The 240945-nt window shown below is 36.9% G+C and overlaps 11 protein-coding genes and 2 non-coding genes across 19 annotated transcripts; 3 read left to right on the plus strand and 10 right to left on the minus strand.

Annotated features, from left to right (window-relative positions):
* Nucleotides 1-1693: 1693 nt before the first annotated feature.
* On the minus strand, nt 1694-11297 carry ccdc14 (coiled-coil domain containing 14). 3 transcript variants are annotated; one of them, XM_051897883.1, is made up of 14 exons: nt 11010-11297; nt 10313-10379; nt 10160-10215; nt 9993-10062; nt 9837-9909; nt 9617-9754; nt 8872-9090; nt 8569-8663; nt 6634-7201; nt 6098-6236; nt 5386-5468; nt 5018-5194; nt 3508-3640; nt 1694-2708 (listed from the first exon to the last, which is right to left on the minus strand). In XM_051897883.1, exons 2-14 carry the CDS (start codon nt 10340-10342, stop codon nt 1802-1804), a joined length of 2688 nt encoding a protein of 895 aa, XP_051753843.1. In that variant the 5' UTR covers nt 10343-10379; nt 11010-11297; the 3' UTR covers nt 1694-1801. The 3 variants fall into 3 exon arrangements, with proteins under 3 accessions (XP_051753843.1, XP_051753842.1, XP_051753845.1); XM_051897882.1 differs by having other exon boundaries at nt 10993-11297; XM_051897885.1 differs by lacking the exon at nt 11010-11297 and adding an exon at nt 10547-10565.
* A 3569-nt stretch (nt 11298-14866) lies between these two features.
* kalrnb (kalirin RhoGEF kinase b) lies at nt 14867-111129 on the plus strand. Of its 4 annotated transcripts, XM_051897361.1 has the most exons (48): nt 14867-15545; nt 32648-32740; nt 32919-33033; nt 33626-33818; nt 34755-35255; nt 37166-37288; nt 37413-37604; nt 39792-39923; nt 42402-42632; nt 43521-43643; nt 43824-44015; nt 45022-45194; nt 45885-46059; nt 48567-48762; nt 54196-54362; nt 56766-56885; nt 58399-58617; nt 60193-60342; nt 60714-60828; nt 60945-61060; nt 61902-62024; nt 62340-62522; nt 64334-64458; nt 64711-64777; nt 64968-65074; nt 65956-66025; nt 66353-66442; nt 69359-69451; nt 69564-69675; nt 69923-70113; nt 70244-70345; nt 71011-71153; nt 71345-71447; nt 81998-82244; nt 94418-94695; nt 95002-95115; nt 97057-97163; nt 97326-97392; nt 98030-98133; nt 99003-99072; nt 99152-99238; nt 99320-99412; nt 102509-102559; nt 102677-102754; nt 104698-104883; nt 104969-105140; nt 105299-105465; nt 109778-111129. In XM_051897361.1, the coding sequence occupies exons 1-48, from the start codon at nt 15476-15478 to the stop codon at nt 109994-109996; spliced, it is 6945 nt and encodes a 2314-aa protein (XP_051753321.1). In that variant the 5' UTR covers nt 14867-15475; the 3' UTR covers nt 109997-111129. The 4 variants fall into 4 exon arrangements, with proteins under 4 accessions (XP_051753321.1, XP_051753322.1, XP_051753323.1 ...); XM_051897362.1 differs by lacking the exons at nt 14867-15545; nt 32648-32740; nt 32919-33033; ... (28 more) ...; nt 71011-71153; nt 71345-71447 and adding an exon at nt 75053-75242; XM_051897363.1 differs by lacking the exons at nt 14867-15545; nt 32648-32740; nt 32919-33033; ... (29 more) ...; nt 71345-71447; nt 81998-82244 and adding an exon at nt 88808-89019.
* A 4038-nt stretch (nt 111130-115167) lies between these two features.
* Nucleotides 115168-137431, minus strand: LOC127514128 (sterol 26-hydroxylase, mitochondrial). The gene is made up of 9 exons (XM_051896578.1): nt 137112-137431; nt 129201-129391; nt 128248-128447; nt 127953-128150; nt 125621-125784; nt 121202-121368; nt 118524-118605; nt 118206-118412; nt 115168-115844 (listed from the first exon to the last, which is right to left on the minus strand). The coding sequence occupies exons 1-9, from the start codon at nt 137406-137408 to the stop codon at nt 115728-115730; spliced, it is 1623 nt and encodes a 540-aa protein (XP_051752538.1). The 5' UTR covers nt 137409-137431; the 3' UTR covers nt 115168-115727.
* Nucleotides 137432-139907: 2476 nt separating this feature from the next.
* map3k2 (mitogen-activated protein kinase kinase kinase 2) lies at nt 139908-158053 on the minus strand. 2 transcript variants are annotated; one of them, XM_051896577.1, is made up of 17 exons: nt 158023-158053; nt 156606-156678; nt 154404-154519; nt 151434-151474; nt 150853-150952; nt 150624-150737; nt 150414-150510; nt 149684-149814; nt 149495-149574; nt 148490-148557; nt 148307-148399; nt 147985-148203; nt 146964-147112; nt 146742-146873; nt 146106-146235; nt 145570-145747; nt 139908-144979 (listed from the first exon to the last, which is right to left on the minus strand). In XM_051896577.1, exons 2-17 carry the CDS (start codon nt 156607-156609, stop codon nt 144760-144762), a joined length of 1872 nt encoding a protein of 623 aa, XP_051752537.1. In that variant the 5' UTR covers nt 156610-156678; nt 158023-158053; the 3' UTR covers nt 139908-144759. The 2 variants fall into 2 exon arrangements, with proteins under 2 accessions (XP_051752537.1, XP_051752536.1); XM_051896576.1 differs by lacking the exon at nt 158023-158053 and adding an exon at nt 157529-158016.
* Nucleotides 158054-158669: 616 nt separating this feature from the next.
* On the minus strand, nt 158670-168222 carry LOC127514747 (cytochrome P450 27C1). The gene is made up of 10 exons (XM_051897894.1): nt 168061-168222; nt 167282-167925; nt 165784-165974; nt 164523-164722; nt 163251-163460; nt 162962-163125; nt 160733-160896; nt 160488-160566; nt 159917-160120; nt 158670-159741 (listed from the first exon to the last, which is right to left on the minus strand). Exons 2-10 carry the CDS (start codon nt 167573-167575, stop codon nt 159625-159627), a joined length of 1623 nt encoding a protein of 540 aa, XP_051753854.1. The 5' UTR covers nt 167576-167925; nt 168061-168222; the 3' UTR covers nt 158670-159624.
* Nucleotides 168223-178165: 9943 nt separating this feature from the next.
* Nucleotides 178166-193463, minus strand: ercc3 (excision repair cross-complementation group 3). The gene is made up of 15 exons (XM_051897201.1): nt 193289-193463; nt 192447-192646; nt 192018-192254; nt 191871-191920; nt 191088-191223; nt 190777-190944; nt 189745-189949; nt 187762-188076; nt 187084-187268; nt 185225-185427; nt 182449-182545; nt 180937-181054; nt 180603-180721; nt 180319-180468; nt 178166-178669 (listed from the first exon to the last, which is right to left on the minus strand). The coding sequence occupies exons 1-15, from the start codon at nt 193314-193316 to the stop codon at nt 178532-178534; spliced, it is 2349 nt and encodes a 782-aa protein (XP_051753161.1). The 5' UTR covers nt 193317-193463; the 3' UTR covers nt 178166-178531.
* A 126-nt stretch (nt 193464-193589) lies between these two features.
* Nucleotides 193590-201822, minus strand: wdr12 (WD repeat domain 12). The gene is given in 14 exon segments (XM_051897202.1): nt 193590-194338; nt 194340-194396; nt 196386-196458; nt 196544-196676; nt 196756-196861; nt 197267-197407; nt 197490-197572; nt 197726-197771; nt 198627-198781; nt 198943-199058; nt 199160-199266; nt 201122-201216; nt 201405-201499; nt 201665-201822. Coding segments are annotated over 14 exon segments (1269 nt in total). The 5' UTR covers nt 201706-201822; the 3' UTR covers nt 193590-194317.
* A 1282-nt stretch (nt 201823-203104) lies between these two features.
* On the plus strand, nt 203105-208806 carry tcf23 (transcription factor 23). Its single transcript, XM_051897010.1, has 3 exons — nt 203105-203466; nt 204429-204707; nt 204939-208806. The coding sequence occupies exons 1-3, from the start codon at nt 203209-203211 to the stop codon at nt 205044-205046; spliced, it is 645 nt and encodes a 214-aa protein (XP_051752970.1). The 5' UTR covers nt 203105-203208; the 3' UTR covers nt 205047-208806.
* nop58 (NOP58 ribonucleoprotein homolog (yeast)) lies at nt 208348-215550 on the minus strand. Its single transcript, XM_051897009.1, has 15 exons — nt 215381-215550; nt 214719-214795; nt 214231-214283; nt 213837-213961; nt 213341-213477; nt 213065-213129; nt 212806-212940; nt 211341-211486; nt 211037-211163; nt 210281-210579; nt 209961-210022; nt 209568-209719; nt 209399-209478; nt 209104-209193; nt 208348-209002 (listed from the first exon to the last, which is right to left on the minus strand). Exons 1-15 carry the CDS (start codon nt 215423-215425, stop codon nt 208949-208951), a joined length of 1647 nt encoding a protein of 548 aa, XP_051752969.1. The 5' UTR covers nt 215426-215550; the 3' UTR covers nt 208348-208948.
* Nucleotides 213637-213720, minus strand: LOC127515026 (small nucleolar RNA SNORD11B). Its single transcript, XR_007930757.1, has one exon. It is a non-coding gene; the product is annotated as a small nucleolar RNA SNORD11B (small nucleolar RNA).
* LOC127515025 (small nucleolar RNA SNORD70) lies at nt 214066-214156 on the minus strand. Its single transcript, XR_007930756.1, has one exon. It is a non-coding gene; the product is annotated as a small nucleolar RNA SNORD70 (small nucleolar RNA).
* A 435-nt stretch (nt 215551-215985) lies between the features above and the next one.
* On the plus strand, nt 215986-220508 carry sumo1 (small ubiquitin like modifier 1). Its single transcript, XM_051897011.1, has 5 exons — nt 215986-216152; nt 216855-216926; nt 217119-217196; nt 217897-217968; nt 219348-220508. The coding sequence occupies exons 1-5, from the start codon at nt 216141-216143 to the stop codon at nt 219414-219416; spliced, it is 303 nt and encodes a 100-aa protein (XP_051752971.1). The 5' UTR covers nt 215986-216140; the 3' UTR covers nt 219417-220508.
* Nucleotides 220509-230489: 9981 nt separating this feature from the next.
* On the minus strand, nt 230490-234302 carry fzd7b (frizzled class receptor 7b). Its single transcript, XM_051897683.1, has 2 exons — nt 233954-234302; nt 230490-232969 (listed from the first exon to the last, which is right to left on the minus strand). Exon 2 carries the CDS (start codon nt 232961-232963, stop codon nt 231290-231292), a length of 1674 nt encoding a protein of 557 aa, XP_051753643.1. The 5' UTR covers nt 232964-232969; nt 233954-234302; the 3' UTR covers nt 230490-231289.
* Between the last annotated feature and the right edge of the window lie 6643 nt (nt 234303-240945).

Below are 240945 nucleotides of genomic sequence, written 5' to 3' on the forward strand. Positions count from 1 at the left end.
GCTCCCTTTTACCTTCTGCTTTGTCTGTCATTGGTTATTCAATTATTATCAACTAAATTGCATTTTAAATACATAGTTGATTTAGTATTTTACATTAATGATATTTAAAAATAATATAAATATTAATAAGAATTATATCATAAGTCATTTATACATTCTGTAAAAGTTAATGTGGGGGGGGGGGGGTCTTACCTCTCTTTTAATTTTTGACATTTAGTGCTATAACAACTAAATAAGCAGATGGGGGAGGGGGGGTCTTTTCCCTTCCTATATATCTATCTATGATGCCAGACATCTCTGTATAGGATGATATCCGTCTGCCTTGAAAACAGCGCCTCCAACTGGATGAGTCGAAGATGGTCTAGTTTTAGTTGTAAAACTGCTGCTTGTGTGCAGGCCTGACGATCTCCGAAATGTTGTTGTTGGTTACTGTAAAACATATACAGATTAAAATATGACTGTAAATGGCCCTTCTCTAAATTATATTTTAATTTTTGAGCTGGACCGTTTACAGTTTCAAATGGAGGAGAGAAGACCAAAAAAAGACACATCTTCAGACTGAAATATTCGGCGTGGTGTTCATTACTATCCAGTGTTATTTTACATTTGATAACTTTAACATGTATTTCTTACATGAATATACTGTTAGACCCATCTAAAAAACTTAAAGTCATCATATCTCTCTTTATTCTGTTGCATTTATTTGTGCTGTTTGCAATTTGTTTATATGTTCTTATTTTATTACTGACTTTTTACGAAAATAAAAAAACATTGAAGAAAGAGATTTTTGTTTGTATATGCTGTCAATTATAGTTCTTAGAGAGAAAATCAGAATCTGCAAAAATCGGTATCAGCAGGTCAAAAAAAAAATAAAAAATCTCTAGGTACCTTTCCAAACAAAAAAGGCATTGGTCACTCTCAGCTGGATTCAAGACAGACAAAAAATCATTAAACCATGATCAAATCGTTTAAATCAAGCCGTCTTGCTCCCTTGTTCAATATGAGGTTGTTCTTAATAAGTTTCCTATTAAGCTCATTAAAGGCTCATTCTCCATTTTAATATTGATAAAAAGGAACATAAACCACTATTTAAAAAACTGACCGGCTGTCTGCCACGCTTTTTGGAACATTGTGCTTAAACTCAAATGTTTAAAAAAAACTCAAATAACATCATTCTTACAGTCTCTGCCACCGAGCAACGTGAATTTCAGTTACTGAATTTTGTAAAGTGACCTTGGAGGACTTAAGTATCAATTTTAGTAAACATTTAAATAAACCTTTCAAGTTCAGGAATCCCCAGTAAAAACAAGAACAAGAAAATGACATCAGTAGATTTAAATACAAACATCATCTGGTCCATTTATGAAGATTTTTTTTCTACCAGTGGATAACCTAAAATCGCCAAACAAGTCGGTTTTCAACATGTCTTGTATACTAATGTGCAATTTTTAACGTTCATATGCAAAATTAAAATTATTCAAATACAATAAATGAAGAGTTTAATGTCAGCTGTTTGGATGTATAATGTTAAAATACAGGACAAACGCCATCTGTACAGATTTAATATGGAACACATTTATGTTTGCTTAAATACCCCAAGATTCTGTATTATAAGAGATTTTAGGAAACCAAGCTACAATAGTCTTAGGACCAAAGGAAAAAAAAAACAAAAAATACAATGAGAAATGTAATATTCATTTGTTACACATAATAATTTAATAAAAATAGAGACATGTAAAATATCCATTAATTACATGTAATCAAATTAAAAACAATACACAGCACACAGTGAAATACTAAATTATTTGTTTAGATCAACTTTCAGGGTCTTCTGCAGACTTTCTATGCTGGCGTCTAGTGCTGCAAGCCCATCTCTGAAATTTTGCTCATCTTGTGTGTTAAACGTGGACCAGGAGTTTATGCTCCAATCAGAGGCTAAAGATTTAATATCACAAGAGGAAAAGGTGTTCTCTATCACTGAAGGGCGTCCAAAGTAAGTTGACTGCACACCCATCCTTTGGGCATGCTGAGATTGCACCGACTGATTGTTCAGGCCCTTATTTTTCTGATTTATCTGTAAGGCCACACCATGATGATCTGAAAGGAAATCTCTGCCATCATTCTTTGCGTCCTGAATGTGGAGCCCATCTGAGATGTCCAGCTTTTCAAAAGCACGGCCCATATATTTCAGCCCTACATGCGCATCCACATATTCTCTTTGATTCTTGGCTGTTATCGGCTCATTACACTGAGTTAGCGGTTTACTATGAGCAACTCCTGAGGCAAGTTGCACCACTGGAGTCTCCCTTAAAGAAGCAAACATTGTTCTTTTCAGCTCTTCTAACTGAGGAATGTTCTCAGCTATGGTTTCCAGGGTTGGTTTGTGTATATCCCTTTCTGTTGGTGAGCAGACTTTAGCATCTGATGGCATAAAGTTGTCTTTTCCACCATTAATCTGACCAGGGGGGACTGGTTGTAATGTCTGGGACTTACAGTGAACTTTGTGTGGAGGAGAGGCCTGTCCGATGCCCTCCAGGGTCTGAAGGTAGGACTTTACAGAGTTTGAAAGTTTATCTGACACAGTCGACTCCCTCTGTGCATTTTCATGCAATTCCAGAACACTCTTAGTAAGCTGAGAGTTTGGTTGACACAAGTCCAGCTGAGGAGAATATTTGCTAGTGTCTTTTGTTTGATTTCTCTCCAGATTTCTGTGTGCAGGAAAAAACAGGTTACAATGACCAGCATCTCACCTACATCTTCGGTTACATGCTAGATTCTCAAGATTTCATTCAAAGATGTAATTTCATTATAGTTTGCAGTAGATGAATGATTCTCAACCCAGAATTTAAATTGAACATCAAGAGGCAACATTACGGTATCAAAATGGCTTATCCTACACTTGCGAGATGAAGGCTTGTCACACAACGTGTCCATATTAGCATGTCTAACTTGGCTTAAAGGGATAGTTCACCCAAAGATGAAAATTCTGTCATAATTTACTCACCCTCAAGTTGTTCCAAACCTGTATGAATTTCTTTCTTATGTTTAACACAAAAGAAGATATTTTGAAGAATGTTGGTAACCAGACAGTTGACGGTAGCCATTGACTTCCACAGTAGGAGGAAGAAAAAAAGAAAAAAAAGAAAAAAAAAAAATACTATACTATGCGAGTCAGTGGCTACCGTCAACTGTCTGGTTACCAACATTCTTCAAAATATCTTCTTTTGTGTTCAACAGTTCAAATGATGACAGGATTTTTATTTTTGGGTGAACTAGCCCTTTAAATGACAGATGAACGTGCATCAAAATAGTGTTTGATTGATTAAATAGAGTTTGATGTCAACAAAACAGATGTGTTTTCTCCTTTTAAAAGTTAAATATATGTATTTTACTATCTTAAGTACAAACAATTATATGATCATTTGAATTTAGCATTGTTTTTTCACTGTTGGCCATGACTATCAGAACATACAGTACCAAACTCATCAGAAGAGAACCACTAGTTACCTGATGACTTCCTGCAGTCTGCTGATCTCTGCCTCTCTCTGCTGGAGACTCAGAGTCAGTACAGTTTTCTCAATCTCATACTCTTTGAGTTTACTCTGGTAGCTCTGCATTTCAGCTAATGCTTCATTCATCTCTGCATTGATACAATAGCATGACAATCACTTACAGCAAAAAGAAAAAAAGCTTAAAATATGTCAATTTAACTGCAGTCATTTGTGAAATAAAGATATCTTGGAATGTGTGACAAATGTTATAATGTAGTCACACTTGTGAATAAAGTCTAATTAGTTAACAGATTAGCGCATTGACATTAGTGCATTAATTAACTTGAACAAACAACGAACAATATATTTTTATAGCATTTATTAACTTTTGTTAATGTTAGTTAATAAAAATGGTCATGTTAGTTCACAATGCATTAACTAATGTTAACAGATATAACATTTGATCTTAAAAATGTATTAGTAAATGTTGAAATTAACATTAAGATTAATAAATGCTGTAGTATTGTTTATTGTTAGTTCATGTTAACTAGTGTAGTTAACTAATGTTAATCCTCAGGTTGTGTTCAGGTCATTCTGACCCAGAGAGGATTTTCTTTTCCCGAAAATGCTAGTTAATGTTATCGCATTGGACTAAAACTTGCTTACTTTACTCACCCAGGGTATAACTACTTCCTCAAAATTTTCTGAGAAATTTTGTTTTTTCCCCCCTCGTTACACTTGTGGTGTTCCCGTTAAAAAAATTATCTGGCTACAAAAAAATGCTTACAAATCTCTCATTACTCTATATTATCACCTAATATTGGATTAAATCTCTTTGTCAACTTTTTTAATTAGGACAGGTTTTGTATTTATTTCATTGATCTGAGTCTCATTGATCTGAAGATAAAGTTCATCTCTACGGAAAAAGAAAGCCTGTAATACTCAAAATAGTTTTTGTGTTTGTATGTGTGTGTGTGTGTGTGTTTGTGTGCACGAGTGTGCATGTATCCATGAATGCACAGGTCTGAGGCCTTTATCTTCGCAAGCACACATGTAAATATGCGAACATGATGAATATGCACATGAAAATGTTTCTCTTATTTTCAATCTCCCCCATCGATTTTCAATAGATTGTCATTTTTACATATATATACTCAATCAATCAATGAGGCCTACAATCAGACAGTTTAAAAAATAAATACAAAACCTGTCCTAACTGAAAGAAAACAAGTTGACAAAAAGATTGAGTCCAATATTAGGTGATAATATAGAGTAATGAGAGATTTGTAAGCATTTTTTTGTAGCCCGGTCATTTTTGACCGGGAACACCACAAGTGTAAGAAAGAAAACAAGTTGACAAAATATTGAATCCAATATTTGATGATAATACAGCATAACGAGCGATTTACAAGCCATTTTTAAAAGGCTGGTCATTTTTGACCGGGAACACAAAAGGTGTTACAGGGTTTTCAACACAGCACAAGGGTTAAAAGCTAAAAACCAACAGTCTAAGAGAATACTCTTACCCAGCCTTAGCCGACTGTTCTCGAACTCACACAACTCTTTGTGCTGCTTCAGGTCACCATCTTTATCCTCCATGGCTTTCCGCAGTCTCATGTTCTCCTGTTGCAGATCATCAAGCTCTCTTCGGCTCTCATTTAACTGAGTTTGTAGAGTGAAGTTCAGAGACTGCAATGCAACCACTGTAACACAACCATGAAAATGAACACAAAGATTGTTTTCATGCATCCACTCAGCTAGACAGAAAATAAAAGGCTAAATTCTAAAAATATATTTACATATTTGCACATTTACTCCTCCATATGATGTATTCATTCTTCAAGTCAAGCCCTTTACAGACAGAACAGAGAGAAGACAGCACGGCTCCACTCACCCTCCATGTCGCAAGCCTCTGGTCTGCCTCGCCGTTCTGCTCTCTCTCTCTCCAATAACTGCTGATTGAGTATTCGCAAACGCCTAGGAGACATGCCAATAAATAGAAATTAGGGTTGTCAATTTAAGTGTAATTAACTATGAAGAAAATAACATGATAGAAAATTAACACATTCTGCATGATCAGGCTTATGTCATCACATGTGAGCCTCCATGCCTATATCTGATACCATATATGAAATGAGTGGAGGGCAGTGGGAGCCCACATCAGTGTTTTTTCATGGGGCCCAGAATTTACTAGCTACAGCCCTGCCCATATATGGCAGTAAGTACAGGACAGGAAAACTTATCACATTGCTAAGGGTTATCTTAATTAGTGTATGACCACCTGTCTTCTGCTGGCAAACCATTAAAATAACTGGAGAAGGTGTCCAGATGATCCATGTTGTAAAAATATTCTGACTACTACTGCAGAACTGTCACTTTCTGCCACCAGGTAGGCTCTGCCCACAAAATACACCATCGCACTTTACAAACACCCAAATGGTCTATTCAATGCTTTTGTCTGCCACAATGTCACAAAGTTAATAGCCTTAATACAAATACACACACATCCTTGCAACACACTGACATGCATGTCTATACTTGTGTTATATTCTTTTCTGCAGCAGTAGTTAAGATTTAGGATTCTATACACTCTTTGAGTCGCTGACCTTCGCAGCTGTACATTCTCACTCCTGAGTGGCTGTAAAGCGAGCGCAATCTCAGCCTGGATGTTGGTGCTGCCCACCATGACAGGAAGTATTGAGATACTCTGCTCCACCTCAGAGATCAGGCGCACAGCATCACTGTCTGCACAGAAGAGAAAACGTGTAATAAAATGTGAAGATAACACACAGAGAGAAAATCTGCTCATCTGCAAATCCAGGAAATCAATCCTTGTGTGTCTTGACATCTGAAGGTCCAATATTTTAACTGTTAAAGAATGTGAATTAGATATTTCAAACTTGGGATGGTTATCAACTTTTATAAATGATGACTTCCAGATGACTGGAAGACAGCCCTGTAATAAGACCCTGACAGCAACATAGCAAGAACAAGATTTATAAAAATAAAAAGCTCCCAAATGTATCATTGTTTTTGTCTATAAAATTAAAGTCAGTGTTGTCCAATCTAAAGTGTTAAAGATGGACAGAAAGTCAAAGGGAGGAAAATAAAATAAATGTAAAAATAAATCAAATATTCTCACCCTGATTAGCCACTAAAGTCTTCAGCTCTCCCAGCAGATATTTAACAGTCATCACTTTCTGTGCAGTTTTCTCTGGACTGGTGGGTTTGACTTTGTGAACTGTTAATTTCTCATAGCTGGTCTGACAGCTGATGTCTCTGACAGGTGTCTTATCCATCCCATCATTTTCATCTTCATCCTCTGCACTAGAACTTCCCTTCTCCACACTCTCCTCAGAGCAGATCTCCTGTTCTGGTCCATTTGGATCAGACTGAGTCAGGCTGACCTGGAGCTGCTTGGGCATCTGTGTTGCTGAGGAACAGGTCAAGGACCCAGTGGACAATGTCAATTCAACCTGAGGTAGCCCGTGCCCTACTGGAGCACAGGATCCATTTTGGACAGGAGATACAGTAACTGGAGACTGTCGTTGGACTGCAGGTGGGATGGAGAAAGAAGCCGCATACTGAGTTGGAGTGGCAGACATTTCTACAGAACCATGAGGGCAGGAGGGGATGGCAGCACTCATGGCCCTCAACTGATGAAACTCCCCAGATGAGCCACCACTGCTCAGCACACACTTTGAAGTACACTAAATGACAGAGAAAGACGAAAGCAAGGAGAATGAGACACATAGGGAAACAGATCCAATGAGTAAAAGTGTCAGAGTGTAAAAGTAACCAGAAAATAGACAGGAAGACAGAAAATGAAAAGCACCTGTATTATTAGAGCACTCAATTAAGTGTTAATTTAGTACAATTAACTGTTTAATTTGACACATGCAATATGTATATTCAATAAAAATCATCCTACCATCGCATTTCAAAGAAAGTCACCAAAACCTTTCAAAAGTTTGAGGTCAATAAGTTAAATTAATACTTTTATTCAGCAAGTATGCATTTAATTGATAATTTTATCACAAAAAAAAAAAAATCTATTTCAAATAAATGCTGTTCTTTAAAAAATTCTACTCAACAACGAATCCTGAAAAAAAATTTATCACTGTTTCCACAAAAAATATTAAGTGACATGACTTTTCAACATTGGCAAGAATAAGAAATGTTTGTTGAGCAGCACCAAATTAGCATATTGTTTAAATTTCTTTGTTTTAAGAAATTATTTTAATTTTTAATTATTTATGTGTTGTTTGTATAATAATGTGACACTGAAGACTGGATTAATGGCTGCTAAAATTCAGCTTTGCCATCACAGGATTAAATTACATTTAAAAATATATTAAAATAGAAAAGTGTTATTTTAAATGGTAATAATATTTCACAGTATTACTGTTTTTTTACTGTATTTTTAATTAAATAAATGCAGCCTTGTAAGCATGAGACTCCAAAACATTCATAAAATCTTAACGACCCCAAACTTTGAATGGCAGTGTAAGTCTTGACACATATGTACAAATCAGTGTTAATGTGATAGGCTTATGTTCAATTAAAATAATAAAAACAAATAGACTGAATTCCACTTTGGTCCTTTCTAGTAAACACTTTACTTGTCTGCCAAAGTAATATTGATGAATTATCTTAATTTGGGTGATTTTATAATCAGTAACTGATATGTATTGCAAATTATTGATTAAAGGGTTAGTTCATCCAAAAATAAAAATTCTGTCATTAATTACTCACCCTCATGTCGTTCCACACCCTTAAGACCTTCGTTCATCTTTGAAACACAAATTCAAATTGAATGTGGTAATTTCGTTGCTTTCAATGGAGGATAAAAAACCTCTTGGATTTCATCAAAATATCTTAATTTGTGTTCCGAAGATGAACGAAGGTCTTACGGGTGTGGAACGACATGAGGGTGAGTAATTAATCACAGAATTTTCATTTTTGGGTGAACTAACCCTTTAATCACCATATTGTGTATTGATTCATTTTGAATTGATTGACAGCTCTCGCTGTTCTATTTTAAGTTGCTTAATAGATTATGTTGCAGTAGATGTACAGGTTCACTGTGAGCTGATCCAGGTCTCTGAGGGCTCAACGCAGGAGTAGATGTAGTCAGCCGGCTGTTAAATACAGTGGATGTCTGAACCTGAGCTGCAAACAGAGGGAGAAACTATTTAATGATGATATCAGTGCTAGAATAGTAGTAACACTGATTAGAGTAAGACATTCTTAGAAATGATCATCATTTGAGCAGGCCCTTACGGAACCCACAGAACTAAATATTTTAGATATTTTATTTATTAATATATTTATTAAAAGTATCAGTTGCTATATAATGTGTTAGTGATTGTCTGTTTACCAGAAGTCGGCAGATTACAGCTAGCAGCAGGCTGAGAGTAGGCCAGTGGAACTGAGTTGTGCTGGGCATCTTCTGCTTGCGTTACATGGGTCAGTGCTGAAGGTTGATCTTGTGATCCTTGCACCCGTCTGACCCCAGAGTGCTGATCACCACGACAACATGGCTGCCCTGCTGAACTCAGGTGACAGCTGGCAGATGGAATCGTCTTCTGCACTGCAGCTACAGTAAGAAAAATACAATAAGCCGTCAAGCAGTATTTATTTTATGCTTCTGCAAATGGTTGTTAAAAAGAATCACCTGCTGTGGCATTCAAATCCTACTAAGGATTTTACAACAAAGGATGGAAGTGAAACAAAAAGATTGACAAACATGTCATTTCAAAAACAATGGATGCTGGTTAAAACAAATTCGCAATTCTGAACTCAAAATTGCATGAAAAAAGTCAGAATTTACTTTTTTTAATCACAAAATTCTGACTTTTTCTTGCAATTCAGAGTTTATATCTTACAATTCTGAGGAAAAAGTCAGAAATGTGAGATATAAACTCGCAACTTTTTTTCTGCAATTGTGAGTTAAATAAAGTTGTTTATATCTCGCAATTCTGACTTTTTAACAGAATAAGTGATATATAAAGTCGCAATTAGCTTTTTTATTTTTATATTCCATGGTGGAAACCAGCTTCCACAAAAAACAGATATCAAAGCAAGTATTTCTAAGATGAAAAAATAAACCAGGAGGACATTACCTGCCCTTTTTTTCACATGTATTGCCGTGTTTGTCTTCTTCCCATGCTTTTTCTTGTCAATCTCGATTTTTCTTGATAAATTCTTGGGTTTGGATTTGAAGGTGTAGGTTTTTGTTCCCTGTGGTTTGGGCTTTGATTCTGTTGTGTGAAAATTATTAAATCTCATTGGTACTTAATTGCTGAACATGGAAAATTGGGTCTGATTTTGTAAATACAATACCTGCATGTTCGGCTTGAAGTATTCCATTGAGTAAAGCAGCACATCGGTCCAGTCCCTTGTGTATTGTTGTCACCTAGAAGCAATTGTCAATGTGAAAGAATGTTTAAAAATCATTAAACTGATTCTTTATACACTACTTCATGTATGCTTCTTTACCTGATCTTCAGAGTCTGTAGAATAAAGAGAATACGCTGGTTCCAGAGGAGCAACACATCTCCCAGCAACACTAAACCAGACAGCATTTATGTTTGTTAAAAGTGTATTACAAATAGCATCTAAAATTCATGCAGTATGGACAGGATTTCTGTTATCTGGTTTGTTACCGTTTTTTGTGTATTTGTCCCCGTCCAGAGCCCGTCAGCCTGCCTGACGAGACCACCTGCAAAAGATCATTTGCTTTATTAATAAAACAAAACATTATATTATAACTTAAATATATAATAATTAAAACAAATATATTAGTTGACAACCACTACCTTTGGTCTTGATACTCCTTGACTTGCCATGCGAGATGTATATTCGGTTAAATCTTCAGAAGTTCACCTACATGTATCAAGCAGCAAATATTTATTTATCATGATCATATAGGTCTAATAATGGTTTACCGTTGCTTCTTGTATTTATTGCGTGGATTAATTTAAAAAACGTAAAAACCAAATGACATATCAAACTACTAATCTAAAAACGAATGGATGAAAATCAAAACAAACTGTCTCTGTTGCAATCACCGCTACACAATCGTTTCGTTCAAAACGGAAGCCGAGTGCCGTAGTCCAATAGAAAAACAGTTCGTTTTAATCTCTGGATTTCATTGGTGGATTACGGTGAAATCTTTGCAAACCTTTCGTCTATTGGTCTCAGACTATGTCAGTCATATGAACACTAGCCACTCATCTCCTTAGAATTGGCTAACGCCCATTAAGACTTCAGTTCAGACGCCGAAAGGGTGTTTCTATGGAGATGGGGTGGAAGAATAATCAGTACTTCGCGGTTTTGTAAAATGATATTCCCGCGCGTCAGTGCTAGAAGCGAATGAACTTACTTTTTATTTTTAATTTGCTGCTTTGTATGTATGTGTATATAATGATTTTCTTCGTCAATAGTAAATATAAGCTCAAGTAGTTTTCATTAATTCTAGTGAAATTAAATCAGTCACCATAAGTGGTGGTCTACCGTATTTGTTGATCCGACACTGCTGAGTGCTGAATACCCTACATTACATCCAGTCTTGACTCAGAGCAAGAAAGCTGAAAACCCTCAACGCTATTTTTGGGTGTTTATTGGCTCCTGGGAAATGGGTGGATGAGGTTTCAGTCTGTTCTCTTCCTCTCGTTATCCCATTAAATGCTCATCCCAAACACACTTATGACTGCTGATGAAATCAGACACCTCATCATGCCATTATATGCCTTCCTGTGATGAAAGGAATTAGAGCTTTTCAAAAGGGAAAAGTGAACAAAACTATTTATAAATGGATTTATGCGGACAAAAACATTAAGTCAGGGTTCAGATACATTTGTATGAGGCCTATATACACCAATCAGGCATAACATGAGCACTGACAGGTGAAGTGAATAACAACGATTATCTCTTTATCACGGCATCTGTTAGTGGGTGGGATATATTAGGCAGCAAGTGAACATTTTGTCCTCAGAGTTGATGTGTTAGAAGCAGGAAAAATGGGCAAGCGTAAGGATTCGAGCGAGTTTGACAAGGGCCAAATTGTGATGGCTAGATGACTTGGTCAGAACATCTCCAAATCTGCAGCTCTTGTGGGGTGTTCCCGGTCTGCAGTGGTCAGTATCTATTAAAAGTGGTCAAAGGAAGAAACAGTGGTGAACCAGCGACAGGGTCATGGGCGGCCGAGGCTCATTGATGCACGTGGGGAGCGAAGCTGGCCTGTGTGGTCCGATCCAACAGACGAGCTACTGTAGCTCAGATTGCTCAAGAAGTTAATGCTGGTTCTGATAGAACGGTGTCAGAATACACAGTGCATCGCAGTTTGTTGCGTATGGATCTGCATAGCTGCAGACCAGTCAGGGTGCCCATGCTGACCCCTGTACACCGCCGAAAGCACCAACAGTGGGCACGTAAGCATCAGAACTGGACCAGAGAGCAATGGAAGAAGGTGGCCTGGTCTGATGAATCATGTTTTCTTTTACATCACGTGGATGGCCGGGTGCGTGTGCGTCGCTTACACACATGGCACCAGGATGCACTATGGGAAGATGGCAAGCCGGCGGAGGCAGTGTGATGCTTTGGACAATGTTCTGCTGGGAAACCTTGGGTCCTTCCATCCATGTGGATGTTACTTTGACACGTACCACCTACCTAAGCATTGTTGCAGACCATGTACACTCTTTCATGGAAACGGTTCCCTGGTGGCTCTGGCCTCTTTCAGCAGGATAATGCACCCTGCCACAAAGCAAAAATGGTTCAGGAATGGTTTGAGGAGCACAGAAATGAGTTTGAGATGTTGACTTGGCCTCCAAATTCCCCAGATCTCAATCCAATCGAGCACCTGTGGGATGTGCTGAATAAACAAGTCAAATCCATAGAGGCCCCACCTCGCAGCTTACAGGACTTAAAGGATCTGCTGCTAACATCTTGGTGCCAGATACCACAGCACACCTTCAGGGGTCTAGTGGAGTCCATGCCTCGACGGGTCAGGGCTGTTTTGGCAGCAAAGTGGGACCAACACAATATTAGGAAGGTGGCCATAATGTTATGCCTGATCTTGTAGTTTGCTTAATAATCTGTTATCTATAAACTATCGTTAAACTGTTTAAAATTAGAGATATTATAAAATAAGAAACCGATATCTGAAGTGAAAAATATTTAATTCCCATTTGTGCATCCAGGTAAGAGATTGCCATGTCATCTTGAGTCTGTGAAACCTCTCTGTTCTCTTCTGCCATACAGATACAGGTCACAACATCTCAAATGGCAAACATGCATCAGTGCACACAGGTGAGCTCATCGTCATCCAGTATAAAGCATACATGATGAGCCACGGCATTTCTGAATGTCTTTATAAAAAATAAAAAAGCCATTAACAACAATAGCCATTTTTTGCAGACAATCATCAACCAAATTTAAATCAAATTTCATGTACAGTAATCCATAAATTCTGTAGTTTTATTCACTCCCTCTCAGATTCAAGAATATGATCACCTGTGCATGCACAGCAATAAAATTTTCAGGTTTGAGATCCACAAAATCAGAAATGGTGGGCAGAGGGTTTTCCTGGACCAGTGCTTTGAAGTACCTCAAGAATTGAAATTCTTCCTTATGAATGTTTGATGATTTCTATAGATTTATATTCTGCTTTCTCAGCAGGTTAAATAAATCTGCATAAAGTGATGTGAAGCTGTTCGTTTTGATCCTCAGAGCGCTGCCCACTCAATAATGATCTCCAGCTAGGATTTGATGGCATCCTTACGGAGGGATTATCACCATCACCTTCTTTGGTGCAAGAGACATTATGGAAGTTAAGACCTACACCAAGAATAAACAATCAATCTGTTACAGGTTCATTTAAATAAGTAGAAAAATGATACAAATAAAGTTTTTCTACTAAAACACTGTGTGCTTTGTTGAATTCAATGGCTGTTTCAAACTGAATGAAAAATACTGAATAACTATAGTATTTTTTTTATCACTCGATCTAAGAAGCTGAGGCCTCTATGAACCCACATTTCCTCAAGAGGGCGGCATTTCACCATCATTTTCTAGCCTCAATCTCTCTCTAAGAAAACATTTCATTCTCAGTCATTGAATTTAAGGTATGCACTAGAATGATTAATCATTTTAATGTTATCTTACAAATCTGCAAGTCACACTGTGGTAATACAATCATTAAGTATACAATCACTTGTTTTCGCAGATGTTGAATTCACCCATGTGCAAAATCTGAATCACAGGAAGGACTAAATTTCCTGGTTAGAGTCGACAGGGCTATTTAACTTCCAGAAACAACACAATTGTGCCCACGTTCAAGCATACTTTTGATTTCTAAATAAACATTCTCATTCATAAGAGGGGAGGGGGGAGGGTGATTGACAGTAGTGCTGATGGCAAATTCTCACCAAACAAAATAATATTGTTAGTATTATACTTAGACCATACTGAGAATATAATAAGTTCTCTAACACAATACAATAATACACTACTTTATTAATCATTAAAATGTTTGTTTGTTTTTTTTACCATAGACCGACAGGTTAGTTCCGGTCCTCTAATTTGATTGGCTGACTGTCGTTCAGGAATGCTGACATCACTCAGACGTTTTGTTTAGTGTTTCGCGGAGTGGAAGTGGAGCTAGGAAGATGTTTTTAGCGTTGTGATTTTTTTATTGCGAATTTTAAGCGGAGTTGTGTGGTTTTGCCTGCAGCGAGGAGTGGGGGCGAGGGGTCAAAAGTTAGACCACGAAGGCTACGTTGTTCTTGCTTAAAATATCACTTGGAGCAGGGTTTCTCTCAGCAGCCAGCAGAGAATGAGAAATGGAAAACCTGGAGTGGAGTTTGAGCTGGAGTGATTACAGAACGCTTTTGCTTTGAGCTGAGAGGGGACATCTGTAGCTCCGCTCCGCTCATATATTTGCTCCAGACCATGAAGTTTTTTTTTTTTTTTTTTTTACAACCGTTTTCATTTGTTACCTAAAAGTACGAACAAATTGGCGTGTGTTTTTTTCTGAAATGCAACAATATTCGATATGAATTATTATTTAAATATTAATTCTTATACAAAATATAATAAATAATATAATCTATTTTCAAAAATTGTAATTTTACAGATTATATAAGAATATCATAACCAATATTTATTTATTTATTTTTTTAAAAATAATATAAGTTGATATTCAGCGAAGAAATATTCATTTTTAATAAATAAAAAAAACCCAGTAAATAAGTTTTAATTTTAAGGAGGTTCCAATGATAACAGACTGCGATTCACTGATTCTAATTAGTAAGCATCCCTTAAACAGGACCGTATGGTGATGGTAGGGGTTCTCCGGCCTCTTGAAAAATACACACACCCCATTATTAGGAAGCGCTTGAGCACATCAGGAGGACAGATTGGTCCAGTTCTCCAGGCTGCACCACAATAAAGAACCTCCCTCGCGCTAGAACGATTGTATAGGCTACATACATCTATAACAGTCGTTGCATTAGCTGCATTGTTTAATCTGTAATAGTGGGAGCCCATCGTGGGAGGCAAATTGCGGTTCGGTCGGTCAGTGTAGGGGAGCGCTGCCATTATATCCACTGGGTTGTGCAAGACATCGAACGAATGGAGGAATATACTTCGGGTGGAGGAGGAACGAATGAATAAGGGATTTTACAAGACCTGCATTAACGTTGCACGCGTGTTTTTTACGACTCTTTCTATCGGGGTTCCCCCAGCAGTTGTCTTGCAGAGGCGGGTAGGCTTTAAACAATAGCGCCCGGTGGAGCGCTGGATACAGTATCGCTGAGCGCAGAACCTCCGGCATCATCATCATCATCATTCACTACTACGAGCGTTCACCAATGGAGACGGCCACGCGCTCTGGTGTTCTTCACACATAGAGTACAAAGATCCGTAGGTGTAAAATCTGACCATCATCATAATCATCATCCGTGGAAACATATTCTGCAATGATGAATTCTGCCGAGGCGGCTGAGGATGGACCGAACGATGCAGATACGGAGCCTTTTTTCAAAACAGGTAGTTTTATTATATGTTTTTGTTACAATGGATGTCAATGAGTTTATTTTACTCACTAGGTGCATCCATCCGTACATACACTTTGGGATGCATTACTAAGTTAAACAGCATTAGAAGCTGTCAGATGTGTCCCATTATGTCTGAGTGACATAATTTAATGGTTTGGATGTGCATCACACGCTGTACAAATATCACATTGCATATATTGTAGAGCCTGCGATGCATATAAGCCATGTTCCTCAAAAGCCAGTGTGTGATGTTCATATAGCAGTGCTTTTTATTGGCATGTTCAACGCCCTTATATTGTGTGTCTAGGTTATTTTGCACAAGAGCAAGGAATCCCCGTGTAAATAGGATAGCCTACTACTTCACCTGTCACTTTTTCCTCACACCTTCAACACATTCTCTAATTATGTTACTATCACCTCCGGACGCGCCGGGGATCGCGCTGCGCGGCGCCGCGGCGGGCGCGGGAGTGGCTCAGCCTTTTGTCGGTCGTGACATTGATTCATGTTTCAGAGCCTGAAGCCTGTTGATTCACACAAACAGCAGATAGTCTCAGTACTGTACTTCCTTCACGCGAGAAACAGAAAAGCTCTTTAATGTGAGAATGGGCAGCGTTTTCTGGCATGGAAAGAGGGCATCTCTTCTGCATCCAGCCAACCCCTTGCTCATGTCCACCCTGACACCTCCACCAGTTGTGGTTTTATTCACTTTTATTTACTAGACACTTGTCAGTGCATGAACTATGACCCTTAAAACTGACCCACTTCTCGTTTGCCTGACAACATAAGCCAGTAATGCACAGATATATACTGTATGTTCTCTATGGAAAGCTCTGTGTTGGAATGTGAACATGCATATATAATCCCCATATATGTATGTCATGTGTGCGTGCGCACTGATATGTGCTGTGCACACGCTGTTATATATGTTTTGTGTTGTTCGCAACTAACATCATGAGCCACGGATGGTGTTTGTTTATGTGAACACATGTATTAGCACATCATGCTAACACTTTTGTCATTTTACAATTTAGATAATATGATCAGAGATGGCTGAACATAGTCGTCTATGTGGATGAGTGTTTGTGTAGAATATATGGGAATCTGGGGCTAGTTGTCACACTTTTCATTCCTGTAAATATTTCTCAGAGTGGGCTTATTGTATTTATACATGCCTTGCTATTGAGCTTTCCATCATTGTTGCCCAGGTAAAAATATACAGTTGATTTAACCCACTTTGACCCACATTTGTGGTTATATGCCCCTGTTTTGATTTAAAATATATGAGCAAAATTGTTACAATGAGAACCTGCTTTTAAATAGCATATTATAAGCACATTTTAAACTGTAAAACAATTATTAAGCACAACACATTTAATACAAAAGCAAAAATTAAAAACCTAACATACAAAAATATTACAAGTGTTTTGTTCAACAGATATTGAAATTAATAAAGGGTAAAAATTGCAAATTTTACAACACGTGACAACTTGCTCCAACTTGTAATTTACTGAAAAATACCTTTGTTGTGAGAAGAGCACAATTTAAACTTTCAGTTAAAATCAGCTTCATATATTCTTATGACTATTGCTTTAATATCTCAGTGGTTTATTGTGTTCACTTTTTACCCAGCATCTATAGAAAAATGTTATATTGAAATTTTAGTTGAGAAGATAGAATTCACAAAAATGTTCATTTCTTACTCTGTATTCTCGTCATTTTCCTTTACAAATATTTCAAGTCATTTTCATTTCACGCTTATGTGGCGCTTTTCACCATACATATCATTTCAAAGCATGCTTTAGAGAAAATGCATGTTTCAAGTGTTACAATCAAGAAGAAAATTACTTAGGAAAGCAAAATGACTTGAGATATTAAGCATTTTTTTTGAAAACAAAACAAAACAAATATAGATAAATATAATTTAGAAAGACAAAGAATTTCTCTGAACAACTGTATTAAAATGAATTTAGTTTATACTTAAAACAAGAAAAACATATCTGCCATTGGTTAAGAAAAATAAACTTAATTTAAATGGAAAACAAGTTTATTTTTCTTATTCTTCTTGTTTTAAGCATAAACTCACTTAATTTTGATACACTTTTCAGAAAAATACATTAGGTATAACTTATTAAAGGATTAGTTCACTTTGAAATGAAAATTACCCTAAGCTTTATTCACCCTCAAGCCATCCTAGGTGAATATGTCTTTCAGATGAATACAATCTGAGATATTTTTATAAATACCCTGACTCATCTAAGCTTTATAATGGCAGTGAATGAGGCCAATGAGTATAAAGCTCAAGAAAGTGCATCCATCCATCATAAACGTACTCCACATGGCTCTGGTGGGTTAATAAAGGCCTTTTGAAGTGCAGCGATGCATTTGTGTAAGAAAAATATCCATATTTAACAAATTATAAAGTAAAATATCTAGCTTCTGCCAGACCGCCTTCTTATTCAACTTACGAAGAAAGTGTAATACCTCTCACTTTTCAAAATGCTTACACTACGTCCTACACCTTCCATATTCAACTTACAGAAAAAGCTTAACGGACGCGACGTCAGATACGCTTTCTTCCTAAGATGAATACAGAAGGCGGTCTGGCAGAAGCTAGATATTTTACTTTATAACTTGTTAAATATGGATATTTTTTTACACAAGCGCATCGTTTCACTTCAGAAGGCTTTTATTAATCCCCTGGAGCCGTGTGGAGTACGTTTTGCTTTGAAAAGATGCACTTTCTTCAGCTTCATACTCATTGGTCCCATTCACTGCCATAATAAAGCTTAGATGCATCAGGATATTTATTAATATAACTCTGATTGTGTTCATCAGAAAGAAGAAAGTCATATACACCTAGGATGGCTTGAGGGTGAGTAAATCTTGGGGTAATTTTCATTTCAAAGTGAACTAATCCTTTAAGTAAATGTATCTTGATTGAAGAATGCTGAGTAAGAAACTCATTTTCGCAATATTTTAATTTAAGACAATTTCGGTTTAAAAGCAACATAAAAAAACACTGCTAGAATCAGGCATTCGTGTAAAAATGCTTAAAGTTACTCAGTAGCCCTCGAGAATACTACTGTCAGTCTGTCTCTCTGGTATCTCATTTAGCAGGAGGTGTGTGCACAGGGCAAATTCTGATTGTCTTCACCCTGTGATTCCTCCTATGATGGAGATTCTCTGGCACGTCCCTCCCACACCCCCTGTGCTGTTATCCAGCATATTCATAGTCTAATAGTGCCTGTATTTCTGGTCTCTTCATCGGATTAGCATGATCACACTGGGTGGGATAATCATGTGCACAGGATTGGTCGTCAGGGAATCAGGTTGTCCCTTGTCCGCAAGGATGTCAGACACTGTGAGAGGGCAGCAGAGACAGACACCGCTGTGCCAATGTGAGAGATCACAATCACTGTGTGGGGATAAGCGTCTTGTTCATGCACAGCATCCCTGCAGACGCTCATCTGGGGTCTTATTTGAGGTGAAAGTGGGAGGCAGAATGAAACAGAGACTGGATGTTGGTTTATGAACATTAATCATCTCATTACCTCTTACATGAGTACACTTGATTAGTACGATCTGTTTACACCCCAGTGGAGGGTATGTTTAGGGATGGGGTTAGGGGTGGTCCTTCATGGTTACTTTTTTCTAAAAGTTTGTTTTTGTATGATTCACATTGTACGAATTTATTGGAAATGATACGAAATCACCACCTTGTAAAATAGTTACATTTTCCGTGATATCAGTTTGGATAGATAGATAGATAGATAGATAGATAGATAGACACAATCTCATGGCAATTGGTAACAATTTTATGTTTTTGGTGAATTGGTGGCTAATTCGTATGATCTCATTTTTATGTTTTTGTAAGATCTGTTTACACCGCAGTGACAGGTATGTTTAGGGATGGGGTTAGGGGTGGTCCTTCATGGTTACTTTTTTCTAAAAATTGTTTGTTTTTTTACGATTCACATTGCCACCTTGTAAAATAGTTATGTTTTTCCGTGAGATTGGGATGGATGGATGGATGGATAGATAGATAGATAGATAGATAGATAGATAGATAGATAGATAGAACAAAAACAGGTGCTATTTGGAATTATGTAAGTCAGCAAATAAGTTGATTTATTACAAAGTAATTGAACATGGTCAGTGCCCAGAGTAACTGGGGTTGACAGAGAGTTGGCCTAAAAACCAAGAAGGTCCCTTGTGTATTATAGCTGGAATCATTTTAAGCTGCTTAGCTTGTGGGTTTCTCTTGCTTAGGCCATGGCCAAAATGTTACGGTTGTCTGTAATGTGGTAAAACCACAGTGTCTCCTTTCTGATAATATAAGCCAATGAAATCATAGTCAAAAATATTTTTTTAGAAAGTATCATAGGACTCATAAGCCTAGATATGTATGTGTGCTCGTATGTGAGGACGATAATTATCTCTCAATGTAATTCTTACATAATGATTTCTAATCATTTAAATGGCTATTATGCTTCTGGTGGTTTATGCTTTGCATAACTTACTTTTTGCATAGAGTAACTAACCCATAGAGTTTCTTATATAGGTTTTGGACATTTAAAGGTTGAGATTTGCAGAGAATGGATGTTCACAGATCATTGACATGATTTCTTAGCTCCAACACCCAGATTTTAAAGAAACATATCCTGTACTGTGAAGCTCACAGCTGTTGAATTTATGATTGCTCTTATATTATGTTCATACATTCAAAGTTCATAGATAAAGAGTATTTCCATTTCCTGTTGGACTCCATTCAGTTTAAAAACTGTGAAAATGAAATAGCTGCACTTGAAAATGTTTTGTAATTTTTACAGGGGAAAATAACTGTAAACTGTTGCTACAGTAAAAACCTGTTGATTGGTTGATTTGCAAGCTACCTTGCAGTAAAATGGTTTAATATTACAATATATGTAATTTTACTGCAAAATACTGTCAAATTTATTAGCCAGAAGTCTAAATAATTTTGTAATAAACAATATATCATTAATAATATAAATATTCTCATTTTTGTTATCAGTAATGTTCATTAGAATGTTTTGTGTTATATTTTACATTATTTAGTTAATGTTTATTGCATTATTTAAGTGTTGTGTGTTACCCTGATGGTATTTGTGTGTGTACCATGTGCACCGTCTATATACGAGTATTGGCAATGATTTATAAACAGGCCCCTTATGATGAACTCATGTGACTTACTGTTGTACCAACTGTATTATAATAGTGGTGATCAGTACATTTTAAGGTAAAAAGATTTTGGTACTTCATGTTGGTAAATTAACTTTTATATGACTACAGTTATAAGTAAAATATATATGCTATCTTGCAATATCTGAAACATTTTTCCATAGAAAATATAAGTGGTGCTTGCCTCTGCAAAAATGCTGAGGTGTCCTGGGCTAGGGTTTTGGGAGTTTAAGGTGGTGGCTAGGGCGTTGCTAGGGTGTTCTGAGTTGTTGTGAGGTGATTGCTTACTAGACAGAGTCAAAAAGATATTTGGGTCTCTCCTTCAATTGAAGTCCATAGGTTTATTTCATCTGCTAAGTGAAAATTTGAAGTCTGTTCACATAGAAATGTCCACTAATCACACCATGCCATATCTTGTCGACTAAGTGACCTCAGTAAATGAGTAATTGTAAAAATGTTCTATTATTTTGGAGTGAAATCCAGGATGTTTTGCTTGTGAATGTGTTCTGTAGAGACACACTGTTGAGGTTGTGGCCAGTCAACCAAAAAAAAACAAAAAAAAACTTGGAAACTTGTTATGCAGCTTCCTCTGCGTGTGTCATCACACATTGAACTAGAAAGTGTGTCCTCTTCCAAGAGTGCAATAGTACACAAGTATGAAAATTAGTGGAGATAAGGTGTCGTCTTACGGGAAATCTGTTGGAACTTGATAATGACATGACCTTAGGGTCATATAACATTGTTTTGATTTGTGAAGTCCATCTTCCAAACATAAAAAGAAAATCAACATCAGGAAAATGAACAGCATAGTAAAGAATTATAGAGTTATAAGATAAAAGGTCCATTAGTGGCAAAAGAAATTAGCTGCTTACTGAACATATTTCACTGAGCACTGATTTGAAAAAGTGCGACTAGATCAAAACCACAACCTATCTTGTGTTATTATGAGTTACTGTAATCCCTAAACATATGGATTTTACAAGATGCAAGAGTTGCTCTCTCAACACCTCGTTCCACACAGAAGATGACTATGCTTAAAATTTGGTCTTCAGAGAGGCAAACCTACCACCACACACTTCATCCTCAGCAGGCCATTCTCCTGAATCAGGGCCAGAGGAGTTGCTGTAGCAACTGTTGCCAAGATTCCTGCTCAGGACTCTGAGCAGAATAGGTACATTCAGTGATTATGTTGGCCAGGACACAGTGAAATCAATTTTAGAAGTATTTTTGGATTATATCCATCAGTGGCAACTCAGTGGCACTTTTTTATTAGAATACTTTTACTTCCTGTCATTTGTCATCACTGCACCGATTGAAATGTTTTCTGTAGAAAATCTTGATGGGACTTTTATGTGACTTGTTTTGAATAAATATTTTAAATTGCATTGAAACAAAAGTTGCGATAGACTTTTCTTCCCTATTACAAGGGAAACGACTTCTTAAACAAGAAAAAATGTAGGGTGAGACTTGATTTTGTCCATCGGGAATTGATTGAGTGGTTGTGGTTTGCTATTGGTTGATCTCATGTGAGTGACAGGTTGTCCCGCCCTCATGCCACTAAACACATCATCAGAGAAGAGATGTCGCTGCAAAAAGGAGGGGAAGTTACTTTGATTAAAGAATACAAGGGCACATGAATAAAAATAGAATAATGATGTGCACCAGTGCACAGATAAACTATTTGTAATAAACACTGCTATATAAGAATTGTCTATTTTGATTTCATGGTGACTTTAATTTAGGCTTTTATTCACATATAAACACACACACATAGAGCACATCGCATATGGTAAACATGGCTTGTGCGTGCTTTGCTCTAGAACAAACCTCATTAGTTCTCGTGCATCACATGCACTTTTGAGCTTCTGTGTTTGCCATATTTGATGTGCTCTGTGTGTCAATAGATGTAAATAAAAAGCCTAAATTATATCTGTTCATCATATAAAGTGATTGTATTCCTTCACAAGTCTTGGATTAAACCACTTGATTCATTTGGAATTGTTTTACAGCACCTTCATGACCTTTTTGGATCTTGTAAGTTTTGGTAAATGTACTTTCAATGGAGGGACAGAAATCTGTCAGGTTTCATTAACACTATGTTAATTTGTGTTTCAAAGATTAAACAAAATCTTATGGGTTTGGAATGATATGAGGGCGAGTAAATGATGACAAAATTTTCATTTTTTGGTGAACTATCCCTTTAACATAAACAATAGGGGTGTAAAGTTACATGATTTCATCCCGGACCGTGACGGTACAGACGTCACGGTTTGGTGCATACAGTCAGAAGACGAATACAGTCAGTCACAAGCGATCCAGTCCAGAAGGGGGCGCGTGCAGTAATGCGATGCTGTTTGCTAACCGACACAACAACAAAAAGCGCAGAAGAAGAAGAACAGACAATTTATGCATAGACATGTTTACGTGTAATCTCTCAACCAGTGTTTCAACCGTGGAAAGACATCAATAAAACATCTTGATAATAACATCTCATGTAGCATTAAATTTACCTCAGGCAAGTCATTTAGTGTCCACAGCATGTTAGTTCACTAGAGAAATGAACTCTAGAGGGGAGCGTTTCATTAATATATGCACTATATTAGCTTAGATATTCATTATATTTACTTTACCTGTTAGTAATGTCTTAATTATTTAATATGTTCAAATAAATTTGTCATGAAAACAAGTTATGACATTAACTGTGTAAATAATTATATTTCAAAAATGAATCTGAGTAATAGTTTTACAGTTAGATTTAGAAGTTAATGCAAAACCTGCCTTATGTGCAATTTATGTTTTTTTCTTTATGAGTGTTGATTATTATATCTAAAAATAAATAGCAACTGAATTTAATAGTTTGTGCTCTGTTGTTAATTGTAACCTTTAATATTATAGTAATGTGCAAGAAACGGCCAGTGTTCTTCTGTGTTCTGCTGAACACAAAGGAACATATTTGGAAGAAAATTTTTCATTTTTGGGTGACCTATCCCTTTAACCCAAAAACTGTAAGTGAAAATGGAAAAATATGAAATGGAACATGAATGTACATTGGACTAAAAAAAGCCAAACCCATGGGACTTCATTTCAGAGGTCCTCCACATGCCATTGTTGTATATCTATGTAATATTTCAAAGCCATCTGCCATTAAAAGATATTATCAGACACTAGCAGACTGTCTGATCACATTACACATTTCTGCTTTGAATCACAGGCTTTAGCGAGAGTGTGATTTACACAAGTGATTTAGAGATTATTTTTAGATATTTGTTGGAAAATGCGATTCATCTTAAAATATTAAGACTGTTCATCCCTTCTGCTCACCAAGGTTTTTTCTTTTTTTTTATGTAGTTGATTTTTATTGATTTAATATTTGATGTGATGTTACAAGTAATCCTTTTTTAGTCTTGTAGTCCATTTCTGGTGGTATTTCTAAGCACAAAGCAACCCTTCCGAAAATAGCTCCCATGCCCCATTCAAACCTACATTCCCCTGAATAGCCGGGCACCTATAAAATTAGGTTATATGAGATCACTGGCCAGTGTTATTGGACTGGGACCAGTTTCTGATCTCACAGCTTAGGCTTACACAATAGTTCATACTAACACCAGACCTCAGCCAGCCATTGTTTCTGACTTCCCAGGACTGTTAGGGCCATAAACATAGCTTTACTGGCCTTGTCACCATTCTTGCCTTCTTTGGCTGGATTCGATCCTGTGGGGCCATTTGGCAACTTTTTAGCAGGATTGGTTTCATTTAGTAATTGCAAAGAGCTGGCTATTTCCTGGTACTTCTATAAGCTTTGTGTTACTGTTTATGTGGATACACCCTGATCCTGTAACATGGGAAATTCACAAAGCTTCATATCACAACCCTCTCGTCAGGTTGTATTATGGGTGACATTTCCTGCACTGTGTTTTAATTGTAAAAATTCTTTTGTTAAAGTAATATTATGCACACAGAGTTAAGGCACATTCACACCAAGAATGCTAACTATAAAGATAACTATAACGATGACTATATTTGCGTCCACACCAACCAATAATAAGAACAATAACGGTCTGTTTATTCTAATCTCACGTGCTGCGGTTTCAATGTGTGTACAACATGTTTTTGCTGTTCTTGTTGCATTTACACGGCTTTAACCAGCAGATGTCCTCAGCATGCTATGTTTCGAGTGAATAGCTAGTGTAATCGATCTAATCTAACAGTAAATTTAGCTGAAGAGGTCAATATAGTTGAATAAAAACAAAGCCTAGTCTTTTTCACTGCAACTTCAGATGAAGCTAGACAATGATGTCGAAACTAGCGCTGGATACCTGAGGTAATTTTATTTTAAACTGTTTGATAGCCCGGCATAATGATCTCATCGTTAATACTTCTCACCATTTATTGCGAGAGTATAACCGATTGTTTTCCATATATCCATTTTCTTTAAAGTATCCTTGAAAAGGGGGTTTGACTTGTTTGACTACATTATTATTCGATTTTTAGGACTATATCTTTTTTGTTACCTTTATAGTTATCGTTCTTGTTGTGAACGGGCCTTTAGTTGCACGGCATTCATGCTTAAACCTACAGTATCTCACAAAAGTGAGTACACCCCTCACATTGCAGCAACCATTTTAGTACATCTTCTCAAGGGACAATACTATAGAAATGAAACTTGGATATATTTTAGAGTAGTCAATGTACTGCTTGTATAGCAGTATAGATTTACTGTCCTCTGAAAATAACTCAATATTCAGCCATTATTGTCAAAAAAGCTGGCAACAAAAGTGAGTAAACCCTAAGTGATAACAGTTGTACGTTGTTTAACCATGCAAAGCCACATGTCCTATTCATCATGTTCATGTTTTTGTCTGCTTGTCAGGACCGTACAAATTTGTGTATCTTGTATTAGAGCAGTTAAAATTTGGTGCTTTGAGTACAATTCTCTCATACTGATCACTGGATGTTCAACATGGCACTTCATGGCAAAGAACTCTGAGGATTTGAGAATTAGAATTGTTGCTCTCCACTTCTTATAGCTCTGGCCTAGGCTATAAGAAGATTGGTAACACCATGAAACTGAGTTACAGTATAGTGGCCAGGGTCATAGAGAGGTTTTTCAAGACGGCCTCGCAAGGGTTGATCAAAGAAGTTGAGTCCTCGTGCTGTGCGTCATGTGCAGAAGCTGGCTTCAAAAAACAGACGCATGAGTGCTGCCAGCATTGTTTTAGAGGTTGCAGAAGCGGAAAGGTCAGCTTGTCATTGCTCAGACCATACGCTGCACACTGCAACATGTCGGTTTGTATGGCCGTCGTCCCAGAAGGAAGCCTCTTCTGAAGCTGGCTCACAAGAAAGCCCGCAAACGGTTTGCTGAAGACAAACTGTCCAAGAGCATGAATTACTGGAACCATGTCCTGTGGTCTGATGAGACTAAGATAAACTTGTTTGGGTCAGATGGTGTCCAGCATGTGTGGTGATGCCCTGGTGAGGAGTACCAAGAAAACTGTGTCTTGCGTACAGTCAAGCATGGTGGTAGTAGCATCATGGTCTGGGGCTGCATGATTGCTGCTGGTACTGGGGAACTGCACTTCATTGAGGGGAACATGGATTCCAACATGTACTGTGACATTCTGAAGCAGAACATGATGCCCTCCCTTCAGAAACTGGGCTGAACGGCATGATAATGACCCCAAACACACCGCCAAGATGAAAACTGCTTTGCTGAGGAAGCTGAAGGTGAAGGTGATGGAGTGGCCAAGTACGTCTCCTGACCTGAACCCTATTGAGCACCTGTGGGGCATCCTCAAGCGGAAGGTGAAGAAGCGCCACATGTCTAACATCCAGTAGCTCCGTGATGTCATTATGGAGGAGTGGAAGAGGATCCCAGCAACAACCTGTAAAGCTCTGGTGAATTTCATGCCCAGGAGGATTAAGGCAGTGCTAGATAACAATGGTGCTCACACAAAATATTGACACTTTGGACACAGTTTTGACATCAGGGTGTACTCACTTTTGTTGCCAGTTATTTAGACAATAATGGCTGTATGTTGAGTTATTTTTAAAGGACAGTAAATCTGTACTGCTATACAAGCTGCACATTGACTACACTAAAGTATATCCAATTTTAATTTCTATAGTATTGTCCCTTGAGAATATATAATAAAATGGTTGCTGAAATGTGAGGGGTGTACTCACTTTTGTGAGATACTGTATATAACCCCAGTGTACTCACATGAAGCATACACGATGAAGGTCTTATAAAACATGCAGGAAACAATGCATGGCATCCTTATGAAATATGGATACAGCACTTTGTATGCAGTGGATAAACTCATGACATCTCAGTGATGCCCAGGTCCTTTCATCTGACATCTTAGATGTTACAAAGCTGTCTGTGATATCCACAAAGCTTGGAACAGTTTGTGGGACTGCTGGCTAAAGCAGCAGTCCAGCATTTTCTATCTTTTATAAACACTTTGTGTGGAAATATGTCTTAAATACTGTAGGAATACATAATACATGTTTTGCATGTGTTTTGGTGCTTCAGAGTTTAATTAGGAAACAACATGGTCGATCAAGTTTAATAATTAGCTGCATCCCAATTTGCATAGTTATATTATGCACAACAATTACTTTGCTGATGATGGAAAAGTACTGCTGACGATGTATGACAGACATAAATACAATAAAATTGCATCTTGATTCTATGGACTATCTGGCTATCTATCTTAGCATCTAGCTAAATTCATTATTACATAACTTTTAGATTCATGTTGCTTTTTAAAAATGCCATTTTATCTGCCACTGAAAAAGTTGAAAGAGAAAGCAAGGAATTGCAATGCATTCTGAAAAATTGAAAAATAAATGTGTAAAAAATATACTGAAAAGTATTAATTATTGAATAGTTCGGTGGTAATAAAAATGATGTAAAAATGTGTGTATTTTATGCTTATTAAACTCTAATGTTGTTAGCTTAGCAATATGCTAAAGTCAAACTCCATTGAAATCAGTTGTGAGCAGAGTCTACTTTGCTTTACTTTGCTTTTTATGTGGTGTACAGTGTTGCTACCTATGCAGAGCGTTACAAATCAGTCACATCTCAGCTTGGATGCTGCTTTAGAAAGCAGTCTCACAGTAGGCAGTGAGGCAGCTCAGTAGGTTTTGGAACAGAGCCTCTTTTGTTGTGCAAGATGTTGTGGGCAATACTAGGCGAAAAACATTCACGTAGGCTATGCACACTTTAAAAATCCAAAAATATTATATAATCTTGGCACATTTGACATTAATGTATGACATTAACTAAATTTGGGTTGTATAATAGTCTGACGTACTGTTATGTAGTATTATACATAGCCTGTGTGAATCGAATCGGGATGCAGCGTTACATTTGTTTTGTTTTTTTCATTAAGCAATTAAGTAGCAGGGTTAGAAAGGTGTTACTCATGGGGCTGCAAATCATTACAGTGAGTTTTTTTTGTCTAGACCTTTTCAAAGAACATCTTTGCAGATCTTTCCTAAATGCACATCTTTCCTAAATACAGATATCAATCAATATTTTCATATGTAATATTGTTTTTTCACTAGAGATTTAAAAATACAATTATTCTGTATTACAAATAAAACATATGTAAGATATGAAAACATGTCAAATTTAGTTTGATGAAGTGTATTTAACTTGGATTGTTGATTCTGACATGCTATGTCAGTTTCATGTATTAGTTCACCCAAAAATGTGAAATGTGAATAATTTTCTCACTTTCATGTTGTTCCAAACCAGTATGACTTTCTTTTTTTCTGTGGAACACAAATGTCCTGATCTGTGAAATGACTTGGAATATATTTAAAACCACAAATTTATGTTTATGATCAAATACGCTATGGTTCAAAATTTTAGGGTCAGTAAGATCCCAATTAGTTCACTTTCAAATGAAAATTACCCCAAGCTTTACTCACCCTCAAGCCTTCCATATTCAACTTACGAAGAAAGTGTAAAACTCTTGCAGTTCAAAACGCTTACGCTACTTCCTACGCCTCCCTGTTCGACTTACGGAAAAAGCTTAACTGACATGATGCCAGTTTCTTCGTAAGTTGAATACGGAAGCTAGATATTTCACTTCATAACTTGGATGGGTATTTTTTTTACACAAACGCATCGCTTCGCTTCAGAAGGACTTTATTAACCCCCCGGAGCCGTGTGAAGTACGTATATGATGGATGGATGTGGATGGATGCACTTTCTTCAGCACATACTCGTTGATCCCGCTCACTGCCATTATAAAGCTCAGATGCGTCAGGATATTTATTAATATTAACTCTGATTGTGTTCATCAGAAAGAAGAAAGTCATATACATCTAGGATGGCTTGAGGGTGAGTAAAGCTTGGGCTAATTTTCATTTGAAAGTGAACTAATCCTTTAATACTTTCGTCCAGAAGGATGCAATAAATTGATCAAAAGTGACAGTAAAGACATAATGTTAAAAAATATTTCTATATTAAGCAGATGCTTAAGCAAAAATATTAAGCAGCACAACAGTGATAATAATAAGAAATGTTTCTTGAACAACAAATCAGCATATTAGAATGATTTCTGAAGGATCATGAGACACTGAAGACTGGAGTAATGATGCTAAAATTCAGCTTTGCCATCACCAGTGTTGGGGGTAAAGCATTACTACGTAATCAGATTACTTTTTTCAAGTAACGTGTAAAGTAATGCATTGCTTTTAAATTTATAACAAAACATCTGAGTTAATTTTTCAAATAAGCAATGCAAGTTACTTTGAATTCCTATTTATAGACTGACACCTCTCCTGTCCCCATGTTGAGAGAAACCGTGAGTAAAGGTGCAGAGGTGTTGTGTGCACTGTGTGAACATGATGGTTATTGTAGTTCTAGACTAAATGTGAGAAGGCATTTACTCATCTCACTTGCACAAAAACAGATTCAGTATTCCTCAAAATGAATAAAACCAGTGAAATACAAACTCAGAATATTATGCAAACCTGCAATAATTAAATGTTAAATAACACAAATATACTTTATGTATTTAATCTCACTGTCTCAGTGTCTTTGCTGCTGACCTTTGATGATCCAATTCAACCATACCAATAAGCAAAAATGTCTTTAGATAAACATCACAGTTGTGTTTCATTTTTTAATTTTTTTTATTGCGGAAGTAAGAGTGTTGAGCTTTCTTCTACTGCGTCATTTCACTTTTGATGTGAAAGGGCCTTTACATTTTGTTTTATTGTATTTTGATCAAATAAATGCAGCCTTGGTGCTGTAGTGTAAATCATATTTTTTGTGAGCTGTTGGAGGACTTTGTCAGCGCACAATAGCCCAGATCTTGATGTTGTAAATGGGAAATGACTGTGTTCAAGAATGTTTAAGCAGCCTTGTCCTCATATATATATATATGTGTGTGTGTGTGTGTGTGTGTGTGTGTGTGTGTGTGTGTGTGAGAGAGAGTGTGAAATAGTGTCTGCCCTCTAGCAGGGGCTGGGGAAAGTCAGTTCTCACAGTAAATTTAACATGTCATGTTCAGCATCATACTCTTCCACTCAGGTTTAATAGTTTATGTAGCCTGCAGACGAGAGTGAGCAAGAGAGATGAAATGCAGACATAAGCAGTGTAAACATCATTTTAGGCCTCATACAGACTCAACAGATGTACCTCAGTAGTGTGGGTGTGTGTGCATGTGGCACATCTGTGAGCATGCAGCTTGTGTGTATACTGTATGTGTTTCTGCTGTCTATGTGTGTTTAAGTGTGATTGAACTTTTCTCCACCGGCTGCCCCGGTGCCCAGCTGTCAGCTATGGGATTACAGAGCAGGCAGATTACACCACTAATGAATCTAAACAGAAGGAGACGTGCCAACAGCTGGGTCTCCCTGCCCCCCATCTCGACCTACTATGACCTACTACTCTATTTTCCATGCAGTCAGTATTATGCTTAATACTGTTGTCAGTGTTTACAGAATGCATGTGTCTCTTGTGATCCTTATATAAAATGTACAGAGCAGCAATGGTAGTAGGACGCCCACACAACATACTGTTTATTCATATTTACCAAGAACAACACTGTTGTTGTAATGTATTTATGTAATATTTGCACACATTTGAATTTGAAGGTGCTGTAGTTAATTTAACTCTGCCAGCCAATGGAGTGCAACAGTCGGGTTCCGGAAGTAAAAACTCCATTCATTTTCTCCATAGGAGAATTATTTTTTAACGATAACTTAAAAACCTTTAAAGATGACCTTACTGTGAGCTACGAGGTTGTTAATCGATGGTGTTTGCTTCTGTTGAAGACGTTAGCCAGCATTATTTCAACTTAGTTTTAAAATAATCATGTTTAACAGCGGAATTCTTTGTGAAAAACTGCATTACCCATGATGCTGCACAGAAAATTCTACCAATCAGAGAGCAAAATGCGCCAAAATATCTCGTTAGCATGAGAACAGGGGCTGTCAGTCTCAAAAACAATTAAAAGAACCATAAAAATGCCATAGTTTTAGTGTAGCAGTCATACGATATGAAGTCTACGACGCTATATGATAGCTTTTAAGTAAGAAAAAGTCTGTAATTTAAGTCGGTATTCACTTTGGTGTTCACATTTGTATCATATCAAAAATGACACATCAAGATATCTCATGCCATGTTTAACATCTAGCAATTGCGAGTTTATATCTCACAATTCTGAGAAAAATGTCAGAAGTGGGGGACATAAACTCACAATTGAGAGAAAAAAGTCCGAATTGTGAGATATGAATTGCGAGTTCTGACTTTATAACTCACATTTGCGAGTTTATATTTTATATTTCACATCTTGCAATTCTGACTTTTTTCTTAGAATTGTGAAATATAAACTTGCAATTGCGAGAAAAAATGTCAGAATTGTTAAATAAAAAATTGCAATTACCTTTTCTATTTTTTATTTTAACAAGCTTTCATATTATGATACTACTTTTATGATACATTAATGTAGCTTTTATTTTGTTATTTTTGGAGCTTGACAGGCCCTTGTCACTATTCATTTTCAGCATGAACATGATATCTAACATCTCTGCACTAAATAGAAGAAATAAAATCATATGGGTTTAAATGGAAGGACATAAGGTTGAGCAAATGATGAAAATCAGGGCTTGACATTAATACCCGCCAAATACGGTTTATTTCAGCTGTGGTGTGTAACACACTCACTCCTACTAACCACTTTATTTACACAAAAAAGGCATCTGAAATAATAAACTAAGTGCACTAACCAAGTGTTGTCAAAAATATAAATTTTTCGATACATATCGATAGTGAAATATCTGAAACCAGTACTTTCAGTACTAAATTGAGTTCTTTTTCGCTGCTTTTTGCACTTAAACAGTCAAATACACACAAAATAATATCAAAATGCCTGTACTGGTGATTATTCAGGTAAACACAATCAGTTATGTGAAAGTAAACAGTTGAGAAAGAAAACGTATGTGTGTGTAACAGTATAATGGATCTGTGTGTCAGGTCTTAAAGTGACAGCAGCCTAATATACCTGCCAAATTATACTTAATATACCTAATATACCTGCCAAATTATGAGATAATATTAAAAATATCCATATAGCGGTTTTTCCCCATGGTATCGATGTCAAAATTGTGGCCAGTGAAAATGCTGAGTGGCTAATAACTCTTGAAAAACCATTAGCCACAGTGGCTGGTGAGCAAAAAAGTTAATGTCAAGCCCTGATAAGAATCATTTGAAAAACACTTCTCATTAGATCACTCTTCTTTAAATTGGAACAGGCATGTTTCATTCTTTGTCTATGGTGGTTACAGCCCTGAGTCTATACATAACTTTTATATCCCTTTTTTTCTCTCTTTTTCTCTCTCTCTCTCTCTCTCTCTCTCTCTCTCTCTCAGTTCCGTCTTTCTCATCAGGATCTCTTAGGAATGATGGAATAAAGGCGGCTGATGTTCTAACAGTTTTAAGAGAGAAGGTTGCCTTTGTCTCAGGTGGGAAATATATAATTGCATTGTAAACACACACACACATTCATTCACAGTGGAACAGCTTTGTCTCACCACCCTCTTAAGCATGCACCCACACAGACTCATGGGTATTACTGTAATTAGGGCCATTGAAGTGCTTTGAGTAGTAAAATTAGTAATACAATGATCCTCTTCTTTTCAGGAGGAAGAGACAAGAGAGGGGGACCCATCCTTACCTTCCCTGCACGAAGTAATCATGACAGAATAAAGCAAGAAGACTTGCGCAAACTGGTGACCTACCTCTCTACTGTGCCCAGGTTATAAAATTACAACATTTATTTGGAACGCCACACTTAAAATGTCCCTGAAAGATATCCCTGAAGAAAAGTGTACAGAGAAAGATGTCTCTGTAATAGCCCTAGACTAAAAAAAAAGACTTGCTTGTGCTTGTTTAGACTTCAGAAACCTTATCAAAACAGTTGAAATTGCTTACAGCACCTCTACACTTTATCTTAATATAATTGCTAAAGTTTGTAACATAAAGGATGATATGGGTGCATTTAAAGCCTTTGATTAGAGCATCTATTTGATCTTTAGGGCACTCTGATGCAATGTGATGCAATTTTAAAATCATATAGACTCCCAGCTAACAGGCAACGTTCAGAACTTTAGCTAATGTTCTGGCAAGGTTCTCTCAAAGTTATGAACAAATGTTAATCCAGTGAGTTATCAAGTTATCTGTTCTTCTAATGTTTTCAAAATGTTGGCACAAAAATGTTATTTATACATCTTTTTTTCTGAAATGTTTTAGTCGGCAATTAAGCATATGCACAGATGTTCATTCAAACTTTCTTGGATGGCCTTAAGTTGGCCTTCCTCTAACATTGTCAATTTCTGTTTCCTGTGCAGTGAGGATGTATGTAAACGAGGGTTTACAGTAATCGTAGACATGCGCGGATCAAAGTGGGATCTAATCAAGCCGTTGCTGAAGACGCTACAGGAGTCATTTCCAGCTGAGATCTGTGTCGCTCTCATTATCAAACCAGACAACTTCTGGCAGAAGCAGAAGACCAACTTTGGCAGTGCCAAGTTCACCTTTGAGGTATAAGAATGAAATTTTGACTAATAAGAAACCCACAGAAAAATGCATTTTTAAAAAATCTGCCATCTGTTTCTTAAAGGGTTAGTTCATCCAAAAATTACATATGTCATTAATTACTCACCCTCATGTTGTTCCAAACCCGTAAGACCTTCGTTCATCTTCAGAACACAAATTAAGATATTTTTGATGAAATCCGAGGGTTTTTGAACCACACATAGGCAGTAGCATCATTGCACCTTTCAAGGCCCAGAAAGGTAGTAAAGACATTGTTAAAATAGTCCACGTGACTACAGTGGTTCAACCGTAATGTTATAAAGCGGCGAGAATACTTTTTGTGCACAAAAACAAAACTAAAGATGCAAAAGATGCGGTTTGTAATTTTTTTGACAGAAGTCTTTTATGCTCAAAAATACATTAAAACAGTAATATTGTGAAATATTATTACAATTTAAAATAAGTGTTTTCCATTTGAATAAATTTTTTTAAATGTAATTTATTCATGTGATAGTAAAGCTGAATTATTTTATTTTATTTTATTTATCACAATTAATCATATCAGTACTGGCTAACTCTCCTCACCTGAAGATAATTAAAAGACGTTACATTATTGTGGCAGACGAAAAAGTGAACTCAACATATTGTTTATATCCTCTGGCCCACAGATCACAGCAATCCATTTCATAGAGGTAGACATAGGGGCCATTCATACAGCACCCATTAATTGTGCATTGTTTTTATACCATTGTTTTTATTCACACTAAATTAATTAAATTCACAGCCCTAATTTCCATTTATTTATTTGTAAATTAATTTTACAATGTGCAGTCGATCACTCTCTTGGGTTTAATTTTGCAAATGTGACCAGTGGACTGTATATTAGTCCTTATGTTTCATATACTGTTTGATACATGAGTGGTTATTCTTTTCTTCTCTTAGACCAGTATGGTTTCAGTGGAAGGTCTGACTAAGTTGGTGGACCCATCTCAGCTGACGGCAGATCTGGAGGGGACCCTGGAGTACGACCATGTGGAATGGACTGAGCTCCGCGTTTCTCTTGAGGAGTTCACCGGAGGCGCTCTACACCTTCTTTCCCGGCTGGAGGAGCTGCAGGAGGTGCTTTCCTGCCAAGAGCTGGCCACTAATGCAGAGGAAGCACGGAAACTCTTGGAGGAGCACGCTCGACTGAGGAAGACCATGACGAAAGCACCGGTGGATGAGTTAGACCATGAAGGACAGCGACTCCTTCAGAAGATCAGGGATGGGGGAGATGGGAGGCTCTCTGGTGGGGCTGACTTCCAGAGTTTGGTACCTAAGATTTCCGCCCTGTTGGATAAACTTCAAGTTACACGGCAACACCTTCTGCAAGCCTGGCACAACCGCAAACAACAGCTGGACCAGTGTTTTCAGTTACGGCTGTACGAGCAGGATGCAGAAAAGGTTAGAGGATAGGATCAGAGATGTTGAATCAGGGAAAATAATACTAAGGAAAATTAGGGAGAACAGTCAGGGATGAACAAAAAGGAAAAATAATGGTATACTATAGCAATCATAAAACAAAAATTGTAAATGTGTAACCATGATATGATTATGACTATACAACAACAACAACAATAATACTTTTTATCTTCAGAACACAATTTAAGATATTTTTGATAAAATCCGATGTCTCAGCAAGGCCTGCATTGCCAGCAAGATCATTTCCTTTTTCAGTGCCTAGAAAGGTACTAAAAACATATTTAAAACAGGTCATGTGAGGACAGTGGTTTAACCTTAATATTATAAAGCGATGAGAATAATTTTGTGCGCCAAAAAAAAACAAAATAAAGACTTTATTCAACAATATCTAGATGGGCGATTTCAAAACACTGCTTCATGAAGCTTCGAAGTTTTTACGAATCTTTTGTTTCAAATCAGTGGTTCAGAGCGCCAAAATCATGTGATTTCAGGTAACGAGGCTTTGTTATGTCATAAGGGTTTAGAAATTTCAATAGTTCATGTGACTTTGGCAGTTTGATACGCGCTTCGAACCACTGATTCGAAACAAAAGATTCGTAAAGCTTCGAAGCTTCATGAAGCGGTGTTTTGAAATCGCCCATCACTAGATATAGATGAAAAAAGTCACCTTTTTTTTTTTTTTTTTGGCACACAAAAAGTATTCTCATCACTTCATAACATTAAGGTTGAACCACTGTAGTCACATGAACTGTTTTAAATGTCTCTATGTCTTTAGTAGCTTTCCGGGCATTGAAAAAGGAAATGACCTTGCTGGCAATAGAGGTCTCACTGAGCCATCGGATTTTATCAAAAATATCTTAATTTGTGAACGAAAGTCTTACAGGTATGGAACGACATAAGGGTAAGTAATTAATGACAGAATTTTCATTTTTGGGAGAACTAACCCTTTAATCATTTAATTATTATTTAAATTGTATTTTTATTTTATTAAATTAAACATTTAAATTAATAAAGAATAATTTACTATAGTAAATACTATCGAACTGTAAATTTAAAAAAAAAAATTATACTAAAAATTACTATTATTTTTAGTACTATTATTATTAATAGTAGTAGTAGTAGTAGTAGATAATAAAATTCTTTGCTTCCAGACATTAAACCATAGAGCTTTTATTTTGGCGGAAAATCCAGGGAGACCCAAAAGAGCTTCTCTTTTGTTGACAACAGATTTATAAATATGGAACCCTGCTCATAACACGTGGAACAAAAAATAGAATTAATTACCATGACATCGTAGCCACGTTGCACTAATTTGTTCCCTCAGGGACATACTCACATATATATATATATATATATATATTGCACGGGTAAATACCACTAACATTTAGAGTAATATAGGTGAAGGTCATATGAAAGTGTAAATAATAAATGATGGTAATGGTAATGGAATGTTCACTGTACTCCCTTCTGTGGCCTAATGTCCGCGGGAGGCCTTGTGTTCCGTTTAAGCCCAAACGGAGAGGCAGTCTCACACTCCCCGGTCCTGCTGACTGAGCCCATCTGTGCTCCACAAGAGCCAGAACACTAAGGGCTATTGCTTGTAAAGCAGCCAAAGAGAAAATCTGTGTATATTAAGGTTCATGTGTAGATCACTGGAACACTAACAGGGAGTTAAATCACCCAAAGCCCTAGAAAGACTGTTAAGCAAATTTGCCTGGTACTTTGTAAATATTTATCCAGAAATATGAATCTTGATTGGTCCAGTATGATGATCTTCAGCCTGTGGTCATAGTTTGCTACTTTCTGTGTGTGTCTAAACACATTTGAAGAGTTTTTTTTTCCAGACTGTCTGCGAATGCAGTATTTCTCTCTCTCTCTTTCACTCTCTATAGATGTTTGAATGGATCGGACACAATAAAGAGCTGTTCCTGCAGACACACACAGACATTGGCGTGAGCTACCAGCATGCAGCAGATCTACAGACCCAGCATGACCACTTTGCCATGAACTCTATGGTACGGCGGAGAAATGCTAAAGAAAACAGCCTTGATACACTCTCACTCTCACATGAGACAGCCTTTATTTCTTCTTGTTACTAATTTAATGGTATCATCCTCTGGCTCCTGTCTCTCTTTTTAGAACGCATATGTGAATATCTCGCGTATCGTCTCAGTGGCAACGCGGCTCTGTGAGGCGGGTCATTATGCCGCCCCTCAGATACAGCAGATCTCTGGTCAGCTGGATCAGGACTGGAAGAGCTTTGCCTCAGCACTGGAGGAGCGCAGTGCCATCTTGGCCATGTCCTCGGTGTTCCACCAAACATCTGAACAGGTAATGACTGGGCTGTTTGTTCACTTATTGTTTATAAGAATAAATTTATCAAAATCAGATTTTAGATTTTTAGATACGCCCTTATCCGATTTTAAAGTGCCCCTATTATGGGCACTATTTTACTATTTTAAAGGTTCCTAATGTTGTTTTGCAGGTCTCCTACAATAGGTTTACATGCATTCAAAGTCAACAACAATTTTCTCATAATATACATTGCACATCATCTCATTTCTCATTTATCTAAAACAGCTAGTTTGAAAATTCAGACTCTCTAAGCCTCCTTTCTGAGAGCCTGCTCTGCTCTGATTGGTCAGACAGCCCAGTCTGTTGTGATTGGTCTACTTGTATACACAGTGATACGAACAATGTCGTCGGTTTTTCAGTATCAATTCCAACGCGAGTCCTCATCTTTTTTTAAGGTGCATGCAAAGTAGGTTCACAGCACAGAAAACCACATTTTCTCGACATGTCGACAGCACGAACCAAACTGTTCTCGGCCTCATCTACAACTACAGAGTTTGAGGGCAGGTCAAAGTAGACATTATTTGTGGGCCGCCAATGAAGACCATAGGCTGGCATTATGCAAATTTGTTACACTGGTACATGTTTGTAACAGAAAGTGAGACTGGAATTGCTGACGACTCGTTTCAGCAACCTTTTACTTTCACAAACAGCTATATTACATGCTGCATGAAAGGTAATATTTAAAAAAGAGTAATAGGGGCACTTTAATACAATTTTTTAATGTTGAGTGGTGATCGTTTATAAAGGACCATATTTTGAACTTTTGGGGATATTTTTCATCGCTAAAATTCTATGTATTGTTGTTGCAGCTTGTTTGATTAGTTGGAGCCTGTGTCACAAGTGACATTTTCCACTTTATGTAAATTATAATTTTTAATAAACAATCCTTTTTGCTTTTGAAATGAGTCAAAATGCACCTTAATGAATCAGTCATTTACTGTGCTAATTATTTTCTATTCTTGGACTGGGTGGATTAGGAACTGAGCTTTATTATTTTAGCCTGTATTATTTTAAAAGAGCAATCAAAATTTATAAATGAGAAATATTCTGAAATCTTTTGCACATATGGGTCCTTTTTCATTGAATGAAAAGTTTTTAGTTTATAAGTATGATTTTTTTTTGTGACAGGTGGTCATTTTAATTTTTACTGTTTTAATGTTACTCATTTAAAACAATTAATTTATTATTATCAATTATATTACATAATATTTCATTTTATTTTACATTATGAGCAAAAATTTGCTCTGACAACAGTGTGATTATTATTCTTTATCAAACAATGCTATGCATTGTGAAATCAGAAATTTGGTCTCAATTTAATTTGATTCAGGTTGATTTTGGTTATTTTGGTATGCTTCATAAAATCAGGTAAAGTATTTTAATCAGTGTGAGTGATTGTAATAAATGCATTAATTTTTTATTTCCAGATCGATGCATTGTGATGCATCATTTCAATTTTAAACCTTTACCTTTTAGGCTTAAGCCTAGTCCCAGACTAAAATGCGTGTTTGAGCTGTTTTAACTGAAAGCAACGTGCACAGGCATATCTTAAAGGAATAGTTCACTCAAAAATTCTGTCATCATTTGCTCACCCTCCAAACCTGTATTAGTTTCTTCTCAAAGGAAGATATTTGGAAGAATGTAAATAAACGAACAGATCTCGCCCCCCATTGACTACCATAGTATTTATTTTTCCTACTATGGTAGTAAATGAGATCTGTTTGGTTACTGGTTACTAAATTCATACAGGTTTGGAACTACATGAGAGTGAATAAATGATGACAGAATTTTCATTTTTGGGTGAACTATCCCTTTAAGACATGCCTGTGCAAGTTGCTTTCAGTCTCTTGATTTATTTGATCCTTTTATTATGTAATACTAATTCCCGATTTCCTCTATGTGCAACTGTACTTACCTCTGTCAGCTTCAGTCTGTTTCTTCATTAATAACTCCTTTGTCTAAATGTGCACACATAGCTTCTTCATGCCTTTTTGATTTATGACCCCAATTTGTATGATCCTCAGCAAGTTTGTTTAATTATGTCTGAGCTTGTATTTAATGAGTGTGTACAACTGTGCACCTCTGTCCTCTCTGGTTTTATTACATGGACCTTTTATACTGTAAAGTTTAAGAGCGTGTTCTCTCTCTCTGTGCTGTTCTTAGTTTCTGTCCAGCATGGAGGGATGGGTGAAGTCATGTGGTGAGGGCGGATTGCCAACGGCGACACAAGAACTTGAGATGGCCATTCACAACCACCAGAATCTGTACGAGCAGGTCACCACAGCATATACAGAGGTGAGAATTTCAGGAGCTGCTCTTTTTAGTACACTTTTTAAATATGAGATGTAGCCTGCAATGCTTTGTTTGTGGGCAATGAATTTCAGAGTTGGTTGGTGGATCAATGTTGTGGATCTGGGCAGTAGTAGTTATTTTGAAATTGCTAAGGAAGTGGAAAAGATGCATTAGTGCATTAGTATTTTTACATTATTTACAGTTGTTACATAAAGTAGCCTCCCATATAGACCGTGATACAATATATATTCACTGTAAAAAATGATTTTTCGAAGTTGTAAATAAGGGTGTGTTCACACTTGTAGTTCGGTTCTCTTGGTTCTTTTGGTCCGTTCCAAAAAAAAAAGATACATTTAGTCCTGGTTCACTTAGCGTTCACACTGTCAATTTTAACACCAAATCTAAAGATACAAAAAAAAAAAAAAAACGCCTTTTATGGCGTATATTTTGCAACAGAACTTGTTGAACATCCAAAACAATGCTGGGTGCTGGGCTAAATGCGCTTGCTGTATGTGTGTACAGTACATATGATGGTATATGAAAGGTCAAAAGAGTCAAAACAGTGGCAGGAATCCCTTTGTCACTCGTACAAATGAAGATCTGCTGCGAGGAGATGCGGTTCTGATGCCCGTACCAAGCTATGATGGGCAACATCGTGACTATGACGAGAAAAACAAGTATGCTTCAGCATTCTGTCCTTTTTAGGGTCGCATGTTTGTTGTTCTGTTTTTGGTTTGTTTACATGGCTTTGATCCGTGTTGCCTTCATATTTTGAACTGCACCAGAGTTCGTTTGAAAGCGGACCGAGACCTAGCTTTTCAGGGGTCTCGGTCTGCTTGTTTGGTGCACACCAGGGTTGGGATGGCAGCCTTCACACATGAACCCCACTAACAGAGCAATCGCACCAGACTTCATTTTAATCGAACCAAACCTGCCAAGTGTGAACACACCCTAAAACAGATTGAGTATGTTTAACAAGAACACACTATTTCAGTCTTTCTACTTCAAAATTTCACATTTAATTCAATGTGTTACTTGCAGTTTTTGTGTAATTATTTGTGACCCTGGTCATAATTCCGAGGGTATATTTGTAGCAATATTCAATACAATACATTGTATGGGTCAAAATTATCAATTTTTCTTTTTTGCCAAAAATCATTAGGATATTAAGTAAAGATCATGTTCCATGAAGATATTTTGTAAATTTTCTACCATAAATATATCAAAAATCTAATTTTTTGAGTAGATAAGCATTGCTAAGGACTTCATTTGGACAACTTTAAAGGTGATTTTCTCAATATTTTTTTTTTTTTGCATTCCTCAGATTCCAGATTTTCAAATAGCTATATCTCAACCAAATATTATCCTATCCTAACAGACCATACATCAATGGAAAGCTTATTTATTCATGGAAAGCGTATTTATTAAAGGGTTATTACTCATGACCCTTATGACTGGTTTTGTGGTCCAGGGTCACATTTGTGAAAGTGAAAATAGTTTCATATATTGATGTATTTCATACTGAACACTAAGCTTAAAATGATTGCCTTTGTAGAGCGGATTTAGTTCACAAACAACTTAGTCATACTCTGTATAGCCTAAATATGATTTTTATTTACAATAAACAATACTGTAATTTGCATTAGCAACTTACTCTTCATGCCATCCATCAGTCAAGTCCCCTGCACACATGAGCACTGAGGATCATATTCCTTCTCTTTCTTGATTCATTTTGAGTCAGGACATGACCAGTTCAGTGAGTTGTTAACCAGTGACTCGCTTCGAACGAATCATTGAATTGACTCGAGAACAGCTGCAACTTGATTCGCAAATGAAGGCTGCATCCGAAAACTTAGGTAGCTGACTTGTTTACTATTGTTACTACAATAGTAATTTCTCGCTAGAAATGACATCAGAAGCGGAAAACTTTGGTCAAAAACATACATTTACACACAAACTGACCAGCAACCGCAACTTTCAGACGCCATCTTTATTTTTCTAGCTCAACTGTCACCGAATGGAACGCATAGGATTATGGGATATCAAAGGCAGCGAAGGATACATCTATGTTGCCTTCAAAAATCAATTAGATAAAGGTATCTCAGAAAGTGAGGCTAGCATTGGATTCGGAAGTGCCTTAATGCCTTCCTACCTTAAAATGCGTCCTCGGAAGGCAGCATTTTTAAGTTTTCGGATGCAGCCGAATTGTCCAGAGCAATTTGTGAAGCGATTCTACAAATTCATTGAAAAGAATCAAAAGAATGATTTGTTCATGAATCGATCATGTCTAATATATCTCAGAGAAACGATTTCATCAGGTTTAAAATAATAAGAAATGATATTTTATGAAAAAAGGTAGAGGAGCCAAAAAGTAGGATATTATGCTACGTAATCTAGTAATCAGTACTTTAAAACACAAATACACAAAAAGTAACAAAGTAATAAAATACAAAGTAATGAATGTTATATTTCGTATTGCAGGTCAGTCAGAAAGGAAAGACCCTACTGGATGTGTTGCAGAGGCCTCAGCCCCCGGCTGACTCAGGGTCTCTGACGGCGGGGGCCGATTATAGTCAGGCGGTGAGGGGGGTTCTGGAGGTGGTCCATGAGGTAGTTCATCAGTATCGCAGACTGGAGGGTCTCCTGCAACATCGCAAGCTTCGGCTGCACCAGAGACTTCAGCTGTGTGTGTTTCAACAAGACGTGCAGCAGGTATATCACACATGACAACACACAAATGCACACATGCACTATACAAATCACTCAGATATGCATGCACTCATATGCATGCAACACACAAACATACACTTTACCCACATAATTCACCATCTGACAAATTTGACCCTAAACTCTCAACCTTTCAGTAGCTGTTTTTAGATCTATACATGTAACGATGTTTCTCCTACGGCAGAACAAATATCAAGTGCACAGAGTATTAGAGGAAGTGACAAGGAAGTGACACAGACCCTGACTCATAGAGTTGACTGAGATTGCCTTAGCGTCCTCGAGGGACGGCAGTATTGTGCTTGGCTTTTAGTCAATTCCTCTAACAATACACTCCACTTCCTGTGGCCATCGCCTTCGGGGGCTTTTTGTTGTACCTTCACCGGTTCTCTGTCAGGACTGTGTTGTTTCTTTGATGTGACTGGATCCTTTCCAGGGTCTCTTTAGACAGAAATAAGGCCTACTCAAGCATTGAGCTTGTGCAGTGTACTAAAGAACTTTGACTTCTTACTGATGAAGTTTGTTGAACCTTTTCAAAAAATCCACTGGGCCTCTTTACAACTAACTATTTAAGCTCTGACTTGCTATTAGGATTTGTAAAATGTTTCTATAGGAAAGAAACATTACAAATTAGACAACTCGTGAAAAAGAAGTATACTATAGCATACTTATTACAGAAATAATATACTTGAGGGAAAATACACCTTAATTGCATGTTATTTGAAAATGAAATGAAATCAATAAAATTGTATTATAGTTTAAATTTATATTAAATGCAGTTAGTTAAACTTAAGAGTGCTTTTTGACTTAATTAGAATTAATTACACTGTGTGTGTGTGCGTGCGTGCGTGCGTGTGTGCGTGTGTGCGCGCTTAGGTCTTGGACTGGATTGAAAACCATGGAGAGGCATTCCTCAGTAAACATACAGGAGTTGGGAAGTCTGTACACAGAGCACGAGCGCTACAAAAACGACACGATGACTTTCAGGAGGTGGCACAGGTTAGAACCCACTCCGTTTATGTTGTGTATTTTTTGCCTGTTGGGAAAGGAGCAAATAACCAGTAGCAGTGATATCATTCATCATACTATTGAGTTTCCTGTTAATATTAATGGAAGATGTTTTTAATGTACTTGCCTCTCTCTCTCTCTCTCTCTCTCTCTCTCTCTCTTTCACTCCAGAACACTTATACTAATGCGGATAAGCTCTTGGAAGCAGCGGAGCAGCTGGCTCAGACGGGAGAGTGTGATCCAGAAGAGATTTACGCTGCTGCCCATCACCTGGAGGTCAGAGTTCAGGAGTTTGTACGGAGGGTGGAGCAGAGGAAACTGCTGCTGGATATCTCAGTGTCTTTTCACACCCACACTAAAGAGGTAGTGCACGCACACACAACTTAAGAGTGCTTCTCAAAAAGCTAGTTGTGACTGATCTCTGTTCATGCGTGAGAGCTTTTGTTAGTAGCTCTCAACTCCACTTACTGACTGACTGCACTAATTAAGAACAAAACTGAATGGACAAAGCCAACATACTGAGATTTTATTTCTTATGAGAGCAATATTTCTGACTGTAAAGGAATAGAGAAACCGGCTTACAATGCTCTAGCAACATTCCAGAACTGACCCAAAACACCCTAGCAACAGCCACCTACAACTACCTAGAAACACTTTAACAACCCCCAAAGTGCACTAATAAACACCTAGAACAACTGCCTACCAACCACCTGCCTGCCACAGGGAGGCTACCACTAATGCAACCACCTAGCAACAACCCACAACACTGTAACAACTGCCTAGCAACACCCCTGCATCCACCTAGATCACACTAGCAACACCCTAGTCATTCTGTTGCTAGAGTGTTCTATGTGGTTGCAAGGGTGTTGCTAGGCAGTTGTTATGGCGTTGTGGCTGGTTGCTAGGCTGAATATCCATAACAACTTAGCAACTGCCTAGAAACAACCCACAACACTGAAACAACTGCCTAGCAAAACCCCTGCATCCACCTAGAACACTCTAGCAACACCCTAGTCACTCTGTTACTAGAGTGTACTAGGTGGTTGCAAGGGTGTTGCTAGGCAGTTGTTATGGTGTTGTGGGTGGTTGCTAGACAAAATATTTAGAACACCTCAGCGTAATATCTAGAACAATCACCTAGCAACACCCTTGCAACCTCCTAACAATGCCATAGCAACTTCCCAGAATGCGCCCTCGTAACCGGTAACCTAATAACCAAACTACTGCCTAGCAACACTCTGACAATCACCTATCAACAATGTTGAAACATTCTATCTATCCATCCATCCATCCATCCATCCATCATCTATCTATCTATCTATCTATCTATCTATCTATCTATCTATCTATCTATCCTGTCTGTCTCTAGCTGTGGTCATGGATGGAGGACTTGCAGAAGAGTCTTGTAGAGCCAGTGGTGAACTCTGAGTCAGTGGATGCTGTTCAGGAGCTGATCAGACAGTTTCAGCAGCAGCAGAGCAGCACGCTGGATGCCACACTCAATGTCATCAAAGAGGGGGAGGAGCTTATTCAGCATCTGCGGTGAGTTTGACAACATGCTCCTATTGTACAGTATTTCATCATAACCCAACTCTTTTCACATTTTGCATTCCAGATGTTACCAAAATTATTCTCAACGTGATACTTGCAACAGCCTTGAAAAAGTAACAAAGTTGTGAAGTACAGGATTTAGCACAAGAGCTCTTAACTCTCAGGACCAAATCTGGTAACCATAGGCTACAGCCCTAACAATCAATATTAATAATATTCGGTAACAAAGTGTTAATTTTGATAGTCCACTTTAGACATTCTGCTAATTATAAGTAACTTATAGTAACTACATATCAACAAACCCTCATTAGAGTATTAGTAGACTGTCTGCTACCACTTTATTTAAAAGGTCCCCCAACAGACATTCTACTGACTATAAGTAACTTTGCAACTACATATCAGCTTATTCTACTAACCTGAACCCTAACACCTAACCTTAACCTAACAGTCTACTAATACTCTAATGAGAGTTAGTTGACATGTAGTTACAGAGTTACTTATAGAATGTCTAAAGCGGACCGTCGAAATGAAGTGTAACCTAATATTCTTTTTAGATTACGTTTGAGCATGTTCATACATGTGATGGGATGCTTTTATATACTGGTTCTGGATTAACATGCCCTCTACTGATATTGATTTGCTCTTGTATGTGTTGGCGTGGGTTTGTGTGTGCTCAAACAGAGACTCAGCATTGGCCTGTAATAAGCTTCCTCATGCCAGCTCCGTGGCTCATATCGAGGGTGTTCTACAGCAGTTGGATGAGGCTCAGGCTCATATGGAGGAGCTTTTTCATGAGCGCAGGATCAAACTGGACATCTTCCTGCAGCTCCGTATCTTTGAACAGTACGCCCTGGAGGTGTGTGAATGTGTGTTTGATGGCCTGAACCCATTTGCATGTCTGTATGTATGTTTGTGTATTATGTAAAATTAGTTTTAATTTGTAAATCCGTTTTTTGATTTAGGAGTGTTGTTTGAATTACTGTATAAACTATATCTCATAGTTCACCCCAAAATTCTGCCATCATTTACTCACCCGCATGCTGTTCCATACTTGATTGGCTTACTTTCTTCTGTGAAACAACAAAGGTGAATTTTTGGAGAATATCGTGCCTACTCTTTTCAATATAATGAAAGCAAATGAAGACTAGGGCTGACAAGCTTAAAAAAAAAAGAAAGAAAAAAACAACAAAGAAACAGATGCACCATTACAGTATCACGACAGTGGTCCATCTGACTCATACACTGTATTCTTCTGTCTTCACTTTAGTCTTCTGAAGACAAACCAACATTTAAGTTTTTATCCACTGATAATCTTTGCCTTCTGAGCAATGTTATTTTGCTGTATATACAATCTGGTATTACAGTGTTTATTCATATTTTAATAGGTTTTTATTTCATATTTATATATTCAGTTTTAAAGGTGCAGTAGGTGATCTGGGAAATGCTAACATTATCCTGCTAGAATTGAAACATACGATTCCACCCTCCCTGCAAATCGACGTCCAAAGCCACGCCTCCTCCAAAACACATGAACGCACACACACAGCTGCTCTCGGCAAAGCGTCACAAGAGACGGCGTTAAACTACCTCATATCTCAAAGCACGTAACATTACAATAATTATGAAAAATTAAAAATATACGAATGGTTTAGACCATGTGGTTGCTTGCCTCTTGCATGTTAAAGCATGGATGTCCTTAAAGGATTAGTTCACTTTCAAATAAAAATTATCCCAAGCTTTACTCACCCTCAAGCCATCCTAGGTGTATATGACTTTCTTCTTTCTGATGAACACAATCGGAGATATTTGAATAAATATCCTGATGCATCCGAGCTTTATAATGGCAATGAACAGGGGTCACAAGTATGAGCTGAAGAAAGTGCTTCCATTCCATCATAAACGAGCAACCGTGTGGCTGTGGATCCATGTGGATGGAAGCACTTTCTTCAGCTCATACTCGTGACCCCTGTTCACTGCCATTATAAAGCTTGGATGCGTCAGGACATATTAAAATATCTCCGATTGTGTTCATCAGAAAGAAGGAAGTCATATACATCTAGGATGGCTTGAGGGTGAGTAAAACTTGGGATAATTTTCTTTTGAAAGTGAACTAATCCTTTAAATTTCTTAAATCTGAATGTGTGTAAAACAGAGATTGTGGTATTTACCCTTTCTGATGCCCAGATTATACCAAACTTAAATCTCTGTGTTTCAGGACCTTATGTTAGGCCATACGTGAAAAATCTGGGTGTTTTACTACAGCACATTAAAGCTGGAAAGTTTATCAAGTCATAAAGTCAAGTTTCTACCAATTGCGAGTCCTGGTAAAAATGAAGTCCTTTCTCTCTTTTAATAATTTTGAAAGAGTTATCTATCTATGCTTTTATCACCACTAGGCTTGACTTTTGCAATTCTCTCAGGCTGGGGATTAGTCAATCTTCTTTAAACTGCCTTCAGATGGTTTGAAATGCTGCTGCCAGAGTTTTAACTGGAGTTTGAAAGCGTGACCATATCACCCCTGTTCTACAGTCTCTACATTGGTTACCTGTGTGTCACAGAATTGATTTTAAAGTGCTCTTATTGGTTTTTAAATCTTTAAATGGTTTAGCACCCCAATACCTCTCTGACCTGTTGAAAGACCACCAACCAGGGAAAGCTCTTAGGTCTGCCAATCAGAGGCTCTTACTGGTCCCTAAAACCAGACTAAAGTCTAGGGGCGATCAGGCATTTGCCATAGCTGCTCCGAGACTTTGGAACAGCCTATCTCTTCAAATTAGAACTGCTACCACATTATCAATTTTTAAGTCAAAGTTAAAATCATTTTTATTTGATCTGGCTTATAACTTATGATTTAAATCTGATGCATTCTATGCTTTGTTGTTTACTCATGAATTTGTCTTTGTCTGGATTTTATTTAATGGTTGTTGTTTATTTCTGAACAGAACATTGGTCAATGGTAGTTGTTTTTAACTGTGCTTTATAAATAAACTGAAATTGAAATATTTTAATTATATATATATCAGCTTTATTTCAATTACCAAAAATGATTTTTAATAGTTTCAGTTTTATACAGCATTGCTCCAGTAAGCTGTTAACCACCGTGACCAAAATTGTTTTAAGAGTTGAATCAGTCAGATTTGTGAGCAAATAACTGCATGTGCCAAATAAGAAGAAGAGTTAGAATGCATGTCAAAATTTTCAGCGAATAATGACTTAAATTCTGGTCTATTTCTCACACAACATGAATCATATTGGACATGAATGATAATTTAATTGTGCTTTTCACACACTTTTTCATTATATTTAATAGATGTTGTTTATTGTTTTAGTGTAAACTGGTAATAAATGCCCTCTGTTCCATAGGTGATGGGTGAGCTGGACGCATGGAAACAAGATCTGATGCGACAGGCTTCTGATTTCAACACAGAGGAACTCACGCTGGCTGAGCAAAGACTACACAGACACACTGAGCGCAAGCTCGCCATGAACAACATGACCTATGAGGTCATACAGCAGGGACAGGATCTCCACCAGTACATCATGGAGGTCCAGGCTTCAGGTGAGGAGCTGGCCGGCGATACTAGAGATGTAGAGATTGAGAGCAATAGTTTCATACTACAGTAGCAGGGTTCTGGTGAATCAGCGTTTTAACGCTTTTGGTGTTTGTTGGCAGTTGTTGCTGTGTTGGTGTCACCACTGGTTTCACGCTTGGTTTACCGGTGTTCACTTTGCATTTGTCGGGTCATGGAATCTTTAACATAATCTCACTTAATTAAATTTTAATTCAAATAGTTACATGATATGCTGATTAATTACTCAAATTGTTAGGAATTAATCACTTGTTTCAATATTTATGGATATTGAAGATGTCCATAAATAATCTAAAGACATTACTGTGGCATATTGTGCAAAATCATTGAATAGACATCACAAAAATGACTTAAGTATTGCTTGTTTTATTTCCATGTAATTGAACAAAAGCCTATCACAAGTGTACAGGCCACAGCAATCCATATCTGTCTGCGGCAGACAAAAGGCCCTTCACACAGAACATGTTCTTCTCAACACCCGCGTTCTGTTTCATTTTGTGCTGTCTGCTCTCTGTGAGTGTGGTTTGTGAGGCGCATTGCCTGTGGACTCACAAAAACATGAAGTTGGTATTTCAAAATGTATTTGCTTTGATGGTAGTAAGATCCCTTATACTGGGATCTGTATGGGTCTGGTGATGTTGTTTTTAGTATTATTTATATACTATCATAATATTTATTAATTAAAGGGTTAGTTCACCCAAAAATGAAAATAATGTCATTTATTACTCATCCTTATGTCGTTCTACACCCGTAAGGCCTTCATTCATCTTCGGTACACAAATTAAGATATTTTTGATTAAATCCGATGGTTCAGTGAGGCCTGCATTCAAAGCAATGACATTTCCTCTCTCAAGATCCATAAAGGTACTAAAAACATATTTAAAACAGTTCATGTGAGTTCAGTGGTTCTACCTTAATATTATAAAGCGACGAGAATACTTTTTGTGCGCCAAAAAAACAAAATAATGACTTTTCAACAATATAGTGATGGGCGATTTCAAAACACTGCTTCGGAGCTTTACGAATCGAATCAGTGATTCGGATCTCCTATCAAATGGCTAAACTGCTGAAATCACGTGACTTTGGCGCTCCGAGTCACTGATGTGTGCTTTTGGCATTTTTATTACTTTTTAAAAATATTTCCTTTTAGCTTTTAATTTTAATTTTTTTTTTTTTATTTCAGTTTTAGTTTCAGTATCCTAATTTTCATATATATATATATATATATATATATATATATATATATATGTGTGTGTGTGTGTGTGTGTGTGTTTTCAGATTTATTTAACTTAACCAAATAGTTAACTATAATTGCATCAATTATTTATTGCGTTACTTTGTTTATAATGAATCACATTAAATTTACCATATGTTTTTAAATTGACAGCCTTAACCAATTCATAACTGTTTACAATATGTATTTTGTATAAGATGTAAATATATATAATTTTTAAAATAAAATATGTATAATTTTTTTAATAAATATATATATTTATATTTTGTTTATCATATATTAGTGCTGTCAATCGATTAAAAAAACATAACTAATTAATTGCACTTTTTTTTTGTAATTAATCGCACCTAACGTTAAAAGTGTTTAATATAATATAATATTATTCATATAATAATTTTTATATTGAAATAATTTAACATTTAATCTCCAAATTAATGTAGAAACAACATAGATCAAATATTTGAAAAATACCAGGTAGGAAATATACACAAATTCAATGAAGTTATCAAACACTTCACAGCCTTCACTGCATAAATTATAAATTAAATATAGATTAATTTTTATTAAAGCTACAAAAGTTATTCAGTCAAGAGCAGTGAGTGATTTTCACTTTTTCTTTTGTTCTTTGATTAACATTAATGACAGACAGCAGCAAGTTTATTAGGCTGCTGTCACTTTAAGACCTGCCGAACATGACGCGGATCTGACTCGCATCTTATTTTCTCTCACAACTCTTTATGTTTATTTAAGACTTTATTTAACTAATATAAGACTGTTACTCTAAGACTGTTACTCAAAAACAGGCATTTTGGCGTAATTTTGTGTGTTTTTGCCCGCTGTCTGAAGCGGCTTTCTGTGCGCACGAGTCGTGTGTGTGTCACACAGACAGGAGATTCACAGACACACAGTTCTCTTATGTGTCTCGTCGTGCTTCAATGGTTTAAAAGCATTTGTGTGAATAAGAGCGTGATCATATAATGTAACGCTAGATAAAGGATGATGCGTTAATTTTGACAGCCCTAATATATATATATTATACAAGATAAATTAATATGTGCGACAGCTCATAATTTAGGTACTTATGCTTAATACTTTATGGATCTTATCATCTTGCATGTAGATGATTTCATCACTGACCTCCTGTCCTTCGTCAGCTTTTTATTTGTGCACAGTGTGCTTCTCTTTTATTATAAGCTCCTTCTCTCTTTATGCTTTACCAGTAATGACCTTTTAAAACAAAGCTTGTCGGAGTAATGTGAACAATATTGCATCCAACAGCCGAAATTTGATGTTTGAAATGTTTCTGTTTGTTGAGTCAGTGTGAAGCAGCCTTTATGGCAGTAAGACGGGTCGCTAATGTCTGCTGTAGGGAACGCAGGAGTGATGATGAGTTAGTGTTGGGTGGAGAGATAAAAGAGTGTGAATCAGTCATCGCTTCACTCCTCTGTGCTCTGTTCCATTTTATTGACAGTTACCACGGACACAACAGCAGAAAGCTGCTACCCACATTATGGGCTGTCTTAGATACGTGTGATGAAAGAGGAAGGGAGAGAAGCGGAGGATTGGGTGGAAAGATAAGGCTGGAAAATGTGTGTATGACAGAAGGTGAAATGGATTGGAAGGAGTGGAGGGAGACGGAGCTCTATATAGCTCTGGGATCTCTCATATTATTAACTCTGTATGCGGGGTGAGGTTGCTATGGAAACCCCCCTTACATCCCCTATACCAAGGTTTCCATGGTGACGGGGGCCTTCGCTCGTCACTTCGGGGTTGCCTCGGACACACTCCATCGCTCACTGTTGGGTTGCCGCGAGGATGCTCGGGATACTGCAGAGGCCGTCCTGTCACTCACACATCATGTTCCCATGGGAACCGACTCTTGTGGCCCGCTGTGAGGTTGCCATGGAGACAGCCCACGGGCAGGTAGCTGAGGATAAGTGGGGTGATGTAAGGGTTAGTAGAAGGAGGTTAAAACGCCCTGTGTTGTATCTGCAGAGAAGAGTCTGTCTCTCGTGCACTTACACAGATGCTGGTTGTCTGTCATGCACTAATGCGGTTACAGACACGCGAACGCACATATGATCGATGCCAAGCATTTGACGCTCGGTTGAGCAGCTGGGACATTCCATCACACGCTCACCTGTCTGACACGTTCTCCGCTCGCATGCCATCATAACTGCTCGCTGAGATGGAGACCTTCAGAGGAGGCCTGTGCCACAGTTGTTCACAGCACAGCGCCCCCTGCTGGACAGAGGAAAGAAAATTTACTGGGATAATCTATAGTCATCTAAAAGAGTTTTGGGTTCTTTTTTATTTTTTGATAATAACCTGTACGGCAACACGCAAATGTAAAGTGTGTAATTCTTTTGATGTTAAGAAAAGATGTTATTTATTTTTTTTTTTTCATGCACCGGTTCATTTTGAGATTTTGCTTCCATAATGCAATCTTTCAGACTAGTGGAAAGAAAACGTCCAAAATGCACATTTAAGTTTTCATTTTATTACACTTTTATCTGTGTGCATGTGTAGATTGTAGTGCTGTCAATTGATTTAAAAAAAAAAAAGTAACTAATTAATCAGATTTTTTCTGTGATTTATCAAGATTAAAAACATTGGAGTTTTTAATATTAATATATCCAAATTAATGTAGAAACAACTTAAAGACAGTATGTTTATTATATTATATAAATATTTGTTTAATGGCATTTTTTATGAAAGAAGGTCAGTGATACTATTATTGGTACTGATGTGATGCCTCTATGAAATTGATCTTTTAAAAACATTAATTATAGACATTCAACTTTACAGTATAACTGAAAGCTATCAATTTCAACATTTATTGGGCTTTAAAAATTAACAACTTTGAATTTAAGTGAACTTAAAACAATCTTCACATAAACCCATTATAATAAATGTCATATTTACCTGTGGCCTTCTTACCTGGCTAACAGGAAGGCAGTATACACAAATTGAATAAAGTTATCAACAGCCTTCACTGCATAAATTATAAATTAAATATAGATTAATCCTTATTAAAAGCTTCTTAAAAATTAAAACCTTATTAAAAATTTCTCTGTTACCTTTGTTCTTTGATTAACATTAATGACAGACATCACTGGTTTATTAGCAGTGTTGCCAAGTCCACGGTTTTCCCTTGGATTTAGGCTACTTTTACACTGTTGTCGCGGGTTATTTTTCATGTCTGCGGGTTGAAGCAACCCCAAATAAAATGCTATTTAGCCCCTGGAATGCGACTTTTACCTGGAGAGCCCCACCAAAAACGCGGATTTTACCCCCCGGAATGCAATTTTTACCATGGGACCCCCCTGAAACGCGATTGGGCTAGTGAGTAGCAATTTGGCGGGTTTTGTTGTGAAAACCTGGCAACCCTGTTTATTAGGCTACTGTCACTTTAAGAGCTGCCGCTGCCGAACATGAGGCGGATCTGACGCGCATCTCATTTTCTCACAACTCTTAAAGTTCATTTAAGACGTTATTTAACTGATTTAAGACTGCTCTTATGGGGATACTCGACAAAACGGCCATTTTGACATAATTCTGTGTGTTATTGTTTGTTCAAGCGCAAAAGAGAACTCGATGCTGGCGCGAGTCGTGTGTCATACAGACACATTATTCACGGACAGCGCGTTCTCGTTTGTCTTGAGGCACTTGAATGGTTTAAAACTATTTGCGTGAAAAAGAGCGTGATCACATAATGTACCGCTAGAAAAAAAAGATGCTGGGTTAATTGCGTGAAATATTTTTAACGCGTTAAACTGAAAATAATAATAATCGCGTTAACGCGTTCATTTTGACAGCCCTAGTAGATTGTAATTGCAATGTATCTCTTTAAAGCTGTTTTCTCAAAATGTCCATTTCAGGAGCACTTACGAACATCAAACTTAACAGTTTTATATTTGTTCCACCTTCTAAAGGTTTTTACAGAAGGCAAACTCGAATACTACAACACATGACCAAACAGTATTTAGAGACTTCTTGTTGTCAAATGTTTGTGGAACATGATATTTTAGAAAAACAGCATCATTTGTTTGCAGATGCTACTTGGATTTGCAATTTTGATATTTTATTATCTATGCAGTGAAAACTCATATACTAGAGCAAATGTAAATGTGCATATGTGTTTTTAAAATACATGTGTATGTTTCAGGTATGGAACTCACTGGAGAAAAAGACGTTGATTTGGCTTCAAAAGTTCAAGAGCTGCTGGAGTTCTTGAATGAAAAGCAGCATGAGCTGGAAGTGAGCGCAGAACACACACACAAACGTCTGGAGCAGTGCTTGCAGCTACGACATCTGCAGGCGGAGGTCAAACAGGTGCGTGTTTAAAACCAGTTGCTACATCTCAGCTTATGCTCACATTTAGGGACTCTACTTGAAGTCACACTCGTTGTAATGTCACGAGGAACGCCTGACTTCAGGAAAAAAAGCCTGTGCTGTGCTAATGTCCTAGATTCTGACTGATGCCATTAGCCTGAGTACTGAGTGCCCAGCTAATTGCCTTTATCTTTGACACACACACACACACACACACACTGTCGCTCATATCCAGTCTCTTGCTGTGCGTGGGTGCAGACTGCAGCTCTGTATTTCAGAAAAATGAATCAGTCAGTTCACTTGCAGTATTTCATAGACAGCACTGCTTTCTTATTGGCAGTGCTGTCATCTCAGGACCTCTCAGCTTTATCTTTGTTCTTTAATTAATTATATTGTATCTATATGTACTTTCTTGTACATCAATTTGGTTAGAAAATGAATGTAAATGTAGGCAGGGTGTTACATAATGTGGGAGTGGGGAATCCCTCCAGCTCAGCTGTAATGTTTCTGCACATTTCACTGATTCTTGAGTTATGGAATGAAACATTGAACAGTTTGCAATTAGTTTTGAAAATGGCAGCATTTCCATTTTTATATGAATCAGAGATGATAACTAGAATGTTCTTATTCAAATCATCTTATTTACTGACCTCACAAATATTTAACAAAAGTAGACATACTAAAACAGAAATACTTCTGAGTCCTGAAAGAAAGAAAAGGTTCATTAAAAAAGGTTCATTTGTTGAAGGTAAAACCAACAATAGTTTTCGATTAGATTTGGATTTTTTTATATAGAATTTGCATTCTATATATACACCGATCATGCATAACATTATGACCACTGACATATTGAATAACACTGATTATCTCTTCATCACGGCACCTGTTAGTGGGTGGGATATGTTAGGCAGCAAGTGAACATTTTGTCCTCAAAGTTGATGTGTTAGAAGCAGGAAAAATGGGCAAGCGTAAGGATTTGAGCGAGTTTGACAAGGGCCAAATTGTGATGGCTAGACGACTAGGTAAGAGCATCTCCAAAACTGCAGCTCTTTTGAGGTATTCCCGGTCTGCAGTGGTCAGTATCTATCAAAAGTGGTCCAAGGAAGGAACAGTGGTGAACCGGCGACAGGGTCATGGGCGGCCAAGGCTCATTGATGCACGTGGGGAGCGAAGGCTGGCCCGTGTGGTCCGATCCAACAGACGAGCTACTGTAGCTCAAATTGCTCAAGAAGTTAATGCTGGTTCTGATAGAAAGGTGTCAGAATACACAGTGCATCGCAGTTTGTTGCGTATGGGGCTGCACAGCTGCAGACCAGTCAGGGTACCCATGCTGACCCCTGTACACCGCCGAAAGTGCCAACAGTGGGCACGTGAGCATCAGAACTGGACCACAGGAGCAATGGAAGAAGGTGACCTGGTCTGATGAATCACGTTTTCTTTTACATCACGTGGATGGCCGGGTGCGTGTGCGTCGCTTTCCTGGGGAACACATGGCGCCAGGATGCACTATGGGAAGAAGGCAAGCCGGCGGAGGCAGTGTGATGCTTGGGCAATGTTCTGCTGGAAAACCTTGGGTCCTGCTATCCAAGTGGATGTTACTTTGACATGTACCACCTACCTAAGCATTGTTGCAGACCATGTACACCCTTTCATGGAAACGGTATTCCCTGGTGGCTCTGGCCTCTTTCAGCAGGAGCACAACGAGTTTGAGGTGTTGACTTGGCCTCCAAATTCCCCAGATCTCAATCCAATCGAGCATCTGTGGGATGTGCTGAACAAACAAGTACGATCCATGGAGGCCCCACCTCGCAGCTTACAGGACTTAAAGGATCTGCTGCTAACATCTTGGTGCCAGATACCACAGCACACCTTCAGGGGTCTAGTGGAGTCCATGCCTCGACGGGTCAGGGCTGTTTTGGAAGCAATATTAGGAAGGTGGTCATAATGTTATGCCTGATCGGTGTATATGCCACATATATATGCCACATTTTAAGTATGTCTAGTTAGTAGCTAACAACACCAGTAAAATAAAATAGCTACTGACATTGGCAACAATTCAATAGATGGAGCTGAAAATCTGTTTGGAGCCATCCTATAGTCTAAATTTATAGTTGAATGCTAGATTTGCAAATATTTATTATTTGACATGGCACATTATTTCAGTATCTGACAGTGTTAAGACATTGAGTTACAGCAAGGAAAACACATTTCTCAAATTTTGTCAGAAAATGGAAAAAGCAGGAGGCTGCACCAAAACTTAAATGAATATGTTAACAGATTAATCTGAAATAATTTATTGCCTTTCATTTTTGACTTCTGTAGTCTGTTTTGTCACATGGCCATGTGTGTGTGCATTTGCATACACGTGCATGTGCATTTACATGCGTGTGATGATCTGTGCAGGTGCTGGGTTGGATCCGTAACGGTGAATCCATGCTGACGGCGAACACAACGAATGCTGGTTCACTGTCTGAGGCGGAACAACTTCAGAGAGAGCATGAACAGTTTCAGCTCGCCATTGAGGTACACACACACACACACACACACACACACACACACACACACACACACACACACACACACATACATTTTCCTTAATTGATTCAGCAGGGGGCAGCATCATGAGGCTGCAATATGCTGTAATATGAACATTAATATTAAATATTAAACCTTGTGTACACCATTACCTGCAATTAGGAAATCATTTTTTCTGCTAATATAAAACAGATTATTTATTTAACCCTCTAGGCGTTTTGGGAAATGTTGGAGGGGGTTCTCATTGGAAAAATCATCCCTTTTGTTATGATCTATCATAAACAAAAGATAAATTGATCTATAAATTATAATGCCCCATTCATCAAAGGGATGGAATACCAAACAGCTGAGTTGATTTTTTTTTTCTGAGCTTAGAAAAAAAAATTACTCAGCAAATTTACGAGCAGTAAAAAGCACATTAGCCCAGAATGAAGACTGAGTTTTAATTCAGCAAATTGCTGCGTATAATTCTTGACTAACGGCAGCCTCTCTAAATCAAAAGAAGTCACTGCTGAGTATTGGCCAAATTTTCCCTTCCGCCAAATATGTTTTAATCATCTACAGGAGTGGTTCTCAAACTTTTCAGGCCAAGTACCACTTTTCATCAACTCATATTTGCAGTGCCAAAACAAATGTGTGAATCAGGCTGCTAGTTTTATTCATTCAGCATGTGCTCTGCTCTGTGAAAGCATCAGACTGTGCTTCACCGCTGATTGTTTTGGCCTTGAACAGCAGGACGTCTAACTGATCGTGTCTTAATTGCTCTCCCAAGGAGCCCCTCCGTGACCTTACCCGCCTCTTCTGCGGGCCTGGCAGTTAACAAACTTAATATAAGTACACCTCAAGAGTTGAAACGAGCCACTTCTTAAGAGTAAGGTTGTGCATTGAAAAAAAAAAATAATGTCTATATTTTCTGGAATTTTGTTAACAATGATAATATATTATTTTTTTTATTTTTTTTGCTTGTTTGGATGGTTTAGGTGATCTGTTTACTGCAGTGACAAAACTTTTCCATTAAGGGGTGATATTTGCTACATTAAATTTGTTTCTAAGTGCAAATAGATTTTCAAACAGAATTTTACAACAGTTCAATAAACAAGAAGTTAATATTGTGAGTTACATTTTAGACACAATATTGTCAATATTGTCTGTTTTTCACCCATCCAAGTGCCCAAACACAGCAGTGAGTATTGAACACACACAGTGTGAACTCACACCCAGAGCAGTGCTTAAGCAGTGTAATATTGCTTAACTATATTACAGAAATATTAGTCAAAATTTTTGCCCCCATATATTGATTTTCATTCTAATTACATTCTACTAGGCTACATCACTTAGTGAAAGTGTGAACTCTCAAGACATGTTTTTGTTTTTTTGCAAAGTGAGTGACATACTTGTTAATGTCAGCTTCCTTCATTTGTTAAATATCGTTAATTGTAATATTATCGTAGATGATACATAGCGCACGGCCTTACTTGTAAGCCCCTCTCTTTGCCCACAGTCTCTGCTCCATGCCGACTCCCTCCAGCGCACCCACCAGAGCGCCCTGCAGCTCCAGCAGAGGGCGGAGCTGCTGTTGCAGGCGGGTCACTATGACCCAGACGCTGTCCGGGCCTGTGCCGAGACCGTGGCTCTGCATTGGCAAACCCTCATGCTGAAGATGGAGGACAGATTAAAGCTGGTTAATGCCTCTGTGGCCTTCTACAAGACATCTGAACAGGTGGGTTTTAATGGAGTATGTGATGATTACCATCAGTGCCAACAAGTGCTAGTGGCGGAGATTGTGATTGAGAATGTGAACTAGTGATATACGTGTAGATTTCAGTTTAAAGGGGTTGTCAGCCTTTTTTTAGATAAAAAAAAAATCCACTTTTAAAGGCTTAGTTCACCCAAAAATGAAAATTCTGTCATTAATTACTCACCCTCATGTTGTTCCACACCCGTAAGACCTAACAGTTCGTAAAGACAAACAGTTCATGTGACTACAGTGGTTCAACCTTAATGTTATGAAGCGACGAGAATACTTTTTGTGTGCCAAAAAAACAAAATAATGACTTTATTCAACAATATCTAGTGATGGGCGATTTCAAAACACTGCTTCATGAAGCTTTGAAGCTTTACGAATCTTTTGTTTCGAATCAGTGGTTTCGGAGCTTGTATTAACTAACCCTTTAATTATTAGTCCATGTACATGTAAATCAGATGATGTCTTAGGCCATTGCAGTAAATGTCATGGTTTTTCAGTGCCTCACGCCATGAGCGCTGCATTTTTATGATGCCCTGTGAGGTTTTTAGTAGGTCATTTGAAAATTTGAAAAATACATTTTGCGGTATAAATTGAGTTCACCTTTGAGTTGTAGCCTTCATATTACTTCAAGTAATATTTTAAGCGCAAGAGAAGCTGCATATTTTATACACTACCGTTCAAAGGTTTGGGGTCAGTACTATTTTTTTTTTTTTTTTTTTTTTTTTTTTTTATGTTTTTGAAAGAAGTCTCTTATGCTCACAGAGGCTGTATTTATTTGATCAAAAATACAGTAAAAACAGTAATATTGTGAAATATTATTACAATTTAATGTTAAATTGGTGCTTAAGGAACATTTCTTGAAATGGTGTTGAAAACAGTTGTGCTGCTTAATTCTTTTGTGGAAACAGTGATACATTTTTTTTTTTTTTTTTTCAGGATTCTTTGATTAATAGAAAGTTCAGAAGAACAGCATTTATTTGAAATCCTTTTTTTTTTTTTTTTGTAACAATGTAAATATCTCTACTGTTACTTTTGGTCAGTTTAATGCATCCTTGCTGAATAAAAATATTAATTTCTTTCAAAAATAAATAAATAAATAAAATCTTACTTGCCCCAAACTTTTGAATGGTAGTGTATATTAGTCTAACCTGTGCTAATAAATTATGCTTATTTTTTTAAATCTAAAAAATACATCATAAATAAAATGCAGTTCATAGGAATCTCCCAAGACCCCGTATGCATTGCTGGCACCTCACATGGGGTCACATGAGAGATAAAAGAGCCGTTGGCATTGCCAAGAACAACTTGCCTTAAAGGTACACTGATTTGGCTATTTTGATATTATCGCCCATTAATCATGCCCACTTTTCCCTTAACAAAAATGTTAGCTCCCCCTAGTGTCAGTTCCAACATCTTCTGAAAATACACTCTATTATCAGATTTTTTTTTTTTTGACTGGACTAGACTTAAGATAAGATAAGCTTTGTGATTCTACTGTGTGTGTGTGTGTGTGTGTGTGTGTGTGTGTGTAACATATGTCTACCTCAGGTATGTAATGTGTTGGAGAGTCTGGAACTGGAATACAGGAGAGAGGAGGACTGGTGCGGAGGTCATGATAAATTGGGCTCAATGGCAGAGACTGACCACGTCAGCCCCCTCATCAACAAACACCTGGAGCAGAAAGAAGCCTTTCTCAAGGTACACCTCACACACACACACACACACACACACACACACTGACTCAAACACCTGCAACAGCAGAAGCTCATCAGCTCTCTCACCAGTTTGTCCTTTTTATATTTTTAAAAACTGCATCTGCAGCAACATTTCACCATATGTGACCACATGTGTCAGTTTAAATAGGTCACAGCATGTAAAACATGTTTTCATTTGTAATCTGTAAGAAACCTTGACTAAAATTATTTAGTGTGTCTGTCAAAATCGCTGTCCATCTTTCATCAACACTCCTAAAACTTCATTTGCTGTCAACATGGTAAATGTTGAGGTCACTGTACAGTTTAGGTTTATGTACACTGACTCTATGAAATATTTTATTTCTTTGGTTCTAGGCGTGTACTTTAGCACGTCGTAACGCAGAGGTCTTTCTCAAATACATCCATCGAAACAATGTGAGCATGCCTGGGGTCGCCACCCACAATCGAGCCACTGAGTCTCAAGTCAAAGGTCAGGACTGCTTAAAGGCATTATACCTGCAAAATATACAGTCTGTCTGTATGCGATTGTGCCTGAATGTTTGTAATTGTGCATTGATTGTGTCTTGTGTGTTTTCTTATGTTTAGCCATTCTGAGTGAGCTGCTACAGAGGGAAAACCGTGTCCTTCATTTCTGGACTCTGAAAAAAAGACGTTTAGACCAGTGCCAACAGTACGTTCTTTTTGAACGACACGCCAAACAGGTGAGTGAGAGAGTTTTATACAGGCAAATGTTTTGAAGTATTCAATAACATTGGTGGTTTTGTTTTTGTCTTCCCTTGTAAAAAAGTACTTCACTTTAGCTTACTTTTGAAAATGGTATTTATTATGGAAGCAATATAGTTAAGAATATACTTAAGTGAAAACTTAATGTAGTCTTAATTGCATCTTTATATTTAATTTCATAATTACTGTTATTGTCCTTGATATATGGTTAAAGTGTATTGCCGAATGTACCAACAAGAATTTATGGTAAAATATTTAATGTAACTAACTTGTATGTCATGTATTTAAATACATTGGTAATTGCACCATTGTAATGATGAAGTTGCAGTTTAGCACATTTAAAATGTATTAAATTTAAATGTAATATCGAATAACGCACTACTTGGTTATTTACATGTGCTTTAGTATGTTAGTCAACACATAAAAGTGGTTCTTTAAACCACATCAAAAGATTATGAAAACAATGATTTCAAATGTATCTTAAAGTAAAACTTTTAATTTGACATTTTTACAAAGTGCACTTTTTAAGGGAACTTAGTCATGAAAGTGTATTGTCTTTAAGTACACTTAAGTTGCAATTATTTCATTAAAATTATATATTGTCTGCTAGTATACTTTTATAGATTTGAAGTACACTACAAATGGGTATTCAATACAATTAACAGACTTCTTTTTCACAAGATTTAGGAACTTTGTTTAAATCATTAGTTAGACATTTATCTAGTAGAAAATGGAAATATGGTTGTCTAATGAGAGGAGAGATTCTGAACAAACGCATGAAGTGACTTTTACCTTTTTAAATCTGTGCCCTCTATGCAGGCCATTGACTGGTTACAGGAGACAGGAGAATATTTTCTATCCTCACACACATCGCCTGGTGATACCAGCGAAAAAACTCAGGAACTACTAAAAGAGTATGAAGATTTCCGCGTGTCGGCTAAGGTAAAAACATTGGCAACAGTCATTTATGACTATTATTGAAAATTCATTCACTGTCATATTGTTCTAAACTTTTATGCTTTTGTGGAACACAAAAGAAACATTTTTATGAAGAACATCCTGGCCATTCTACCAAATAACAAAACTCAAAATGCACCACAAACGTATCATAAATGTGGTCCAAACAACCAAAGACCTGTTTAGGCTCTATCTCAGGTAAAGCGTTAAACATTTGTGTTTGATTGTGTTTTGAGCTCTGCACATGTTTAGACAAACGCATCTGTTCACTCTGACCTGATGCTCGTTCTTCTCTTTCAGCAAACGCAGGAGAAGGTGAAGCTGTTGATCCAGCTAGCTGGTAGTTTGGTGGAGAAAGGGCATGTGCATGTGACCGAGCTCAAGAGGTGGGTGTCCACGGTGGACAGACGGTACCGAGACTTCTCCATGCGGATGGGTCAGTACCGCTGCAGCTTGGACCGAGCGCTGGGAGTGTGTTCTGAGGTGAGATGCAAAGCAAAGCCAGTTTGTTTCTTTTTGGAAATATATCCTGCATTTATTCTTCATTTCATGTATTATTTAATATATTTATAAATCTTAATCTCATATCATGAGGAATCAAACGTTTAGATCAGATAAAAAAAGCTTAAAAACACTTTTGAAAATTCATCTTTTAATTTTTGGTCTATGTAGCAGAACCTGATTTCACCAAATGCAACATGTTCCTGGATCAACATCTTTGTTGATCCTGGAACAACATTCCAATCAACCAATCAGATTTGTGTACAGTTTATGTTGAGTTTAGACTTACAACCAGGGTTAGGTGCTTCTACATCAGTGTTATTCATCATTTCCCTCTGATTTTAGGGGTAACTTATGGATAGGGTTAGGTTTAGGGGTAGGGATATGGTTAGGATTAAATTTTCAGACAGGAATGTTGTTCCAGGATAAACAAAATATGTTGACCCAGGAACGCGTCTAAATCACCAAAATCAAGACATGCGTCTATGTACATAATGCGTCAGACAGATGTCTTTGGCATAAATGGGATTTAAGACCCCTTTTGCAGAGTTTACCTTTGAGTCATGTTATAGCCTTAATTTCAAGTAATATTTTAAGTGAAATAGAAGGTGCATATTTACATATTTAGGTGCATACACTATCATTCAAAAGTTTGGGGTCAGTAAGATCTTTTTGTTTTTAAAAGAAGTCTTGTATGCTCACTGAGGCTGCATGTATTTATTCAAAAATACAGTAAAAACAGTAATATTGTGAAATATTGTTAAAATTTAATATGCTAATTTGGTACTCAAGTAACATTTCTTGTTATTATAAATGTTGAAAATGGTTGTGCTGCTTAAGGGGAGACACTACAGGCAAAAACACTGTTTTTTCTGGCACCTGTCAATTTTGAGATTTTGCACTTTTTGGCTTTTCATAAAGTGTTTTTTCAGACTGGTGGAAAGAAAACATCCAAAATACATTTTTAAGTGTATATCTTTAAGCACTTTATCTATTTGCGTCTATAGATTTCAATTACAGTAAATATCTTTAAAGGCCGTTTTCTCAAAATGAGTTTTTTCTCCTGCTCTGAGTCAGAAATCTCCACTTCAGTAGAACTTATATACACCAAACTTTACAGTTTTATTCCTATCTATATTCTGAAGGCTTTTACAGAGGGATTTGTTGATATATCATTCCTATCCTGAGTTATAGGTCCTTTTCCTCAAAAAAACATGGCAAAAATAGATTTTTTAAGGCTATTGTCAGTATTGTCTAATTTACCAAAGCACAAAATAAGATATCCAGAATCCCCTCTGTAAAAGCCCTTTCATCTAATATGTCAACAAATAGAACCAAGAATTTTAAACCTGGACCTTTCCAATTTCCAGATTTTGTTTTTGGAAATGTATGCAAATGAGCGTATATTTAAGTATATAAGGCCTCATTTGCATATTAAAACATAAATTTACACAAAACTTGTAATACATTTTTTTCTTATGTTTATGCCAGTAATAAACTGGAGAAGTTTCACAGTGATATCTTCTAATTTAAAAAAAAAATCCCTATTCACCTGTAGTGTCTCGCCTTAATTCTTTTGTGGAAACTGTGATCCATTTTTTCCCCCAGGATTCTTTGATTAATAGAAAGTTATTTATACATATGTTTATAAATTTTAATCATTGTCTTTAATTTTTTTAATCCCGTTCAACTGTTTTAAAGGATCATATCATGAGGAATCAAAAATTTAGATCAGATAAAAGAGATTAAAAACATACTGCAATTTTCAGTATTCCCCCTAACCTCTCCAACAGGACAATAAAGATCTGGAGCTGGACAATATTCCCGCCAGCCTGACCCACACTGACCCAGAGGTCAACCTCAATGACCCTGACCATGAAGTTAATGAGGAAAAGAAGAAATCTGCCAGAAAGAAAGAGTGAGTGATGAAGATTTTAAATATGACTCAGAATCCTTATTCTGTGTGCCAGCTTCCTGTGCACAGGTTAAGCCGATAGTCCCAAACTACATCACAGCATCAATAGCTGCTTCTTCACACAAAATCCTTTTTAATCTAAATCATTTCCTGAGGAATTAGCTTTTTGTTATGAAGTGCTGTCTCAGACATTCTTTGCATTTGAATGTCTGTAATTTGCTGGGCTTTCAGTGAGGCATTTTGGTCTCTCTGTAGGTATATTATGGCTGAGCTGCTCCAGACAGAAAGAGCTTATGTACGAGACCTACAGGAGTGTTTGGAGGTGAGAGTGTTTCTTCTGCCAAAGAGAAGCTTTAGAGGTTTTCTTAGTGATCCCAGACAGTCATGGCTTTTGATAGCAACAATCATCCAAGGTTGCATTATTATATACTGTACTTTGCCTGAAATGTTGTCTGAGTTACAAGAATTGTGAACTAAGAATGAACTAACCTCCCTTGTGCATTTATGCACAGACTTTTCTCTGGGAAATGACGAGCGGTGCAGAGATCCCATCTGGAATTGCGAATAAGGAACATGTGATCTTTGGGAATATTCAGGAGATTTATGAATTCCACAACAAGTATGTTTTCAGACAGGCTTTATTTCCAGGTTTATGTACATTGATTTGCATATGCGCTTAGCAGTAAAGCTGTCACTTTGATGGCTCATAAAGCTGAAACTTTGATGGTCTGTGTAAGTATGTGAATAATTAGTTGTACTTGTCAAGGAGATCTATATTACCTGGATAAACTATTCTGTTCTGTTAGCATTCTTCTTAATGGTAGTTGCTTAGCTGGCGCATTTCCACCCTAGAGTTCGGCACTTACATAATACCATCTTTGCACATGAAGCTCAGTTTTTATCTCAAGTAGTGTTGTTATGGTTAACTAAAACAAAAGCATCTAAAAATTGTTTTTGTTAATTGTTATAAAGCTAAAATAACATAAATATTATATATTAAAACATTACATAATATTAATAAAAAAAAATATATATTCTTTATTTAATATAAAATATAATATTAATAAATTAAATATTATAAATAATAGATAAAAAAAAAACAAAAAAACAAAATTAGAAGTGAAAAAACAAATAGCTAAAATTACATAAATATTAAAATATTAACAATTCATAAAATGAAATTATTCTTTAATAGTATTTAAAATTTACTAAAAATAACACTCTCAAGAGCAGGTTGACTGATGCAAAGTGTCACTCTATATTTAATACAATTTAATATTTTAACCTTTCAAACTAACTCAAGGCAGAATGATCATGTTCATCAATGTTCATCAGCCAATGCTGATATTCCAAAATAGCCAAATATTGGTCATTCACTAGGAACAACCACCTTAGCAACAGCATGCTCACTACACACTTTTTTGCTACGACACAAATCACTTATATTTTTTCAAAAAATGTAAAAAACTAGTTGTGTTTTACCATTTGTTGTTTTTACAGCATTTTTCTGAAAGAGCTGGAAAACTATGAGCAGCTTCCAGAAGATGTGGGCCATTGTTTTGTCACATGGGTGAGATACAGATGAATCATTGTCTTTTTTCCTCAACATTTTCTTTGTTAGGAGAACATATTGTGATTTCAGTATGGACAAGTCATCATCATTTTACTTCATATGAATATTTAAAAAGTAGTGTGCGCTAAGAGGCTGTAAAAATGGGAAATTTGCCCACGCTGCAGTTTGTTGATCATTATTTAAATCTTGAAAGGTCCAAAATATCAATTCAGCTGTGAAGTATAAATGTTCATAAGTTGCTTTTGGTACTTTCAAACGCCGGTGAGGTTGTTTGCAACATAAATAGTGAATGTTTTTTTTTTTTTTTTTTCCCTTGTTCTGAAGGCTGATAAATTTCACATGTATGTCACCTACTGCAAAAACAAGCCTGACTCCAGTCAGCTCATCCAGGGCCAGGCCGGGAGGTTCTTCGATGTGAGTCGGCTCTCTTTTTTTTTCTCTCAGTTCATTTTGAAGGTTTTTGTGGCATGGAGGTAAGATGCTAGAGACAACTCAAAGAGCAGACAGGGGGCACCAGAGAGCTGCTGTCACCGACCCTGGCTAATCTCCCAGCTAACAGGGAATGTTCTCAGAACTTAAGCTATGAAGAAGTTGTGAACAAACATTCTTCCATTAACATTATAGAATGTTTGTTGAAAGTTATCTGGTCTTTAATAATGTTCTCAAAATGTTAGCGTATGGCATATTTGTCTGTTTTTTTTAAACTACTTGTTACAGAATGGAACATTCAAAAGTTATGTTCCCATAATGTTTGAAGAATGTTAAAATGGAATGTTTCTTTAACGTTTGCATATCCACGTTTTTAAACAATGTAAAAAACATCTCTTGTTACGACTTGTTTCCCTGAGAGGAGAAAGAGACACTGTATCATGACGACGATGCTATGGGGAACACCTCAGCGTGACTGCATCTGAAGCACGTGTGCAACTGTTCCAATTCTGATTGGCGAAATGTCACCCTGTGACTTGTGACGGCGTACCGCAGAAACTATAAAGGATACCCGGAACAAAGGATACCGCGGCGTTGCAGGTTCCCTCTCAGGGAACCATGGTTACAGTTGTAACCCGCAACGTTCCCTTTGAAGTGATTCCTATGCTGCATCATGATGAGAATGCTATGGGGAATGAAACACCTACTGCGCCATACTGACAAATGCCTGTCCTTGTGTGAAGTCACTACGAGCACAGCTTAGGACGAAAGCACTCGAAACCCTGGTGAAGAGCATTCCGGCAGCTGGTCAGTCATATGCCACTAGGCAGTCTGGTGGATGTAAAACTCAAGAGCCCTTACTGGGCAAAGCACATTTAGCTTCTCTTGGTCCACTGACAAAAATGGAGGAGGATGAAAGGCCTGCAAGATCACTGAACGTGCAAAGTTGGATGGAACTTTAGGCACATAGGGTTTAGGGTGAAGAATCGCTACCTGGAGCAATTCTAGGCAGGAGAGGGCAACTGATAGGGCCTGCAGATCTCCTACCCTCTTGAGTCCATGGGCTTGAAGGGTGCCAGGGACAACCCCTCTAAGACCTTGGCCAGATCCCTGGCCAGATCCCAGGCCAGAACTCTTACATGATCAACAGGCCTCAACCTCAAAGAGCCACAGAGGAAACAAATTTCTAAGTGGTGTCTCCCCAAAGATCCATTGCCTAACAGTGCATTTAAAGCAGCTATGGGCGCCACGTAGACCTTAAGCGTGGAGGTGGATAGACCAGCAGAAACACGATCCTGAAGGAACTCCAGCACTGAAGCAACCAGGCATTTAACTGGGTCCAGCTGGTGTCCTCTGCACCATAAAGTGAAGACTCTCCACTTTAAGGTGTTCAGTTTACTCTAGAGTTTAGGAAGGTCTCAACAGCCTTGGCCTTGCCTGTACCATGGCATCCAGCTCCAGTGGAGGTGGATGCGTGAGGAAAAAACAGAGTGGACAGTGCGTTGTTTCCTTGGATGCGAACCAGTTCACTTCCCTCGGCCGAATTACCTCCAAATCAACTCCACCATTTCAGGGTGGAGTCTCCATTCCCCAGGCCTCAGCCCCTGTCTCGACAGGATGTCTGCTCCCTGCTTTAGATACCCCGCGCCCCATTCTGTGAGGGACTGTCATAAGCATCCTGCAACGACAAGAGGCCCCCATCACAGGTCCTGGGGACAGAAACCAAAGTTTCTTCCACATCACCAAGGCATGATGACAATTGTGCATAACCTTGATCTTGCAGAATGGGTTGCCCTGTGGGGAAAACCCCTTGGTCTTGAGGAGACTGGGACATGACCTCGCTGGACACATGAACACGGCTGCGTCCCAAAGCACTAGAGGTGGCAGGGGTAGCAGATTGTTTTCCTCAGAGACACATTTGGAAGAAATTGCCATGCTGCTAGTCTGAAACAGATATTAGCCTCTCGAGACTGACCTCTGGTGTAAGCTGAGTAATATGCCCAGTGCCCTGAAATGGCTCTCTGTCAGGGGACGACCGAACGTACTTCTCCAATACCCTCCTCGGAGAGAGTGAGCCTCCCAGTTCCGCAACATTCCCAGGTAGAGACTAGGCCAAAAACTCACTGAAAACCGCGGTTCCCCGAAACACCCAATGGTGGCGGGGTTGGCAATCCGACTTCCCAAGGGCACAGAGGAGAGGTGTGCACACAAAAACTTGGTGATTACAATAGTAACTGAAGAGCCGCAGCACTGATAAATGGAATAAAAGGCAGGGTCTTGAACGCGAGACACGGCGCAACTGTCAGACATCCGTCTAATGCGTGTTTCCATAAAAGTGCAATTAAAGCACCATAGCTTACTGTAAACCGTTCCGGCAGAGCTTTATTGTTGGCCCAAAGCAGACTTCTTATGCCTGCGCATCCTGCCCTCCTACATGCTCATACCAGTAATCCTATTCTTTGTTCACACACAGCATCATACAAGTAATTTACTGGTAATGTTACAAGGAAAATTGCCAGAACTGATTTACCAGTATTTATGAAAAGGTCCTGTTCACTCATGAACTCTAAACGGTAATTTACCAGTAAAGACTGTATGTGCGCAAGGGGCTTAAGTTTTCTGTTTTTAAAACTTCATTAATACAGTGATAAAAAAAATTGCTTAAACAATCTAGGGTGGTTAGGTGGTCTCCCAGCATAGTTCTAAAGGTCTGTTCTAAAGGTTTTGGGTATTTGTTTTTGGGACAGACCAGCTGGCCAACCAGCAAACCACCAGAGTGGAAGACCAGCTAGACCAGCTGAATACCATCTTAGACCAGAAAAGGCTGGTTTGTTTTTTGTTTAGCAATTACCACAGTTTTATAGCCACAAGATTATTGTTGTTTTCTGCTTTTTCTCACAGGAGATACAGCGGAGACATGGGCTGGCCAATTCAATCTCATCGTACCTGATCAAGCCCGTTCAGAGAATCACCAAATACCAGCTCTTGCTGAAGGTGGAGACTCAGTGTTTTTGTTCAGTCTTTACCTGATGTGATGTAATAATGATGTCCTTTCAAATCCATTTTGAATCAGTTTGCAGCTCTAAATGGGTGTGTTTGTGAACAGGAGTTGCTGACATGTTGTGAGGAAGGGAAAGGAGAAATAAAGGAGGGTTTGGAGGTGATGCTTAGTGTGCCTAAACGCGCTAATGATGCCATGCACGTCAGCATGCTGGAGGGTGAGCGATAATTATGGCAGCTGTGCTGAAAACGTAACTCTGTGCAGAAGGGTTCTTTCTTTTACAGTTATTTAAGTTGTAGTATGACTTTAGAATAAGATTTTAAAATATGATTTGAAAAATTTGCCACTTGATGTTTTGGCTTGTTTTTTTTTTTTTCTGAATTTCAGATCGACGATGAGCTGTTGATATTTTTGCTATATAGTTATGTATCTGTTTATCTATGTGATTGTTCTTTTGGTTTCAGGTTTTGATGAGAACCTGGCCGTACAGGGTGAGCTGATCCTACAGGACACCTTCCAGGTGTGGGACCCCAAATCTCTGATCCGCAAGGGCCGGGACAGACATCTCTTTCTCTTTGAGCTCTCCCTCGTTTTCAGTAAAGAGATGAAAGACTCGTCTGGACGCACCAAATATGTTTACAAAAACAAGCTGCTGGTAAGGAGCTTCAAGATGACACGTTGTCAAGAAGTGTAAACACCATCAGCAAAATGAGGTCTTTAGTGCCTTTTTCCCACTTTATTAGTAAGTCGCTAGTGGTAGTGTGAATTCAAATGTGTTTTGACAGACATCAGAATTAGGAGTCACCGAACACATTGAAGGTGATCCGTGTAAGTTTGCTCTATGGGCCGGTCGGACTCCCACATCTGACAACAAAACAGTTCTTAAGGTAAGATGTATATATGAGTCTGTCTGTGTGTATTAGTGTCAGATAAACCTATAGAGATGTCAGAACGTCATCCTAGTGGCTAGCACATGTCAGCGTAAGAAATGAATATTTTTATGAGGGCACATTTTTTTCAGTATACACTACAGTATAACACTGTATCCTAAACAGACATGACACCTAGAATACGATATTATGAATATTAGCACTGTCAAAATGAATGCTTAATTTATGTGATTAAATTAAGTAAAATATTTATTAAAAATGAACCGTTTCATTCTAAGTGATTTACACAAAGACCTATTATTTAGTTATCAATCCTGAACCATCTGATAGTACTGCAAAAAAAGACTCCCAATTAAGATTAATCACAATTAATATTTGATTCAATTGCCAGTTTGGATTGGAATATATCAAATGTTTTTGAAATTACAGATTAAAACCTGAAAATTTTTCTACAAGGGAATTTTTTTGCTCCCACATTGCAAATACTATTTTTGTCACACTCAGCGCTAATTTTGCTTTCAGCCTTTCTGACCCTGGTGCACATGCTTTGAGCCACTGTACTCAGTTGGGTGATGCAAGTTTAAATCTCACTTGTGAAATCATGCATTTTCTCTTCTCTGTCTCCTCTTTCGTCTTTTACACAACATCTCATCCACCTGAAGGCCTCCAATATAGAAGTGAAACAGGAGTGGATCCGGAACATCAGGGAGGTGATTCAGGAGAGAACAATCCACCTGAAGGGGGCGCTGAAGGAGCCCATACACCCTCCCAAAACCCCAGCCAGGCAGCGCAGCATCAGCAAGAGGTATTTCAACTCATCCACCTGCTCTCTTTTGTTCCCTGCTCAGATTCTTCTATATTCTGTATTAAGAAAATCAATACATCTGTACTCCCAAAATGCACAACTCAAATGCCTTTTCTTCTAGGTGTTTTGTATTAAACTGTGTATGTAATTACATTGGAAATTAGGTTTATAGTATTTATTTAATCTTTAAGGGAAACTACCGAGGATGCGGACAGTCAGGGTGATGCCAGCAGCCAGCCGGACACAATCTCCATCGCTTCCCGCACCTCCCAGAACACTGTAGACAGTGACAAGGTAGAACTACACTACAAAAACACAAATCATGTTTAATTTAAATGTAATCGTGTCAACCAGTTTGTGTGAGGATAAGTTTTTTCAAATATGTTTGTGTGAAAAATCTGGTTATCTCATGTACACGTACAGTACGTCTGTTTAGACAGCAAGCAACTTCCGCTGCAGTTTGTGTGTGTGTGTGTGTGTGTGTTAAACATTTTTTTAGGAGTCTTTGTTGAATAGAAAAGTTCAATACGAAGAATAGCATTTATCTGAAATAGAATTTTTCTTTTTTCTTTTTTTTACACTGTAAATGTCTTTGTGACTTTTGATTAATTGAATACATCCTTGCTGGATAAAATAATTCATTTCTTTAAAGGGGACCTATTATGTAAAATTCACTTTTATAAGGTGTTTGAACACAGATGTGTGTCCACAGCCTATAATGGTAAAAATCCACCCACTCCCTTTTTTATAATCTCCAAAAGTCATAAACAGTCTCTCCAAAATGAGCGGTTTCAGATTACGTAAGAGTAGGGGGAAGCCCCTCCCCTGAGTGAGCTGTACAGAGTCCGCCATGTTTATCTCCTCGCCAGAGCATTTAACAGCAGCATTCAAGTAAGAAATGTATTCTTATTAAAACTACTGAAGTTATTTAATCAAGAGCATATTATATATATATATATATATATATATATATATATATATATATATATATATATATATATTACACTGCTGTCACTTTAATACACAGATCTAATAAACACATGACTTCTTTCCCTGCTGTTTACGTTCACAGACATAACTGACTGTGTTGTGAACTTTGTGTGTTTTTGACATAACCTTGTGTATATTTGAGTGCAATAAAACATGTAAGACAATTCAGTTTAATACTCACAGGACGCGCCATCTGACAGCCATCTTTTTGTGCGCATGCTTCAGATGTGTACGCTTAGAAAACCATATATCTGAAGTTTAAACTGTTTAAACACATGCAAATAATTAACTTTCATGATGTCACGTGAGTGAGGCCACGATAGAGATGATAATCAAAACCAAACAGATGTTCTGTTAGTTTTTTGGCTGAGTATCTGAGACACGAGTTGTACAGGCTCCGCCCTCTTCTGGAAAGTGGTGTGGGGAGCAGCAGCTCATTTGCATTTAAAGACACATGCACGAAAACAGCATGTTTTTTCTTCCACTCAAAAATGGGCATTTACAACATGGTATAATAAATGATCTGTGGGGTATTTTGAGCTGAAACTTCACAGACACATTTTAGGGACACCTGAGACTTACATTACATCTTGTAAAAAGTGGCATAATAGGTCCCCTTTAAAAATAAAAAAAAGGAAACCATTCTTCCAAAAGATATTTCCTCATTTGTTGTTTTGATGATGATTTTGGAGAGCGCTGTCTAAAACACACTGAAACTTACAATATTGTCCATGTTATTTTTGTGTGTAGGATGATTCACTCTTGTTTGCTTTCTTTTATTGCCTTTCTTGTTGGCTTGTTTTTGTTATATAATATTTATCCCTGTCCAACTAAATTTGATTCTGATTCGCTGTTATTTCTTCCAGTATGCCAGTGTGGCAAAAACTGTATCATTGCTCTTCATCTCTCCCTCTGTCATTTCTCTGTAATTTTATGATTACTTACGCCTGCACTTAACCTCAGGCCAGTCTCTCTGCTCTTGTTTCATTCAACCATCTAATTACAGACAAAAAAGCTCCGAGTCAACAGCAGCTCTTGTTTCCTAGAAACACTTTTTCTAGCACGCTCTCCTGCCATCGGTTGTTTTGCGGTGGTTTGTGTGGTTTACATCAGGACACGGACTTGTCTCCATCTTAGATGGCACACCCTGACCGTTCACTGACTGTCTGACACTGCGAAATGGCAAGTGTTGGCGATAACCTCTAGCTCTAATCTGATTGGCTGCTTAGGGATGGGTTTGTTTGCAACAGTCGTATAGTAACAATGGTTTGCGAGGTTAATGGCAATTATTATTTTAAAAGAAAAGAGTTTTGAGATACTTAGTATAAATAAACATGGCATTTTGTAGCACACCTGCATGTATATCTTGCTTAGACAAGTAAGTCTGACAGATCACAGTCAATTTATATGTCAGTCCTTCTCTATAATCTTTTTTTGTCAGAATTTTCTGCAATATGAAAAACACCTGCTGCTAGTCAAGAGTTTTACATTTTATTAAGCTTTTGTCGCTTAACAAAGCAACTTGCAAATCAAGCGATTAGTCATAATTACACACATACAATTTTCATTTTTCTGTCTGTCTTTTTTCTTTCTCTTTTCTGTTAGCGGTTTGTCTCTTTGGAGTTATTGTACTGCTAGGCCTTCTTATGTCATTGTGGTTTGAGGTTTGTGAGTTTGTGTGTATGTATGACTGTGTGTGTGTGGGAGGCTCAATGGACATTCAAATATAGCTCTATATATAGGCGTCTCATATTGCTTATTTTTACAGACTAGACATTTCTTGACTTGTTTGTGTCTCTGGGTAGTAAGGTTTGGAATGTTGTCAGCATTTGTCCCCAGAAGTTAGCTAAATCTGACAAAGCCTCCATTTTGACGTCATCTTCAAAGATTAAAATGATTCAAAAACATAGCAAATAATGTTTGTTTTTATTTTTTTAAATTCCAAAATAATAACAATAATTTAGAAATTGCCTTGAGGTTTGGTTTGGTCTCTAGAAATTATAATATTTGTTTATAAACTATAGATGTCTGCCTTTTTTTTAGGTTGATATGTGTGTGTCCTTGTTTTTCTGTCCTGGTGGACTGACTCATGTGGACTCATGTCACCGTGGGGACCTAAATTGAGGTCCCCTTGAGGAAACAAGCTTATAAATCATACACAATGATTTTTTTTTTGAAAATGTAAAATGCAGACAGTTTCCTGTGATAGGTAGGTTTAGGGGTGGGGTTACTGTAAGGGGATAGAATATACAGTTTGTACAGTATAAAAACCATTACGCCTATGGAGAGTCCCCGCAAAGATAGCGAACCGGATGTGTGTGTGTGTGTGTGTGTGTGTGTGGTATACCAGGTATACCCTATGTAATGGGGACAAAATGTCTCCACAAAGATGACAGTATCCATAATCCTTAAACAGCTTATAAATCACAAAAAATAATAAGTGATGTGTATTTTTTTTTTAATGTAAAAATGCTGAAAGTTCTCTGTGACGGGTTTGTTTAGGGTTGGGGGATATAATATACAGTTTGTACAGTATAAAAATCATTATGTCTATGGAATGTCCCCATAAAATGGCAACCCAACGTGTGTGTGTGTGTGTGTGTGTGTGTGTGTGTGTGTGTGTGTTGTCTTATTTGCTCTCTGTCTTTATCTCACAAGCGCACACACACACACACACACACACCTCACTCTTTTCTTGCTCAGTTTGGAGTATTGAGACTTTACATTTATTTTTTATTTTTTTTTCCTTTCTTACTTCTGTCTGTTCTGTTGGGAGTCTCTGCTTGTTTTCCTCCTCTTTCTCTCGGTCTCTCCCATATGGGCAGAACCCTCTCGACACTCCTCAGCTGTGTAAATCTATATGACAGCTCAATAACTGTTCTCCGTACTCTCTAAAGAACATACTGAGATGAGTGCAGTAACTAGCTCCATGTGACACTCTGGGAACGAGCACTTGGGTTAGACAATTTTCTACCTGACTTTCGGCCAATCAGAAGGCGTATTTGGTTGGCAGTCTAACATCTGGTTGGTTGTATTGGCGGTACAGATAGAATCATGCCCAGGTGGAGGAGTTTCAGACTACCCAAGAGAACCAGACCTGTGAGTACACATGCTTCTGATGGATTTCATGGGGATTTTGAATTTGATTGGATTGTACTTTTTTTTTTTTTTGTAGATGTGTTTTGTATTAGTTTTAAAGGGAACTTTGGCAGTATGTCTGTTTCAGTATTGCTTGGGATATACTTCGGGATTAAAGCATACATTTATGGTTTATGTTTGTTTTTTTTTTTAATGTTTTTTAATGATTTATAAAGCAATTTGTATATTGACTTAGATACATTTAAATTGCCTCTTTTGTTTTACAATTGAAAAATTCTAAATTTCACTGCTTTAATATCAAAAAGTGTATTTAATAATGTTTTTTAGACATTAGTGGCTGTTTAATCAGTCTGTAGCAGTTACCAGGTTTCAGCCCAACTAGTAACATCGCACTCTGATTTGTCTGTGATAGTACTCTGTGTTTTCCCCATAATCATTGTCAAATTATTTCATGTGCGTCTGCTGACATTTGCACTTTAAATAGGAGTGTACACTGTGCATCTGTGTGTGTGTGTGTGTGTGTGTTTTCTGTCCCATAAGCATGAGCTCACATTTGGACTGTGTTTTTTGGGTTGCTCAGGAGGGAGTGGCTGTTCATATTCTACTCCATGTGTTTGTGTGTGTCAGATTTTGTAAAGCTGAAACCTACGTACAATATCTTATAATTAGTATCATAAATAATAACTGGACTCCTGTTTTCAAAGCCAAACAATATTAAAAAAAAATATATAATAGTATGCAATATTTTTAGTAATATTTTTTTTTTAAATAATTTAAAATATATGAATTATTTAAAATATAATGTAATGCATAAACCAGTAGTTAATGTACAAAATGAACATAAATATAAATGAATATTTCTAATTATTTCAATGGATATTACTGATTTACACATTATATAATGTATCCATGATTAATGTAAATTACTTTATAATAGTCAAAGTTATCAAAAGGTTACCTATTATTATTATTATTATTATTATTATTATTATTATTATATGATAGTGACTGATGCAAAATATGAAGAAAAAAAAAAAAAAAAAGTAGTTCCTAAGTAGTTGCAGTATCAGCATATCTGTGTGTCTTCTACTACAAGTTATTCATCTTACTAGAATTGCACGTTTATATGTTACTAGTAGATCTTGAATCCTGACGCCTGTTGTGAATAAAGGAAAAGCGTCAGCTAAATGTTCTCATATGGCACATATGTAACACCCTGTCTCATTCTCTGTGGGGGATTATGCTTTCCTCATGGCTGGGAATTCTGTCACTATGGAATACTCTGTTCCATATGGCGGGAATTCCTGGCCAGCTGTAAAGAATCAGGGAGGGAAAACACCCCGCATTTCCCCTGAGAAGGGCGTATCTCTCTCCTCCACCCAAACACACACTCCTTCATCTCAGCCTTGCTCTCCAGGGACTCTTGAGTTGTAAATGTAGAATTATATATCTTGTATTTCCATTGTAGCCTTGAGAACAGAATTAATTCACACTCATAAACATAACTCTCACAGATGCATCACAGTTATTCAAGACAATTAACACAAAAAATTGCAAGAAACATTTGCATACATGCATAAACATACAGTGAAGGAAGCACATAGACAATTGTTTTTGTATCATGATGGGGACCTCCTATATGCTTAGTTTTAAACTAAGTAACTATGCAGTAGTTTTATAATTAGGATGATTATAATTATTACAGACTAGCTTTAACCAAATATTTGGGTGTTTTTGTATGTGCAGTTCTGTTAATTTAACATTTATTTAATTATTTTTGTAAAAAAAAAAATCCACTTTTTTTGCTATTAAAGGATTTATTCATCTGCAATGTAATGTCATAAATGCTTTTCAGCAAAAATCTTGTTGCAATTAATTTGACTAATTGCCATGAGTTAATTCAAATGAACATTTTATTGAATATCTAGATTATATTTTTTATATATATATATATATATATATATATATATATAATATATTAGGCTTGCTACGGTAGTCGGTGTTACCGGTGTTCAGTCGTAACACCGGTTTCATCACTTGCCCACCGCGGCACCGAGGTTATTATGCATTTAATGCAATTAACGTAGTATCCGTTTTCTGCGTTATATGATCAAGCGCTTATTCATGCTAATGCTCTTATACCATTCAAGCACGACAAGGCAAAAGAGAATGCGCTGTCTGTTAATGTCCTGCCTATGTGACGCGCACACACACACACAAAGCGCGCACGCCAGTATCAAGTTCTCTTCTGCTCTTAACGAACCATAACACACACACATAATGCCAAAATGTCCATTTTGTTGAGTGTTTTTCAGTAAGAGTAACCCACCATTCAAGCAATTGCCTTTAATTTGAAAGTGAAAGTCGGCCTTTCCGTAACAAAACATCGAAAACTCAGCCGAACAGCTGATCATAGCTATACAGGGCAGGTTTTTATTTTTCATGTCAAAAACATTCCACGTTGCGGAGAGCGCAGTTAATGGTTGCATAGCAATGACAGACGCCATGGGAGCGCAAGCACTTTGGAAACAAGGAGAAAGCGACGTGGCCGCGCTTTCCATGCTATTTTAGACGAGATATGTGAACTGCCCCATAAGCGGTTTAAAAAAAAGAAAAAAAGAGGTAGAGGCCCCGCCCCCCGGTGACACCGGTATTACCGGTGTTGTCACATGTCGATTAACCGGTGGAAAAATTTTCTCAGTCACATCCCTAAAATATATATATATATATATATATATATATATAGGGATGCTCCGATCCGCCTTTTTCGCTTCCGATTCCGATACCTGGGATTCAGTATCGGCCGATACCGATCCGATATTCAAGTAATAATAAAAAAAAAAGTGCGAAATTACCTAATAAACTGTATGCCTCACTGTGTGGAAGAAACTGGGATCATTCTATTGTGCAAGGCATCAGGCTTGACTTAAACATTACTTTCCTAACCTTGTAAAACAAAATAACAAACAGACACAAATGTAGTGAATTATTTATTAAATAATTGTGCATCAGTGCAACAGTGCAAGCTTCACTAGCTTGGTAGACATTCAAAATAAACAGAAGTCCAGCTGACTCCTTCATCCATGACTAATGGCTTGTTTTTCATGAATGTTTGAGTCATACATGACATAAACTAAATATATTTATATATAAATATATACTATAAAATTAAAAGATTTCTTTTAAATTTATAGCGGATTTTTTTTTTTTTTTTTAATGAGGCAGCAACATATGATAGATAGGACAGAACAAAAAATGCTATTAACAATCTTTCATTGCGCAAAAGTATTATAATATGAACGGCTCCCATACAGAGCGGCACAAAGCGCTTATGCGCATCCCGTGTGCAGAATGATGCGCTTGAAGCATCATGGAGTCGCAGCGCGCAGCATTGAAAAGTTAAAAGCACAAAGTGAAGATATACTGATGCGTATTGTATTACCGGTATCTTTGTCTACAGATGAAGTATAATAATAGAAACATTGAATCATCTTGGACAGAGTTTCATTGTGTTGACTGTCGTAACCGAACGCGACTCGCAGTTTAAATGCTGAATTGAGAATGACTGACAGCCGCAGCGGAGGGAGGCATTTACGTGAACTTTAATTTAACGACTTAAATATTTATCTGAACCTCAAATTAAACTATGGAATGGCTTCAGAACACTTGGAATATAGTGCACGGAAACTTTATGGTGCTTTTTAATGTTTTTGTGCCTTTTGTGGGGCTTAACAATAACACAGATTAGTATACGCACAATATCGGATTTGGATATTGAAAAAAAAAAAAAAAAAAAATACTGTCTCCCAGACGTTTTTGGTACTTTTTTGTTAGTGTTTTGAGGATTCTTACTCTAAGATAGCAAAAACTGACATTAAACAGTGTTTAATATGGAAGGCTGTGAGTTTTGTTTTAGTTGATCTTTCTGATGAACGTGTGTTTTGAGCCTCAGAACAGGGGGGGGGTTCAGACATAACTACGTTCAGGGAGCGGCGCTGTCTAGGGTGGGACGTTGGGTCAGAACAGAACCTGTGTCGACACCCAAAAGCTCAGTCTAACAGTTTGATGTAGTCAGGAAGGAGGTCAGAGATGGAGAGACCTCCATAGGAGAACAGCTGTTCAGACCTGCCTTTTCCTCTCTTACTCATCCTGTTTCTCATAGTCTTTAGCTCAGTTTCTGTGGGTGTGTTTGATGAAGATTAGAGCATGTTTCTGTGTGCCCGTGAATGTGTGTGTGTGTGAGGTGTTGAATTGATTATCTGTCACTGTAGGGTGAATTTGACTCAGGTGGTGATGTGTGTATTTGTTCAGTGAGCTGGTTGCTCTCTGCAGGCTGACCATCCTTCATGTCTCACAGCCTGCCCTGTTTTTCTTTTCATCTGGGACGGTTTTGTACAGTTCTAGAAAATTCTTGAGAACCTTTCCTGCGTGAAATTTTGAGTGACTCCTAAAATGTCTTCATCAAAATCATAAAGACTTCAAAAAAGCATTGCATTTGACCTAATACTGTGAAATATTAACATATTAAATGACTGTTTTTTAAATTATCAATGTTTTTTCAATTATTAATAAGGTTTCCTATTTTTATCTGTGTTGAAATCTTAATTTTTTTTCTGAAAACAATACAAAAATAACAAATGCTGAATATATTTTTTTTTTTTTTATCTTACTTTCCCCAAACTTTTAAATGGTAATGTTTCCACAAAAATAGAAAGCAGCAAAAACTGTTTTCAACAATAATAATAACGAGAAATGTTTCTTGAGCAGCAAATCAGCATATTAGAATGAATTCTGAAGGATCATGTGACACTGAAGACTGGAGTAATGATGCTGAAAATTCATCTTTTACCATCCCAGGAATAAATGACATTTTAAAAATATATAAAATATATATATACAGGTGCTGGTCATATAATTAGAATATCATCAAAAAGTTGATTTATTTCACTAATTCCATTCAAAAAGTGAAACTTGTATATTATATTCATTCATTACACACAGACTGATATATTTCAAATGTTTATTTCTTTTAATTTTGATGATTATAACTGACAACTAAGGAAAATCCCAAATTCAGTATCTCAGAAAATTAGAATATTACTAATGACCAATACAAAGAAAGTATTTTTAGAAATCTTGGCCAACTGAAAAGTATGAACATGAAAAGTATGAGCATGTACAGCACTCATTACTTAGTTAGGGCTCCTTTTGCCTGAATTACTGCAGCAATGCGGTGTGGCATGGAGTCGATCAGTCTGTGGCACTGCTCAGGTGTTATTAGAGCCCAGGTTGCTCTGATAGTGGCCTTCAGCTCTTCTGCATTGTTGGGTCTGGCATATCGCATCTTCCTCTTCACAATACCCCATAGATTTTCTATGGGGTTAAGGTCAGGTGAGTTTGCTGGCCAATTAAGAACAGGGATACCATGGTCCTTAAACCAGGTACTGGTAGCTTTGGCACTGTGTGCAGGTGCCAAGTCCTGTTGGAAAATGAAATCTGCATCTCCATAAAGTTGGTCAGCAGCAGGAAGCATGAAGTGCTCTAAAACTTCCTGGTATACGGCTACGTTGACCTTGGACCTCAGAAAACACAGTGGACCAACACCAGCAGATGACATGGCACCCCAAACCATCACTGACCGTGGAAACTTTACAATGGACCTCAAGCAATGTGGATTGTGTGCCTCTCCTCTCTTCCTCCAGACTCTGGGACCTTGATTTCCAAAGGAAATGCAAAATTTACTTTCATCAGAGAACATAACTTTGGACCACTCAGCAGCAGTCCAGTCCTTTTTGTCTTTAGCCCAGGCGAGACGCTTCTGACGCTGTCTGTTGTTCAAGAGTGGCTTGACACGACAGCTGAAACCCATGTCTTGCATACGTCTGTGCGTAGTGGTTCTTGAAGCACTGACTCCAGCTGCAGTCCACTCTTTGTGAATCTCCCCCACATTTTTGAATGGGTTTTGTTTCACAATCCTCTCCAGGGTGCGGTTATCCCTATTGCTTGTACACTTTTTTTCTACCACATCTTTTCCTTCCCTTCGCCTCTCTATTAATGTGCTTGGACACAGAGCTCTGTGAACAGCCAGCCTCTTTTGCAATGACCTTTTGTGTCTTGCCCTCCTTGTGCAAGGTGTCAATGGTCATCTTTTGGACAACTGTCAAGTCAGCAGTCTTCCCCATGATTGTGTAGCCTACAGAACTAGACTGAGAGACCATTTAAAGGCCTTTGCAGGTGTTTTGAGTTAATTAGCTGATTAGAGTGTGGCACCAGGTGTCTTCAAAGTTGAACCTTTTCACAATATTCTAATTTTCTGAGATACTGAATTTGGGATTTTCCTTAGTTGTCAGTTATAATCATCAAAATTAAAAGAAATAAACATTTGAAATATATCAGTCTGTGTGTAATGAATGAATATAATATACAAGTTTCACTTTTTGAATGGAATTAGTGAAATAAATCAACTTTTTGATGATATTCTAATTATATGACCAGCACCTGTGTGTGTGTGTGTGTGTGTGTGTGTGTGTATATATATATATGTGTATGTTACAAAAGATCAATTATTTCAAATAAATGCTTCTTTTGAACTTTCAATTCTGAAAAATATGTATCACAACTGTTTTCATCAACTGTTTTCAACACTGATAATAATACAAACACACATCTGTCACATACTTTCTCCCTAGATAATAGTAGAGGCTTCTTTAAAAATGAAAGCTAAAACCTGTATCTCTCTGTCTCTCTCTTTGTAGTTGTCAGGTGGCTGTGAGCAGACTGTGGTTCTGCAGGACTTTGTTGCGGGCTCAGTGGGCGAGTTGAGCATTCAGTCGGGTCAGACTGTCGAGCTGTTGGAGAGGTCTGGAGAACGGCCCGGCTGGTGTCTCGTGCGGACCACCGAACACTCACCCCCTCTGGAGGGTCTGGTTCCCAGCAGTACCCTGTCTGTGTCTCACTCTCGCAGTAGTGTCGACATGGACTGCTTTTTCCCACCTGGAAAAGGTGAGTCTCACACAAATATTCACCACCCACAAACACGGATCATGTGTCACTTTTTTATGGCTACATTAAGCCTTCTGCTTAGAAACAGCCAAAGCCGCCACTACTAGTTCAATAGTTGAGCGTAACTTGGTGAAGTGTTATGGAACTGTAATTTAGTCAATTTATTAACAAATTAATATTTTGATTCATTTGTTGATCACGTAAATTGTGACAAGATACTTTTTGGATGTATTTGTGCCCAACTTTGACTTGCTTTTATCCAAACGACTTACATTGCATTCAAGTTATACATCTCATCAGATCATGCATTCCTTGGGAATCGAACCCATGACTTTGGCGTTGCTAGCACCATGCTCTACTGTTTGACATTTTACCTTTTTAAGTCAGTTGCAAAACATTTATTATAACAAAATGAAATGTTTGCAGTTTATTTGTTGCTTGCAAAAATAATGATTTTGTCAGAAATAACAATGGATAGTTCATCCAAAAATAAAACTTCTTACATTTATAGCAGTGGTTCTCAACCAGGGGCCGGGGCCCAACAGGGCTCCTCAGCAAATTTCCAAGGGTGGATGCAGGATGGCTTAAAATTATTTAAATTAGTATTATTAATCATTAATATTATTATTATTATTATTATTATTATTAATATATTAAAACAATCTAACGTAATAAAAATATACAATAATGACTGAAATAATTAATTTTTTTCTCCTTAGTAACTTTAAAAAAAAAAAAAAAAAAAAAACCAACATGCTGTCCTTGAAACGTACAATAAATCGTGATTAATTTATTTATATCAACACTCCCAGTTTATGTTAATAACATATTGTAGTCATGGCTTGACAAGAACTTTTTTGCTCATCAGCCACTGTGCCCAGTGGTTTTCCAAAGTTACTAGCCATTCAGCATTTTCACTGGCCACAATTTTGAAAAACTGCCATATAGATATTTTTAATATTATCTCATAATTTGGCAGCAGGTATATTAGGCTGCTGTCACTTTAAGACCTGACGCACAGATCCATTATACTGTTATGCATGTGTTTTCTTTCTCAACTGTTTATGTTCACTTAAAACTTATCTGACTGTGTTTACGTGAATACTTGCCAAGTCCAGCATTTTGAAATTTTTTTGTGTGTATTTGACTGTTTAAGCGCAATAAGCAGAGAAAAAGAACTCAATTTAGTACTGAGAGGCGGCTTTATGTGAACACAAAATCTGAAGAAAAAAAAACAAATGAAATTTGTGCTTTGTGTCAAAAGGTTGAGAACCACATGATTTATAGTAGTTTGGCAGCCTCGGTTACTATGTACTTTCTTTACATGCTAAAGAGCAATTTGAACATTCTGTTCAATAGCTACTTTTATGTTCTGCAGGGAAAAAAACATATCAAGGTTCAAATAAAGTATAAGTAGTATGAGTCATATAAGAATTTGTGTTTTTGGATGATCTGTCCCTTTAAGCTGTTGTACACGTGCCCATGGCTCTCTTAACAGCATGTGCTCTGGCTTCTTCCAGGGGAGCCAGTTCTGCTCTCGGTGGGTGAGGTACAAATAGGGTTTGATCATTAATTAGTAGGGTGCTAGTGATGCTATGAAAGGCTTGGGTCCTGCTTTGATCCAGCTTGGGGGATTGGTGTATGTGTTTGGTGGGGCTTCAATCCTGGGACTCTCACAGGCTTATGAGATGTTTCACACAATAGATCCACACTGAAACCACGCAGAACCATTTTAGCTTTCAATCGTCTTCATTTGAATGATTCATCTTTCTATAAGAGGGGTCTTTTATACTTCAAGCAAAATTGAAGAACAAACTGATTTGATGTCATTTCGAACAGAATCAGGCCAAAACAAGGTTCGTTTAGAGTTTGTTTCAGGAATTCGAAACAGCTTGCCAAAGCGAACCTTTCAAAAAAAGTTTGCTTTGGCTGGTAAACACCTTCGAACTACCATTGGTCCATGGTGATTACTTAATAGATAGGTGTGGCTCTAGGGCTCCACCTTCTTTGACGTGGAAATCTTCTCCAGTTAATTTCTTCTTTTCAGCCCGTTGAGGTCAGAGGCGAGTAAAAATGAACAAACTGAAGAGCTGCTTCATAGCATAAGTTGAAGTTATACTTCTTATTGAAATGTTTAATACTGTAAAGCTGCTTGCTTTAAAGCAATCTGTTGTATCCCAGCAGTGTGGGCGGCATCTGGATGTTCGCTTAAAGTATACCACTACAAAGGTATTTTGAACTTCTTTTTACCCCTAAGCGAAAAACTAAAAAGAACTTCGCTGTGAGTATATCGGGACCTTTATAGGGTCCATATACGTCAAGCAAGCACCATGAGGGTGTAGCTTTGGATTTTGGGTCAGGATGGTGTTAAAGTGTGTCTTTAAGGCCCCATACTGTCTGAAGCGGAACACTCTGTATTGTATAGTCCCTTTACTTCCTGCTGTCTCCCTACACTGCACTTCCTGTGTTTAGAAGAGCAGATTTCTAAACATCCCTATCAGAACCCCCTGACCTCATGACTGTTCAGGCCTGGATCTAAGAATAGAGAGAGGAAAGGGGGAGCCGGCCTTTTCCAGGTAGGTTTCAAAAAAAAAAAAAAAAAAAAATAGAAAGCAACTGAAGAACTGACAGGTCAAGATGACTGCTGACCTATGACGAGCTGTGTTGTCTTGAACTTTTAACTCTTTCTACCTCCATGTGAATGTGAATGCTTACACAGGGTAAACTCCACCGATAGGAATTATATGTAACACATAACCAGAAGTTCATGCACCTTGAAAATTTAGATATCTGTATGGACAAAAAGTTGTATTTATTTCTTTGAATGATCTTGGATTTTGCAATGCCAGTTCACACTTCTGCCTGTTTATTTTGAGTAGGTGATATTGCTGTGGGTATGTGGAGTGTGCGGTGTATGTGTGTGCTATTTCTGATGCAACATGGTTAGAGTAAACAAAGTAATGCATAGAAACATGGAAAATCTTTAGTCAGGCATGAAGGATCCTGTCCAATCAGACAGTTAACTGCACGCTATGCTACACCTCATTCTGCTGACTGGGCTTTTTTTTAGTTCTGTTATTGGAACTTCAGTCCTATTATTGAACAGTCATGTTGATGTTCTTGGAACTTTGTTTCCAGAATGTTTCTCTGCTGTTTGTCACATAGTTAACTCGTACTAATAGGAATAGATTTCTAAGTACGGCCAACCTGGAGAAAAGAAAATTTCATATATTGGCTGTCCTCCATGAGATACCTTAAAACCTGTGAAATATACTATATCTTTCTCCTCATTTGAGCTGTACTTAGAAAGTTTTGCCTCAACTTTTTACATTTTCACTTATACACTAAAAAAGTTGGTATCGAAACAATTTGCGCAATAATTACGAAGAATTGGCAAGTAACACTGAATTAAATGTGAAATTTTTAAGAAGACTAAAATAAAATTTTCTTATAAAACCTATACTTCAATAATCATAGTTTTATTTACAACTTCAAAAAATCTTTTTTTACAGTGTAGCGTTAAGAGTTCCCTTTCGAATGGGAACTCACGCTGCTTGCCCTAGAGGGCGCTATGGGGACTTGTGTCTGAAGCATGAGTCTAAACACTACAATGAACTTGACACTGGCCGGCGACAGCCGATGAATTCACTACAGGTCGATTGTGCGTATAAAGAGGCTCCTGTAAAATACATCATCCTCTTTCTTGTCTTCAGGAGTCCGTTTGTCTGTGTATGAGTTAAGGAGCATTTTGTAGCACTTTGTTACTGGTGCATTTTGTGCACGAGCGAGGACTACGCATGTTTAGCTCGAGGGAGCTGAATGCACGCATTACGAGAATTTCGCACTGTAAAGCTCCTTTCGGGTCGTCCCTATTCTCGAGGGATGTGGAACGTGCATTTAGCCCAAAGTTTAATTTACTTTTTACACATACGCAAGGGTCAACGTACAGTGTATGTGACGCAAATTTCTTCATAAGAAGAGTACATGCGTACTGTACGTGCACCGCTGGATTTTTGTAACCGCACATACTTTGTACGCGCAGGTACACAAGGTAGTTGAAGAAAACCTGCATAAACAGAGCAGACCAGAACGCATGCAAGCTACAGCGTCATTGGAGGGCTACATAGATGAGAGATTGTGCGAAGAGGTTAGAAAGTACCCTCATTTGTACAACTCTAGCATGAAAGAATACAATTATATTTACATGGGTTGTAACTCATGGCGAGAGATTGCTCAAAACTGTGCATGCGCTAAACACTTTATTTAAGCGCTAAATTAATATTAACATTATAAATTACTATTAAATCCCTTGTTTGAGATGCACCATAAAGCCTACATGATTGGCAATGCGTATGTAACTGTTCGTAATTTATTTATTTGCCAAACGACGGTAATTTTCTTTAAATCCTACCAGTTACAGAGACTTCCGGGTAAGCTGATCTACAGCAGCTTTTGCGTCTTTGCACTTTTGTTATGGAACATCATCATTGTCTCGCGTTCTCATTGGTTTGCTGGCCTATGGTGAATTTCATAAGCAGGATAAGCTGTGAGCTGATAGCTTGCCCAAGAGGAAAAATGAGCTGCTGCCAGATCTCGATCACCGAAAATCACATTGAATTTGATACAAAACTAACTAGACTTAACCAAATGGGGGAAAAAAATCATAACTAAAACTATTTTCATAGTATTTCATTTTCTCCATAGGGTTTTTTTTTTTTATGAAAACTTATAAATTGTTTAAGACAGTCCTACTGTAACCAAAGAGTGTAGAAGTATAAGTTCTTTGCTGTAACTAGGCCTATCAGAGGATGTTAATCGATAGTCTTTGCGTTTGTTAATGTCAGTTTGCATAATTTCAACTTATTTTTTAAAGAATACTGACATTTTAATTTATTATAGCCTAATTATATTTATTATAATTACACTTTATTTTTTATTTATAATAGGCTGCTAATACTAATTATGTTATACTTATTTTTAATTATTAATTTTAAAAGTACTTCTGGCATACATTTAAATTGACGCCATGGTGTTTTTTATTTGTCATGTCTGATTTAGATCTGTGTCCTTATGTCCTTATGTAGTTTCTGTGACACTAGCGGCACCTAGCAGACTTAGAAAAATACAGAATATTTTGCAAACGCACCTTTCGCATGTTGCGTCTCCGTCGACTCAAACATCACAAAAGCTCTTACGGTTGCTTGTGAAGGCACATCTCAGGTAAATGTAGGTTACTCTCCATAAAAGGTCCAACATATTAGAAATACTTTTCGCTGCGGTGCTATTTGTCACGAGCAAGCAAATAAGTAAACTAACGTCTAGAGAGAACGTGAACGTCTCGCTTATAAGCTATAAACCCATTCAACGTAACTGCGTCGGCTACATGCGTAACCTGAGACGTTTTTGCAAATCGAATTCAAGGGGATGTTCATGTGCCATATAAACTTAATTTTGTAATCTTGTTCATTTTCAGAATATTTTAGGTTCTTTCTCTATTACAAAATGTAGTGCTGGGCGGTATGATTAAATTCTTATTTCACGGTATAAGTAATTATATATCACTGTATCAGTATATAAATACTGTACTGACACAAACAAGGTTGTGTTCCCCACTCCCTCCAAAGACTTTATATATACAAAAATGATGGACTACTTATGGGAGAAAGTGCAGCACGCAATAAGTGCAGGGGGAATAATATAGTTATTTTTGCACAAAATTATTTGGAAAAAAAGTTGTTTACATAATAAATAAACATGAGGTAATGTCTATTTTCCTATGATCCATTGAATAACCTTACAAATTAAAAGTACTTCAGTTTATTTTATAATTTTCTTTAAAAGAAAGGTTCTTTATTGCCATTGATGGTTCAATGAAGAACCTTTAACATCCATGAAACCTGTCCATTGCACAAAAGGTTCTTTTATAGTGAAAAAAAAAAAAGATTCTTTAGATTATTAAAATGTTCTCCACAGTAAGAAAAAATGGTTCTTTTAAGAACTTTTCTTTCAATGACATCTCTGTGATAAAAAACAACCTTTTGGAACCTATAATTTCTAAGAGTGTACACAGGTTCTTATCGTGAATGTTTTTCTTTTATAAGAGTGAGCTTTTCATTGATGTGTGCATATCTTAAATGTGTCTGTTATTTGATGCTGAAGATATTTATGTATGTAATATGACCATTTAGTATGTTTGTGTTCCTGAAACTGCTAAAGTGGGGATGGAGGTCTTGAGATATAGACACACCCTCTCAAAAATGGGCCACTGCAGCATGCGGACGTAGCTGATGTAAGGATTCACACACACAAATGAACTGCACTCACAATACTACTTTGTCTTTCCGTGGAACAGCTGAAAAACTGTGACATATGTTTTTTTCTCCAATCTCGTTTGAGGAGAATTTTATTTTTGCACATTGCGAATTCAGTGGGACCTTCCTGTATCCCTTTGAGTGTGTGTGTGTGTGTGTGTGTGTGTGTGTGTGTGTGTGTGTGTTTGTGGCCCCTGGCCCCGCCCCTCGGCCCCTCCCCTTTATTGTGAAGAAGAGTAGCGCTGAACTTCCAGCTGAGCTTCAGTATTAAAACGGACAGAGGCAAAGCGTCCTCCACCTCCCATTCCGTCCTTCTCCCTTTCTCCTCCTCTCTGTCTCTCACCTGTCTCTGGACGCACTTATGAGACAGTGAGCGAGCAGCATGCGGAGTGGGAGGTCGTGTTGCTCTTGTGGAGTTTGTCTCAGTTGGATTTTGGGAAAGATTTGCTCTTGTGATGGCGCAGGTGCGTAACTCAACAGACTCTGTTTGCTTGTGGAATGTATGCAGATGTGTTCAGTTGAATTTTCTTTTTGCAGTGTGTGCAAGCATGTGTGTCTGTTCATGCCCTGGGGGAGTTGGGTGTTGTGTGTCTGAGTTAATGATTATGATTGAGTTTTGTATGTTAGTGGAGATTGTTGTTAGCGTATGTGCATCTTTTCATCTGAACTCTTGGTATTTAATGTAGCGGTTCACTGATCTGAATCCTGGCGATCTCAGATGAGCTCAAGGGTGTTTTGTGTGATTCAACTTACGATTATTTACAGACAAGAGGGTTTCGTGTTAAATGCAAAAGCACTGATGATTTTTCTTTTAGCAGTCTTGTCTTTTTTGGAGGTCGACATGCATTTACATTGTCAAAAGTAAAAATGTGCAGTTGTTACATACTTTTATCCGAAGCAACTAACAGTGCATTTAGGGTAGCCTATATAATTTATCAGTCCATGTGTTGCCTTAGATTTGAACCCATGTCCTTGTTGTTGCTAGCACCATGTTCCATGGATTGCTCTACAGGAACATCTCAAGAGCTTTTTTTTTTTTTTTTACCCATCTTACCCTTCGAAATGACTTTCTCTGGTTTAACCTCATGTAGTCAGCTTGCAGTTGTATTGTTGAAAATAGGATTTTTCACATGAATAAAACTAGTTAATTTAGCTGTTACCTATTTTTATGTTATAGGGTGGTTTTGTATAAATATATCATTTAAATTTTGTCTCTATTTTTTTTTATGTCTACTGTGTTTTTGTTTTTTAAAGCATAATTAATGAAAAAATAGCAATGCTGTGTCTGACTGTGAGTGTGTATTGTGTGTGTGTGTGTGTGTGTGTGTGTGTGTGTGTGTGTGTGTGTATTGTGTGTGTGTGTGAGCAACACTGCCCCCTCAAGCTTCTCTGTTTTCCTGTAACCTAATTTCTCCATCAACAAACCAATGTGTCTGCTGTTCCTTCAGCTTTGAAGCTCAAATCAAGTTCCCTGCTCTGTTTGATCATTTCTTACCCCTCTTTCTTGAAGAATAACATGCTCTTTGAAGATTCTGCACATTTTGGCTCTTAGCGAATTACGATCAGGCGTCTTCAAACTTTTTTTTTTTGAATAAGGACCTTTTAGTGGACAGATTGACACAGGGACCCCCTGTACACTTACTGACTGACCTTTGTATCAAATTTTATGCCTGTGTTATAATGTGAATAATACCATATTAATATATTTACATACGTTGCATAGATATTAAAGGATTAGTTCATTTTGAAATGAAAATTGGAGATTTACTCACCGTCAAGCCATCCTAGGTGTATTTGACCTTCTTCTTTCTGATGAACACAATCGGAGTTATATTAATAAATATCCTGATGCTTCCTATAAAGGCAGTGAGCGTAACCAACGAGTATGAAGCTGAAGAAAGTCCATCCATTTACCATGAACGTACTCCACATGGCTCCGGGGGATAAATAAAGGCCTTCTGAAGCGAAGCGATGCGTTTGTGTTAGATAAATGTCCATATTTAACAAGTTAGAAAATAAAATATCTAGCTTCCGCCAGACCACCTTCCGTATTCAACTAATGAAGAAAGTGTAACACGTCTCGCAGTTCAAAACGTTTACGCTACATCCTACGCCTTCTGTATTCAACTTACGAAAAAAGACGCAACGTCTGACGCAGTCTGGCACAAGCTAGATGCTGTTCACTGCCATTATAAAGCTTGGACGCGTCAGGATATTTATTAATATAACTCAGATTGTGTTCTTTAGAAAGAAGAAGGTCAAATACACCTAGGAAGGCTTGAGTGTGAGTAAAGCTTGGGCTAATTTTCATTTCAGAGTGAGCTAATCTTTTAAGGTAACACTTTACAACAAGGTACATTTGTAAACATAAGTTAACTACGTTAGTTAACTTGAGCTAACAATGAAAAATACTTCTAAATCATTTATTTACTAATACATTAGTAAAATCAAAAGTTGTACCTGTTAATATTATTTAATGGACCTGAGCTAACATGAACTAACAGTAAACGGTTGTATTTTTAGTCACAAACGTTAACCAAGATTAATCAGTACTGTATTGTTCATTGTTCGTTAATGTTAGGTAACGCATGGAACCTTACAATATTAAATTAATCATAAATTAGTCACATATTTGAACAGTTTATTTTAATTTAGTATTGTTTAGCATTGGTCGACATTAATATTTTGATTTAATGCATATTTTCCTGTTCTGTTTTGTTTTGTTTTTTCACTGAAAAATAGTTTGAGATCCAATAATAATTGGAGTATTGCAGTACTGCTGCTTACCCTAAAAAGTGCGAACACATTACATTTGTTCCTGCATTTTCTGCAGGACTTTTAGGCCATCTTTTACACTGTTGTTTTTGTTCTGGATAGAATGTTACATCAGCAATTTGTGCACATGAGTGTGGGTCTGCTTATTTCAGGTGGGTGTCTCATCTGATATTGAGAGAGAAATTTAGATAAAAAGTAGCACTATGAAGATTCAGTTTGTCTGTTGCCAAGACTGGAATGTTTAACCATCAGTCGCCTGTTGTAATGACAGCAGTGAAACTTAAGGAAATTAGGCATAACTCTAACAAAGGAGCATTATCCCGGCACATGATCAGCGTGGATCCTCCCTGAGGCTGTCAGGACAAGCAGGGCGAGATTTGATTGGTGAATACCTGTGAGGGGGTGTTTGCGGGACAGTTTCAGGGGTGGATGGGGTAAATGGCTCTTTGAAGAAACACGTAACAAGGAAGTGACCTTTGTCCCATTCTCACCCCATGGGAAGTTACTTACGCAATGTCTACGGTAACTCAGTATTGCAGTGTCTGAACTAGCATTGAGTTAATGATCTGCACTGAAGCAGACAGCAGTAGGCATGATTACACATCAGGTTTGTTTTTTCAGCCCATCCTCTAGGGATTAAGCATATATTTATCTGCTATTTACAGAATTGTCTACGGATGCTGTTAATTAGCATTATTTTGACATATCCCTTAGATCCTAAAAACAAAGATAAAATGCATTTACAGTAATGCACTTACAGTGGAAGCCTAACAGTGGTACTGGTGGGTTTAAAAGCACAAACATAAAGCTTATAATTTAGTTAAAGCACTTACATGAATTCGTCCAGGGAAAAAATGTTGTTTGAGCTGTTAAGTTGTCTACATTGTCTCTATGAGGAGGGAATAGTTGTCCAGGTGGACAAACTTCTGTTTTGTGTTTCTGATGTAATTCCTGTGTTTTAGTTTGCAGCTCTGCAGTCAACTCAGCAGTTTGTAGGAGCTTTGGAGCTCAAAATGTTGAAGGATAATTTGAAGATGGTCAATAACCAGTGTATTTTAACAGTGACATGCTGTACAATTGGTGCTTTTCTTAACACATTTTACAAGCATTAATCTGCAAGCTGCAGTACGCAACACTGTAAAATGTACACTACCATTTTTTTATTTTCAAGACTCTTTTACTCACCAAACCTGAAAACCTAAAAATACAGCAAAAACAGAATATAGTGAAATATTATTAGTTTTAAAGAACTTCCTTTTATTTTAATATATTTTAAAATGTAATTTATTCCTGTGATGCAAACCTGAATTTTCAGCATCATTACTCCAGTCTTCAGTGTCACATGATCCTTCAGAAATCATTCTAATATGCTGATTTGGTGCTCAAAAAACATTTCTTATTATTATCAATGTTGAAAACAGTTGTGCTGCTTAATATTTTTGTGGAAATTGTAATAATTTTTTTCAGGATTTTGTGATGAATAGAAAGTTCAAAAGAACAGCATTTATTTAAAATATATATATATATATATATATATATATATATATATATATATATATATATATATATATATATATATATATATAAAATATATATATATATATATATATATATATTGTGTAAAAGTCTTTATTGTCACTTTTGATCAATTTAATTCACCCTTGCTGAATAAAAGTATTAATTTCTTAATATATATATATATATTTATTATGTAAGCAATAAGGTACGAGAGACTGTGCTGTATCGTGAATAAGTCATGGCTGAAAGGTGTTGCCTGCAACCCCTTCAGCCGTGACTTATTCACGATACAGCACTAGCCTCGAGTACCTTATTGCTTTTATAAAATGGTTACCACACAATACAAATGTTAAAGCCAAAAAATATATGTATCAGTGCAACTTTCATGAAGTAAAATCACTAAAAGCCTTCCTTCCGCCGGAAAAAATAGTTCCTGACCGTGAACAGCAACAGAAGTTACATAATTACGCCATTAGATGGCGGCAAAGACTGTCTTTATGAGTGAGTCATTCAGTAGCGAAGACTTTTATATTGAAAAGACTGAATTGTTGCTTTGATTAACGCTGTCAGTCACGGGAAAACCCCTTAACTGTTAAAAGGACAAGATATTGCAGCGGACATGTAAACAGATTTTTTATTATGAACATAGGACTGACCTGAAGGAAAATGCTAAATCTGAATGGAGGTAATAAACTCACTCACTTGATCTCTTTCTCACAATTCTACATAATACAGTAAGCTTCAATGAACATTTCACTTCAACTGAGAACAGTTTATGTTGCTAAGAGTGGTTGCTAAGGGTGTTGTATAGTGTAGTGATACAAAACATTTAACTCAGTAGTTATTTAATATCCCTTCCATGTACATTTGTGGTTTCCTGGATACCAAGTGAAAGTAACTGGCTTTACTACTTTTGCCAGTCATAACTTGAGTTGAAAGATTTGAGATTTACTTAGACAAGTCTGATAAGCAGTTCTATTACACCAGTCTAATGCTAACACATTATGTTTAAGTGTTATGTGCTTCAGTATGACAGTTTAATAGTTGACTAAATGACTAAATATTCTATTTTACAATCTGAGGGACAAGTAATATTTGTGTGTTAAAAAAAATTCTGTTAAATTCCATGTGCTGTAAACTCCACAGTACCTTTTACTGTGACGTGCAGTTTCCCTTTGTTGTGATGTCTTGCTATGTGGAGATACAGAATGCCTTTATGCTCAGATCAGGTCAAGCTGGTTTTTTCACTCTACAATTGTGTCTGTCACCTACCAACTAGGGCCTATAGACTAGACAATTGCTTTTCCTTTCACCTCAGTAGAGGCTAATGTCCAACACAGTGCACTCAGGTTTCTTGGTTTTCTGCTGTTGGATTTTGGTCTCTTGGTCTGAGCTGGTGTAAGGACATTTTTAATTTTTCAGGGTTAAATGGCATGTTCTAAATGTTCTGAGGTTATATATTTCATGCTGTGATTGTGATTGCTTTTATTGGTTGTCTGTTAATTCCATTGTAGGATTTCTGTATGGTCAGTATCTGTATATAATTTCTCTGTCATTTTTATTCAACAGAAAACTATCCTGTGGTAAGTTCAGAGGTCAAATCTGAGTCCTCCTCATCACTGCAGCCGCAGACATCGGTGACCTCTTTGCCAACCGGTTCTCCGGGACCCAAACGCTCTGGAACTACTGGAAACACATTAAAAAAATGGCTCACCAGCCCTGTACGGCGTCTCAGTCACGGCAAGGGCGACAACACTAACGCTAAAAAACCCAACAATAAGCAACGTAAACGAGACGGCCGCAAAAGTGTAGAACTGGGAACGCCACACCAAGACAGCACCGAAGAGGTACGACAATTAATCATTAACCATTTAGGAAATATTCTTGCATAAGATGGCAGTGTTTCAACATTCCAGCATTGTAGCAATGCCACATACCAAACAATGCGTAGAAGGCATTCTCCTTTTGTCTGGTACAACACCTAACATATTTTAGTGTAGTAGACATATCTATGTAAAAGTACTTCCTGTGTAGGTGCATGTTTTATGAGGAATGTGCCTGCTGTTAGAAGTCATGAATGATAGATTCCTGTCGGCTCAAGGGTGACGGGTTTTATTTAATCCATTTAAATGGGAATGACTCTTTCTCCAAAGAGAGGAAGACGAGGAGCGAACAGCGGAGGAGAAGAAGAGGCTGAAGACGAGCCCCACACACCCCTCCCTCCCCCCATGGAGATCATCAAGGACCCCTCCGCTCAGGAGGAGAAGGTGAAACACGGACTTTCGTTAATTTTTTATTGCTGTTTTTTCCTTTTCTTGTTTTTTTTTCCCACTCTGCATCCCTCATCCTTTTTGTTAAAGGAAGAGTTCTTCCAAAAATGAAAACTTTGTCATCATTTACTCACCCTCATCTTGTTCTAAACCAGGGATTCTCTAACTTTTTTTGTCAGCCAAACCCCTTTAACATAACAAATTTAGTGCAACTTAATATTTCAATTATTCAGCAACACAATCACATGTTTACGGTTCTCTGATGTTAGTTATTGGTCACATGACATGCAGGTAAACAAATAAAATGTCCTCTTTTTAGTAATTGTTTTATTTAGATTGATATTTTAATAAATACAGGTGTAAATGGGGTGTAAAATGTTTTGAGCTTGTCAACTTTCGACCACTTCCAGAGGTAGTCGAAAACAGATTGCGTTCGTGGTGTAGACGCTCATGTGGTCCAAAGTGTTCGAACAGCCACTAAAGACCACCTGCACTCCGCCTACCACTAACATTATGGAAAGCGTGCTAGTCAGATGGGATTTAAACTTTGCCGGCTGAAGCCATAAGTTTGGTTTGAAGACGAAAAACGTGCTAATGCACTTACCGTGTTCAGCGCGGTCTCGCAGCTGTCAGAGCAGAAACAAAAGATGATGCTCTTTGTATGTTTTCCCGTCGTCTCCGGTCACATTCATATGCAAATTGCACACGGTTATTTCGCCTATTAAATAAAAACTTCTGAAGAAGCCCATACATTTACCCACCCATATACCCCCTCTTTGAAGAAATCAGGACAGAGGAGGTCGAAAGTGGACAAAAGAGACTGATTAAAACACCAGGCGTAAACGGGTATGTGTTTCCCTCGTCCACTTGTTGTGATCCGATCGACCAAAATGCATTTTAAAACCAGGTGTAAACAGGGCCAAAGATTTATCTCGGTTTATTATGGGCTTGTTCTTTTTCTAGGAAGATCTGGCAACATAAATAAGTCGAGGCTCGTACCTCTTACCCTGTAATTTTCCTGCACCACACAATTACAGAAGAGACGTTTAACTACGTCATTAGCAACTAGTTGTTCAGTTTGGTTCCGTACACACTGCATAGAATTTTTGTAAATGCAGTTGTCACTACCTGCATTTTTCGGGAGTTATTGTACAGTGTGTGTGTGTGTGTGTACAGAACAACTTTAAGCACTAAAAGGTGAACTGACAGCCAAATTTAACTGCCGTGTGTACGTAGCCTTAATGGTCACATGACATGCAAGTATACAAAACATTGTTTTTTTTTTAGTAAGTGTTTTATTTTGATTGGGTCCCGCTACACTAAGTGTCTTTAACTACTATGTACTAACATTTAAATTATTCTTTTGATAAAATGTACTTACTGTGTACATACATGTTTTACTTTGTTCTTATATTTAAAAATACCTGCATGTAATTACACTGTTGAGCCTTCCCTTACACCTTAACCCAACCTTAAACCTACCCATGCCACCAAATCTGTCCCTAACCTTACCCGTATCCCACCTCAATAGCAGCACAAGTGTTTTCAATACAACATGAACACAATAAGTACACTGTATCTAACATTTAATCTTTTTTTTGATGCAAGTACATAGTAGTCAAAGACACCTAATATAAATTAATTGATGATTTTTTTAATTATTTATTTTATATTTTTATGATTTAATTAATTGTTAGCTTTTCATCAATTCACAAACCCTCTGCTGTTCCTTCCGTCAACCCATGACATTTTTCAGATTTTTTTAAATGACTCATTTAATTCAGTTCATCTAGCCAGTTTGAACATCTTGTTCATATGGGTTTGCAAGTAACAAAATGTTTAGCTTTTCCTAACACACTTTGTCCTCATTGTTTGTGTTTTCCCTTTCAGTTTTGATTCTTATCTCTCTCTCTCTCTTTCACTTTCTCTGTCTTTCAGACTCCAGAGCCTGGCTCTTTCCCAGTGTTGGGTAGCGTCGCCCCGTCTGATCAGACGCCCAGAGACCCAGAAACAGAGCAGAAGAACAAGGCCATGAGAGGGCGAATGTAAGTACTCATCTGAACTGTGTGTATGAAGAGAAGAGAAACTGCTCAAAGACTGAACAAATGAATTAAACAACAAATAAGAATGCAAATCTTAGTATACTAGTTGGAACATGTTGATGTTATAGTGTATTCTGATATCTTTCATATCTCTACTGTCTACAGGTTTGTTTTAAATGAAATGGTGCAGACAGAGAGAGACTACGTGAAGGATCTGGGTGTTATAGTTGAGGTATGTGACAGATAACAGCAAAGTCATTCAGAAAGGTGCACATATGTTATCTATGTCACGTTACTAATTTAGATGTCCTGTCATGACGCAGATTATTTCAACATTTGGTTAAACCTCTGTGATACTTTTGTTCACAATCAAAACAGTTGATTTGTATTTGTCACCTTATATAATAATTGTAGGACAGAAATGATTACAGTGATCTGAAGAACATTTTTTTTAAGAACCTTTTTTCCACCAGAGAACCATATACAGTGCAAAATGGTAATTGATAAGACTTTTCGGTGACATTTTAGTATCGGGAACACATATAAACTATTAACTACGACTTTTCCCTCGATAATCTCCTAATTTACTGCTTATTAATAGTTAGTAAGGTAGTTGTTAAGTTTAGGTATTGGGTAGGATTAAGAATGTAGAATAAGGTCTTGCAGAATAAGGCATTAATATGTGCTTAATAAGTACTAATAAATAGCCAATATTCTAGTAATATGCATGCTAATAAGCAACTAGTTAAAAGACCCTAAAATAAAGTGTTACCAACTCTTCCTAAATGTATAAGTGTCGCATAGAACCACAGAGGAACATTTATTATTAAGTAGAGTCTCCAAATGTCTGTTTTTCTCATTATCCCCAGGGCTTTATGAAAAGGATTGGGGAAAAAGGTGTTCCGGAGGACATGACGGGGAAGGATAAGATCGTATTCGGGAACATTCATCAAATCTACGACTGGCATAAAGAGTAAACCACAGCTATTTTCTTAAACAAAACCTAATGCTAGAAACGATTTTTACAGCTGGTCAAAAACTAACAATAACTAATAACATGCTCAGTAAAGTTTTGTTGCTTTATTTAATGGAACCAACGAAAATAATCCTCATTAAATAAGAACTACAAAGTCCAAAAAAGCCTTTTTGTGGAGTGTTGATTGATTTACATAGCAAAAAAAATATATAGAATTTGATATATTTGGTATGCTACCGTTCAAAAGTTTGGGTCAGTAAAATTTCAGGAGGTTTTTTAGGAAAGAAATAAATACTTTTATGGTCAAAAGTGACAGTAACGACATTTATAATGTGACAAAAGATTTCTATTTCAATTAAATGCTTTTCTTTTGATCTTTTTTTTTCCATCACAGAATCCTGAAAAGAATCGTAACTGTTTACACAAAAAGATATTATGCAGCACAACTGTTTTCAACATTGATAATAATAAATGTTTCTTGAGCAGCAAATCAGCATATTAGAATTATTTCTGAAGGACACTGAAGACTGGAGTACTGATTTTTAGATTTGCCAAAATAGAATACTGTTCCTTTTAAATTGTAATAATATTTCGACCCCAAACTTGAATGGTAATGTGTATTGACTCTACAAAGGTTGTCACAGTCTCTCACACGGTTTTCATACAATGGCGTCTTTTTCTAGTTTGTCTTTTTTTATACCAGCCAAATAATCAGCATGCAAAACTTGTGCATTAAATTTCCTTGTTGATATTAGCAATGATGCATACTAAACAAGGAAACAGACTGAATTTCAGATGAAAATCTTATTCAGTTTGAATAAGGGAAGTTTATACACGTCACAAAATGTTTTCTGTTGTTTTTAAAGGTTCTTCCTTGGTGAACTGGAGAAATGTCTGCAGGACCACGACAGACTGGCCGAGCTGTTTATCAAGCATGTGAGTTCAACAGAATAAACTCTGTGTGTGTCTATGTGTTGTAGTAAACTTCATTCAAATGTCTTCCTCTATTCTGCAGGAGAGAAGGTTACACATGTATGTCATCTACTGTCAGAACAAGCCCCGCTCAGAGTTTGTTGTGGCTGAATATGACGGATTCTTCGAGGTGAGTGTGTTTGAGCAGCTTAGTTATGTCTCCTCTGAAGTAAAGTGCTCTGTTTGCTGATGTTCTTGGAGTTTCTGTCAGGAGGTGCAGCAGGAGATTAACTCCAGACTGTCCATCAGTGATTACCTGATCAAACCCATCCAGAGGATCACCAAATACCAGCTCCTGCTCAAGGTATTAGCCACTGAATTACACAGTCATGATGAGACTTATACCCTTACAAATCATACCATGGCAAACATAAGGGCTTTTAAGACTTGAAATAGTTAACCCTGGGTCATTCTAAACCCCGGATAAACGGAATCCTGGGTTATCTTGATTCACGTTTCGCATTGCTTATAATTTACCCGGGGTTAACAATTAATCCTGGGTATTCGTAAGCTGACATTTCATACTGTACATGTAAACTCTGGGTTAACATCCTTATTTGCATATTTGCAGTGTCATTGTCACTGATTGAATGCAGTACGTGACTGTTTACACACAGGCTCTAACATTGCGCATCCTCATACTGTATATTATCGACTGTACTATCAAGTTTGTCCTTAATGGACTTTTCGGACTGTAAAGGTAAGAATGAAATGGTCTGTTCTTCACTCCAGTTGTCACGTTTTCTGTCGCCGTTTCACATTTTTCCCCTCAAACGCTGAAGGTACTGTTTATACAGTGCGCAGTGTTACTCTTTATACAATGTGTCGTGCGTTGTTTGTGTGGCTGTACAAAGCACTTGAATATGAGGCACGCAATCGGCTGTCTGTTACTAAGCTTCTAGCTATAACTTTCTAACACTGCTTTGTTTCACACTGTACAAGTTTGGCACTGCAAAGCGGGGTTAACAGCACAAAAGCAGTTTCATAACCCGGGTAAAAAGTGGTGTTAACCCCGCTTCTAAATTACAGGTGTGAAACATTTATTTACCCAGGGTTAAAAGCAGGGTTTAGAAAGACGATAACCCGGGGTTAAGCGCAGTGTGAAAAAACCCTATAGTTCCCACCAAAATAGCATAGACTTACATTGAAACTGAGCCATATACTACCATTAAAAAATGTGGGATCAGTAAGGTTTTATTAAAATATTGTTTAAAGAAGTCTCTTATGCTCACCAAGGCTGCAATTATTTGATAAAAAAAATACAGTAAAATCAGTAATATTATTACAATTTAAAAGAACTCTTTTCTATTGTAATATATTTTAAAATGTAATTTATTCCTGTGATTCAAAACTGAATTTTCAGCATCGTTACTTCAGTCTTCAGTGTCACATGATCCTTCAGAAATGATTATAATATGCTAATTTGCTGCTAAAGGTACATTTCTTATTATCAATGTTGCAAACAGTTGTTCTGCTTAATGTTTTTGTGGAAACCATGATACATTTTTTTATTTTGGTGCATAAATTTAAAAACAAAATTAGAACAATGTTAAAGGATTAGTTCACTTCAGAATTCAAATTTCCTGATAATTTACTCACCCCCCATGTCATCCAAGATGTTTGTCTTTCTTTCTTCATTCGAAAAGAAATTAAGGTTTTTGAGGAAAACATTCCAGGATTTTTCTGCATATAGTGGACTTCAGTGGGGATCAACGGTTGAAGGTCCAAATGTCAGTTTCAGTGCAGCTTCAAAGGGCTCTACACGATCCCAGCAGAGGAATAAGGGTCTTATCTAGTGAAATGATCGGTCATTTTCCAAAAAATAAATAAATAAAAAGGTATATACTTTTTAACCACAAATGCTCATCTTGCACTGCTCTGCGATGCGCCAATGCATGACCTTTCCAACATGATTACGTCATCCGTGGCGCATCGCAGAGCGGTGCAAGATGAGAATTTGTGGTTAAAAAGTATATACATTTTTATTTTTTTTTAGAAAATGACCGATCATTTCGCTAGACAAGACCCTTATTCCTTGTCTGGGATCGTGTAGAGCCCTTTGAAGCTGCACTGAAACTGCAATTTGGACCTTCAACCGGTTGAACCCCACTGAAGTCCACTCTATGGAGAAAAATCCTGGAATGTTTTTCCTCAAAAACCTTAATTTCTTTTCGACTGAAGAAAGAAAGACATGAACATCTTGGATGACATGGGGGTGAGTAAATTATCAGGAAATTTGAATTCTGAAGTGAACTAATCCTTTAAGGTCTTTACTGTCACTTTTGATCAATTTATTGAGTCATTGCTGAATAAAAGTATTCATTTCTTTGAAGAAAATAAATCCTATTGACCCAGACTTTTAAATGGCTGTGTATTTAGGAACCATAATAATAGAGACATTTGACCCAGCAACAATCCAGAATACCCTAACCACGACATAGCAACACACTAAAAACCCCAAGAAAAGCTTATGCCAGCATCACACTTTATGATTTTCAAGCCTCATTTACATTGTTGGAGAATCAGAGAGTCTGTACCCACATACACATCTCTCAGCGGGTGGGCGTTAGCAGATGGTTATTGTTTACCGAGGGATTTTTTCAGGTTCTTCTCCACTTAAGTGACTAATAAAATAAAAAGCAGAGTCAGAACAGTGTGTTTATTGAATGTAAATCCTGTGCATAAACATATACTCTCTAGGCAAGCCCTGAAGGAACAATTACGCATTCATAAGTCACTCTGAATTGTGTCCTAATTCAGTCTATTACAGTTTTTGCGCAGTGGTCCTGTTTTTCTTTTTTTGATGGGTAATTGGAAAAAAATGTCAGTTTAGTCTGTCACCCCTCTTCCATTCTTAAGAGTGTCACAGACGGCAAAAGAGATTTTAGCAAAAACAGACAGACACTCCAGTTATTTTATGTCAGCTTGTAAGATTCTGTGTTTATTATAGCAATGCCCAAGCAAACCTAGTTATGATTACAATGGTACATTTTTCAAATGGTATTACTGCTCTTCTTCTTCTTCTTCTTCTTATTATTATTATTATTATTATTATTATTATTATTATTATTATTTACCATATGTCAGTGTTATTTTAGTATAATTAATATACTATTACAGTATGTATTAATACTTTATTTATTAATATTAAAATGTTTAATTCTTTATTTCAGTTTTAGTTTTAGTAATTTCAGTGCTTCAACCTAAAATAACTGTAAATTAGGCTAACTGAAATAAAGGGTTTTTTTTTTTTTAATATTTTATTTCAGTTAAAGTTTATTTGATTTAAATTAACATGATTTTTTTTTTTTAATGTATTTTTAGTTTTAGTTAACAATAACAATGTTATATGGTCAAAATATCCTATTTTAAGTGTCTTTGTTTTATTTGTTATTTGAAGGACTTTTTGAAGTACAGCACTAAAGCAGGTCTGGACTGTAAAGAGTTAGAGGTAGGTGACCTAAGCAATTCTGTATGAACCTAAATCAATTCTCTGCGCCTCATACGCTTATGTTTGAAGTGTCCAGTCATGTATTGACATTGCTGGTCTGTCATTTCTGTCCTGAAGAAAGCAGTTGAGCTGATGTCCCTAGTGCCCAAACAGTGTAACGACATGATGAATCTTGGACGACTGCAGGGCTATGAGGTAAACTCACCTCTCACCGAGCACAGAAACACTTCATGAAACTGAAGTTAATAAACTGCAAATTGTTATTTATTGTAACTGTAATTATTATAATTACAAATGTAATTGCTAAGGTGAATTGCATTTGGATGACTGCCAGAAGCAATAAATGCTTCAAATTTACTCTGACAGTTATAATTTCTCAAAGCAGCATGTTGCATCTAATGGTATAATAATAGACTAGTATTATAATGCGAGCATCAGGTGTATATTGGAAACATGGTGACAGCTTGAATCTCTAGATAAACTAGAAGTGCCAAAGCATACGTCACCTCAGAATATTCACTAACAACAGACCAATCAGCTGTGAGCTTTGAGGCTAGACTTCGGTAACATACAGTAGTAGTAATAGTAACAATAACATACTTTATTTTCAACAGAAATCCATTAGTAAAATGTGACTTTCATTGACTATATCTAAAATTATTTTACACATTATGTAAATATTGCTGCAAAAGTGTATATAATATGCGGTCACAGTGATTTTGCCAAGTAAGTTCCTGGATCATCATCATTTTGTTAATCTTGGAACAACATTCCTGTCTGAAAATTTTGTCGTAACCTAATCACTACCCCTAAACCTAACCCTACCCATAACTCATCCCTAAAATTAGAGGGAAATTATGAATAACACTGATGTAGAAGCACCTAACCCCAGAGTATGGAGCCCCATCTCGGCTTGGTTCTCAAGATACACCCGGTCAAAGTTCCAGAGAACCCACGCCACTGGTCACCCAATATCGGATCCGTCGATCCATTGTGGTCAAATTTGAATTTTTAACATGCCCAGGGTAAAGGCACCTTAGGCATCAGCTGTTGACCCTCCTGGATCTCAGAGATCCAGAGAGCTTAAAATCTCAAAGTCGAGACTTCCAGCAATCCATTGCAGTCAAATCTGAAATCACACACCGACCATAGTGAGCCGTGGTCAGCTTAGTCAGGCTGGATGCCCGCGGACCCTAACTCACCACAGTGACCACCCCGGACTTCGGGGCCAGTCTCGTTCGAAAGGTCTCATTGAGACCTCAAATCGAGCTTTTCAGAATTTTGTGCCGCGCCGTTCCAGAGATATGGCTGGTTAAAGAACGTCTTATCATGGCGTCCAAATCCTGGCATGGGCGTCCCATTTCTCAGCTTGGACGTCCCACTCTAAGCCATGCACGTCCACATCAGATGTCCACGCTGTGGGGCGTTATGTCCCAATTGGACGCCTGCACAGGTGTTATATATAGGCCTGATTTCTAACCCTGGTTGTAAGCCTAAACTTGACATAAACTGTAAAATTGTCCCTCAAATCTGATTGGTTGATTGGAATGTTGTTCCAGGAACACGTTGTACTTTGTGAAATCACATTCACCATATAGATGTTTAGAAACAAAAAATGATAAAAATGTGGTGTCCGTCATCAAAACTAAACTGTTTTGAACATAATAGACTAACAAACTAATGAAGTTCCAAATAGTTGGTACAGAAAACTGCAGTTATTTTATGTCGAGGTAATTTTCTGAAAAATTGCACATACTGCACTCAAAAAGAGTAAACTGCTACCTAAAGATGACATAAAGGTCACAAAGACACACATGCCATGTACACACTGCAGCTAAATACATTCTACAACTGCACCAAAAAATGCAGGTCTAGAAAATCACAGAAACAGAAGTAAGTGCTTGGAATATTGCTATTGCTTACACTGTAAAAAATAAAAACAGAAAATGTAATTTTCTGCCAAGACATTATCCAGTAATTTTACGGAAATTTATGTTAACCCTAAAACACAACACTATGCAATGCATAATTCAAAATACAGGTGAAAACACTTGTAAAAATTCCTTCATATTTATACATTGTGCCCTATTTTTACAGACTTTTTTACAGTGTAGGACTGCTTATGTTTCTTTGCACAGGGGAAGTTGACGGCTCAGGGAAAGTTATTGCAGCAGGACACATTCTTTGTGACAGAGCAGGACTCTGGCGTTCTGTCCCGCAGTAAAGAGCGCAGAGTGTTCCTCTTCGAACAGATCGTCATCTTCAGCGAGCTGCTCCGGAAAGGGTCGTCAACACCGGGGTACCAGTTTAAAAAGAGCATCAAGGTACATTCAGCACAAGTTGATCCAAGTTGAGTAAATAAACAAGTCTTTTTTTATGTTATGCAACTTTTTTTTTGACCTTTTGCAGGTGAGCTACTTGAGCATGGAGGAACATGTGGAAAGCGACCCCTGTAAGTTTGTGCTGTTATGTCGTGGCTCGTCTGAAAGACTGACGCTACAGGCTGCTAACATTGACATCAAGAAAGAGTGGGTGCAAAGCATCCAAAAACTACTGGACTTGCAGATCAACTTCCTCACTGGTGAGCGCAGCATAAAAGGGTTCGGGGGGGGGGTGGAATTTGGTGTCTTGGTAGATCTTGGTAATTCTCAGTGCTGTTTATTTCATTTTTCACACATTTTCATTTCATTTTTATTGTCGGGATCATTCATAACCTGCTGCTCATGTGTTTCTGATCAGCTCTCCAGAACCCACAGGAATACCACAAGAAAGAGAGTGTAGGTTCTTTGACCAGGCAGCTGTCCAATAGCAGCCGTTCCTCATCCTCTCACCCCTCCACCCCCCTCAAACCCAACACCGCCCCCAATGGAAGCCCCGCCCACAAGCCCAATAAGCATGCAGAGGAGGTGAGCATGATTGAAAATATTACACAAATCTCACATGTAAACTAGAAGTTAGCAGTTAGCTATTTTTTTTACAAGTTTTAAAGCAAATAATTTAATATGGCAATTAATTATTCAAATTGATCACATATCAATGTTTGCTGAAGAAAGGGACCCAAATGAAGATATTTTAAGACATTATTGTGGCAGATGAAAGCATTGAATAAACAAAAAGTGGCTTTAGATAGGCTTTTTGTTATTATTACAACTTTATACTAAATACAACAACTAAATAAATACAACTTTAAATAAGTAAAATATAATTTTTATATATATTTTTAAATCTACCGAATTTGACATTATTACTGATTTATTATTACAAATTTGACATTATTATTTCTAAACACTGGTCAGAAATCATGATCACAAATTCTTAGAAGAAAAAAAAAAGGCGTCAACCTAATAAATATATAATAAATAAATATGTTCCAGATACTATTTTACATTATATTTATAATAATTTTATTTTTCACAGTATAAATAGGTTTTTTATGCCTGAAAAATATGTACACTACTGTTCAAAAGGTTGGGGGTCGATAAGATTTTTTAAAATGTTTTTGAAAGAAGCCTCCCATTTTATTTCTGTGATGCAAAGCTGAATTTTCAGCATCATTACTCCAGTCTTCAGTGTCACATGATCCTTCAGAAATCATTCTAATATGCTGATTTGCTGCTCAAGAAACATTTTTTCTTCTTATCAATGTTGAAAACAGTTGTGCTGCTTAATATTTTTCTGAAAACCATATTTTTTTTCAGGATTCTTTAATGCATAGAGAGTTCAAATGAACAGTGTTTATTTGAAATTATTACACTGACCTCAGGCTTTTGAATAGTAGTGTAGCTGCCTTTATATTTTAGTAAGGGGATCATCATATTTAGTGGTCTTTAGCATCAAACAATTTAAAACCCCTGCCACAGACCATTTCTCATCACTCTCACACCTACCAAACGATCTGAACTCTGACGTCCACACCAAAAGCTCTAGTGTGAAAGCACCCTAAACAACCTGTTTGACAGGAGACCAATTATCTTAATTCTGTGCTTAAATAAGATTGCATATTATCTAACTAAATCAATTAGTTACCCAGACCATTTTAATTAGCGTCTCATCTAGGCCAGATAGATGTAATTAAACATAATTAGTTGACAGTACACTAGTCTCTGCAGTCTGCGGATGCGTCTCCTCACTGAACTGAATGTGTCCGTGCTGCAGTGCTGTGAAGTTCCAGTCTAATTGTCTTTGAGGGGAGGAGAGGTGCCTGCTAGTTATTCTTAGTGGGGAGAATGGCCTAGTTTTCCAGCTCTGCCCGTGTTCCGTACCTGTTTCTCCTCTCTGCAGGGTCTCTTTCTTCTGTTCTGATTTCTCGCTTTCAGTCTTTCTTGTTCTCTTCTCACCGCAGTCTCTCTCTCTCTGGTGAGCTTGTAGCTTGGCCTTGGCACACCCTGCGTTCTGTGTCCCTAATAAATCACACTGTCACTGAATACCAGACTGGAGGAGCCGCTTGCTACTTTTTATTTTTAAATGTCTCAAAGCTAAGCTTTTCACCCAGCTATTTATTTCTCATGCCAGTGGCAGGTCAAGGTTGGCACAGACGGAGACAGTGAGGAACAGACTTTTTTTCTGATTTGTCCTGAAGTGTTCAGCCGTATAAAGAAGAACATATGTTAAACTCAACATTTTTAATTTGCATACACTACCAGTCTTTATTGCATACACTACTTAAAAAGTTTGGAATAATTAAGATTTTCAGGAGTTAAAGAGCGTAACACTGAAACCCTATTGTAATAATTTTTCCAAGGATCAGCATTCTCCCCTAAACGTGATCGGGCAGACCAAACTAAGTCGTAGAGACTTTGAGGGCTGGTAGTACTCACACCATCTACAGCGTCACCAAGTCTCGCCCTGATCTGCCTGATGGGGGCGCTACAGCGGTCAAAAGTATAAAATCGCTTATAACTCTTAAAACGTTAGGCGTAGGCTCAAGTGTCTTATATCGTTGGAATGCATGCCTCAGATTTGCTCATCATTCTGGTGAAATTTTTAGGTATTTTGCAATTTTTGAAAAACCTACTTTTGCGAACTAGTCCTAGGTTTTTGGCCCTAACAGAATCAAACCTGCAAGATTCTCTAGAGTCTGATTGTCAATAATTATCAAAAAAAAAAGTTTAGATTCACGGTCCCTAAGGGCCACCAAAACGTTCGAAGTGGGCAGAGCCATTTTTCCTAAAATGGCTATAACTTGTGAACGGAATGAGATATTTTCACCAAACTCAGCACACCTATGCAAGATCTCATTCTGTGGTCACATGAAAAAAGAACATGCCGACTGGCCACTTGGTGGCGCTATAACAGGGAAAAAAAACCCATGAAAATGGCTATCACTACTTCACCATTCCGATTCAGTCTGATTGACTTGAAAATTGGCATGCAGTGTCTTTGTCCAAGGCGCCATGATTGTCTTTGAGGACATTGGTGCATCTCAAAAAACATGTCCGCCATCGGCCAATGAATTTTGAGCAGCTGTCAGACGAGGTTAACAAGTTTGACTCGCATCCCTAGAAGCCTGTGAGAAATTTGAAGGAAATCGGCCACTGGGGGGCGCCTTCGCGTTTTTCATGTGCGTAAAGGAATGTTTATCGCGCAATTTTTCGCACACACCCACGACATTCATACCACAATGTAGAACTCCTCATTCTGAGCAACTTTGCCTCTAGGACCGCCGCTGTCCATCGAACCGTTCGTTACATATTGGAGATTATTTCAAAAAACAACTTAGGCGAGCTAGTCCTAGGTTTTTGGCTCAACCTCGATAACTGTTAAAGAGCTTTGTGAACCATAAATTTCTTATGATGAATTGCCTGTACTGGCTGTAATAAGTCTTTACCATCTATGATTGAGATTGTTACAGGCTTGCTAATTAAAGCAACACTATGTAGTTTTTCAACCTTAAAATAATGTCTCGAAACAATGTAATATGCAAGTCTCAACCATGTGGACAACATTTTATTCTATTATACAAATTACACCCTTTGCAAACAATGCTACATACGAACTATGCGAGCAAAAAAACTAGGCTAACATACTACCGTTCTTTTTGTTATTGTACTTTAATTCTGGAGTAACAATAAATAAAACTATGTAATGATATTTGTAGAACATAGCTACTTTACCTGGTCGGTGGACAGGGTTTCCAAACATGGTTTCTGTATTCGCCGGTTCCGTCAGCTTAGTCAACAAATTCACGCGTGTTGCGCTGCCCACAGGGAAGCTTATACAGAGACAGTAATTATGACACTGGTAACAGACAGTTGCGCTTATCAACCACATGGGGGAACCGTGAGCAGATGTTCCATGGTGTTGCTTTAAAGGAACACTCCACTTTTTTTAAAAAATAGGCTCATTTTCCAACTCCCCTAGAGGTAAACAGTTGAGTTTTACCATTTTCGAATCCATTCAGACTATCTCCGGGTCTGGCGGTACCACTTTTAGCATAGCTTAGCATAGTTCATTGAATCTGATTAGACCGTTAGCATCTCATTAAAAAATGATTAAAGAGTTTCAATATTTTTCCTATTTAAAACTCGACTCTTCTGTAGTTACATCGTGTACTAAGACCGACGGAAAATGACGGCCTGTGACCCCCCGCTGCGTAATATCATTGCACCTGCTGCACCCATGGTACGGCAGCAAAGTTCCTTGATTATTACGCCAGAATGACAGTATAGTTCCTAGTCATATCGGCCTAGAAAATCACAACTTTTAATTTTCCCTCGGTCTTAGTACACGATGTAACTACAGAAGAGTCAAGTTTTAAATAGGAAAAATATTGAAACTCTTTGGTCATTTTTTAACGAGATGCTAACAGTCTAATCAGATTCAATGAACTATGCTAAGCTATGCTAAAAGTGGTACCGCCAGACCCGGAGATCGGCTGAATGTATTCGAAAACGGTAAAACTCAACTGTTTAACTCTAGGGGAACTGGAAAATAAGCCTATTTTCAAAAAAAGTGGAGTGTTCCTTTAAAACATTATACCTTTTTATGCATGTGCTTAAATGCGCTTGAACCCCGATAATTGCTACTCGCAGCTATATTTTTTATGTTTTTGAAAGATATCTCTAATGTTCACCAAAGCTGCATTTATTTGATTAAAATTACAGTAATACACTCTGTATATTCGGTATACACTGGTAGTGTATTCATGATGAGAATTTAGACTAATGTTTTGTTTCGTTCAAATGTGTTAATTTGTGTGTGTGTGGTTTTGTCCTCTAGGAGCTGGACGAGGGGGAGTGTAACGGCCTGTCTTCGGTGCTAGTAACGCAGGATTACAATGCCGTGAAGGAGGACGAGATCTGCGTAGTGGTTGGTGAGAAGGTGCAGATCCTGGCGTCCAATCAGCAGAACATGTGCCTGGTTTACCGACCTGCAAACAGCCAATCACCTGCTGCAGAGGGCTGGGTACCGGGTCACGTGCTATCCTCGACTCGGTAAAGCCACGCCCCCTCAACGCCTCAGAATAAAACCACTACTCGCATTCACCCTTCAGTTTCACCAGCCTACTCTGGGAAAGCATGCCGAGACATGCCACTCAACCTCCTGTTAAGCTACTGTTGGTTGATCAGAACAGGAAGTCCCGCCCCTTCCCCTTCTGCCGTACAGTTGAGGACTAAAGATGCACGCTGCGAAAAATGGTGCAACATCACCTCCCATAGTCAATATGGGAAAAAAAAAAAACAATAGAAAAAAAAAAAGGAAGTTCAAGAAAATATATTATATTGCTAATAATTAAAAAAAAGATTGTGTTGTATAGAGAGGAAACTGAGGTGAATTTGTCAGTGAATTCCGTGTGGATGTGTATGGATCTTAACGTCGTCCTTTTCCATCAACATGCTCCATTACGCGCAACAGACTGTTTTAAAATGGGGCTCTCCCTTTTTTCCCTGTCTGTTAATGCCAAGTCATTTGCACACTGTGTATATTTTCTTTTACTGAGATTTTATTTTTGGAAAGGTTTTTTTCCCCAAGTGTCTTATTTTTACAGCTATTAGGCGTGGCACATTTATTATTTTCTTTCAGTTCTGTCAACCAGTTCAGTGTTCTGTACAAAGTATTCTGCACTTTTCCAACAAATAGTATCGCAATGACGGCAAGTTGTGCAATATCACAATCGTCACAATGCTCATAACTGTACTTGTAACTAAAGATTTAAATGTATTATTCTGTATCATTTTAAATTTGTACATAATATTTTTGACATTGCCATAATAGATACACAGCAGAGGAGAACGGTCCCTCTATTCCTGTCAGGCTCAAAAAAAATCTAAACTAAACCTAAACCCTGGTAGTCGGCACTGCCTCCAAAACCCAACCCTCTGATTTTTACATTCGACATCATCAGATTTAGTATGTAATAAGTTATCATCTGAATCATATCAGACCAGGTGTTTACTCAAATTAGTCAATTAAAAATGGATGTTGTTGATTTCTGAAGAGTAGTTTCTGCTGTCAGCGTTCAGATCTCAGATATGTGTAAATAAAAATTAAAAAAATAATTCTAGCAGGTATTTCACTTGTTTAACTCTGGAATGTTGTTCATAATAAAGCTGACAATTTTTCATCTTGGATATGATGTGTTCTGTATTTTGTGCATCTGTCATCTAAACAGTACAGAGCTATTGTGTTTTAAATGTAAATATAAAAAGTAAATATTTAAAAAATAATATTCATGCAATTAACATCAAGCATTTAATTGTATGTATTCTGTATGTACAGTAAGTTCTCCCAATGAAAAGCATATACTGCAGTTATCTGTAAACCTATTTATATGCACTGAGTACACATGAACAGTAAGAAAGTGTGACTGACCGTATTGTGTTTCTGATGAGTCAGTCTGAAAGCAGAACAATGGAAGAACAATATGAAATATAAAAAAAACTTTTAAACATCACTGCTGTCATCCACGATGAAACATCCACTGTGGACCCTTTTCACGGACCGTGAATGTATGGACATTTATAACACTATACTTAGTATTGAATTACCTTTTCATCAAATTACAAAAAAAAAAAAGTTACCACTGCCGTGACGGTGTTTCTATTACAGCGGCTGTGGGAGTGACGGTAAAGTTGACATCTTTCTCTCATATGACTGCCGTTATCAAAACACTGTTAGAGTTTTTCTTTTGCTGTTTGCGAATATGGGGACACAAAAATATGTATTCTCTCATTCACCACCATAGAATTTTACCCAAGCAAGACGACTTCCGCTTCGAGAAACCCGGACATGTGAAAAGGGTCTATTAACTACATGTAATTACTATAGGGTTTGATTTAGCGTTAGTTGCAGGCAATTATGCATAATGTATAGTTACTACTAGTACATGTAACGTGTAAAAAGCTAGGACACTCTAAAATAAAGTGTTTTACACATAAAGAAATGGATTGTACTTTAGAAACGTGTTTGAAATAATGTACTGACGAGATGAAAACTGATATCAGCAACACAATAAATTCTGTTGTGTAGCCTATTTGACATGAATGGGTTGTCAGGGGAGCTGAGATCACATGACTAGTCGAATGCTACTCTTATCTCAGTAACCACGCTGTTATATTAGACACTTTCGCTCACATATTAATTTAATCTTGGATAAGTGCGAATGATGCATTTCAGCCGTAAATGAAAACTTTCCCGTTTATGTGATGCTGCATCCAAACCACTAGGTGTCAGTTTAAGTTCAAAATGGCCGCCATATTGGCCAGCGCAACTACTTCGCACTGTGATGTTACATCCAAACCACAGTCTATGATCCAAACCAAAGTCGCTTTAATAGTATTAATAATAATGTCAATCTCTGTCCAAACCACCAGACATGGTTGCCAACTATATACAATAATACGATTTATAGAACAAAAGACCAAATATTCTTTATGTAACTCTCAATATACATAATTAAAAAGATTGGGGATTATATTCCTTTGATGTAAAAAGAAACAGTAAGATTTCTTTATCCTGAGTTAATAATTTATGCATCAGAGGGTTAAATACAAGACAAAACTATGAAATATTTACTGTTACCTCAACAGAATAGGTACATAGTTAATTCTTTATATTAAAATCCATTATTCTTCCAAGGTCTGGTTTGAAAGGGTCTCTTTTCATTGTTAATGAGATTGGAGATTGATGAAAGTTACAAATGTTTGTAACTTTATTTTACAGTGTCCCTGTTACACGTCTTACAACTAACCCTGAACTAAACCCTAAACATAAACCTTATATAAGTAGGCCTACATGCTGTAATTAATACTCAGTAATTATTTGATGTATAATTATTACACTGTAACAAAGACACCCTATAATAAAATGTAACTCTAAGGTTGTTTTTTATTATTATTATTATTATTGTTGTCTCACTTTTTCCCCCATTTAGTAATGCTATAATGAATTGGGGTTGTTAGTGGGGTTTGGTGGGAAAAATGAAATCTATGTACCTAATTTAACCCTATTATTGTTACAACCCACCTCACCAAGGCTACATTACAGCTCATCCTGGTAGTGGGGTTTGTCATAATAAATTAGACAAAAAAAGAAAAAAAATACTCCCGATTGGTAACGCCCAACCAATGCGTCGCACTTTCACCAAAACAAAGCGAGTGGTGCTCTACTGTTTGAATGAGAGAGAGCACCAAAAATGAAGAGAACCGCTGCCCAGCCGACTATATTAAAATGCTGGTCAAAGAGGGACGTTAAAGCATGTACTGAGATGGAGGTATGAGAATATTGTGTAATAGCTAAGTACACTACACATATATTTTAGCTAGCTAATCCATTGCAATTTAGCCATAACTATCAGTGTAACTGTAACAAGTTACCAAAACAGCCGTCTGTTTTGTTAGTTCATTTTTCTATAGTCTGTAATTATCAATGACAAAATTATTCACATCGGTGTTTGTTTTCTTCCTAAATTAATCTGACTTTTGAACGAATTGGCTGAATGAACGATTTAAGTGGCTCACTCATTAAAACAGCGAATCGCTGCCGCCTACTGGCGGTTTCCATTTTTAACATAATTTCTTTCTTTTTAGAATCAGCTATGTTAGAATTTGATGAATGATTTTACATAAATTTCCTAAAGTTATTAAGTATAGATAGATAGATAAAGAAGAAATAAATTATCCAATAACACTACACATAAAACAGATTATTATTATTTTTTAATTAAAAAATAATAACAGGCAGCATACCAACGTTCAACCCCCCCAATGTTGAAACCAAATCTACGCCCTTGCTTACACTAATTTACACATTTAAGGATTGGGTGTATATTTCAAAAAAACAGATTTGTAGCAAAATAATTAACTAGTTTCGTTCTATCCAGAAATTGGTGTAAAAACAAAATATTGCAAAAATAAGTTGTTTTATAACATTGCTTTTTAAATGTTACTGATGTTAGAGAAATTAATTCCTAAAAAAAAAAACCCACTCCCTCTATCATTAAAAAAACGAACAGATATTTACCGTTTGGTGCCGCTAAAAGCGTAGAAACTAGCCTACACTTCACCTTTAAATTCACCTGTAGTATATAAATGACCATGCGGGGGCAGCCTTGCTCATTTTGCAACACTTGAAAGCTTAAGAATGTTTATTTAAAAACGAGTCAAGATTAAGCAGATTTTACCGGAAGCCATTTATTTCAATGTTTCAGCACGCAGTGTATGGGATTACAGAAAAAGCTTTTTAAAATTATTATATAAAAATGCTCTAAACATTATGCTTTTATTTGCTGTAATATTTCTGAGTGGATTTGAAATGTTGAGTGAATTTGAAATTAAAAAATATCACACACATTAATAATAAAATATCAAATAAAAAAATACCTCTGAGTTGATACGCTAACTCTCAATCCCTCACTGAGCAATGGCTTTATTATTTCTTTTTTTTTCCAATGACAACAAAATTAACAGGAGGGAAATAAAATGCTAAAGTGTCTGAACTTGAAAAGTCAGAGCAAAGTCTAGTACACTTATAGAAATACTTCCTTTACAACACAAGCTTGCACATGTAAAATTGAACGTACCACAGGTACAACGTGACAGGAATCACCATTTCATTCTGTTGCTCAACAGTTTTGCACTCATTCAAGTGGTTTCAGAAGCAGACATGAAGCAATAGAACCACATGCTAGACTAGGATTACTGTGCTAAAGGTATTACTGCACTGCACCAGAGACACAAAAATTGCTCTTTATCTATCTATAATTGGTTTATTCAGTGTTATATTAGTATAACTGATAAACTGTTACAGTTTTTATTATCTTGAATTAGTTTTTATTTTTATATTTTCCACTTTCAGTTAGTTTTAGTAAAAAAATTGTCATTGTTTTTTTTAAAAATATGTATATATAGTATTATTAATATTATTCAATTTTATTTCAGTTTAGTTATTTTAGTACATCAAGCTTAACTAAATAAAAACAAGAAATATTGCCTTTGCAAATAGCTAAATACATGTTTATTTCAGTTATCTTTTGTTTTGTTTCAAGTAATAATTTTTTTTATGGTTTTAGTTAACTATAATTTCTGGGTCTACTATGTTTTATACATAAAAAATGTTATGATTTTTGGAAAGAAAGAAAGAACACAGAAGAAAGACAAGATATGCGGGCGGTTTGGCAACAGGTTTATTTACATAAACGAACATTTCTAGTTAATTCTGTCCTTTGCTTTCAGCCTGGCTCAAAAAGGCCAATGTATTTCCACTCACATTATGAATGGTAATTAACAAATATCAAAGGGAGTAGAAGATTTCCAAAGGATGTTTTTTGATCAAGGTTTGGACAAATACAATAACATATTAAATTAATATTAAAAACAGCCAAGGTAGCAAAGCCGTCCTTTGCGTCCACCAGCATATGAACAGAAGGTCAGCAAAAACAGAAATGAAGAAGGTCTTTGTTTCCTTCTGTCTCTCCCTTGCTTCCCCTTCAGACTTTAAAAATGCGACCCAGACAATGTAAGCACTTCTGCTGTAAATATCTGTAATTATATTTCAGCTCAGCTGATATTTATTAGGAATGCTGGCCCACTTCCACCTTCTACCCTAGATTACCTCACACAGCATTTTACAGAAACAGGTTTATAGGTATGGACCCTAAAGGCAAAATCATTTGAATTAGGAGGAGTACTCATTCTGACTAGAAAAAGAGATTGACAGGAGATGGCTGGGGTCAGGCTCGAGGGACGAACTGCAGGTTGATGGGTTTGGAGGGGATGAGCAGTGTTCGGGTTTTGGGCTGTATCGATGTGGCCCCCTCCACTGTTCTGACCTCATAATGTTGCATCAGCTGTGGGGTAAAAGGGTCAGGGGTTAAAATTAATGAGAGAGAGTGATAATGATAGTTAAATGTAGTATGAGGCGACTGAAGATTAAACATCAACTTCAAATTAGATATTCAGTGAAAAGTTTGGACACAAGTGACAATTTATTTCTCATTAAACAGAAATCTTATTTAAAAAAATTAAAAACTAGTGTTGTCAAATTGATCAATCACGATTAATCGCATCTAACAAAAGTTTGTGTATATGTATGTGGGTGTGTATGTATGTGTATATATATATATATATATATATATATATATATATATATATATATATATATATATATATATATATATATATATATATATACACACACACACACACACACACACAGTCAAACCAAAATTTATTCAGACACCTTGAACATTTCATTCATTAATACAGTTTATTCACTATAGTTTAAAAAATGGTAATAAAATATGACAAGATCTCAAGAGTTAAACTGTGTCAGAAAAAAATTAATCTTAATTATATCAGATAACACTTAAGCAAAACAAAAGTCAAAGTGTCTGAAGAATTTTTGGTTCCAAATTTGTATAAATTTTTTTCTGGTAGTCCACTGTATGAAGAATTTTTGGGTATAATATGTCGCAGTTTACTTTATTTTGCTATCCTCACTTACATAAATGAACTATAGTGTCCTGCACCCACTAGTAAAAATATATCAAAAATATCAAAAATGTCTGAATAATTTTTGGTTTGACTGTACACACATATATTATATAATTTCAATATTATATTATTACAATATATATATATAAACTTTTATGTTAGATGCAATTAATCATGATTAATTGATTTGACAGCACTATTAAAAACTTTTTGATCCAAAGGTTTATGCTTAAGTTTTAGAGACAAATCTAAATTATGCCAACATGTGAATTACAAACCTTTTTCTTTTTTTAAAAAAAAGATGGGTTGATCAGATAGTGAAAGAAAACTAAAACAGACTTATGTTCCTACATAATTCCAGTACTTTCATTTGTGATATTTCATATTTTTGATGACATTACTTATAATAATATTATTGTGTAAAATAGTAATAATAAAGAATGAGCAGGCACGTCCAAACTTTTTACTGGTAAATTCCAGACTAGCAAAGAACAAAGAAAGCTAAAGCGAATCAATTAAATCCTGATTACATTACATGTCAAAGTGTTTGAAGACAATCTCTCAACGAATGCTGTAAACAGGTTAAATTAAACAAGAGTCCGAATTCAATTGCTATTTATACTTTTTATATCAACTTTAATAACATATGTTTCTACTTTTTGTTCTAGCTGATTAATAAGCTTTGGACATTGAATGGCTTTCCTGAGGTAAATGTAACATTATGTGACATTGTTTGCAAGCTTTTTTATTGATGTCTGACCACAGCGATATGTCACGTTACATTAAAGAGTGTGTGATGGAATTTTTTAATTAATCATAACTAACATTGCAGGAATAACATTTAAATGCTTTGAAACCTAAATGTCCTCAAACCTTGCATGGGCCTAAGTCAGTGTGTGTCTGAATCATGTCCAAATATAAGAAAAGTGGAAATGACATTTGGAGACAGCTAGACAACTATCTAAATATAATAGCCCCATGATATTGAGTAACAAACAAACTAATAATCACATGATTTGGGCAGATTTTGCTTTACCTAGTATCGTGAGGGTTTGACATGAAGAACCAATCATATTGTAGAATGCTTTGCCATGCTCCTATTCTATATAAACTGTTGTATTCTTCTTGCTGGTGGGATTCTCTTTGATAGATATGAGGTCCTCCGGCCGTGAATAAAACATATTCTAAGGCATAGTCTGGAGTCTATCTGGTTATTGCTGCGCAGCAAGTTAGGAGTCAAGACGTTGACCGGTATATTATTGAGTGTTGATTAGGAGACGCTCCGAAAGATCAGGTATATTATTAAGTGTCGATTAGGAGACGCTCCGAAAGATCAGGTATATTATTGAGTGTCGATTAGGAGACACCCCAGGTAAACAGGTAAACTTAAGTTAGGTGCGTAGGGGAAAATCTACCACAAGGGTCAAAACGGTATTTATAGTTTGATTTTCGTGATAATAGTGACATAATTTGAATGCTGAGAGCACAAAGCTTATCTCAATTATTGGATGGCAGACACGCTAATGTTTAGTACATTTTAGTTCACATATCAACAGAAAACAGCATAGACTAAAAGATTGATTTTGGAATTTAAGAATCAATTTCGATTCATCAAAATGAAGATATTGTCTATACACAGGCCTATAAAGCAAGTGTTCTGAACAGAATATTGTATGAAATTGAACCTGCAGACAATGTGAAAGCATCATACTCACTCTACACAGAGCAAAGTACATCTCCAACTCTGCTACCCTCTTCCCCACACAGGCCCGCACACCAACCCCAAATGGGACAGAACTGTAGGGGTGATGCTGAGAGCGGGACGGGCTGCCTCTCAACCAGCGGTCTGGAACAAAACGCTCCGGATCGGGGAAATTATTCTCATCGTGACTAACAGCGTAATGACAGAGATGGAACTGTGTCTGTGAGGAGAAAGAGAGAGAGAACACATGAAGACTGGAGTTAGACTATTAGATGTTTAATTATGTGTAAATATTTAATGAGAGGTAGAATATTTTGAGCTGTGTACGTACCTTCTTAGGGAACCAATAATTATCCACAATTATGTCCGAATCCACAGTCAGACGTCCATTACCAGGGACAACAGGATACATTCTATGATTAAAAAGCATCATATTATGAGAAAATTAAAGTCCCTCTGTAGTCAATAATTTTATCCCTTAAATAAAACTCATCTTTGATCACCATGACATATTTAAATGTTTTTTTCCTGTGAAAAAAAATTCTTCATGCCTTAAAATAGCTTGAATGTAACTCTACACCCTTGCATCATTTAATATATGTGAATCAAGGAATATTCAAATTAGCCCCACCTCCACTCGCTCGCGCCAGCTCAGAGATCCACTCGGTCAACTTAAACCTGCCACATAGCTAAATCTACCCTACCTGGGATAACCTGGCTTCTCTTGAGACTCCCCTGATTCTGAGCGGTCATAGTTAATGATATGCTAAAGCCCGCCGCCATGTTGACGTGATTGGTTAAAAGGTAGTTTGTGACATCACAAACACCAGCGACTTCAAACCGTGTTTTTGAAACTGTCTTTAGATCACTCTGCATTGGTGTTGACTTATGAATTTGCTCATGGTTTGTCTTAAAGCATATTAAAAACACCACATGGACATACAAACAACATTAAAAACTTGATTTTCACCACAGGGGGACTTTAAATTTGTAGCCGAGTGCCCTGTAACTTAAGTTTATTTTTAACAAGATCCCTGAATATTTTGGTCCAACCAGAAAAGTTTTAGTGGCACATTTCAAAGCAGACACACCCACCACAATGTGAAGCAGAGTTTAAATAGAGGCTTGTATAGAAAAACAGGCCAACACCAACTGAACTGGACTCCACTATAAACCCACAGCTCAGTAGTGGTTGACCGATATATAGGCCAATATTTTCCATTAATTTCTGGGATGATGCAGTCCCACAGTTATTAAAGGGTTAGTTCACCCAAAAATGAAAATTATGTAATTTATTACTCACCCTCATGTCATTCCACACCCCTAAGACCTTTGTTGATCTTTGGAACACAAATTATTTTTGATATTTTTGACAAGATATTTCTGATAAAATCCGATGACTCAGTGAGGCCTCTATTGCCAGCAATAACACTCCCTTTTTCAATGCCCAGAAAGCTACTAAAAACATATTTAAAACAGTTCATGTGACTACAGTGGTTCGACCTTAATATTATAAAGTGACAAGAATACTTTTTGTGCACCAAAAATAACAAAATAGCGACTTTATTCCACAATATCTAGTGATGGGCGATTTCAAAACACTGCTTCATGAAGCTTCGAAGCTTTACAAATCTTTTGTTTCGAATCAGTGGTACAGAGCGGTTTGACAGAGCAGAGTTTGATATGCGCTCCGAAACACTGATTCGAAACAAAAGATTTGTAAAGCTTCGAAGCTTCATGAAGCAGTGTTTTGAAATCGCCCATCACTAGATATTGTTGAATAAAGCCATTATTTTGTTATTTTTGGCACACAAAAAGTATTCTCGTCCCTTTATAATATTAAGGTTGAACCACTGTAGTCACATGAACTGTTTTAAATATGTTTTTAGTAGCTTTCTGGGCATTGAAAAAGGGAGTGTTATTGCTGGCGATGCAGACCTCACTGAGCCATTGGATTTTATCAAAAATATCTTAATTTGTGTTCTGAAGATGAACGAAGGTCTTAGGCGTGTGAAATGACATGAGGGTGAGTAATAAATTACATAATTTTTGGGTGAACTAACCCTTTACCATTGTAAATCTAGCAAAGATTTTAGATTTTCTTTTTTTTTTCTTTTTTTTTTTAAATATGTAAATTTATAACTAATTTATACTTTGTGTTTAATTACCCTGGCATTAAATTACAGAAGACTAGTTAACACTGCTACGTGAGTGTTTCTAATACAACAGCTGAGAGAATTTGAAATCTTTCTCCCTGACCAATGCAATCAGTCTCTCGATATTTTTTTCCTCTTTTGGAAAGTCATAGAAACACTATTGTGTTTTGATTTTCTTCTGCTATTGGGGCAAATGAGAATGCAAAAATGCTTTCTGTTGTAGTTTCTGTTCACCACTATAGAAGTTTACACAACTATGACAAGTTCTGCTTTTGAGAACATTGGAAATGTGAAAACTTGTTAGAAATTGAACTTTCATTTTGATGGTTTCATACATTGAACTGGTTTTTTTTTTTTTCTAATTTGTAAATATTGTGTAAAATAAATATAAATTTCTTTGCAACATGTTATTTATTATCTTTAAATTAAATAGTGTGATATCATATATATATAAGCTTTATAAAATAGATTATATCTATTTTTAACAAGACAGACTGTTACAATACTATCTCTAGAAGGCATCTTTCCAAGATAAATGTTCCCTGTATCACAGCAGGCATAATTCTTAGTTTTTCAGTGCTGTAACTTAGGAGACTGACTAAAGCTAACCCACACTCATTTCCACAGGTATTGAGCTCATTTGATTAAGTTCATTGTTTCCCCAGAAGAAGTCTCTGTGTTTTAATCACTGTGGTGGAGATTACAGATGTGAGTTGCCATGTTTAAATAAGGGCTGAGCAAAGGTCCCTGTGCACAGCATAAACTAGGAATGTATGAAACAGTTGGCCTCTTTCGAGATCCATGGACAATAAATTAGTACCGTTTTCCCTACAAAATGGGGTATTTCCCCTACCTGAGAGTTTCTTTGATGACAGCCTTCATGTATGGCATCCTGGTCAGGTGTTCTGTGTTCGGCTGCTCTTTATTTGGACACACAGATGTGATCTCATTATAGAGGCGGTTCTGTGCCTCTGTATCACGTGCAAGGTGGTACAAGGTCCATGATAGCGTGTTAGATGTCTGTCAAGGACAAAGAAAAATAAAAGACTGTCAAATATCTTACCAAATAATGCATTTATAGATCTGATTGGCTAAGTTAATTATGCCCAGAGGGGTGAGGAGGCGGGGCTAGAGTGCCCTCTTTAAGGGGCCATTTACTCAACACTGATTTCAACCAAAAACTTTTTATGTGCTGTGGCTATTCATTGACACAATGGTATTTTTGGAGCCTGAAAACGCAAACTTTTGAAAAGTGGTTTCCAAAGTACAAGTTTTTGAAAGCGATACCATTACAGTCTCCATGTAAACTACAAAAATGTGAATTTGTGAAAACAGTGACCGTCTATAGGTGCATAGTGTTTCTTTACAAAGCGATATCGCAAACTACTGGTCTGGCAGCAGAATACAGCAATTTTAATAGTTTTCATGAATCCGTGTGAATGGGGATCGTTTTGACAACGCAAAATCGTTTTTGACAACTTTTCCACTTTTAAGTACATCGGTGCCGTGTAAACGTACCCTAAATCCTCAGCTGTGTGTCGCTGAAACGGGTCAAGAATCATGGTTAGCAGGTTATCAACCCTGTCTGTTGCTAAAATTTGGACACAGTTTAGCTGATCGCTCTGGAAATGTGATAAACAGTGGCCTTGACAGACCATGACCGACCTTGACAGAGATTGTGAACACAGTACAGCATGTTAAATGTCATTACTGTATCAGTTAGGGATGGGCAAGATGGACAACACATTCTGGTTGTAAAACATTACTGGAACATGTTCATAGTTAATGTGATGAAATACACCTGTGGTTACTCAGCAAGGACAACATTGTAAAATCACCTTGACCCCAACTGATTAAAAGTAACTACAAAGATGGGTCATGCATGTGAAGTTCATGTTTGCAAATGCTTGAACACCACTTAGAAATCTGAGTCTGGTAGACCCTGATCATTCAGGGCTTCTTGAAGAACGACTAGTTACTCAGACAAACCACCTTATTGTACACTTGTAGTGTACTTCAAATCTTAACAGTATATTTTTAAGAACTGCACTTGCAGATGCAGAAAATATCATTGTAATTAAAAAAAAAGCCACTTAAGTGTACTTGAAGAGAGTACATTTTCATGACTATGTTTCTTAACACACTTAAGTACAAGTTTTAAAAAGTGCACTTTGTAATAATGTCAAATTCAAAGTTTTGCTTTAAAGTACATTTTAAAATCATTGTTTTAATAGTCTTGTCACACTTTAAAGAGGTACACTTGTTTTGATGTGTTGACTAACATACTAACACATGTACTTTATTAAAGCAATAAACCCCATGAAGCCATGCTTTACAGTGAATTTATAACAGCTAAGGGGCGTTGTTAGGCACGACGTGGAATATTAAAGCAAAAAAATATGTATAAATGCAACTTTCATGAAGTATAATCATTAAAAGCCTTCCTTTTAATAGTCCCTGACCGTGAACAGCAACAGAAGTTACATTATTACGCCATTAGATGGCTGCAAAGACTGTCTTTATGAGCGAATCACTCAGTCGCAAAGACTTTTATATTGAAACCTGTTGTGAACACGGAACAAGACGCAAATGCTTTGACTAGCGCTGTCTGTCAGTCAGCAGGGCACGGGAAAACCCATTAAATGTTAAAAGGACAAGATCACAGCAGACATTCAAACTGATTTTTTATTATGAACATAGGACTGACCTGAAGGAAAATGCTAAATTTGAGTGCAGGTAATTCACTCGGTCACTCGATACCTCTCTCACAATACTCTTCTACATAATGCAGTAAGCTTCAGTGAACAAAATCAATAGAGAACAAACATATGTTTACGTTGCTAAGGGTGGTTGCTAAGACAGACGCAGCAATACTTAAATGGGTCAGCTGTTGGCTGTTTTTTGGAATTTTACAACGGCTTCGAATGCGGCTCAACCAATTAGAATCAAGGGCCGGAGCTATCCGTTTTATAATATAATTTTAACTATGTTTAATTTGATATTACATAGTTAATAGTAGTTAATATATTTTAGTATAATATATCATAGTTAATATATTTTAAATGTACTAAATTGCAACTTCATCATGACAAATGTGTAATTACAAATATATGTAAATATATGACACAAGTTTCACGATAAATTACATTAAAATACAAACCCGATTCCAAAAAAGTTGGGACACTGTACAAATTGTGAATAAAAAAGGAATGCAATGATGTGGAAGTTTCCAATTTCAATATTTTATTCAGAATACAACATAGATGACATATCAAATGTTTAAACTGAGAAAATGTATCATTTTAAGGGAAAAATAAGTTGATTTTAAATTTCATGGCATCAACACATCTCAAAAAAGTTGGGACAAGGCCATGTTTACCACTGTGTGGCATCCCCTCTTCTTTTTATAACAGTCTGCAAACGTCTGGGGACTGAGGAGACAAGTTGATCAAGTTTAGGAATAGGAATGTTGTCCCATTCTTGTCTAATACAGGCTTCTAGTTGCTCAACTGTCTTAGGTCTTCTTCGTCACATCTTCCTCTTATGATGCGCCAAATGTTTTCTATGGGTGAAAGATCTGGACTGCAGTCTGGCCATTTCAGTACCCGGATCCTTCTTCTACGCAGCCATGATGTTGTAATTGATGCAGTATGTGGTCTGGCATTGTCATGTTGGAAAATGCAAGGTCTTCCCTGAAAGAGACGACGTCTGGATGGGAGCATATGTTGTTCTAGAACTTGGATATACATTTCAGCATTGATGGTGCCTTTCCAGATGTGTAAGCTGCCCATGCCACACGCACTCATGCAACCCCATACCATCAGAGATGCAGGCTTCTGAACTGAGCGCTGATAACAACTTGGGTTGTCCTTGTCCTCTTTAGTCTGGATGACATGGCGTCCCAGTTTTCCAAAAAGAACTTCAAATTTTGATTCGTCTGACCACAGAACAGTTTTCCACTTTGCCACAGTCCATTTTAAATGAGCCTTGGCCCAGAGAAAACGCCTGCGCTTCTGGATCACGTTTAGATATGACTTCTTTTTTGACCTATAGAGTTTTAGCCGGCAACGGTGAATGGCACGGTGGATTGTGTTCACCGACAATGTTTTCTGGAAGTATTCCTGAGCCCATGTTGTGATTTCCATTACAGTAGCATTCCTGTATGTGATGTAGTGCCGTCTAAGGGCCTGAAGATCACAGGCATCCAGTATGGTTTTCCGGCCTTGACCCTTACGCACAGAGATTGTTCCAGATTCTCTGAATCTTTGGATGATATTATGCACTGTAGATGATGATAACTTCAAACTCTTTGCAATTTTTCTCTGAGAAGACACTGCCACTCTGAGAGGCTCTTTTTATATCCAATCATGTTGCCAATTGACCTAATAAGTTGCAAATTGGTCTTCCAGCTGTTCCTTATATGTACATTTAACTTTTCCGGCCTCTTATTGCTACCTGTCCCAACTTTTTTGGAATGTGTAGCTCTCATGAAATCCAAAATGAGCCAATATTTGGCATGACATTTCAAAATGTCTCACTTTCAACATTTGATATGTTATCTATATTCTATTGTGAATAAAATATAAGTTTATGAGATTTGTAAATTATTGCATTCCTTTTTTATTCACAATTTGTACAGTGTCCCAACTTTTTTGGAATCGGGTTTGTATATTTTAGTTCACCATAAATGTTTGTCTGTACATTCAGCACTTTAACCATATTTCAAAGACAACAGAAATAATTGTGAAATGACATATAAAAGATGTACTTCAGTCCTACTTAAGTGGGTCAAAAAACACTAAAGTTCAGCTAATTGCATACAAATTTGAACTATAATACATTTTCATTTAAGTGCCTGAAAACATTATATTCAGTTTGCAAAAGTATATTCTCTTAAAGTAAATTATTTCTATAATAAGCACTCTTTTTAGTAAAGTGTACTACTTTTTCACAAGGGAAGTATCACCGGATGCACCAATATTAAAATTCTGGTATCGTTAATTAATAGTTTTATGTAAGTTTGTGCCTGTGCGTTTGTCTCTTGTTCCTTCCTTTAACAGTAACTTCATTTCTCTTTTGTTTTCAGCAGGTACACAAGGATAACACCCACTTATTACAACTAAACCAGTGGCGCAGGACATTGTTTCTGTAACGTAATTAACTTCTGAATAATAAATCCTTTTCTGAAAAAAACTTCTGACTAATAGCTATTCACATTGTTTAATCTGCTTCCTCTCTGACTGGTTCCAGATGAAAATAAATGTGTTCTTACTGTATCCACGCCTCCCAGCAGAAGTTCGGTGAGGCTGATGTACACCTCTCCTAAGCTGAGTTTATTGCTGGACAACAGGTAGGTGAGATACATGCCCTCCACTTCCTCTCCACGCTCAACCTGATCATGTATCTGCTTCACCTTCTTGTCAATCAGATGTCGGGCTGGACAAAAATACAATAGACAAAGACAGAAAGGGAAATCAGTTATGCTGTTGTTTCAGTATCTGGTTTATATCCAGCAACTCCACCATATCAGACACGCAGACTATGGGTGCGCAGATATTAAAAAAAAAAAAGAAAAAAAAGAAAAGACACCCTTTAGAATTTTATGGTTTTACTTATCAAAACATAATAAAAACCATCTGGGCTTTAGCGAAGAGAAGAGAAACTGTTGGCAGCAATCAGTTGAAGGAATTGTTTTCTCCGTGACAGTATTAGTCTCTCACGCTCTTTACACTGTTGCCTCAGTTCATTGAGATTTGCAGGCATTTGTTTATCTACAGCTCTCTAAAGGCCCAGCTATAGAATTTCAGTTGGGTTGAGGTCTGGACTTGACTGAGCCATTGCAACACCCTGAATCTTTTCTGTTTCAGACATTCTGTTGTAGATTTGATTTGCTGTAGACAGTTCATGTGACTACCTTCGTTCATCTTCAGAACACAAATTAAGATATTTTTGACAAAATCCAATGGCTCAGGAAGGCCTGCATCGCCAGCAATAACACTCCCTTTTTCGATGCCCAGAAAGCTACTAAAGACATATTTAAAACAGTTCATGTGACTACAGTGGTTCAACTTTAATATTATAAAGCGACGAGAATACTTTTTGTGCGACAAAAATAACAAAATAGCGACTTGATTCCACAATATCTAGTGATGGGGGATTTCAAAACACTGCTTCATGAAGCTTCGAAGCTTTACGAATCTTTTGTTTCAAATCAGTGGTTCGGAGCGTGTATTAAACTGCCAAAGTCACGTGAACTATTGAAGTTTCAAAACACTTATGACATAACGAAGCCTCGTTTACTGAAATCATGTGATTTTGGCAGTCTGAACCACTGATTCGAAACAAATGATTCGTAAAGCTTCATGAAGCAGTGTTTTGAAATCAGCCATCACTAGACAATGTGGAAATAAGTCGCTATTTTGTTATTTTTGTCGCACAAAAAGTATTCTCGTCGCTTCATTCAACATTAAGGTTGAACCACTTTAGTCACATGAACTGTTTTAAATATGTCTTTAGTAGCTTTCTGGGCATTGAAAAAGGGAGTGTTATTGCTGGCGATGCAGGCCTCACTGAGCCATTGGATTTTATCAAAAATATCTTAATTTGTGTTCCAAAGATGAACGAAGGTCTTACGGGTGTGGAACGACATGAGAGTGAGTAATAAATGACATAATTTTCATTTTTGGGTGAACTAACCCTTTAACATTTAATATGTTAACTGAGGCCTGTAGAGTCTGAGATGTAGTTCTTGGGTGTTTTGCGATTCCTCTGAGCATTACACAGACTGACCTTGGGGTGAATTTGCTGGGACATCCACTCCTGGGAAGATTGGCAGCTGTCTTGAATGTTTTCCACTTGTGAATAATCTTCCTTACTGTAGAATGATGGACTTTAAATTGTTTGGAAATGGCCGTATAACCCTTCCCAGATTGATGGCAGCAACAATTGCTCATCTAAGATCATTGCTGATGTCTTTCCTCCTTGGCACTGTGGCACACACCTGAATGCTCCAGACCAGCGAACTGACAAAACTTCTGCTTTTATAGAGGTGATCACACCTGCCGATGATCAATTAATCAAAGGCATGTGATTAGCAGGGCCTGACTGCTACTTACCCTCTTAATTCCTATGGAAGCAGTAAGGGTGTACTTAGTTTGTCACACACGGCTTTTCCATTGGCCTAGTTTTTGTTCAGTAAATAATGACACGGTGTAATTTGCTTAATTTTAAGATCTGCCAAGGACCAGATGATTTTTTTTTTAAAACTATTTCCTGATACATAAAACCATAGAATTCAATAGGGAGTCCTTTCTTTTTCACGTCTGTACACACACACACATACATACACACACATACATATATATTACACACACAGCTGGATTTTATAATGTAAAACAATTAAACAAAGATAAATTATTTCAGAACTTTTGCAAGTACATCAGAACTTTTCCAAGTTTTTTCAGTGGCATTGTATAGGTTGTAATTATGTGCAAAAGTTCTGATATGATTCATCTTTATTTCATTTTTTTACACAGGGGTGTGTAGACTTTTTATATCCACTGTATATTGTGCATCCCTAATGCAAACATTGAACTTTAGCATACCTACGTCATACAAGTCATCCCAAGCCTGGACAAAGCGTTTCCAGAACGGGAAGATGCGACGAGTCCAGCGAGGGAAAAAAAGAACCGTTTCCGAGAGTGCCAACATGTCATTAACGGCAGAAATGAACCGCAGGGTTTCTGTGGGAATTTCCTCCTTTAAACAGCCTAACCGTGTCTCAAACAGGATAGAGGAGATTCCTGAACAGTGAGAAACACAAAACACCATGCTGCTATTTGTTTATATGTCACTGTGAATAGCCCCAGGACATTGTAACCCTTCTATAACCATACACACCCTCAAAGCCAAATTTGTAGAGCTCAGAGGCGAGGTCATTGACCGTGACCTGGTCTTGACTGCGCAGACGCAGGAGTTCCACACGCCGTAGGAGATCGGACACAACCTCGTGAATGATGGGTGCGTATGCTGATACTTCCTTCAGTTTAAGCATCTTAGGGTTCAGAGCACTACGAATACGATACCACTCAGGACCTGTGCTGAAATATGTGGAAAAAAAGTTCTTATCAATTATAGGCATTAAAGGAATACACAACCATTCAAAAGTTAGGAGTGGGTAAAAAAGTGTTTTTGAAAGAAGTCTTACAAAAGCTGCTTTATTCGATCAAAAATACAGTAAAAAAAAAGTTATATTGTGAAATGTTATTACAATTTAAAAGAACTGTTTTCTATTTAAATATATTTTTAAAATGTAATTTATTCTTGTGACCGCAAAGCTGAATTTTCAGCATGTTCAGTGCCACATGATCCTTCAGAAATCATTCTAATATGCTGATTTGCTGCTCAAGAAGCATTTCTTATCACTATCAATGTTTTTTTTATTATTTTTGAAAAACTGTGATACAGATTGTGATTTTTTTCAGGATTCTTTGATAGAAAGTTAAAAAGAACAGCATTTATTTGAAATAAAAATCTTTTGAAACATGTCACTTTTGATCAATTTATGTGTCCTTGCTGAATAAAACAAGTTTTTTCTTTTTTCAACTCAACAGCCTCATGGAGATAATCAGTGAATAATAACTTACATTTTGTAATATCTGGAACACAGACAGAGGTATTGTATCGTTTGGAGGATGTGGTGCACAACGGACCACTTTTATCATACTTTTATGGTGTTTTTACATTTATTTATTTTTTTTTAATCTTGAAATCTCCATTCTCCTCCTGTGTTCCATGAAAGAAAGAAAGTCTAGACTAGAGAAAGACTATGTATGAAAGAGAGAAGTGCTTACTCTACATGAATTCCATACGCTTGTCCTCTCATGTCTCTGTATTCTTTCCAGTGAGGCAGATCAGTCCGGACTGGGTACCGGCCCTCCTGTCGGCTCACCTGCGCAATCAATTCTGCCGTTGCCACATTCACCACATCAAACGGCCCAAAGCGTGAGCGCCAGATCGGACCATACAGGCGCTTATGCTCCACCTGCATAATAGATGTGGGGGAAAAAAATCATTGTGTGTGTATATCGTCAATTATTTATCATATAGCTACAGATAATACAGGGACAATCCCCCTGAAGTAACCTAAGGTTAAATACTGTATGAGGGGAGTCATTTTGTAAAATGTTTAAATACCCATTTTCATTTAATGCAGTGGTTCTCAACTAGACGGCCTTAGAAAAGCCCCAAGAGGGCTTCAAGGTGACTTAAAATGATTTAAAATACACACCCTGACAAAAGTCTTGTCACCTATCCAAGTTGTAGGAACAACAAATAATAACTTGAATCATCTTTTGCAGTTTCCGGTGAATCATCTGTTGAACTGCATCCCAATTGTTGCAAATACTGCAGAAGACTTATCGGAACCCGCATGGACCCAAGGGAAATGGAAAAATGGAAAAATCATGGTTTGGGGTTACATTCAGTATGGGGGCGTGCGAGAGATCTGCAGAGTGGATGGCAACATCAACAGCCTGAGCTATCAAGACATTCTTGCTGCCCATTACATTCCAAACCACAGGTGAGGGCAAATTCTTCAGCAGGATCGCGCTCCTTCTCATACTTCAGCCTCCACATCAAAGTTCCTGAAAGCAAAGAAGGTCAAGGTGCTCCAGGATTGGCCAGCCCAGTCACCAGACTTGAACAAAGATGAAGGAAGAGGCAGTAAAGATGAAACCAAAGAATCTTGATGAACTCTGGGAGTCCTCCAAGAATGCTTTCTTTGCCATTCCAGATGACTCATGGTAGTCATACACAATATTAATTCTTTTTCCACTGCACCATGACTTTAGGTTCTGTACTGTACATTATTTCTGTTAAGTGACAAGACTTTTGTCTAAGCAAAGTCTGACCTTTCTGTCCTAATTAAATAATTAAAAATCAAGGCATGGTAAGATTTTATTTTGGTAAAATAAGCATAAACTAGACGCCTTTGCCTTTCATATAAGCCACTTCTTATTCCAAATGATCAACTAGAAGTCAAGTTATTATTTGTTGTTCTTACAACTTGGATAGGCGACAAGACTTTTGTCAGGGTGTGTAAGACAAAACAAGCATTAAAATACACAAAAAAAATCTAGAAAATTAAATAATGTTATTTCTTATTTTCAGTTTTTTTCTTTGAAGAACAAAGGTTCTTGCAGTCTTGAAAATCCTGATATATGAGCTAATTTTAAAAGTGTGATTTATAGAACTGGAAAAATCGTCTTAACATTGTCTAAACTGTAAGTGCAGTTGTCACAACTGTTCGCTGGAACTCAATTTGCATGTCTGCAAAATTACTTACCCAAAACATTTTTGCAATTCATGTTTCAAAACCTAGTTATTGTGTCAGTAAATTGGCCAATGCCACCAAAATAAAAAGCGTTTTTGTCATTGTGTGAGCTTTACTGGTCAAAATGTTTAGATGTTTTTTTTCACTATGGAAATATTCGTTATATACAAATTGCATGTGTTTTCTACTTTTTAGTTGACACCTTTTTCTACACTATACAAGAATGTCAGTTTTGTCTAGGTGAATGCTCTTGTGTCTCACACTGAGCTTTTTAGATACAGATTTCAGCAGTAGGTAAAAATTTACTAGGAAAAGTCAATATTGTAGTACACAAAAAGAAAATGGACATTTGGTCACATTTAATATTAGGTGTCCTTATTGACTACTTGCATCAAAAAAGAAGTACAATGTACTTATTGTATTCATATTGTATTGCAAAACACTTGTGTAGCTATTAAGGTGGATACGGGTAAGGTTAGTGACAGGTTTGATGATATGGGTAGGTTTAAGGTTGGGTTAAGGGGTAACGGAAGGCACAATATCTATATGGGCTGATTTCAAAACACTGCTTCGGAGCTTTACGAATCGAATCAGTAGTTCGGAGTGCCAAAGTCACGTGATTTCAGTTGTTTAACACTTTGATACACGATCCGAATCACTGAATCGAAACAAAAGACTCGTAAAGCTCCGAAGCAGTGTTCTGAAATCACCAATCACTAGATATTGTTGAAAAGTCGTTATTTTGTTTTTTTTGGCGCACAAAAAGTATTCTCGTCGCTTTATAATATTAAGGTTGAACCACTGTAGTCACATTAACTGTTTTAAATATGTCTTGTGGATCTTGAGAGGTGCAGTAACATTGCTGGCAATAGAGGCCTCACTGAGCCATCGGATTTCATCAAAAATATCTTAATTTGTGTTCCGAAGATTACGAAGGTCTTACGGGTGTGGAACGACATGAGGGTGAGTAATAAATGACATTATTTTCATTTTTGGGTGAACTAACCCTTTAACGACACCTAATATAAAGTGGGACCAAACATTTTTAGTTAGACAGCACATTTATTTTTGTAGAAATGTGTTACATTTAAACATTTAAAATTCACAGTATGTCAGTATGTCTTCCCCTAACACCACACATCTTCCTACTGCTCTTTCACAACAAGCAACTGTGTTAGTTTATATGTAACATTTCTACAAAAATAAACTGCTGCTGTTTAGGGTTTTAGACATTCCTGCATGTTCAAAAATGGTAGTGATTGTGCTGGGCAAACTCCATTTAGCCGACTGTATGCTTCCAAACTTGAATGGCCGTTTGCCAATTCAGCAGACATTACAAATATGGAGGCTCACATGATGAAAGAATGTTTAGAAGATGTGAAGAGTTTGAATGTTGTGCAAATTGTAGACAATTGTACTGACTTTTACACATGAAAATTGCTTAAATCAATAAGAAATCCAAATCTGATGAGAACAAGAAACTAACTGTTCAAAGACCTGAGGGAAAAAAAAAAGAAAAAAAAGTCTCATTCGAGAATTGAGCCAAAGCAACTAAATTCTTATTTACAAAGAGTGTGGGAACCATTCAGGAAACTTCTTGAACACCGGCAAAATAAATATCTTGAAAATGAATGTTCTCCCAAAATTGTTAGATTTACTACAGAACGTTCCCCTGGCTCCCCATAAACCTCTTAATCAAAATCATATGGAAAAAGAGAGCTTCCAGACTCCGCCCGACACATTTGTACTTGCCATATGAGAGAGGTTGTCTACAGTGTCCTAACCTTAATTGGTATTATTGGGCTGTTCAACTTAGAGCTATTATGTTGTATTTTTTATCTCAGGACTGCCCACCTTGGGTGGATATAGAATCTTCTGCTATCAAATCGGACCTGTTTTAAATTTATGTTTATATTCATTCAAAATTTAAAGATCTTAAAAAAAAAACATTTCCAACCCTATAGTTATAAATATGATTGCCGTATGGTATGACGTGAGAAATATTTAGGCGTCTCCTACTAGGGGTGGGACGGTTCGCTGTTAAAAAAAAAAAAAAAAAAAAAAAAAAATTTCGAACCGTTCGGTTCTCCACCCACGGTTCGGCATCCCAAATCTGAAGACACATCTATAATATGGTTTGTTGAAAACAACGTGCAAATCAGACAGACGGATTCGGCTAATGTATGTTTCAGTCGATGGATATGCATTCTAGTTTACAAATACGTTACAACAGCGATGATCAAAACATGGACAAAACAGTCACTCGTAAACAAATGTTCAATGACGTGCCGAAAGCTCTACGACCAGTCATTTACGGCGTCATCACCCGGGTGTTGGTAGACCTGAACATCTCACGTTGCTATCTGTGTTTAAACTAAACTCATTAAAACATTCATCCGTAAAAGAAAGAGAACTCGCGCGCGCTGTGAGGAGATTTGTGTGTACTCATCGGAAGCGCGTACATGGAGAGCTGCGTCACAGCGCGCAAATATTCTCGCGCAAATTCTCTTTCAAGTCTTGCCCCTAAATGGACAAATTCACACAAAAATTATGTCAGCATGCCCATCTTAGCGAGTATCCTAACAAACATAGTAGGTTATGTCTTAGGAGAAAAACGAGACAGACAACTCATGTGTATCTGTATCAGTGTACTGGATATTTGAATTATGTCTTAAAGGGACAGCAGTCTAATATTCATGCTCTGTGTTTTAATGTTAATCGAACGACAAAGCACGAAGAAATCACTCTTGACTGAATAGCTTTTGTAATTTCAATAATGTTTGATCTTTATTTAACTATTCAAAGAAGTTTATATGCAGTGTTATTTTATATTTGATTACTTTATTCAATTTCTGTACCTGAAAGCTGTTAGATACCTGAAAAACCTGTAAAGCATTATTTGATTTGTATCTTAGCTCTCATGTATTTATTTGTGCTGTTTCTTGTAGTTAGATTATTTGTTTTTATTTTCTTCATCTTTATTTGACAATTGTCCTATATTTTACCGCACATACCAAACTGTACCGAAACCGTGACACTAAAACCGTGATACAAACCGAACCGTGAGAAATCTGAACAGTCCCACCCCTATCTCCTTCCCTTTATCTTGTTTTAGTCCCATTTGGGGCAATACAAAGTTTAAACCAGGCAGGTTGGACACAAGCTTCAAAATTTGGGCATTCGAAAAATAGCAGATCTATATGTTAACAATACTCTTATGTCATTTGAGGAAATAGTCAATACATACAATATTCCTACAAAACATTTCTTTAAGTATTTACAAATAAGAAATTTCATACTCAAATCACAATTAATTCTCTGGATATGCCAACATTGTCTATCTTAGGAAAAGAAATGACAAGAAATTGTTCTAGTAAAGGTTTAATTTCATTATACAATATGCTGGTGTCAGGATCAAAGGACTCTTCGGACTACAAACTGGATCTTAATGAGGATATTCAGAGGGAGGACTGGATGGAAGCATGTAAAGAAGCTCAGTCACAAACAATGAACATACGTCTGAAACTGCTACATCAATATAAGTTAAAAAGAAACAGCATATATTAATAAATATATGTATTCTTCAAGCAAAACAGCTTATTTCTTTAAATTGGAAAAGTATTTGTGCTCCAAGTATAGGATGGTGGCTAAAAGAAATGGTAACATATGTCAATGGAAAAGATAACTTATTTTAAGGGATAAATATACAGTTTGAGAGAGGTTGAGAGGACTAAGAAAAGAGGTGGTATTGAAACTTAATTTAAAATACTGATAAGCTTTTTTGTTGTTGTTTTTGTTTGTTTCAGGTTGTATTAAATATATCTTATTTTGTTTTTTGCAGATTAAACAGTCTTATGGGTTTCGGATGACATGAGGGTGAGTAAATGGTAGAATTTTCATTTTTGGGTGAACTATCCCTTTAAAGCTGATTTCCACATCGCTAACAGCGCCAAATGGCATTTGCAAAAAACAGGTATACTTGCCCTGAACATAATTATTTAAACCAGACGTTGGCATGTTTAGCACCACAAACAAAGCAATGTTTTGATAGAACAGTTTCCTGATTGGCCAAATCCTGTGGGCCGCAGTCAGAATATTTTTGCTGTTTACAGGGGCTGACACAGAGGTAAGTGTGGTTTCTAAGAAACCCTGATTCAGTGATTTTATCTGGTAGAAGGAAACATTTTATACATGGCACGGTATTTGAAAAACAACAGGTACAGAAACTTTGAGTGTGCTGTAGTTTGACACAATGGTAATTCAGAGCTCAATCAGACCAGAGCCTACAACCTTTGGAATAAAAGCCACAGGACAACACGCCACCCCCGCTAAATGTACTCAGACATCTGATCTATAAAATACCATAATTATGGCAAGCTGTTTTAACCTTTATTGCTTAAAACTAACTACTAATTTTATGTTGCTACCACCTTTTTAAATGTTTAGCAAGTAATCCAGACTATGCTAGTACTTATTTCTTTTCTACTAGCCATTATTTCAATAGTACCTTCTATTTAGTTCAATTTTACTACAGTCTAGAAAATACTTTTGTTTATGCCTTTATACCTACCAGTAACTATTCAATTTGTTACTAGTATATACAGGGATTGCTTTGCTTGGACTAAAGTAACAAACATTTGTTAGAATTTATTAGAACATTTATTTATTGGTTTGTATTATGCTTTTATTAGTAACTTTTTTTTTTAAATTACTACTAAGGTTTTTAAAAGAGTAGCCGTCTGACTAGTCATTACAAATAAATAAAGCTATTTTAAAATATAAAAAGCAACTGTAACTATTAGTGACACATGCTACTTATAACAATTTGCATAGATGTCTCATAAATAGGTAATTAATATTTAACAATATCTAATATCTGTTACAACCTGAATTAATACTAGTAACTATTGGAATTGTTACTTATTAAGAAATAAATACTAGTACCTAATAATTAGTTACTAGCAAAACTAGAAAAGGTACCAGCAACAACTAGACTGCATACTTGTCATGAATTAATGAATTAATTATTTCATATTGATAAAAAAAAAAAGAAAAATTATTCCTTTTTTGTATCAACAACTTGAAGTGCATTTAACACTACATTATGTGAGGGTTTCCAAACTAGGGTTTGGGAAGGAACTGCAGGGGGTTTGATGAAAAGCTAATGATTTAAATCGTAAAAATGTTACATTCAAATAATGTTGTGCAGCCCTTTAAATTTTCTGTGTAATTATAGTTGCCTGACTAGTGGCCAGTCTGTGTGCAGCTCCACATAACTGGAAGACTTTCCCAAATTTAAAAGATAAAAATGAAGAATTCGGGAGAATCAGTGAATTCTGACTAATTTGCTGACATTTTGTGAATTATGAAGTATTCTTGTAGTTACTAAAAAAGTAACTAGTCTGGGGTGCGTTTCCCAAAGCGAACTATGGTCACAAGTTCCGTCGTTACCAATAGAGTTCAATGGGATTTACGACCATAGTTGGCTCACAATGCTTTCGGGAAATGCACCCCTGATAATGACTATTTTAAAACGTAATATAATCTAATTACAAGTACTTAATTTTTAGAGTCTGATTATGTAATCCAGATTACATATAATCAGTTACTACCCAGCAATGTTAATAGGTGATATCTAAACCACAGAAGCCCATGAAATTAATTGGAATAATTACTAGTATTTAATAAATAGTTACTAGTGAAACTTTTAGATTACTTGCAAGTGGCAAAATATAAATAGCCTACAAGTAACATCAATTTAGATGTTAGTTTGTTTGGTCACACTTTAGATTAGGTTCCAATTCTTACTATTAACTAACTATTAACTACAACTTTTTAATTAGTAGTTAGTTAGGTAGTTGTTAGGTTTATATTGGGTAGGACTGAGGGATGTAGAATATGGTAATGCAGATTAAGGCATTAAAATGTGCTTTATAAGTAGTACTAATAATCAGCCAATATCCTAGTAATATGCATGCTAATAAGCAACTAGTTAATAGTGAAAATTCTAAACTAAAGTGTTACCGTTTGTTTTACGGAATATATGCTAAAAGGGCTTTCCATAATGTTTTCTCGTTCCACGGACATCAGCTGCCAGTATCTGAGAGGATTTATTAGACTTTAAAGTAAAAAAATGTAGCAATGTTTATCGTGTGGGCAGGACTGCCAAGCATTACGTCTTAATGACTCGTTAACAAAACCTAATAAAAAAATGTAGTTCCTGACCTGCACAATGTCTCAACATTTTGCTTTATATAGTTTCATACATATTCAACTGAATGAACATTCAATCTATTAATAACTGTTGTTTACATCTTAAAAACATTTGTTCACATTAAGCAGCTGTTTGAGAGTAGCTACTTGCAAATTCAAAACAAATTCATAAAAATTTTGCAGTAAAAAAAAAAAAAAAAAAAAAAAAGCGTTTTACCTGCATTGCATGACTTTTATCAGCGTATCCTTTAACGAAGAGCCAGTACGCAGTTGTGGCCAGACTGGGTCCGGGTAGATCATCAATGGTTTTGTATTTTCCCGTCACCGCTGTTGCGCTCTGCAGGTCTACATCGCCTGTTTGAGACTTAAGGGTTCGCGAGAATAATTCTTGAAATGGAGCGTATTTTCTACCAACATGAGCTGCGATACGATCCGCTTTTACTAGAGCAGAAGACAACATGACTGGCGTGTGTCGCACAGGGATCTGAAAATGTAGACGAACGCATACAAGCATATATGTCAAACACAGGGCGGGATTTTCGGGTGTAGCTCAAATCCTAGTAAGCTGCCTACCTAGGCGACATCTGGTAGCGCTGCATAGGCGCAGACGCGTTATCTGGGTAGGTTGGTAGTTCACTAGGTTAAGACACAGCCCCGGATCACATGCCCAGAGTTACAATGTAAAGGGAAATCATAAAGGGAAAAACCTGCAGGCGTAACCGTTTGAAGTAAGGCGTTTTAATGTGTATTATACTTTTGAACGGTACTGTTTTAGCTGTTTACAGTTATTTAAGTTTTTAAAAAAAAAAAAAAAAAAAGAAATGAATACTACTTTTATTCATCAAGGACGTATTAATGTGCTCAAAAGTGACAGCAAAGACATTTGTAGTGTTACAAAACGTTCTATTCATCAAAGAATCCTGAAAGAATGCATCAAGGATTCCACAAAAATATTTAGCAGTATGTTTTCATGTTGAGCACCAAATCAGCATATTAGAAGGATTTCTGAAGGATCATGTGACACTGAAGACTGGAGTAATACCTCTGAAAATTCAGCTTTGCCATCACAGAAATAAATTGCATTTTAAAATACAGCGATCAGGCATAACATTATGACCACTTTCCTAATATTGTGATGATCCCCCTTTTGCTGCCAAAACAGCCCTGACCCGTCGAGACATGGCCTCCACTAGACCCCTGAAGGTGTGCTGTGGTATCTGGCACCAAGATGTTAGCAGCAGATGCTGGTATGTTTTATCAATCATATAAGAAAACCATTGTAGAAATAGTTTGAATTACATTATACACTATTACATGACTGTAAGAACTGTCACAAGGTCAGGAGCATTGGAGAAAGTTATGTGACCCACTGAATATTCAGCCAAGTTAGGGGTATTTTCAGGACACCACAGTTGGCTGTGAATGATGTCATGGTGAGGCTTCCCTCTAAGAAGGAGCCAGTTGTCCTTGGAAAATGTTACATCTTGCCTATGAATAAGGGTTGACGGTCATTTGGCAGGCTGCCACTATAAGATGGATGAGAAAAGAAAGACCTAATTGTATCAAACTGAAGTTATTGCGAATTAACATAAGAAAAAGGTATAAGAATTGCGCCCAGGCCAGAGACAAACTCAGATATCCTGCAGGCATCTCAGCTTTGTTGCTTTGTACAATAAAGTCTAATTTTGACTTCTGGAACTCTGCCTCTTGAGCTTAATTTGCAAGAGATTGCAAGTACCGTAAGCTGCAAGGTGGGGCCTCCATGGATCTGACTTGTTTGTTCAGCTCATTCCATAGATGCTCGATCAGATTGAGATCTGGGGGATTTGGAGGTTAAGTCAACACCAGGGAATACCGTTTCCATGAAAGGGTGTACATGGTCTGCAACAATGCTTAGGTAGGTGGTACGTGCCTTCTTCCCATAGTGCATCCTGGTGCCATGTGTTTCCCAGGTAAGCGACGCACATGCACCCGGCCATCCACGTGTTGTAAAGGAAAATGTGATTCATCAGACCAGGCCACCTTCTTCCATTGCTCCATGGTCCAATTCTGATGCTCACGTGCCCACTGTTGGTGCTTTCGGCGGTGGACAGGGGTCAGCATGGACACCCTGACTGGTCTGCAGCTATGCAGCCCCATACACAACAAACTGCGATGCACTGTGTATTCTGACACCTTTCTATCAGAACTAGCATTAAATTTCTTGAGCAATTTGAGCTACAGTAGCTCGTCTGTTGGATCGGACCACACAGGCCAGCTTCGCTCCCCACGTGCATCAATGAGCCTTGGCCGCCCATGACCCTGTCGCCGGTTCACCACTGTTCCTTCCTTGGACCACTTTTAATAGATACTGACCACTGCAGACCGGGAACATCCCTCAAGAGCTGCAGTTTAGGAGATGCTCTGACCCAGTCGTCTAGCCATCACAATTTGGCCCTTGTCAAACTCGCTCAAATCCTTACGCTTGTCCATTTTTCCTGCTTCTAACACATCAACTTTGAGGACAAAATGTTCACTTGCTGCCTAATATATCCACCCACTAACAGGTGCCGTGATGAAGAGATAATCAGTGTTATTCACTTCACCTGTCAGTGCTCATAATGTTATGCTTGATTGGTGTATATTAATACAGGAAAGTGATATTTAAATTTTAATAATGTTTCACAATGTTTTTACTGTATAAATGCAGCCTCTATTAATGTTTATTAATATGGCTACATGTTATTTATATTTTTTTAAAATGATGATGAGATAAGGATGTTCAAATTTAATTTTATAGATACTGCACTCACAAAGAGCAATTTCTAGCTGTAAAAAAAGAAAAAAAGAAAAAAAAAAAAAAAACTTAACAGCTGAACATGACTTTAACATGTACTAAATAGAAAGACTTTTTCTGTCTTTTTCCCTGATAATTTTAGGCCTTCCATGAGAACTAACCGTAACTGATCAGTGCGCTGCGCCTCAGTACACTTTAGTATAATCTTAAGACCAAAATAAATATAGCACCATGAAATGTGAAATAAATATCTTTTATTATTTATTTATCATCATCATCATTAGCAACACTTTACAAGTGCCAGCCGTCATAGACAATCTCATAATGTCATCCTGCAAATCAGTACTGCCATCAGCAGACCACAGAGCCCCGGTGGGCCTTTACGATGCCAATCATGCGTAGAATTTTGAGTTAAAAAAAGAGAAAATAAAAATATATATATAAAAAAAATATGCGTACCACTGATATACAGATTTGATATAAACAGGCTTATTGGTCACAAACCAAATTGAATTATAAACATGGCTTTTCTCATACAATAGACAAAGAGAACAAACAACAGATACAAGTTCTGTACCAGATAAGTGTACTGTCTACAAAAACGTACATTTCAGAGTTATAATCTTCTTTTGTATTTTCTTTTTTCTTTTTTTTCTTTCTTTTTTTACTTTTCTGTCATCAGTTGTACAAGGCGCAAGGCATTGAGTGCGCTGGCAATAATCTCACTCAACCGGCACACAGAACAGAAGTCTCTTTGAAACACAGACAAACACACACTCAGACAATATAACATCCGCACAAACAAATACAAAGTGCATTCATGACCCTGGAGTGGCAGCAGTGGCGTGTTTGAGTTGACGGAGAACTTCCTGTAATTACTTATCATCATAAATTAAACAATGCATTCTGCAGCTACGGAACTCTATTGTTAAATCTGAGAGATATTTGGAAGAAAAAAAGTCCGTTTTATATACAGGCAAATAGTTATATGATGCCACCTAGTGGTGAAAAAAAAATCTGACATTACATTCCAGTAGGAAGATTCCCGATTTGCATTAAACCATCCTCTAGCCAGGATACCAGTCATGTTGGTCCAAGTCAGTTTCTTTGGCACTGGTCAGCATTTAGACATTTGTCTCTCATTATTTACAAAAGAACCAGCCATCGTTTGCGTGTTAATTCCGCAAGGAACGGTAACGACATAGCGGTGGCAATGAATTTACCACAGACAGAAGTGCCAAACGAGAGCATCAGCGAGTGACCATGTGACCAACTTAGCCAACAAATCTGGTAACCAGGGCAACCGTTTTATCTCAGATCCTCTTGAACAGAAATCAAGCATTCAGACTCACACACAAACACACAGAATGACTGACGAACACTGGCAAAAGTATTAAAATCAGTGTAAAAATCATGGTCTCAAAATGTGCAAACATTTCAGCATCAAAAGAAAATTAACAGTACATACATTACAAACATACACTACTTACTTTTCTTGTGGTATGTCTGTACACCATCTGAACAAGTAATGCTTTCACTGCTTAAATCAATATAAATGTGGATTTAGTTCTACGAACTGGCACTTTAAACCTCTACAGACCAGAAATTTTACTCATACTGGGTGCGGAGAAATTCCTTCAAATACTGCCACAGCAACCCAAGGTTGGCAACAGCGGGCCCGCATCACATGGCATCATAAAAGAACACCAAAAGAAAAAAGAGCTGCATGGGGCTTACAAAGTGGGCATGCCCCTTTTTAAATGGCTGTAGGCCAAGGTTGGACTCGGATAGAGTTGGGTCTATTGTGTGAGCGGATCTTCCATGATTTTTGCTCCCAGATATCATGATCTGGAACAGCCGCATGAAATCATTCCAAAGTAACTCTACACAATGGAGGTAGACCAACAAAAAACAAAACTGTAAACGTTTGCTTGGAGTGTAATCATATAGCTACCCCTACAGACAGCAAAGCTCGTTTCTGTCATATTATCACAATCTATTGGCCGGGGGTAGTTTACGCTGCTACAGTTACAGCGTTCACACAGGACACGTTCAGACAAAAAGACAGATCCCATTTGACCAGAATGTATTTTTAGACGTGTTCATTGGTCCATTGTTTTAAAAAACTAACAATGATCTGCAGACACATGGGTCAATGACAAATAATAGCGCCTGTGATTCTTAAAAATTAACTTTTTGTATTCATGGTGGTTTCATATGGGTTAGAGTTAGACTCTAAACTAAGTTTAACCAATAACTATTATTGAGTATGTGAGTGTACATTTTATTAAATCTTGTATTAAAGTAAATATCATTACACCACAAGACATTTTATTTCCTGAACTAACCTATTTTAAACATAAAAATAGGTATGGTCATAAATTATCTACTATTTTAAGAGACTTGACTTTGGCACACTGTCATGATTGTGAAAAATATATCAAAATAATTGTAATTTAGAAATTAAAAATATGCTCATCACAGTACATATTAATGTAATATACATACAGCATTTTTAATATATATTTTTGAAAAAAAAAAAAAAAATGTATGGCATAATGTCATTGACCCACATGTGTAAAATTGACCAACAATTTACAGATAGCCCAGACAGAGCATGTCCTGTGCGAACGGCCTGCAAGTACAGAGCTTATTTTTATTTTTATTCTCAGGTGACTTTAAGCAAGCTATGGAAGCTTGTTTCAGCCACTTAATAAAAAATAAAAAGGTAACTGCGACTTTTTATCTCGCAATTCTGACTTCTTGCGAGATATAAACTCACAATTGTGAGAAAAGTCAGAACTGAGAGTTATAAACTAACAATTGCGGTTTAACTCAATTTCTCACAATTACAAGATATAAACTCGCAGTTCTGACTTCTTTTCTCAGAACTGTGAGATATAAACAACTGCAAGAAATAAAGCCAGAACTGCAATTGCGAGTGATAAAATCAGAATTGTGAGAAACTCTTTATTTTCTCAGAATTGCAAGTTTATATCTCACAATTCTAACTTTATAACTCACAATTGCATGCAATTGGTAGATATAAACAATTCTGGGAAAAAAAAAAGTCAGAATTGCGAGTTTATATTTTGCAATTCTGACTATAAGACGCAATTGCGACTTTATATCTCTCAATTTTGACTTTGTAACACAATTGTGAGTTTATATCATGCAATTCTGAGGAAAAAAAAGGCAGAATTGCAATAAAAAATATAACTTTTTTTTTATTTAGTGGTGGAAACAAGCTTTCAAAACAAGCAGTATGAAATCACTGCTTGAATTTTAAATGTTTGTGTTTCCATTATATGACTATTTAATAAACATACATGTATGTTAAATTACAAGTACCATACTCTCATATTTATGAGAAAGGGGAAATGAATAACCTTCAAATTAAGAATGGCAGTTTGTGACACGGGGAATGAAGAAAACAAACCCAAAGAATTATGGGAGGAGCAAGGGTAACCCCCGAAAAAAAGAATGTATTCACCTACATCTGAAGGCAGGCACTACAGCACTATGTGGAGGAGAGATCTTGAACAGCAACATGACTGCTCACTTAAATATCCAGGAGTGTGCACTAGCAGAGAGTGTGTAACCAAGTGCTTGACAAGTCCCAAGGCATCGTGGGATAGCGAGGTTAATTTATAGGCAAACCGTTAAGTACTGTCAAGTGCTGAGTATTGTTACGATCTGTGAAATTCTGCATATTCTGAAACCTGCAGAAATACATTAGAGTGAGAACATCTGATGAGAACACTGCTGATGAATTACAGCATCAGACTTCTGGAATGGAAAATATCAGCAGAAAGGATCCAGGTTGTGTTGTGTTCACTGGAAGTGCACTTACAGTTTCAACTTTCTTGTTAAGAGCCATCTTTTTCTCTATTCCAATCTAACGCTCTCTGTTCTTGAGATTTATACTGGAATCAAAGTGATTCTTACTGTAAAATGTTGGTGAACTAATGTCCAGGCACTAAACCCTGCCTGTGTGGTCTGGGTTTTTCGCTTTGGTGAGTGAGTGTGTATTCAACCTGCCTACCTGATCAGATTGAAGTGTACGGCACTGTGTTGAAAGAATGCACAGGTGAATCTGACCCGAGATCAGTTTGCCAGCAGAGGGACCAAAAAGGGGGAAAAAGGCAGAGCGGAGCTGCTTAAGCCGATCTAGAAACAGCATGGAGAGCCGAGCTGTCCTAAATAATTTCTGTACAAAGTCAGAAAAACTTGTGAGTAGCTGTGCATTAAACCTATAAAATTCTAGAAAAATGATTGGACACTTAAGACAGAGCAGAATCCAAAAAAAGAAGAAGGAGACGTTTGTAAAAAGGCACACAGTAAAAACAGAAACAAAGCAGAAGGTAGAAAGAAACGGGTACAAGAGATCCTGACGAATTCTAGAGCTAGAGAGAGCGAATACACTCCGGTATGTGGTTGCGATCGGAAGGTCAGCAAACGTAAATGTTTGTACAGCATAGTGAGTAAATATTCTACAGTAAGATCTTCGATCAGAGTTCATGTACGTGTGTGTGTGTATGTTCTAGGAGGACTGTGCAAGAAAATGAGAACTTTTAGGAGCCATGACAGCTGAGCAGGAGAGTCCTATACATCCTGTCATCTATTCGGTTTCATTTCATTATTTTCCTTTTACCCTTTAGCAGCGTATTGGCGTACCTGCCTTGTTCTGGGGTTGACATTCCGAGATCTTCCTGCATTAAACCAGTGCATCCAGAACCCAACCGGACTCCCCAGAGCTAAGGCTCACAATCATGGGGGATTTCAAAACATAATAAACGAAAGCCTTTAAAAGACAACATCCTTTAGTCTTTTGGGGTACCGATATCCATTAGTCTTTAGGGGTACTTACCCCTGAGTGAAATTAAGGTGCAATGTTTTCGTACGGAATCAAGCTGCTCCAAATCACCGTCCTGCCCCAGCAGAGGTGTGAGATTAGGCCATTGCCCTCTTCGCTATGCGCTCTGGTCCAGTGGGGGCTCTTAGGCCTGCTGGGAGGAGTCTCAAAAGGGGATGGTCCTATAGACACTTATGGAAGTCTCTGATTAATCAGAGATGGAAGGGGGAGTGGCTAGTGGACAAAAGTGTGCCGCAATAGGTCCTCAGCAGCGGGACGCTGTTTAGTCTCCACAAAAATCCGTTTAAGGAAATCACGGCAGTGGTCCGACACGTGAGGCGGCAGAGTGGGGTTGGTGGGCTGAGTGGCGATTTTAAAAATGGCTGCCATTGCTTCATACTCCGCCCAGGGCGGCCGCTGAGTCAACATCTCCACCACGGTGCAGCCGATGCTCCTGGAATCAGGGCGGAATTAGAATCATTAACGTGAGACACACAAAAGCAATCTTTCCTAATAGTGTTCTTAGGTGATGCTAGAAACAGGATCGGACTATTCTTAATTGAGTATCACAATTTCAGCAAAAGAGTGCCACGTGCCAAATTTAAAGTCGCAATGAACTAGAAATAGCATTTTTCTTCAAGAATGCTATTTTTGGTTCATTGTGACTTTAAACTTGGCACTCTTTAGCTGAAATTGTGATACTCAATTAAAAATAGTCCTGTCCCGTTTCTAACATTATTAATATCGGGGGAAAGAAAAAAAGTAGGCCGGGACTTGGTTCTACCCGGTTATTGATTGAATGGAGAAAAATGTATGCAAGCTTACAGTAGAAGTGGAGTAAAAGACTGAATGACAGACTTTTCCATCACTAGAGAGAAGTCTGTCATTTCACTAAAAGGTCAAGTTATGACATTTTGATTAAAAATTATGAGCTCAAAACAATTTAAACATCTGCACGGATGAAACATTCACAACAACATCAATAAGAATTTAGAAAAAAAAAAAATGTGGGTGAATTTTAATTTCATGCAGACGAGGGCTTACCAGATATCAGCTTTCCTGCCATACCCCTCTCCGCTGATGACCTCAGGGCTCATCCAGTAGGGTGTACCTGTCACTGACTTGATGCCCGTTCCAGACAGGCAGATGGTCTGGAGCCGCCGACTCGCTCCAAAGTCACCCAGCTTCACATTACCTGCAGAGTCCCGAAGGATATTGGCACCTGCATGAATAAAAGAACAGGGGGGAAAATGTTCATTATGGGGGGGTGGGGGTATCTTGACCCGGGGAGAGAAAAAAAAACAAAACTTGTGTGATGATAAATTAAATATAAGAAAGTACCGGTTCTATTTTACAAAGCAGAAAATGTAATGACAACAGTACTGACTTGAGACAATGTTCATTTTTAGAATAATTTTGAATATTCTGCTAACGTAGATGCAAAAGCACTGGAAGATTGAGACATTGAAAGAAAGTTTAACAAAAAGTTAATGCTACACTTTCATTATTGCAGAATATATATGCAATTCAGCCTGTCATGACTGACAACATCAGGACATCAGGGCATGCAGTTGGCTCACCTTTGATGTCTCTGTGAACAATCATGTTACTGTGAAGGTAGCACACGCCTTCAAGTATCTGCCGTGTGTATTTACGTGTGACATTCTCCGTCAGAGCTCCGTACGACTTCAGCTGGTCTTTAATGGAGCCCTATGGACAAATTTCAAAAATTCAACATTTCAAAAATAAGACAGTATCTACTAGCATCCTTTCTGGAACTTGTCAAATTTCTCTCACAAAAAATGTTTTGTTTACAGGGATAAACACATAAGAAATATGTTGCACAGACAGGCTGGTTGCACAAATTCTTCACTAAATGAACTCACTGAATCTATTAGGGCAGTTATTAACATCTCATTTACTGAACCACAAGATATCTTTTCAGTCATGTCCTACATGTGAAAAACCAAGAACTGTCAGTGTGTTACGCATATTTACTGTTAGTGAGATTAATAACATTGTAATTACGCACAAAAATATAGTTACATATAAACATTTAGATGATTTAGTAATAAATTGTATTTTAATTTTAAAAATACTATCGTTTAGTTTAGGAAGTTGCCCTTTTTGGTGCTTCCACACTGCAAAAACTCTAGGAAACATAGTCAGCACTCAAGAACATGTGCGTTCAAGTCTGTGAATTAACATGCACTTACCCCAGGCATGTATTCCATAAAGATGGAAAGCGTTCTTTCATGTGTGTCCCGCAAGCAGCCATAGTACTGAACAATGCGCTCATGGAAAAGATTTTTCAGCAGCTGAATCTCACACTCCAGAGCACTCACCTCCTGAACACACATACAAAAAAAGTGCAAAGGTTCACTAGACACAATATTAAAAAGGTGTCCACCTTACAAAGCCTGAAAAAAACTGTTCACCTTGCTCGTTTCTGGACTATCTGGGTCAAACTGAACCTGTTTAACAGCAAGTTCTCTGCCGGTGTCCGCATCGTAGCATAGAAACACTCGCCCAAACGCTCCTTGCCCCAAAAGCTTCCCTAGACGCCAGTTTGTGGGAGCCCGAGGGGCTAAACGCAGAGAGGAGAGAAGATTACACAGAGAACACCACAATATACATTACATTTTTAACCAACTAACTTAAATGACTTTTCTAGATCTTCATGTTTACTGGATTTGTAATTTATAAAAGACCATACATTTTCAAAAAGTAATTTATAGTGGATTACAGCAGGTTAAGAAATTTTGTAGGGCAGGACTTCGATTGGATGGAGAAAAGAACGATATTACTGGTTGCACATGTACATGACAGTTAAAACATTTGGGGTTGGTAAGATTTTTTAATGTTTTTGGAAGAAGTCTCTTATGCTCACCAAGGCTGCATTTATTTGATCAAAAATACAGTAAAAACATAATATTGTGAAATATTACCATTTAAAATAACCTCTTTTTTACTACATTTAAAAGAGTTTGTGTAAATGTTTTCATATATTTTTCTAATATATTTTTTTCCAAGATTCTTTGAATAATAGAAACCTCAAAAGAACAGTATTAATTTAAAATAAAAATATTTGGAACAAACATCTTTACTGTTCAATTTAATGCATCCTTGCTCAATAAATTTTAAAAAACAAAATCTTACTGACCCCAAATTTTTTAACAGAATGTATACATTGTGCACAGTAAGAGCTTTAAATTATTGGGCAAATTATAAATGCAAATGTGTTATTCTCAAACTCAAGGACAATTAGTCACATCTGACAAATCAGAACTAGTATAAACTATATCTGCTTATAGAAAACCATCATTCAGTGATCACAGGCTGAAGTTGAAGTATGTAAACACCAGGTTAACATTAGATCACCCACAATGGGAACAATGTTAGTACAAAGCAAACTGCTACAACACAACATGTCCTCCTCTCAGCCCTAAACCTACTCACAGCGGCTGGGAGGGCTGATGTCCATGACTGATAGAGTGGGGTTCGAGCTGGGCTCTATATCACTGCCGCGGCGTCTGCGCCCTGGTTCCTCTAGCTCAGGAGTAAAGATGCTGCTTCCACTGCTAGTGCTGGGGCTCTGCTGCTCTGTAGGACTGAAGCTCACTGGAGAACGAAAACCATGAGCCTGTGTCCGCCGCGCCCTTGGAAAGGTCTTCCGTCCTGAGTGGAGAAAGAAGATCCAATTTAGGAACAACGCATGCAAGTTCAGGATGCATGGTTATGCTTTTTGGAAAGATGATCCGTTTAGACAATATAACCTCACCATCGCTGTAGTCCTGCAGACCAAACGAGATGTGATATCGCCTAGGATAGGTTCCTCCCTTCCCCGATTTTTCAAACACTGGTATATCGTACTCTGTGAAACAGCGTAGAAAAATGATAGATTGCGAATACAAACTAATAAGAGGTTTCTTGTGACAAAGCAGAAAAGTCAGCAAGAGCTTACCAGGGAATTCTTGATGGTTATCTGGGTAGCTCAGGGCTCGAGGCATACGGGATTTGGGATAGGTATCACTGTAAGAGATCAGTAAGTCACTCAGTATTCTCAGTATTATTAATCTAAGTACAACTAAACTGTACAATACCGGTCAAAATTTTGGGGTCAGTGAGATTTTTTAATGTTTTTGAAAGAAATCACATATGGCCCCCAAGGCTGCATTTATTTTAATAAAAAAACAGTTTAAGAATGCAATTTAAAACTTTAGAAACATTTCTTATCATTATCAATGTTGAAAACAGCTGCTAACATATATATTTTTGGAAACCATGATACATTTAAAAATAACAGCTTTTATATGGAATAGAACTCTTTTGTAACAATAGCAGTAGAACTATCACTTTTGAACAATTGAATGAACTTATGCTGAATACAAAAACATACATTTCTTTTAAAAAAATCTTACTGACCACAAACTTTTGAACGATAGGGCATGTCTGTGAGATCAAAAGTTTCTGTGATTGTCACTGGATGCCTGGTCATGTCATGTGGCATCCTGACACAGGTTAAAAGAATGCTGTTAATACAAGTTCAGATCTGCCAACAAAATCTGTGACATGCTGTCAATTTCTACAGAAAATACATTAAATGGATAGTTCACCCAAAAATGAAAATTCTGTCATCATTTACTCACTCTCATGTTGTTCCAAACCTGTATGATTTTCTATCTTCTGATGAACACAAAAGATGATATTTTAAAGAAAGTTTTTTTTTCCTACTATGGAAGTCAATGGGTGTCATCAACTGTCTGGTTATCCACATTCTTTAAAATATCTTCTTTTGTGTTCAACAGAAGAAAGAAACTCGTACAGATTTCGAACCACTTGAGGGTGAGTTAGTAAAGAAAATTTTCATTTGAGTTTGTAAACAAGCAAAAATTGCATTTACAGTAATGCACCAATAGAAGACACCTATAGACAAGGCACTGATTTCACGTATCAGTTATTTGTTTACCTATCAAGTGGACTGTCCAGGGAAGGACAGCTGCCTGATGCTGAATTCTCAGGACTACTCATAGACAGAGGATCCAGCATCTAAAGAGAGAAAGAAAGACAAAGATAAACAAGCTATCAAGACACTGATTATGCTATTGCTTTGGTACACCCACATCAGCCAAACCAGATATGTTATCAGACTATGTACCTGGTCCATGCTCTCTGGTATGAACTCGCCCTCACTGTTGATGCTGGTGAAAGAGCCGTTTCTGGCAACCTGCTGCAGAGCATCAGGAATATAGCCTGGAGGAGGAGAACTACGATCGGTTGACTGAGAACCTGAAGAGGGAGCAAGAGAGAGAGAGAGAGAGGACACAGACAGAAAGCTTAAAATGGATTGTTTGTCATTTAGGTTGTGGATCTATTTGAAGAATCAACTTATGTACTTTCATAATCTGAACAGAGTAGTTTCAGGTAGTTGGAGCAGTGGGGTTGAAAAAGTATCAGTCCAGTCATTTGAGAGGAAGAACAAGTCATTATATTTTGATAAAAGATTATTTAAGTCGTCATTAAACGCAAGTTGCGATAGTCTTTTCTTTCCTATTGTGACGTATATACAAGTGAAATCGCTTATTGAACAAGAAAAAAAAATGATTTTGTCCATCGGGATTTGATTGGATCATTCATTGGATTGTTGTAGTTTGCTACAGCAGCGATCTCGTGTGAGTGACAGGTTGTCCCGCCCTCATGCCAGAAAACATGTCATCAGAGAGAAGAGAAGAGAAGTCGCTGCAAGTAGGAGGGGGAAGTTATTTTTTTAAAGATTACGAGGGAATTGTGCACAATAAAGCCAAGAACATAAAATGAAGAAAGTACATTTCGATTTTAAGTTGACTTTTTGATAAGGATGCAATTCAGAAACACTGAATGCAACCCACCTATGAGTGCCAACATGCTCTTTTTATCTGCAGCACTGAAGTCTGTGTTGTCCAAGTTCTCATGAGCAGGCAACAGGTCCTTACTGGAGACAGAATTCTGAAAGTGCACAAAGTAAACATCTATATTACATTTAAGGCATTTAGCTTTTATATTAGGTCACAGGTCTCAGACACTTTCCTCTCTGAGCATGGTTTATAATGAGCACTGACCTGAGTGCAAGAGGGGAGCACCAGCAAGATTTTTAGGCTCTTCATATGCACTGAACGATCCAACAGCTCCACAGCTTTATCCAGATCATCCTGAGTACTCAATGGAATCACAAGCTACAGGAAAGAGAAAAGGTAAATCGGCAGGAAAACAAGAACTATGGCAGCCACATATCAAAACATTCTAATAAATACAATATCATAAAGGTGATAAAGCTGTGGCATCTCTTACCTCGTTATTGGTGTAATGCAGATCCATGCTCTGCCCAAATGCTACTTTAGCTTTGGCGCTCAGATCTTCCAGACTGACAGGTCGAGGGAACTGCAGGATCCTTAAGCAACAGATAATACATTATAAATCACACCATCATCTGCTACTTCAACAGAATCAATCAAAAAGTTCCTCCAAATGCATACTCTAATTATAATAATTACACAATTAGCATTGCATTGAAGTTATAGTGACTACATGAAAATGACAAAAAAACTAAAAATATTATTATCTCATATTCTGACTCAAGGAGTCTCTTCTGGCAGTTTTAGGTCCTTAGTCTTTGCATACAGATACCAAGATGCACACAAAAACATGACTACACAAAGCCACAATTTGCTTAGAGGAAAACATCTTGTGTTGTGTGAAGTGATCCTCAAGGACTGGGAATAAAAATGCAGGTTTGGACAAACTAACACCAACATCCATTACACAGCGACTACAGGGCTCAGTCAGACAGGTTTAATTAAGAGAAACCTCTAGAGGGAAGTGATAAAAATAGGAAGTGATGTAGAGCAGAAGCAGGACTTGTGTGTCATTACCTCTTCTCTCCTCTGTACTCAAACTTCACCCTTACATCATTCTGTGGACAAGCAAACACAGTTTTACACATATCTCTCAATGCACACAGCCATATTCACAACAGTCTGAAACCTACCGAACAGTCAATATATATTTGCAATGATTTTTGTGGGCGATATAAAATTAATCAACAATGTGAATAATGCATTGATTTTTGTGCACTTTTTATTTGCCTGTGACTACATCATTAGATTAGTTTCAACTCTGTTAATACAAACATGTTTTAATGAAGCCTCTTATTGAAACTTTGGTATAAAAAGGGCAATAAAGTAGTTAACTTCCATGAATCAGTTCGAATTGTCCCTTTCCATGAATCTATTCAATGTTTGCAACATCACTGAAGTGTATGTGGTATATTAATACATTACAACGTATTTGCAAATATATACATTTAATATATTTAAATGTTTTTATACTTCATATTGGTGAATATACATATAATGACTGAAACAGAATGATTAAATTTGTGTTAATAAAATAATTTTCAGTAGATTTTTCTTCAGTATTTTACATCTTGCTTTAAATATTTTGAATCTACTCAGGCTGTTCCACACAGACTGTTTGATTTAAATGAAAAGTTCCTCAGATTGAAAAAAAAGTACATAAATACTGAGGAAAAATATTGCATATTTTTAAAAAGCTGACAATTACTTAGGCATTTTAAAGTCGACACGCAACAGATGTGTTGCGATAGTCTTTTCTTCCCTATTGTGATGTATATCTTAGTGAAACAACTTCTGGAATGAGAAAAGCGTAGAGTGGGACTTGATTTCGTCCTTTGGGATTGATTGTATCGTAAGAAGTTGGGTGTTGCTAACTGATGCGGGCTAAGAAGAAAATTAATGTTTATGTTTTTAACATCTTAATTATATTTTTATAGAAATAATATATTTTTGAGTGAAGATTGAAAATGACAATGTTTTTCTTGCCTATGATCAATAATTTAATCAATAATATTATAATCAGTTATTGTTTTATAATTTTATGGCCAATGTACACTGTTTTTCTTATGAAAAGGCCTTTTAAGGGCTTCATTTCTGACTGGTATATTTTTCTAAAAGCTGCTATGCACGTACACACTTTCTGGAAGCTTCTTTTGGCATATGTAAATGCTAGGGTGTTAAAGTACAAATATCTTTTGAAAGGTCATGTCTACAAACGTAACCAATACAAGGGCCAAAATACATTATAATTGATCTTGGTCTTCACAGATGTATCTGATTTTCATGAAAAGAGGAACTGATACCTCGTTTGTCCATCTAATCCTTTGTCAGACTGCACTTTGAATTTGTGAAGTGCTGAGACAGTTGTATTATTTTTTTGATTCACTGTAATAGGTTTTGTGGTTTAATGATGTCTGGTTTTTGGGTATAAAGAAGGGCACCATTTCTTCTGTATTTTTCAGTCACTATTTGATATTTCTCGATGGTGACTTAATTTCTGCTCTTTGCATATCAACGAGATCTCGTCAAACTCTGTTTTTCTTAGGAAAGAACCTTTGGCTCAGACTCATAGATTTAGATTTATAGATTTATACTTAAACTTTTGATTAACATTATATTTGGATTGGATTAAGATTACTAAACTTTTATTAAGATTTTACTAAAGTTTGATTAAGAATATTACTAACATTTTACTTTGATAATACTTGTATGTCGAACTTCAATATTTCAGAGATGTTGGAAGTTGATTGATAACTGTCTGTATTGATATTTGTCATTTATTAAATTCACATTTTTACCATTCACAATTAATATGTTTATCATTTATTTTCTGATTATATCTTGTTAAGCAATAAAAATCAATTTAATCATCTGACCTTGGATCTCCGAATTGCATCACTAACTAAATGGAAGAAGATCTGAATGCCAGTTTGCAGTTGTGAAGGATATTCGGGGTGGAAAGAGTAATGAAAAAAATATATACTCAATTAAAAGTACCATTACTTTCCAAAAAATTGTGCGCGAGTTAGGGCTGCCCCCTAATAGTTGACTAACCGTTGCCGAGAAGAGGCTTAGTTGACCAAAATTTTGCATATCAGTTATCAGGCACATAAACAAATTATCGGTACTAAAAAAAATCAATATCGGTCGATCACTAGTCAAGGGCAGCCCTAGTGTGAGTAGAGAAAATAGTACTAAAAACTACTTGAGTAAAAGTAAAAGAGTAGCTTATTTAAAAGTACTGACAAGTAGCGAGTACTGAGATGTGTTCTAAACCCTTATAATAAACACTGTACACTGCATTTAAAAATGTAGAAAACTGTGTACATACTGCTTTTTCAAAAAAAGAATCATGTAAAACCCAGTAATCCTTGATATTATTACTTGTCATACAAGAACAAAATATTTGTATATAAGAACATAAAATAGTATAAAACTAAATTAAACAAATCTATTAAACATTTGTATGTATCTATTGAACATTTTTATTATATATGGATATTTATTTTCATTAAAAAGGCTTATTTCTACTATTGTATGCTCATTTTGTAATTGTAAGCAATTAATTTGGACAAGCACAAACTGCTGCTCGGCCAGAGTCGCCTCAAAGTTGTGCATCTTTGGAAGCGGAGTAAGTCATTTTTAAACAAGACTTATCCCTATGCTACAGTATGAAGTGGTTAGCCTGTGTACACTGACACATGTCATCACCTTTATCAGTCATATTTACAGTACACGCTGTGTTTGCATGTGTGCAAGTTACAGTGGTAAATGCTGTAGTAATGATTTATAATACTTATTTGACATATATATTATTTTTGCAGTTTTGGTCTGAGCTCTTTTTAAATGCACAATGCATTAAAGCGGGCTTTATTAGGCAATGTTTCATTGAAGTTTTGATCCAACTCATTTCTCTAGGGGAAAAAAACAAACAAACACTGTAAGCAGCTAGTGCTGATGTGAATTACAAAAAGAGGCAATGCAGACCTGGTTCTTTGGAGAAGAGGCCTTGGGTTTGCTCAGGTCAGACAGACCAGATGGTCGACTGGATCGATGCAGTACCACCAGGTCTTGCATGATGGAATTCAGGGCCTCCTGTTCATCTACAACATATTAGTATTACAAATTCTCATTATAATTATTAATACTTATGGTCCCACTTTATAGTATGTGTCTTTAACTACTTGCTATGTAATAATATTTAAATCAATCATTTGACCCAATGCACATGTGTACAGGTTTTACGTTGTATTTATATTTAAAATTCCTGCATGTAATTACAGATGTAATTAATTACACTGTTGACCCTTTCCTTGCCCCTTAACCCACCCTTAAACCTAATCATACCACCATACCTGTCCCTAACCTTTTTCGCAGTCTAATATATGAACACAATAAGTACGCTGTACCTTACAATTTTATTGAAAAAAATGAAATGGAAATAAATGAAAATTCTGTCATTAATTACTCACCCTCATTTCATTCCACACCCGTAAGACCTTCGTTCATCTTCAGAACACAAATTAAGATATCTTTGATGAAATCCGAGAGGTATATGACTCACCAATAGACAGCAATTTAACCGACACTTTCAAGTAGGGCTGGGCGATTTTTCCGATTTTTTCGATTTTATTATTTTTTAAAATCGAGAAATCGCGATTTTGAATAAAAATGTTAGCAAGCGTCACAATTAGACATGTTGAAAATACAGCAATGATAACCGTATTAGGAGAAGAAAACGATCCGCTCTCATGTGACGCTCCATGAACGTAGAACACATCACTATTCTTAAGCGGCTGTTCATTCAGAAATGCTTTATTGCGTTATAAAAATGAGACGCAGGCAGTGGAATGAGTAAAAAAGGCAAAGATATTAAACGCGAGTTGAGCTTTTTTTTTTTTTTTTTTTTAACTTGACCGCCGTGTTTTTAGAATGCTGTTTCACGGGTGAGACGTCACAAAAGACGCGAGACAAGTGCAACACCTAAACATGTCCGCCAAACATAAACACAATAGGACAAATAGCGCAATGGAATGCAAAAACCTGTAAACCTGTTTGATATTTCATGTTTGCATGATGGTGACAGGCTGAAAGCTGCTGTTATTTTCTGTTTTTACAAAGCATTTGCTGTTAATAATAGCCTATTACTGGTGTTATTTATAGCTATTACTTTTTGGCTAAGAAATATTTAGCATTTTCTTATTTTATATTATTATAGGATGTGTTTAAGATAAGTTTGTACAACATTTGCCTTCATATTTCAGGCATATTTTCTGCAAAGATATTTAACAAATTGTTTTACATTTACACCATGTTGATCACTTCATGTGTGGTGCACTTGCAATGGAACATTTTTTTAACCAGATTGTTAATAAAGAGAATGTTACTTAAATCATATTGTAGTTAAGTTAAGTTGACTAGTTAAACAGTTAAGATTTTATTTTTTTGCCATATCGCACAGCCCTACTTTCAAGGTCCAGAAAGGTACTAAAGAAATCATTAAAACAGTGGACGTGACTGCAGTGGTTCAACCTTAATTTTATGAAGCGACGAGAACACTTAAAACAAAAATAACGACTTTATTCAACAATCTCTTCTCTTCCCTGTCATTATCCTTACGCAGGTGACGCAGTCAGCACAGTGAAGGCTTACGTGTTTACGTCCGAATGCCGGCTCAGTATTGGCCAAAGCTGATCACGTGAGCAGCACGACGCGTGTGTGATCAATAATGAGTCACACCGGCCAATAATGAGTCGGCGTTCGGATGTAGAACCTGGAAGCTCTATGAGAATGACACAGAAGAGAAGATATTGTTGAATAAAGTCATTATTTTTGTTCTGTTTTTGCACACAAAAAGTATTCTCGTCGCTTCATAAAATTAAGGTTGAACCACTGCAGTCACGTTGACTATTTTAACAATGTCTTTAGTACCTTTCTGGACCTTGAAAGTGTTGATTATATTGCTGTCTATGGATGAGAATATACCTCTCAGATTTCATCAAAAATATCTTAAATTGTGTTCTGAAGATGAACGAAGGTCTTACGGGTGTGGAACGACACAAGGGTAAATAATTAATGACAGAATTTTCATTTTTGGGTGAACTAACCCTTTAAAGACATTTCATCATTTGTACTACTAATAAATAAAAATTCAGTATTTTGTCTCATTTTTATAAACAAAGTACATACCCATTTTGACAGATCACCGGTTCACCCAGGAGTAAAGGAAAGAGGATTCTCCCATGAAATGGGATCCTTTCTCCTGTACAAGAGAACAATCCTTTTATTACATTAATAATTGCATTAATTAGTAATAAAATAATGAAAATATTTGTGTTAAGTGACAATAAATCATTGACACTCTATTGAGACTAGTGATATCACTGGAGATAAATTGTTCTTTGGCACAGAATAGCATAACCTTAAAACAGACACAGCTAGTGTCCCTTCAGCAGGCAGCTGTCAAAGTCTGAACTGAATGACGCAGGATGATAGCAGCAGCTAGTTTGACTGACACTGAAATGTTTACACACACATAAATATTTATCTTAAATTCCCAAAATCATGACAACTAAGGTACAAGTAAACATCAATAGCTTAGATAAATAGCTTATCAGCGCATGTCATAAATCAAGAAAGGTTTTATCACATTTATGACCATGAATACAACAGTAACAAGTCACAAAATTATATACAAAATATGACAAACCGTAAAACGAAATGTCAGTCAAAACCTACTCTAACGGCACGCAAAGCTAATAACCAAGCTAACTAGTTAGCACACATACCTGTCAAATCTATGGCAGGTCAAAGTAACCAAATGCGATAACATACTGATATATAATTAAGGTCACAATGGCATTTAGGTATTCGATTTCGTCTTATCTGGACCAAGACACAATGTTAAACATAACTACAGCCTGAATCATATTTATAAACATACAGTTAGCCGCTTAGCTCTCTAGGCCAAAATTAGCATTGCGCCAGCATGCTAACGAACCGCTTCGTGCTTCAACAGCTAACAGAGAGATTCTGACAGACTTATCGGATTAAAATGTTTTTATCATGCAGTCACCTAATAAAACATATATAAATAAAGAGCATTTGATCACCTGGGTGAGCTCGGTCCGTTCACTTCCTCATCCACAGATATGAGGCCTCGAGACGAATCTGACACTCTGACAGACTCAAATAAATGGCTTTAACTTCAGTCCAAGGCCTGACTACACGGCCGAATCATCTCGCGTTGACGCCAACACACTTTAAAGGCCAGTAAAAGCCGCTGATGATGATTCCAGGCGAATTTGTGGATGAAAACAGCTAATCTTCGACCGCGGACCGGGGTTTGTTTACATTGGGTTCAACGCGCTCGACCCGACGAAGATCAACTGTTGTCAATTAGACTGAGAGAATAATTTTGAGATTCACGAACTAGGACGATGACCATGCACAAACTCAGAAGGTCTGGTCAGAAAATTAACCCAAAAGAACGTAACGACACATTTAGCAAAATATGTTAGGTATTAAGTACACTTAAAACACTGCACACGCAGACACACACACTACTTTAGAACAGCACCGCTGTCCTTTGACTCAATCAACTCACGTGTCTCCACAGCGCCATCTGCCGACTGTCATCTAATGCTTCGGATGGCCAGAGACTCGCCAGTGTCAAGTTCTAGCAAATCAGAGAACGTGGTACGCTTGTTCTCGACCAATCAGAACATTGAATGCTCAATTAATAACTCCCATTTGATTTTAAAGGCACATGTTTGCTGCGTGCTCGAAGTACCTACACGCTTGCCTTTGGCACATTTCATTTGGTTATTTGTAATATAGATAATTCAGTCTATGCTGTTATTGCTAAACGGCCAACGTCGCATTTTGAATTAAGTCTATGTATAAATGCTAATTATTTGACATTCTCATTCGTTTTCCTGTTTACCTGTTGCCATCTGGTGGATAAAGATGAGGATTACATAGAGATAAATAAATGAGGATCTATTTTTACTTTGTGTTTGAAAAATCATGTCATCAGTCTATCAAAGTTTAAGTAAATAGTGAATTATTTTTATCTAAATTAGGTCAAAAAAGTTCATCTTTATTGATTCAATGTGTTACACAAGGAATTTAAGTGTAAAGGTTCAGAGAGGCACTTCTGTGTAGTTCAGGTAAGTGTGACAAAGACTTAGGATTTTTTTCTTAAATAGTGTGTTTTGAACAGAACAAACAGCGTATGAATGATACAGCAGGTCTTCAAAGTGTAATTTATTCTTACAAAATTCAGTAACATTCAAAAGCCTGTTTCCACATATCAAAAACTTCCCAATTTCACATAATGTATTACTTCACAACCCTCAAAAACAACATTCATTTTATCCAAAAGCAGCTTTCAGCATGTCCCATTATCCATCTGTTGCCTATAAGGCTAGTGCACTAAAAAAGCTAAAAAGGCACATTTTGCATTTAGCATTAAAATAATTTCCACTACAGCGTTTTAGTGGAACCAACACAAAATCATCACTTTTGAATAACAAATTAGATAGTTATAGCCACACTGAAATCAAGATGAGCATTGTTGTGATTAGATGCGTTTTCTTTACACAATTTTCAACTTAACATTACTGTCCACAGGACAGGATATTAGCATGATCTTCTAAAGTAGCTTTGTAGCTGTAATAGGATTTACTCACTCATGTTTGCTTTAGGAATTTCCTGCTTGTAAGCTATAAGTCTTTAACTGTATATAAGCGTACCATGTTAAATAAATAATGAGCTTAGCACTAAAGCTAATTTAATAGTAAAACATCTATATACAAGGTCTTTTTGACCATATTTCACACAGATTTTTAAGGCTGAGAGAAACGAAAAAGCTTCAAGAAAAAATTAAACTGCTAGTATGATGTAAATGAATTTGAAAACACAATTCTCGAAGAAATTCGTATTGATTCGCCTACATAAAATAGAGACTGTTTAAACATTTTCAAAATATTTGGTCTTCTGATTGGCTATAAATATTCAAACAAGAAAACTAGCTATCTATTAAACACGTTCTTAGAGGCACTCCACGCAAATAAAAACAACATTGTTTGTTAGATAAAAGCTGGAAGAGGCACTATTATACACAATGACACTAACAATCTTTGGCCTTCAAGAAGCACATTGTGGATTATGGACATGTTACATTAACACATAGTGTTATTACAGATTACTTTCGGTCTACAAATCTAAGGTTGATGGGTGCTCCTGGACAGAGCAGGCCATGAGTCTTGGCACGCACATCAGCGGTCTGGGAAGACACCTCAATGTGAAACTTCTGCAGGAGCTGTGAATGAGAAGAACATCAGTACACCATTAGAGAAGGGAATTTGAATTCACATATATGACAGCAGTAATGACAGCTAATGTGTCTTTATTGCAACAATCTGTAAAACAATAGTACCGTTATGTTTTGGATCTTGCTTGGTGATGACTTTTGAGACACATATACAAACACGCACCTGTGTGAGAGCCAGATGCATCTCGAGCTCAGCTATTCTCCTCCCGATGCAGCTGCGGATGCCGTAGCCAAACGGGATGGAGCCGAAGTTGTCGACACGGTCAGAGGCATCCTTGCGGATCCAGCGATCTGGACGGAATTCTCCGGGACGGGGAAAGTTCTCCTCATCCATTGAGGTGGAGTAATGACACAGAGCCAGCTGAGTCTGTGAACACAAGACATTGTTGGTTATTGATTTTTAGTTAATGATTTAATAGTTATTGATAGCTTGTGTTTTTAGCATTTTACTGAAGCACCTAGGCCCCTTGCCTTAGATTATTCACTTACTGCAGAACAATTGTTCTCTTTTGAAGTGTCATCTCTTTAATGCGATTAACACAGTGAAAAACAAGTCAACTGTGTTTTTTTTCTAGGCATATCTTATCTATGTCAAGGTAATTCAAAAGTCTCAAACTGCTAGGAAAGACAGGCATGAAACAATGCTCTACTTAACAGAAGCAAGTTTTGACATGTTTATGGCACAGGCACATAAAAATATGCATCACACACAGTCACATGATATATGCTCTTACCCCTTTAGGGATGAAATAACCGCCGATGATCAGATCATCCTGTGTAACACGTCCATTTCCAGGGAGAACCGGGAAAAGCCTGCATGTGTAAAAGAGAAGGGGGGGAAGTGTTTATGCAACAACACCAGACATTCTGCAGATCTCTTTATTTCTTGATTACTGTATTTGTATCATGAACTCAAACTTTGCAATAAATAACCAGAATTTTCATTTTTGGGCCGTTTACAGTGGTGGGCATAGCTTACCTGAGCGTCTCTTTGACAAGCCCTCTAATAAGGGGCAGATAAGCAACATCATCTCCGGTTGGGACACGCCCACCCAGCACTCTGTCCACTTCCTCAAAAATCTCCTGCTGTATTTTGGGATGTCTTGCCAGAAGGTATGTGCTCCATGACAGTGTGAAAGAGGTCTGTAGAGGGCAAGAGAGTAGAAAATGTCAAGACTTATTAGAGATTAGTAAAATCAACACTATGTAATCAGTCAAAGTGAATAAAAACGCCCCCAAAATTCAAGATATGGCACACGAGCAAGCTTGTTGTTTTTATTTATAACATATGATATGGTTAAGCAATATCACACGAGCAAGCTTGTTGTTTTTCCTAAGTATCAGCATAATGCATATGTGATATTGATTTATACAAGAGTTCAATAAACAATAAGTCAATATTAATTGACTTACATTTTAGACACAATATTGTCTGTTTTTGCTCTATTTTGGCAACTAAAATATTTCCAAAGCTACAGTAGCACATCTGTTGTGCAGTATTACTTTACTGAATGAATTTGTGTGGGGTTTCAAATCAGTTAAAAAAAACAAATCAATGTCCCACACTTGCATCGTTTCTGATAGAATGAATCAGCCATTTTGAACGAACTGGTTGAATGAATGATTCAATGACTCACTCATTAAGACAGTGACTTGCCACCACTTATGAGCATTTTTAGTTTCATTTCCCCATACATAATTGTAATTGCAGTGGAAAATGCATTCATACAAATTAAATCTAAATGCCACTTCAGATGCAGCTTCTGTGCCACAGATTCACTTGTTTGGTAACAGCATTTCAAATTCTTAAATGTAATGAATAAATTCAATTAGAATAGTAAGACATTGTGACACTGTCTTACTATTGTAATTGAATTTGGTGATTAAATTTAAGATAATCCATATATTTAGTTTGGTTAGAAAAAAAGATGTTAAAAGTTACTCTGAAAACCAATTTAAGGAGGCAAATATCGCACCTTAATGGAAAAGATCATTTCTGTCACAGCTCTACTATATCTTTCAGGTTTACATAAGATGGTCCATTACAAAACCACTGATTCAATACCATGGACTGATTCTCCCAAACCTGTCCACCCCCAATGCTGCTTTTTTCATCCTCCTTTCAAAGAACGCCCAGTCAACATCATTCACTCAACCCCCCTTTAGGTGCTCTCTCTCTTTTCGCCCCTTCATCCTGTAATGAAACACCTGCATGCTTCCTTCCATGCATCATAAATTGTATCTCAGATAAATCCTGGCATAAAAATGCTGCTGTCATGTGCGTTCAGCTCCAGTGAGCATAACGCTCACCTTTTTCTTTTTTTGTGACTAATTCCTTTTTTGGAGCATTAACCCAAAACAGGCACCTTGCCTCATAGAGGTGAAGCAAGAGAGACAGACAGGCAGAAAGGGAATGATTACATGACAGGCTTTGGCTCACGATTGCTAATGTGATCCTACAGCTGAAAGAAAAGAGAGAGAAAGATCAAAGAGAAGAGAACGCCAACAGACACATCAGCGAAATGGGAGAGCCTTGCAGGGTCTTGTTTATTGTGGGTGAGACGTATGGGGAGAGTTCAGCGTGAGGTCAGGTGAACACAGAGGTTTCCATGGAGACCATGGACACCCGTTACGATCTGAACATTTGAAAAGAGTTCACGGGAAGAGGAAAAGGCGCCTAAGACTCACGAGAAGGTTCATTTATCATCACCATTAAATGCAACTGCTTTTCCAGCTGTCTCAATACACAATTTGTTCTGGCTTCTTGAATCACCACAAACATTCAATGCTTGAGGATATTGCAGCATCACTTCAGTGAAGGCATGAGCAACTGTGTATAACTTGATTAATTAGGCTAGCCAACATAGGCACTAAGTGTCAGATGGGTGTTGTAGTGAGTGATGACATCCAGCCTGGAAGATTACATCACCCTGGTTCCCTCAACAAAAACCCAATAGGACTTTTCCATTGGCTTTTGGATTGTTGCAGAAAATAAGCTCTGTTACTAATAAAAGTTTTTGATTTTTACACGTTTTTTTTATCATGAATTTTGAAGCCTAAATACAATCAGCAGAAATAAAAAGCTAAACACAGGCTATAAAAAAAAACTACACTACAATTGCATGCCCCCAAATATGAGTCATGAACCACAAGTTGTGAAGAACTGACTTCTTATCCCCTTCCCAGCAGCTCTTGGACCAGTTCTTACCGTGTCCACCCCAGCCAGAAGCATTTCAGTCATGTTTGCGTAAATCTCCTCTAGATTCATCTCTCTGGTGACCAGCATGTGAGTCAGCAACCCTCCTTTAATCTCTTCGCCTCTCTTCATCTTCTTTTTGATATCTGAAAGCTTCTTGTCCACATGAATCTGGCCTAAAACACACATTTATACAAACATATTTATACAAACAAAAAAAAAAACTGTAGCGAACAGAGTTGTAGAAAACCAACTTTGTCACAATGACACTGAACCCCACCACAATTCCCTCTGCTCTTACTGAATCTAAAGAGGCCGTCCCATGAGCTGCAGAATTCCTCCCAGGGTTTGGGAATTATGGGACGCAGCCATTTAGGAATGGCACCGGCGTACATGGTGGTCTTAAAAGAGCTGAACATGAGGTGCAGTGCAGCGATGTACTCTTGACTCATCTTGGGAATTTCATTCTCCAAGCAGCCCAGGCGAGTCTCGTACAAAATGGTCGCAACACCTAGGAAAGAGTTAAACATTTAAAATACGTGATTTTTTTATCATATTGCTTCACATTTATGTACTTTGTACATTGAAAGTGATCTCCTACAAATAAAAGCAATTACTTGCTAAGGTTTTCATGGGTTAATCTGAATCTGATCCACTGCTCTATTTAGAGTAAGGTAAAATCCACAAACTTTAACACTAGAGAGGGCTGATCAGAAATTATACTTCCAATTGTACTCATATGTAAGAATTTAGTAGGCAGTTTTCTTTAGAAGTAACAAAAGACAATTAATGGACTATTAATATTCAGAAAATATTATTAATCTAATTGTTCTGACACAATCAGGTGTGAACACAAAAACTGAATTGAGCTGATTAATTTCACTGATGAACTTTGCAGCATTGATTCATTCATTGACTCACTTTAGTTCACTAACAGTGTCAGTGTTGCAAAGTTCATCAATGATGAAATTGAAGTTATTTCTTGCTTGATGAACTTTGCAACATTGACACTTTTATTGAACTAAACTGAATCAATAATGAACTGAATTGAGCTGATTAGTAACACTATTGTCTTTTGTAGAGCTGCTTTATAGCTAAAACTGAAGTTGTTTCATCATTGATTACCTTTGCGACACCGAGTTATTTTACACTGTTTATTGTATTAAGCACTATTTAAATAAATGTGACAAAAAATACTGTATTATAAATTCCAAATTCAAAAAGAATTCCTCTCAAAAAACCTTACCTGTCTGTGAAACATCTGATTAACAGCAAGAGTCAGACTCCTTAAGTAGCTGGACCTAATTTCATTTATACAAAGCCCTTATATTTCTTTCCAGAAAGGCCACTATGCTACCTGACTCTCCTCTTAATTAAAAAAAAAAAATCCCCACGTTAACAGTAGCAGAAATCAAATCACTCTGAAAGGAAAACCCTGACTGAAATCCAAGTCCTGTCCTCTAATCAAATCAGAGTGTAAAACATAATATATCAGATCACTGCACCTTTTATAACAACTAGATTTTACCACATAACACACACACACACACACACACAATGCCCTCAAGCTCACCTTCCATGGCATATTTGAAGAACAGGTCATTGATGTTAAGGACAGTCTGGCCGTCGTCCTGCTGGCTGCGCAGTGTCTTCACTCTCTTCACCAGGTCGACCACCACATCATTAACGTCAGAGGAGAAAATGGTCACATCTTTGGGCCGCATAATCAGCTGGCGCAGAACACTGCGCATCTTCAGCCACTCATCACCCTCGCTGGAGAAAGAAATCATCATATTTGTTAGGCAAAAAATAAATAAATAAATAAACATTGGGATATTGCACACATTCACATTACTAATTTATCATTTACCTATACTACCATTCAAAAGTTTGGGGTCGGTAAGAATGTTTAATGTTTTTAAAAGACATTTCCTGCATTTATTTGATTAAAAATACAGTAAAAACAGTAATATTGTGAAATATTATTACAATTTAAAATGACTGTTTTGTATTTTAATATAATTTAAAATGTACCCAGCTAACAAAAATATGTTCTAAGAAAGTTTTGCTAACGTTCCCATTAAGTTATAAAAATGTTATTTCTGAATGTTCTCTGAGCATTCAAAATGTCCAGTTTTTTAAAAACATTTTTTTCTTGGTTATGCAAATGTTAAGGGAACATTCCATTTTCTCTGTTCTCTGAACATTCAGAAACTAGTAACATTTTTAAAAACTTTCACCTGACCTAATGTTTCAGGTAAAAATGTTGAATGATGTAAAAAAAAAAAAATTTGTGATACCTTTTTGAGAACATTATTAAAGACCAGATAACTTAGAACAAATGTTTTATTAATGTTACTGGAAGAACATTTGTTCATAACTTTGAGAGTTTCCTGTTAGCTAGGTAATTTATTCCTGTGATGCAAAGCTGAATTTTCAGCATCATTACTCCAGTCTTAAGTGTCACATGATCCTTCAGAAATCATTCTAATATGCCGATTGGGTGCTCAAGAAACATTTCTTCTTATTATCAAAGTTGTGCTGCTTGCTATTTTTGTGGAAACCATGGTCCTTTATTTCAGGATTCATTAATGAATAGAAAGTTCAAAAGAACAGCATTTACTGGAAATAGAATTTTTTTGCAACAATGTTAAAGTCTTTACTGTTCATTTTGATCAATTTAATCTGTCCTTTTTGAATAAAAGTATCAAAAATCTTATTGATCCCAAACTTTTGAATGGTAGTGTAACATTTTAATCCAAAGTGACAAACCTACAACAGTTACTAACCCAATTTTGAACCTCTAAACTACTCTTGAGAAAGCAGGTACTTACGCTGAGATGAGTCCAGTGGATCTTCCCCTCATATCTCTGTACTCCTTCCAGGACTCCATGTTGCCTCTCTGAGGAGTCACACCTTCAGTCCTGAGAACCTGTGCCACCATGTCTCTGTCAGCGATGGACACCACCAACTGAGGTCCAAATCGAGATTTAAAGATCTTTCCAAATTTCTGCGAATGCTCCATCTACAAGAAGATTTGTAAACTTGATTAACAAGGATCTCATAATGCATCTAAATCATTTAGAGCTTGTACTTGTAATTTACTTTCAATGAATTTGTTTTTTCTTACAGTCAAAAAACTTAGAGTTGTAATTGGGCCCTAACGGTTATTTATAGTTTGAGTAATGCTGGCTTTTCTTTAAACTGTAAATGTTTCAGTGGAAAATAAACAGCTATATAGGAGACAACACAACCGTGAAACAACAATAAAATAACTTTTCCCATTTAATTTCCTGACTGACAATATCTCTGTTTCCACAAAGACCATATGGCCATTAGTCAACTGTTCAGTATGCGTGGGAAGACATTTCCTGCTATAGATGGCCCATTTGCAAATACTTAAAGCCATCTGCAAATGCAGCCTTCGCTGTGAGCTTGCCCAATTTCATCCCCCTTCTAAAGTCGTCTCTAGTACCATTCCTACTGAGACAACACAAAGGCACCTCTGTGTCCCCTCTTTCTCACTGTCCAAAGACAACTTTGGCAACTTCGTTGCACAATATAACTGATCCCTCATGTAAATATAAACTGATGCCAGTCATTATAGTCCATTTTAGATTAGTATTAGGCAGCATATGGCTGTTTTATTTCATGTTTTCAGTACTGTTCCTGTATGTGTGTGTGTGTGTGTGTGTGTGTGTATATATATATATATATATATAAATACTTCCTTAAATGCAGTTCTGCAATCATGTTTAATATTTTTGTTTATTTCACATCCAGGAATTGAATTCCCGTGCATTCTTTATAGCTGCACTCTTGAAGTGCATGCTATATAATTCGAATTTGATCCTGCATGCAGACTGCGCTTGAGATAAAATAAGGTTTGCGACTGTCCCTCATGGTGGGGTGGAGACTGAACTCGCCGTTTTATGCAACTCCAAAAGTAATTCAACACCTCACGTGTCCGCGCTGCACATTACGTAGCCAGATTTTGGATATGTTCCAATCAAATCAAAGTTTATTTATTATTCTTGCAACAGAAATTGCTGGCACTGAATGCGATTTCTGCCAGCTCGTAAAATATAAGGTTACTGGAGGTTAAGTTACAGTTAATACAGAGCACATGAAGGGAATGAAATAGAAATATGTAGCTTATTCGTAAATGAAAACATATGGATGAGTCGACATGATTGCGTCTGGGTATTTTCCACTGAACGTGTATTGAAGGTGTAAACTGTGCACCTAAATAAGTGCCATGCAAATGCAAACACACAAAAGGCTCTTTTTAATTACAACGCGTCCCACCTGACATCTACCGTCTCCACTCACCTGGATCTCGTGGATGCGGCTGAATCCGTCCCGGTAGAAGAACTCAACGAGGTTCGCGAAAGTGCTGGGTCCGGGCATCTCCTGGAGGGTCTTCACCCTCGTATCCTTCTGCACCTCTGCGGCCGGGGGCACCACGTTCTCCTCCTTCAGGTCCGCCTGACTGTGCGCCGCGATCTCCAGAGAGCCGCTCGACGCGGACTTGTGCAGCCCTTGGGCTTGGATGAGAAACTGCTTGCATGAATCCTGGAGCAGATTCTTGCGGGCCAAGAGCAGAATAGAGCTTTGAAGAGCCATCTCAAAGACTGTACAATGTGCTACCAAGTTGAAGTCAGGAGCTTCTTATAGGTGTGGAAGTGCTCGCAGATTGGAGTGAATGCGCACTGATGCGTGGTGCGCAGCGACTTTTAAAAGGTCCATGGGAGAGCTGCGGGATCAGCGAAGGGGATTGGACACAGGAATTTGGCACTGGGATGAACAGCGGTCCTCACACATCCCCCACGAGGCAGTTGACGTGTGCGATGAAAAGCTGAAGTGAAGGATTTTCTATCGTTGCAAAATAAATTGGGGATTACATAAATCGATTGTGGCTGGAAGTTCTTCAGCTGACCGCATTAGCAGCCAGACTCTGTAGCCTCGTTTAAACCCTGAGTGAAATTAGTCACACAATTATAACAAATTAAGAATGTAATTAAAAGAAATCAAACCGTATTGAACCAAAACAATGGGGGGGTCCTTTTTATTGACAAAATATGTCAGAAAAGTGTTGTTCAGCTACTTACCTCGCACTCTTTCACCATTAAAACTGAAGTGTCACGATGGTGCGTTCAAGTCCTCCTGGGAAGTTCTTATTTACGAGTTGGAACGGTTGGGAAGTCGTGTTTACGACGTCAGGTGCGTTCAATTTACTTTCGTCAGAGCAAGATGGCGGTGTAGTTTACTTTCTACTACACAAAAATACAGTAAGTTAGGTTTTTAAAGGGATAGTTCACCCAAAAATGAAAATTATCCCATGATTTACTCACCCCCAAGTCATCCTATGTGTATATCTTCTTTCAGACGAAGACAATCAGAGATATATTTAAAAATATCTTTAGTCCTCCAAGGTTTATAACGGTTGTGACTGGGGGCCGTGTTTTTAAGTAAAAAATAATGCATCCAATCATAAAAAAAAAGTAATTCATAGGACTCCGGGGGTTAATAAAGGCCGTGTGAAGCGAAGAGATGCGTTTTTGTAATAAAAAATATCCTTATTTAAAGCTTTATTAACTAAGCTTCCGGCGGACGACCGTACGCAGAATGTGCAATTTGCCAAGGAAGAGTATCCTTTGACCTGACGCACAACGTAATGACGAACGCAGAGGCGCAGGATAGAGCAAAACAAATCACCGGTCACGGATTATAAGTCTAAAACGATCATTTTTAAAGAGAAATTTCGGAGGATTTCGATATAAGTGGAGCTTAAATTTGTTGCACAGCCCTATTTGTTTGAACCGCGAGAGGCATCTAAGCTTATGATACTCCTACATCCTGCGTCATTCATCGCGTCAGAGGGTTACTCATTTGGCGCATTCTGCATACGGTCGTCCGCCGGAAGCTAGTTATTTGAATTTATAAAGTTTTAAATATGGATATTTTTCTTACAAAAACGCATTGCTTCGCTTCAGAAGGCCTTTATTAACCCACTGGAGTCCCCCCATTGACAACCATTATAAACCTTGGAGGACTAAGGATATTTTTAAATATATCTCTGATTGTGTTCGTCTGAAAGAAGATAGTCATATACACCTAGGATGGCTTGAGGGTGAGTAAATCATGGGATCATTTTCATTTTTGGGTGAACCATCCATTTAAACTCTACTTCTAATGAAGAACAAAGAATGTGCTTTGGGTGTGTCTTGATTTTTTATGTTTTTGATTAATTTATGTGAAATTTATCGTTATATATTGTTTTATATTACAGTGCTATAATATTTAGTGCAGGCAGTTGGCTTATTTTGTTGTAAATAAAAAAGGCTGACAATGTCACTGCTACCTATAGCTAGGAGTATTGTGGTATTCCTCCACGTTTATTAAGCCCAAAGTAAACTTTACTTCTTACGCATACACGAGGGTCAGCACACAGTGCGCATGACGCAAATTTCATCATCAGAAGAGTATGTGCGTACTGTACTCACACTGCCAGATTTTTGTTACTTTATACACGCAGGTCGCACATGCACATTTAATTTTTTTGGCAGTAATTAAGTTTGTCCACAAGGTGGCAACCGTGCCCTGGAGGCGTCGATTCACAAGGTAGTCGAAGAAAACCTGCATAAACAGAACAGACCGGAACACATGCAAGCTACAGCTACAGTGGAGGCCTATATTGTGCAAAGAGATTAGAAAGTACCCTCATTAGTACAACTCTAGCATGAAAGAATACAAAGATGTTTACATGGGTTGTAACTAGTGTCGAGAGATTGCTCAGAACTGCGCATGCGTCGAATGCCTGTGTACGCGTACGAGTCAAGTGAAGTATGCTTTGCAAGGTTGTGCGTTCGACTGTGCAAAAAAAAAAAAAAAAAAAGTATAAGAAAATCCTGAGCTTCCCACTTGTATTTACAACTTTGTTTGTAGTGGGGTTCATGCATTCAACTCATAAATACAATCTTTCCAATATGACTTGAATGCACTGTGAAGTAAAGCCTATCTTTGATTCGATTTGGCATATCAGAGCGTGGTTAAAATGTAACTTGAAACTTTTTGTCGTCCTAACAGCAAACATAGAGATGCGATTTTAGTGGATTTCAGCATATATTAAGATTGTATAATATAAGATAGTGAATATCAAATGGACTATTTAAATAGTATAATCCGCATTTTTTGGACTTTTTGACAGCGCCATTCACCACCTAGCAAATTCTATCAGAGAACACCTGATAGGTGAAATAAACTAGACTCATGGAAATGATTCAACTTTTATTATCTTTCCATCTCATTTTTAACACAAGACCGGGCGTGGCCATTTTAAACTCAAATGTGCAAGGCTTTTGGTGTCAGTCGTATTTTAGCTGTGCAAAAACAGTTTATCATGCTGCTTGATGCTGCAAGCTGGAATTTGTTATTATATTATTGAATGAAGAGTGCCAGAATTGAGTCTGAGAGAGAGATTGAAAAACTAGAAACTGTGTTACACTTTTTATACCCTAATTTGATCAGATAAGCAAGGGCAAGTTCCTCTAGTATGAACAAAGTCACTGAGACCCTTGGGGCCACAGCTGTAAAATTAGATAGCAGACTGTGGTAGTTTTGACACCTTTGGGGGCAAAAGTACAGAAAAATATCTTTTTATCATATTGCTATACAACATGTGATGGAAAATGTCTAGTGTTATACCTAAATTTGTAGAACACAGTGTACTTGTGCAGATTAGTATCTAAATGGAGATAGTCTTTTGGACACTGCAGACATGTACAATGTAGACATGGCACTCACAATATACTCTGTTCTTTAACACATACAGAAAAAACCTTTTTCCATTAGTCAGTGGAAACTTATTCATGTCTTCATATTTTTTGATGAAATCTGAGAGCTTTCTGACCCCTCCATAGACAGCAATTTAATTACCACTTTCAAGGCCCACAAAAGGTACTTAAGACATTGTTAAAATAGTCCACGTGACTACAGTGGTTCAACCTTAATGTTATGAAGCGACGAGAATACTTTTTGTGTGCAAAAACAAATAAAAAATAACGACTTTCTTTATTTAACAATTTGAACTGTTGTCATATGCAGTTTACGTTAAAATATTTAATATACATGTATTTGATAAGAAAAATCATCAAAAGAAATGTTAATAAAAGATATGTCTGATGTTATATAGACATTTACAAAATGTCTGTAAGATGTTTATGAATTAGAATGTATGTAAAAAGATGTTTATCAGATGTTTGTACTCAACAGATGAAGCAGTCTTTAAAAGACATCTTGGAGATGTACGTGTAACACATACATTTTTACTTTCAGGAGAAAACTATCCAAAGTGTCCATCTTGCCTGAATCCACTGTCCATTAAACATATTTTACTGGACTGTAACACTTCTACCCTTTTAAGAAAATTGTTTTATTCTGTTGATTCTTTTGAAGAGGTCTTTAACCAAGTAAATCCAAATTTAGTTTTAAGGTTTTTAGGAAAAATTAATCTTAAACATCTTATTTTTTTTATTTTTTATTTTTTTTAACTAAACCTCTCTCTTGCCATGAATATAGCCATAGAAACCGGCATGGCGTTAAAAAAGAAAGAAAGAAAGAAGAGATGTACGTGTGCTATATGGTGTAAGCTTTTGTATTTCATATCCCTTCCCAAGTGTGTGTTTGTGGTTTGGACATTGTACAATCATAATCCCTCGGCCAAGTATCATTCTGATGCTGGTATAAGTAGAAAAGTGTTTTTTGGGTTTTGAGTGCACGTCCGTCCAGGCATTGTGAAACAACAAGTGTGCTGTTTGGGGCCACCTGAGGTAAGAACCTCGATTTTACACAAATGCAAATCTCATCGTTCCTCAGCTCTGGGCAGGACACTATTGGCCACTTTCCCACAGGCTTGTTTTTGGAGTCCTTGAATAAAAGGGGCTTCATCGCCTTGGAACTGCTTTGGATCGTACTGAGGAATACATCAGAATAACAAAGAATATAATGTTCCTTCTCATACCCATCTCACACTGATCCACCTTTTCTTATAAGACCTGTTACAGAACCATGTATTGTTCATTTTATTGCAAGCATCTAAACACCCCATTTCTTATTAAGTGTTCCCAGCGTACATTAAAATTCACAATTTAAGACTGTGTGAAAAGACTTGCGGAGTCCTGCTGTATGTTTGAGGTCTCCTCTATTTAGACCCTCTGTTTGCTTCTCTTTGCAAGAAAAGAGAGAATCAAGCTCAAGTGAATAAAGTGTTTATGCAGGATTCTCATCTTAATAATAATTAAATCAGAACCACCGATTCAAATTTTGTTTCCTCTTTCAGAAAATACCTATTGTGTTCCAATGCCTGCTTTTATTTAAATCTTTTTATCCTTCATATTAGACTATTTCACCTACACATGCAAACACGCAGAAGGAAAGCCCTCTGCTTATCTTTTCTTGGAAAATCACATGCTCCTGGGTGAAAACCAATGATTCTGAGCCAAGCGGATAGTTACTTAAAAGGGAAAAGCCACAAATACCCACCTTCTCAGCAGACTCAATTATGCCAACACAATTGTTCTCTGAAAGATTATTTTCCTTCTGTGTTCTTATACTAGTGTTTGGCAACCATAGGTGCATGAGGCTTCTGACCACACTTAACCATAATCATATTAATAGTCATAATCCTTTAATCTCCATTCATTGTTTTATCATGTAGCAATTATTGGGACGTGTGCACTGAGGGGAATGGACTCAGCATTTCAACAAGCGGTTCAACAACAGTCTGCCACAGGACTCGGAGACTATACAGGGAAGGAGATTGGAGGGTAGGTAAGATTAATAACAAAGGTAACAAGTGGGCAGAGCCAAACGTGAGGCAAACAGAAGAGCGCATGGCAAATGGCAACAAACAAAAGCAACTGAACTCCATCATCATGTGCTCAAGCTGAAAAACATACACCTCTCACATTTCAGCAACCATTTTAGTATATATTCTCAAGGGACAATACTATAGAAATGAAACTTGGATATATTTTAGAGTAGTCAATGTGCTGCTTGTATAGCAGTATAGATTTACTGTCCTCTGAAAATAACTCAATATACAGCCATTATTGTCAAAATAGCTGGCAACAAAAGTGAGTACACCCTAAGTGATAACAGTTGTACGTTGTTTAACCATGCAAAGCCACATGTCCTATTCATCATGTTCATGTTTTTGTCTGCTTGATAGGACCATACAAAGTTGTGTATCTTGTATTAGAGCAGTTAAAATTTGGTGCTTTGAGTACAATTCTCTCATACTGACCACTGGAAGTTCAACATGGCACCTCATGGCAAAGAACTCTGAGGATTTGAGAATTAGAATTGTTGCTCTCCACAAAGATGGCCTAGGCTATAAGAAGATCAGTAACACCTTGAAACTGAGTTACAGTACAGAGGGCAGGGTCATACAGGGGTTTTCCAAGACGGGTTCCACTCGGAACAGGCCTCGCAAGGGTTGATCAAAGAAGTTGAGTCCTCGTGCTGTGCGTCATGTGCAGAAGCTGGCTTCAAAAAACAGACGCATGAGTGCTGCCAGCATTGCTTTAGAGGTTGCAGAAGCGGAAAGGTCAGCTTGTCATTGCTCAGACCATACGCTGCACACTGCAACAAGTTGGTTTGCATTGCCGTCGTCCCAGAAAGAAGCCTCTTCTGAAGCTGGCTCACAAGAAAGCCCGCAAACAGTTTGCTGAAGACAAACTGTCCAAGAGCATGAATTACTGGAACCATGTCCTGTGGTCTGATGAGACTAAGATAAACTTGTTTAGCTCAGATGGTGAGGAGTACCAAGAAAATTGTGTCTTGCCTACAGTCAAGCATGGTGGTAGTAGCATCATGGTCTGGGGCTGCATGAGTGCTGCTGGGATTGGGGAGCTCTGCTTTATTGAGGGAAACATGGATTCCAACATGTACTGTGACATTCTGAAGCAGAACATGATGCCCTCCCTTCAGAAACTGAGCCGAATGGCATGATAATGACCCCAAACACACCGCCACGATGACAACTGCCTTGCTGAGGAAGCTGAAGGTGAAGGTGATGGAGTGGCCAAGTATGTCTCCAGACCTGAACCCTATTGAGCACCTGTGGGGCATCCTCAAGCGGAAAGTGGAGAAGCGCCACGTGTCTAATATCCAGCAGCTCCGTGATGTCATTGTGGAGAAGTGGAAGAGGATCCCAGCAACAACCTGTAAAGCTCTGGTGAATTCCATGCCCAGGAGGATTAAGGCAGTACTAGATAACAATGGTGCTCACACAAAATATTGACACTTTGGACACAGTTTTGACATGTTCACTTAGGGTGTACTCACTTTTGTTGCCAGTTATTTAGACAATAATGGCTGTATGTTGAGTTATTTTCAGAGGACAGTAAATCTGTACTGCTATACAAGCTGCACATTGTCTACTCTAAAGTATATCCAATTTTCATTTCTATAGGATTGTCCCTTGAGAACATATAATAAAATGGTTGCTGAAATGTGAGGGGTGTACTCACTTTTGTGAGATACTGTATGTGTATATATATGTGTATGTATGTATGTGACCCTGGACCACAAAATCAGTCATAAGGGTCAATTTTTTGAGATTGAGATTTATACATGATCTGAAAGCTGATAAATAAGCTTTCCATTGATGGATGGTTTGTTAGGATAGGACGATATTTGGTTGAGATACAACTATTTGAAAATCTGGAATCTGAGGCTGCAAAAAAATCGCCTTTAAATTTGTCCAAATGAAGTCCTTAGCAATGCATACTCACAAAAATACATTTCTGATATATTTACGGTAGGAAATTTACAAAATATCTTCATGGAACATAATCTTTACTTAGTATCCTAATGATTTTTGGCATAAAAGAAAAATCGATAATTTTGACCCATACAATGTATTGTTGGCTACTGCTACTTATGACTGGTTTTGTGGTCCAGGGTCACATATGTGACTAAAATGATAATAGAAATTCACAAGATCTAAATGTGCTTTTATGTGATTTCATATACATTATATATATGAAAACACATAAAAGCAAGATCTTCTGAATTTCTATTACCGTTTTAGTCACATTAAGCAGTTAGCGTCAATAATCTTGTGGTGTGACAAAGTAAATTTATATATGTATATATAATATAATTTAATTATATTATTAACATTTTACCAAAATCAAGCTCGAATGGAGTTGCAAGGTTTTTGACCAGCAAATTTTGGACAGACATGCATACATATCTATGAATAAGACCAACAGTTTGAGGATCCAATGGAGTTGCAAGGTTTAGTCACAAGTTCTATTTCGTTTGTTAAATATTTGCAAAACCCACAGATGGGTGAGTGACCAAAAGTAATTTGAAAATATGAGGTTTCCATGATTAAAACTGAAAAAATGAAAAAATGAAAAAATGTCTTAGGAATTCAGAAAGCAAAGAAATCATTTCATAGCTGACAGTCCAAACCAAGAGCAAACCATCAGAAGCGCAAGACTGGTTCACCCAGCATAATTCCTCACAACTTCTCACAAATAAAAGAATTTACTAAAATAAAGACTTCTATGAAAGTCAAACAACAGAAAACCACTGTGAAAAGAGACTCCTGCTGAGATATATGTGATCATATATGGTATATGTAACTTGAACCAAGGAAGCTATTCAAAGTCAGTACCAATGAGTAACTAAAAATAATGCAAAAACATGTCTTTCAAAGGAGCAAAAAGCAACAATAAAATGTTTTGTATTATTGTGTACATTTTCTTGCATTTATGGCGCAGACTATGTCTTTTAGAGAGAATAGTAAGTGAAAAGTAAGTAAAAGTTGTAATATGTGTATATGTTCATAGTATGTGATGTGCAATATTTCATAGGCTATATGATGAATCACCTCAGATTCGCATGGCAAGAACATTCATTTAAAAATGATCCCGTAGCTCAAATGGTGGCAAAAACACCAAAATAATAGGTTTAATTCCCAAAGAACACACATACTGATAAAACGTATAGGCTGTAAGTCGCTTTAAAACATCTAAATACACAAACGCAAAGCCCAGCCCTGCCTTTCACTGCTTTGCACACTGAAGAATATAAGGCTTGTTCGTTTAATATCCATCCATAATGAGATTACAAACTCAGGTATTAAGATGAATGGGGATCCCGGAGTCCTCCTGGTGTGGGATACGAGAGGAAGATTATATGATTCAGCAAATCACAAAGTTACATGGGGACACAAGTCCTGACTTGAGGGGATTACCTTCAGCAATGCAGTGGGAAGGAGATTACACACGGAGATCAACAAAGCTCATTGTGAAATAACACGGCATTCACTAGATGTCCAGTGAGATAAACAACAAATTCCACTCCATCGACACGGGTGTGAGTAACACTGTACTAAATGGCTGTATACATAAACATTAGTTAACATATTTGAGCCAACAATGAACGGCAGCCTACATTTATTAACCTTGATCGAAGGAATAGTTTACCCAAAACTAAAAAAATTCTCATCGTTTACTTCCTCATGCCATTCCAAAAACATATGATTTCTTTCTTCTGTGGAATATAAAAAATATCCTATTTTGAGGAATATTTTAATGTTGTTGTTTTTGTGTTCATACAATGGAAGTCAATGGTAACCAAATATACTTTACCAGCATTATTCAAAATATCTTCTTTTGTGTTCCACAGAAAGAATGATTTTTGGGTGAACTATTATAAAAAAAAAAAAAATGTTTTAATACATTTTATTATACCACTATGGGGCTGTTGAATTCTTGGTTCATATTGGTTGTACTGATGTTAAAATATACACACTACATCAAACATTTACTCAAGTCTAAGTAAAATTAATTGAGAACAAATCAACATTTATTTGTACTTAGGCCTAAGCATTTAAAAGTAAACAACTTTATTAGCATTTTAAATTAAAGCAATAAGCCCCAAGAAGCCGTGGTTTACAGTGAATTTATAACAGCTAGTTAGGCACGACCCTGAGTGCCTAAAACCTCCTTAGCTGTTATAAATTCACTGTAAACCACGGCTTCTTGGGGCTTATTGCTTTTATAAAACGGTTACCACACAATACAAATATTAAAGCCAAAAAATATGTATCAATGCAACTTTCATGAAGTAAAATTATTAAAAGCCTTCCAAAAAATAGTCCCTGACCATGAACAGCAAAAGAAATTACATTTATTACGCCACTAGATGGCGGCAAAGATTGTCTTTATGAGCCAGTCACTCAGTCGCAAAGACTTTTATATTGAAACTTGTTGTGAACACGAAACAAGAGGCAAATGACAAATGCTCTGACTAGCTGTCAGTGTCAGCAGGGCACGGGAAAACCCATTAAATATTAAAAGGACAAGATCGCAGCGGACATTCAAATGGATTTTTCATTATAATAATCATCATCCATCTACAGCGACGGTTATTATAATTACTATAGTTCAAAATCTGTCTGAAAGGGATAGTTTTAACATTCTGCCATCATTTACTCACTCTCATTTTTCAAAGCATGAATGCATTGCTTCCACGGAATATAGGAGTATAAAGGAATATAATGCAAGGCAGAATGTCCAAATGTAGACCATAGCTGTCAAGCTGGATTTTAAATTGATTTAAAGAGAATAAACATCATCATTTTCACTCTGATCCTTAAGCCTCATGTGGCTTTGTAAGACTTGGAATACAGTACATGACTTGTATGGACTGTATGATGCTTTGAGGCAGATATGGTATGATTTCTGGAACTTGAGCTTGAGCATGAACATTCTTCAGGACTTCTCCTTTTGTGATCTACTAAAAGTAAGTCATACAGGTTTGGAATGGCAATGAAAGTGGGAAAATTATGACATTTATTTTTTAGTGAACTATTCTTATTCTAAAAAAAATTCTGCCTCAGTATTTTTCATTGGCTGTTGTAATGGAGTAAATGTAACTGATGCTTAAGAAAATGTGTTTATATATGGACAAAAACCTGCAAAATATGTGGAGTAATTGATTCCAGACCACTGATTTAAAGAAATATGTACACCACCATAAATTTTTCCTGTCTCATTGTATACATTAATGTTAATTAATGCTTTATGAATAATAATAAAAAACTATATTAATAAATGAAATGAACTAAGATTAATACATGCTGTAAATATTGTTCATTGAAGTTACCTAATGCACTAATGTAAATGCATAAAATCTTATTAGTGCTACCAAAGTATGTTTTATTGATAAAAGTTTACCAGTGCATTTCAACAACAGGTTCTGTTTTGGCTTTTACATACTGTACAAAATTCTTCTTTCTTTGCAAATCAATTTCTCATAAAATTCAAACAAATCATTGTATTAATTACAAACATCCTGTTTGTAATACTATAGATATTAGATACTTTCTGAAACTACAGCAGTTTTTCTTCTTTCTCAGTCTTTAAATGGCTCTGTCTGAGACAAACAGCCATAAAGTGTTTTTTTATGAATATGTTGGCAGTCCTGCTGCTGGAAGTCCATTATTTGGCCCTGGTGCCTCCAGATGCTGTCAATGCATCAGTCTTTCCTTGAGTATGTTCACTTGCGGAAGCGTTTAAACAGAGGATGGATATTCTTGCTGGCCGAACCCTTGCTACTGCGGGACATCTGGTATTCCATGTAGACGGTATCGTCTGCACCAGACATGGAGCTCATAGTTCCCATACGGCGAGAAAACTACAGAAAACAGGTCAATAATTAAAATAATCTTCACTTGTACATGTTAAGCAGGTTAACATAAATCATCTTAACGCATTTTCAGATTAAAACAATCCTTATGATGCTTGAATGTACGTCAATGCTATAAAACCAGAAGCAGGCTATACGGACAAAGAGCGAAAAATGGTTGGTCTGTTCTCAGTTGACTTTTAATTTGCTCACTCTTAAGTCATTCCAAAGCTTCTAAATTTCCCTCTTCCACAGGACAAAAAGGAGCAATTTGGAAGAAAGATGTTTTCTATACAAAATATACGACAGTGAATGGTGACTGAGGCTGTCCAAAAAGCGCATAAAATTACATTAAAGCGTTACATTAAAAATGTCCATATTTAACAAGTAAAATATCTAGTTTCCGCCAGACTGCCTTCCGTATTCAACTTGCGAATAAAGTGTAACGCCTCTCACAGTTCAAAACGCTTACGCTACGTCCTACGCCTTTCCGTATTCAACTTACGAAAAAGCAACGTCAGTTACGCTTTCTTCCTAAGTTGAATACGGAAGGCATTCTGGCAGAAGCTAGATATTTTACTTTATAACTTGTTAAAGATGGATATTTTTTTTAAACAAGCGCATCACTTCAGAAGGCCTTTATCACTCCCCCGAAGCCGTGTGGAGTACGTTTTGCTTTAGATGGATGTACTTTCTTGAGCTTCATACTCATTGGTCCCATTCACTTAGATGCATCAGCATTAAAATATCTCCGATTGTGTTCATCTGAAAGAAGAAAGTCATATACACCTAGGATGGCTTCAGGGTGAGTAAAGCTTGGGGTAATTTTCATTTGAAAGTGAACTAATCCTTTAAATGGCTAGGCATTGAATATTTTTGTCCTCTTTGTAGTTCTTAATTCAACCTCACGGTGGCTCATTGGGTGGCACGGTCGCCTCACAGCAAGAAAATCGCCGGTTTGAGCCCCGGCCGAGCCAGGAGTTCTTTCTGTTCTGAGTTTGCATGTACTTCCCGTGTCAATGTGGGTTTCCTCTGGTTTCCCCCACACAGTGCAAAGACATGCAGGTTAGGTGGATTGGATATGCCAAATTGGCTGTAGGTGTGTGTGTGAGTGTGTCCCAGCACTCAGTGCTGGGTTGCGTCAGGAAGGGCAACCGGTGTAAAACCTGTGCCAAATCCAATGTGTGTGTGAGGGTAATTCCGAGTAGACCCTGCAAATGAGCAGGACTAATGCCAGGAAAATATATATTGTAGTTCTCAATTTGCATGTGAACTTTTGTAGTCAAACTTGTGACACACAAAAACTATCAACTATTAAACTAAGTAGTTAAACTATTGAAACTATTTTTATTAACAGCAATAAAATAAAAGCTGAAATAAAATAAAAAATGATTAGATCAAAAAATTTGAGGAAATTCTTGGAGCTTGACGGTCTCAATCACCATTCACTTCCATTGCATTGAAAAAGCAGCATGAATATAATGTGAAATATCTCCATTTATGCTCCACAGAAGCAAGACCGTTGCCATTTCTGAGGTTAATGATCAAAATCAGCAGAACCAAGAATACAAGCTGTTCCTGGCTCAAAACAGTGACACAAACTAAAGCAAACAAATGAGGAAGCAGAAAGTAGAAAGTAAAAAAATGAGTGGAGATACCTGTGGCTTCCCTCCCATATCTCCCATCACCACTTCCTCTTCTGCATCCAAATCTGATGCTGCCAGAACCTTCTGCAAGAGCTGCTGCTGTTCATCACGAGAGGAAAACATCAAGTCTTCCTCCTCCATCCCAGCCAACTTTGTGATCACCTAAAAAGAGATAAAAAAGAATGATACTTGAGTGTGACAGACCAAGACCCAATTTAACATCCAGTTTGGCTACCATCATCTCCAATCAGAATAATCAAATTGAGGTGTTTGCAGTTCACGTATAGCCTTGAAACCTTGAAACTGTATCCCTGGTCCACCAGGAAGCGCTGTCTCTTGGTGGAATAAGCCATTTCCTGTGTGTCCTGGGAGACGAGTGAGTAGAAGTAAGCGTTGTATTCCTCTGCAACCATACCTGTTCAAAAAAAGTAGTTTTATATACAGCTTTAGTTTGAAATTTTGTGGTACGACTGGTTAAATGGTTAAAGGAATAATTTATCTAAAAATTCCTTCATTCCTAAATTCTAAAAGATCTCAGAAAACATGTATTATAATATCCAACATCTAACTTGAAAGTCTAAATGGTCTATCCAGATATCCCATAATGATGAACGAAGTGTGGCATGCTACCTTTCTTGGCTCGCAGCACTCTGCCCAATCTCTGAGCTTCCTGCCGACGAGAACCGCCATGAGAGGAGATCTGAATGAGCACGTTTGCCTCTGGCAGGTCAAATGAAGTATCTCCTACCTGACAGGAGAAGAGAACAAGAGAAGACAGAATAAGGGGCCATTCACACAGAACACTTTTTTCCATCCATCTGTACTACTTCCATTGTTTTTCAACGTAAACACGCTAGACAGAATGCTGTATCATAATTAAACAAGCTTATATTTTATTGCAGGATAAACCAAAGGCATCTAATGGGGATACATAGATGCATATTCAAAATAGAAAATAAAAAATAAAATAAATATGGTGTTCTTTACAATAGTGCTTTTGGTTATTCGTAGGCTTTTTAGGACATCCATAAAAATGTATGCACTGATTCTTACATACCCTCTTTTTACACCCTGCCTTCAGCCCTTTCCTATGCAGATACTCTTATCTTATTTGAATAGCCTGACTTTTGAGGACAATCATATCAGCACACGTGCATCACTTCTCCCACTAAATCATTTCCAATCATTTGCATTAAAGGATTAGTTCACTTTCAAATGAAATTGACCCCAAGCTTTACTTCACCATGACTTGTGGACACAAGGGTTTAATCTTGACAATATTCAGCAATGAAATAAAAGTTTAAAGACATTTAGATTCATGATGATTTGGACATAAGCAGTGAGAGTTGTTTAGTTGGCTGATTTAGCAAATAAAGTATATTATGATTAAAAAAAAAAAAAAAAAAGAGCTTGTCCAGTTACTGAGAGATTTGTCAGGTCATGACAAATGATCTTAGACACAAGAATGTTATTAGCGTTTCTAAAGCACCTAAACTGCAGAAATGTGTTGGTCTTGTAAAATGGGTGGAGCGTCAAGTTCTGAAAGGGTTACATCAGCGTGCCGGTCACCTCTGCTGAACTCATTTACAGCAACACGGCAACTTCTGACTGTGTAAAAGGGCTGTTGATATTTTATTAATTGCCATTTAAATTGAAAAGCATTATTGATTTACATCGGTTGCAGACTGTTTTTATTACTTGTGTAAAAGGCTAAGAAAAAAAAAGAAGAAAGAAATTAAAAAAATTTTTTTTTATAAGAGGTCATTTTACTATTAAAAATATCCTCTAAGTTTCAGAGCTCAAAACTTCCTTGTTAGTCCAAAAACAGATTTTATTGAAAACCAAGCTCAGAAAATGACTCGTTTCGGATTTTGTCATATTACAACATCATAGTGCAATGCAAGGCTGCCTGCTCAATGACTACTTCTACATCACTGCTTCTTTAGCCCCGCCCACCAATTAACACATGCCATGTAGTAGTAAATATGAGACCGACGCAAACACAAAATTACTCCAGCAACAAAGCGATAGAGATGTAAAGTTGTAAGATTAAAAAAGTGAAATCATAATGAACCACTACTTTAAAAAAAAAAATACTATTCCACAGTTTCACAGGGAAGTGGACAGAGAAAAGCAGTTTACCTTGGAGATGAAGATGGTATTGATTTTAGGATTGTGTTTAAAATTTTGAAGAATCTGCATACGTTCTCCTTGAGATGTGGGTCCATAAATATATGGTCTGAAAAGAGAGAGTGTAAGAGAGAATGAACCGTTTCTGTGCATATACACATATATACAAAATATATACTTTTTTGCTTTGAAGGACACTTTGAACCTTCATACAGTCTCAAAAAAAATAAAGGTTCTTTGTTGACATTGATGGTTTAATAAAGAACCTTTAATATTCAGGGAACCTTTCCATTGCGCAAAAGGTTCTACTGCTTTACAGTGGAAAATGGTTCTTCAGATTTATTAAATGTTCTTCACACTAAGAAAAAATGATTATTTTAAGAACTATTCGCTGAAAGGTTCTTTGGGGAACCAAAAATGGTTCTTCTATGGCATCGCTTCGAAAACCCCCTTTTGGAATCTTGAGTTTTAAGAATGTACAAAGGAGTTTACATGCTTACAAATTTGATTAGTGACCTCTGTAATGCAAAAAGCAAATTCAAAGCATATTTCTAGCAGAATCACACTGTATATACACACATTTATATACTACATAATCTATAAAATTATAAATTAAAAACAAACAAAATCGTTGCAAATTTCACCTCACAAACCCTCAGGCTCCCTCCCCTGCACCGTCCCTGTACAACCTCTCAATAGAGTAAGAGATTTAGCGTGTTAGCCTTTTAATTTCCTTGAAAGAACACACTTTGCACACTTTGCAAGGAAAAGCCCATTCATTTGGCAAAGTTAAAGGTGATTAACAGTAAAGTAAAGCTGATTACAGGTTGCGCCAAGGACAGTCCAATAGAACTTTCGCTGCTTTCTAAAACACCCAGACACAAACACACAGGATTGGTCTTACTCTTTTTTTCAGGTTTGCATCATGGCCTTACAACACACATTTAAAATCCTTTTGAAATCTGGTTAAGACATTTCTTGGATCATTTAGGTTCATGCGGTATGAGGAGCTCTTTTGTAAAAGCTGCTCCTTATCAGGCTTTTTAAGTTAATGACTTTGTTGATATTACTCTAGTAATATTAGACCAAATTCGTTTTCGTGAACTTCGTGAGTTTTCATTTTCGGAACACAATTTAAGATATTTTTGATGAAATCTGACAGCTTTCTGTCCCTACATAGACAACTACGCAACTGAACCTTTGACATAGGACTTCTCGATAATGGTTAAACTGATAATCACGATTATTTTGCTCAAAATTATTACTCACGATAATTCTATCAAAAAGGGTAATGTAGTTATGGCAATCTTTGCACGTTCTTTACCAACCTACACTTCACCCAAAAGGCCTGTAGGTCGCACACCGACTTCATTTAACCAACTATGATAACTTTGTTAGATGGTAAATCAATACAAAACACATGGTTTTGCTGAGCACTTTGTCATCTGTATTCACATTAGATTTTTAAAGCAAAACAATTTGTTTGCAAGTGAGATAAACCACAGATTCAGATTGCCCTGCAAATTTCTAAAGCAAGAACGATGGTCTTTGATATATAAAACTGTCCCTGGCTAGGGACATTCTAAAATGCTTAACGTGAAAAACGCTTAACGTGGCTTAATGTACTAAGACAGTAATATTAACACACCAAACTCCGTAAACATCATACTAATAAACCATACTATGTACAGCAAAGCAGATGAGCCCAGAATATGAACGAAATTCGTGTTTTCCTCCCATAAAAACTGTTATAAAGAAAAAGCTTAACGTTATCTTCAAAAGATAAAAAGGTGAAACTCAATATTATTTCCAATAATTCCAAATTATGTTAATTTTCCCGATTGAATTGTCACATAGGTTGCAAAAGTGCATTTATTCTGCAAACAGTGAGGTGGAGATCCATGTTGCGTTTGTTGAAATTCATTGCTGAAGGTTTGATCATGGCAGATTTAGTCACACAAATAGTACAAGTGGCTTATGAAGAAACAAAGACTGGCTGTATGAAAACTCTCATTGAAGCAGAATTTCGTTGTGGAGATCGCTAGACTCCAGCGCACGTTTGTTTTTAGATCATCAGCGCTTCTTCCGCATTTAGAGGGAGCGCGTGCACAGAGTTGCCAGATTGCACACATTAAGTAAAACACCGGGAAGAAAGTATAAAAAAAAAAAAAAAAACACGTTTTCAGGATAAATAACGAGTGGGTCAATATCATGACGATCATTTGTAATCAATCAAGAGCAGCAGATATCGTTATCGCGATTAAAATACGATTAATCGTGCAGCCCTACTTTGACTCTTCAAAAAGTCCATAAAGAGATTATAAAACGAATCCATATGAATTGAGCGGTTTAGTCCAAATTTTCTGAAGAGACTCAATCACTTTTTATGATGAAGAGATTTAAGTTAGGCTTTTATTCACATATAAACATTCATCAACTCAAGTATTAGTTATGGTAAATGGAAGCTCAAGCATGTTTGCTTGATGTGCAAGAACCAATGAGGTTCATTCTCATGTGTTACGCAGCATGTTTGAGCTTCCGGAAGAGGTTTGATCTCACGCATCAATCAGCCTCATTTGAGCTTCTGTTTATGCTCGCTGATTAATGCTTTTGGAGGGACTGAAATGGAGGGACAGAAATCTCTCAGATTTCATCAAAAATATCATTTGCGTTCCGAAGATAAACAAAGGTCTTACGGGTTTGGAAAGACATGAGGGTGAGTAATTAATGACAGAATTTTCATTTTTGGGTGAACTATCCCTTTAAATGTGCAAGAATGACTCATTACTTGTTCAGACGGATGGCGTATTCTTTCAGAGCGAAGACGTTGTCGGCAAATACGATGATCTTGTCGTTTCTCCGCTCGTGGTAACGGATCAGGAACTGACATGCACGGAACTTGTTGGGATTCATGGTGTAGAGCAGAATTCTCTTCTTCGTCTTTATGGCCACATATTCACGATAAAACTCAGGAGACATGGGACACCATACCTAGAGACAAAGGGACTGTGAACACTCAAAGGAAATGTAGGTTTAAAGCACACACAGGAAAACCCCATTCAAAAACTTGAGAACAATACACACAGCTTTTTACATTTTCTATACAACAACCATAGGATTATTCACCAATTAAATAAATAAATAAATAATTAAATATAAAAATAAAAAATAAATAAATAATTAAATAATTAAATTAAAAAAAAAAATTAAATAAAAAAAAAATTATAATTTATAATTTTAATAAAATAAAATAAAAAAATAAAATCAACATTATTATCAATGTTGAAAACAGTTTTTGCTGCTAAACATTTTTGTGGAAACAATTATACCACTCAAACGTTTGTGGTAAGAACAAAAAAGAGAGAAATTAATACTTCTATCCATCAAGGATGCATTGAATTGATCAAAAGTGACAGTGAATACATTTATAAGGTTTCTATTTAATAAATACATTTAATAAGTGCAAATAAAAATTAAGCAGCACAACTGTTTTCAACATTGATAATAATAAGAAATGTTTATTGTCGCAGCAAATTATCATATTAGAATGATTTCTGAAGGATCATGTGACACTGAAGTAATGATGAAAATTCAGCTTCACTATCACAGGAATAAGTTACAGTTTAAAATATATTAAAATAGAAAACAGTTCTTTTAATTTGTAATAATATTTCGCAATATTACTGTTTTTGCTATATTTTTGATCAAATAAATGCAGCCTTGGTGAGCATAAGAGACTTCTTTCAACAACTTAAAAAAAATGTAATGTTTTCATACTTTTGATGGGTACTAATATATATATATATATATATATGATATTTATTATATCCACGTAAACATGATCTATGTATCTTTTAATATACAAAAAGACAAACAAAATAAAATAAATATTTTAATCAAGTTTCCAAACACTCTTTCTGCTGTTAAGATCTATAAGAGGGTAGAGATTTTTTAGATTAACCAGACACTCTTATTCACATAGCATACAACTGCAAATATTTCACTAAAATAAAAAAAGCACAACTAGAAACATTTATATTAAATATAGATATTTCCATGAAAATACTTTTCCAAGTCTGTAAGAACTTTGTATATTTTTAGGCTATATATCTAATTGATATATTTCACTATACTTGACTGCCAATATTTATTATTTTAGTTAAAGCATGCTAAAATGTTAGTACAAAATGTTAAATAAAAAAAACGTGATAAATAGGCTGTTTTGCATTGGAAGTATTACTGTTTATAGAACCTCTTTGTTAAGACTGTTTTCAGCGCACAGTGAACAGTAAACAATGCATGGGTACATGTGGTTTTCTGCTCATGTGGCTCAAGTGTGTGCTGGGCATTTTTTGGTAAGATCAAAAATTCAAGGAAATACTGAATAACAGTATTGTATTTTCTTTGTGCACCAGGCTCTAAAGCCTCCAAACACAATGTTTCACAAGTCCATTCACCCTGTTGACCCCCCAACACGATCCAGACATCAATCTAACAGTACACATTACGAAATATGCGCATGAAAAGATTGTTTGTTGTCTTTTTTTATATTATGTGGAAAAATTTTCGATTTATTCCCTGTACCACAGTGAATATTTATAGATAAGATATTTATAAGTAAGATATTTATATTTTTCGCCAGCTCACCTCAGCACACTGGACTTTAGCAATGTAACCATTGTTCTGTAGTTCCATCCAGTTCGCCTCATAGAGCTTCGGCCCAATCAGGAAGTTAAGATCGACAATCTTATCGTCCTCTCTCACAAGTGTGGCAGTGAGACCCAGTTTACAATGAGCCTGGACTATCGTCAGAACACGACGGAACATCTTTGCTGCAAGACAAGCACAAAATAGTTTCATTTTGGCTTTTATTCACATACATGGAGCACATCAAATATAGTAGCAGTTCAAATATACATGAACCAATGAGGTTTGTTCTTAACCATAATTTGTGCTTCCGTTATTTGATGTGCTCTATGTACATGCATTCGTGTCCATATTCTTCAAAATATCTTCTTTTGTGTTGAGCAGAAGAAAGAAATTCATACAGGTTTGGAACAACTTGAGGGTGAGTAAATGATGACAGAGTTTTTGGGTGAGCTAACCATTTAAGACTTAAATCGTTCAAATATTCTCCATTCAAAATCTAACCAATAGCAGTGATGCCTGAATTACGGATTGTCTTCTGTCTTGAAATTTCACTGTGGGTGGAGCTAACTAGTGTGAAGTGGGGATAACAAAATCAAAGCGACCAAAAATATTAGCATGGAACATGTGATTTCTTGCTTGATATTTTGTCAAGTTGCACTCACAAACACAACCTACCTGGGATTGTGTGCACTTCATCCAGTATAATGAGCCCCCACTCCTGACTTTTCATCCACTCCATGACCCTCTCAGCCTCCCATGAGCGTTTGGTAGTGTGGCCCAGCATAGAGTAGGTGCTGATGGCCACTGAGCACCCGATGGGTTTGTCCTTTGCATCTGAAGTGAAACGGCAGATCTGGGAGTCATCAATGGTGGACCACATCTTAAACTGAGCCTTCCACTGTTCCACTGACACAGAGGAGTTTCCCAACACCAGGCAGCGCTTACGCACTGTGCAGGCAGCAGTGACGCCCACCAGTGACTTACCAGCACCTGTGGGAAAGAACATAGAATAACGAAAGACTTCAATGTAGATTCAAATAATTTTAACTCAATAATACCATTCAGATAGCTTCTAACCCCTGGTAACTCTGGTAACAGATCTGGTAAATCACATACATGGATTTTTATGTCTTGCAAACTTAAACATGGTTTTTGGTGGCATTATGGTGCAATTTCTGGTTGTCAGTTATTAAAAGCTGATAATGTAACTTTCTAACATAGATGAGATTTTGTCAAAATTTCAAGAATGACTTGTCTTGATAGCATAAGAAAAAAAAAATGTTGAAAATAGGGTTGTCAAACATACCAGTTCTACCGGTACCAGTCAGTACCAATCACAATCATAGCCAATCACAATCATAGCTGTTGAGGGCATGAACGCAATGGCCCATCAAAGGTGCTAGTCAGTAAGTTATTCAGAATCCACTGAGGTGCACAAGGTTTTGTTTGTTCAACGCAAGCTGCGAAACCTTTCATTATAACCAACAAAGTGTAAACATGATGTAAATAAGAGCTTTATTGTGAGCTTGCGCTTTAGAGATTGACAGACTTAGTGATTATAGGCTCTTCTCTTGCGTTCTGTTTATTACCCATTCAGAATCTGAATATAAGTTTAGTTTTTCCATGCTGCATGATGCAAAGTTTCTGGATTGACAACCGCATTTAAATGCACGATTGAATCAGAAACTGCCATGATTGACAGTGATAACCAACGGACAAGACAAAAAGTGGACAAAAGTACTTACTTCAACAGTTTTTGCTCTGGTACCGAAATTGGTAGAGAGAACCATAACATTTTATTGGTACAGACTACTGAAATTTTGGTCCTATGACAACCTTGGTTGAAAATAAACAAAATATCTCTGTTTATAATGTATAATGTATTTATAATGTTTATTATGTATAACATACGTTTTTTAATGTAAAAACATTTTTACTGATGAGTCCTGAACAGTCACAATTTTTGTGGAACAGAAATTACTCACTTTACCTTTAAAGGACAAGGTTTTAAAGTTAAAACATAATCTTTTCATGGAACAAAATAAAGAAATTGTGCCTTTCTGGAACCCAAACAATGACAAAGAAATACTTTATTGAAGTGTCCTGGAAAATGAATATTCTATTAATAATTATTACAAATATCCATGCAGGCTCAGGCAAAACTCCTGAATTTCCATAAAGTCTATATTATAATTGCTGAAAAGAGGAAATTAACGGCAAATAGTCTGAAACTGCTAATTTCATATTTATTTTGTTATTTTGGCCAAATAATATCATTGAATTGAACTGAATTATACTGAATTAAATTGAGACAGGGCTTAGATTAAGCCAGGATTAAGCCTTAGTTCAATTAGGACATTTAAGAAGCTTTTAAAACGTGCCTTAGAAAAAAACATTACTGGTGTATATCTTGAGCCAAAATGGCAGTGACATATTTTAAGATATGTCAGTGCAAGTTACTTTCAGTTAAAACAGTTCAAACATGCATTTTAGTCTGGGACTAGCTTAAACCCTATCTGTGAAACTGGGGGCTAGTCTGTTTAGTTAGCTGTGGATGCAGAGCACCAATTCAAGCTCTGCTATAATATAGGATTAGGCATCAATTGCTTCTGGGAAGAAATGATTCGAACACTGTACAGATGTTCAGAGATAGTTTACCGCAAGGCAGGACGATGACTCCAGATCGAGCTCTACCATTCCCAAACATCTTCCTCAGACTCTTTTCCTGATATGGTCTCAGTACAGCGGTGGGCTTCAGGTCCATGTTAATGTCAGGGTTCACCGTGTCGTTACGGAAGTCGTATTCCGCCAGGAGGGGATAATCCAACTGAATGCAGCGCTTCTGAAGCTCCTCAATCATTTCCTAACCAGGTCCAGCAGAAATTAAGGAATTAGATTATTGTTTATTGTGCATGAAATCTTAATTGAATGCTCTTGAATCTAAAGATTGGTCAATTAACACAAGTTGGACTCTGCAGGGCAGTGGCCCTCCAGGACTGAGTTTGAACACCCCTGATTTAAAGGGATAGTTAGGGAGACCAGATTTCTCGTGGTGGAATACGAGACGGGATGGACAAACCTTATCATTTGCCCCCAGAACACTTGGAATATATGACACGTGTAGCATCAGACCATTCTGAGATACTTTTGCGTCTTTTTTAAAAAAACTTGATGCTGGTCACTATTCACCATCAACTGTTTGGTTACTGACATTCTTCAAAATATCTTCTTTTGTGTTCAGCAGATGAAAGAAATTCATACAGGTTTGGAACAACATGAGGGCAAGTAAATGATGACAGAATTTCCATTTTGGGGTGAACTGTCCCTTCAAGGCAAGTCATTCCACTCAGCGGGAATCTTTGAAATGCCTCTATATCTACTCTTTGAATGGGGAAAACATCAAATTCTGCGAAGTTGTTCACATTTGAAATCACCAATGAAATCTGACAACAACTGCCTCATAAATGTAGTTTCTAAATGCTCAAATCATGTCAAAAAGCTGCATTGGCAATTGGCTCTTTTACTGAGAAGGTGGGACTTATTCCACCATATTGCGCGTTGCACTTTCTACCATTCATAGTAATATGAGTGCACGGTCTTTGTAAATCTTAAGTCTTTGGAGGATCTTTCAAGGTAAATGAACCCTAAATTCACATTGAAGTAACATCTCATTCAAGCACAGACACACACCTGACGGATCTCAAATGACACTGTTTGCGTCTCTTCCTCCTCCTCCTCCTCTTTATCCATCTGTTCGTAGTAACTGAAGATGTCCTCTGGCACCTGAGTTCCTGAGCTCTGCCCCTCTGCAGGCTGGGATGTGGATGGACCACCATTGTCCTGCTGAGACTTTGAGATCTGGACCGGACGACACAACAGGTTTTGGTACCAGAAATGAGCCTTTTGCTGCACTGTAAGTGTCTCTGTCATTACGTTTACACCCAAACAACATGTTTTTGTGCTGTATGCAAAACTGAGTTTGTGTATGCATTCATACTCACTGCTGGTTTGCTAGAGATGATCTCAGTGATGAGCTCAGTCTCCTCACCTTCGGCAGAACGAAGACGACAGTCCCGAATCACAGAGTCTTGTAACAGCCTCTGAATGACATCAGGGAACGCACTCTCCACAAAGTACCTGTTCTCAACACACACACATTGGTTACTCATTCACTAACCATGCGTACGCACGAATGTGTGCATGAAATCTGCGTGCGAACAAAAGTTATTGATGAATCATGAGTTGTTTGTGAAAACGTTCTGTTTCCACCTGGTATTAAAATGCGTTTTGGTTGATCGGACCACAAGTGGAGGGTGTAAAACGTTTTGAGCTTCTCCACTTTTGTCCACTTCCAAAGGTAGTTGAAAATGCATTCGACTGGATTGCTTTCGTAGTGGAAACGCTCATGCGGTTGAATGTGTTCAAACAGTCACTAAAGACTGACTACTGACCTAACGCATAAACATTATGGAAAGCGCGCTAGCCAGATAAGATTTAATCTTTGTCGACTGAAGATCCAAGTTTGGTTTGAATACGAAAAATGTACCAAGCGCAATTGTTCTCTCACCATTTCTGATTTCTAACACGCACTCACAGTGTTCGGCGTGGTCTTGTGGCTGTCAGAGCAGAAACAAAAGCTGATACTCTCCATATGTTTTTCTGGCGTCTCCGGTCACGTTCATATGTAAATTGCGCAAGCTTATTTTGTACATTAGATCGAAAGATCTGAAAAAACCTATACATTTACAATTAAATAATGAACAATGTGTAAAAAACAAACTAACCTGTTGTGTTTCAGGACCAGTTTGACTTTACCATAGCTTACTGTGCACAACTGCAGAAGAAAGGAGAGAGAGAGAAAGAAAATGAGTGGCTTTGATATACAAAAATTGTTGAAATTCAGGCAGACTTGACTGGCAGCTCACACACACCTTAATAAACTGCACTATGCCATCAGGCACAGAGGTCTTGCTGAGTTTCTGCAGGTACTCAATGATGTCAGAGGTCTGCAGGCCGACGCTCACGGCGGCGTATAGAGAATAGGCCGTCAGCTTGTACTCGTGCACGTGTGTGGGTCTGCACACCGGCTCTGCTATGGCCACCAGGAAGTCCTGAGCGTATTTATATACAGGAGAGAAAGCCTCTAGAAAGATGTGACCATCAGGAGCCTACAAGAGTCAGACACATAGATAATGGTTTAGGGCTTCTGTTGTAAATGGCTAATTGATCAAGAATCTTTAGCCTGCATCTTAATGTGCATACTATCCATCCTAAATAGTATGTGACATTAGTATAATTCAATACTATTGAGGGCGGATAGGGTGGATAGTATGCACATTGGGATGAAGAGTTAGTCTTACCACCCATAGGGGTCGTGAAGAATGGTCGTCCTTGAGAAGCATCTGAAGTCTGTAGTCTTTGGCTCCATATTCATCCAGTTTAATGCTGGATTCATCCACCTGCTTCCCCGCAGCTGTTGGAACGGCCTCCTGAGACTCACTGCCTATCAACTCTTCATCCTCCTCTTCCTCGTCATAATAACGTTTCTTGGACTTCTTATCTAAAGTGAACAAACAACCACTTCAGCAATTTAGACCAGTGATGATCAATCCTGCTATTGAAGATCTGATTTTAGTTCAAACCTTGTCTGTGATTTCCAAAAGAACATGAAGACCTTTCTGGTTCAGGTGTCTTTAGTAATAGTTTAAGTTAATAGTATTTAGAAACAATATCTACACTGTAAACTTGGTGAAAAAAGTACACTTTATCATACTTTTAAAAATAGTATTTATTACGGAAATAATTAAAAGAATTTACTTAATTGCATGGTATCTATAATTATATGAAAATGTATTGTAGTTTTATATTAAATGCAATTAGTTAACTTAAGAGTGTTTTTAACCCACTTAAGTAGATTTCATAACTACGAAATACAGTTCAAGTGTACAGCATTTATGGTAAAATGAAATATGTCATTTCTTTTGACACTTGAATGTCATGTATTTAAATATTTGTGTTTATATATTACTTTTGAAGAAAAATTAGCTTATGGTTATATTTTAACCATCATGCCACTGTAATGTTCTCTGCTACATTAGTTAAACATGGTAGACATCAATAAAAGCACATCTTGTATTGGTTCATCAAACTGTGTTGATTGAATTCATGCATTTATAAAGACTGGCGTCTCCGTCTATCTTACCTCGATCACTCTTATCTTTCTTTCCCATGGTGTCAGCACTATAAAACACTCCCTTATTGTGAATTCAATGATGATTTAACACATTTTAAAAATAAAACTGCAAGAGGATTCAATAAGACGCCACTGCTATAGCGGCCATCTCCAGCCCGCTCTTCCTCTACGGAAAAAAAGATCGAGAAACGTAAACCAACCCCGAACACCTACCGCCACCTGCCGGCGTGTAGCGTGTAAATGCGCAAACTATCAAATAACTACAACTTAAATATCATCATAACTGTAGTGAAATAAAACAGCGTCGGCGTTTTAACTGTAATTTAGAATTTATTTCACTACAATACAGTCCAAAGATCAACATCGTCTGAAAGAGTATAATATTTAATGACAGGACGTAATGTGTGAAAGAACTCGCATTCAAAACAAATTCTAATTTAAAAATATTTAAACTTCAGAACACTTCACAATTCACACAACTAACCAACAATTTCACAAATGTATCATTCAATATTTGTTCTATATGAAAGGCAACAGAGTAAAAAAAAGACATGACTGGTTTCAGACACTGTATTGAGCATCATAGGATTAAACACAATTTAAAAGCAAACAAAAACATAAGACTATGCCTTACACATAAAACATGAACAGCGCTTATTAATGTGTAAATTATTGGTAAACCCATTCTTATGTAAATTGTTGCTTTGAGTTGAACTGAATTGGATAATTTACTCAAGAACTGAATGAAACAATAGGCCTTATTCGTGAAACAGAAGAACAAATTTGTGTAAATCATTCTTAAAACTATTCATACATAAATCGCCCTATTGAATCGAATGCAAGAATGGTTTTACACATGATTTACACAGATGCGTTTGTCTCTTGTAAGGCTGTAAGGTCTTCTTTTCTGTTTGTAGCTGGTTTCCAGAATAACATTTTTGTAAGTTATAAAGCAAAGGAGACGCCGCTTATGTTCCCATGGTGATCCTTAAGTAAAATGACGGATATGCTGTGGTCTTGGCAACAGAGAAGATTGTTCTATGCTCCTGCATCCGAGACTGCAGGCGGAGTATCTGTATGTGTAGAGTTTGTTATCTGCTCCTCCACTCAAAATCAACTAGAGAGAAAAGCAGACAGAGAAAATAGAAAATGTGAAACACCCACAGAAATATCCTCCAAGTTTAAAAGGTCTCCAAGTTAAACTGTTAAAGACCCTATGAAATGCAGTTCTTTCCCATGTTGATGTATTTCCTATTGAAGCAGGGATATCCTTAAAGCTATAAAAAACAACCTAGACCAGTGGTTCTTCAAGGCCCCCACTTTGTCAGAAGGCCCTTCTATCTAAGCTGACATGTACCTCTGGTACTTCTGTTGTAACAAAAACAAATAAACTCAAATATGTCAGTTTAATGTATATCTTTATTTTTAGAGATTTTAGCATTTTAATTAAGTTTGCTAATATAATTTTTAAATTTGAACAGTTTTAAGACTTATCGGGGCCCTCTAGAAGTTTGACGAGGCCCCCTAGGGGACCCTGGCCCCCTGGGTAAGAACCACTGCCCACCACAACTTCTACAATTGATAAAAGCAATGAAAACATTTTTACATTACTGGGATCTCATTCATAAAGAATTGGTAATTGGACCAAGAAAAAAAAAAAAAAAAAGTTAATTCACATAAACCGACAAATCATTTGCGACTATGCTAGTTTAAGAGTTAATAGCTTGTCAAATTTGCCCCTATTTGGGTGTGAACAAAAACCATGCTGTTTTTGTGTGTCCCTTTAAATGTAAATGAGCTGCTGCTCCCGGCCCCATTTCCAGAAGAGGGCGGAGCTTTAACAGCTCACGCTTCAGTTGCTCAACAACAAAGCTGGAGAATCTCAAACGAGGATTGTCAATAACGGTGTTCAGCCTTACATTGTCGGACACTGATGGAGAGACTCAGGAAGAAGTTACAACTTTTAGAATGCATCTGGACATTTCTGAATGGTTAGTGAATACATTTATGAAGTTGCTGTGGAGTTGATTCAACTCATGTGCCATTGCATTGAATTTTTAGAGTCGTAACTTTGCAGAAGTTGTTTATGCTCTAACAGCAACATTACACACTAACTAAAGTTAAAAAAGTGAAATCATAATAAACCACCTTTTTAAAAAATGGCAAACAGGCTGAATGAATCTACAAATTCACCTTTCTGACAGTAATATATATTACAGAAATATAGCGGTTACCCCAGTTACAACGGTACACAAAGCAGCGCTGCACAACTTTCTGTTTTCAAACAGTCATTCAGATTTTAGTATTAGCGATGGCATTTATGGAAAACCCCATATACAAGAGTACAGAGACAAGAGAGCCATTCCAGATTCTTCATCTGTTATTAATTTAGATGCTTAGCAAAATCCTCTGTTCGTGCGCACCCCCCAGTTCATAGTTTTATGTAACAGCAGCAGCTCTCGGCATGTGACCTTAATGGTTAGCCAGTTTTCTTCGCAGTACGATGGAAAAAAATTAGAACACCCGTCCATAAAAAATCCACCGAGTTGATGCAGATGGAATGTTCATGTCAGTCTGAACAGACACATTAAATTGTTTATCACAAATGGTCATCAAATCTTACGACAGTCTTTTCTTTCCTATTGTTTCTTTCCCAGGTTTTATTTTATTAATTACAAACACAAATATGTGTAAACAGTGACAAAAAGCATAGATAAATACAGTGTTTTTCTTTCCTATTGTGATGTATATCTGAGTAAAATGTAGGGCGGGACTTGATTTTGTCTGGGAATCGATTGGATGGTTGTGGTTTGCTATTGCGGTGATCTCATGTGAGTGACAGGTTGCCCCGCCCTTGCTCCAAAAAAAACATGTCATCAGAGAAATCGTTGCAAGAGGGAGGGGAAGTTATTCTGATTAAAGATTACGAGGCCACATGAATAAAAAAAATAATGATGTGCACGGATAACTCATTTATAATATTCCATATAAAAGAAGAATTGTCAATTTTGATTTCATGGTGACTTTAAAAGCCACAAACCTTACAATTTGGGATATTTAACAGTGCTAGTAAAATACAGGCAAATATTTCAATGGTTTGTCGTACCCCATTCTCTGTCCAGTCAGCACACAGTACTTTGTCTTCATGGGCAGCAAGATCATACAGTGGAGCTTTACAGCTGTAAAGAAGAAACCAAGACTGTTAGGAACAGACATGCATGAACAGGATGGTGTTGGGGTATAATGTATCTGTGAGTCACACACCTCCTGGTATCCCACAGTTTGACCACATTATCTAGAGATCCTGACACCAGTTGATGCTCATGAGATGGAGACCACCTGACCGTTGTCACCCAACCATTATGGGATGTCAGTGACAAGAGAACTAGAGAGCCATCTGGAAGAAAAAAGTGAGATGAGCAGTGAAAATATCTGTTAGTTTGAGAGGGCATCATTATGTGGAATCTCTGAGTCACCTTTAGATCTTGGGTCCCATAGACGCACATGTCTGTCGGTGCTGCCCGAGGCCAGACGGCGACACAGTAGAGAGTATGAGATACAGTTGAAAACCTTACTGCCCGTCTGCAATGCAAGAACATCAGTCTGAGAATCCAGCAGCCCTTATGTGTTTATTTTTCATTTCTTAAAATACTTTCTCCTGACCCAAGTTCTCCCAAAAATGAAAATTCTGTCATTAATTACTCACCCTCATGTCATTACAAACCCCTAAGGGTCTTCATTTGTGCTCCCAAGATGAATGAAAATCTTACGGGTTTGGAACGACATGAGGGTGACAGAATTTTCATTTTTGGGTGAACTAACCCTTTAAGATCATTTCATTTGTTCAACCAATGGCAGAAAGGGGAGTGTTTGGAAACGTGTCTGAAAACAAGTGTTATTTTATGCTTGATGACACTAGTGGTGCAAAATTCTTGACTCCCAACTTTATCTATTACTACTCTTTTCTGAAGAACTGGAGCCACTCACTAGCGTACTCTTCTGCCCACCAGTCTCTGCATCCCATAGACGGATGGTATGATCCCATGATGCACTGCACAGTTCTTCTGCATCCATCCAGAGCACTGAGGACACTGCCTCATTATGGCCAGAAAGAGTCATGAGGGGAGTCTAGAGCAGAACAAGAAGAATTTATGAAACTGCAAACCTGATAGCAAGAGTCTTTGAGTCAAGAACATGCATAGATCCTCACCCGCGTGAGCCCCATCTGCTCCGTTTTCTGTTTTTTGCGTGGCCTGTTGGGTTCCTCTATTTCATCCTCTTCCTCTGTTGGCACTGAGAACAACAAAAGAAGCCAGTTTTTATAAATGTATCGCTAGAGACCCTTTCAATGTTTTCTTTTTTTGATGGTGGATGTTTTTCCTTGTCCTTCTGAATTAGTTTTCACAGAAAAGTTTCTAAAAAAAAAAAAAAAAAAAAACCCCATACCTGCTGACCATATCTTAAGCATTTTGTCCCATGAGCCACTGCAAAACTGAAGAGGAAAAAAACATGAGACAGACATATGACTAGCAAATCAAATTAATGATGTTATTTTTGGTGAAATATTATTATTATTAATCATTCATTTTATTTTTATTTATAAGCGCCTTTCAAGACACTCAAGGACACCTTACAAATAATAAAATACATGAACAATAAATAATAATTACAACAATAATACACAAAAGCTATGTCAATCAATCAGAATAAGCTATTCTAAAAAAAAAAATAGTTTTAAGACATGATTTAAAAATTGAAAGACTAGAACTATTACGTATATCTTGAGGTATGGTATTCTAAAGACTCGGAGCAGTACAACTACTATTATTATTATTATGAATAAAAAATATATATATACACACACTACTGTTAAAATTTTTTGGGTTGGTAAGAATTTTTTAATGTTTTTATCTCATGTAGGTTGTGTTTATTTGGTCAGATACAGTAAAAACAGTAATACTATGAAATATCATTAAAATTTACAATAAATGTTTTCTGTTTTAAAAAGTAATTTATTCCTGTGATGCAAAGCTGAATTTTCAGCATCATTACTCCAGTCTTCAGTGTCACATGATCCTTCAGAAATCATTCTAATATGCTGATTTGGTGCTCAAGAAACATTTCCTTATTATTATCAATGTTAAAACGGTTGTGCTGCATAATAATTTTTGTAGAAACCAATTTATTTGAAACAAATCTTTTGTAACATTATGAAATGTCTTCAATGATTTTTTTGATTATTTAATGTATCCATGGTGAATGAAAAAAAAATCTTAAAAATCTAAAACTTCTAGTACATCATATAGTGAAGACAAGCAGACAGAAAGCCTAGCAAACACACACAAACCTTTGTCCTAGAGGGGTCAACAGCAACTGTGTCTACACTTCCTGCATGTCCACGGCAACAGTGTCGGGCCTTCACTTTGTTCCGTTCGGAATTCCACTCCCACAACATGATTGTTTGATCAAGAGATGCCGTCAGGAGCAAAGAGCTCAGACCATCTAAAAGCCACAGAACCATCAAGCGAACCAATTCAGAAACCTCATGCATCATTAGTTCTCTTAAACTTTCATTCATAAATACTTTCAGATTCACACATAAGTACATATTATGCATCTCATACTGGTAATCTATCAAATAAATTCACTTATACGTTTCTAACCTCTCTTCACCCAGGCTACATCCTTCACAACATCAGTGTGTCCAGCCACAGTCATCACAGCCTTCCCTTCCATAGACCAAATCCGTGCAGTCTTGTCATAAGAGCCTGTGAGGATCCTGGGCACAAAGCAGAGAAATGACTTTAATAGATCAGCCACAAAACTGTTCAAGCAAATCGATTTTTGACTTCTGTTTAGAGTGTTCTGCATGAAGCGCACCATTCAGAATCTGCCTCCACCGAGCTGATCCAGTCATCATGCATGATACACTCCTCTGGCTGTGGGGCTGTGAACTTCTCTACATATTCTATTTCCACCACTTCTTCCTGTAAACACACACACATACATACATACATACAACACAGATGAGCATGTAATCATATAATAAACATGTTTTTGCATGTTGAACAGATTAGGTGTTTCACTTTCATAGCAGTTTAACTGTTAAAGGCACAATATGTAAGATTTATGGATTAAAATATCCAAAAACCACTAGAACAGTTATATATTTTGTTGACTTGTGTATTTACATTATCCCAGATGTTTCCAAGAATGTTTAAATCCAGAGAAATAAGCAATTTTTACCAGGATGCAGACTGTGTCAGTGCGTCGCCCATCATACCCGCGTTACCCTCAATTTCATATATTATATGTTTTATTAGACAAGGAAACAACTGTTTGGATACATTTATAGACAGAAAACTAATCATTGTTATATAGCTCAACACGTTTAGTCTTATTGTTTAATCTCATTTTCTTGATTATATTAATATGACATTCTAATATCGATCTAGCTTACAAGTGCCTCATAGCAGTCATCAAGATTGATATTTTGTTTTGAATAGGCGACTTCATATTGTGCCTTTAAACACAGCTTGGAAAAGGATTGGATATAGATTATTTTTGTACTTTTTAAAGCGTGAAAATTAGGGCTGCACGATTTATCGCACGATATGAAAAATATCATTGAACTTGAATGCAATTATCGCTTAAACGTGATTCTTAGTGCGATTATGAAATCGCAAAGGCTGCGATTATTTTTTTATGCGCAGCTTGTCAATGAAGGATGGCTTCAAATGCTAATCCACCTGAAAGCACTGCGAGTTTGAATCGCTTATAATGTACATTTGAAAAAGTAACACTTCAAACATCTTTCCAGACATGAGAAGCATTTATTAACATATTGTCCAACAAAAGACATTTAATAACATGTTTTTACTCCAAACTCACTTAATAATGACAGTTGAACATCCATCTGTGAGATGATGTGGCTTCTTACACAGAATAAGGAAGTCGTGTGTTTATTAGTCATGTTTAATCAATCAAAGCGTTTCTATCTTCTGTTTATTCAGCTACAGCGATATGACGCACGTTATCTTCTTCTGCGGCAGGGCATATTTTGAGTTTCTGCGCAAGTGCGGCTTTCAGATGGAGAAGTATTTACAACTTATCACAGAGACGTACAGCTCTGACAAGCTGCACATTAAATAATCGCAGCCTTTGCCAAATCGTGTGCGATTTTATCGCGATAAATCGTGCAGCCCTAGTGAAAATGTTGGTTGCATGGATAAAAATGGTGAGAATATGAAAAAAAAAATCTTCATTTAAGTTTCAAAGACAAACATAAGTCCCTATGGGTTTGTACGGCATGAGGGCGAGTAAACATTTTTAGGTGAACTACTACTTAATCTCACATAGGCTGCGTCCGAAATCACATACGCTCTGAGTAGGTACTTCTTTTGAATGAGTAATTACTTTGTGCCAATTAAAAAAGTATGTTCTATATGTGTGTAGTATGTACATATTTGTCATGTTGTCATTGACCTACGATTGATCACTGCCATTCACAAATCCTCTCCCATGGCCTCATGGGATAGTAAAGTGTCTATTCTATGCGCACTTCAGAATCTCATCGGAAGTATTATGTCATTTGGGTACTTTTTGTCTACTGTTTTATGTTTACTACGAATTTGGACTCTTTTCAAATACTGTTTTTCACCTACTCTATAGTAGGGAAGTATATGATTTTGGATGCAGCCACTGCCTGAATGAAATGAAATGCTACTGTCAAGTAATCTAATTGGAGCTTGCAAGTTTCGTGTGCAATACGTATCAGAGTAAACAGACTGTAGGCGGTCTGTAGATGTGTGTAGGTGAGACTACATTAAATGACTGCCATACCGTTGAGATGTTCTCTGTCTCCATGTGATTGGCCAGTGAAGTGCGGAGAAACTGTCCTCGAACCAGGAAATCAAACTCAACATGTTTGTGTCCAGCTGTAAAATGAGACATAAATCATATTAATTTAAATAAATAAAAAATACAAGAAAAATATAACCAAGCATAGTATTAAGGTTATTAGATTCCACACAATTTTTATAAAGTGATATTTACAGTGGGCAAGTATTCTGCACCACAACAAGGTAAAAACACGTCAAAATGAATGACTGGTAAACAAGTTCACCATTCTTAGCTTCCAGCAGCTTGTTGATGACACCACTGAGATCCGCCACCTCAGAGGCAGCAGGGATGGAGAATGGAACATCATCTATTAGATACCTACAGAGAAGAGCATATTACATCTGATACAAACACTGCCTACTTCTACCATCATATGAACACTGTAAATACTACTAAGCAAAATTCAGCTGGATATCTCTTATCTAGCTAAAGCTAAACGTTTCAGCTATTAGTATTATGCACACCAGATATAACGTTACTCACTTTTTGTTTTCGGTGAAGAACCGGGCCTGTAACTGCGACATTTTATCTTATTATAAAGCAATAATTTAGAAAACACATCTGATTACTGGCGGACCTCACTCTGTGTGGAGACACTTTGCCACCATGTGGTTCCCAATGCGTGCGTGTGGAAGACATGACAGTCGTTCGCAGAGCAATCGATGACCGATAAATGTGCTCGCAACTGTTTATGTCTGAGTTGAGCTCCAAATTTAATGAAGTTTCTTTGGATTTCCAGTGAGGAAAAGACTGTAAAAAGACATTTTCAGTATGTTTTTTACAATGCAAACCCATTTAAAATAACATTTATCATCTCAGTTATTTCACATACAAAGCAATGAGATGCAGCACAATAAAACATTTTCTCTCCTGCTTCTCAGATCTTTTTCCTAAAAACACCAAAATGTACTCATTTTTGCATCACCCTAATTTGAGTAAAACTGAAAATTTTGTTCTCTAAGTTATATTATTAACATTACTTTCATGTTATAAGTTAAACAGATGTTATATAAAACATAGTCTTGTCAACATTTTGGAAATTGTTTTTGTGTTGATATTGTTTAAAATGTTACTTTTCAAAGGGGGTGTACTCATTTACGCTGAGCACTGTATATATATATATATATATATATATATATATATATATATATATATATATATACACATAATATAATTTCTTTTGATTTTATTTGTTATATATTTATCATTTAGTTGAAATATGATGCTCCTTGCCAAGTTTGTTTAAGTTTTATCAGATATATATATATGATGTATGTATCAGATATGTATCAAATGATGACATTTTTTTCTTATTTCATTCTATTATTTCCCCCTAAAGATGAAAATAATATCACAATTTAAATATGTATATATAAATATGTGTTTATATCTTAAGCTATGAACTTTTGGGAAACACTATTTCGAACATTAACATAGACTAGGTGAAACTAGTCTTTTTTTTTTACTTCTGTGACTAGAAACTCTAAATCCATAGTTCAAGAAATTGTGCAAGAACTAAGGAACTTTGTTCTATTTCCCTGCATTGTTTTCAAATACGTGATATCTTGTCAGCCAGTTGCAGTTTGACAGCAGATGTGATAAGTATTTCAAACTTTGTCTTTTTAAATAGCCATGTCCTTCTACATCGCTGATCTGGAGTAACAGCAATATTTCAAGTTTTAATGTAACATCACGTCTCTTTATTCAGATATCCTTGACATACTTGTCCCATGCAGTCTGATCAACACTCATCACGTTGACAGCAGACACAGTAACTTTTCATTGTTTTAGGTCACGTCGCCCCAGCAGGCCCAGGGGTCAAGGTTGCGTCTGTTGTGGGTCCGCAGCTGCAAAAAGGCTCTCTGTTTTTCCCAAGACCCTCCGCTGCTGCCGACCTGCCTGGGGACACCATGCAACTCTCCTGAGTCTGCTCCCTTGGCAGTGAGCACCCGTGGGAGGCTGGGTGAGAGATAACGTACCGCTTGAAGATCCCCACATTACCTCACCAGATAAGGCAGAGGGAGGGGATGGAGCCGAGCGGAGTGGACATTGGGCCTTTGGGTGGAAGAGAGGGCCGAGCCCCTTTACGCAGCTCGAGGGAGACACTGAAGTGCTGTCATTTAGACACTGGTTTGGTGGCCTTGCCGGTGGTTCCCATGGCAGAGCGAGCGGTACGAGAGGATGTGGCACAAGAGTGGGGAGAGATGGGAGGAAAGAGTGTGCGGACGCAGAGATGGATACAACCATGCGTAAAAAAGGCAACACATCGAGAGCCAAAGAAGTGGGTGAGTGAAAGAATAGCAGATGGTTTGCGCTCAAAAGGATTTAAAATCATTTAATTATAAAGAGTGATAAGAAATCATCAGTTGGGTTTTTATTGTGTATTAACATGCACATTAAAAGTGAATATCATGACTTTTCACATACTGTGACTGTTTTCAAAATGAGCCCCAAAATAGTTTAATGCAGAAAATTGGATTTTTGAAATAGAAATTGATAAATATTAATAAATAAATACATAAATATTAATAAATAAATAAATATAAACAACAGTATTATTAAATATAAACAACAATAATATTATAAATTATAAATAAAATTGATAAATAAATAAATATTAATTTTTAAAACAAACAATACTAAGAAAATTCATATTATGCTAACAATATAATCTGTAATGAAAAAGTTTGTATTAAAATGAAAATGTCCAAACAGAAGCATTTTCATTAGTGGTTTGTTTTAGACCCTACTGTATACTGTATATACTGTACTGATTTCAGACCCACTTTATATTATCTTCAACTACTATGTACTAACATTTAAACATCTAACATTAATAATTAGATACAATGCACTTATTGTGTATACTCATATATGTGTGTGTGTGTATGTGTGTGTGTGTGTGTGTGTGTGTGTGTATATATATATATATATATATATATATATAAAATACATGTGTGTACACAATAAGTGCATTGTATCTAATTATTAATTTAAATGTTAGTACTAATTATTAACTTAAATGTTAGTACATAGTAGTTGAAGATACATATATATATATATATAAATATATATATATATATATCTTCAATATGAACACATAAATAAATTTTACCTAACAATTGATTTGATCTTTTTGGATATAAGTACATAGAAGTTTAAGACACCTAATATATAGTGGGACCCACCTCTAAAGACTCACAAAACATGACAAAAAGTTTTCCCTCATTCCTTTTGGTTGTCTTAGGCAAAATCTGGGCCGACAACTCCATCCAGGGTATGTAAGAGCCAAAACTCTCCTGAGAATGCCGCGAGAGAGAGGAGTCGTGTTCGGAACCTCAGACAAGCCTTCCACAGCCTGCAGGCTGCTTTACCCTCCGTCCCTCCCGACACAAAACTCTCCAAACTGGATGTTCTGGTCCTGGCCACCAACTATATCGCACACTTGACCGAAACCCTGGACCAGGGTGGGATGTTGGAGGACCATCCAATCCTGCAGAGGGCAGAGTACCTGCATCCTGTGAAGGTGAAAGACTCTTCACTACATTCAATATCTATCTATCTATCTATCTATCTATCTATCTATCTATCTATCTGTCTATCTATCTATCTGTCTGTCTGTCTGTCTGTCTGTCTATCTAGAGATTATTTCACAGTATCATATTGTAACATTCTTCCAGGTTTTTTAAGGATTTATTTAGAATTTTTTGTCAATGCTGAAGGTATCAAAGTGACAGGCTTGTATCCTCTTTAACAGAAATGGCCCATGCGTTCTCTCCTCTACTGTGGGAACATAGGAGAGCGACTAACAGGAGCACAGATCAATCAGGAGGCATCTTGCCCACCTAAGGTGAAAGCAGACTAATGGACTGAGAAAACATCTGGCAATTGTTGGACAATTCCATTTTTTGTGAATGGAAAATAGATCTGAAGAGTTTTTTTTTTTTTTTTTTTTTTTTTAAGTAGGATCTCTTTTATCAGTTGTCTTGACCACACATATACTAGACATTTCCACATTTTTTACCTTTTATTTTGATAAATCACTAGTATATAATTGTTTATATATTATCCCACATATATACCATATAGTTGGTTGTTCACTTGTCCCAGTCTTCCATAGTAAGTGCATAACTGCACAAATTAGTACATAACTAATACATAACTAGTACATAGTGCATAACTATTAAAAATTAGTGTTAACTAATTTGTATTCCTTTGTATAAACTTTGTATAAAAAGAAATTATTATCTGTGGTAATAGACATCATGCCACATCATATATATATATATATATATATATATATATATATATATAAATATAAGTTATATAAAGTTTTCATTTTCAGGAATTCAAGAATTCCTCAATTAGGTTGTATTTTTTCACTATTTGTTGGCAATTTTTATAATTAAAAAGTAAATTGAGAAGTATTAATAATAGGAATACAGAAATAACATAAATATTTCACAAGAACACAGAATTTGTAAAACTCATATTTTGAAAAGTTAACATTATTCAAAATTTTAAGAGATAAAGTAAATAATTTAGATCATAGGATAATTTTACCAACTTATATTGATTCTATGGAAGAAAAGCTAGATTCTTTTAACTCAGAATATTCCTATTTGCTCTTACCCATTCAAAGCTTAACTAAAAGTTAACAGTTCACTTTATCTCTTCTGGCTGTCCGTATCCTGAGTGTTTGGGTTTAATATGCATGTTTTGCACTTGATAGTAATAAAATGAATGTCTTGATTAGTGGGAAGGGAGGATTGTTGTAGGGAACATTTGGTAACCACACATGAGTAGACAACCCCCATGTCCTCTTAATCATGGGTAGCTCAGCAGATCGTTTAAAATTATTATAGTCAGTGAAACCACATTCAAAATATTTTCCCCTCCAAAAGTAACAGAGTTCTTACGGAATTGCTGATGTGTGGCTTGCTGATGTGTTTAACCACTGTTGAGAACAGATTAAGGTTGATTAGGCTCAATCCCCTGGTTTCACAGACAAGGTTTAAGCCTGTTTTAACTGAAAGCAACTTGCACTGACATTTAATAAAATATGTCAGTGCCATTTTTTTGTCTCAAGATGCACACCAGTAAGGCACATTTTTTAAGGCACGTTTATAAAAGCTACGTAAATGTCCTAATTGAACTAAGGCCTAATCCTGGCTTAAAACAGGGCCTATTATCATTAACTTTGACATAGATGAACCTTAAGTTCACTGCTTTAGCCTCTTTTCTTGATGAACAAGAGAATTAGTGACACGGTCTAAATTCTTTATGAGAGAAATTTGACTTCCAGTCAAATGATTGCACACACTTGACTGAATTTATGTTTCTCGTTATCTTAAAAACATTTTGGTCTAAGCTAATGCTTAAATGCTTGAAATTCATTAGGGAACTTCTTCAATACTGTTTAACTCATACATGGATAATTCAGTCCCAAAGGAGAAAAACATCTTCATGTTTCATTTTTTTTTTTTTTCTTCAAAAAAGAATAAAATTATTCTCAATCTTTTCGTCTTTCATCAAAATAATAAATTTTGAGGAGTTTGTTGCAATAGAAGATAGTAGAAAATAGGTACTTAACTACTCATTTTTTGTTATTAAATTGCCAGATTATTATAGGTAGGGTTTAACAATCACATAGATGTACATTACCATGAAATGTATAAGAAACTCCATCAACACTTGAGATCTAGATCTTGTATTTTACTTGTATTATCTTTTGGTACATGCATAAGTTATTTTTACAAAATAAATGCCCTCTTTGGGAAGTCACGGTTAAAACATGTCAACCACCACAAACTTGGCTAAATGTGTGTTGTATTTTTGTGTGAGGAACATACATGCCTATCCTCAATTATTCATATCCAGAGCTCCAGATCTTTGCAAAACATGGGCTCTCATCCATAAGAAATGGTCAAGGCTAACTCTATAAATCTGTCTAAGTTCCTGATAAAACCTTTTTCTCATGTTAATAGCCAAAATGGACCAGAGAGAACTGCGCTACTAAGGCAAGGGTTACGGAGCCGGAGAACGAGGGCAAACGTTTGCTGTGTTAGAATCTCTGCCATGCACCGCAACTCGTTCTCACCATTTAAGGACGTGATCTCAGCAAGTAACGTTGAGCTGAAGAAGAATGGATCTGGCTTTAATGATAATACTGAATGCTGTAATTAATTAAGGAAATTCTGGGATCTATGGGGAACACATGTCCAATTAGAGCCAAAAGAGTTTTACAGACTGATACAATATTAGCACTTTCCAGAGAGAGAAAAAAAAAAAAAAATTCTCAGATGTTCAAGAAAATCACCTATCATTCTCCAAAAACCCATGATTATTATAATGAAACATCAAGAACATCTTTAATATCCAAACAACCATATAAACTTACAAACTTTTAAGACAATGGGAAATATATGAAGTAAAATGAGAAATACCTTGATTTTTAGTTATGGAGTATTAGAATTCTTATTTTGTCTTATTTTTAAGTATATTTAAATCATATTGAGGCCTCCTGATTGAAAACTTTTTTTTCTAGTTATGCTGAGCTCTAAAGCATTTTATAGGGTATAGAGTAGAAAATGTCATGGGGACTTTGAACAATGTGGGGACCACCGCTCTAGATTAAGACCCAATAAGAGGTTTCTTTGAAAACTGAATGGGACGTAACAGTTTTGCATTTCACACTTGAGCGCCACTTGTAATAATGAATTTCTTGAGATTTTTACCTACGAATACTAAAAATGAGCTGCTTTCTCCTTAAGAACTGTGATTTACTGTATCTTGGCTCAGTGATATCCAGATTCTGTCATTTCCTCTCATGTTAGACAGATAATCAAAATAGCTGCTTTATCTCCTACTCATTAGACCTAGTACATGCTGATGGCTGGCTAAATTTATGCTGTATTTTGGCCAAGTTTCTTGACTTTGCCTGATCTTACTGGAACAAGGAAAGAGGAGGAACCACAGTGGAATGTAAAACACACACACACACACACACACACACACACACACACACACACAATAAAACATGAAATACTCCATCCTAAGATTTGACTAAATGTCCTCATTGTCCAGAGTTTCATCTCCACTAAATTTGTAAGCAACATCTTATTTCCACTTCGGGAAGGAGATGATCTGGAATGAAATGCATTGGATTTGAATCTAAACATTTTTAATTAAAATAGGTCAAGTGAAGCATTACAGATTTGAACGAGCAGCCCTTTGGCTAAAATTCAATGGCCATTATCTTTCTGAATTACAAATCAATATAATATGCTTTCAGTGAAAAATCATAAAACATTGTACCATTTAAATTTCAAACCAACAACAAAAAATGAGTCCATTTGCTAGAAACACAGTATTTAATAATCCTGAGACACAAATGACTCAGTTTTACATCACAAAACTGACTGCTCACAGAGATTTTTTTTATAATGTGACCCTATTCTCAACCACATACTTATAAAAGACAAACTAAACTGTATGATCCACTACTACTCCACACACAGGAGCATTATATCATATAAATCATATGGACTTCTCTCATTCAAGCAATATGGATAGAAAATGTCCTATAATTAAAAAAAAAATTAAAAAAAAAAGAAAAAAGTAAATGACAACAACAGTTTATTTGAACTGTTGAATGCGAGTTGGGCCAGGCACAAAAAAAGGGGACATGACCATCATATGATGGCCAAAACATTATAAAAGTAATTTTATATACAACAAAGTTCATGGAAAAAAAGTCCCATTCATCTATTCATCCTCTTCTTTAACCTTTTTCTTCTTTTTCTTCTTCTTTTCTGTTGTCTGCAAAATGAAAAAAAAAGAAAAAAAAAAAAAAAAAAAAAGCATTTTAGGACTTGCAAAACAAAATATAACATGAATGTATTTAGCATCACGGCTCGTACCTCTTCTACTGGACTGACTGCTGTTTCCTCCATCTCTTCCTTCGGCTCCTCCTCAGCTGCTCGTTTCTTTTCCTTTTTCTTTTTTGTCGTCTATAAAGTAAAAGCAGCAAAATGTATAAACCGCAAGATCTACTTAACACTCATCATATAAGTAAAATTCAGTCCCTAGATAAGCTGAACTTGAATAATATATATATTAAAAAAAAAAAAAAAGATCCCATGTGGGAATATTAATGACTCAGAGAATTAAATGCACCGTCAACCAGAGAAGAATTTATCATTCCACCCCTCTCACCTCCTCTGCTGGGCCGGCCGCTGTCTCCTCCTCCGCTTTCTTCTCCTTTTTCTTCTTCTTCTTTGGTGTCTCTGCTTCTCCTGTGATTAATATTCATTTAATATTCATTTGCATTTAACAAGTGTCTGCAGCACCAGTCAGCTCACTGTTCTGCTGTATGGATGTTTACCTTCTGCAGGGGCGTCCCGCTTTACTTTCTTGGCTTTAGCCTCTGCGGGCTTCTCCTCCTCCTCATCACCCTCCTCTACCTCTTCAATCTTCCTCTTTCTTGAGACAGAGGGGAGTGTTGAGTCACCAGATGGGTCGTATACCTTTACATCACTGGCAGGAAGTAAAAAGAGACGTAAATCAAGGGAAATGAAATAAAGCTAACAATGCAAGTCTTTAAAGCAAATATCAACTTATTGCATTCTTGTTGAAAGAAACTGAGCATTCATTCAAAAAAAAAAAAAAAAAAAAAAAAAAAAAAAAATTATATATATATATATATATATATATATATATATATATATATAATCTCTATCTTACTGACCCAAAACATTGTGGATGAAGAAAAACTCACCTCTTGTGTTGATATTTATCAGCCCTTGCCAGAGCCTTGCCTGACCCGCTGATGCGTCTGATCTAGGTCAGAAAATAGACAATTTCTTATCAAGGATTTATCATTCTGACTGCAAATGCAAACACTCACACTGAAAGCGTTGCTTTGCTTTAGCAGAGTGCTGTATAAAATAACCATTTATATAAAGAACAAATCCAAGCTCAGAAGAGATAGTGACTTAATGACCCACATGGTATTTTCAGGACTGTGACATGAAGTCTTCTTCATCACTGCTTGTGACACATGATCAAAGATAAAATATGTATCCCATATCAACTAACCCCTTTCTCCTCCAGATAGCGTAATCGGGCTTCCAGCTTGGCTCTGTTTTCCACTCCCATCTCTGAATTGGTGTCTTCACCCAGGGCGTCGTAACGGATGGCAAGGGATGTTTTAGCGGCCAGCATTCTGGAGATTTTACCCTTATTCTTGGCTGTGGTCTGCCCCACCAGAGAGGCGTGGTAGATGAGACCGTATTTGGGGGTATCCCGACGGGTTTTCAGAGCGCGGAACAGAGCTTTCTCTGCCCCTAGAATCTGTACGGTGGACGCAGGGTGCTTGGCCAAGTTCAGCAGGGATCCTGATGAGTCACACACAAATCAAGTTTAAGAAAAACCAACAACATGCAATATTAGACACTGTAGAGGTTTAATCACAAGTAACTTAACCTGTTAACTGTCCCCCCCCCCCCTTTTTTTAAGCATAGATCTGAACTTAAATGATTGTAATTCATGAATGCTTTGGAATACAGACTAAAGGTTGGTCTCTTTTTAAAGAAGACACTCGGCAGATTATTGCCGAAGTGCACTTCCCAAAAAAAAAAAAAAAAAAAGTAATTAACTTTTCAACATTATTTTAATAATTTTTAAACATTTCATCCAGTTAATCAAAGAAATAATCTGCAGATTAATCGATTGTCAAAAAACTAAATATGAAAAACTAAATATTTAAACAATAGTAACAGTCAAATGTTTTGTTCAGCATTTCATCTTTTCATGTGACTGGTTGCATCATGTTACAGACCAATTAGTGCTCACCTGCATGGGATATGAGACGGGCTCCCACTAATTCTCCCACCATGACAGTCAGGTTGGGTGCAATTGCCATCATACGATTCTTCAGATAATCATACAGCTGTGTGCGATACTCTGATATTTCTATCACCTAGAGGTAGAGGGTGAAAATTCATCAATACATTTGTCCAGTTCCAGTTTGGTGACCAGTTTCGTTAAAGGATGAGAATTCCTTTCCAGTTAACAATGGAACTAATTCTGTAAACCAATTAAAAGCAGCAAGGTGCCGAACTATTTAAACTAAACTTGGTTTTTATGTTTAACAAACCTGGTCACACAGGTGCATGATGTTGGCGATGTCCTCCTCGGACACCTCCGTTCCCATGGAGATCTCTGCAGCTAGTTTAACCTCTGCCTCAATCTCCTCTGGCAGAATATCAGACAAGTCTGTTGTTGCCACATTTGTGCGATCACCTATACAGTGGAAATATGAAAAACAGTTAGTCACCATGAAATCAAAATGGACAATTCTTGTTTTTTTTACATGGAATACTGCAGTATTTATTATAAAGGATTTATCCAGGCACATCATTATTTTTTTAATTCATGTGCGCTCAATCTTTATTCTAAAAAACTTCTCGCTCTTGCAGTGACATTCTCTTCTCTGAGGATGCGTTTACTGGTGTGAGGGCGGGGCAACCTGTCACTCACATGGGATCAACCAATAACAAACCACAACCATCTAATCAGTTCCCAATGGACAAAATCCTACCCTACGTTTTCTTGATCGAGAAGCCATTTTACTTGGATATACCTCAAAAACGGGAAGGAAACACAACTTCTGTTTCATGCTAACTTTTGAAATTTGGCATATTAAATATTTAAAATTAAGATTTCAAAAGTAAAAGAGTTAGAAAAAATTAAATTCTACAACACTTAATTTTAATAAATTAAGTTTATTCTTTTACATTTATATTACCTGTTTATTTCTAGGTTTGTTTTCCATTTATCTATGGCCCTGTGTACACCTGGTATTAAGATGCGTTTTGGTCGATCGGATCACAAGTAGACGACGCTAAATACAGGTCTAAACGGGGTGTAAAATGTATTGACCTTGTCCACTTTCGACCACTTCCAGAGGTAGTCGAAAACGTATCCGTTCGGATTGCTTTCATAGTGTAAACGCTCATGTGGTCAAATGCGTTCGAACAGCCACAAAAGACCACCTACTCTCCGCCTACTGACCTAAAGCATAAACATTATGGGACATTTAAACTTTGTCGGCTGAAGACCCAAGTTTGGTTTGAAGATGAAAAACGTAGCAAATATTGTTCTCTCACCATTCCTGATTTCTAACACGCATTCACAGTGTTCAGCACCGTCTTGTGGCTGTCAGAGCAGAAACAAAAGCTGATACTCTCCATGTTTTTCTGTCGTTTTTCTGCGCAAGCTTATTTTGTCCATTAGATCGAAAGATCTGAAAAAGCCCATACATTTACCCACCCATAGACCCTCCCTTCGAAGAAATCATGACAGAAGTGGTCGAAAGTAGACAAGAGACAGATTAAAACACCAGGTGTAAACAAGCATGTGTCTCCCTCGTCTACCCGTGATCCGATCGACCAAATCGCATCTTAATACTAGATGTAAAGAGGGCCTAAGACTTTTAGACCTCAGTGTATATCACTGTTCATTAGGAAAACTGAAATAAAGTTTCTCTTTCCAATAAAAGGCAAAAGCATCTAAGTTCTAATCTAGACATCCTCATAAAATGCTTACGAGTATGTACTAACCAATCTTGCGGACAGTCTTGCAGTACACCAGGTTATCTGTGACGATCTTGCCAATCTCTGGGAAGTGCCAGCCGTACCATTCCCTGCAGCGCATGATGTAGTTATTGAGCTCCTTATCCAGATCATCCAGCAGAGCTGCAGACAGACGGCATAATATGGCAAGGTAAGAGAGTGAACCAGGGGTACAGCTGTTTAAGAAACTTCCCATCTATATATGGGCTCACGCATGTATAAATACATGAATGAAAGTATTCCTTACAAATGGCTTGAACAATCATGGTGTCCACCTTGTCTGGGCTGAACTTCAGCTTGTAACGTGAAAGACTGAGGAAAGATCAAATAAAAACTAGTCAACTGCTGTACAAAAGCATGTATGTTGAGATTGATGTGAACATCAGCTCAAAATGTCTCAGTGGTAGTGACGAATGCTGATTAATATCCTCACAGGAGTCGGTCAGCAAGAAATAATCATTGACGTGAACAAAGAATGATTTCAATTTTGAGACTTATCATTGATTTTCAACTGTAAACTAACCTGTGGGCCAAACCAAGAGACATGGCACTGATCTCTCTGGCAGGAAGACCTGTGATAAGCCCCTCCATCTGGTTTCTGATGCCCCTCATGAGCTCAGCCACAGCAGGGCTGTGCACACAGCTCAGGTTCAGCTTATCCTGTAGGGGGTGACAAAGAGTCTCAATTAAAGCAGCTATTTCTTTCTAAAGAAGCTTAAAGCGCACCAACAGCAGAGAACAATATTGACCTTCCTGTAACCAAACCTACAATCTCTGCATTACCAGCCTTAAAAAACCCAAGTGATTTTTCCAGGTATAAACAAGCTCAGATGAGGTAGTGACAAAAATGCCTCATGATTTTTCAGCAATATGACACAACGGTCATCATCATCACAGCTTGTAATGTTTCATAGTGCAAATATCAGATTTAATATAGCTGAGCTGATTTAAAGTGGTTTTAAAACTGCACTGAAATGTACTGACATTTGCCCCCAAATTTCAGAAAACCCGCCATTTACCTTAATGACTCCTCCTAGTTTAGCGTCGGTGATTGCCAGCTGCTCATGTGCCTCTTTGGCCACAACTTTCTTGAGAACTTTTTTCAGACTTTTGCCCAATTTCCCCTCCACCATCGCCGTGGCCGCTGATATTGACATGAGAAAAAGAAGAGTTTTGAATGAGAGTCTCTCTTATATTCATGTCGCCTTTCATTTTCAATCTTATATTTAGATTCAGATAAATAAAAGGAAATCTGTGGTCTCAGTGGTAGTGACGAATAACTGTTTGGTGACCTCATGCTTGATTCAGATACACAGATACATCATAGACACACAGCTGAAGGACATTTAAACTGCTTTTCAAACATAAAGATTGAGGACTACAGGTGTCAATGTTTCAGTTCAGCATAGTTACCTGCAAGAGCTTCTGTTGTATCTTGGAACTTCTCAAAGTGCTTCAGTTTTACACTGAAAAAAAAAAAACACACAAAGGTTGCAACTGAATGAAACATTTAAAGACTGGGATACAGTGATAGATTATAGAGATTAAAAAGTTTAGGGCTCCCACACCTTTCAACCAAGGAAATGCAATGAGATTCCCAATTTGTGGTTAATAAATAAGGATGTTGAATACATTTAAAATAAACCATGTCCAACAAAATATCTTAATCTAAACGCAACAAAAATATTCACTACATATATTTCTTTGACTGATAATTTTATTAATTCCAAAGACTTTTCCAGTCTTTTTTTATCATTTTAAAGTTCCCCGATACTTCCAGGTTTCCCATTAAAGTGGGAATGGGTAAGATTTGTAGTTCTGCCATAAATAAACACTTCATAATCACAGGCATTTCTGAGACAAAACAACGTGGGAAGATTATATTCACAAAAAGTACTCACACTTTGTTAGCTTTTTCTGGTGTCTCAAACTCCTTCCACAGGCTGTCCACCTGCTGGAGTTTCTGTTCATCCAGGACCTGCAAAACAGAAGAGTGTTTTTTTCTCACAACTGATAATTAAAGTGTACTAACACCATCTATCTGTCACGATTGATTTGCCTAAAATCACTCAAACCCTAACGTGCTCGACATGGGAGACCATGTGGACACTTGCCCCAGTACTGACATGCCGGATTTGACTCTAAATAGTTCCTAAAAAGTCGTATATCCCTGTACAACAGCATTTTTCTGCGATTTATAATGCCGTACAGCAACGTTTTGCACTACTTGTTGATTTGAAAACCGTCTTAAAGCGACGAACAGGACAGTGAAGAGCTCTCATTAGCAGTCCTGAAGACAACGTGGCTGTGCAGGCCACATGACACGATGAGCCGTAACTTACTGACCTCGCTTTACAAATTGGTTATGTATAGGGTTACAAAGAAAGATAGCTCATTCATCCACGAAAATAGTTAGAATATTTAACTTCAGACTTTCTGAAACTCTTTGGTCTGATATCACTGCTAACTACGCCGGCTAGCTAACGGTAACCTTAAAACCTATGACTACTACTGCAAATAAAAGTCACGATATCAATTTTCTCAACATAATAAATAGGCTTACCTTGAAAATGGCATAGCCAGCGGCGGTTTCAAATAACACTAACATTGTGAAATATTTTTTCTTGCTCTAAATAAAGTTTAACGCTGCGCTCTCCACATTGAGAGCCTTCCGCTACAAGAAGTCGCTCTTCACCACGAGGTGCACATGGGGACAGTGTGGGCATGCGCAGTACTACCATCCAAATGTGCGCATGTGCATTACCGTCTGAACTGGATGAATCTCTGCTCTCATGTTCTTTTCATTGTAATTCACAGGACCACGTGTACATATTATGCAGTTAAAACACTAACTCCTTACTGTACAGTTTTATATTTTTAGCTCCGTGTGCTTATATTGTCTATTCATTATTTTTGGTTGATGTTGAATATTCACAGTCTAGCATCAAAAAATGGTTGTCCCGTGGATTACCATTGTTTGTGTATTATTTTAATCTTTTATAAATATTTTGAATATTTTTGTAAAAATGTAAAAATGGATAACATCTCTCTGCTTTGGCACAGTACATGCTTCCACACGTTTCACCGAAGTATCCAATAATATTCTCGACGAGCGCGAATGGAACCAATCAGAAAGAGCATGATGAGAAAAACAACACTGGTTGGGTCAACGAACCACAGGAAGTCCCGCCCCTTTCCAATGACGTAAACGGCGCTGTGTTGTGAGTCTGTTGGTAGCAAAACCTCACATTACTGCACATTTTGCTTCATTATTTAAATCAAGCAATCTTGCTCCAAAGAAGGGCGGCACATTGCGGAATATAATGTCAGATACGGTGAGTTCAAACCTGTGTTATAGAATCGAGCTTGTTTGTGAGAGCAGAAGAGAAAGACGGACTTGTAGAAAATGAAAATAAGAGGGCCCATCTTTTAGCCTGTCTGTTTCCATAGCTAGCTAACTGACTGTATGGATGAGAAAGTCTTGCTGTATAAACAGCTGTAGTGTTTTAACCTGTATATTGTCTTTGGTTCTGAAATTTCGTACATTAGTCCCGTTTACTGTGTTTGTAAACTTGAAAAAGAGACTAATTTCTTTCTCAAATCTTTCACTTAGCTTGGGTGCTAGTTAGCTGCTCTGGGCCCTGAAAGCAAAGTTCATGAAGGCTTGAGCTGAGGGACCATGCTGAACATTTGAGTTCATTAATTCATTTTAGATATGTTAATTAGGAAAAGTTGTGTAACATTTGGACATGTTGTTTTTTGTTTTGTGGGCACATTATCAGTCCATGATGCTTTACTGTAGTAGGGCTGGATGAATGTTTACTGTTAAAGCAGTTTCTTTGCTGCAGTTGTCAATGAAGTACTGAACAAACAAACTGCATCAGGCTGACAATGTTGTTCTGCACTAATTTAACAAATTAAAATTAGATCTATTTAGGAATAACATATCCAATTAATGTTTTACTGAATAATTATTAGATTCATTGGATACAAAACATGTCATGCAAAACCTAATTACTCTCATTTTGCTTAAATAGGAGACCAAGCCCTCAAGTGATGGAGGCGAGAAGAAGGATGGAGAATATATTAAACTGAAAGTGATCGGTCAGGTAAATAGAGGTGCTTTTTTTTAGTTCACCAGGCAATTCAGGTTATCATATCACAATTTGGTAATATTACGTCATCTAAGCCCAATACTGTCCAAGCTGACAAGGGCTGCCAATACAGCTGTTCGATGATTACATTTTATCACTCATCTGCGAAGAAGTTAGCTAATTTTAAGATTTCATTTCATTTTGCAGGACAACAGTGAAATTCACTTCAAAGTGAAGATGACGACACATTTAAAGAAGCTGAAGGAATCCTACAGTCAGAGACAGGTGAGTGATCACTAGCACACATTTTGCTCAAATTTTATAAATATTTATCTGAAGTACCGTTCAAAAGTTTGGGGTTTTAAAAGAAGTCTCTTTTGCTAACAAAGGCTACATTTATTTGATTAAAAATACAGTAAAAACAGCAATATTGTGAAATATTATTGCATTTTTAAAAAAAATATTTTGTAATTTTTTTTTTTTATGTAATTCCTGTGATGGTAAAGCTGAATTTTTAGCAGCCAGTCTTTAGTGTCACATGATCCTTCTAATATGGTGCTAAAAAAAAAAATGAAAAAAGAATCGTATTATTATCAGTGTTGAAAACAGTCGCGCTGCTTAATATTTTTGTGGAAGCTGTGATGCATTTTCTCAAGATTCTTTGAATAGAAAGTTCAAAAGAACAGCATTTATTTGAAATTGAAAACTCTGTAACATTGTAAAAGTCTTTACTTTTAAACAATTTAATGCATCCTTGCTGAATAAAAGTATTAATTTCTTTAAAAATATCTCACTGACCTCAGCTTTTTAACGATACTGTATGTCTATATCAGAGCTGCACTGCAGTAGACATGAAATGTATACATGGCTAGTGATTGTTTTTGCTTGTGTAAATTTAGACATTAGAAAAATATTATTCATTTTGTTCAGCCTCTTGCAGGTGTAATTTCTTGTTTTGACATGGTTTGTTAAACATTTTTTGCAGGGTGTACCCATGAACTCTCTAAGGTTTCTTTTTGAGGGACAGAGAATTGCAGACAACCAGACCCCCAAAGAGGTACAATACACACTTCTATGAGTAAAACCAACAAGTTAAAGGGTTAGTTCACCCAAAAATGAAATTGCTTTCATTAATTACTCACCCTCATGTCGTTCCAAACCCGTAAGACCTTCATTCATCTTCAGAACACAAATTAAGATATTTTTTTTATCCCCCATTGAAAACAACATAATTACCACATTCAAAAGTAGTAAAGACATCATTAAAATAGTCCACGTGACTACAGTGGTTCAAACTTAATGTTATGAAGCGACGAGAATACTTTTTGTGTCCAAAAACAAAACAAAAGTCTTTATTCAACAATTTCATCTCTCCCCTGTCAGTCATCTACGCTGTTTACGTAGTGAACACAGTGCAGCGCTTTCGTGTTTACGTCCGAACGCAATTCTTATTAACTGATTTTTAAATTTTATTTAAAGTGCCCCTATTATGCTATTTTAAAGGTTCATGATGTTGTTTTGCAGGTCTTCTACAACAGGTTTACATGCATCCAAGGTCAAAAAGCACTTTAATTTTCCTCATAATATACATTGCAGCATCATCTCTTTTCTCAGTGTCTGAAACATTACAATAAAGGAGTCGGTCTCTCTAAACCCCTCCTTTCCAAGAGCCTACTCTGCTCTCTGATTGGTTAGATGGCCCAGTCTGCTGTGACTGGGCTACAGCTTACAGCATGTGTCTGAAACGAATTACCATTACCATATCTGAATTTCAGCTCCAGAGCTTCCTCAGCACTTGTATACGGTGATATGAACATTAACAATGGTGTTGGTTTAGTGTATCAATTTGAGCCCTCATCCTTTGGAAGTGCATACAAAGTGGATTTGCTTTCACAGCACAGAAAACAGCATCTTCTCGACATGTCGACAACACAAACCAAACTCTTCTAGGCCTCAGCTACAACTACAGTGTTTGAAGGTCAAAGTATAGGCAGCCAATGAAGACCTTAGTCTGGCATTATGCAAATTTTTTACAACCTATGTGTGTTTGTGCAGGAAGTAAGACTGGAATTACCTGGAACTTGTTTCAGCAGTTCAGAATTGGTTGTTTCTTTTTTGAGACAATAACTCCGTTTATTGTGCACTTTGATCTTTGAAACTTTGCAGACCTTTTACATTCACAAACAGTTATATTACATACTGCATGAAAGGTAATATCTGAGAAAGCATAATGGGGGCACTTTAAAAGTAGCTCATTTCTGTTCTGTGACTGAATGAAAACATTTTTTTTTTGTAAATTCTTAAGGTTGCTACAAGATTACAGCAGTATTGACCAGCTGGCCCCAACCACAGCTGCTGAAAACTTGCACAAGAGCAGAAAGAGTCGAATCAGTCATGCTCCTGCTCACCATGTTTGTCTCTTTGTCTGTTTTTCAGCTGGGAATGGAAGATGAGGACGTGATTGAGGTGTATCAGGAACAGACCGGTGGCTGTCGGAATGACTAGACATTTATTTTTCATGCTCTTTATTTTTATCATAATTTTGTATGTATGACATGTATTTCATCTGTTTCCTTTTGCTGTCACCTCAAAGGGAAGCAGAAAAACCATCTGGATCAAATAGATAATCTGTTAGGACTGCTGTGTTTGAAGGAGTTGGGGTGGAAAATGTTCTTCCCCTCTTTCACTATCCTCTGTCTATGTTTGCGCTAACCAATCCCTGCCTTCTTGCGTCTCTTTTAAAGGATTCTGGTCACGTTCTGCATTGACACATGTAACATGTTGTGTTATGCCCTGAGCTGATTGAAATTTATCCATACAGTAATGCTAAAAAAACGTTAGATTATGCTGTTAAATCCATTCAACAAATCAAGACAAATGTTTGATGGCAGCTTTGGCATTCTCACTTCTGTTCATGAATTTGGCTATCGTTAAGAGTTCGTTTGCTTTCATTAAATACTTGTTTGTTTTATTGTTTTTGAACCAAAATCTCCAAAACGGACTCGTTTTATGCTAGTGAACACACCCGCCATAATGCCATAAGAAAAACTTTGAGTGTTTTACATTCTGAGATGTTCAGCAATGGTTTATTTGTGCAATTGTTGTCTGATGTTAGAAAAGTGTAAAATGTTTCTTCCCTTTTCTTGCATGTGTCTTGCAAAAGCTGTGTACAGTTGTACGGTATATTGCAAGAGGGAGGTCACTGTATTGCTGTAAATGACAAGTAGGGTTTTGTTTTGCATGGTTTTGTCTAATGTATAAGAATTTGTGCTGCCCCTGTTTAAATCTGTGTTGTCACCTATTCTGCCTGGTCTTGGATATTTGGCTCCCTTTTAGCCTCAAAAATGGATTTCAACACCTAGAAATAATGGGTAACCATGTTGTTTAATTAGTACTCAGGGGCATCATTCACATACACACAATAAATACAGCAACAGTGTAACTGTAATCATGTTTATTTTCCTACACTTTTATATTTTTAATTCTATGTGAGAGGGGAGGGAATTTGGTCCAGATGGTTTTGTGGCTATAGAAGAATTATGACTTTGCTTTTGTCTTGGGTTTTTTTTTTTTTTAAATAAAATGTGTCATAAAACAGTTTGTGTTCACATGTTTCAAATCTTATAAATGATCTTGGGAATGTTCCATTTATGAACACTAGATGGCAGCAACACATTTCAAGTCTTGCCAGGACACTTATTATTTTAAATTAATAAATATCAGTTGGGAAATACAGCATATAACAATATACAGATTATATACACTACCAGTCAAAAGTTTGGAAACACTGCTATTTTTAATGTTTAAAATATAATTTATTTCTGTGATGCAAAGCTGAATTTTCAGCATCATTACTCCAGTCTTCAGTGTCACATGATCCTTCAGAAATCATTCTAATATGCTGATTTGATACTCAGTTATTATCAGTGTTGAAAACAGTTGTGTTGCTTAATATTTTTTTGGAAACTGTGATACTTTTTTCAGGATTAATTGATGAATAAAAGGTTAAAAAGAACAGCATTTATTCAAAATATAAATCTTTTCTAACAATATAAATCTTTACTATCACTTTTTTATCAATTTATCACATCCGTGCTGAATAAAAGTATTAATTTAAGTATTAAAAAAAGAAAAAAAAAAAAAAATGACTGACCCCAAACTTTTGAACAGTAGTGTGTATTGTTACAAAAGATTTCTATTTTAAATAAATGCTGATATTTTTTTAACTTTTTATTCATCAAAGAATCCTGAAAAAGTATCACAGGTTATAAAATAATATTAAGCTGCACAACTGTTTCCAACATTGATAATAAATCAGCATATTAGAATGATTTCTGAAGGATCATGTGACACTGAAGACTGGAGTAATGATGCTGACAATTCAGCTTTGCATCACAGAAATAAATTATATTTTAAAGTATATTAAAATAGAAAACCATAATTTTAAATTGTAATAATATTTCACAATATTATTGTTTTTTCTGTGTTTATTATGAATTAATGCAGCCTTAATGAGCATAAGAGACTTCGTTCAAAAACATTAAAAATAGTAATGTTTCCAAACTTTTGACTGGTAGTGTATGTATATATATATATATATGAAAATGAATAAATATCTTCAATGATTTCTGAAGGATCATGTGAGTGATAACGTTTTTTTTTTTGTTTGTTTTGTTTTTTGATCAGATAAATTCAGCATTGGTGAGCAGAAGAGACTTCTTTTAAAAAACATTTTAAAAAATCGTAATTATTCCAAACTTTTGACCACCGGTGATAAATGTAAATGCATTTACATTTATGCACAACATAAAATATAAAATTTATTAACACTTCCCTTAGAAAAAGGGACATATTTTGTTTTGAATGTACATTTTGGTACTTTTTGTTAGTAAAAAATTATAATGTGGGAATTATAATGTAAAGCTAAGCTTTCTGTCTCCCAACTTATCTTGGTACACAGCTTTAAAATACTAAAAAATAATCAAAATATGACACGTTGCTCTTAATTTTTACATTTGTGAATGCTGCGACTATGCGGTACTTAGAAATTACAATTTGATCAAAAGAGGAATAATTTGAGAACCTCTAACACAATGTCATCTAAAGCAATTATTTTGAGGATCCGAGTGTTATGGGATTGATCCACCGCTGATGTCGTCACGTATCAGATCCGGACCTGGACACAGATAAAAAACCGGAACTACTTAATAGTGTGTGATCATTAATGTTAATTCTACATCATGTTTGAAATGTTCCTTAGACTGCAGCTCTAAAAAGATGAGTTTTTTATGCAAAAGTAACAATATTCCCTATGATTCAGTGTGTTTCTAGTTACAGCATTGAGGATCCCGCTCTGCTGAATGTCAGTGTGTAGGGAGAGAGGGCCTTACTGTGCTGTACAGAGAGATTGTTTATTTTAAGTGTCTGATTCCAGGAAGGGCCAGATATTAAGGAAGGAGGAAAAGAGAGTGTGTTTTGTGTGTGTGTTGAAACGGGGGGTCTGGGAGTGAAACATGGTGTTGGAAAAACAGCAAAGGGTGGATAAAGTGATGAGAATAAGAGAGAGATGAGATACAAAAGAGAGAGGGATGGAATGAGGTTCTTGGAAAGAAAGGGAAAACTCAGAAATGGTGATGCTACATGAGCTATACAAATGCCTTAGGGGTCTTTTTAAAAACAAAGTTGTGTTTCCTCTTTGAGATTAAGTGTTTTTCAAAGTTTCACCATCAGATAAAAGAACTTCAGATTCATTCATTGTTACCTTGAGGACTTGAGGAGGCCGCTGTGTTTGTGGTTTATGTGTCGGTGTATGAAAAGAATCACACCAAAGCATTGCGTCCTACTACAGTGTTCAAACGTAATGCGTATAATTAACATGAATAATATGTATGCTGGTTGTTAGGCACAAAGTGTTGCTGTGGGGGCCTCTGCTATAGCCGAACCCCAACGGGATGATCCAATTTCTGTGCCTGGGATACAGCACCTCCGAAAGCCTAAACACTACCAGATGAGACCTCGCAAAAAAATGGAGGAGGGCTGGTGTGTGTGTTTATTCAGGGGGGAAGGGTGCGGATCACCTATGAGAACACATTTTCATTAAAGTTTAGCAAGCATTTGTCGCTGTTGCATTTTGTAGAAAGGATCATATCGTGAGGAATCTGCATTTTCTTGATCTATTTAAGTAGGAGTTGTACTATGAAAACATACTGTAACTTTAAGAGCTCCTCCCTAGTCCATAAACATCATATAGGCTAGGCTACATTTCAGCTAAACTGCTTGTTTTGTATCTCTACAAATTCAGATGAGTAGCTTTTGTGCACATTTACATAATGCCTATTTGGAGTTCATAAACTTTGTTCCAACCAGTTATAGTAGCAGGGATAGTAAGAGGAACTAATAATAAGAGTAAAATGTGTGAATGTCTACCAAACATTATGCTGCTCATTGTGCTTTGGGGTAGAACCTGCATCACTTAAGTTTGTTTTAACAAGGCCCCTGATCATTTCAGTCTGATTCTAACAGTTTGAGTGCATTTCAAGCTGTCACAAGACAATGCTCACTTTACAATGTAGACTTAATGAAATTAGGGTTATTAATGCTATAAAAAAAATCTCGCTAATTGTAACTCACGCACATGTTGGGCGTTCTAGCTTTTAAATTGGGCATGAGGCAAGGGAGGCAGTGCCTCCTCAAAAAAAAAAAAAAAAAAAAAAGGATGAGAAAATAATCCATATTACACATAAAACAACACAAATATTACAAATTACGACATTAAAAAATCGCAAGTCACTCGTATTTCTAAAGGAACACTGCCCAACAGCGACACCCGCAGGTAAAGTTACAGCAGGAGTCATGCCTCCCTTTCCACTCATAGAAAACCATCAGACCCCCTATAGCGTGCGGTGGGTTTTGTGGGGGGTAATTGAGAATGAATGGGGGAAAGTCACGTGAGAGGAGGCAACGTCTCCATCGCGCTATGATTGGATGTAATTGGTTATGATTGGATATGATTGGTTTGTGCAATAAATCCCGCCTCTTGTTTACGTGCGCGTTCCGCGCGTCAGTTTGAATGAACAAATGATGGCGTCAATGGGAAGACTAATTGAAAAGTAAGTAAACACATCACCCAGTTAGATATCACCGCTTTATGTCATGTCAAAATCAAACTTGAAATGGACTGAAAACATGATTTTTAGTGCAATCAGCTTGGTGAATTAAAAATACATCTTCGTGTCTGTGACAGACGGTGTTTACGGAGCATGACTGATGATCCAAAATAGCCTAAGTTGACTAATAAAAAGAAAAACATCAATACACAAATAAAATATATTGTTTAAATTGTTACAGCCTTTAGTTATTATTTTGGAATGAATGTAGAAATGCTTAAAACACTAACTTGATGAGATTGACTTGGTTTTGATAAATAGAACATTTATTACAATACATTGTTAGTGTAAAATTACAAAATAGAAATTGTATTTGGTTTCTTTTTTTCTTTTTTGATGTAATGTAAAGTAATGTTCATTTAACAAAGAAGATGTGCCAACGTTAAGAGTAATGCACGTGAATTTACATTTGATTCATAAATAAATAAAAAATGTGCCTCCTCATTTCAGAACACCACTGTACTCCACTGGCATAAGGGTATGTTAAAGTTTTCCTTAGTTAAAACGTGGCGCTTCTCATCCAGTGTGTGAAGTTCTGCAAACCACGCCCCTCTACCACCCCCCACCCCCACCCCCTTCTTTCGGTACTTTCCGCGATCCATGAAAAGAATAGTATATAAACATTTGTCTAGGTTGAAAGAATGCTCAAGTGCACAAATTTGTTGCACTTGCATGGTTTGGCAGTCTTGAACCACCCACCCCCTGTCAACCTTTCAGTCATACAAGTGATTGTACCTTTGTTTGTTGATTAAATGGTACAAACATGGACCCTTTGACAGTTAGAAACAAATATGTACCTTATTTTCCCCAAAATGGTACATATTAGTGCCTTAAGGTGTAAATATGACCCATTGAGGGTACAACCAAAGCATTTGTAGGCCTACCCTATAGTGCTCACAATGTACCCCAACCGTACCCTTTTTTCTGACAGTGTAAAAACTGAAAAGTTTTTCGTTTGCGTTTTCTGTGTACAGCCAACAGCGTTGTCAAAATGATCTGCGAAAATGACTAAAAACGCTGTATTATGCATGCCAGTAGTTGTCGAGGCCACTTTGTAAAGAAACACTACGAGCCTATAGATTGAATGCACATAATGTTGGCGTTTTCACAAATGTGCGTTTTTGTAGTTTACACGGAGACAGTTATGGTATTGTTTTCAAAAACTTGCACTTTGAAAACCCATTTTCAAAAGTTTGTGTTTTCAGGCCCGCTGTCATGTAAATGAACAGCCAAATGCATAAAAAGTTTTCTTTTTTAGTTTAAAACTGTGTCATGTAAACTGCCCCTAAAAGTTGTGTCTTTTCTTCCCAGTTGTGACGTATATCCAAGTGAAACGGCTTCTCGAACAAGAAAAAAATAAGGCGGGATTTGATTTTGTCCAATGGGCACTGATTGGATCGTTGTGATCTCATGTGAGGGACAGGTTGTCCCGCCCTCGCGACAGTAAACAGTTATTTTGATTAAAATTTACGAGAGCACATGAATTAATAAAATAAGGATGTGCACGGACAATTAATTGATAATAAATACTGCAATATTCCATAAATCCACCATTTATTTCATGGTGACTTTATATCTATGAACCTGTACAGAGTGCGTACATCTTATATACAACACAACTTGCAGCACTGAGTAGTTGCGTTGTATGCGAGACGTAGACATAGGGTGAAAAAATAATCTGACTGCTCTGCTCTGACTGTTTGGTGCAGCAGCCTTGACCAACACTATAATTAGTCCTCAAGGAAGAAAATAAAATGATAAAAATACGGGTGCAGATAACAGACCTGATACACAGAGTGAAAAAGAGTAGGAGAAAGTGTAGCAACTCAATGCAATATTTTTGGCACAAATACTCCCTGATCTGTACTGTGGGAAACTGAACTGGGGGAAATATTGTGTATCAAGAAGGAATGTTTCCCTGGGCAACCCTGCCGTCAACTTCCTTTTCATATTTCTATCAAGGAGAGAGCACAGAATAGACATAAGATACCTCAACAATCAGGGTGATCTGCTGAGACAGCTCTTTACACAGGTAAACATTGTTAACACCTTGAAAAACATAGGTTAAAGCTTTGTTTGTGAGCTGAGTATCGATACAAATTCAGGTAATTGTATCTCAAGGGACTGAAAGACTGTTCCTATAATGGGTGTGCAGTTACCTGGGAAAACATGTTCCTTTCAGAAGGTTCAAGGCACCTGGGACCCACAGTAGGTAACAGATTTCTTCAAAAAATATGCCCAAAATGCTCATCATTGATAAATGTACCTGTTAACCTAATAGGCTTGACTGTGGGGGACCATAAATTGTCAAGGTGTGGCCGTATTCAGAGAAACTTTGGGCTCTTTTGTTAAAATCACCATGAAATCAAAATGGACAGTTCTTAGATTTGTATGGAATATTGCAGTATTTATTATAAATGAATTATCCGTGCACGTGTTTACCGTCACTCACATGAGATAGCAAACAATGATCCAATCAATTCCCAGTAAACAAAATCAAGTCCTGCCCTACATTTTTTCTTGTTTGAGAAGTCGTTTCACTTGGATATACGTCACAATAAAGAAGAAAAGACTATCACAGTTTTCGTTTCGTGCCGACTTTAAAAGTGCAGTATGTAAGAATTCTGTCCGCTAGAGGTCGCTAGAGGCCTATTCAAAACAAAGGCGTAGCTTGATGTCGCCAAGTTTGAGCGCGGAATCTTGGGACATGTGGTCTTCACCTCAACGGATGGTGCAAAAGAATCGGGATAGGACTCGGGAAGAAATCATGTTCATGGATGCGATTATTAACGTTACTGTAGTATGAAGCAGAGCAGGACCGAGTGTTGTGGGAGCTGAACGAGGACGCTGGAGCGATTGCGCAACACACGCCTCACAAGCAGCGGAACTTTTATTATGCCGCAGTCGCCGGCGCCGCTTCCGCTTTTCCGCTCATGAGTATGAGGTAATGCAGTTCTGTTTATCATATTAGATACATTTGAGTGTGTTGAAAATGTTATAACGTTACTCTGTGCGTTCGCTCGGTGAGACACTTGTTGCACAGTGCAGTAAACTAGATCGATTTTAGTATATCATATTAAGTACTGGATGGCTTGTGTTGATAAATGGCATGCAATTCATTTTAAAACGTATTGTATGATGGAGAAAATTCTGTATTACTTTTACTATAAATAAAACTGCATCTGATTATGCTATGTTAGCTACTTGACAAAATTATGTTTTTCTCTGAGGCATGGTAAAGCATGGTACTCGCAAAAAATCATTAAAATTAGATTTAAACAATAAGACTAAACGTGTTGAGCTATATAACAATAATTAGTTTTCTGTCTATAAATATATCAAAACAGTTGTTCCCTTGTCTATTAAAATGTGTAATATATTAAAGTGTCTGGTGTTTCCATGGTTTCTACAAAATAAAACCGAAAAGGGTTAACGCGGGTATGACGCAATTGACAGGCGACTCCTCACACGTCCCGGAGCCTTGGTTAAAATTGCAATTTTCTCACGAATTACAAATAGTTGAAAACATTTGGGATATTGTAAGTACTCAAGTGAACAAAATATATAACACTGGCCTAGTGGTTTTTGGATATTTTACTGCAAAATTCTTACATATTGCACCTTTAATTGGTGTGAAACAGAGCTTGGTTTAGCTTCTTGTTATTTCTGTACAATAAATATTCTTGAGCCTAAATCAGACATGCTTCTTGTGTTGTATTGCAAAATGATCGTTCACAGACAACCTGTTGTAATGACAAATACATCTGAAATTTGTCCTAAGAATGACTTTTGCCCAAATATATGGCTAATTCTCAGGAGACAGTGGCATTTGTGGCTTCGCTGTTACTGTTGAAATTTCAATAAATCATTTTTTCCCACCTTGGGGCCCAAAGTATCACTGCCCTAACCAGCAATAAACACACTATAAGGAGATTTATTCTTCCGAATATTTAGATCATTAGTGGTGAACAAATATTACTTTTTGAAAGTTCCTTGAAACGGAAGTAGAGACAAATCTTTTCTTTTTTTATGTATTGGTATGTGTATCCGAGTGAAATGACTTGGCTCTTTACATAATTTATTTTTTTTAGGTTTCAGAGGACTGAAGGATTGGAGAAGTCTAGTATATCACAAGGGAGATTCTGCCGTTTCACTGGAAAGCCTACTGTATTTTGAAATAAAATGTAAGAAATAAGCAAAAGCATATGCACTAATGAATCATTCACAGTAAAATCAAAAACAAGCATTTAGAAAATTTTCACTTCCTGCTTAATGAACAATTTTTCAGTTTTATTCCATGTCTTAAATATATGGTTACATATATGGTTTATCATTACTAGCCCTAAGCCCAACCCTAAAGTGCTGCGTTATTTCAACCTTATAACACTACGTTTTTAATTTATAATTTTTATAGATAACTGAGTAAATTATAATGCTATCACTCACTTTTGATGCGACTTGTATGAAATCACACATTATAATTTAAATAACCCATGACATTCATCTCTCAAAATATGTTTGATATCAACCCTTTTTTTTAATGTTTTTGGGGTTGAATGATGCAAGAGTTTAAGATCAGGTGCAAAAAAAAGTCTAATAAAAGTCTTAGCTAGCAAATATTGTCAAACACATTATTTACAGTTAGTTTTCTTGTGCCAAGAACACTATTTTTCCCAAAGAGAGCTGAACTATTGAGCTTGACAAGGCAATGTGTACACATAATGAAATACTGATAAAGACTGTATTAGAAATTTCCTTGTTTGAACTATGTGGTCATTTTTAATGTAACTTCCCTAAATGATGTCAGAAAGATCAGTATTTTTAAAGGGGGATTTCACAGCAAAACATGGGTGAACAAAAAGTGCCAGGACAAAGTAAAAGGACAAATTTGGTATTAAATGTATTAAATGGTGTGGCTTATGCTGGCTTCACGTGCTATTGAAATTATCGAGTTTCCAAGTGGGAAATTGGACATGAATGCCCTCTCAAGTCGTATTTACTACTGGGACACTCTGAGATAATTTTGATACCCGGGTTTCTGAGTTGGGCGTGCCATAAACTTTAAACGTGGCGGAGGAGAGAACGTAGTGCATTAACGTAGTGCATATTTACATATGAATAACCATTTGAAGCATATTGTATGCTTTATACACAACAAAAATAGTATGTATTTGACTGAAATTCCAGAATGGAATTTCTAGATGTGGTGAATGTGTATATGGTTGTCAACAAATTGGACACTACATTTTATACGCTACATTTCAATATATTTTGGCTTTAATAAGATTTCCCCAAGAAATAGGCATAAATAAACCCGGTGTCCTCCACGATTCCTGTTTTTTTCTTGTAATCACAACTTCAGAAGTGGGAAGAAATTTCTGATAGCATGTGAAGGCAAAATAAGTTCAGTATCAGTTAATTAATTATAGGGACACATATAACACACAAATGGCAGTGTTTCCTGAGAATGCCCCATATCTCACCTTAGAAACATGTATGAGTGTTTACGTATGGGCAGCAAATCAGATGGTGACAGTTTACGCTGTTGTAAAAAAAAATGTATAACCCGACTGTCAATCCAAGTGATGGACGTTTCTTGGCTGCACACGCTGTGAATTTTACACACTTCACACTCCCAGAAGCACTGAGTGACAACACACCCAGTCAGACACTAGGGTGCATGTACCCACACAAATAATCATATTATACTGGAAAAACAACTGCATGATCTAATGTTGGTGTAAAGTTAAAACATTATCTCTTTACCATGTAATCTTTGGTATTCCAGTACCTGGTTGCATAAACCGCTTGGACTAGCCTTCTAACAGATACTGTAACCCACCCACCCCCATCACCTTCCAAATGCCCTTACTGAGAAACATCCCCCAACCCCCTGGAAAAAAAAAAAAAAAAAAAAAAAAACAGAAGGGGATGTGGGATGGGGCGTTTCCCCTCACCCTAAAGAATGAAGCGGTATCCAGTTTCATCTGGAGAAGAAGGGAAGAGATCTTATGTTTTGGTACATCTCAGGGTTTCCTGTTGTCCCACAGGCAAGGTGGCAAACTTCACACCATCCGTGATTATATCCTGTTTTTGTAGGCCACTTTTGTTTTTTCTTTCTTAAGAGAAATGTTTACTCTTTCACCATCATAGACCCCCTTGATTCTTTTGTTCACCCATTTTCTGTAATTTTCCATGCTTTCCTCTTCTCTTCCATCTTAGATTCAAGCTACACACTGAAACCATTAAGACACATGGAGGGCTACTCACTTGAGGTCTGTTATTTAAGTAAATTATGCTACTATCGGTTTCAACTCCTTGCTAACAACTGTCTTGGGGGGAAATATCAAAGTGTCGTCAGAGCAATGACTCAAGCCACCATTTGTGCAAAGGAAATCAAGCCAATCAAAGCAGCTTTTAAAAATCTAATCACTTTATTAAGTGAAATTGAAAAAGGCCTTAAACAAAATGAATCTGCTTAAATACATCATACATCTTTTGACAGAAATGTGATATTTACAAATAATGAAATATGGTAACATTTCCTCCTGTACATACCTCTTTGCTAAACATTTTTAATCCTGTCAGTCACTTTCACATCGCTAAGGCCTTTAAAATGCCTGAATATTAAATTACTTAATGAGACCTGACTTGATATGGCAACATGGATGAATAAGCAACTCATGACCAAAGAACATTAAATTTAACTAGTTCTAAAATCTAAATAAATGGCCATGTGCAACCAGATACTAAAATATGTAATCTATGAGAAAATGACCAAAAATGTGGTAAATAAAACAGAAGAGACATTCATTCAACAACAGAAATTGATCAGTACTGCAAGGCACTAAATTGCAGACATTTTTGGCCGCCGTGAGGTGAAGAAATCACGGCGTAAACTCCTGATAACAAGTCAGCATTAAAAATCCCACAGATAAGAGTTATGCCATCTTTTCCATTAAATCATTAGTAGGGTTTCCAAGGCTTTAAAAACATTTTGAGTCCATTGGAGAAATGCATGTTCTTTGGAGTTGTGCTTTCAAAAGTGTTGGGCACTTTATATGTTACTTTAAATGAGAAAAGTATCATGCTGAGCTCACACAGCAGTGTCTTTTACCATCAGCATGGTTCAACGTAGTGTGACCTGATCACAGTTCACGTTTCCTTTCAATATTGACCTGTATTTCTCACATGCAGTCCACAAAGTTCAGTTCACACTGTTGTCTCCCCTTGATTGTTGCCCAGCCTTTTGTAAAACCTTCGCCACGACTGTAGAGTTTTTCCAGACCAGATCCAGAATCCTGACGTGATTCCTACGATCATAGTCATGAGGTACTTGATCATAAACACAGTGAAATCAGGCGTCATAGGCGCAAAGTTGTTGGCCGGGCACGGCACGGCAAAGCGCTTGCACGTCTGCATGTGCCAGGTTTTTTCCCACTGCTCACGGAACGCCTGTTCGTAGAAGTAACATGCAATGACGATGGTAGCCGGAACGGTGTAGAGGACGCTGAAAACACCAATCCGTACCATCAGCTTCTCCAGTTTTTCTGTCTTGGTGCCGTCGTGCTTCATAATGGTACGGATGCGAAACAATGAGACAAATCCAGCTAGAAGGAAAGACGTTCCGATGAAGAGGTAAACAAAGAGGGGGGCGAGGACGAATCCACGTAGGGCGTCGACGTTGTAGATGCCCACGTAACACACGCCGGTCAGCAGGTCACCATCCACTTGTCCCAAGGCGAGGATAGTGATGGTCTTCACAGCGGGGACGGCCCATGCTGCCAGATGGAAATATTGAGAGTTAGCTTCGATAGCTTCATGGCCCCATTTCATTCCAGCAGAAAGGAACCAGGTGAGAGACAGGATCACCCACCAGATGGAGCTGGCCATGCCAAAGAAATACAGGATCATGAAGAGAATGGTGCAGCCCTCCTTTTTAGTTCCTTGCGCCACAGTCCTATAAGCATCATCCCTGAACTTGTCAATGCAAACCACCTTATCCTCCAGCAAAAACCCGGCTGCATAAGCCACCGCCACCATAAAGTAACACCCGGAGAGGAAGATGATGGGGCGTTCCGGGTAACGGAACCGGCGCATATCCACAAGGTAAGTGAGGACCGTGAACAGGGTGCTCACACAGCACAGGATAGACCAGATTCCCACCCAGAGCCGACCGAATCGGACCTCCTCCTCCTTAAAGTACATCAGTCCATGTGGCTGTTTGTGCTCGCAAGGGGCGCCACAGTTTTTCGCCCCCAAAAACTGGTAATTGAGATAGGAAGGGACTGTTAGTTGAAGAGGGCAAGTGAAAGCCTGACTTTGGCGTGGCAGATGCGCACGTGGAGTGAAGGGGTCTGGTATATATGGCGCAGGGTCTGTCGTCGGGATGTCGGGGTCTGATTTGTTTTGTCCCACGCAGATCTCTCCGGCTCCATGCACGGGAAAGTTCTCACAGCGGAGTCGTTCGGGCCACTGGAAGCCGAACTTGTTCATGAGGGCCTCGCACCCTTGTCTCGCGCGCTCACACAAGGAACGACAGGGTGGGATAGCCTGTTCTAGAACTGTACACACTGGCGCATACATGGAGCAGAGGAAAAACTTCAAATCTTGAGAGCATTGAACTTTGACCAGGGGGTAGAACTGGTGCACCTCCAGTCCTGCATCCTCCTGGTTGGTGTGTCCCAGGAGGTTTGGCATGATAGTTTGGTTATACTGAATGTCTGTGCACAGGGGGATTGATATGGGCTGGCAGAACCCGTGCTCTGGGACGGATATACCCTTCTCTCCGTGATACTGGGCTGAACACAGTCCAAGTAGAAGTGTTGTGATGAACATGTAGCATGATTTGCGAATACATGGACTGTCTTTCCATACCGCCATCATTGTTGTCTGGAAAACACAGAAATATGGAAAAACATTTATTCCTCACAACTAACTAGTACTTATTTTTACAATTCTAGTACTTATTTGAATTATTAAGAAATCCAATAGTGACTAGAATCTTTAACAATTTCACTAGTAACAAATCACTGAATACAAATACTTTTCTAAATGATCTATTCAGTTGGTCATTATCCAAATAAGCAGAAACTATTCTACATTGTTACTGCAAGCAAATTTCGGATGGAATTCTGAGGGCAACTATTCACTTCTGACTACAATGCATTATATTTGTTGCTAATACCTGTTTTAATTTTACAATTAACTATTCATTAGGTAGTAGAACTTAATCTTTAATGCTTAAAACTATTCAAAGAGTTACTAGTATCTAGTCTCTAAGTTTTCTTAGTACTGGAGTTTATAGTAACATAACCATCTTACTAGTAAAATGTTTTAATGTAACTATAAAAGTAGTCATTCTGACTTGTCATTACTTATTAAACAACTAATTACTGAGCTAGTGTGTTATAACTAGTGAGATAAACGAAAGTTACTAGTTATATTAAAAACCACCCCCTAGAATACAGTAGCAAAATCTGCAATTTGTTACCAGCAACAATGGTAAAGTTACAATGTCAGTATGGGGACTAGTAGCAAATTAATAACTAGCCTACTAGTATGCAGTGATTAAGTACTAGTGAATAATTAGATAGCCACTACTGGTCTTTAATGAACAATTACTATTTACAATTTAAAAAGTCACTATTGGATTAATAAGTAGGAATAAAATAATACAAAACATAAAATGCATTGTACTAACAAGCTTAAAGAAAAAAAATGTGAAAACTAGTTTTGGGAAAACTTTTAAACAAAGGAATGTTTCACTGACTAAGTCGTAAGATTAAATCTATCTAAAGAGATAAAGCTCTATAAACAGACTTAAACTTCATCTATTATCGCATAGAAACCGAACACAAACAAATGTAAACTTACTGGAGTTTAGGTGCTCCGCGAAACTTCGGCTTGTACTACAATGTGATATTCCTCAAATCCCGATCTGTAGCTCCAGACGTGACCGATCACTCGTACAAGGCGAATCACAAACTATCCTCCAGTTCAGAGTCTTGCGTTCAGGTATTCATGTCCACTTTTTCTAGACTCCTCCACATATTTCATCATCAGAATTCCCAAACATCTGCCTCCTTTTACTTTCGGCCCTCCTCTCCCTTAAAACAATGTAAGAAACTTTCTCCGCCACTCCTGTTGAATCTGCAGCTCTATCTGTGTAAAGTTGATACGCTGACTCCACATTGTTCCACAGTAATGATAAAACGGTTTCAAGCAGCCCTTCATTCACTGTCCTTAGCGCCTCACCGCGGGGCGCCTTGAAACCTCTCACCTTTCGACCAATAGGAAGATGTGTTTTTCTTAACGAAACGTTCCTTATTGGATCGGAAAGAATATTTCAGAAAAAAGTGGGAGAAAAAGTTGCAGTGTCTTCCTCACCTAAATTAATTTATTTTAAATATATGAATATGTAGGCATATCTCTTTATTTGGACATATTTTAAGCTTCGGTTTGCTCAGGTGATTTAAAATGTCCTCAAAATTTGGTTGGGAGGGACAGTCATTTTTAGCGATCTGGGATTCGTAGATGTTTGTGTTGTAAAACTAATAGATTTATAGCAGTGACTCCTCAACTGAATGTGATTTCTGCCACATACATCATAAAGCCATTTGGTGATGAAGTGGGAGCCGGACTGAATTATTAATCTCAAACAAATATAAGAGGACATTCAACTTGTGAAAAGTTAAGTTTGGTGATTTGTAACCTGAAAATGGGCAGAAAGCCTGTGCATGTGTATTTATGATAAATGACAAATCTGTTATGAGAAAACGCTGGCCAAGGAAGGGTTGAAAGCCATAGGCCAAAGCAATGACATGCTCCTGCTGCAATGGCCGTATTTTTTAGTGATGTTTATAGCTCAGAGTTGTTGATAAATCTCAATGGTATGTGAGTTTTGGAAATTTATACAGCCAGAAACACATATGATGATGAAACCAGGACAAAAGCATACTATTTTGAACCCCTATAACTTGTCTAAGCCAAAAGCAAGGCATATAACAGATGCTTTTGAGACAGTATCATTCAAAGCATTTTTCAAATAGTTTTTCCTCTCTTTTTGGTGCACCTATTTGAATAGCATTCGTGTTTCTGGTGAATCCGATAGCAATCAATCCTTTATCAGAGTGTAAATAAACCTGATCAATCATTCTTATGTCTGTTCTTTTCGCTTATCCACATTTCTGGCAGAAAGATGTTTGGAGTTAATGTCTATTATTCAAACATTTGTCTCTCCCTTTCACATTCACTTGAATATTTTATCCATCTGTCGGCATTCCTTATCTCTTTGCTTTCTCATGAATTAATTAGGCAAATACACAGTATTTGATCAGACCTTCAATATCACTTAAAACTGATTCATGGATCTTGCTAGGAGCAGTTTGAACTCAGGAATGGACTCAAATCTGAAAGAAAGTCCCTCAAAGAAAACTGATTATGTGAGAGAAGAGCAGTTTCTGTTTAAATAGAGTGGAGAAAATGCTTTTCTGCAGATCTTTTAACAAAATACGACATTTGTAGCCTTTAAGAATACATTGAAGCGAAGCTAAGAGTTTTTGATCTTACACCAGGCTACTAATAGGTTATTCCACTCAGATTATGCAGCTAAATCTGACACCTAATTACTGCAAAGTTTATCTCCTTTCTTTCTCCATTCTTTCCTCTCTCACACACACACACACTGACAACAATTTGTCGTTCCTAACACTGTATTGTGGCTTTCATGGTGCCAAAGAAGCATTTGGTTTTCTTTAGCTGTGTGAGAGAGGTGAGACACAATGCTTCACGCATTACACATCTTTTTAGCCTAAAATAACAACTAATTAAATTTAATGAATGGTGAAATAAAAATATCTTTAACAAATGGCAAATCTACCTTGAATCTGAAATCTCATCCTGCTGTGTAGATTAACTGCTGTTTTATAGTAGACATGTACACAGAGTGAACACTAGAAATGCTGCCAGTGTAAAGGCACAATAGACACATGCTGCTCACGCGCCACTTACATGCTGCTTATGTGTTTAGTGTGAAACGGGCCTAACAATAACCTAGTCCAGATCATGTTAGCTTGAGTGTTCATTGTATTTCCATCGGGGGCTAAAATTGTCTTCTATGTCTGTTTTACGCATTAGATAAATGTGAGAACTAAAATTCAACTATATTTACATTTTCTGAAGAAATCGTGAGAGTGCTTATCTATGCAAAATGTGCCACCACGATTGTTGCTAGGTGGTTGTTTAGTGACCCAAATGGAAAGAGCCCCACCCAAGTTTCTATGACATTGTGGTCGCTTGATATGGGGCCTTGAATCTTTTCATCATTGTAATTCTGTAGTAAATTCTGTAGAAAATGCTTGTAATTTTTACAGAAGCTGAAACCCAATAAGAACCTCTCAATTAGTTTACTGTAAATTATCTTACCACAGATTGTAACTAGTTTTACATTGCATTATATGTAATCTTACTTTAAAATACTGTCCGGTTTATGCTTTTTTGCAAGTAAAAACTATAAATTAATTACCATATAACTTACGGTAAAAAACATAATTCCCAGAAGTCCCAGCATGACACATCAAACATGATTACATTTTGTATAAATAACTGTGTAATGTACATTATTGTGTTTTGTGTAACATTTTCTGTTATTCGGTTAAGTCTGACGTCACGCGGCAGCGCTTCCAGGTCCAAACGCTCTATCTCGTACCACAAGAAAACAACAAATTGTGCTAATATACACACACGATGTGGTGTAATACTATCAAAAAATAATAATCATAACCTTTATCTCCATACCAAAATCCCAGATGGCCAGACAGTGATTCATCTTTTATAAATCGTTAAAATATTAATGTCTGTGACGCTGTGAGCACGGAGACTGTTGTGTAGACTAACATTTAAAAAAGTTAAACATTTAAAATACTTAAACGTTTAATATGAATAAATAGCGCTCATAAACGGCCGTCGCAATGGCATTCTCAAGTGAAACGAGTCAAGACTTGGACCCAGAAACGGCGTTCCTTACGTCACGACTTAACAAGCGGATAGAGTGGTGGAACTATGACATCACTTTGTAGGCCAATCGGCAGTTAGCATCATGCTGGTTCTCTCGACAAAAACCCAATAGGATTTTCCCATAGGCTTTTGGATTGTCGCAAAAAATAAGCTCTGCGGTCAACAAAAGTTTATGATACTAAGCGACGAGAATACTTTTTGTGTGCCAAAAAAACAAAATAACTTTTCAACAATATCTAGTGATGGCCGATTTCAAAACACTGCTTCATGAAGCTTCGAAGCTTTATGAATCTTTTGTTTCGAATCAGTGATTCGGATCGCGTATCAAACTGCCAAACAGCTGAAATCACGTGACTTTGGCGCTTTGAACCACTGATTCTAAACAATTCATATTCGTAAAGCTTCATGAAGCAGTGTTTTGAAATCGGCCATCACTAGATATTGTTGAAAAGTCATTATTTTGTTTTTTTGGCGCACAAAAAGTATTCTCGTCGCTTCATAATATTAAGGTAGAACCACTGTAGACACATGAACTGTTTTAAAAATGTTTTGAGTACCTTTCTGGATCTTGAGAGGTTTGGTGACATTGCTGGCATCACTGAACCATCGAATTTCATCAAAAATATCTTAATTTGTGTTCTGAAGATGAACGAAGGTCTTACTGGTGTAGAACGACATGAGGGTGAGTAATTAATGACATTATTTTCATTTTTGGTTGAACTAACCCTTTAAGGGGCTATATGTAGAATTCAGAAACTCTTGTTATTAGCGACACTGGTGGCCGTTAAGTGAACTGCGGCCTGCAACTTATTGCTCACGCTCGTAGACACACTCCAACGCGAGTGACGTGATTTTCCAGCAAAAATGTGCTTCACATAAAAATCAGTCTACAGGCTTTCATAGACAACCTAGGAAGTACAATTTAAAGGAAAAAGCTGATTTTGGTAGTTCAAGAATGGTATAGTAACATTATATCAGGTCATGAAATATAAGCTTATATAAGTTGTAAATTATACAGCCATCCTGAACACACATAAAATGGCCACAGTATTTTTTTTAGGGTGAATTTAATGGAATATTTTTTTTTATGTGTGTGGCATTTGTTGGTCTGTTTTTTAAGCATCTGATAATTGGGTAAAGTCAGATTGCTTAGAAAAGAAGTCATGGAAAAGTCTCAAAGTCACTTAAAGATCAAATTATCACATGGTTTCCATAGTAAGAATGTTATCTGAATTAAGCTGCTTATTAACTTATTAACTCACCTGATCCTCAATAATCCCAGCTTTCATTGCTGTACAGCATTATTTTTGAATCCTGTGACTAAACTAACATGGGGAAAAATGTTCATCAGAATAATACTTCAGTGTGTGTCTGTTTATCCATCTCTCTCTCTCTCTCTCTCTCTCTCTCTCTCTCTCAGATACTCACTCACTTAACAGAAGAATGTTAATAGGTGTTTCATAATGTGCAGCTGTTTCTGGGGTGCTTTTCAGTCATTGTTAAGTCCCTTCATTAATTTCCTTGCTTGCGGTGGATGAGTCTGAGTGAGAACAGACCAGGAAAGTCAAACACAGATACCCAGGCAGCTCCGCTTAGGAAAAACACCACATGCAACATTGTGTCTGTGTACAGAACCACTAATGGGTTGGTATACATTTGACTTGGTCTGGTCTCAAATGGGAATCTCTCAAATGGAGGAAAAGTACATTTACACACTCCTACTGCTGATACACCTCATCAACGGCTCTCTGCTGACCGAACGCAGGGAAGGTTCATTCTAAATGGGTGGTTGTGTTAAAAATCTGGATCAGGAGGGGTGAGTGCAAGAAGGAATGCAGGAAAGAGTAGCGCTCCAGTTGGCCTGAAATTGACCACAGATTACTTAGTGCTTAGACACAATCTCTGGATTCAAAGCAGTGTCAAGAGTTTATTATTATTATTATTATTATTATTAAAGGATAATACATACATATATAGGATACACACACATTTCCTTTGAAGTTGATTTTCATGGCCAAAATAATAATAATATAATATATATATATATATATAAAATGACTTATAATAGAACAGTTATTTGCCCCTACATTTTTAATTGTTGTCTATATTTATGTGGCATTTTTGCTCTGAGCCCTGGTTAATTTCTGAGCCTCATTCAGAGTCTGGATTCATCTTTACTTGTTGGAGAATTGTTTGATCAATTATGTTTTTTTTTTTTTTTTTGGACGGCTTATTATATTTATATATTGGTTATGTCATATTAAATTGTATGCCAATAATGTGTTACATTTATACATTTAGCAGACGCTTTTGTCTAAAACGAACATATGTTGGCATCTTGTGTTGGTATTTCTTGCTGAACTTCTTCCAGTCTTTCCCATCCAGTTTGCCAACTGTTACAACTTTTCGATAATAAGAACATATTTTCATATCAGCTTTTTCTTTTTCTTTCTTTCTTTCTTTTTAAAATATATTTTGATATTCCATCTGGGACAAAGTTCAGCTTACAAAAACCAGTCTCCTCAATGAGCATTTTTCCTTCTCCTCGCTTGATCATTCTGTCAAAATCCCTTAATTTTCATATTCCCTCATTTTGTTGAGGTAATGTTTGCATGAACTGAGACTCTAAATGTGACGTTTGGGCCTCTCTTGTGTCATTCCTCTGAGCTCTGTGTCTGTGCTCTTAATATAGCAGGAAAATCCTGGCTAATACCTCCAGTGCATTTGATGTACCTCGTGGCGGCCGTGGCTGGTCTGGTCCCCCATGTGCTGCCCTACTTCCATGTAATGTAAACTATACTATATCAAACTACACAGCCGAATGCTTGATGGGTCAGAGTAAAGGAGAACTGGAGGATGGGACAACATTGCTTTGCTTAGCAAAGCTGATGTAACACGTGGAAAGACAGTGTTGGGCTATACAGTTCACAGGGCTATTATTTAAACTTTTTTTAATGCACACAATTCAACAAAGAGTGAAATTTAAATAAATGACAAAATTGAGTTGGATATTACATTACACATTATATGAATCTAGTGTGATAAAACTGCTTTCTAACCCTGTGCTTGCAAAGTTACACTACCATTCATAAGTTTGGAGTATGTAAGATTTTTTTATTGTTATGTAAAGAGGTCTCTTGCTCACAAAGGCTGCATTTATTTGTTTAAAAAACAGTCATATTGTGAAATGTTTTCAATTTAAAATGCATGTTTTGTATTTTACTATATTTCAAAATGAATTCTGAATTTTCAGCATAATTGCTCCAGTCTTCAGTGTCACATGATCCTTCAGAAATCATTCTCAATATGCTGATTTGCTGCTTTTTATTGAAACTTACAATGGCAAACTGTTGAAAACAGAAAACATATTTTTGTGGAAACTGTCATACTTTTTTTAAGGATTCTCTATTGAATATAAAGTTCATAAGAACAGCATTTATTTTAAATATTACAAAAAAAAACTAATTTTAAAGTCTTGCATTGTTGCTGAATTAATTTCCTTAAAAAAAATTCGTTCATAAACGTGAACCTAATTGCACTTTAAATGTCTTTTTTGTTATGTATACTTCAAATGTCATGTGAAATCTTTAGTATGATGATGAATAATGAAAAGTTATTTCTCTTAGAACAATCATACTGCTAAAAGACATCTTTACAGCTTAAATAAAACAGTTTTTGTATGTAAGAATTAATATGATCTGTTCATTTCTGTTTTAATGCCTTGATAAATAGATACAGCCTAACTTGTTTTGAGCATGGAACATTCCTTTAAACTTTCTTCCGAGTTCTGACTGTTAAACACGTCAGTGTGCTCAACTAAACTGTTGTCAGAGGTGGTTTTGTAGTTTGAA

The sequence above is a fragment of the Ctenopharyngodon idella genome, chromosome 6 (genome assembly GCF_019924925.1).
Source record: "Ctenopharyngodon idella isolate HZGC_01 chromosome 6, HZGC01, whole genome shotgun sequence".
NCBI classification, from domain to species: Eukaryota; Metazoa; Chordata; class Actinopteri; order Cypriniformes; family Xenocyprididae; genus Ctenopharyngodon; species Ctenopharyngodon idella.

What these genes read in the sequence shown, in the direction of transcription:
- ccdc14 (XM_051897883.1), bottom strand. Translation starts at nt 10,342, where the DNA reads ATGGCAAGTCAAGGAGTATCAAGACCAAAG. An exon ending in AAGGAGTATCAAGACCAAAG is followed by an intron (nt 10,216 to 10,312) that starts GTAGTGGTTGTC and finishes GATCTTTTGCAG; the next exon opens with GTGGTCTCGTCAGGCAGGCT. An exon ending in AGAGGCTTGCGACATGGAGG is followed by an intron (nt 5,195 to 5,385) that starts GTGAGTGGAGCC and finishes GTTGTGTTACAG; the next exon opens with TGGTTGCATTGCAGTCTCTG.
- kalrnb (XM_051897361.1), top strand. Translation starts at nt 15,476, where the DNA reads ATGATGAATTCTGCCGAGGCGGCTGAGGATGGACCGAACGATGCAGAT. An exon ending in TGCAGGCGGAGGTCAAACAG is followed by an intron (nt 54,363 to 56,765) that starts GTGCGTGTTTAA and finishes TGATCTGTGCAG; the next exon opens with GTGCTGGGTTGGATCCGTAA. An exon ending in ACCTACAGGAGTGTTTGGAG is followed by an intron (nt 64,778 to 64,967) that starts GTGAGAGTGTTT and finishes ATTTATGCACAG; the next exon opens with ACTTTTCTCTGGGAAATGAC.
- LOC127514128 (XM_051896578.1), bottom strand. Translation starts at nt 137,408, where the DNA reads ATGCTTGTATGCGTTCGTCTACATTTTCAGATCCCTGTGCGACACACG. An exon ending in GTCATCAAAGAAACTCTCAG is followed by an intron (nt 118,606 to 121,201) that starts GTAGGGGAAATA and finishes TTTTAATCATAG; the next exon opens with AATGTATCCTGTTGTCCCTG. An exon ending in ATTATTGGTTCCCTAAGAAG is followed by an intron (nt 118,413 to 118,523) that starts GTACGTACACAG and finishes TTCTCCTCACAG; the next exon opens with ACACAGTTCCATCTCTGTCA.
- map3k2 (XM_051896577.1), bottom strand. An exon ending in CCTCTTCTCCAAAGAACCAG is followed by an intron (nt 151,475 to 154,403) that starts GTCTGCATTGCC and finishes GCTTGTCCACAG; the next exon opens with AATGATGTAAGGGTGAAGTT. An exon ending in TTATGGAATACATGCCTGGG is followed by an intron (nt 146,236 to 146,741) that starts GTAAGTGCATGT and finishes ATTTGTCCATAG; the next exon opens with GGCTCCATTAAAGACCAGCT.
- LOC127514747 (XM_051897894.1), bottom strand. Translation starts at nt 167,575, where the DNA reads ATGGCTCTTCAAAGCTCTATTCTGCTCTTGGCCCGCAAGAATCTGCTC. An exon ending in TCCACTGGACTCATCTCAGC is followed by an intron (nt 164,723 to 165,783) that starts GTAAGTACCTGC and finishes TTCTTTCTCCAG; the next exon opens with CGAGGGTGATGAGTGGCTGA. An exon ending in CTTCAAATATGCCATGGAAG is followed by an intron (nt 163,461 to 164,522) that starts GTGAGCTTGAGG and finishes ACTCTTTCCTAG; the next exon opens with GTGTTGCGACCATTTTGTAC.
- ercc3 (XM_051897201.1), bottom strand. Translation starts at nt 193,316, where the DNA reads ATGGGAAAGAAAGATAAGAGTGATCGAG. An exon ending in CTTCACGACCCCTATGGGTG is followed by an intron (nt 192,255 to 192,446) that starts GTAAGACTAACT and finishes TGACTCTTGTAG; the next exon opens with GCTCCTGATGGTCACATCTT. An exon ending in CTGGTCCTGAAACACAACAG is followed by an intron (nt 191,224 to 191,870) that starts GTTAGTTTGTTT and finishes TGTTGAGAACAG; the next exon opens with GTACTTTGTGGAGAGTGCGT.
- tcf23 (XM_051897010.1), top strand. Translation starts at nt 203,209, where the DNA reads ATGGAGCCGAGCGGAGTGGACATTGGGCCTTTGGGTGGAAGAGAGGGC. An exon ending in ATCGAGAGCCAAAGAAGTGG is followed by an intron (nt 203,467 to 204,428) that starts GTGAGTGAAAGA and finishes TGGTTGTCTTAG; the next exon opens with GCAAAATCTGGGCCGACAAC. An exon ending in AGTACCTGCATCCTGTGAAG is followed by an intron (nt 204,708 to 204,938) that starts GTGAAAGACTCT and finishes CCTCTTTAACAG; the next exon opens with AAATGGCCCATGCGTTCTCT.
- nop58 (XM_051897009.1), bottom strand. Translation starts at nt 215,425, where the DNA reads ATGTTAGTGTTATTTGAAACCGCCGCTGGCTATGCCATTTTCAAG. An exon ending in CTGGCTATGCCATTTTCAAG is followed by an intron (nt 214,796 to 215,380) that starts GTAAGCCTATTT and finishes TCTGTTTTGCAG; the next exon opens with GTCCTGGATGAACAGAAACT. An exon ending in GCGGGACGCCCCTGCAGAAG is followed by an intron (nt 209,479 to 209,567) that starts GTAAACATCCAT and finishes TATTAATCACAG; the next exon opens with GAGAAGCAGAGACACCAAAG.
- sumo1 (XM_051897011.1), top strand. An exon ending in AACTGAAAGTGATCGGTCAG is followed by an intron (nt 216,927 to 217,118) that starts GTAAATAGAGGT and finishes TTCATTTTGCAG; the next exon opens with GACAACAGTGAAATTCACTT. An exon ending in ACAACCAGACCCCCAAAGAG is followed by an intron (nt 217,969 to 219,347) that starts GTACAATACACA and finishes TCTGTTTTTCAG; the next exon opens with CTGGGAATGGAAGATGAGGA.
- fzd7b (XM_051897683.1), bottom strand. Translation starts at nt 232,963, where the DNA reads ATGATGGCGGTATGGAAAGACAGTCCATGTATTCGCAAATCATGCTAC.